Source organism: Equus caballus, chromosome 23 (genome assembly GCF_041296265.1).
Source record: "Equus caballus isolate H_3958 breed thoroughbred chromosome 23, TB-T2T, whole genome shotgun sequence".
Taxonomy (NCBI): domain Eukaryota; kingdom Metazoa; phylum Chordata; class Mammalia; order Perissodactyla; family Equidae; genus Equus; species Equus caballus.
Window position 1 is genome coordinate 37,347,471 of NC_091706.1, and position 288,358 is coordinate 37,635,828.

At 41.4% G+C, this 288,358-nt stretch overlaps 2 protein-coding genes and 4 long non-coding RNA genes across 21 annotated transcripts; 4 read left to right on the plus strand and 2 right to left on the minus strand.

Moving 5' to 3' along the window:
* Nucleotides 1-16,240: 16,240 nt before the first annotated feature.
* LOC102147749 (uncharacterized) lies at nt 16,241-173,045 on the minus strand. 9 transcript variants are annotated; one of them, XR_011431180.1, is made up of 14 exons: nt 172,905-173,045; nt 162,890-163,240; nt 162,118-162,283; nt 159,244-159,391; nt 103,027-103,186; nt 100,767-100,860; nt 68,095-68,294; nt 66,264-66,596; nt 63,266-63,326; nt 62,366-62,500; nt 46,888-47,040; nt 46,341-46,509; nt 20,997-21,203; nt 16,241-19,032 (listed from the first exon to the last, which is right to left on the minus strand). It is a non-coding gene; the product is annotated as an uncharacterized lncRNA (long non-coding RNA). The 9 variants fall into 9 exon arrangements; XR_011431179.1 differs by lacking the exons at nt 16,241-19,032; nt 20,997-21,203; nt 162,118-162,283; nt 172,905-173,045 and adding exons at nt 64,969-65,069; nt 71,509-71,694; nt 76,126-76,332; nt 172,333-172,473 and having other exon boundaries at nt 46,132-46,509; XR_011431182.1 differs by lacking the exons at nt 16,241-19,032; nt 20,997-21,203; nt 62,366-62,500; nt 63,266-63,326 and adding exons at nt 71,509-71,694; nt 76,126-76,332 and having other exon boundaries at nt 46,132-46,509.
* On the plus strand, nt 19,609-65,678 carry LOC138920295 (uncharacterized). The gene is made up of 2 exons (XR_011431186.1): nt 19,609-19,731; nt 65,534-65,678. It is a non-coding gene; the product is annotated as an uncharacterized lncRNA (long non-coding RNA).
* Nucleotides 172,292-202,344, plus strand: VLDLR (very low density lipoprotein receptor). 8 transcript variants are annotated; one of them, XM_070248202.1, is made up of 20 exons: nt 172,995-173,088; nt 173,255-173,403; nt 184,721-184,840; nt 188,452-188,574; nt 189,973-190,095; nt 191,768-192,139; nt 192,244-192,366; nt 192,453-192,575; nt 193,032-193,151; nt 193,254-193,379; nt 193,879-194,050; nt 194,666-194,884; nt 195,796-195,914; nt 196,515-196,654; nt 196,968-197,109; nt 197,964-198,110; nt 199,023-199,106; nt 199,486-199,566; nt 200,645-200,814; nt 201,691-202,344. In XM_070248202.1, the coding sequence occupies exons 2-20, from the start codon at nt 173,322-173,324 to the stop codon at nt 201,724-201,726; spliced, it is 2,622 nt and encodes an 873-aa protein (XP_070104303.1). In that variant the 5' UTR covers nt 172,995-173,088; nt 173,255-173,321; the 3' UTR covers nt 201,727-202,344. The 8 variants fall into 8 exon arrangements, with proteins under 8 accessions (XP_070104305.1, XP_070104308.1, XP_070104306.1 ...); XM_070248204.1 differs by lacking the exons at nt 172,995-173,088; nt 199,023-199,106 and adding an exon at nt 172,292-172,528; XM_070248205.1 differs by lacking the exons at nt 172,995-173,088; nt 199,023-199,106 and adding an exon at nt 172,531-172,659.
* A 4,798-nt stretch (nt 202,345-207,142) lies between these two features.
* On the plus strand, nt 207,143-212,154 carry LOC138920294 (uncharacterized). Its single transcript, XR_011431185.1, has 2 exons — nt 207,143-207,345; nt 210,932-212,154. It is a non-coding gene; the product is annotated as an uncharacterized lncRNA (long non-coding RNA).
* Nucleotides 207,143-231,349, minus strand: LOC138920293 (uncharacterized). The gene is made up of 4 exons (XR_011431184.1): nt 230,969-231,349; nt 213,663-213,864; nt 212,887-213,049; nt 207,143-209,083 (listed from the first exon to the last, which is right to left on the minus strand). It is a non-coding gene; the product is annotated as an uncharacterized lncRNA (long non-coding RNA).
* A 26,357-nt stretch (nt 231,350-257,706) lies between these two features.
* Nucleotides 257,707-269,254, plus strand: KCNV2 (potassium voltage-gated channel modifier subfamily V member 2). The gene is made up of 2 exons (XM_001917136.3): nt 257,707-259,527; nt 268,387-269,254. Exons 1-2 carry the CDS (start codon nt 258,127-258,129, stop codon nt 268,666-268,668), a joined length of 1,683 nt encoding a protein of 560 aa, XP_001917171.1. The 5' UTR covers nt 257,707-258,126; the 3' UTR covers nt 268,669-269,254.
* The last annotated feature ends 19,104 nt before the right edge of the window (nt 269,255-288,358 follow it).

The following is a 288,358-nucleotide window of genomic DNA, read 5'->3' on the forward strand; positions in this document are numbered from 1 at the left end:
TTTCCTTTTTTTTTTTTTTTTTTTTTTGCTTTTTTGTTCTCTGTCTTTTGTTAGTTCCTGATAGAGGTGTGTTAACATCTCCCAACATGATTGTGTATTTGCTTATTTCTGTTTGGAATTCTTTTGCTTTTTACTTTATATATTATGAGACTATATTATTATGTACAAATAAATTTTCAAATGTTATATCTTCTTGGTAAATTCAACTTTTATTACAAAGTGAATTAAAGTAATTCTTTTCGCCTTAAAGTTTATTTCGTCTGACGTTAATATACACTTTTCTTCTGATTACTGTTAACATGCGTGATGTCTTTTTTTCTATTCTTTAACTTTCTAACCTTTCTATATCCTTATATTTTAGGTGTGTTTCATTAATAATATGTGGTTGGATTTTTTTTTTAAAGATTGGCACCTGAGCTAACAACTGTTGCCAATCTTCTTCTTTTTTTTTTTGCTCTTCTTCTCCCCAGTACGTAGCTGTATATTCTAGTTGTGAGTGGCTCTGGTTGTGCTATGTGGCACTTGGTCTCAGCATGGCCTGACGAGGGTGACATGTTCGCGCCCAGGATCCGAACTAGTGAAGCCCTGGGCCCCCAAAGTGGAGCGCGCGAACTTAACCATTTGGCTGCGGGGCCAGCCCTGTGGTTGGATTTTTAAAATCTGGAATAATAATCTTTCTCTCTTGAGCACTTGGTTCATTTATAATTAATGTAGTTATTCATATTTTGGATTTATCTACTATCATATCTTGTGTTGTCTCATCTGTTTTGTTTCATTTTGTCTCTATTCCTGTTTTCATTTGAACCAGTTAAGCATTTTTTAAAATTCTCTTTTGTCCTTGTACTTGTCCCTGTATGGTTATTCTACAGATTACAACATACATATTTAACTTATCAAGTCTACATTTTATCAATACCTTTACCATCTCCCTTACAATACAGTTCTTAGACTTTAACTACCACCATCCCTGACTAAAATGTCATTTATAGTCAATATTATTTAGAGCTCCCAAATATGACTATTTTCTTTTCTCTTTTTCCCTTCTTGCACCTCAGACTTTCCATTTTAGATCTTTTTTTTTTTTTTTTTAACTTAATGAACATCCTTTAGAATGTCCTTTAGTGAAAATCTGGTAGTGGCACACTTTTTCAGTTCTTATTTCTTTCACTTTCACCCTCACTGTTGAAAGACATTTTGAATTGGTATAGAATTCTAGGTTGGACATTATTATTTTTGGCACCTGAAATATATCACTCCAGCATATTCTAGCTTTCATTTTTACTGTTATGTCAGTTGTCGGTCTGTTACTCCTAGAGGTAATACATAATTTTTCTCCGCTGTTTTCAGATTTTTTTTCTCTTTGTCTTTAGTGTTTTACAATTTTTAATGCTGTATCTTTGTGTAGAGTCTTTTTATGTATCCTGCTTGGATTCATTGGGTTTCTTGGAAAAACAGTCTATGGACTGGGCACTGAATCAATTGTAGAAGGCATCCTGTTGTTCTAAGTTTAAATATTGCCACCACTAGATTCTCTTTTGCTTTCTCTCAATGAAATCTAATTAGAAGTATGTAGTTTAGAACTTATTTTCCTTTTAAGTCTTTTAAGCTCACTTTCGTTTTTCCATTTAATATTCTTTATGCTGCATTGTGGATAGTTTTTTGAGGCTTATCTTCCAGTTCATTAACTCTCTCTTCAGCTACTATGTTGTTGAAACTGCTGACTATGTTTTTAAATTTCAAACATATTTTTCATTTCTAAAATCACTGTGATTTTTGAAAAAGAATATCTGTTTGGTTATATTCTTTAGAGTTTCCTGTTCCCTGTAGGTATTTTTAAATTTGTCTTTTATAATGTAAACATAGTAGGCATAGTTATTTAAATTACGTGTCTGAGAATGTCAATATCTGAAATTTTTGAGGATCTTTTGTTGCAGTTGTTGCTGTTCTTCATGTCTGTGAAGCATTGCTTCCTTGTGTGCTTAAAATTTTCAGTGTTTGTTGCATATTTTCTTTGGAAAACTTTTTGCTGGGAATCTTTAAGAATTATGATAAAGATGCCTTCCTCTAGACAGCATTTGCTTTTCCACTGCCATGAACCCATGAGTACTACCAGTTCAGGGTCCTTTCATTTAAAAAAAAGGCTAATGATTTGTGATGTCTTTGGACTAGCTGGGTGATTTGAATTTCGGGTGCAAATCCACATGAGATAGTTTACTTGTTGCTGGCTCTTATATTGAAAGCATAGCCATTTAGCGTGGTCCAGCCTTATGGGAGATGACCTGTTAGACTCCCTACTTTAGGAAGATCAGGGCTTTATCTTCTATCCTTTATGCCTGTGATCCCATGAATACTTAGACTCAGGTTTATCCGATTTGATAAATGCCCTCAAGGCTGAAGCAACTTCCCTGTTCCTCTCATTTCTCCGGGTTCCCGCCTTCACTTAGATTTAGTACTAGTAAATCTCTTGTTTCCTCTCTTTTTGTCTCTTAGATATCTTCAAAAGGTGTTTTCTGTATTTTATCATTTATTTTAGTTCTCAGTATTAGAAAGGTTAGTCCAGATACCAAGCCAAATGTATTGACAGAAAGAGAAGTCCCAATTTTGCCATTGAATAGTAACCTAGCTATTATTCCTTGAAGGTCATTTTCTGTTTTCGTTTTCTTAAGAATTCTGAGTGACAGCTATTTCCTCTCTAAATGACAGATATTATTTCCTAATTATTATTTATTTTTTAGACTATTGTTGCCAGTGTTTAGTGCATGAATGTTTTAAGGTTCTTACTACATTCTATGTGTGTTTTTAAGAAATTTTTTCAGGTATGATTTTTTTTTTTTTTTTAGTGGGGAAGATTGGCCCTGAGCTAACATCTGTTGCCAATCCTCCTCCTTTTTTTTCTCCTCAAAGCCCCAGTAGTTGTATATCCTAGTTGTAAGTCCTTCTACTTCTTCTCTGTGGGATGCCACCACAGCATGGCTTGATGAGTGGTGTGTAGATCCGTGCCCAGAATCCAAACCAATGAACCACAGGCTGCCGCAGTGGAGCACACAAACTTAACCACTTGGCCAGCCCCTAAGATTTTTTTCTTTGTACATGAAATTATATCATAGCACAGTTTTAGCCATATCCCACCAGTTTTCATATGTCCTGTTTTCATCATTATCCATTTAATATATTTTCTGAGATTCATTGAATTTTTCTCTTTAACTCTTGCAATATTTAGAAATATATTACTTAATTTCAAAACATTTGAGGATATCCAAGCTATCTTTTATTATTGATTTCTAGCTTACTTCACTCAGGAAAATATACTCTATCTTTAAATTGTTAAAATATGTCAATACTTGCTTCTTGGTCAAAGATAAGGTTAGATTTGGTGAATAGGTCATATATGTTAGAAATAATGTATTCTTTAGTGATTGGGTGCCATATTTTATACATGCTCAAGTGTGTTAACCTTGTTGTTGATATCTCTATTCTTAATGAATTTCTGTCTGCTTGTTCTATCAGTGAGTGAAGAATGTTGTCAGCAGGTTCTCAGATGGCTCTCAATGATCCCCATCTCCTGGTATTCTTGCCCTTCTGTAATCCTCTCTCCTTCATTGCGGACTGGACCTAGTGACTTGCCTCTAATGAATACAGTACGGCAAAGGTGGTAGGATGTCATTTCCAAGATTACATTACAAAAAGACCCTTGCCCTCTGTTGCTTTCTTGCTTGCTCGCTCTGATGGAAGTCAGCTGCTTTGTGGTGAGCTGCCCTCCAGAGGGGTCCTTGTGGCAAGGAACTGAAAAAGTCTTCTGGCCAACAATCAGAGAGGAACTGAGACCCCAAGTCCAACAGCCTGTGAGGAACTGAATCCTGCCATCAAACATATTGGAAACAGATTCTCCCTCAAGTTAACCTTCAGATAAGATTGCCCCGTGAGTCAGAGGACCCAACTAAGCCACACCAAGATTTATGAGAACTGAGATGATCAATGTTACTGTTTCAAGCAACTAAGCTATATCTTGGGGCAATTTTTTATGCAGCAATAGATAATTAACGGAAGAGAGATTTCACTGTGGAGTTTTCTATTTCTTCTTTTAATTCTGTTGTTTATAAAAAAATTTTTAAATTTCATTGTGGTAAAATATACATAATATAAAGTTTCCCATCTTAACTATTTTTAAATGTACTGTTCAGTTGTGTCAAGTATGTTCACATTGTTGTGCAACCAATCTCTAGAACTCTTTTCATCTTGCAAAACTGAAACTACACCTATTGAACAATAACTCCCAATTTCCCCCTCCTCCAGCCCCTGGCAACCACCATTCTACTTTCTGTCTCTATAGTTTGACTCCTCTAAGTACCTCATAAAAGTGGAATCACAATGTTTGTCTTTTTGTGACTGACTTATTTCACTTAGCATGATGTATGCAAGGTTCATCTATATTGTAGCATGTGTCAGAATTTCCTTCCTTTTTCCATTGTATGTACATTCCACATTTTGTTTATCCATTCATCTGTTGATGGACACTTGAGTTGCTTCCAGCTTTTGGCTATTGCGAATAATGCTGCAATGAACATGGATGTACAAATATTTCTGAGACACTGCTTTGACCTCTTTTGGGTGTATGCCGAGAAGTGGAATTGATAGATTATATAAGAATTCTATGTTTAATTTTTTGAGGAATCACCATTCTGTTTTCCATAGTAGCAACACTATTTTACATTCCCACCAACAGTGCACAAGTGTTCCTATTTCTCCATATCCTTTCCAGAACTTTTCTTTTTTTTGATAGTAGTGATCCTAATGGGTATGAGGTGAATTCTGTTACTTTTTTGCTTTATGTATTTTGAAGTTATGTTTATAAGTGAATAAACATTTAAATTTTTTCAAGGATTGTGACCATTTTATAATTATAAAGTGACCTTCTTTCTCGTAAGTAATGTTTTTCCTTTAGAGTATACTTTGGGAGTAGTAATGCTACGTCGGACTTTTCATTTGTGTTTGCATGTATATATTTTTCTATTCTTTTACTTTCAAACTCTCTCTGTCTTTATGTTCAATGTACAGCAGATAATCAGATTGAGACTTTTATAAATCTAATTGTATAGTCTTTTTTATAAGTGGGACTTTTTCTATTTTCATTTAATGCAATTACTGAGATATTTGGATTTTAATTTACCTTCTTCTCTTTGTTTTCTATTTGTCCATTTAGTTTTTAATTTCTGGTTTATTATTATTATTTCCATAAGTTCTACTTGGTTCTTTGTCAAATCTGTTATCTCTTTCTATGGTGTCCTCCTCTTTCATTATGTTTTTGCCTTTTACTTTGTTGTCATCATTAGGAACATGTTGATTTTATAATTTCTTGAAGCTTGTTACCTCAGTTTTTGGGGGAAGTACCAATTCCCCTTTGTTTTGTCACTGATTCTTCCTGATGGTAGGAAGGATTTTTTCATCATGTGTTTTCTAAGTTTTATGTTGAGCTTATTATCAGCTTTCCCCCTCTTTTCCTTAGAAGACCCCTATGCACTGAGTTGAAAATATCTTCTTCCAGATGAACTATGCATTTTCTTCAACCAGAACCCCGTGCTGGGCCTTGTTATGCCATGACCAGTTTACACATTGATTTATCTGCTTAGGATTTCCATACCACCTGGGCAATCTAAATTAGGATATCACACCTGTGTATTATGCAAGTTTGGGTTTTTTATGTCTAATAGGAAACTTTTGCCCAACTCCAAGGCCAAGAGGAGAGAAGATTCCTGCCACTTCCCTGGGCCAGAATATAGAGTTTTTCTAACTTTCCTTCTGTGAAGGGGGTAATCATTTGGGATCTCGGCTTTATGCAGAGTTTTGGTGCATGCTTCCTGCTGCACTTGGGCCCTAGACCAGGTCTCCTATCCTTGCGTGTATGTTATAAAGCTCTCGTTATAAAACTCTAGTGTGTTGAAACTCTAGTCTTTCCGATAGGACCCATAGCCTAGTTTAGTATCACCTTGAGTGTCGCAGGATCACCTTCTGTGCTCATCGATATATCTGTTTTTGGAATCTAAATCTATTTTTTTTTATCAAGCTCAGTCACATTCATTAAAAAGATTTCTTTCTCTTGGATTTATATATGTTTGCGTCAGAAAGGAGAATGAAGAGATCCATGTTCAGTACATGATGTTGCTGGAGCTGTAGTCCCACACCAACAAAATAAGGGTCTAGGTGATGTCCGATGTCCCTTACATATTTGAAATTCTGTTATTTTCAGCGTTAATATTGACTCTATCTAATGCATGTACATCCATATTAAATGCCTCTCGTCTTTACCTGCTACTGATTCCTTAAATATCAGAACATTTTATCTTAAGTGCTTCCAGGAGAGAGATTTACATTTTATGATTATATATTCATAAAGTGCTGGCCTCAAGCAGGTTTCTATACAAGCCTTAGTTAACTTATGACTGTGTGACCAAGTTCTCTGTCTATCTTCCTTTCCACAAAGTAATCTCTGTGTTGGCAACCCTAGTCATTAAATCTGTTCACAATTATTCCTTGAAGCCTATGGTGGTATTGCCATTCTCCTCCCTCTTAAATTTAGATGTAGCGATATAACTTGTTTGGCCAATGAAATGTGAGCAGATGATAGCACTGCCTGGTAGAAGCTTTAAGAGCTAATGTGTGCATCACCACGTTCTCTTTTTCCTCTCCCGTAGAAATTGACAATGTTCCAGATAGTGCTGCTTCTTCAGCGTGGATCCTAAAAGGAGAATTATGCAGATTAGAGCTTCTGACTCATAACTAACATGGAGTCTGCATGGGAAATAAACCTTTGTTGTCTGAGATTTTAGGGGGTTCATTAGTGCAGCGTGACTTAGCCTTTCCTGATTGATTCAAGAATAATTGAGGTAGCTGGTTTTTCATTGTATTTCCCACATCCTAGCACAAGACCTGATAAAGTAAGTGTTTGTGAATTGTTGAGTCAAATTTTAGAATCAGAACTTCAACCCCTGTGGTGACAGTGCAAAGATGGGGACTCTCTGATTTTCTGTGAGATTTGGTCTTGAATCCTCAGTACATTCCATCCATCTTTCCAGCTGGAGGGAGGAAGAATTACTTTTGACTTAGTCACAAATGGAAATCATTTTGTTTGGTCCAAAGCCCATTGGGAAAAGGAATAATCCTTTTTTTTTCAGTGGGTAACCTGCTATTGCTTTTCCTATAAACACTGGGTATCCTGTTGGCCTGTGAGAAATGACGCTAAGTAGGAGAAGAGGCAAGATGTTTTGTTTTTAGTTCAAAAGAATTTGGAAAGAAACATCTCTAATCATAGAATTGTGTGCTTGGGAAAGACTTTGGGGTTCACTGAGTCCACGCCTTTCCCTGTGAGTAAACTAACTCAGAACAGGTGTTTTATTCTCAGAGGATACGAGGCCGTTCCTGTTCTTTGAAGTCAGATGATTGGATTTACCAAGAGAAAGTTATAGTGTTTTGGTCAGATAAATATTCTATGCATTTCTTTTTTCGAATACGTGGAGTAGCCATATTGTTTATTGTTCAGACATAGAGACATTTGAGAATGAAAGAGGGTGCTGTTACAGTTATACCAGGACAAGTGATACAAACTGATATTTGTCTGGGCAGCCTGTATGAAAACCTTACAAGTAGTGACACTTGGGAATGCGAATTTCATAACCTAGAATCAAGGCCTTAAAGCTTTTGTCCTGAGAGAAGCTAGGTGACTGAAGGACGGAAAAGCCAAGACAAGGAAATTTCATCCCCAATTAGGCATTTCAGGGAATAACATCATTTTTCCATTAGCTGATTTTCACTAAACTTTCTTCTGATGGACCCCTAGTGAGCTCTTTGATACCTCTGTACAAATGCATGAACTATTTGCCTGGCCTTGAAGGTCCGTTCCCCCTCAGCAATTCCCCACCCAAGACTCAGGTTAAACGTTATTTCCTCTGCAAAGGCTCTGCTCCCATCTCTAGATGTAGCTCATCTTTGGCAATGAGGTTTCCCCAGCACAGTGTAGACACTTCTCCAGTGGGCTTATCACAGTGTATTCTAATTCTCCATTGATGTCTGTCTTCCCTCACAGGCTGCTCCAGGGCAAAAACCATGTCTTCTTTTCTGTTGTCTTTCTAAGAAAAACGTTTTTTGCCCAAAAGTAACTGCTCAGTAAATTATTGAAAGAATGAACCCAGAGAACTACCTATTTAGAAAAAGATTAGGCTTACAAGGCCTTCCCAGCTTGAGCATGAGACAAAAGAATAAAAATAATAAACCGCTTTACCAGCTGTTCCCTGATTCATAGGGGAAGAAATATAGAGTGATTCTGAGGTAGTGGTGAGGGAAGAAACAAAATATAGTTCCTTCATTTGAATTACATTTAGCTGTGGTGCCGTTTCAGAATGGAACTCACAGAGCTGTAACTGCTAGAAGCTGTGTGTTGATTTCTTGAGGGAAAACAAGGTAATATAGTAATCTTTAAGGGATTTTTAAAAGACTTTGTGGTATAGCTTCTAGGAATGGAACTGAATGTCGATCAGATCCGTCCCCCAAGTGGTAATTACAGAAATCAGAGATGCGGAGAAGTCATCTGGTCAACGCTCCCAGCGCGGCAGGCATTTTGATGTAGCTCCTCGCACTTCTCAGAAGTGGGCAGAGCACTTAGCGGAGCAGAGCTAACTGCTTTGGAAATAGAAGGCAGATATTTGACTTCTGGTGCTGGACGGCCTTGGTGAGGGGCTGGGAATTGACAAATGTTAAATGAGCAACAGAATTCCCCAAGCCAGGAGTTAAGGCTGAAGCCTGGACTATTGAGAAGGCGGATATATTTATGGAAAGGGTAGGAGGTACGTTTCTCATTTTAGGCTGTTTTGCAGGCTTTGCGGAGCTGATCTCAGTAAGGCATGTGGTGGGGCAGGGCAAAGGTTCTCAGAGTCAGATGTAGCACTGTCTATGAAGAATAGCATGGACACAGAGGCTGTGCAGTTACCTCGTGTTCTAACTCTGGGCTGACATTTTGAGTAGCTTAGAAGCATTAAACATCTGTGTTTCTCCCCAGGGCCAGAGTTTTCATAGCACTAGAGTGGAGGGAGGAGTCCCAGGGACTATGGGAGGCGGCGGCAGTAAGAGATGGCGCAGAAAAGGCATCATATGTCTCTCCCTGCTCTGAGTCTGCCTTAGCCCCCACCATCCTCTCGTGCTATTCCTTCAGCAAATATATCATGGGCCTCCAAGAAGCTCATGGCATTGTGCTAAGCAGTGCAGAACTAATAACCAAAATGACTGCCTTGGCTCTCAAGATCTCCCCGTCTAGCGGGGAAGGCAGCTACATAAACAGGTCATCGTCATTTAATGTGATATGCATGCTGTTGGAAATGTGTAGAAGAGCTTGCAGGAATATGGAAGAGGGAGCTGCTCATCCTCTGTCATTGTAATTGTGGAGGAATTGGAGTTTGGGGGAGGCTTCGCCTATGGCTCCCATTATGAAAGCCAACCCTCTTGGGGTGACATTCCGGTATCTCCAGTGTGTGTGTCTTAGTCAGCTGAGGCTGCTATAACAAAATGTCATAGACTGGGGGGCTTACAAACAACAGACATTTATTTCTCACAGTTCTGGAGGCTGGAAGTCCAGGGTCATGGCACCAGCAGACGTGCTGTTTGGCAAGGCTTCCTGGCTCACAGACTGCTGTCTTTCCCTGTGTCCTCACGTGGCAGGAGGGGCAAAGGATATCTCTGTGGTCTCTTTTAAAAGTGCACAAGCCTGTTCATGAGGGCTGCACCCTCTTAACCTAATCACCCCCAAGGGCCCCACCTCCTCAGACCTTCACTTTGGGTTTTTTAATGAATTTTGAGGGGACACAAACCTTCAGTCTATAGCAATGTGTTTCCACTAGTCCAATCTCACAACCCACCATGCTTGACACCATCTCTCTGCTCCATCCAAGCTGCAATATTCTCAGCTTTGTCCTCTTTGCTTCCCACCTGGAATACTTCTCTCTACTAACCTGAATGTTGTGTGTCAAAGACCAATTTAAGGTGCAACTCCTCCATGAAGCCTTCTCTGGTTATTCCAGCCACAGTGGTCTCTCCATTCTAGACTCATTGTTTGGAATTCTACTTTGATATTTGATTTTATCCTACATTGTGACATCTCTTATACTATTATATAACTCTTCTGTTATTGATTTAATACACTTACATTTCTTTTGTTTCTCAACTAAAATTAAAGAGATTAAATAGCAGAATCCATTATCCAATATTCCAGATAGATGCTAATAAAATGGAGGTACAGTACTCAGTAAATACTTGTTGAATGAATGAATGGAAAATATAGACATTTTGTTCCTTGGCGGACATTCAGAATGAAGTTGTCTTCTTTTTCTAAGCATCCAGATTCTGTATGAAGAGCCTTCCCCTTCCATGGCTACTTATTGGGTGACGGTACGTTTTGATGAAGGCAGTCCATACATGCACCAAATACTTGAAAGTTTACTATGAACCACTACTTGGTGCCAGAAAAACTGAAATTAATGTACCCTGAGAACCAGCAGTCTAAATGGGAAGGACAACACGTAAAGGGATAAGTGGAACAAGGTGTTATGAGTTTTCTGTCTGTTAGGATGGGGGCACAGGAGACTGAGAGTCAATTCTATCACAAGGGTAAGTAATAAGTTCATGAGGCAGGGGATGCTTGAGCGCTTCAGGTGCTCACCAGGGAATGGAGTGGTTGGGGTGGGGACTCCTGGGGGAACAAGCAGTGTGAGCAAAGGGGTATCCAGAGAGCTCAAGGGTGCCCAGTGCAACCACATACCCCACAATTTTCAGACCAGAGTCAGGAGCCCTGAACACCAGCTGGTTGTTTTCTTTTGTCTTGCTTTGGCCCAGGACGCTCCCTTTCTGTGTTCCTGACCTGATGCCGTTGTGACCTTGCATATTTGACCTTCTCTTTAGTCTACCCTCACAGTTGATTTTGATGGATACTTTGGTAGGAGATAAGAGTTCTTAGCTGGAAGTAATGTTCCCTTGGAATTCTGAAGGCATTTCCCAATTTTTTCTAGCTTTCAGTGTTGCTGGATTTAGACACCATTTCTGATTCTTGATATTTTATAGGTGACTTTTTTCTCCCCTATTGACCCCAGAAGTTTCTAGGATCCTCTCTTTGTCCCCTGGTATCAATGATAATGTACCTTGATGTGTTTTTTTATTGTTTTTAATTGAGTTTATTAAAAATCTTTAATTTATAAAGCACTTTATGGACCTTTTAGAAATGGAGATTCATCTTCTTGTTTTATTTCTTTGCTAATTTGCTCCTCTCCATTTTCTCTCTTCTCTCTTTCAGGAATTTCTACTGGGTAGATGTCTGATCTTCTGAACTGCTTCCCTGATTTTACATCCTGTATCCTATTATCCATTTCTTTGATCATTTGTTCTACTTTCTGAGGTTTCTTTAACTTTGTCTCTCAATTATTTTACTGAATGTTTTCTTTCTGTTATCATATTTTGATTTTCTATTTCTTGTTTTGAATATTTTTTAAAATAGCCTTTCATTATTGTTTCATTGATGCAAAATATTCTCTTATTTCTCTGAGAATAATAGTTACAGTTTTCTTGACATTTTCTTGTAGGCCTTTCTTTTCTCCAAGTACCTTTTATCTTTTTCTGCTTATTTTGTGGTCTCTTTCCCATTTTAAGAGGTTTTCCTTAAATATCACCCATTTCCGGCTGTCTGTTCGTGGCTGAGAATATGTCACTAGGAAGCTGAACGGACAATCTGTCTGCATGGACAGGGCTGGGTGATGGTGCGTAGCATTCTAAAGTGACCAGTTAGGAATTTGCTAATTTTCCTGGTGAACTGCCTGCAAATGTCAGTGGTGTTTCACCTTAAGCTAGGATGTTGGCGATCTGAACACCCAGCAGGAGAAGGGAGGGAGTGGGGAATCTCACCATTTACTGTGTAGACTTTTAGTTAATTACTCTGTTTTCAGCTCCTTCTTCCACTCTTTTCTGTGCCTGATGCGCTTAACCCTGGAGCCTCTCCTGCTCATATTCTGCAGGGAATCTCTCAACTCCTCTGAGTTTGGGTCAGGGAGGGTGCTTCTTCTACAGACTAATCCCTCCCACCCTAATGTCTTCTGAGGCCCCAGGTGCCCCTAATTCCTGAGCCTCCAGATTTTGGCAGCTTAGTTTCTCCCTCTACAAGATTTCTCCATATGCTCTCAGTTACTCCTTATATATTGCTTTATATCTCCCCCAATTTTTTGAAGTATTACCATTTACTGTCATGTCCTATTCCCATTTCTTTCATAACTTAGGGATTTTCTTTTTTATTCTCTGTCATTTTGGAGATTTTGCTGAGTTGAGACAGACCTGTGTTAATCTGCCATATTTAACTGACCATCCTTTTCCTTCTACTGGACCTTAGATTTCTCCCACTGCTCGTCTTGGGAGGTCCCCTCACCCTCATCTTCCACCCCATACCCAGTGCTGGGGTATAAGGTTGCCAGTTTTAGCAAATAAAAACATAGGATGCCCAGTTAAATTTGAACTTTAAAAAATCAAATATTGTGTAGAGCATACTTAAACTAAAAAATTACTAATTGTTTTTCTGAAACTCAAATTTATCTGGTCAGCCTATATTTTATTTTGCAACCCTACTAGGAGAGACACGTCCCCCTAGCTTTGGCCCTGCAGAACCCAATTCTGAGGTCTAACCACTTAGGACGCCCTTCCTTGTTCTCTCCTACCTCCACAAGAGGGTAGTGGTAGACTTACCTGTGGCTTGGGACCTTCCATACCCTGCTCAAACAAGGTGGGTAAAATGTCTGCTCTTTACATTTTGCTTACACTAAAGAGTTTGAACTTTATCCTTAAAGCTTTGGAGAATTGCCAAATATTTTTACCAGTGAAGTGACATGATCAGATTTGGATTAAAAAAAAATCATGCTATAACATAGAGGGTGACAAGCTTGGGGGCTGGGAGACCTTTGGGTGCTTGTCATAGTGAGTAATTCCAGCAAGGAACTATGGCATCCTGAACCAGGGTGGGACACGTGAGAATGGAAAAGAGAGAAGGCACGGAATATTAAGGAGGTAGGAACTACTGGCCTGGGAAATTGAAAGGTGAAGGGAAGGGAGGGGCTGAAGATGTCTGCTGAGTTTCTGGCTCAGGCTAATGACAGTGAGTAAAGCCTTTCACCAAGAAAAGAAATTCAGGAGGAGAACAGATTTTGGTAGGAGATTGCTAATAATTCTCTCCTAAATGGTTCTCATTTACACAGTGGGAAGGGGATGTTCTTCTGGGAATGTTCTGGGAATCATGAATGTGTTTGGCCTTACCCCAATCTCCAGCAAAAAGAAACCACAAGGATGTATCCAGTTTACTGAAGTCATTTTCAAACTCTTGCTCCTACGCCAGCTGTGAGCTCAGCTGGTGCAGGAAGGCCTTCTACTTCCCAAATACAAGCAAGGGAGGGGCCTTCTCACATGACAGTCTTGTCCTTTCAACCCAGGGGGTGACAGCTGTTGGCAATTGTCAGCTCAGCAACTCTGGAAGTAAGCTGTCCTCATTTTGCTTCAGCCCATGATGACAAACAGGAATGACAGGAGCTGTTCTGTGCTCAACTTGTGCGGAAATAACCTATCGTAGACTGAGACCTGATAGCATCAGGGAGGATGAACTCTATGAAGGAACCATTTTCTTACCACTCCAGGCAACTTCTCATTCATGTTCTCTCTTAACTTTCAGATCACATCGTTTGCATCCAGTTCTCTTACCACGCTAAGTCATCTGCTTGGAATAATTATGTCAGGGATAGTTTATTAGCTGCAATCAGCACATGTCACTTCGTGAGGTGCTGGGAAAAATACAGACTCTTTTGTTGTAGTTAATTTTTTGGCTCACATCAAACCTCATTATTGAATTGAGTTGGTTAAGAGTTTAACATTCCTTCAATGCCAGTTCTTTGCCCTGTTAATAGTCAAGCCAATGTAGGCAACTACTATCTCTGTTAAGCTAATGAGGAAGAGAGAAAGGACAAGGACTGAAGGATGGCAGGTGAAGCCAGTCCTTCATCCCTCATCTCTGTGTTGCCCAGGCAACCTGTCCCCCAACTATAAATGGCAGTCCTTTGCTTTTCAATGTTCTTCCCTCCATCCCGTGTTAGCAGACCCACTGGACTCTCTGCTTTGTTTTCTCAAAGAGTGTGTAGCCTGAACTCGAACAAATGGTCATCCTGGCAATTCCAGACATGGCTTCTCTATCAATTTCTATTGCTGTCAATTTAATTTTTTTGAAAAAGTCATACAAAATTGAAAGCACAATTTTCCACGTGAAATTACCAGCTCAAAGCAACATATTGCTATAGTGCCTGAGAAAAGGAAGGTGGATATTGAAGGATACATTTTTAAAATTTGGGGCCAGGGGTGGGCGGTCTGAAACTCTGCTCTCCAGCTGAGTAACTCTGAGTCCCTAGAGAGGTAGGGAGAGGGTTTGGGAAACTTGCCACACTACGAATTCAAACAAGCCTTACTGTGCCTAAGTTTGCCTTCTTAGGTAAATTGTTAACCTTAGCTCAAAGGACAGGGAAATAGGCAATAACAGAATAGACTTTTTAAATGGATAGCCTAGGGTACAGGAGTTCAGTGGAGGCAGAGGGCGACACGGCGCCTTAGCTCATAGGAAGAAACATTCATCATTCATCAGCCAATGTGAGGATGTTGTTGGTTTGTTTTTTAACCAGCTCCCCTTTTATAATCATGGAATATGATGAATTAATTTTAGTGTTGAAATTCTTTCTCTCCAAATGCACACATGCGTGGACACAGGCACACACGTGCATGCATTCACACATAAACACTCCAGCGTGGCCAGAAGCTGGCCCACAATTTTCAAGAAGTACAATTATACTGCAGTTAAGAATCTGGTCTCTAGAGTAAAAAAGTTCAGAGTCACATCCTAGATCTATAAGCTGCTAGAGGATTTGCGGGAAAATTATTACTCAGAGCCTCATTGCAGTCCTCTGAAAAGTGGGAATGATTAAAAGAGAAAAAGCCACATGGCACTTAGCATGGTGCCTGGCACACTCCAGCGACCATATTGTTATTATCTGGGGAGATTCGCCTCCAAGGCCGCATCCTCCCCGTTTCTTTGGTTTTCCGGCTGAAGCATGACACATAGCATCCCACTTCCTTTGTTTCCTCATGGGAAGAGCTTCTTAAATCTCTGCCTGCATGCTTTCTGTTGCTGGCCAGGCGCAGAGCCTCTTGGCTCTGGGTGTGCAGAGGAAGCTTGGTTATTTGCCAGGCTGCAGGGAGGGTTCCCCTTGAGGACTGTGTCGGAGATGCTAATGAGATCTCTGTTTAACCGTGACTGTGAGCTCTCCCGGTGGTTGGGGGAGAGCAGAAACACCTTGCACAACAATTAGCTTTTCGCAGCCATTAGCAATTTGCAGTCATTAGCACCACTATAGAAACACTGCAAATAACGCTCGGAAAGCAAATACCTCTGTGAGCCGGAACAGGGCTTCTGAACACCATCAGCCCCCAGCGAGCCAGGGGTCTTTGAGGGAGACCCCTGTTCCTGCCTACTCCAGCAAATGGGACGTGTGACCCAAAGTGCCTCTGTCCCTTCCCATCGTATCTTTGAGAACAGCTGCATTAAGGCCGTTATTTATTTCAGTGAAATTAAATCTGTCAGAAGGAAAGTCCAGAAGATGTAGCACATAATAAAGCAATTCTGAATTCCTTCATAGACTGAGAAACTGAAACTGGGTTGAAAAGAGTGGTATAAATAATTGAAATGTGAATTGAACAAAACCCTGCTGCAGTGCAATGATTTTAGCCCCAAAGCTGTTTCATAGCAACACTGCTAAATACTGGAACCATCTATACCCCTAACACTAAGGATGGGTTAAATAATGGTGCCACGCCCATTCAGTGACATATAATGCAGCCTTTAAAAATAATATTCTGGAATTTACAGGTAGATTACATTTAAAAGGTTATAAAACAGTATTAACATCTGATTTTACTTTTTTGGTAAAAAAATTGCTATATATCTTCTAAAATATCAGCAGTAGTTGTTCTTGGGTGCTGGGAATGGGAATCGATAGCTTTAAATTTTTATTCTTGTTCTATGTCATTTTTCTAAAATGACTATGTATATGTATGTAATCTTTTTGATTTTGAGAGAAAGAGAGAAAAAGAGCAGATGAGAAAGTAAGCCTTGTCAAGTGGATTTAACATAAATGCAAAATTTTTAAGTAAATATTTTATTAGAGTATAACATACATACAGAAAAAAGACACAATCAGTACACGGTTTGATGACTTATCACAAAGTGCACAAATGCAATGCAGAATGAGTCTTAAATACAGTGCTGGTTCTGCTTGTGGTTCCACAGCCATGAGTCCGGATGGTGAGCAATTGCAGGAGGAGGTCAGCTAAGAGGGGCTTGGTGATCCAAGTCAGCAAATTGGAAGCCCCTGATGGTGGCTCTGGGAGGAAAGGTTGTAAATCTCCATCTTACAGATGTAGTAACTGAGGCAAAGGGAGTAAGACTAACTTGAATCCCACAGCTTCTAAGTGGAGAAGCTGATATGCTTTCCCAAGCGGTCAAGCTCTGGGTACCAATGTGTCTTGAAGAAGAAAAAATATAGCTGAGGCAACCAGAGGTCAGGGTACCCCTAAAGACTTGATGACTGGACATCAGGAGAGGGGGGAAAAGATGTATAAGGGATGGCAGGGGGCCTCATATGTTAGGAAAGAGGGATGGAAAAGCCAGTTTCTGGCAATTTCTACAAAAGGCAGACCAGTGCAGAAATTAATAACTCTAAGTTTGTTTTTTCTGTGCACTGATATTCCATGCAGGACTGAGAGGTGCCCTTGAGGCTGATGGGCCAGAGATGCTGAGCACAAGAGCTCCGGCCTTGTTCGGAAATCACGGTCAGCTAAGAAGGAGAATGGGATCTTCTGCGTATTTTCTTTATATTTGCTGACTCATAGGAAAGCAAGATGCTACTCATAATCCCCTCCACCTAGAGAAGTGGCCCCCAAATCTTCACCCAATTATCAACCTGTTTTTCCCTTGAAAGAACTGCTTTGGGTGAACCATGCAGAGGGTGCACTCTGGGCAAGGGGTGCCTCTGGGGCATATGGGGTAAATGTTGAGGACCTTGGGTGATGACAGCAGAAAGTCACCCCAAAAATAAACTCAACTGGGGAGAACCAAGCTTGGGAAGTTTTCATGGACACTATCTCATCAAAGAGATGTGCCTAGGAATCTGATTTTCTTAATTAACTCAGTGGTAGTATTATGCTATACTAAGAGGGCTGGATATATTACCTTGTAATACCTCTATTTAGGTTGTAACACCCTGTTTTGTCACTGTAAGCTTTTCAAGGATAGGGGCTGTGTGGTGATTTGTCTCTTCATCCCCAGTGCATCATAAAGTGCCTGGTAGATAAGAGATGTTACATAGATGGTTACTAAAGGTAAAAAACACATGTCCTAGATTTTTTAGGACAATACCAATTTAAATATTCCATTGATTATATATGCCGATTTAAGTTCAAAAAGGTCGATCACTAGAGAGTTCTAAATGTGGCTGATGGGCATTGTTGAGAATTCTCAAGAGAGAATTCTTAGCAGTAGCCACAATACCAGTGGTTTTTCATACTTCTTCTTAATCATTCTTTGGCCCCAGTAAAGTTAGGATCAGACAGAAATGAAGACATTTATAGGACCTAAAACCAGAACCTGATCTTCCTGCTTCAGCAATTTCAGAAGATTTATCACCTAAAAACCTTTTTCAACAGGCATTTTATTGAAGACTTAATAAACGCCAGGATCACCTTCAATGCTAAAAATACAAAAGTCAATAAGACAGAATCAACAGATGTAAAATAGATAAATTACAACACAAATTAGATATTATTTGTATCACATGAGATGTCTTTGGCTGCAAGTAACAGAAAAGAAATAGTGGCTAAAACAACAGAAATTTTTAATCATCTCACAAATATGAAAGTCTAGAAGAAAACAGTTCCAGATTGGTTCAGTAGTTTAATGATATTCTCAAAAACCACAGGTTCTGTCTTTTCACTGTTTTATCCTGTGCCCTTTGGCTTGTTGCCTCATATCACAAAATGGTTGCTGTAGCTCCAAGAACCATATTCTCACCCAATTGCATTCAAGTCAGGTGGGAAGAAACTTGCTGTTTCTTTTTGTACCAAAAAACAAAAATCTTCTGAGAACCAGCAACAAATTGCTCCTTTGGTCTCATTGGTCAAGAACTGGGTCACATGTTTACTCCCAAGTTAATCATGGGAAGAAGGGAATGGAATTGCCACATATGTTGTAAGCCAATTATGCTTCATTCTCTTAGGCTGAGAGAAGGGTTCCGTCTTCCTTGAGCATGTTGCCACCCCCTAGAAATGGGGATCCTATAACTTGAAGATGGAAAGAGAAGGTAACCAGGTGTGTTTGCCACTGTGTTGAGCATAGAGTGGTGCCAGTCAATGTACCTATTTTCTCTAACTCGATGATGTGTTTTCAGCTTTACCTCCCTTCTCTTGCATAAGACCAAAAGCCCATGGCCACTAGAAAACCCTGGACTTTCACTGACACTGCCCTGGCCTTGACTGCCCCAGTGCGGGCAGTAAAATAAGCTGTCAGACTCAGCTTTGGCCGTATCCTTGAGCTCTCGTAACCTTAAGCTTTCACAATTCCAACCAACTTTTAAAAATACAGCTTGTTGATGTGAGTGGGAGTTTGGAATGCTGTTGGGGAAGGGTGAAAGTCAGGTCAACAAAGGAGATTGAAAGTGGATTTCACTCCTCAAACACAGGATTCCTGTCTGGACTCTGAACTCCAGTGGCTTCTCCTGGACAGGAAGCAGAGGACGCATTTGGGAAGGACAGGGTGGCCCAGCCACAGGTTCAGCAGAATGTTGTTCCAGGGGAAGAGCAAGTAGATTTTCCTCCTTGAAGAGCACTGGGTTCCACTTTTAGGATGTACATAAGAGAGAAATAAAGAGTGTTCTGAATCTGGGGAAGAAATTTAAGAAAGTGATTAGTGGAGATCTGTATGGAGGATGTGACTTTGGTCAACATACCCATAGGCACTGGTTTTACAAGGCCACAATCAATACACTACCGCTATATATAATACAACATGATATCAAATATGATATAATACAATATAATATAATGATAACTAAAATTTATTGAGCATTCACTGTGTGATAGACCTGATGCAAAGTACTTTTCTGCATGATTATTTATAATCACATTCACAATGTATGTTCCACTGTTATTCAGAGGCTGGGAACTCATCCAAAGCCACTCTGTTAGATGGTGGACTCCAGGGCCCAGGGCTGTCTGCCTCCAGGGTGCCCCACCCGGCTTCACCACTTCGCTGTCTGCTTCCAGTCTGCCTTTTCTCCACCAGGGTGTTAAGGAATAGTGCGATGACAAGACCAGGTGTTAGCAACAGACAGGACACTGAGAGTTGAAGTGAAAAATAGCTCATTTAGGCTCTAGATTGGGAACAAATGTGTGACTGGCTGGAGAAATCAAAGAGATACACTAAAAAGTTATTTTAATCCTGCCCAAACGTTCAGAGAACAAAATAGCTAAAGGTTCCTTGTTCTACAGAGTTCAAGAGAGTAAAGAACAGAAGAGGGAATGCTGTATCAATAAGAATTACATAAACAGATGAACTTCTTTCTCCAGCACAGAATTCATGTAAGTTTATGCATGCATTATCAAGGTTTTGCAATTCCCTTATGTATTTTCTCAATAGTCCATGCATTTACTCCTTAAGTCAAACACACACTTTGTTCCTTCCTTCATTCATTTGCCAAGTCATTCGTCAGCTGTTTATTTGGACTATTCCATATACTAAGTATCAAAGAGGATAATGGAGCCTTAAGAATAAAAAAGCACTGTCTCCTGCCTTAAATGAGATGGAATTCAATACACTCACAAGATATGGCAATTTTCCCCTTTGGGTCCTCTTTCAGCTCTCCATTATCTGTGAATGGTTGTCTGCAATGGACAGATATCCTAAAGTCCTCTGGCACAGCACTGCCATGCTGTAGAGAGTTGCCTGTCCCTGATTTAGGACGGGGAGTGGAGCTAGAAGATGGGACACTGTGAAGAACAGAGGACTTAGATATGTCTTCTGTCTGTCTGCTTGGAGCACATCCTGGTTCAGGGACCCGCTGTGAGGTTCTGAGACAACAATATCTTATATATAACAAAATCCAATAGGATTTGGAAGACTTCCAAGCTTTGAGGAACTCATCCGCCCAGCTTGGTCCCTTTCAGCTTAATAGGCTTTGGGGAAGGCAGGTGCCTGGGGCAGTGCTCATTCTCAATCCCACTCTGAGCTAGTCCCTGCAACTGGATGGCTCACAGCCACTTTCCTGGGATATGGAATATGGAAAAACAAGTGATGAGCACCATTCTTGAAACAGCTCTAGAATTGTCCACACCTCTATGTGGCCTCTCCTAGGGCTTCTGTAGCACAAAGCCCTCAAAGAAAGAACCACTCTCCACTAACTGTCCCATCCTGAAGAAGTATCCCAGATCACTAAAGACAGCCCATGTCAAAAACGGCTCCCCATGGTGAGGGTAAATGTCCTAAGCAGGTTTGTATGTCTGAGGCAGCCCTTCTCCATAAAGGGTATCCAATTATGATGATGCTCCAGAAGCCGTATGTTCATGTGATGAAAAGGACAGTGGAGTGGGACTCTGGAGACCCTCCACCCCTAATCCGTTTGTTCTTGCCCTTTTCTATGGCCAGATTTCTTCCTCTACAAAATAAATGTTCAGAGAAAGATGAGGCCTCACTCAGTTCTTGTCGAGTTCGGACAATCTATGACATTCTGAGTACTTTATGTATTCTCTCCTTCGGCAGTTTGCACTGAGAACTGGACTTCAGAGATGTAGCACACCCTGATGTTCACTCAAGTGATGTGTATTCAGTTTCCATGGTACACACCTACCAAGCAGGGGGCTTCTGGAGTGTAGGGGGTAGCTGGCATTCCCAGCGCAGTCCCCAGGGAGATGCAGCAGCTACTCTGTAAAAGGACGCTTTGGTCTCTGTGGGAGCCGGTCTGTCCCCTTGGCAGAGGGCAGCCTGTGGAGAGGAGCCACATCCGTGAACGCTGCAGCCTGGGCAGAATGCCCCGGGGGCCCGCAATCTCAAGCACCTATGAATGAAGGGAGGGGAACAGTCAGTCCCAGGGTGCTTATTTGGAATCCTGAGTCCTATTTGATCTTAGACACCTGGAAGCCTGTAGGTCCTGGAAATGCTAACGCCCAGAGGCCGTGCAGTGTAGTGGAAAGAGAACTGACTTTGGAATCAGAAGTTCTGGCATGAGTCTTGGCTCTGCCCTTATGAGCTACGTGACTAGGAGCAGGTCTCCTCACCCTGCTGACTGTGGGTTTCCTTGTCTGTCCAATGAGGAGAATTCAGTCTTCTCCAATGACCTCATTAGGGCTGGTCTTTGTTGGTTGCTTTTCCTGCACACAGTGTACAAACCCCCAGTGGCCTTAGTCATGATCTGATGACGATACTAGGGCAGGATAATGACAAAATTAGTATTAATTTTTGTGGCAAATACAACAATAATTATTGCTACCAGTTGTTGAGTTCTTATTATGTACCAGACACTCTGCTAAGGACTCTAGACACATTATGTCATTGCCTGAGGTCACACGGCTGGTCAGTCTTATGGCAGGACTCAACCAGCCATCACTGACTGTGGAGCCAAGATCTTAACCCTGTGTCTACTTCATTCCTCATGACCGGAAAGCCAGGTTTCTTCAAATCCTGGCTTGCAGAGAATGAGTGAGATGTGCTGGTTTGTCTATGCATGTTAATAAACAAACAAAATTAATCAATTAAATCTTCTAAAACAGCCAAACACAGCAACTTTGGAATATTGTATGCTAAAAGACATTTATGAAGCAGAGTTAAGTAAATAAATGTACGGGGAAAAAAAGTGATCCTATTTCCACTAATAGTTAACTAACATTGCTTACTGCTGTATGTACAACTTTTTCTTAGGCTCATACAGAATAAGCATCCATCCCAACCATCCACCCCACCCCCATCCATTCCTTCAAGAAGTATTTCTAGAGCACCTGCTCTGTGCCAAGTAACCGAGAAGTGCTCGGATTCAATGGTGAAGGAGGTGCTCTTGCCCTCAAAGATCATTCTAATGGAGAACACTGATAAGCACACAATTAGAGCATGAATGTCCTTTGACAGGGGCAGGGAAGGGGACAGGGAAAGGGACTAAACAGAAAATAAGAGGCTATTACAGTCTGAGAGTGTGTTTTCCTAGAAAAGGTGACAGTGGAGCCAGCCTGATGATATAGTAGTTAAGTTCAGGTGCTCTGCTTTGGCAGCTGGGGTTTACAGGTTTGCATCCATGGCGCGGACCTACACACCGCTCTACAAGCCATGCTGTGGCAGCATCCCATATACAAAACAGAGGAAGTCTGGCACCTATGCTAGCTCAGCAACAATCTTCCTCACCAAAAAAAGGAAGAAAAGGTGACAGCTAAGTTGAGTGAGAGTCAAACTGTGAGAAAGGAGGGGGCAAGGACATTTCAGGAAATGGGAGTATCCTGTACGATGGCTAAGAGGCAAGACCCACTCAGGAAGCCAAAAGAAGTTCAGAATGGCTGGAGAAAAGAGTCCAAAGGCCAGGGAGGTGAGAGCTGAGAAGGAGGAGTGTCATGCAGGGCCGTGTGTATCATGCAAAGCGGTTGGGACTTTATGGTAATCACACTGGGAATTAATTGAAGGGGTTCAAGCTGGCTGGTGGGGCATGTTGGTCATAATCTGATTTGTGTGTTATAAAGATGCTTCTGACTACAGCATTGAAAACAGATTCATGAAGGGCACAGGAGCAGGGGAGCTAACAGAAGATAGAACTAGTTAGAGAGTATTTGGAGTAAACCAGCCAAAAGATAATGACTCAGCCTGGAGTGCTGGCAGTGGGAATGGAGAGAAGTCGATTCTATGAGGAATGCTTAATGAGGCGATGTGATTAGTGATTGAATGAAGATGGGCTGAGGGCGGCCATGGTGTCCGGGATGCTGTGCCTGTGCCAGCCCCCTCAGTCCCTGGGAATAAAAGCTGATCTGTTTTGATCCAGGTTCTTTCTAATTGCTAAATGGAACTGCTCTGTGTCCCCAAATTTCTGAATCCATCATCTCATGCTTTTTGACATCCCTCATCTCTTCTTTTGCTCCAGATTTTCTTTCATCTCTCAGTATGTTAACTAGGACAATGTGAACTGCTATATCAAACCCAGAACTTTCAGTGGTTTACCACAATAGCATTTTATTTCTTGCTTATGTAAGAGTCTTCCCAGGTAAGCCAGTGCTTCCCTCCACATGCAGGTTCAGAACTCAGATCTCCTTCTATTGTATGGCTTTGCCATTCCCTGGGGCCTCAGAGTCCTCAGCATCCAGCCAGTAGAAGGGGCAAGAGAGAGTGGAGAAAGGATCCTTGTTGCTTAAAAATCCCACTTGTGAGAACTCATCGTATGGCCATAGCTGGCTGCAGAGTTCACATACCTATAGGAGGAAGGGAGCATGAAGTTTTGCTAGACAGCTAGCCACCTCTGTCACACCCAGCAGGCCTGGGTATTAACTCACTTTTTCCTTGTTTTTATTAACTTCTTCTCCTACTAGTTGACAGTTCCGGATCATGGGAATGATACAAATATTTCATTCCTCTGGCTTAGATGTTGAAGCAGGATGACATTTTTCTAATGCACAAAAAAAAGAGCCAGGACAATTCACAAGCTGTCCATCATGGGTAAACCCATGACCATCATCCTGGCATTGAACTAAGGGCACCTGAGAGATGGGAGGTCTGGGTCCAGGCTCTGGCTCCATCAGTAACTCACAGCATAACTAAAGGAAGTCACTTTGCTTCTCTGGACCCCAACAGTTAAATGAATGGACTGGGCTATGCCGGGGTTTCTCTAAGTGTATTCTGTAGAACTTTTGTTCCATGAAATGCTCTGTGAAAAACTCTTTTCTGGCCATTTAATTTAGGGAAATAATGCGAACTTTAACTCTCTCCTTGAAGAGAGTCAAAGCTCATAGGCATGCTGAAGGCTGTGAGAAATATTATACTAAGGAAGCTTGTTTGGCTTTAAGTTGGCATTTCCTAATCTTGAGAGGTAGAATTTGTGTATCCAAGCATTAATCTGTGTGATTAGTGTTTTACCACTAATCAGTGGGTCAATGGTACAGAGAGACTTGGATTCAAGTTATCAGAATGAGTTCTCTCACTAAGACTCAATAAGGTGAAAAGAAGCTGAGAACTGTGATAAGGAAGCAAGTACCCGTGATGTACCCAGAAGCTATGAGGAAATTGAATCTGAACCAGCCAAATGTCCCTCTTCTCTCATTATGGGTGTCCCACAAACTGCCAGGGACCAACCCATGGACAGTTGAGCATGTGGATGGAAGTGAGGTTTGTTGTTACCCATGAGACTCTGCCTAGACCCCTCCTCTGTTCCACATGGACCCATCTCCTGTAGACAAGCCAGTAGTGAAAATTCTAGAAGCTCATCAGCCCCACAGATCAAAAAAGGACTTTGTCACTTTGTGGGGTGATGGTAAGGAAGGGAAATTTTCCTCCTAATCAAGGTAGGGCGGGAAGAGCCATTTGGAAATTCCCTTCTGAGCCAGGGCAGTGGTGAGATGCTGTTGCTATTGTTTGTTTAATCACAAGACACTGTAGTTGATGTTGTTTCCCCACCCTGTAGCCGCCCTCCCCCTCACCCCCCACCCCCCCCCCCTGCCCCGAGCTCACTTATAGCTGCAGGACCCGTCCCAGAAAGCTGACAGCTTCCCCCTCAAGCATCTGCATCTCTCTTTTTCTAAGCCTGAAGGATTTCTTCAGCAGAAGCTGGTTCTACAGCAGGCAGACAGCCCAGAAGTGTGAGAGAATTAACTCCTCCAGACCAGTCCCCAACCACAGGGAGATGGGAGCCAGTGCATAGATGCCTCAGTCTCCCTGTACTCCTGTGGGGCAGTTTTGAGGCATATTCTACTTGTCGTTACAGAGCATCCCCAGCAGGATTGAACCCCAATAGCCCACCCTGGCAACTTATGTTTAATGACACTTTTATTGGCTTTTCTTCCTTCCATGTCTTACTTTCTCCACTTACTCACCTGTTCTTCCTGGGTTCACCACTCAAGTAAATTACCGGAACCCAAGTCCTTTTCTCAGAGTTTGCTTTGGGGTAATCTACACTAGACAGTTTTTCGTGTGGTATTTCTTAGAAGGTCCCTAGAGTCCCTTCTTGCTATAAAATTCAGTGCTCACTTATTTGGCCACTTGCAGTAGCTGAGCCCAGAGCCAGGCCCCATTTCACCAGAAACAGAGAAAGGAGAGGAGTTTTACCATGTTCTGACTTTAGCTCTTCATCTAATTACTTAAGGCTAAAAATAGTCTATATTGCCCTGAACCACTTCTCCAGAGAAGCCCAGAGCACTAGGGAATTGTGAACTGATTTCTAGGACATTTTAATAACTTCAAAATAGGAATGAACACACAATAATGCCCTCTTACCCACAGGGTATACGTTCCAAGACCGCCACCGGATGCCTGAAACCATGGATAGTACTGAACCCTATATAAACTATGTACTACGTTTTTCCCTATACATATGTCTTCCTATGATAAAGTTTAATTTATAAACTAGGCACAGTAAGAGATTAACAACAATAACTAATAATAAAATAGAACAATTATAACAACATGCTGGAATAAAAGTGAATGTGGTCTCCCTCTCTCAAAATATCTTCTTGTACTGTATTCATCCTTCTTGTATAACGTGAGATGATACAATGCCTACGTGAGGAGATGAAGCGAAGGGAATGATGCAGGCAATGTGACACAGCGTCCTGGGTGGGACAGAGCAGGATGGCATGAGATTTCATCACACTACTACGAATGGTGTACAATTTAAAACTGATGAATTTAGTTCTAGAATTTTCCGCTTAATATTTTCAGACAGTGGTTAACCATGGGTAACTCAAAACTACAGAAAGTGAAACTGCGGATACAAGAGGACTACTGTATTTTACACAAATTAAACATAATTATCTTTTACCTTAACATATAACAGTTTTGAGGGAAAATTCATATGCCATGTGATTCACCTAAAGTATAGACTTCAGTGATTTTTAGTATATTATTACTTCCGAAAGAAACCCCATACCCATTAGCAGTCTCCCCATTTCTCCCCAAACTCCCAGCCCTAGGAAACCACAAAACTACTTTCTGTCTCTATAGATTTGCCTAAACTGGACATTTCATATAAATGAAATCATACAAAATGTGGTCCTTTGTGACTGGCTTCTTTCACTCAGCATCCTGTTTTCAAAGTTCATCAATGTTGTAGCGTGTATAGTACCTCATTCTTGTCTACGGCTGGATAGTATCCCACTCTGTGGATATACCACATTTCATTCATTCATCAGTTAGTGGACATTTGGGTTGTATCCACGTTTTGGTTATTATGAATACTGCTGCTGTGAACATTCATGTACAAGTGATTGTGTGAACATATGTTTTCAAAAAAATTTGTCTTGAATACAGACCTAGAAGTCAAATTGCTGGGCAATATGATAACTCTATGTTCAACGTTTTTAGAAGCTGCCAGACTATTTTCCAAAATGGCTCCACCATGTTACATTCCTATGAGCAGTGTATGAGAGCTCCAATTTCACCAACACTTGTTTTTACCTTTTTTATTATAGCCATCCTAGTGGTTGTGAAGCGGTATTTCATTGTAGTTTTGATTTCCATTTCCTTGGTGACTAATGATGCCAAGCATCTTTTCACGTGCTTATTGGCCATTTGTATATTTTCCTGAGAAAACTTTACCCACTTTCTTAATTGGCTTATTTTTCTGTTGTATTGAGTTGTAAGAGTTCTTTATCCCTTATAAAATATATGATTTGCAAATATTTTCTCCTATTCTTTAGATTGCCTTTCAGCTTTCTTCATGGTGTTCTTCATAGAGCAAGAGCTGTTAATTTTGATGAAATCCAATTTATCTATTTTTTCTTTTGTTTCTTGGGCTTTTAGTATTATATCTAAGAAATCATTGCCTAATCCAAGCTCATGAAAATTTATGCCTATGATAATTTTCTACTTTGGCTCTTACTTTTAGGTTGTTACATATAGCATGAGTTAATTTTTGTATACAGTGTGCGGTAGGGGTCCAATTTCATTCTTTTACCTATGGATGTCCAGTTGTCTTAGCACCATTTGTTGAAGGTTATTCTTTCCTTATCACCCTTGTTGAAAATCAATGGACCGTAAAAGTGAGAGTAAAATCTGGACTCAATTCTATTCACTTGATCTATATGTCTATCCTTACATCAGTAACACCCTGTCTTGACTATTGTAACTTTGTACTAAGTTTTAAAGATTTTATTTTTCCTTTTTTTCCCCAAAGCCCCCTGATACACAGTTGCCTATTTTAGTTGTGGGTCCTTCTAGTTGTGGCATGTGGGATGGACACTGCCTCAGCATGGCCTGATGAGCGATGCCGTGTCCGCGCCTAGGATCCGAACCAGCGAAACCCTGGGCCACTGAAGTGGAGCAGGCGAACTTAACCACTCGGCCACGGGGCCAGCCCCTGTAGTAAGTTTTAAAATCAGAAAGTGTAAGTCCTCCAATTTTGTTCTTTTTCAAGACTGTTTTGGCTATTTTGGGTCCCTTAAATTTCTATATAAATTTTAGGATCAGCTTGTCAATTTCTGCAAAGAAGTCAATTGGGATTTGATACGGAGTGTGTTGAATCTGTAGATTGATTTGAGGAACATTGCCATCTTAATAATATTGTCTTCTAATGCCTAAAAACAGAATGCTTTCCATTTAATTAGGTCTTTACTTTCTTTCAGCAGTATTTTATAGTTTCAGAGTATAAGTTTTGTACTTCTTTTGTGAAATTTATTCATAAGTATTTTATTCTTTTTGATGCTATTATAAATGGAATTATTTTCTTCATTGTACTTTTGGGTTATTCATTGCTATTGGGTATAAATACAACTGATTTTGTATATTGATCTTATAGCCTGCTACCTTGTTGAATTCATTCACTAGTTCTAATAGTTTTTAGTGGATTCCTTGGGATTTTCTATATGTGATCCACATCATCTGCAAAGAGAGAGAGTTTTTCTTCTGCCTTTATAATCTGAAGTCTTTTGTTTCATTTCATTGTCTAATTGTCCTGGCTAGAACCTCCAGTATAATGTTGAATAGAAGTGGTGAGAGCAGGCATCCTTGTCTTGATCTTAGGGAGAAGCTTTCAGATTTTCCCCTTTGAGGATTATGAGACATGGACCAAAACCTGGCTCACCGTGAGTGAATAGGAAATGCTAGACATGCCTCGGTTTAATGTAGAGAAAAGAATTCAAAGACTTAGGGAGATTGGAATGTTAGAATGCATTTGTCATTTAAGACCTACTTACCCATGCTGGGAGGGTCCAAAAGATATCCCTTTCACCAATACTATGAGGAGCAAATTCGTGAGGAGAGCTGTATGATCGCTCTTCTCTGTAGGCCAGACCTCACAGTGGGAACAGCAGTCACTGAATTGGGAAACCTAAATGCAATGAGAGTAATTGGATCCCTGGTGGCAGGTACCAAGTGGTAGCACTCAACCACCAAAGGCAAGGTGGGCGTGGTTACCATAATGGACAGCAGAGTCAAAGCTGCAATCAGAATAGTCTGACTTGTGCAGAACTGTGGCACTGGCTAACTAATCATGGTGTTCCTAGAAGTGTAATAGATGGAAAGGCTCCTAAATTCTTGATCTGTAGAAACAGAAAATTTCTAAGTCATGTAAACAAAAGTCTAACCTGAATCATAAAAGCAGAGTCATGGTTCCTCAGTCAATTTTCAGACTGGAGCTACTTTACAGACCCAGAAACACCTGAATGAGGGGGAGGCTGCATCCCCTTGAAGAAAGACCTTGGCACTCTACCAAAAATTTATAATATTTCTTCCAGCCTTCCCACAAAGGGACCTATGGCATTTTACCAGGGTAACTGCATATTGGGGAAAATAAAATAATCAGATCTTTCAGGGACTACTAGACACTGTCTCTGAATTGACACTAATTCCAAGCGACCTAGCAACACTGTGGCCCACCAGTCGGAGAAGGGGCCAATGGAGCTCAGGTGATCAACGGAGTTTTAGCTCAGGTCCATCTCACAGTGGTTCCAGGGCGTTCCTGATCCCACCCTGTGGTTATATCCCCAGTCTGAGAATGCATAATTGGAATAGACATAGTTAGCGGCTGGCAGAATCCTCTTATTAGTTCCCTTTAACTTTGGGTTTTTCATAGGTGTCCTTTTTCAGATTGATATTGTTCCTTTCTATTCCTACTTAGTTAAGTGTTTTTATCATGAAAGGGTGTTATATTTTAAAAGCTTTTCCAGCAACTATTGAGATGATCATGTGTATTTGTTACTTATTCTATTAATATACGTATTAATTGATTTTTGAATGTTGAACTGATTTTACACTCCTAGGATAAACCCCACTTCGTTGTGATGTATAATTCTTTTTATATCTTGATCATGTATCATCATCTTTTTAATATGTTGCTCAATTTGGTTTGCTAATATTTTGTTGGGTTTTGGATCTCTAGTCATGAGATATTGGTCTACAGTTTTATTTTTTTGTGATGTCTGTCTGGTCGTTGTATCACACTGATACTGACCTCATACAATAAACAGAGAAGTGTTCCCTCCTCTTCTATTTGTTTTGGAAGAGTTTGCGAAGCATCAGTACTCATTCTTCTTTTGATGCTCAGTGGAAGTCACCAGTGAAGTCATCTGGTCATGGGTTTTTCATAATGCTTAGTGTTTTTTTTTTCTTTTTTAACTTTTAGTAGTTAATATCTTGTTGTAGATCTATTCAGATTTTCTATTGCTTCTTAAGTCACTTTTAGTAGTTTGTATCTTTCCAGGAATTTGTCAATTTCATCTTGATTATCTAATTTGTTGGCATACAATTGTTCACAGGGTATCCTTACAATTTTTTCATTTCTGTAAGGCTGATATTTATGTTCTCTCTGTCATACTGATTTTGGTAATTTAAGTCTTAAAGTGGTGAGTCTTTCTAGGGCCTTAAAGTAGAATATTAGGTTGATATGAGATTTTTTTAAAAACATAAACTATAAATTTCCCTCTACACACTGCTTTATCTGCATTGCACTTGTTTTGCTACATTGTATCTTAATTTTCTTTCATTTCAAAGCATTTTTTACTTTCCCTGGTGGCTTCTTCTTTGACCCATTGGATATTTAGGAATGTGTTGTTTAATATCAACCTATTTGTGAATTCTCCAAATTTCTTTCTGTTATTTATTTCTAAGTTCATTCCATTGTGGAAATCAGCATTTGTGTGATTTAAGTTCTTTTAAATTTACTAAGGCTTGTTTGATTGTTTAATGTATGGTCTACCGTGGAGAATGTTCCCTGTGCACTTGTGAAGAATGGATATTGGTGGTGGTTAGGTACAATCTTCTATTAGGTCTAACTGGTTTAGCGTGTAGTTCAACTATTGTATTTGTTTCTTCATCTTCTGCCTATTCTATCCATTATTGAAACTGGAGTATTAAAGTCTCCAACTATTATTGTTGAATTGTCTATTTCTCCATTTCTGTCAGTTTTGCTTCGTATACTTAGGTTCTGTTTTTAGGTGCATATATGTTTATAATTGTTATATTTCCCTGATGGATTGACCCTTTCGTCTTAATAAAATGTCTCTATCTTTATTATTTTTTGTTTTAAAGTCTACGTTGCCTAATATTAGTATAGTTGCTGCAGCTTTCTTATGTTTACTGTTTGTAAGATATATCTTTTTTCCATCCTTTTACTTACAATCTATTTGTACATTTGAATCTAAAGTGTGTCTCTTGTAGACAGCATATATGTGGGTCTTGTCTTTTTATTCCATCTGTCAACCTCTGCCTTTTGATTGGAATGTTTAACTCATTCACACATAATGTTACTATTGATATAGTTAGATTTACACCTGCCATTTCACTTTTTGTATTCTACGTGTGTATTACTTTTCTAGGACTGCCATAACAAATTACCAAGACTGTATGACTTAAACAACAGAAATCTGTTGCCTCACAGTTCTCAAGGCTAGAAGTCTGAGATCAAGTTGTCAGTAGGGTTGGTTCCTTGTGAGAGTTGAGACAGCCTTCTGTCTGCTCTAGACCTCTTCCCTTAGCTTGAAGAAAGCCATCTTCTCCCTGTGTCTATTCACATCATCTTCCCTCTGTCCATGTCTGTGTCCAAATTTCTCCCTTCTTATAGGGACACCAGTAATATTGGATTAGGGCCCACCCTAATGACCTAATTTTAACTTATTTACTCCAGTAAAGATCCTATCTCCAAGTAGAATCACATTCTCAGGTACTCAGGGTTAGGACTTCTACATATGAATCTGTGGGAGACACAATCCAACCCATAACAATATTTTTTTCCTCTATTCTTCTTCTACTTCTTTTGCATTAATAAATTTTTTCTAATGTCACATTTCACTATATGTTTTCTGAGTTATTTTCTTAGTGGTGGCTCTAGAGCTTATGGTACACATGTTACTTTTTAGTCTGTACTTCAGATTTATATTACCTTAATTCCAGTGAAATATAGAAGAGTTACTCCTATATAGATCTGTTGTCTCTTCGCTGCTTTTATGCTATTATTATTACATATATGATATCTATATATATATATCATAAACCCAACAATATTTTGTTGTATTTATCATTTTATATAATTTTATCTCTTTTTAAAGAGCTGAGAGAGGAAAGGAAAGCAAGCATGTATTTACAGAGTTTGTTATATTGACTGTCTTATCTGCCATTTCTGGTTCTCTTCATTTGTTCCTGTGGTTTTTAGTTGGTATAGGTATATGGTGTCACTTTCTTACTATAATATAGCTTTGCTCCCACCCACCTCCTTTTTGATGTTACAAAAATATTACATTTCTATGTTATGACCGAACACAATTTGATACATATTGCTTTATACTGTTGCCTTTTAAATAACTTAAGAGAAAGGAGAAGAAATATGCAATTATACTGTCTTTTATAGTTACATAATTACCTCTATCAGCGCTCTTTGTTTTTTTTGCATAGATTTAAATTACTGTCTGTGGTCACTTGCTTTCAGCCTGAAGAACTTCCTTTAGTATTTCTTCTAAGATACTCAGATAGCAATGAATTCTCTCAATTGTAGTTATCTGGCAATGTCTTGATTTTGATTTCATTTTTGAAAGATTGGGTTTTTATGGTTTTGTTCTTTTTAATTTCAGCACTTTGAATATATCATTCCACTGCCTTCTGGACTCATCGTTTCTGGTGTGAAGTCAGCTGTTAATCTTTTGGAGTGTCCTTGTACATGATGAGTTTGTTTTCTCACTGCTTTCAAGATTTTCTCTTTGTCTTTCAACATTTCACTTATGAAATGTCTGGATGTGGATCTCTTTGCATTTACCCTTGGCCTATGCTGAGCTTCTCAGTTGTGCTGATTACTGTTTTTCATCAAATTTGAGGACTGGTTCTAGCAGGGCTCTCTTTGACTGTTCTCCTACTCTCTCTGTTATATTGTCTCTTTTGGTATCACACTCAGTTTTTAGGCTTCACTAATTGTTGGCTGATTACTCTATTATTTTCAATAATGTCCTAGTTTACACATTGCTGCACAGTCTGATCCAATTAAATCTGGGCTTTTTTATAGGGCCAGTGTTTGAATTTTTTTGTGACCCTAAGAGGGCTCATCTCAGCAGTTATATTTTTATCTGGTTCTCTCTGGTAATCTAACTGGCTTATAATTTTTCTTGTTGCTTTCATCGAGCTACCAACCTCCTCTTAATTGCTTACTACCAAAATCTTCATTGTTCTTTGAGATGCCCTTATGATCGAACTTTCCCACATTCTGTTCCAAATAAATTCAATGTCTTTGGGAAGTGCTTCTATGCCTTATATCCTTTTGGCCTGCCCCTCCCTCTAGGAAAAACCTCAGAGCCACTGCTCTGGATCTGGGAGAAAGGACAATGACCCATTTCTCTTGGAGTGCCATCTTGGCTCTAATGACCAGGGCATTGGGCAGGGACAGTAGTCTCTGGTCTTTTCAGCTTGCCTCTTCCAGTGTGAAATATCCTCTCTATGAACAAACTGTGATGAGGGTAATTGTGCCCCAGTGTATATTCTTTGCCTGGGGAGAACCAGTGGGGATACGAGTCAGGCTGGATGGAGGAAGGGAGCCCCTGACCTCTTGGCCACACTTGCCTAGAAATTAGGCTCTGCAACAGGAGGCTAGGTAAGGATGAGGAAGGTTGGAAGCCTGTCAATCCTAGGGAGATGTGATAGCTTGAGGGAGAGGGAGCCCCCTTTAGAGTGGAGTTTCCATCATGCTGAGCTGGGGGCGAGGAATAAAGGAGGGAGTAGATCGTGACTCAAGCAACAAAGGCACTCACTGTCCTTACCAAGAATTAGTAGATTTTTCTCAAATAAGTGTTTCTTCATTTGTTATCTTTCCTTAGGCAATTTACAGAAATTTTAAACAGTTGTTGGTTTTTCAAAATAGTTTTCACCAGTTAAGGTTGTTTTCTTGGGGACTAAATCTGCAGAGCTCCTCGTACTGCCATTTCAGAAGTCATCTCTCTCCAGTTATCTTTAGATGAAACTTAACTGATCACAGTAAAGGAAACAAATTTAGTGTAAATACAAAGAGTTAGAACAAACCTGAAGTCTAACTAATCTGGCTATTAGTGGTAATTATTATTTACAGATAGATTATTTATAGCTCATTAACTGCAAACTTGATTCGTTTATGTTGTAACTCATTAATTAAAAAATATATTGAGTGATGAAGCTCTAATATGGTTTGACTTAAAATAAGTTTTAAATAAATTTAAATAAATGACAGATTTGGATATCAAATTCCAGTGGAGCATCAAATAACTACTTTAGAGGATTGAAGAATTGGTGATTAAATGCATTTTCTACAATGCAGATACTTTAGTATCTTAAATATCAGTGTGCTTATCTACCCAGAGTCTGGGTAGGTTTTAATATGTCTGCTCTTCACCATATCTCATGTTTGCAGAACTGGCACAGTAAGAAATTATTTTATCTTGTAGAATACGTAGTGTCTGATTTAATTAACCAAGAAATATTTATAGAGTATCTACTGCCTAGAAAGTCACCGTGCTAGAAGATATAGATAACTCAACAAACGTTAGTACAGATACCTGTCTCCAAGAAGATAATTATCAAGCTGGTAATAAATTCTCTAGACACATAAAAAAATAACTTCCACTCAAGATAGCATAGTTCACTGACAGATGAATAGTACAGAGGTATTCAGAGGAGGGTCAGGCCATTAATGTCATATGTTTTAGTTAAAACAGTGGCTTTAAAAAATAGCAATATCTTTTTTTTTGTTTCTCATAAATATTTAATTTGTGCAGGGCTCAGTGGGGAAGGCTTGTCTCTGCTCCATGGAATGTTAGCTGGGGGATATCTGGTGATTGATGGTGATTAACTGAGGGTTGAAGGATTTGCTTCCAAGTTGGGGCTCCCTCATGTGACTAATAAGTTGGTGCTGGCTTTTGGCTAGGAGGTCAGCTGGGCCCGAAAGCCAGAGAGCTTTGTTTCTCTCCTGGAAATTTCTATAGAGAAAGCAAGGAAAATGAGGACTTAAAAAGGTAGTATGAATTGCCTACATTAAGAATCCAAGAATATTAGCATTTTGGGGGAAGAAATCAAATTGCAAAAAGACAAGGGAATGGAATTGAAGCAGGTTTATCTCTAGTCAACAAAGTGAACAGTAAAAGACAAGATAGAAATTGATTGGTAGCTAGAGAGACAGTTCAATCAAATAAAGGTTTTCTTTCAAGTTAAGAGAAATCAAATTATCATAGAAACAGAAGAGAAAGAAAAATGTTCAGTGTGTAGGCTGCATTAGACTGGGTTTGCATTTGAATGATCTACCTGGAATTACTAAGGAATTTCTTGGGTTCTCCTCGGGGTCTTGATTTGTTTAGAAGCTCCTAGGCCCCAAGAAGGGAGAATCTGAGATTTTGCAGCATTACATCTTTGTACCTGAATCCAGTATTTCTAGAAGATCATAAGTGATTCCCTGTTCCTATCTCTTTGAAGAATAGTCCCCTTTGGAGATTAGAAGAAGGCTGATTACTTCCTAGCCTCAAGTAAAGTAAAACAGGGCTGAGGGGGTAGCCAAAAGTATGATGCTGAGTGGAAATTTGCATAAAAATTGCAATAATTTTCTCCAAAGAGCTGTGTGGCTTTATTCATAATCACTTATTGGGTAGCCAAAGCTACCTGCGATTGGGAGGCCAATAAAGGACTATGCTGATGATTTCTCTACTATTTGCTGTCAAGTGGTCTCATTGGTAGGAGAGAAGGCAAGGGAGAGGAAGGAGATAAGGTAGGAGAGCTACAACAAGGAGCCACCACTCTGAGAGTAGCTGCTGCTGCTGTGAGTTCCACCTACAGAAGGCTCCAGGGTATAGTGTTCAGTGGGAACCAACCTCAGTTCCTGACACTCAGCATTGATGGGAACAGGCTTATTGGGGCATTTCCTAAAGACACTGCTTCCTTGGCTGGCCATGTCAATAGATACTGCTGAGAGCCACTGAGAGGAAACTCCAGGGAGCTGAATTGAGATTTTAAGAAAAGGAGCATTCTTTGGAGGCCAATGCCCTGATCTGCCCTCTTAGCAAGCATTGGCCTTAATACTGACGGGAAGAGTAGGCTGACATTTAATAGACTTCAAGTGAAGAACAGATAGTATAGTGCAAAGAGCATGAGACTTGGAGCCTGTTTGAGAAGGGTTTGTATCCATGCTCTTGTACTTACTAGTTTATGCCCATTGATGATTTGGCTCAGTTTCCTTGTCACCAACATTTGAAAAAATCATATCAGGGTGTTAGAGGGCTGAGTGAAGCGAGATGAAACATGCAATAGCACCTGGCAAATGGTGGGTACTCAAAATGTGATAGCCAACAGTGTTCCTTCCTATCTGGACCCCATGTCAAATGGAAAGCCACAAGACTCCAAGTCAACCAGCTAATTACTGAGTTCTTGAATTTTATCCTGCTTCTTACATTCCTATGGAAATAATTGAGGGAGGGGGTAGAATGGGAACATTGCTTGTGAGAGCCAGCATGCTATTACACAGAGATGGACTTGTGATTGTCATAGAAATTTCACGTGTTTGAGACCAGCATGCCCCTTCTAATGATGACTCTGGGACACATTATCATTAAACTGTTGAAAGGATTATAGTCACAAAGGATTTTGTTTTGGAAAATGTTTTCAAAATAAATTTCCTTCACCTCATGTATAAAAGATGCCTGCCACATTTCTCTGTTAAAAAACCCATTGCTTAACTAATTTCCTCTTGCCCCCGCTCTACAGGTAATAGCTAGATGATTTGGGTATCACTTTGCAATTCAAAACCTGAGACTTCCAAAGATGCTTCTTGATTTGATGTTCCAGGTGGCTGAGAAGAAATGGACATTAAGTGATTGCTTGTGGCTTTGAAAGGTCATGATCCACTTCCTTCAGCAGGCTGGAGAATGTCAAACTGCACCTGAACGTTAAGCATCATATTTTTCTGGTTATAGATGCAAATCATGTGACAGTGGCAAGCAGCTCATTCTCATGCATGTCCAATGTTGAATTAAGGCAGAGCTCCAAGCTGATGGGCACTTCTGTGACCGGCATTCAGAGGTGTACTTATTTCAGTCCAACACTGCCTCTCACTTAACTCCAGCATCAAAGGAATTTGAACAATTTGGCTGGTGGGTACAGGAGAAGGCAATTCCTCATTTTATGTATAATCATTTACACATGTAGAACCCTTAAAATATGTCGTTCTTTCACAACTCAAGTTTTGCACATAATTCATTGACTAAGGATAAAGTAACTGACACATTTCAAGAAAATATTGCAAGAATTATGCACGTAGGCATTTGAAACATTGTTAGACAATAAAAATCCATAAAGTTCATAGAGGTACTGCTATTTTTGGTATGCCATCAAGTCATTGGTCCACTGAGATAGTTTTGAACACTATGAAATATTTGTATCTAGTATTTGGTATGGATACAAATTCTTTAAAATTAAAATGTTTTTCACATATACTGTATCATTAATACACTAAAGCTCAATTAAATAGATTCAGATATTTAACAAATGTTTATTCAGTCTATTTTCTTGCAAGCTCTGAAATGGCACTACATTTTATTTTTTATTTTTATTTTTTTAATTTTATTTTTTTATTGTGGTAATACTGGTTTATAACATTATATAAATTTTGAGTGTACATTATATTTTGATTTCTGTGTAGATTACATCATGTTCAACACCTAAAGACTAATTACAATCTATCACCATACACATGGGCCTAATTACCCCTTTCACCCTCCCTTCCCTCTCTCCCTGTGGTAACCACCAATCTAATCTCTGTCTCTATGTGTTTGTTTTTTGTTGCTTTTATCTTCTATTTATGAGTGAGATCGTATGGTATTTGACTTTCTCCCTCTGACTAATTTCACTTAGCATAATACCCTCAAGGTCCATCCAAGTTGTCACAAATGGCTGGATTTCATCATTTTTTATGGCTGAGTTGTATTCCATTTTGTATATATACCACATCTTCTTTATCCATTTGTCCCTCAATGGGCACCTAGGTTGCTTCCAAGTCTTGGCTATTGTGAATAATGATGTGATGAACAGAGGGGTGCATGTATCTTTGTACATTCATGTTTTCATGTTCTTTGGATAAATACCCAGCAGTGGGATAGCTGGATCACATGGTAGATCTATTCTTAATTTTCTGAGGATACTCCATACTGCTTTCCATAGTGGCCGCACAAGTTTTCACTCCAACCAGCAGTGTACGATTGCTGCCTTCTCTCCACATCCTCTCCAACACTTGTTGTTTCCTGTCTTGTTAATTATAGCCATTCTGACAGGCATGAGGTGATATTGTAGTTTTGATTCTCATTTCCCTGATAATTGCCGATGTTGAACATCTTTTCATGTGCCTGTTGCCCATCTGTATATCTTCTTTGGAGAAATGTCTGTTCAAATCTTTTAGCACTACATTTTAAAATGTCTCATTATAGCTGGATGTACAAACAACTTTTATGTATACCTAAAATAATTACAGAGTGTTAAATGTATTATAGAGGAAACAGGGTGCAGGGATGGTGAATTTTCTGAGGTGATCAACTTTAGATAGAACAGTCAAGAAAGGATTCCCTAGGATTTAATTGAAGTGACATTTAAGCCGAGACATGCTGTAACATCACAATTGCTAAGAATCTCACCTGGGGCCAAGAGGGATGGGATGCTGGCATTTGCAAACTTGCTAAGACTTGAGAGATGGTACTGATGGTAACTATAAGGGCTGCGGAACTGGCAGGCTCAACCTAACCAACCACTTATTCAGGGCATAACATGAAACCCAAAGGCCTCTCTTATGGACTTAAAGAGACCCTCCACGACCATAGGAAAAAGGCAGATTGGGCTGAAAATCAGGCTCAGGATCTGATTGTGCAAGTCAAATTGCAGAGAAGGCTTACTATGCAGCACTACCAAATCTCATGTGCTACAGTAAGAGCCTTGATAGGGAAAGAATGGGACCCTGGGACATGGGATGGAGACATCTAGCTGGAGGAATTTGAGAACCGTGAGTCCTCAGAATCCCATAAATCCTCTGGGCCTTCAGAAGAGGTCCACTATTTCTTGAGTAAACAATATTACATAGGCTCCCCTTGAGGCAGATGCTTTACAAGATGATAACATTCCTTCCTCGAGATTTGTCCCCACCTCCCTTGTGACATCCAGGTCAACAACCAGGATCAACTCCCAAAATAGCCCGACTCGTAAAATAGCATTGTGAGACTAAAAGAAAACGTGTTTTCGTTTTATATTGCTAGTGTAACAAGTTATCACAATTTTGTAAAATTAAATAATACAAATTTATTATCCTATATTTCTGTAGGTCAGAAGTCTGGCACCATCTAAGTGGGCTAAAATCAAGGGGTTCACAGGTCTGCATTCCTTTCTGGGGGCTCTGCAGTAGAATCAATTTCCTTGCCATTTACAGCTTTCAGAGGCCACCCACACTCCTTGGCTCATGGCCCCTTCCTCCATCTTCAAAGCCATCAGTAGCAAAAGGTTGAGTCCTTTTCACATCACGTCACTCTGATCTTTTCTTGTGCTTCCCTCTTCCACATATAAGGACTCTTACTGTTATATTGGGCCCACTCAGATAATCCAAGATAACTCTGTATTTTAAAGTTAGCTGATCAGCACCCTTAATTCTCTTTTGCCATATAATGTAGCAAATTCACAATTTCCAGAGATTAGGATGTGGACATTATTAGGAGGTCATTATTTCGCCTGCCACAATAGGTAAAGATACTAAGATCAGTTTCTGGTACATAGGAAACATTTATGGGACATTTACTACTGTTCTCTGCTCCTGTCCTTGGACTCTGCTTACAGGTGGAGAAATCACAACCATGTGAACTGGAGGCATCTTGAACCCAGTGCTCTCCTCTGCCCTCAGTAATATTCTCCTATTTCTGATGACCCCAACTACCATTTTCCTCCAGCCCTTTTCACAGTCCCTATGTCCTCACTATCAGCAGATGACTTTGTTGCCTACTTTGAACCAAAAACTGAAGCCATCCGGCTTGAACTACATCAACCTCTGGTGCTCCCACCAACAAATATACCTACTGCTGCTCCCATTCTTGGCTCTTTCCCCATTGTCTTGGAGAATTAGACGTCCTCCCTCTTTCTCATGGTCAATTCCTCCTTTTCAAATCCAGGATGTACTTAGCTGGGAAAAAAAGAGTTCAGTAGAATCGGTTTGTGGTTCAGCCTAACTATTTACTGGGTCATCCTTTTCTATATCAAACCATATTGGGTAATCCATCTACACAGTATTGGATGGCTTCAGAGAACAGTGGAAATGTATTTGGGTCACCTGTGGAGTAACTCAGGTTTTTTTCCTTGCATCATAGGACGGGGAATTGTCCCAGCTTGCTTTGTCAGTACAGGAAGCACTCAATAAATATTTGGTGAAATAAATCCAGGTCAGACTATGTCCCCAGTGCTGGGATACAAAGATAAATAAGACACGTTCTGCCCTGGAGGAGTTCACAGTTTGGCAGAGAAATCAGAGAAGCTAACAAAAGGGGATAATAAAATGCGATAAAAGCAAAGGTGCTATGGGAAACTTGTATAGGGTAAGATTAACTGTTGGGTGGAATCTGGGGAGGTTATCAGAACAGGTGATACCCTTCAAGACTCAGTAGCAGAGAAGCCAGAGAAGGGAGCGAGAAGAGGATGTTCGAGGAAGCATTTAGGAGGTCTCAATGAGTGAGAGCACTGACTATATTCATGGAACTCTACGTAGTTTGGTCTGGAAAGGCAGGTTGGGGTTGGGTTGTGAAAACATCATAAATCATATAAAGGAGTTTGAATTTTATTTTCCCCACCGAAAACTTAACTCTTAAAGCTCCATGTTGCCCATAGGACTGGGTGTTCTAGAGGATGCCAACAGGAGCTATACCAAAACACTTATTCAGCTTTTAGTTGAAGGTGGAAAGGTGATTGTCTGGAGCAGATAGTATGGAGCACAGTTGTAAGAAATAACATTCAGAGAGGATCTCCTGAAATGTGTACAGTCCATCCATCTCTTAGATAAAGTTAAACCAAATCAAACTTCATACTGTCCTTCAGCAAGATGAGATTGGCCTGTGCTGAGAATGGTGACAAGAAATGGTTTGATGCGACATTTGTGTGTTCTTCATCTGAATAGCTGGTTTGTCTTTATTTTACAGGCAATGTGAGTGTTGTAATCGATTGCGTGTCTTCTTAGTCATAAACACTAGGAAGCCTAGAGCCAAATTTGTGGCTCATCTCCACAGGAGGGTTCTTAGGGCCCACTTTCTTGGGAATAACTGAACCTAGGATCGTGTTTGACTTCCTCCATTTGTTTCCCTTTGCTATAACACCTTCATCTACTTATCTGATCCTTTCCAAGCACTTTGCAACCTCTCTCTGATCCTTTTTGGGGAAGAAAGCTGAGATTAACAGAGAGAGTGAAAGTGCATCACTTCTCACAGTGCCTGGAACGTAGTACCTACCAAATAAGGACTTGTTCTTACTGTTGTGATTTTTATCAATCCCACCTGCTCCATTGCACAGTCGCCCATGTTGACAGAAATGGAAAGGTAGCACATAAGACAGATGGAAATGATTTTCAAAATCTATTTTCATGGTCCCAAATCCTATTAACCACATAATTAAATGGACAAGTATGAGTTGGACAATTACCAATCGCAAGTCCCGGAGCCTTGTGCTGCGAAAGAGACACATCAGTAAGTCAGAGAAACGGTAAACAGAGCTTCTCATCTGATGAGGGAGCTATGATATCACCATGGCCCTCAGAATCCCCATCTATAAAGGGAGAATAATGATACAACCTACCCTATGGAGTCATTGTAGGGATTCTGACTATACACATAAAGTGCCAAGAATAGTAGAACAGTAATAGTACTAAGTTAATATTATTATTGCTGTAAATTATGTTTATATGTGGGCACCCTCAGAATGTGTGGTCACCAGGGGTTCTAAAAATTCAGACAAGGGGGAAATTGCTTCCAGCTGGAGTCATCCAGGCAGGCTTCCCAGAAAAGGTGAGATTGAGCTAGAGTTTGAAGGATGGAGATAATTTCACTAGGCAGAGAGGAGCAGGGGAGTTGATCCCTTGGCAACCCTATACAAAAACGGGCAGAAAGGAAGGGGATACCCCATCAGGAAGAAACCTCCGGAGAGCACAAGATTGGTGAAAGGGGCTGGTGAATGGCAAGGCTGGCAAAGCTTCCCGTCTTCTTGTGTCCTTGTTGCATAGAGTCAGCGCTGACGCCTTACCGCACGATGGGCTCTCCCCAACCCTCGCCGGAAAGAAAATCCACGCTGTGCCCCGAGAGACACTCTGAGCACTCCTCTGAATCCTTCATCTACCCGATAGCCAAGAGGAAAACTACTCAGGGTGTGGTAGTCACAGAGAGCTACAGAAACCCTTCCGTTCCCCACTAAATTCCTACACACAGACTCCCAAAAACCCTGCTTCTATTTTGGGCAGTGGCATGCTTAGGAAGAAAAATGCAGGAAATGTGAAATTAGAAGGTGGCAGCAGAACTGCCATCTGCGTAGACGCTGAAAGGCCTTTATTACAGAACCTGAGAGAGAAACTCAGCGAGTTCCTGCAGCGAAGGCTGGCCTGGCTCCAGCGTGCAGGCTGCAGGACGAGGCAGCCAGCACGGCTGCAGTGATTTCAGAGACCAGGGTTGCCAGGCTCCCTTTCCACATATATCTGTTTGTTTAAAGAGAAGAAACCATCTTTGGAAAAATGTCCTGTAATCTGGTATTTCTAGACTCCTTAAAATTTGGAGGAGAAAAAACCCCACCAACTCAAAGATGTTAATTTAGATAATAAGCACAATTCTTGTACCAAGAGGAAGAAAACCATTTTAAACTGCAGCAATGAAAGGTGAATCAATAAAGGATACAGAAGGGTTGATAGATGTGTACAGGCCAATAGGCTTATGCTCATTGGTGACAGGAGCCTTAAAAGCAGAAGGATGAAGATACCAAGCAAAGAGAAAAATTCCCATTAAAGTTGTTTATTTATACCCTGACTCATTCCAAAATTATTTGAGCTTGCCAAAATTCAAGTTGGGAAGCCAAACTATCCACATAGCACCTGCTGACCCCACTGAGCATCACATTTCTGAAAGCAAATGCTAAACTATATAGGGAGAGTTTTTTAAAATTTTCCTTTCCGCGACATGTTCTGTGCAGGAAAAAGAGCATCGCTCAAGCTGGCAATTCACTTGAGCCGAACCTACACTCCCCATTCTGTCACTGTCCTAAACGCCACAGAGACATGTTTCACAAAGGGAACTTTTCTAAATTAAAAATTGTATTAAAGTATAAGATACAGATATGTGTACAAATCATAAATATATATATTTATATATATATAGCTGGATGAATTTTCACAGTGTGAAACTGTCCACGTACAGTCAGCACCCAGGTGAAGAAACAGAACACTCCTGGGGTCCCAGGTTCCCCTCCCTATCAGTGACCCTGTACCTTCAAAGGGAACCACTCTCGTGATTTCTAACACCACAGATGACTTTTGCCTGCTTTTGAGCTTATAGAAATGAAATGATATATCGTTTACTCTTTTCTGTCTGGCTTCTTTCACTCAACATTATGTTTGTGAGATTAATTCACAACTTTCATTCATTCATTCTCATTGTTGCATAGGATTTATTTATTGGAAATGCCATGATTTACTTATCCATTCTTTGGTTAAGAGACAGTTGGGTTATTTCCAGTTTGGGACTAATGCAAACAATGCTGCTGTGAACATCTTTGTACATGTCTTGCATATGTTGGGATTATACCAGGAGTAGGAGAGCTGGATACAGTTTTGAGGGCTTGCTATTCACCAGAAACTGAAAGTAGGCTAGGTCCAGGAATAAAAGCATAGAAAAGCCCAGTTCTTGCTTTCAAGGACCTCATGATCCAGTGAAGGAGAGAGCTGAGCCGGTAAATACTCCCAGATGTTTGTGGCATTGTGTGCAAGAGCACCTGGGACTGGATGGTGCTGGGGTGAGGGGTGAGGCGGGGGGAGGTGAGAGCAAGGGAGGCAGAGTCAGGAATGGCTTCTCAGTGGAGATGACACTCATTGACTTCTGAAGACTGAAGAGGCATTGATGGGGGGACAAAGTGCAGAAGGCAAGGGAACAGCATGTGGAAAAGCCAAGACAAGGGAGAAAGCAGGTCAAGTCCAGAGACCATGTATTAGAGCAACAGAGGAAGTGGGAACATTGTCACTGTGTGGTGACAGGGCTGAGTTGGGGCACATCATGAAGGACCTTGCCTGCCACCTAAGGAAAATGTACGTTATCCTGAATGTGACGGGAAGCCACAGAAGGTTCTAGGGTCCTGCAGAGACAAGATCTGTTCATCCAGATGGCTATGTGGTGATGGGACTGGATAAGGGGAGCCTAGAAGCTAGAAAGAGACTAGAGAGTATGCTTTATCTGGAAGGGGAATATGATATGTTAGCAGATGGAAACTAGGTGATTCTTTAAAGAAGGCCTGGCTTTGGCCCAATATCCAGGCCAAGAATCTGGACGGCTTCTAATGGAATACAGAGTTCATGTGTGGGGTCGGGGGCAGGGAGGTGTGTATGCGCCAAGTTTCAGTGTGCAGAAACCATACATGGTAATTCATGCAGAAAGCTTTTGGGGCCAGCAGGCCACCTGCTGACATCCAGACTCGTGCAGGCAAGGAGCCCTCCTCTTGAGAGCAGAAAGGCAAAGCATACGTGTGAGGAGCTCAAGCTGAAAAGCAAATGCATGGAGCAGTGGCGCCCAGGTCTTATTGCTGTCCATCCCCTCTGGACACCGAGATGGAATGCTGAGTGGCGACAAGCAAGTTCTAATCCCACCAAGCTCCCTGCAAGACTCATGAGGGGATTCTAGAAAAGTCTCCAAGCCCCCTATGTTTTCACTGATTGAAATAATCAATTCAGTAGTAATATTTTATGTAAACTTATCTAATACAGTGGCCTGGTTGGAGCCCAGAAACCTGGTGTTAAAATTCAGTATGGATACTTGATACCTCAGAGAGGCATATAAAATAAAATACGATGGAAAATATGATGCTCATTACTTTATTAAATTTCCTTCTAGTTCTTCTAAGTATAAAATTGGTAATATATTAGAATGTGTGAAATTCATAAAAGTAGAATACATTTGTTCCACATTCTGCCGGCCAAAGAAAACCGTCATTAAGAGGGATTTTTCCTCCCTCCCTCTCGCTTTCCTTTCTTTCTTCCTTCCTTCCTTTTAATTTACACGTTTCTACATAGTTGTAATTATAAGGCAAACTTCATTTTTTGTCATAATTGCCATTATCTCATATTGCTTAAAAATTATGACCATAATTCTCTATTTTTACATAAAAAATTCAAATTTATTGCAAAACTTATAGGAAATACTATGTAGAAAAGAAAAGGAAAACCACCAGAAGTCCCCACATCCAGAGATAATTATCATCAATTCTTACTGCACCTTTCTCTTGACATCTTATGTGTTCTTATGTTTAATTTAACAAAATTGTTTTATCTTCCATTTTGCAATTTTTAAATGATTACCTATGTATTACGAATATCTTTCCTAACTGTATTCCATTAGTATAGCACCAAAATTTATTTAAATAATTCCTATTTTGGGACACTTAAATTCCCAAATTTTCATAAATTGAACAAGTGTAGCATTCTTTACGTTTTTAAAAGTATATATTCTTTACATGAAATTGATGACCAACAACAAAATCTACGTGAATTTTTAAGACTTTGGCTACGTATCACCAAATTTCTATCCAGAATTTATGTACCAGCATATACTGCCAACAGCAAAGTGGTGCCCATTTCTCCACAATTTCACCAACACGAGGCATTATCAATTTTTAAAAATATTGGTTAAAATTTGTAGAAAATGGAATTTTATTATCCCTTTATTACTTATGAGGTTAAATATTTGTGTTTATGGTACATTTTTATTCTTTTTTGAACTGCCTGTTCAAAACAATTTTTATACTGGCATGATTCTGTCACGTGGATATGCCGTTATTTATCTAAGCATTCTCTATCGAAAGAGGAAAAGCAAAGTATATGTGTAAGGAGTTCAAGCCAAAAAGTCAGAGACATTACTACATGTGTCTGGAACAATGTGCCAAAATCTCACTGCCCTCCGTCCCTTCTGGAGACTTCCAAGTTTTTACCCATATGTATGAAACGCAGGAATGAACATCTTTGAGTATAAAGGTTTTTTGTATTTGAGGTATATAGGTAAATTGCTAGAAGTGGTGCTACTAGTTCAAAAAGTATGGCTATTATAAAAATTCTAATTATACTCAGTACCACCTTAATGTAGAATTAACCTTTATTATAGCAGTTAGATAAACCACCAGTAATCTGAGAACAGATGTCCATATAAACCAAGTAGACTGAATTTCTGGTACTGGTGAGTTATGGTGTCTTTTTGTATTTAGTATGAAATATGAAGTAAGACAGGAATCCTGCCTTGCCAAATACTCTCAACCGTTGGCCATGCATTCTTCTCATCAAACCCACCAGGATTCTGGAGTAGAAGGCAGGATGATGTGTCATCTGATGTTAATCACAGATGTTGGAGAAGACAAATGGAAATGGTACTGTGAGGTTACAGGTGTTCGTACTAACTCCTTTGCCACCTTCTCTTGGGATCATCTTCTGGCACCATTTAGCATGGACTCCCTAGAGACTGGAAAAAGAAAAAACTTTAGAAATTATCCTCTGGCCAGCTCCAGTGGCCTAGTGGTTAAGTTTGGCACACTCCACTTCGACAGCCTGGGTTCGGTTCCCGGGCATGGACCTACACCACTTGTCTGTCAGTGGCCATGCTGTGGTGGCAGCCCACATACAAAAAGAGGAAGATTGGCAGCAGATCTTAGCTCAGGGCAAATCTTCCTCATGAAAAAAAAAATTATCCTTGGTTATGGAACCAACCTCTCCATTTTTTAGGGAGGTGTGTGGAGGGGATAATTTCACTAACACACACTTGAGATCAGTATGTGTGAGTATTTGAACATATGTGTCTGCTAATGTATTTGGTGCTAAGGAATAAGAGTTTTAAACGTACCTGATGAACCAGAAGCTTTCTTTAAATGCATATCCCTGAACACCATCCAGAACATCTGGGGTAAAACCATCATGTTGTATTTTAATATGCTGCTCAGGTGATTCTGATGATCAGCCAGATTTGTCTTCTGAAGTTTCATGGCTTTTATTCATTCTGGAAAATTCATAGCCATTTTCACTTAAAATATTGCCCCTTCCCAATTTCCTCCTTTTGAAATTCCCATTAGACCTAAATTGAAACTTTCCTCACCTCCTTGGCTTTCACACCTCTCTCTCTCTCTCTCTCTCCAGTGCTCCAGGTAATTTCCTCAGATGTATCTTTCATGTCATCAATTCTCTCTTTAACTGCCAATCTGCTCTTAAAATTGGCTGTGGTGTTTAATTTTGTTTCTGGCTTTTTGCTGTGAATTGTTCTATTAGGTTGTTTTTCATATGTGCCTGTTCTTCTTTAGTGCCCTGTTCTTTCATAAAAGTTTTTATTTCTCCCTTTCTCTCTTTCATGACTGTAAATATACTTAATTTACAGACAGCTTTAGACTATTTTATTCTCTCGGGGTCTTGTCATGCTACTCCTCCTACAGTATCTGCTGACTCTCCCAGATTGTGGACCACTTCCTTGTTTAATTTGTACTTTTAATTGTGAGCATATTTTCAGCTAGGATATGTTTTCCCTGTGGAATCCTGCACACTTTAAGATGTGGGTGTCACCTTTCGGAGAGGTCTTACTTTTGATTCTTCCGGAAATGCCAAGAGTTTCACAGGTCTGAAATATTTACAGTATCTACATTAATATCGCCATTTAGGATTCCTGTTCTATGGAAATAGTGTAAAATTTGGATTCTATACCTATGCTTAACACAGATTTTTACATTCCCATTTATTGTGGGGGAGCTTGTCCCATCCAGATATCTAATCGGTAAGAATATTGCCAGTTGCTTTCGTAGGATGTGAACGATGTTTTATAGTTCCCTTACGTGGTGGGAGCAGCTCTTCCTCAGTCCCAGCTTTATGCATGAATTTCAGTTCCAACCTTTCACCTTTCACAGGCCCAAGAGCAATTCTTTTATTCCCAGACGTGTTAAAAATCCCAGCTCCCAGCTGTTAGGCCCTATAGCCATGTCTGTTGTCCTCTGTTCTGTTCTGACATCAGCTCATGAACTTACCACATTGGTTATGAGGTTCTTCTTTAGTTTTGACACATAGGAACTTTTTCTCTCTCTCTCTCTCCCTCCCTCTCTCTCACTTTCTTCCTCGGTTATGTATATAAAATAGTTTTGTTATATTTTATCCAGCATTTCTATGTGCCTGTACGTAGAAGGGTGTCAATAGGCTAAGTAGATGGGACGAGAAACCTGCATCAGTCAGGTTTCGACACCACCAACAGGTACAATAGAGAATACACGACCTTTGAAACTGGAACCAGAGTTTGAACTGTGACATCGCCACTTTCTGAGTAGCCTATGCTAAGTCGTTTACCTCTCTAAGCTTTATTTTCTCATGAAGAAAATAGGGAGAATATGAGTACTGATTTTCCTTATGTGTTCTTCCTTACTGCTCTAAATTCTCTCCCATTTAAATTCAAGACATTTTCTCCATCCTCCATTCCTACAAAGCTGAAGAAGATTGCAAGTTTCTTGGAGGCAGTTTCCGTATCTTATTCATATTTTCCCTTACAAAACAAACAATAAATAAGTGAAGTAGTAGTTGATTGAGTGATCTTGTTAATTTCCTTTCATCAATGTATTCTTCACATACCAATGGACTGAGAAAAACCCTGGTTAAAAAAAGAGAGACCTGGGGCTGGCCCGTGGCCAAGTGGTTAAGTTCGCGCCCTCCACTTCAGCTGCCCAGGGTTTCGCTGGTTTGGATCCTGGGCGCAGACATGGCACTGCTCATCAGGCCATGCTGAGGCGGTGTCCCACATGCAACACCTAGAAGGACCCACAACTAAAATACACAACTAGGTACTGGGGGGCTTTGGGGAGAAGAAGAAGAAAAGAAGATTGGCAACCAATGTTTTAAAAAAGAAAAAGAGAGACTGAAATTGGAACGCAATAATGAATTCCATTTCTTAAGAAGTTTGCAAGGATGGGGTGAAAGGCGGAGCTACATCTCTGTGGAGTTTCACACCTCACAGTTCTCATCTCTCTCTTTCTCCCTGGAGTGCAAATGAGTGAAAGCGTATATTGGTTTAGAGGTTCTGCTCAGATAAATGTTGACGAGCCAATAAATCTGTCAGAGTAGCTCTCAGGCTGAGCCAAGGTGAACAGCCTCACAGCAATTCTCCCGGAGCCTCCGGGTACCAGGCAGCACAAGCAGAGAGATCACCAGATGCCTGCTCACCCCATGCCCAGGGGCAGAGACATCACAGGAATATGAGGAGCTTTCCCAAAACGTTGTGCTTACCATGTGGTCGAATTCCTCGTCAAACAACAGAGCAATCAGATTTTAAAAACAGAGAAAAAGACAGAGGCACATAAAAATAATTTTCTCGGTGATTCTGGTGGTTTATAGACTCCAGATGAAAATGACTATTCATTATGGGAGGCAATTCGGTGGTATCACTCAAGAAGTTTAGTGTACACATCCTTTGTTTCAGCTCTCCACTTCTAGAAATTTATGCCTTAGACAGACTCACACAAAAGCACTAGGTTGTCGATGGCAGCTTAATTTTTAATTTTTTACAGTTTATGTTTAAAAACGAAAAATCTGGAAGCGATTAAAATTCTCATCAATGGGAGCTGATAAATATACATCATAGAATAAAATGTTCCCTAGGTACTAAAGCTATGCAGGAGAGCTCTGTATACTCACATAGAAAGGTGTCTGAGATATGTAGTTTATAGACTAACAGCATGAACTTTGGAGCCAGACTACCTGAGCTCAAATGCCTATGTCTAGCTGTGTGACACTGGGCAAGTAGCTTTCCATCTCTGTGCCTCAGTTTGCTCATATATAAAACAAGGATAGCAGTAATACTTGAGCCAGAGGGTTATTGTGAGCAGCAAAATGTGTTAATACATAAAGCGTTTAAAACATCATCAGACCCACAGCCAAGTACTAAACTATTATTATGTTAACTATTAGTAGTAGTAGTAACTAAAAATAGAAAGTTAATGCTAACTGCTTATGTCTGGGGATTACATTTGTGGGGTTTGAGGTGAAAGGGAACTTTCAGTTTTTACTTTGGTAACCAATACCACTTGGATTGATTACAGTGAACGTAACAGTTTTATTAAAAAGAATAATTAAAGTCATTACTCAGAAGTATACTGGATAAGAAGACAGTTGTTCTGAGAGTTTGGCATATAACAGGGACTTTAAAGAACATAACAACAGGGTCTGGCCCCGTGGCCAAGCAGTTAAGTTTGCGTACTCCACTTCGACTGCTTGGCGTTCACCGGTTCGGATCCTGGGCTTGGACCCATGCACTGTTCACCAAGCCATGTGTGGCAGTGTCCCACATAGAGGAACTAGAATGACCTACAACTAGAAGACACAACTATGTGCTGGGGCTTTGGGGAGGAAAAAAAAAGGAGAGGAAGATTGGCAACAGATGTTATCTCAGGGCCAATCTTCCTCACCAAAAATAAATAAATGAACCAATCACAACAATTACTGATGGCTGTATATGTAGAACATTAGGACCTGAGTAAGGTGAGCAATCGTTTACATTTAGTCCCTTATATCTGTAATGCATTTTTACACTCAGCAAAATGTCTTCATATTCATGCCTTCATTTAATCCATCTAACTGGATGATTTCTGAGTTCATTTAATCCCTGTGAAGTGAATTTTCATATTATTTGAAATAGAGAAGGAGAGAGAGAGTGAGTTGGTTGTTTTAGGTTTTTTTCCTGTTCCCAGCAAAACTGGGCAGGCAAGAAAATTGAAGCTTAGAGTGTTAAGGGCTTGCTTAAGATCAGACAGCTTCTAGGGCCAGCTCTGTGGCTGAGTGGTTAAGTTCATGCACTCCACTGCAGCGGCCCAGGGTTTCGCTGGTTCAGATCCTGGGTGCAGGCATGGCACCACTCGTCAGGCCACGTTGAGGCGGCATCCCACATGCTATGACTGGAAGGACCTGCAACTAAGATATACAACTATGTACAGGAGGGGTCTGGGGAGATAAAGCAGGAAAAAAAAAAAAAGAAAAAAAGAAGATCAGACAGCTTCTGAGTCCCCGAAATGGAGGAAGAGCCAGTTTCCCAAGGCAAAGCCCTTTCCACCTAACCATAATTACCCTGTAAACTGGGCGACCAAAATGGTGACAAAATAGATTTCTAATTCTATGCTATGCATGAACACTATCAAGTATGTGATTTGATAAAAAGGTGGGTTTGTAGTGGGTCAATAGGAAAGAACAGCCAAAAAGTCAGTTCTCAAAGTTTATAAACAAAGCTTCTAATTGCCCCAGGATAAAGATTGGTGACTGGCAACTGACACAGTAGAACTTTTTGAGTGTCTGTCCATAGCACCCTCAGGTGCGACAATGCCGATAAGACCCCAGGGTGAGATAATAAAAAGTGATCAAACAAGTGTAACCAATGGTATAATTAAAAATAGTTTCTATGGGATGTGGTTGAGGTCATTACAACAATGAACACATTTAAAACAATGGGCCAAAAGCCCACTACATGCGTCGTCTTTGGCAAGTTGCTTTTTTCTCTCATTTTCTCACCTCTAAATATGAAGAAGTTGGACTACATGGCTTCTGACATGCCTTTCATCCACCTATTAATCATTCATTAAAAATAGGCATTGTGTGCTTTCTTAGTGCAAGACACTGATGATACTACATTGAATGACATTGATAAGGTCAATGCTCTCAAGGAGTTTGCATTACGGTGTGGGCTAGACAGACAATAAACAAAAAAGTAAACAAGTGCTACCCATAGAATTAAAATAGTCTAGTGGGAAAGTAAGTAATGGAATAGATACTCTAAGTGGGTACCCAGGGAAGGATTCTCTGAGGAGGTGTCATTTTAGATAACATGAGAATATGAGAAAGAATGTGCCCTGTGTGAATGAGGGAGAAGCTTGTTCTACGCAGACGAAGAGCCAGTTCAAAGACTCTAGGGAGGGAATGAGCTTGGTGTTGTGAGCAACCAAACAGCTTTGGTAGGCAAGAAGAGAGCATGTATGGTTCTGTAAGTCATAGAGAATTCTGGAGGATTTTAAACCATGGCATGACCTGAATTTATGCTTCTAAAACTTTCCTATGGTTGCTATGTGCAAGACTGGAAGCAGGGACACCAGGTATTGCAGTAGCCCAGAGGAAGTGTTATGATCTCTTTGTCTAAGGTAAGAGTCACGGATATGCAGAGAATTGGACAGATTTAAGGTATTTGTTGGAGTAGAATCAATAGTGTTTGTAGATAAATAGCTTTTGTGGTTAAGTGAAAGAGAAGAATCAAGCTTAATTGTCAGCTTTGGGGCTTGAGCAAGTGGCTGGATGTTGATGCCGTTTTCCAAAATGGGAAGAAAGAGGTATGGAAGGGGTAGTTAGGGTGTATGCAGAAAGCAGTCGCTCAAGAGTTCTGTGTTGGTCATGCTAAGCATTAGTTGTCTATGTGTCTATCGAACATCTGTGTAAAGATGTTAAGAAGGCAGCTTGAGTCAGGAGTCCAGTTAAAGATAGAGGTCTGAGAATCATCAGGGTGAAAATATGGACTGGATGAAATCACCTAAAGAGACCTGGTAGACAGAGAAGAGAAAAGAAGTGGTGAGTACAGGATCTTGAAGCACTGTTGGATCAGAGGTCAAGTTGAGGAGATGAACCTAACAAAGGAGATTAGAAAAGAGTGGCCAACATGACAGAAGATGGAAACAAAATCAGCAGAATGTGGTACCTATCCAGGGACTCTTCAAGAAGCAGAGAGCAATCAAGTGCTGCTAGAAGATCTAGTAAGATAAGACCAGAAAATCAAATATTTGATTCCACATGAAGGAAATCATGTTTAAAGATCTAGCTACATCTACAACTACCCTTTCCCTACCACTTAAGGTCTTGGGGAGGAGCCTTTCATAATAAGTTTGCCAAGAGCTCTAGAGAGTTAAATTGAAAGTCAGAAGACAGGACTTTCCAGTATGACTGCTCCAGTGTGTAGAAAATCACAAGTGCACTCATCAAGATGATAAATAAACATGTGGTTTTAGCAGAGTCACTGAAACAAAGAGATGGATGTACTTTAAGATAAATGTAATTATCTTAATGAGTGGAAATGTATCTGTGGGCAATAATTACACATTATAAGGAAATAAGGATTACACGTAAATTGGCACCAGTCCACAAGTCAAGTTTTTCAATAGCTATTATATAACAGAGTTTTTAACTCAACAATTGATGTTGGAGGATGTGGCACAAACTGAACAACAATTCTTCTTTTCAATAGAACTGTCTTTGTTTAGGAAAATATTTGTAAAGCTGGTTAGGGGTAGAAAGGGCTCTGAAGACATGGGTCAGTGTGAAACAAACAGCTCTACATGAAAATGAATAAGAATTTAGTAGAGGGGAAAGAAAGAGGAGAGAGAAGGCAATGTAAGCAATATGGCAAGGGGGTAGTGTCCAATTTATAGACATAGCAGAAAGAGTTTTAGGAATTCATGTCTCTGACACTGAATTTTAGGTTGTTTATGCTGTCATACTATAAATTATCTGAATCTTATCAAAACTTTAATAAAATTTTACAGAAATAAATACCTGGTGTGCCTAGAGAAAAATCGGTAGGTCCTGGCATTTAGGAGTCTCCCAGTGAAAAAGCCAGCTCTCCACCCAGTTATTCTCCAGCGCACTTTACAGTTGACAAGGCCACGTCCAAGCACACAGAGCTTCCAAGCAGTGTTTTATTTAACCGAACTTTTCAAATATGAAGAGAAAGCCAAGGATTACTTGACATTTGAAGAAAGACTCTAACATAAAAGAGACATCAAAACAAGAAAGGAAACTCAAAAGAAACAGAGGCAACACACTAAAAAGAAGGAAACTTCAATGAAGCTACATTTGATGAGTTCAGAGAGATAAGAGAAACTATCCTTAAAACAAGGTGGGGATGCTATTAAGAAAAAATAAGCAGAGGTTATTATTAGGATAAGAAAGGGTTCTTATCAATTTAAATGATAGCTAAAATTACATATATATTTGTAAATCTATATAGAGATTATAAATTATATATATAAATATATATTTTTTATATTATATATATATGTTTGTAAAAGATTTGGAAAATAAAGTTAAGGAATTATCTCAATATTTTTTAAAAATTGGAGAGAAAAGAGAAAACTAGGAGGTCAATCCAGGAGGCCCACCATCTTACCAATAGGGTCCAGAATAGAAAAATGTCAAGAGAAGTATTAAAGGAACATTTTCTGGCCCTGAAGAACCTGAGCGTCCAGACTGCAAAGGCCTGCTGAGCATCCAGCACAATACATGAGAAAAGACTCACCACCGTTGTAAAATTTTAGAACACCAGGAAGACAGTAAAAGTTTGAAGAAAGGGAAAAAAACAGGTCACATATAAATGGCCAAGAATAAGAATGGCAGTGAATGCTATTACCCAGTGCTATCAAGATAGAACACAAAGGTTTTCTGATATTTAAGATCTAAAAAGTATTTGCCTCCCCTGCACCTTTTCTCAGGAAGTCTTCTAAAGGATGGCTCCACCTAAAGCAATGAGGGTAAACCAAGAAAGAAGCAATGGGATCCAGAAAGCAAGGAATCAACACAGGAGGGAGATGAAGGAAATTCCCTGGGTAGAAGTGAAAGTCAGTCCTCATATGACAAGTGGGCACTGGTGTAGAAAACAAACAATTCAGATGAAACTAGAGGACAAGGATAAACAAGAGAGAGAGCCCTATAAAAAAAATCCACTGACTTTGTTCTGGTAGATTTGCTTGTGTAGAAAGTTATATCAAGCGCTGTATTGCTGGAGCTTGGGAGTACGGACGCAGGAGCCAGACTGCCTGGGCTCAAATCCCGCCTCTGCCACTTATGATTTGATGCAAGTGAATTAACCTCTATGCTTCCGGTTTCCCATCTATAAGATGCAGATCATATGTACCTACCTCATGGAGTTATTTTGAAAATTAAATACATTACTATACTTAATATGCTAAAAACAGTGCTTTGAAGATTATGGCTGTGGGAGAGGCTGGGAAGACAACAGTATGTACAGAGAAAACATTTTTTAAAAAATGAGCAAATTATCAGCTCTAGGAAAAATAATTGAATAAGAAAGGAAACATAATAATAACAGGCTCCTTGGCTCAACAGTGAATATTCCATTGTTAGAATAATGCAAACACTGAAAATCATAATATAACAAATTGGAAGGATGAAGGAAGGAAAAAGGGATATAAGAGAGAAATCATTATCTATGATAGGAAGTGAATAGAGGTAGCATTCTATTTAGAATACAGAATTAGATATTAAAATGAATGGCTAACCATGTTTAGTCCTGAAAGAACAGGACATGGTTAACTACAGCCATTTGGTTACTAGAAATAATGAATGAATGAGAGAAACAAATATATTTATTTATGTATTTGCTTATTTATTCTTTAAAAGGGGATATAGGAGGATCAGAGGCTGTTGCAATAATTCCAGAGCACTGACATCCAAGAGGCACCTCAAGGTTAGGGGTCGGTGGCACTCTGCACCATGGGGTTTGCGTTGCTAGGGAACAAGGCTGGGAAAGGAGGAGCTACCCTATTAGGGCATTCCATTCTACAGACACAGAACCTGGGTCTCCCTTATCCTGGGAAGATTCTTGTCCTGTCCCCTGCAGGGACACTCTAATCCTAAAAAATTATGGGGGAGAACTTCTTTTTGACCTCCACCACCTAGGACGTGAGTTAAGTTTGGCTTGACACTACAACCACTCCTTTAAAAAAAGAACAAATTTTGGTTTGAAACCATATTTTCTAAAACAGAAAGTCATGATACAAAAGTGATATTTAAAGGCACATGACTGACATCTGCGTAAAGGGATACATTTCTCTGTTGTGCTCTAAAATTAAATAGATGAAAAGGATTTTGCCAAGGAACAGCTGGAAGAATGAGAGAGAAAGCAAACAGGTTGCCCACGTGAGGATCAAGCGAAAATGAGACCTGAATTTGTCTGGGCTCATGGGATGTTTCAAGGCCAAACCAAGTTGTGAATACCCTGATGGTGCCTGCCAGGTGTCAACGCTGGCTGGCACTTTTCTGCCTCAGTAACCCATCACTAGGATTTGCCTCCATCCCTGGAGAGGCTTCTTTCTTTGTGGTACTCAGCCCCCACACTGTCTTTAAGAGCTGAATAAAACCACAAGACTAGCCAGCATGGAGGAAGTCATTTTATTAAGCATGTTCCTGTCTGGGGGACAGATGTGTTGGAATTTCAATGAAGGAACTGAAATTTCAACAGCTGAGCTAGAGACAGCTGCTCCAGAAACCCAGAGGGAGACCTAGGGTGCTTGTGTTTTGTTTCGTATCTTGGCAACACTCCTTGTTGCTGCTGACCCAGAGCAGAGGCCCAGCTCCTTTGGGACGGACCCTTAGACAATCATATTTCCAGCTGTGTCTGGAAGAAACAGTGTGATAAAGTCACAGGGACTCCTTACTTGGGTCATAGAAACACCAAGACATCACCTGAGAATAAAATCCCACATAAAATATAAATGAATGGACATTTTATGGCAGCCACGGAAAGTATTTTTTAGGAAACAAAATGCAGATGAATCTTTTTTTTTTAGAACATCTGAAATTCTGGTTAAATAGCCTTGGATTCATAATTTCGACAATAAGCAGGCACACTGAATTTTGGGTTTAATTCCTTAAAGCTTGTGCCTATAAAGTGAATCCATGCTAGCCACTTTTTCTAGAAAGTATCTGCATTGATTTTCTCACTTTTTCCTCCTCGTTTAGAGCTATGGTAAAAAGCAGATTGAAGAAGGGTAGAAATATTTATGAAGTGCCCATTCTGTTCTGGGCATTGTGCTAGAAGCTTTGCCTACATAATCATAAAAATTATAATTGTAAGCCAGGAATTATTATTATGATACCAATTTTAAACATGAAGAAACTGCAGCTCAGTTTAAAATATGTCCAAATCGAAAATCACAAGGCTGAGGAGCAGCAGAGCTGAGATTCAAATGAGGTCTGCCTGAATCTTAAATCTATGCTCTTTGCATCCCAAACATGGACCACCGTTTTCTCTTATGCAGGAAGGCAGCACTGCCACTAACAAAATATTACATTCCATTTACTCATGGAAGTCCTATAGGACAGTCCCATAAATTCAAACTGCAAGAAAGAATGTGCTTGTCTCTAGTTTATCGATTAAGATTCCTGCTGCGACACATTTCTCTATTTTGCCAAGTATTTAAAAATCTCCATTATTCGTTGCTTCTCATCTTGCCCAATGGAAGTTGGCAAGCACTGTTATCCTCACTTAATAACCCAAGTTATCCAGGGAATAGCCTGGATTAGAAGCTATGATACCCGAAGCTCGTGGATAAGCGCTCTGAGTCTCCTGTCTAGACTCGATGAATAATTCAGAGGTCTATTTGATGGAAATCCAGTTAGGAGTCTGGCAGATTTCATGGCTTCAGAGCTGTGGCATCCCGGGCACTACTTGCCTCAGTTTCCTCCTATCTCTTGGATTGCTTCTCCTTAAGGGGAATTCTCTTATTCCCTTAGCCTTTAAGTGTTGGTATAACTCAAGTTTCTGGGCCCAACCCTCTCCTTGATCATTCTCTTCATTCATTCAGCCAAAATGTGTTTGAGCTCCTAGTACAAATGCATGTCAACTGCCTACTGGCTTTCAGGTCTGTTTCTGACTCTTCCCCTGTTCTGCTCTGTACTACAGGCTCCCTTGCCCTCTAGCTTCTGGTTACTTATGGGAGGTATGGCGTAAAATTGGAGGGTGGGGGAAAAAGGAAGAAGGCCAGATATTGTCCCCACCCCTTTTCCTCTCTTCCTACCTCTCTCCCCTCCCTCTTGTGCAGCTTCGGGTCCTGGTCTTATTGTGGTTCTGGCTCCTGTTAGACAATGGGCTCCCTTCCTCCACTGAAGCCCTAGGGGTGATGGCAGCTACCAGCTGCTACCAACTTGTGGGGTGCTCATTGCTTCTTGTTTGGCTTTCCAGCTTTTCTATCATCCTTTTACCCAATTATCTGTATTAAATCCCATTGGCTTGAAAGACCTAGAGGACTGTTTTCCTGGCTCTGTCCTGACTGACATAGACAGACAGCATTCTTAGTTACAAGCTACAGAAACCAACCCTGACATGTTGGCAGGAAAGGAATTTATCACAAAAGATATTGGAGAGATCAAAGAATCTCTGAGAAGACCAAAGAACCAGACTTAGAGATCTTAAAATCTCCAAGTAGAACTGTTTGGGTAAAGCCATGCTTGAAGTCTTGGGTGGCACCACATGTGTCACCAACAGTGGATTCTGGAAGCTACCATTCACATTGTTGTCTCTGCTACCATCTGTCAACGGAAGCAATCCTGGGCATTTCTTTCTTCTTCATGACATTGGCTTCCAATTTAGAGAGTGGAGTGGCTGCCTCTGATTGGTGAAGCACAGGTCATGTGCCCATCGCTGCCTGCAAGTGTATCTGAAATGTTCAGTTCCTATCATGGGAGATGGGCTCTTCATAGGCAGCAGAATTCCCTACATATAGAATAAGGATTTGGATGCCCAGTAGACATTTGAGTTTGAGCAGACCTTGAGACAAGGATTCAAGTGTAAGTGGTTTATTCGGGAGTTGGGTAAGCGAGGGCAGTAAGAGAGGAGGAGGAGATCAGATAGAGAAGATAAGGAAGGGAAAACAGCCAATGGAGGGTAAATTATCAATTGAGTTATCGCCTTGCGTAACTAGAACTAATCCTCTTGGGGACTCTGGGAGCCCCAGAGGACATGCCTCATAGTCATCCCACCCAAGGGATGGGAGCTGGGATATTTATCTACCAACTGTATCCCACACCACTGAGAGCAACTGGGGTGGGATTTAACTCCTCCACACTCCCAGCCTCCTTCCTTCACGTGTGAGCTGAGTGGGCCTCAGCAGCCACAGAAAACCTTCAGGCAAATAAATGTGGGGACTGACAGTTGAAAGTTGGGCAGGTGTAAGCTGAAAAGGTAAGGGAGGGAGGCCATGGCAGGGCGCCAACCTGCAGGGGAACAGCAATGGTCCACAGGCACTAGGAACAGCTGAGCACTGAAGTTACAACAGTGGACAAGAGAGAAGCATTTCTGGCCTCACTAAGCTGGTGGTCTCAAGATTGACATGTGTGAACAGGCAAGTACAACACAGAGGAACAAGCGCAGCAACAGAGGGAGCCTAGGGAGCTAGAGTGAGACTTCTGGCCTCTATGACCCAGGAGGAGGGGATGACCTCTTACTCATTTTTGAATCTCCATTGCCTAGGATGATACCTATTCAAGTCACGTTTTCTGGCCCAATGTACTGTCGGGCACAGTCCCGGTGTGTCACATTCACTGTCTGTTTCTCACTATAACCCAATAAGGTAGGCATGTCCTCATTTTACAGGGAAGAAAGTTAAGACCATCACAATTACTCCTACCTGCTTGGCCACTCCCAGCCATTCTTCATCTCTCAGCTTTGACGTAATTTCTCTAAAAGGTTTGCCTGCACGGTGTGCCCCACTTCCAAGCCTGGGCTATCCCTGTCATAGGACTTGTCTTCTGTATCGTAACTGAAACTCATTCTTGTGTATTCTCAGGAGCTGAGGTCTTTGACAGCAAGAACTATGTCTGTTTTGTTTAGCACTGTACGCTCAGCATCCAGGCTAGTTCTGACACATTCTAGATGTGCAAACCTCATTTACACTGATTATTTTTTGAATGACTTCAATATGTGAAGAAGGCTCAGGGACGTTGAGTAACTTGACCGGTCACAAATCTAAGAGGTGGCAGAACTGAAGCTTGAACTGTCATCTGTCTGATCCCTAAATATGTCCTATACTTTGGTAAGCATTAAGCACTTTACCTGTCTATGGCTACTAGAAAATTTAAGTTGGCTTAAAGGCTATTTTAAGGTCAAAAGTAATGGGGCAGGAAGTGTCTAAGAACTTCCCATAATCATCAGGCTGAGGGATTACTAGCAGAACTCTAGACAGAATGCTAGAAGAAAGATCCTAGAGTCAAGGACCCACAGTCAAAGCTTTGGCTGGACGGGACAACCTTTAAAATACCCCCTAGATTTAATATTCTAACGTTTTTAACAATCTCTAGGTAAAAGGAAAATTGTTCCTTCTAGCACCAATAACTAATTGGCCTTATTAGCTTAATAAACCAAAATAATTTTAAAGTATTGGGGATAAAGTGATTTTTAAGGCACCTGATGTGGTTTTTCATGATCCTTCAGACTTCGCAGAAAAGTCATCTCAAACTTCCAGCTGCCAGACATACACCTAGCCACGTTCAAAATGAAAGGGAAGAGAGCGGGTCCAGCCTGGCGGTGTAGGGGTTGAGTTCATGCTCTCCACTTTGGTGGCCCGGGTTTGCAGGTTTGGATCCCATGCGTGGACCTAGACCACTCGTCAGCCACGCTGCGGTGGTGACCGACATACATAATGGAGGAAGATTGGCCCAGATGTTAGCTCAGGGTGAATCTTCCTCAGCAAAAAAAAAAAAAAAAAAAAAAAAAGAAAGAAAAAAGAAAGAGAAGAGGGAGGCATGGTTTGGAAACCCTCAAAGGAATTCTTCTGCCATATTTACCGAGTTCTCTTTCCTTTATTTTTACAAAATCAATGAGAGCCATTTATCCTCCATGCATAAACATTCCACATTTCCTCAATGCTAAAATGGCCAAGAAGCAGCACAGATTTACCAACAGCTTTTCGGTACCAGGGGGAGGGAGTGGGAGGAGGAGGCGGGCAGTTGGGAGTTGGAACAGACAGGAAATGCTACAGGAACTGTTCACAGAAAGTATGATGTACACATCCTGATTTTAGTGTTAAAATGTGGCCCAAAGAAAGTCTTAGAATTGAAAAAAAAAATGCTCATTAAGTATAAAATCTTCAAATGGTATTAGCGAAGAGCCTACACATTTTGTCCAAATGAGATTGCTAGACAGAACCAAAAGATAGTGGGAACAACAAGAAGAGGTTTCCTATAAACTACAGTCTGAGGAGGTAAAAATTCATTTTTAAATTTTCTTGAAGCATGTAAAGCATTTAGATTTGTTTCTGAAAACTAGTAAATTGAAAAATTACCAGTCCAATCCATAGTTACATATATAATAATGCCGGTGCTTTGAAAATTAGCGTGAGCTTTCTTGGTTAAAAATTGAAGTGGATCTAATTTCCGCATTAGCTCTTTTTCTTCTGGAGAAAAATATGTCTGTGCCCCACCAGCTTTTAAATGGAAATCCATAAATGCAGCAAATCACATGAACAGTTCATCAGTCATCCTTTGACTCGATCACTGATTCAGAAACTCTGAAGTGAACACTGGGTTGTATTTCATCTGGTTCTCACCGCTTCAGTAGCTTCCAGCAGAGTCCTGCTACAGCGCCCACCCACAGGGTTGAAATGGCAGCCAAAAGCAAAACATCTTCGTCAAAGGATAAGCATTTCACGAATCCCTCAAGGATCTCAATATATAACCCAAGATATGACAATGAGAACCAAGAGCAGGACAGACACTGAATATATATACAAAGTTAAGTTAAGAGAAGGTGCGAAGGAAAACACTAAGATCAAGAGTACATACTCTGTTGCCCCCTTCCTCTGCTCACAGCTGAGCCCTAATCAACCCCAGAGCCAGATGTATCCTCAGAATCCATCTTAACACATTTCTCCATAAAGTCATTCCAGACAATTGGGAACAGAACCAAGATAGAATTCTTTGCCCCCATCACTGAAGACAGAATATTTCAAGCCATGGATATCTCCCGTACATATTGTACCCTGGCTACACTGAGCTATTCACCCATTCTTGAATGTGCCAGGCGACTTCAAGCATCTTTGCTTTTGTTTATTCTGTTCTCTCTACTCAAGAATATCTTATATCTACTCCTTTGCCTGTGGAAATCTTATTTTTTGTTTGCGGCTCTATACAACAATTTCCACTTCTGTGAGGCATGCCCCATTCATGACCTCTAACCATAACTAATTGTTTGTAGTTGTTCATTTAGTCACGAGTTCCAGATAGTGGAGTCTGGGGAAGCTAAAGGGAAATGTCTACCAAATAATGATGATCATGATCATTATTATTATATAGAGCATTTATATATAAAATATATTTAAGCCCAACACAAAGCTAAAGAGAGCAATAACGAGATTTATGAATTGGAATTCCTTACCCCATTTCTTTTATAAAGCTGTAGGTTCTACTATAAAGTGAGTCAATATATAAAAGTTTAGTGTAAACCTGAGTTCCTATTGTAAAATGCAACAAGGACAGAAATTTGAACATAACATCATTTTGTCCTGAGCTATAAAAACTCCTATTAAGGTAAAACATCTTACCTCACAAAAAGTGTTTTAAGAAATAGCGAATATTGTAGTTCAGTCATTCCCACGCTGGGCTGATATCCAGATTCATAGTGGAACTTTTGAAGAACATAGATTCCTTGTCCTCACAGTAGGCCTGTGGGTCAGCATCTTTGGAGAGTAGGACCCAAGAATTGGTATTTTATAAAAGCTCCCATAGGTGAACTAAAGAATAACCAGGCTGACTGTCTTAATTGATGGTTTTTTATAATTAACCATCTGAGCTAGGGATATCAGTACGTGTTCCTTACGAGTACACGTCAATGAACATAAACGTTTGGGCGCCCAATATTTGATTCCAGTCATGCTGTCAATTTCAGGGAAGATACAAACAGTTTACTCATTTTAGTATTTTGGCATTGTAGTTATGGGAGAAAAAGGACTGCTAAAAGTTTCAAGTCTTTAACAAATTTCTGGAAAACAAAATATTGACTTATCTTCAAAGAAATGTCTCATGGTTTTCTTCAGTCTAAACAAGAAAATATTTGGGGGGAAAACTTTGTTAAAATTCAACATGACTGATTTATCCAAACATGAATAAAACTGTTTTTCACACTTTAAAAGACAGTGTGAAAATCTTTTTTTTAATTTTTTTTCTTCATGTCAATTGCCAAAAGAGCTTAGTTTTTAAGATTTCTGTTACATGATGACCACATCTTCTTAAATAAGCAACGAACTTGGGTATGTTCAAAAAACTAAAAATTTACAATAACAGTGTTTTTAAAAATTGGAATCCCTGAGGATCTAATTTACAGCTGGTTTGGAGATAACAACTCAAATCCTAAGATAAAAGGAGGTTCAAATCTAGTGAACCCCATTAATTGGATGTTTTCTGACAATTCTCGAAGTGCCACTCTATGGGTTATCCACACATACCTGGTGCCCAGTCTCCTGCTAGTATGTTCTATGCATGTGTGCTCCACCTGGAACCAAGGACCTTGACACAAATGAATGAGTTGACTCAAACTCTAACAAATAACACGAGAAATGCATCTGACTCCCAAACAACACATTACGCTCAACACAAATTAGTATAAAGTATGGCTGGTAGGTAAAAGGAGGACGTCAACGGCATTTAAGAGCAATATTTGAAATTGCATTGCAAAACATTCATTTTCATGAAGCTCCTTTCTGTGCTCTTTTTTTTTCCCTTTGAGAAATAAGCTTAGAGACAAAAATAACATGAACCCACCAACTTCTTGAGTCAGACCAAGCAATGGTAAACTTTCACCATCCCTGTAATGTGTCAATCTGCCTTTGAGGTTAAGATAAATTTCACAGTACACAGCGAAATGAATTTGAACCATGGCTGTGCTAGGCATGGGAAATATAATACTAAAATTCTTCTGGTTTCCTACATGAGAATTTATAGCTTTCACAACACATGAATATGGTTTTTGGAGTAAAGGTAAAGTTGCAGTCCTCACATTCAGCTGGGCAGCTGAGAAGATCTGGGTAACTTTCCATCTTTGCTCTACAGATGACATCGAAAAGCAGAGGATTTATTGTGTCAGGTTGTATTTTCCATCAATGGCCATGTTCATATTTCTGGTCCCACACAGTCTTGCAGAACTTGCTACGTGTCCATTGAGAGGTAGAGTCTATTTTTCTTCTCCTTGGACCTGGGCAATGCTTTGAGACTATCTTGACTAAGAGAATGTAGAGAAAGTAATGCTGTATGACTTTCAAGGTTAGGTCATTAAAGTTGATAAGCTTCCACCTGGTTCTCTCTCAGGACGCTTGCCTTTGGAACTGAGCCACCATATGGTGGGGAAGACAAGCAGCCACACATAGGGGTTCCAACCACAGTCCCATAGTGGTCCCAGGCAACAGCCACTAACAACCACCAGACTAGGGAGTGACTGCCCCTTCAGATGATTCTATCTTTCAGCCTTCCAGTCACCCGACCTGATGCCAAGTAGAACAGAGACAAAATGTCCCCACCAGGCCCCATCCAAATTGCAAATCCTTGAGCAAAACAAACACTGTCATTGTTTTAAGCTATTGTTTTGTGGTGGTTTGTTCTGTAGCAACTGGAATACTCATCAAGTATCTTGAATCTATTTTATCTTCTGTCAATAGTTTGTCACTTTTCACCAGGAAAATAATCATTTAGTGATAATTCCCTCCACAATGATTCATATATTGTGGTATCTGATTCTCTCATGATAACTGTCTTGTATCCACTATGTATTTGGTCACTGTTCGACCAGCATCATGTGAGAGCTAAGCTTGGTCAACTTGGGCAAGGTGAATTCTTTCATTAAAAATTATAAAAGTAGGGGCCGGCCCCATGGCTGAGTGGTTAAGTTTGCGCCCTCTGCTTCGGTGGCCCAGGGTTTTGACAGTTTGAATCCTGGTTGCAGACACGGCACCGCTCACCAAGCCACGCTGAGGTGGCATCCCACATGCCACAACTAGAGGGACCCACAACTAAAAATATACAACTATGTACCGGGGGACTTTGGGGAGAAAAAGGAAAAATAAAATCTTTAAATCAGAAAAAATATTATAAAAATAATACTCATGAAAATTAGTAAAAATGAAAAAGGAACATCCCACTTTGTTGCCTAACTTACCCTTATCAAATCCAGTCTGTTTCCATCCTTTCAGAACCATCTCTGCTTCTCTACGTCCTTATTCACACACACCCTTAAGTACACATCTTAGACATTTTCCCCTGTAGATCGTGAGTTTCTTTTCAGTATGTGGTTAAAGCAAGCCTATTAGTGATAATTATGATCAGGATGTGAAGATGATGGTGATGGCTGCCATTTTTTGAGCTCCTACTATATGCCAGGCAATGTTGAACATGGAAAGCTTGAAATTGGCTATGGTGGGATGATTTATAAAACAGAAATTGGCAAATATTAAAAATAAGGGCTTTTGTTTCTGAAAAGTAGTTGTTAAATTTACCAGCAAGGATCATGTTTGTCTTTGCTTATTAATACATCTCCAGCACCTAGGACAGTGTCCAGCACGTGGAAGGTTCTCGGTAAATATCTGCTGAATGAATGAACGAATGTTCTAATCACAGGCTCAGACAATATTCCAGTTAATGCCCTTCTGAAATGAATGGGACCTACCAGTTTTACGAATGAGCATGCTTCCAAAATACAACTTCTATTTATTCTTTGTTTTCAGACCCTTCTTTATTTGGACAATTGGATTACCCTCTCTGAGTCACCAGAGCCAATGACATAACTGAAGCATGCAATTCACCGGGGAGCACAGTTACCCAATGGTCAACTTATCATGATAAAATAAATTCAAACCTCATAACAAAAAAGCATCCTTTCTTCCCTCATCTTTTTTGCCAGCATTTGTCATACTCAAATGTTTTTTCAGGAGTTAGCTAGTCAAGAAAAATACCAGTAACTTCTTTAAACAGAAATGGTGGGAGGGCTGGTGGGAGATGAAGAAAGTGGGAATAACAAAATATAAAAAGAATAGGCATCTAGGCCTTATTGTCTGTCAGAGGAAGAAAATCATACCTCAAAGATGATTGCCTCCAAAGTTAACCAACTACGCAGATAAAAATAAGCAACTTACGCACTTTAGGCCTAAAGGAGTCAAGACAGCGTGCTAATGATCAGGTAGAGGACAAAGGCACTCCTGAAGGGCAAAACTCTGGACATTATTTAATCATCATAACCTGCTCCAAGTTTCAGGTCACTGACAATCACTATGGTTTGTAGAATGATAGATGCCTACAAGGCACTTCCCCAAATTCCATCTCTACTTAAAATGCAAATGCTTTCCAAAGCAGTTTTATCTTTTCAATTAACTACCTTGTGGGCTCCAAGAAATTCTTTTGGGTCAGGCTGAACACGAAGGAGATGAAGGATAGTGGTATTGATATTGGTTTACTCACCAATTATTCTTTAAGGCTGGTCCCTTCCAAAGCTGGACTAACAAATGGGCATTTAGTTGAATTCTTTTTTTCTTTCTTGTTATTTTGCAAAACTCAAGAAGTATTAGGAATCTCTGCTCTGTTTTCATGAACAAATTCACTAGGGAATTATAAATAATGGTGTGGATTTTGTGAGTCATACATCACCACTGGAAAGTAGGTATTCTGTAATTCCTTGCTTCTGAGACATAAGAATTTCCACCTCTGAAAACGCAGCCATCATTCCGGTAGCATTTCCAAAATCAAACGCAGTGGGAAAACGCAAAGAACTCAGGAGAAAGCCTTGTATTCCCCCTGTAGACATCAAAGAGAATAAAATTATGGGAATGTCTAAGAAAATTTCCAGCATTCCAAAGCTTTTTCAGATCAGCAAAATAAATTAACTTATCAAGAAATTTTAAATGAAAGAGTAGAAAAAGCAGGGGGCATTGTGAAAGTCTAAGTATGAGTCAATATTAGAAAAACCTATTAGTATAATTCACTAAATTATAAGTTAAAAGAAAAAACAGCTTTCTCCTCCTCCTCATTCTATCCCCCTTTCTTTCCCAAACAATTCAGTCCAAAAGCCATAAGCTGGAGCCAAGAAGAAGGGGGAGTGGGTTGGAACTTGAGTGGTATGAGAAGGGCATACACAGGGGAAAGAGCAGTGGTGGTGGATGGAAGACTGGTTTTACACAAGGACTTGATCGCATAGATAACTATCTTAAGGATAATAGAAGGTTTCTTATACTCAGAAAAGGGAGTTACAAACATGGAAAGGGAGAAAACTGGAATAAACCTATGAAGTTGGATTGGAGTAAAAGCATCACTATAAACCTAGGGCTTTCCATGGATGGACGGATGGACAACATGGAAAATCACATAGACGTAAACATACATATATTCTCTAGCTTAGTCTAGCTGAGAGGGGCTTAGAAGCAGTGACACCCCAAAAGCAGTCAATATACTTTAGAGATCAACTCGTGGTTTCTAAATATCATTCTCCACCAAGAGGAACCAAGGCTTCTTGGAAAAATGGCTGATTGCAGGGTTAGGAAAGGCAGAATACAAGATGAAACTGGAGCATCTTCTTGTACCAGAGAGTAAGGAAGCATTCAAAGAATAAGAAAGATACCAGTGTGAAGGGGCTCCTGCTGGTCAAATCAGGGATAATTTGACACCAAAATATGTTATTTCAGTAACGGATCATAACATGACAAATCAATGTGAAAACATGGGTTCACATTGATATAAATAAACAAACAAATGGCTCATGAAGAATGGAATATTCATACCCTTTCAAAGTAACTGTCCACAAAATAAAATTTAAGAGGGAAAAGAATAACTTTACAGGAGAGAAACCTGATGATAATCAAGTGATCAAACTGAACTTTGGGACAAATCAAAGTTATGTACCACTTGACAAGATACAATGAGAAGAACACAGTATCCTTTCTATGATATTTCTGACCAAGATGTATAACCTGAATGTAATCATGAGGAAACATCAGACAAACTAAAATTGAGTAACAATCTATAAAAGAACTGGCCTGTGGGGCCAGCCCGATGGCATAATAGTTACGTTCATGCGTTCTGCTTTGGCGGCCCAGCGTTCGCAGGTTCAGATCCTGGGTGCACACCAACACACCCCTCATGGAGCCATGCTCTGGTGGCGTTCTACATACAAAATATGTATGTGGAATGCCATAGATGTTAGCTCAGTGACAATCTTCCTCAAGCAAAAGGAGGAAGATTGGCAACAGATGTTAGCTCGGGGCTAATCTTCCTTATAAAAAATAAAAAAAGAACTGACCTGTAATTTTCAAAAGTGTCAAGGTTGGGGCCAGCCTGGTGGGGCAGCAGTTAAGTTTGCATGTTCTGCTTCGGCAGCCCAGAGTTCGGCAGTTCGGATCCTGGGTGTGGAGCTACACACCGCTTGTCAAGCCATGCTATGGTAGGTGTCTCACATAAAAAGTAGAGGAAGATGGGCATGGATGTTAGCTCAGGGCCAGTCTTCCTCAAAAAAAGAAAAAAGTGTCAAGGTCAGTAAAGCCAAGAAAAGACTGAACAATTTTTCCATCTATAGATCTGTACAATTGTTCTGTACTGAAGGAGACTACATGACAAGTAAGTGCAACATACAATTCTTTTCTTTAATAACAGCCTTATTGAGATATAATTCACATCTACATGTTTGTTAAAAACTCCAACCCCTGGCTGTCAGGAGCTGGAACGTTTGGTAGAACTTGAATGGGATCTAAAGATTGCATGATAATAATATATCTATCAGTGTTTATTTCCTGGTTTTGATGGTAGTATTTCAGTAATGTAGGAGAATATTTCTTGTCTGTAGAAAACAAACACTAAAGTAGTCAGGGTTGATGTGGTGTCATGTCAGCAACATCCTCTCCAATGGCTTAGGAAAAACAGTTCTTTGTACTATACTTACAACTTCCCTCTAAGTTTAAAATTGTTTCTAGAGAAAGAGAGAAAGAGACCACATTCATATAAACAGATGCTAAAGACATTTGATAAATTTCAGCAATTACTATTGATTTTTAAATTGTGAAAATATCTGAATAAATGGATATTTCCTTAAATATGTATTTGCTTTGATATATATCTCAAAACAAAAGCCAGTATCATGCTTAATAATAAAACATTAAAGTCAGGAACAAAACAAGGATGCCCATTACCACCATTATTATTTAGTATTGTTCTAGAATTTCCAGCTAATACAACAAGACAAGAAAAAGAGATGAGATTCAAACTTAACTTAAATGATTCAAATGAATATGAATGTTCAGAAAGCTCACCAGCTGAGTAACACATACACAAAAAACATAATTTTCCTATAAATTAAGAATAATCTGATAGAAGTCACAATCCAGAACACATTCTAGTTATAATAAACACAAAACTAAAAAGCAAATAACTGGGAAAATTATTTGGGATACATATTCTTTGCACTAAAATAACTACTACAAGCCATCAAGCCATTAGGAAAAAGAAAAATGCCCTAATACAAAAATGATCAACAGATATGAAAAGCTAATTCCCCAAAAGAAGAAATTAAAAGGCAACAGACAAGTGAAAAAATGTTCAATCTCACTAGTAATTAAACTGCAAAATAAGACAATGGAATACCATTTGTTTTTGTTCTTCAAACTATCAAAGAATTTTTTTAATGATTATGGGTGCAAGTGTGTAGAGAAATTGGTACTCTTACTTTTGGTGGTAATATACACATATTAGTACAACTTTTCTAGAGGACAGTATGACAAATATAAAATAAATTGAAAAACGTTAAATAGCCTATCTTTTAGTTCAGTAACTTCACTTCTAGGAATTTACCTTCATCAAAAATGTATAAAAACTTTAGGTTCATGGATATTTATTAAAGCATTGATTATAATGACACAAAAAATCAGAAACAAATCCCAACAACAAGGGACTGGTTGAAAAAACTAAAAATTTTGATATGAATAAATATTATGTAGCTAATGAAAACGTGTGAAACATGTTCACAAGAGATAGTTCAATGTCATTGCAAAATGCCATTGACGATACATACACATGCCTATGCGTAAAAAAATTGGTGTATATATCTCAACATGTTAATAATGGTCATTTTGCTAATTCACATTTTCCAAATGTCCAATATTTATTTCATAATTAGAAAACAAGATATCACAACTTTTTTTTAAGAAAACATAAAGAACTCCAAAAGTGCTAGTTGAGTCAATAGCAACCAGTGAGAAAAACATGGCTTTCTCTTATCAACCAAGTTCATTCTGAATCTAAAGTCTGATTTGGCTGCCAAACAACCAAGATGATTGAAGACGCTCTGGCAGAAGCAAAGAATCAACAGCCAGGTTGGTATCAGACCCATTTTACTCTCTGATGTTTGGATAAAGCTTGGAACACTGTGCTCAGAAGAGATACACTTAAAGAATACTGATTCCTGGGAGAGTCCAGAGGTTTCTATGATTAACAGCTAAAGGAGATGAGGAGATTTAATCCATTGAAAAGAAGATTTAAAGGGAACATAAAAATGTTCTTCAAATTTCCAAAGGGCTGTCACAAGAAAGAGAGATTAGATTCATTCTCAGTGGTTCCAAAAATAGAACAAGGACCAATGCACAGAAATTTCCCAGATAGCATCTAGGGGCATGAAAAACTGTTCCAACAATTAGACTCACTCCACAAAGGTGGGGGAGGTGAGACACACCAGCAGTCTTCCTGCAGAGGCTTCTAATGACTCATCAGGGCTGTTGCAATGTAGATTCCAGCCCTGGGTAAAGGATTGTACTAAATGGACTCTAAGACCTTGCAACTCAAAGCGAACTCTGTGAACCAGCAGCCCTGACATCACCTGGGAGCTTGATAAAAATGCAAATTGTTGCTTCCACCCCCTAGACCTAATGAATCAGAACCTATACTTTCACAAGATCTCCATGAGATTTGTGTGTACATTAAGGAAGCAGACCTGGAAGATGCCCTCTAACTCTCCAGCTTCTCTATCCACTCAGCTTTTCAGAGTCATCTTTTGCTATTGCTCTTCCACTTACTGTTGTATAACCTACTAAGTATCTATTTAATAATTAGTTACTAAAGGCAGACGACCTGAGGGTGATTCATGATAGAATGGGTATAAGGAGCTTCTAAATTAATATAATCTGATGAATGATTTTATTCCTTATTGGTGGGAATTTGGGGGTGGGAAGCAGTCCCGCTGAAATTGACAGAAAGATGGGTGTGAATGCAGGCATGTAAACTCTCCTTGGACACAATGAATCAGAACATATCAAAAGCTCTCACCTTCCTATACGATTCTCATTCATTAGTCCTGTACAGCAGGCAGCAATTTTAGGCTGCCTATCTACTCTTTAAGACTATCTACAGAGGGGAAAATGGCATTCTGCCTTCCAAGTAGCATTAGTCCTGTCCTCCAAGATAGTCCTATTCTTGTATAGACATAAACTTCCAACTTTCAAAGGCTGATAGTCTGAAACTTCACACAAATAAGTAATGGAAACGTAACCAGACCTCACTAATAATAACCAGAGCACTTAATGACAACTGGATGTTAACAATGAGAAAACCTGGCCTCATATCTCTGGTAGCTTCCTCTTTCAGTGTCCAGCTCACAATACTTTATGCTGTGGATCAACCAACTGCTTCCAGTGCCCCACAAACACCATATTTTCCATGCCTTTCCTGTTACCTCAATCCAGAATGCTCTTTAGATTCGTCATTGCCTGGATAAACTCTGCTCATCTTTAAGACTCAGCTCAGGATTCATCTGCTCCTCCAGGCAGCCTTCCTTCAACCCCCAGGCTGCAAGACACGCGCCCCTCTGTGTTGCCAGAGCACCGTGTTTTAATCTCCATTGTGTCACCTTAGACCAGTGCTGTCCAATAGAAATATAACAGGAGCCAGGTAAGTTTAAATTTTCTAGCACATTTTTAAAAAATTAGAAACAGGGGAAGTTAATTTTAATCATGTATTTTACTCAACTCAGCATATCCAGGATGTTATTTCAACAGGAGTCAATACCTCAATAAAAATTATTATTTTACATTCTTTTAGCATACAAAGTTCAAAATCCAATATGTATTTTACACATGGAGCACATCTCAATTCAGACCAGCCCCATTTCAAGTGCTCAATAGCCACATGTGGGTAATGGTGACTACATTGGACAGCCCAGCCTTACACTGAAATAATCTACTCATGCATTTGCCTTCCCTACTAGAAGGTAAGCTACTCAAGGGCAAGGTGAATGTCTTGCTTGCAGTATCATCAGTGTTGCACCAGTGCCCGGCATACATTGAGCACCCAGTAAATGTTTGTTAGAATGAACTGATCTGGAGGTTTTTGGAGAGAAGGTGGAATTTTAGCAGCTGCTCAAATAAAAAGCTTATGCCTACTTATAATAATTATGATAGGAATACTAGCTAATATTTTTGTCTTGGACCATGTTCTATGTTCTTTAAATATATTATCTCATTTAGTCCTCACAACAGCCTCATATACTATGTACCATTATTACATCCACTTTATGGTTGAAGAAACTTGCCAAAGATCATATAACTACTAAGTGGAAGAGCCAGGATTTATTGAAACAGTTATAGAAAAACAAAGTAAATGACAATTAAATGCGACCCACCACAATAAACACAAAGTTAGAAATCAACTATATTCCCAGAGAATATAAGCCTACTCTAATAGGTAAGCCTCCTCCTGAATCCCTTTAGCAGCACCACTAGCATCTTTTCTGGGGCTTTGTGATCTGCTGAGTTTAGCTTTAAGCAGGTGTACCTCTCTACAAGTTTTGAACCAGCCCCTCCTGGCTTGAAATTTAATATCTTTTATACTTGCTTTCTAAGTTGCTTGCATTCTGCCTGTCATGTCAAAATGGCAGAGCTTTCCACAAACCACTCCAGCAAATAAAGTCTCCTCTCTGAGTGCCTAATCTTCTCCCGGTAAGCAGAAAGAGAGTGGGGCATAAACTGCTTTCTTCCACCGCTGCCCCCAGAGGACCCCACAGTCCCACTCACGTGGCCCGTGGAGAGGTAAGCAATCATTGCTGATCTGTGCTTTTGCTTAAGGGAACTGGGCTGAACTGTGCCTAAGAAAAATGATGCAGGTTTCAATTTTTTTTTTGGTGCATAAAAATTCCATTATCTTTAAACCACAGGAACCAGAACCACATCTGGCAAAGCAAATAAAGCTGGAGATGTAAGGACAGAATAGATTAGAAGAAGCCTTGAAAACAGGCAGTTGCTTTTAGATTTGATGTGGTGGGAAATAAAGATCCCTTGAGGGTTTCTGAGCATGGGAGTGATGTGACGAAAACAGTGATTAAGGAAGATGAAGTGCAAGCGGGACAAATCGAAGGGAGGGACTAGACGCTGAGAGCAGGCAGTCATCCAGGCCCAGGGAGGTGCAGAGAGCAGGAGAGAAAGCGAGGCTTATCGGGAGAAGGATCATAGTTGCTATATAAATTAATTAACATATGCCCACCCCAAAGTCACTTTACTACCAAGTTACTACCAGCTTTTTATGCTCTTACTATATTTGGGAAGGCAAAAATAAATCCAAGAGGAGCTGAGTATTTTCGTTAAAATGATAATAAAATTTCATCTCTGTGAATATAATGGTTTAACTGTGTGTGTACCCTACTGAGCAAATGAGCTTTATCATGAGCATGTGGAACAGTTTCTGCAGCAGAAATGGAGCTCAGGAAAATTTACATTAGGCTGTTATTCACAGAATAAACTAGTACAATAAAAACAATTTTTTAGAGCCGCCTCACATGGAAGAAGCCCATACGACAGAAGAGAAATGGCTATGCCAAAGTGGCAGCCCCAGCCAGAGAGTGCCCCTAACTCGTTGCCCTCCAGGACTCTACAAGCATCCTATCCAAGTCAGGCTCTACAACAACAGGAGGGAGAGGTCGACTCTTGAGTGAACTAACGCTATTTGCCAAAGCCCCACACCCTAAGCCGTCACGTTCTTTAATTCTGGCCTCAATGTTAAACGGTCCAGAGACTCCAAAGTTATTGTCATTCAAGTTTAGATCTGGAGAGAGCCTTGGAGAGCATCTAAACCCATAGTTGAAGAATATTTTCCAGCTGCACATCCCTTTTGCCAATTAAGTCTAATAGAAATACACTGGATCAGTGTTAGAATGGACTCCCTCGGTAGGAACTGCAGGGAAAGACCCAGAACTTGACCTACTCATTCTCTTCCCTTTTGTGTCCCAACATGCACCCCAACCTACACACACTGTGGCAGACCCCAAAGTCCTCCCTAGGACCTCGGGGCGGAAGAGAAAGCGGTTCGCAAAATACTGAAGAGTCCAGTATTTTTATTTTGTTTCAACTTCTTATGACAGATGAAAAAATTTGAAGCTCAGAAAGCTTAAAACAGGACTTCTATTTCCAGCCACATGACACACTAAATAACCTGAAAAGCCTCCTTCTAAAAAAACCTAGAATGCCAGCTAAATACAGTTATCCATTTAAATGGATGAAAGGAACTCACAAGGACATAAACGCATCAATTTGAAAATGGGTATAACCTATGACCCAGCGATTCCATGTCTGGGTATATGTTCCAGGAGAGCATTTTTCAAATTTTTAGTAGAGGTGCATCATTGAGTCACGGAATCACTTTAGTAAATTGCAACCGGCACATTTCTTAGTGTGTGAAATAGACTAAACTGGATTATAACTGAACAGAAAATAATGATGAGTACTATTTTGAGAAAATTTTATTCCACATGTATGCATACCCACCCACACAAATGTAGCACATGCATGTGCTGGATTTCCATGTAAAGTGTATCTTTAACTGTGGGTGTAGACAAAACATTTTGAAAAAATGCTACCTTAGAGAAGCTTTTGTATGTTAATATAGGAAATGTACAAGAACACTCATTGAAGCATTGTTTATAATAGTGCAAAATCAGAAGCAATCTAATTGTTCATCAGCAGAAGAATGAACATAACACATAGTGGTCTGATCACGAAACATTGCACCACACAGCAGCTAAAATGCATGGACCAGAGCTATGTTGCTGAAATCTAATGCTAAATTCAAAAATAGCAATTTGCAGGGCCAGCCTGGTGGCATAGTGGTTGAGTTCACTTGCTCTGCTTTGGCAGCCTGGGGTTCACTGGTTCAGATCCTGGGCATGGACCTACACACTGCTCATCCAGCCATGCTGTGGTGGTGTCCCACACAGAAGAACTAGAAGGACTTACAACTAGGATATACAACTATGTACTGGGGCTTTGGGGAGAAAAAGAAAAAAAGAGGAAGATTGGTAACAAATGTTAGCTCAGGGTCAATCTTCCTCAAAAAAAAAAAAAGCAAGAATGATATGTATAGTGTGCTTCCGTTTATTTCAAGTTGTAAAACAGGCAAAACGATAGTACCTATAGTAGAAAGATACAGGTGCATACCCAAACAGTATGAAAGCTTGCAGATTCAGGACAGTGTTTACCTCCGGGGTGGGAGGAAGGGAAATGGGATTGAGGAGGAATCCACAGAGAAAACTAGGTCTGAAGCGAACTCATCAAAATGTTAGGATTGCCCAGAACTCTATGGTAGCACACAGTTTTGTAATTGTATTCTCCCTATTTTTTTGTTGATTACAAAAACTTTTTTGTAAGTCACAGGTCCTCCCCTGAGACCAGATGGCTCATTGGGGGGGTGACCTGGAGAAACCCAGGGCAGGATCCTGACTGATTCCCAATCCAGTCTTCTTCCCACACGGCTGCCTGCTCATGATCCGTTTGCAAGTGAAGGATTTGCATCATTTTGGTCCTAATCTTAGTAATTTATTTAACCGGAGAGATCTTGTTCCCCAAAGTCCACCAAGGCCACATCTGCTCTGGCCAGAAATAGCACAAAGCACAATCAGTGTGTGAGGCTGAGCTGTTGCTTCACAGTTTGTCGCTTGGCTCTGTTTTCCAACTTAGCTCACGCATTGCAACAAAATGCTGAGCCACGGAAAGGTCAGTAGAGAGATGATCCAAACACACAAACAGCACAGGCGAAAAAAAAAAAGAGAGAGAGAGAGAAACAGAAAGGTGGAAAGGGAGAATCCACTCTGTGTAAAGAAATAGACAAACTCATAGGAAGCGATCAAATTAGTCAGAATATTGCTGAGAAACAGAAAACAACATGAAGTGTATTTTAGATGATGCAAATAACTTGAAATAGTAACTTTTTTTTATAGCCTTTAAGTACAAATACATAATCTAATGGGAGGGGGGTTCATTAACGTTTTTTCTCGTCTCTCTTAAGACCGAAACGAGACAAATGATACCTTGGCGATGACTGGAGAATCTTACGCAGAGAAATTTATTACGTTTTGGAAAAGTTCCGGGCAGTGGTTTTTATCATTAGATCCTTTATGCTCTTCAAGTTGCATAAGACGCTCTGACTTCTTTTTCTTGTCGAAGCATAACTTCCAGGTCAGCTTTAGCTGTTCAGGTGGGCAAGCCACAGCTTTTTGCTGTTGGAGGAGGTGAGGCTGACAGAAAGAGAAGATAACCCTTATAGTGGAGGACCTGGAAGAGATCATCCTCTGGAGTCAGGCAGTGAACGGTACATGATTATATCTTTTAGACACTTGTCACCTCAGAATGCCTACCAGTTATCAGGAACTATGAACATATTCTTCTTGTACTGCTGGGGAAAACTCAGATCTGTGACAGAATTCCTTCCATTGTCTCGAGAGCAAATGCAGCAACAACTCACATTTATTGAGCACTTACTCATCTAGACGCTTTACCTCATTTTGTCTTCACCACCTTCTCAGGAAGGTACTACTGCCAGCCCCATTTTACAGGTAAGAAAACTCCGACGCAGGAAGGTTAAGAAAGATGCTTCGGGTCACCCAGAGTAAGTGGTAGAGCCGGGATTTGGACTCAGCCTGTTGGTTCTAACAGCCAGGTTGTTTACGTGTCACACTGTGTCCAGGAGGTGGTATTTAAAATAAGGAGAGGTGGCTATTGAGATGACAACACCAAGTTACGTTTGGAGCCATGGGGCCCCTGCTTCAGGTCCAGGGGCTCTAAGAAGGAATCTTCACACATCAGTGAAGGAGGGGGTGGTTAGCTAAAAATCAGAATCCTTTCCTTGGAGCTCCTAGCAACCTAAAACATCCAATTCAGGGTTCCTGTGTATCCTTCCCTCCCTAAGTTATGGCTAATTTCTGCTTTGCCCCTCAACTCCTAGAGAAGAAAAGTTGAGACAGACTTGGAAATGATATCAGATAAACATCAGAAGGCTGAAGCTTGAGTTCAGTTTTGCCACTTACTAACTAAATGGACTCATTTTCCTCATCTGTGAAATGAGAAAAAGAACGTCTATTACGTAGGATGGCGAGAGACCGGACAGGGGCACAGAGAACTTTGCTTGTGTACATTGCTGACACATGAGATTATTTTTCCTTCGTGTTCCATAAATCACAGCAGCACATTACAACAAAATGCTACAAACATCTATGAAAGACCCATGTGGATCCCAAAGAGCCTTCCTTTGCGGCAGTATTATTAACCTTGGTCAAGTCATATTTCCCTTTTTGTTCCATCTATAAGAGAAGAGGTATTAATCACCAAGTTCTCTTCCAACTTTGATAACTTGTGATTTATTTTGTCCCAGATCTAGGAGAAGTGAACCAGGGTTTCTAAATGGTGGTTTGGGTACTTCCAGGCCATCTTATCTTCCTAAGGTGAACAACCATCATATTCCTCGGGTCCCACCCATCACACAAGACCCCAGAGGAAACCCAACAGCCCTGAGATATAATTAGAGTGGTTCTAAGTGCCCCCAAGTTTAAGTGTTAGAAAAAAGAGAACTGGATTCTCTTCCAGAATTAGGTGGATATCTGGTTTAGCAGGCAACCTGCTAGAAGTGGGGGTGATGGCATTCCAACACTTTTGTTCTGGGTAATGCCAGACACATGAAGAATGCAGGACAAGATGACCTTTGAGGGAGCTTGCAGCCCTGTGATTTCATGTGACTGCTTCACTGGTAAGTATCCCTTGAAAACGATGTCAGGTATGACCAGTCAAGGCAGGCTGGGAGCCAGAGCAGGGGGCCCTCCCAGGCTCCCTGCCTCTCTGCTTTGGTCTTTCCACAGGGAGACACATCAAATGTGGCAACTGTAACTTGAGAGAGTGACTGGAGCGTGGTCTTGAGGCAGCTCTGTGCCAGCTGAATGCTCTGCCAGTCCCTCCAGAATAGGGCTGACTCTATTCCAAGGAAAGCCAGCCCCCTGGGGAGGCTACGTGCCGTGGCTGAGAATGACGAGACCATTCTCAAAGGGAAGGGATGACCAGTCACTCTGGTCACAGTCTATTACATAGACCCTCCCCCAACCACCCCATCCCCTGGGTTCTGACAGCCTAAAGCAGACGATAGGAAAAGTCACCTATGCAACACGTAGCCCTGCCAGCAGCCTCCAGATACATCATAATGCCCGTGAGCTAAGCGGCCGGAACGGTTACAATGAGATGAGCATGGGTGGCCTCCCGAATCCCCATGCAGTGGGCACGCAGTAATGGTTCGTTCTGTGTCTCTAGCAGGTCATGCTCATTCCTGCGGGGGCCTCTGCGCTGACCGTTGTCTCCCAAAAACCTGGGCCCTCAGGTAACACACAGCTGGCTCCTGTCTACAATCCAACTTTCATTTCAAATACCACTTTCTTAGGCCTTCCAGGCACACACCCTCCCACCACTCTCTATCACAATACTCCATTTTATGCTTCATATAGAACTTAAATGATTCTGTTAATTTATTTTTCTTGTTTATTGTCTGTTTTCCCTTTAGAATGTTAACTTACTGGGAGCCAGCATTTTCTCTCTTCTCCAATCTGTCCCCAGCACCTAGAAAAATGTCTAGGAGATAAAAAGGGATCGATAAAAATAAGTAAAATTAATTAGTTAATGAATTGGTTAATTCTATCCAGGATAGGTGTGTACTGGCACAAAGAGGGTTTCCCTCTCTTTTGAATATCTCACCATTTCACGAGCTACCCCTGTCCACTCTCCCATTAAAGGTCACTCTCTGATCCTTAGGGATTGGCTGTCAACATCTATATTTATAGTACAAAATTTTTTCACTTAGGAATTATTTTGGTTGCAAATAATAACGATAACAACAACCTATTATAGTGCACTGTGATTTCAACAAATAGATTATCATTTCTCTCAAATAACAAATCAGAAGGTATTTGGTCCAATGTCAGTGTGGCAGCACAACCATAGGGGGATCTTGGCTCTTTCTCCTTTGCAGCCTCTATTCTTAGCACCCAACTTTCATCTGGTGCTTGTCACATCATGGTCACAAGATGACTGCTGCACCACCAGGCATCATGTCTGAGATCCAGAGAAGAAGGAGAAAAGCAAAGAGAAAAAGAACCAGGCCCCTTGAATCTGCTGTTCCTTTTTATTGGGAAAACAAAAGCTTTGCTAGAATCCATATCCAACCATCTTTTCTTACATCTCCTATGTTAGTACTGGGTCACGCGGCCACCCCTAGACCAATTACTGACAAAGGGAAATAAGATTACTACGATGGGTTTAGACTGTCACAATTCATCCCCTGGGGCTGGGGAAAGGTATTGCTGCACTCTCCTGAACAAAGAGATGTGTCATAAGTGATGGACCAGAGTGGACATGTGACCCAAAATTAGAGCTGAGACTCATGGAAACTGAGAGTCAACGGCAGATCCCTTGACCTATCATGCCTCCAACCTCTCTTAAGATTTGGCTGTTCAAATTATTTAAATCCCATCATCTGCTCAAATATCTTCCCAACCTATTTTCCTTTTTTCTTAAGCTAGCTCAAGATAGTTTGTGTTATTTAAAATGAAAGGGGCTTTGTTATAGGAGCATCTAACTACCAACATTCTACATGACCAACCCGGCTGTGCTGCGTGGTTGCTGTAGGGTGTCAGACAAGCCATTCACACCTCCCTCAGCAACATGCAGCCCTTTGTACCAAACACTCAGCTTCTCCCGAGGTGACCCAAACACTTAGACATTATGTCATCAGCCTGACAAGCTCTTCTTCCTCTTCACCTTCAGACAGTATTTGCTGAGGTCCCAAGTGTACAGAGAGGCCTGCTGGGTACTAAAGGTCTGCCTTGTGACAGAAGGATGGGGCATTTTGCAATAATATCCACACTAAATAGTGGAGGAATGGAACTGCTGAGATGTCACATCACAAGTCTATGATAAAGGCCCAAACCAAAATGCATTCTGATTGTTAGCCCAACACTTTCTTTTTTAAGCCATCTGATTATCCAGGCCACACACACACACACACACACACACACACACACACACACACACACACACACACATACATACATACATACATACATACACACAGTCATCCACACCCCCACAATTAACAAAGATCCTAATGAGTGGAAAGCCTGGCTAGCCCAGCCTCGTATTGCATCCCTGCTAATAGCCACAAGGACCATTTTGTGGGAGATTTTAAGGATTGTCACTCTAGTATCTATAGGGATAGCTCCACAGATCTTTTGCTCTATCATCTATGAACTTGATCTAAATTCTTTTTCAATGTATATGTCTCTTCAACGTATGCAAATTTGACACAGAATTTCTCAAAATGTGTTACTTGCAACTTACAGTTATACATGAACAAATGTTTCCATGATCAGATGACTTTAGAAACACCTAATTAAAGTTAAATAGCTTCTTCATTGCAAGACATTGCAAAGCCTTCAATATTCCAGTATGCATAATGAATAGCTAAGAGAGGGATGGAGTGTGCGGCATCTTCCAAATTTGTTTAACCACTGAAATTTTTTTCCTTGGCATATACTGAAAGGCTGGTGATGCAAGAGATATGCTTTGGGAAACACTGCTGGGGAGGGTTAGAGGGGGGCAAATCCTAGAAACTACTACCTCTTTTGAATACCAAGAGGCAAATTCTGAGACTTGGTTAAATAGGCCATGTCCGAACTACTTGTACCCTTTGTGAACGTCACTAGACAGTTAGGATTGCCCCTTAGTCCATGGTTCCCGAGTTCTACACCACAGCTGCTGTCCTGGGTGAAAAACACATTGGTCTAGGTGGAAGTGCACTTGTGTTCTTGAGCTGATCATGGTATTTCTCTGATCATCAGGTTCGCCTCCTACAAAATGAGCATGTTAGGCCATGTGAGAACAGGGAGTCTGTAGTCATTACCAAAGAGTTCAACACCCTATTATTTTTCTTCTGTTCCAACCTTGAATCAAAGCAATTTTCATTAATGCAAGGATGAGCAAGCCACATTGACCTCAGTGACGTGACACACGAGCCCAATCTTATCTTGTTTAGCTCCACCTTCCCTAAAAGACCACTTGGTACAATATAACAAAAATAGCCTGCCTTCCAATGTGCAAACATTTCCCTAAGATATTGGGCACCAATTTGGCTGCCTCCTAACCTTTATATGCTTTCAGCATCCTTACACTGACAAAATGATTTTAGAAGAATTAAATGCCAGGATTGGCAACAGTTCTGCCAAAGCATCATCTATAGGACATCTAAAAGGAAAGCTTGCTTCCCTGGGAGCCTTTTCCCAGGGACAGAAAGATCCAAGTCAAGAGGAAAATAACTGGACAAACTCATTTATCATCACAACTGCAGTTTATGGAAGAAGGCTAGCAAATTCCATCTCTAACTTGAAAGGTTCAACATCAGCAGCCATGTAGTAATCAAAAATTCATTATTTATCTTTATCCCCCAAGATGAATATTTTCAGGCTGTCTTAATAAGAACCCTTACTCCCCTAAATTTACTTTGACCTTATATTCTCTTAAATTGAATCATTTGCAATGTCTGAGAAAATTTGTGGTTCTAGCCACCCCCCGTATCCTCTGGGAAAAAACAAATGATCTGTTCTGCAACAATGGGAACAAGAATATTAGAAGATATTTGATGTAATAGGAAAAAAAACTAATAAGGGGATCAAAGGACCAAAATTCTAGTCAGTCTTTAGACAGTTGTTATTACGAGTTGAAGTGTGCGCTCCCACAATTCATATGTTGAAATCCTAACCCTAGTACCTTAGAATGGGACTTCATTTGGAGATAGGGTCTTATGGAGGTAATCAAGTTAAAATGAGGTCATTAGGGTGGGCCTTAATCTGATATGACTGGTGTCCTTATAAGAAGGGGAAATTAGGACACAGACACACATGGAGGGAAGATGATGTGAAGAGACACAGGGAGAAGACGGCTACTTACAAGCCAAGGTGAGAGGCCTGGAACAGATCCTTCCCCCACAGCCCACAGAAGGAACCAACCCTGCCAACTCCTTGATTTTGGACTTCCAGCCTCCAGAACTGTGAGACAATAAACTTCTGCTGTTTAAGCCACTCAGTTTGTGGTACTTTGTAACAGCAGCCCTGACAAACTAATGCAATTGTGTTCTGGGGTAAGTCTTCTAATATCTCTGGGTCTCAGTTTCCTTATCTATTGCATTAGGGGTTAAATGACCTTTGAAGTCGCTTTTTCTCTAAAGGTTAATGACCAAGGATGAAGAAAGCCTCTTACCAATTCTCCTGAGATGTAAACATGCACCATCTTCTGAGAAAAGCTTTCCCTCTTATCTACAGATCAATGGACTATAGACAGGCTGAAAACATGTTGATAATCCTGTCTGGCCATCCTAATTTATATTTCAGTAATGACTTTAGGAAACGAAATAAGAAGGAAAGGACGCTCAAAATAACTCCTGTGAAAGGCCACAAACATAAGTTTACATCTTTTTACAAGAAATTCATCATTTGGAAAAATTAGCTTATAATAGATTCTAAGGGAACTGCTGGGGTGGGCTCAGACAAAAAGATCAATAACAAATGTAAATCTCATGACATGGTTCTCCACGGCAGAACTTCTGTAAAGTAAACAATGAAAGCATACATTTTGTGCTCTCTTCACAACCCATTTCTGGGTGTGTGCACACATGCTCTCTTTCACTCTCTCAAATGTTTACCATGAAAGGAAACAGGTTTCAGGCACAATCATGGAACTTCTGAGTGCTACTATCCTGTTCCATCTCACTAATAAAACAGTAATAACATGACTTTTTGCAACATTTATCAACCTCTCATCAGCATGTATCATCTTGGTATGAATCCCAAGCTATTAACGCATCTTGAAAGCCTGGAATATAGTAACAATGCCAGAATCATAATAGGTAAGAAGAGCATTTTTGGCAACTGAAATTGCAATTCTAAATGCTATAAAACAGAATTGACATCCTAGGTCCCCTTCTCTTTAACTTGTTGAATGAATACTCTCCTTCCAAAGGAAGTACAAAGATAAGCATTCTATTCGATGCTTGATTTTATCATTGCTAACCAGGGTGACCTTCTTAAGAAGCAGATAAATGGCTGGCCTAGCATCAACTATATTAAAACAAAAATAAACATACTCTGCAAGAATCAATCCAACATTTAAATGGATAGTGCTTGTATTGGTCAAAGTCCCGATAAAATGGAACACTCAAATCAGGATAATTCAAAGAAGGTTTATTTACTAAGGAACTTTTTTTTTTTTTAAAGATTTTATTTTTTCCTTTTTCTCCCCAAAGCCCCCCGGTACATTGTTGTGTATTCTTCGTTGTGGGTTCTTCTAGTTGTGGCATGTGGGACGCTGCCTCAGCGTGGTCTGATGAGCAGTGCCATGTCCGCGCCCAGGATTCGAACTGACGAAACACTGGGCCGCCTGCAGCGGAGTGCGCGAACTTAACCACTCGGCCACGGGGCCAGCCCCTACTAAGGAACTTTTAACAAAGGAGTACTCAGGGTGTAATAAAACCAAAAGGGATTGTGGGCAATAATCCAGGGTTAGGAGGTGAAGCACTGTTCCCGCCCCTAGGCACAAAGAGACAAGGAGAAGGAGTGCTTACCAGACCCTGGAAGGAGAAAGCCATGTAGAGGAGACTGCCTTGAAAGAAATAGTGGTATTCCATGTACGGACATAGCCCAAGCCATTTTCATAAGGTGGGAATGAGGGGAATAAATACCCTGACCTCACTTAGTTCCCTCCCTTCAGTTTCCTCCCAGGGCTCCCCATTGGTTAGATCCAACCAGAGACAAAAGCAGGGTGCCCATGGACGTGGTCCACAAGGGTCAGCCTCTAAAGACCAGGGTGAGTAGATCTGGAAGGGCAATGGGATAGTACATGACATAGTGCTAAACAACCCAACAAACACTTTGAGATATTTGTAAATTTTATAAGAGCAGAAATATATCAGCTCTTGTTTACCATTTTATCCCCAGCTACATCATTCCAACACCAATCAATTTTCCAATTCTCTGACACCAACTACCCAGAGTTATCGCAGACGCCACAAGTTAAGGGCTCAATCCTACAAGATGCCTCCACTTTAGACACCAGCAGCAAACAGCGTTCCCCAGGCAACCCGTACTTCTGCCTGACTACAAATTTCAAGGTTCTCGCAACCCCCAATCAGGTTCTATAATTTGCTAGAACGACTCACAGAACTCAGGAAAGCTCTCTACTTCCCATTACAATTTTACTATGAAAGATACAACTCGGGAACAGCCAAATGTTAGAGATGCTTTGGCCAACAGATGGAGGGATGGGAGGGCCCAGAGCCTCCACGCACTCTCCAAGAGTGCCACCCTCCTGGCACATCAAAGTGTCCACCAACCTGAAAGCTCCCTGAGCCTTATTGTTACAGAGATTTTACAGAAGTTTCATTACATAGACATGATTTACTAAATCACTGGCCATCGATGATTGAACTCAATCTCCAGCCCCTCCCTTCTCCCTGGAGGTTGGAGACGGGGCTGACGGTTCTAACCTTCTCATCACATGCTTGGTTCCTCTGGTGACTGGCCCCAACCCTGAAGTTATCTAACTAACACCACTCCTCTCCAGCCCCTGAACCGCCATCTTTAGTCATCTCGGTAGAATACAAGAAACTCTCCTATCACTCTAGAAATTCCAAGGATTTTAAGAGCTCTGTACCAGGAACCAGGACAAAGACCAAATATATCTTTTTACCATGCCACAGCAGCACATTTTACCACAGTGTCTGGCAGATAATAGACACTCGATATTTGTTAATGAATGATGCAGTCTCTAGCGGGCCATTCTAGAGTTCTTTCTCCTTTCCTTCCTTCCTTTTTAGAGATTACTGAATTTTTTTAAGCCAAAACTATACATGGCCTTAAGATTCTCCTTCCCTTCTACCTGGACAATCTAGAGAAGACAACCCTGACTGGCTTCCAGGATTTCACAACTCTGACATCTCAGGCACAGGCAGATTCAAAGGAGTACTATTCACAAAAGATTTTTAGAGATGGAAACTAAATTATTGATTTACAATCTGCTCCAGTCTCCTCACAGTTTCATCCCTTCATTTTAACTTCACAAACAACAGATTCTGATGTTCTAAATAGAAGGAAGAAGGTGGGATTGGACATTTGCTGAGGATGGTAGGATATTTTTGCTTATGTCATATGTTGGACATCGTGCCACCAAAAGGACTTTATATTCTGGATAGTTCCCCAGTGATTTGAGTCCCACCTTATGCTTTTAAAATCCCAAGTGATCAGCACTTTACATATCATGGGGAAAACTGGATTTCTACCAGGAGACAATTTGAATCCAGGGATGAAGAAAATACAGAATGTAGTAGGGCTATTCTAAATCCACTAGCAGAAAAAACAAAAGCGAAAAACAAACCTAGGCCCATTCAGAGTTAACATGCCTTGAAAATATGATATGAAATATAATGAAAGTTTAAATGAGAGATGAGGGGAAGGGTGTTGAAGTTTCCTATCCATCAGCAGATCTAGCTATCAATCTGATGGACTAGTAAGGTTTCTCTATAGTTAGTAGTGGCTTCTCATATAACAAAAATGAGCCAAGCTCTAGGACCAAACTCTCAATGCTCACCCTAAACAGTTATCCAAGTGCTTGATATGGTCCTTTTGGGAAATATTTTTAGCCCTGCTCACACATCTATGGCCCACCTTTCTGTGGAAGTAGGGTACCCTTCAACCTGAGCAAAAAATACAAAGGGCACTCCTGAATTTCCTCAGCTGAGTGTCTTCTCTGGCCAATACATCCTCTGTGCCTGTGACACCTCCTTTGATCAGCAGCACAAAATATCATCACCCTAGGCACTGATCAGAAAATGCATCCAAGAACAGATTGTGATATATGGCTTGCAAATGTTTGCTCTAGCAAACTGATATTGGAAAGAAATACCTAAAGCAGTTGTTCTCAACCCAGCCTATCATTCTAAATAACCTAGGGGGAAGGGTAGATGGGAACAACCAGTGGGTCATTTAAAAAAGAGACAGTGAGAAGGAACTGAATGGAAACCTGGACCCACTCAAGATGCGTGGAATCATATCTGGAGGTAGGGCCCAGGTGTCTTCTTTAAGCCATGCCCCCCATGGAAGAGGCACACTAATTTATCTTTTCATATCTCTAAACAATACTCACCTGAATTGGGTACACTGGAATTATATGGGGAACTTTTTCAAAATATATATGTCCAAGACCTTCCCTACCCACCTGCCCACCCACCCCACAATTAACAAACCTTACATGCTGGCAACCTCTGCATTTTGTACGAGCTCACCAGGTCATCCTGATCCTCCCCTCCTCCCTTCATCTGGCCCCATCCCCAGTCGAGATCCACTGAGTGCTAGTTCTCTATTACATTCAATTCGTAGAAAGAAATATATTTGGGTCACATATCTTAATTCCCTGTTGACATACCTTAATGGAATTAATATTTAACAATACACACTTGACAAATCAGAAATGGCTTATAGGGGTTATCTACTTGAATTCTACATTGTTACACCTTCTGATACATTTCAATCATCTGATACATGACCCAAAATGCATTACATAAACCCTTCACAAAATTCCATGTCTGACAAGAGATGGTCCCCCCAGCAGGCTATGTCTGTCTTCCTACTAGACAATGAAAATGAGATAATACAAAGCATTTGCCTGGGTGTCTCAGCTGCTAAGCAACAAGCTTTTTTTTGCAGTAACTGTGTATATTGGTGAGGATCCTTAGAAATGGCTTGTAAGATAGTGTTGTCCAATAAAACTTTCTGTGATGATAGAAATGTTCTATATCTACCCTGTCTGATTTGGTGGCCAGTAGGCACACGTGGCTGGCTAGAGAGCCCTTTAAATGTGACTAGTGTGGGGCTGGCCCAGTAGCGCAGCAGTTAAGTGTGCATGTTCCACTTTGGCGACCCGGGGTTCGCTGGTTCAGATCCCGGGTGTGGACATGGCACCGCTTGCCAAGCCATACTGTGGTAGGCGTCCCACATAGAAAGTAGAGGAAGATGGGCACAGATGCTAGCTCAGGGTCAGTCTTCCTCAGCAGAAAGAGGAGGATTGGCAGCAGTTAGCTCAGGTCTAATCTTCCTCAAAAAAAAAAAAAAAATGTGACTAGTGTTACTGAGGAATAAATTTTAAATTTTATTTAATTTCAACTAATTTAAACAGCCAGGTATGGCTAGTGGCTATATTGAACAGCACAGTTGTAAGGCCACTTTTTACATTTAAACTTATAGTTAACACATACACATAAGTAAGATGATATAAAATTTCTATAGTAGTTTCAACTTGGGTTCAAATGCTATGTTTAAATTCTGAGAGTGTCATTGGCTTCTAGTAATATCATTTGAAAGGACTTGTGCATATCCAAGGTTGACTGTAGAAACTTGGCTGCTCTCAATAAAAAGAAGGCTCGGTCATCTCTCTGGAGCAGCCGGATGTAACTGGATGTGCCCTCTGGGCTGGGCTGTTACAGTTAGAATTGCTGAGACCTGATGACAGAATCACTGACCTTCCTCTGAACAGTGCCACCATAGCCCGCTTAAATGGCAGGGCGGTAACCTTTACTCTCCCCTCAGCTAGAGACCCTCCCCTGACCCACCCCCACCTGGTAAAAGGAGGGCAGGAGGTGGCTTTAAGGCTTGCTTCATTAATTCACACCTGAAGAGTGTGCTCTCTTTTCAAGAAAGGGCCAAATGCTTTTGCAGGGTTTCTCAACCTCGGCCTGTTGGCATTGGGGCCCTATAATTCTGTGTTGTGGGGGACTGTCCTGTGCGTTGGAAGATGCTCAGCAGCATCCCTGGCCTCTACCCACTAGATGCCAGTATCCTTCCCCAACTCTCCCAGTTGAGCCAACCAAATATTTCTCCAGACGTTGTCAAGTATCCCCCCAAATCACCCCTGGTTGAGAACGGCTGACCTAGACAGTAAGTTCTCAGACTCTGGAATAGATAAGAAAGGAGATCAATCTTGGTTTTTTGTTTTATTCTTTTTAATCTCTAGTACCTCACAGATGCCTGGTATGTAATAGACACTCAGTTAAGCATTGTTTGGATGAATGAATAAAAGGCCACTATTATTTTTTAACTTTTTAAACATCTCCCTCAGTGCCTAGGATAGTGTAAGACTCAACAAATACTTCCTGGCTGGTTAACATTCTTACAGATTTCAAAAAGCGGGAATTCCTACTAAGGACTATTTCTGAAGAAAAAGGAAAATAAATCTTTTTCATACCTTCATGTGCATGAAGCAATTTCTTGGCCTGTTAGGGTTTTAAGCAAATAGCGTACGTCTGAAAAATATAGTCTCACCACCTCCAAATTAGGTACCGTAATTATCTGGGCATGAGGAAGCAGGGCTCCGTTCCTCTTAGCCTCTGTGTCTGTACTGAAGTTTGTCTGGGGGCTGGGTCACTAGGACCCCTTCCTCCCTGACTGGTGAAGCCAATCATCTCCAGCACTGGATGTGGTCCCCAGGTCCCCCGCACGGGAAAATAGACTGCTTGGTTGAGTTCGCAGTGCCTGAGCCTTTAAGCTGCGTTTGCCAGGATGTGATACTTTTATCTCATTTGTGACAATCAAACCCCAGAGAATAAGCCTACTATCTAATTAAAGCCAAGCCTTTGCACCTAAAGCTGGGGGGATGTTTTACCTCTGCGTACGTAAGGCACAGCACTGCAGAGAGAAATGAAAGGCGTGCCCAATGGAGAGATTTAAACCAAAAATATGTTTAGCATAGTCTGCCCTCCAACTATTTATGATATTCTAAGCTTTTCGGACAAGATTTCTTATTTAATGGAAATTATTACTCTTTAAGTTCCCTATCACTGATCGTACATTTAAAGAACTGCTGTATTCAAACAACCAAAGTCATTAAGTCACACTGCTATTTTACTAAGGTCAGATTATTTATTATAATTAAACAAGTAAAGGAGAAGGAAGAAAAAGCAGCTTGTTTGTAAAAACCATCCCTACTCTTAGAGCAGTGGTTCACGGGAGACTTATGAGAATTACCTGGGCAGCTTTCTAAAGTCTCGAGGGTCAGGCTACACACCAGACAAACTAAATCAGAATCTCAGGAGTGTACCGGGCATTGCAAATTCTTTTAAATAAATGCTTTATTTCAGAACAATTTTAGGTTTATGGAAAAATTGCAAACAGAGTACAAAGATTTTCCATATACCTCACATCCAGTTTTCCCTATTATTAACATCTTATATTAATATGGTACATTTGTTACAATTAATGAGTTGACATTGACACATTATTAACTAAAGTTTATACTTTTCTCCTATTTCCTCAGTTTTTTCCTAATGTCCTTCTGGTATTCCAGGATCCCATTTAGGATACCACGTTACATTTAGTTGTCATGACCCATTAGGCTCTTCTTGGCTGTAACAGTTTCACAGACTTTCCTTGCTTTTGGCGACCTTGACAGTTTTGAGGAGTACTGATCAGACAGTTTGTAGAATGTCCCTCAGCTGAGATTTGTCTGATGTTTTCCTCATGATTAGACTGGGGTTATGTGCTCTGGGGAAGAAGACCACAGAGAGAAAGCCATTCTCATCTCATTAGATCAAGGGTACGTGTATCAACACGTCTAATCGCTACTGAGGTTGACCCTGTCGCCTGGCTGAGCTAACGTTTGTCAGGTTTCCGCAGTACAAAGTTACCCTTCCCTCCTCTTTTTCATACTGTGCCCTTTTGAAGGAAGTCACTATATTTAACCCACACCTAAAAAATGAGGAGCTATATTCCACTTCCCTGACAGTACAGTATCTACATAAAATTTTTAGAATTCTTTGGTACAGGAAATTTGTCTATTTTCCTCCATTTATTTATTCAATAATTTATTCATATCAGTATTCATATTAGTATCATTTATTTATTTTCTACTTTGGGTTTAAATCCAGTATTACTTTACTTCGTTGCTCAAATGTTCCAGCGTTGGCCATTGGGAGCTCTTTTAGTTGGCCCTGTACCCCTTTTACATCCCCCCATCATTGTGTTGTTGTTTTCCTGAGCACTTTCTTACTTCTTGGCACTATAAGATGCTCCATACTCATCTTCTACATTTTCTACCCTAGTCCTAGAATCAGCCATTTATCCAAGTTCTGGTTCCTTTTGTTTTAGAATGATATTAGAAACCAAGATCTGGGTGCTAGGTGTGCTCATTGCTACAAAGGTGTCATTGCTTCTATGCCCTCTCAGTTGACAGAACAAGGAAATATATGTGTGTGTATATTAACCCGTGTATATACATATATCTAAAAGTATTTCTGTATGTAACCATCTGTATTTGTATTAAGCTAACATGAGTCCATATTGATTTCTCCAACTCTAATCCATTACCACATGGATGATTCCAGACTCCTCCTCTTGATTATCTGTAACCTCTCACTCCAACAGTAAGAAACTTCGCTGGCACCATTGTCCATCCATTCACTTAACTGTTGAATTCCAGTATGAATATAAAGTGGTATGCATATACAGTGCAATACAGTAGAATTGTTAACCCAATGCATACAACTTTATCAACTAAACTACAGTGCTTATGTACAGTTCCTTTTGCCTTTAGTCTTATAGACTCTACTCATTTCCAAGGTCACTTAGGTCAGTACCCTTTCTCTTCTCCATTTTTCAGTGAGGTTGTTTCACACATGTGTAACACAGTTATATTGTTTTGTCACAATTCTACATTTCACCCTGGGATCCCTGACCTACTAAATGATTTTTTTAAGATTTGCATACACTAAAGTTCACTCTTTGTCCTATCAAGTTCTATGGGTTTTGACAAATGCACGATATCATGTGTCCACCATTATAGTTATCATCAGAATAAATTCATCATCTTAAATAATCTCCTGTGCTTCATTTATTCAACCCTTTCCCCCTCCCCTGAGTCCCTGATCTTTCTACCATCTCCCTAGTTTTGCCTTTTCCAAAATTACATATAATTTGTATCAAATAATATGTAGCATTTTCATATTGGCTTCTTTCACTTAGCAAATTGCATTTAAAATTCATTCATGTTTTTTTGTGGCTTGATAGATCATTTCTTTTATTGCTGAATAATATTCTATTGTATAGATGTACCAGAGTTCATTTATCATTCACCTACTGAGGGACATCTTGGTTGCTTCCAATTTGGGGAATTATGAATACAGTTGCTACAAATACTCACATGCAGGTTTTTTGTATGGATATAAGTTTTCAAATCAGTAAATATGTAGTAGTGTGATCACTGGATGGTATGATAAGACTACATCTAGCTTTGTAAGAAACTGCCAAACTGTCTTCCAAAGTGTCTGGACCATTTTGCATTCCCACCAGCAATGAATAAGACTTTCTTCTTGCTCCATATCCTTGTGAGCAATTGATGTCATCAGTTTTTTAAATTTCAGATATTTTAATAGGTATATAGTGTGGTTATTATTGTAATTTTCAATTCCCTAATGGCAAATGATGTTGAGTATCTTTTCACATCTGTATATCTTCTTTGTGAAGTCTGTTCGATCTTTTGACCATTCAAAAATTTTACTGTTTTTTGACTGTCCAATTTGAAGAGTTCTTTGTATATTTTGGATGTAAGTCCTTTTTCAGATATGTATTTGTAAATGTCTTCTCCCAGTCTGTGGCTTGTCCTTTAATTCTCTTAATAGCGTCTTTCACAGAATAGAAATTTTTCACTTTAATAAAGTCCAATTTACCAATGTCTTCCTTAATAAACTATGCTTTGGGTCATATATCTAAAAACTCATCATCAAACCCAAGTTCACATAGCTTTTCTCATACGTTTTATTCTAACAGTTTCACAGTTTTGTATCTTACATTTAGGTCTATGGTCCTTTTTGAGATCATTTTTGTAAAATGTAAGGTGTAGGTCTAGGTTCATTTTTTATTTTACATATGGACTTCCGATGTTCCGGCACCATTTGTTGAAAAGTTTTTCCTTTCTCCATTGAACTGCCTTTGCTCCTTTGTCAAAGATCCATTGACTATATTTGTGTGAGTCTATTTCTGGGCTCTCTATTCTGTTCCATTGATCTGTGTGTCTGTTCTTTCACCAATGACCACTGTCTTGATTACTGAGGATTTACAGTAAGCTTTGAAATTGAGTAGTGTGACTCCCCCAACTTCGTTCGTTTGCAGTATTGTGTTGGGCATTACTATTTTTTTAAAGCTTCCCAAATGATTTCAATGTGTAGCCAAGGGTACGAATCACTGCCTTGAAGGCAGCTGGGAATGGAGGCAAGAAAGTGGATTTTAAGGTCAAGCAGCCCTTTGTTCAAATTCTTGGTCTATAGGCAAGCAAAATCTTGAGGCTTCAGTTTCCTACTCAGGAAATAGGAGATTAAAATTTTTACTGGCAGGCTTGTTGCAAAAGCAATACCTTGGAAGACCCCAGCATCGGGAGGAGCATGTGGCAAGTGACCAGTCAAGATGACTTCCCTCTTCCCCACTTTGGACGCCTTCTTGACTGTTTTCTTAGTGTACTCTTTGACCATTTTATTCCAAACGTTATGAAGGAGTGGCATAGTTATTATTAAGAAATATCTCCTAAAAGATGCATAAACATGCAAGATGGGTTATAATCCAGAGTTTTGCTTCTCCTGGAAATTGGCTGCCTAGAATAAAGAAATAAGCCTGTTTCACAGTCTCTTAGAAGGAAATGATTCATGTTGAGCCCATGGGGAATTAATATTCATCTATTTAAGAATTTGAGGAAGGGATGAGAAATAACTGACTGCATGGAAACAACAATGACAATGAGTGGCAAACAGCACAAATCATAAAAAAAGATAATGGTGAAAAAAGTGCTGTGTTTTGTTTGTTTTTTTAATAAGGCAAACAGGAAAATGATCAGGAAGGACTTTTTTTGAAGCAACAATAGATTTTCTTATGACTAGAGCTTTGTACTTTTAAAAATTTAGACCACTGTTTCAGTACACATTTACGTAAGTGAGATTGTTAGGTAAAAAGTAAAGCAGTTTGAAGATTTTGGTATAAATGTCTTCTTGCTTTCCAAAAACCCATCCTTCATTCTACAGAGTAAAAAAATACATATATAAGCAAACATGCAAACAAAAACAACAATATAACTAAAAGTCAGAAAAGGTAGAAAAAAGAGAAAAATAAAAGAACTGGATTTATGGAGTGTCTTTATGCTCCAGGCATGCTAAGAATTAAACACATTTAAATTACTTAATCCTCATGACAAATTTAATACCATTCTCACTTTATGGATGTGAACTGAAGTCTCAGGAAAGCTAAGTAACTTGCCACAAAGAATACAGTTCACACAGAACAGCCAGGCAGCCAGTGTGCCTCAAATCCGAGGGCTCTAGGCCCATCTTGAAAGTCATTGCACCATCATGCTCTGACTCTTAAATTTCTGAAAAGGAAAAAGGGCACGGGTAAGTTTTTAATTCCCCCAAAATATCCCCAAAGTTCCTAGGTCTTTTATAAACTGAATCCTAAATTCTGCTTCTTTTCCTGTATGGGTATCCTAAGAATTCCGGTACTGCCGCCTTGAGCAGTTCTGAAAAGAAAGAGATCTTTCATTTCTTGCAGAACACTGACAGGCACATTTTCACAATGGCCTCCTCAAGACAGGAACCCTCATCTTGCATCTCCCCAGGAGTCATTAGTGACCCCCAGAGCCCTCCTTCCCCGATTTCAAAAGATCTGCCAGCCCGGCAGCGGTGGCAATGATGAGACTGGGCCATCGCGTAACAGATATTGATGACTCACAGCAGAGAGGAGCAGGGTCCAGCTGTGCCTCTCCCTCTCGCTGCAAACATTAAGCCAAAGCAAATTCCTCACGATAAAATTGACGACAGAACTCAAAAAAAAAGGAAAATGTCAGAGGGTCAGAAGTGGTCACAGAAACCACTGCAAAACCCAATTAAAAGTTGGTTTTTCCAGCTTCTCCTGTCACAAATATTTTTGTGCACACTTGCCCCTCATTTCCCTGAGTAGAGCTGATAAAACATAAACCAAGAAAGTGGAAAACACTGCTCCAAGAGGGGAGCTAGTACAGAATTCACAGTAGCTGGCACAAAGCAATTCAGGAGTAATTGAAGATACTCTCAGAGAAAACAACCCTCTGTCGTGTAAAGTAGGAGGAGACGAGGAAACGGTCACTGTTAAATTTTAGAGATGTTATTCACAAGAGAGACATATGGCTGTCTCCCAACACGCATGCTGGGAATCCCATGGGGAAGTGTTTTGGAAGTCATCTGTTTAGGGTCTGTCTGACTCTCCATTTTGCAAGTCGAGAAATTCTACTTTGTCCACTTACCCAGCGCTACTCAGGTCCTCAGGGACTTTCATGCTCACTGACATGTAAGATCCTAAAACACAAACGAGAATGCCAAGATGTGGGGTTTTTTTTCATTTATAATATTTTTGTTTGTATTTTTTTATTTATAATACTGAACAAAATTTCTTTTAGTTGTAATACTGCTATCAGGGAACCCTGTTGTGTCAGTTAGTTATTGCTGTGTGACAACCACGCCAGAAGTCAGAGACTTAAAACAGTAAGCAGCTGTTTTTGGCCATACGTCCAAGGTCAGCAGGGCAGTTCTGCTGATCTGGACCAGGCTCAGCCGATCGCTCCCAGGCTTGCTCAGGCCCTTGTGGTCAGCTGGTGGTTGGGCTGCGGGCTGGCTGATCTAAGATGGCCTCAACACAAGTCTAGTGTTGTCTGGGGATCAGCAGAACAATATGAGTAAATGGGCCTTGTTTCTCATCATTGGGCTAGTTGGCCTGGGTGTATTCCCATCGTGGCTGTGAAAGGTCTAGAGAGAGAGAAGGAAAGAGAAGGGTATTCAAGGTTTCTTGAGACCTAGACTTAGAACCGACAGACCATCACTTCTACCACATTCTATTGGCCAAAACAAGTCACAAGGCTAGCCTAGATTCAAGGGATGAAGAAAAAGACACCACCTATTAATGGGATGAATGGCAAAGTCACATACAGGATCCAGGAAGGGAACTGGTACAGCTATGTTGGGATCAATCTTCCACACCTCCCTTTCTCAAGCTCTTGGAAACTTAATTCATAAGCAGAGGTCGCTTGATGAATGAAAAATCAGGTATAACCGAATAGCATTCAGGTGTTATTTCAACCAGCCTTCAAAAGAACTTGATGAAAAACTCTACTTGCTCCAAACCCAGAATATACCAAGATACCTGATTGTTTCTTTCCCTCTCCCACCCCCCATCCAACACATACACATACACCCGCTCTCCCCCACTCCCCACCAATGTCCACTTGGAGATCATCTCAGAGTGGATTCTTTCTGCAGATGCCTGCCACTTAGCCATTCCATTATGCACTGCTTTTTGCTGGTTTCACTCTTAGTGTGATGCCTGTTTCCATACATTAGGCTTACTTTCTGTGATCTTCACAACATGTAAAGTTTGGTTTGGTTTACATTTGGTTTCCAGTCAATAAAAACTTAATTAAATTTTTAAAGATTTAAATTTAAAACAATAGAATTGTTTCAAGAAGAGAGAGAAGAGAACACTCTCTCTTCATCTCCCACCCCCTCCAAAGGGGCATAAAGGCAACAGTACTCTGGAATCTGGAAGGAGAGTCCTTTCTTTCTTTTTTTATGCAGGGAATAATTCACCCTGAGCTAACATCTGTTGCCAATATTCCTCTTTTTTTTTGTTACCTCTCCAAAGCCCCAGTGCATGGTTGTGTATCCTAGTCGTAAGTCCTTCTAGTTCTTCTATGTGAGCTGCTGCCACAGCATGGCAACTGACAGATGGGTGGTGTGGTTTCATGACCAGGAAAAGAACCCAAGCTGCTGAAGGGGTGAGAGCGCCGAACTTTAGCCACTAGGCCATCAGGGCTGGCTGAGGAGAGTCCTTTCTTTTTCCTTTCATTAGCTGTTGCTATAATAACCAAGAATTTCTGGCCCTGTGGTTCATAATCAAGTGAAGGAGCCCAGACGTCTGTGGGCCACAGGTTTATTGCACACATGGGAACATTTTCTGAACTATTCTGCAACCGAAATCTAGTTATTTTGCAGAAATTCAAGGAGCCCAAACCCTGTTAGAGTAAATTAGCATTTAGGTATTCAACATGGCTTTGGAATGAGCCTTTCTGTAGAAATTAGTTTTCTAGGTCGCTATTCCATTACACAGTGCCCTCCTTATGAGAGCCCATGGGGGAAGCTCTCCCTGATCTCGGAATGGGAAATAGTGGGCTGCTGCTTAGCACTTGGAGTGGTGTGGTGGCTGTTATTACAAATAATGTAGATCACGTAAAGGGAGGACATCTCTTTCTTGGGGAAGGTTAGTGCCAAATCTGAGACCCATTTCTAGCAAATCTATAAGAACTTATGGTGTGAATTTTAGATATTAACCTCACATCTGACTTTGACTTATCTTTCTTAGTTCTATATACTCTCTGTTCTTCTTTCCTCATTCAATTATTTTTATGTTTATTTTGTCCTATTTAAGATACTTATTTAGGCAGACTTCAATGCCTTTTAGAACCTCAGAGAATAAGCAAACAAAATAAATAAATGCCAGTTTCTCAAATCTGGGCTGTTTCTATCACTTCAGCTGACTCAAGACAGTATCTATCTGATCTGTTACGGATGTGCCTACAAAGCAGTTTCCCACAATTCCTCTAGAGGTGTCCTTAGCCACTGGAGCCTCAGGAAATCCTTTTCAATGCCACCTCCCTCTCCCCTTCAGCGCAGGGAATCCTTGCTGAAACAGCCTGTCCTTTCGGCAGCTGGTGATATTTGATTTGATTAACACCCTGGGACCTATCACCAGATGTAAAGATGATGCCTAATTAATTGCTTACATTAAAGAGCTGGCACTTTCTGCATTCGGTTCACACTTGCAGTCTCAATCATGTTTTTGTTTCAGCAAAAATATTTACATGATTAGCAAATAGTTAATTCATACTCTGGTGTGGACCTGAACTGTGTGTGGGACTTCCCAAAGCAGATGTCCTTGGCAGGTGTAAGGAAATAGGCTTTTTTCACAGCAAGAGTCATGAGCAAGATCTCCCAATTGTTTTTCAATGAAAAATCGTGCTTGGATCAACAAATATTCATTGAGCACTGACCTATCCTGTGTGCCAGTCAATACATTTCCAAGGCCCCACGGGGCCTAAAAAGGAGTGCACTAAGAATTCACATTAGGCTTAGCTCTGTTTTTTCTTTCCTGTTTTTTGGTCCAAGATATAGATGCATAGATCAGGAAAAGACACTCTACATTAGTCATCTACAGTTTCAACAGGCATTTTCCAAGGTCTCCCAAGATATTATGACATGACAGGCAGAAATACACTGCCGGGAAGATGCTACAGTTAAGTGAGTTTATGATGTTAAATTCCAGGATGTGAATGGAAGTCAAACTGAAAAGAGGTGATATGCCACAAGACTCTCCTACGCAACATTTTTAATCAAGAACTGGGAGAATGATACAGAAAACAAGATTATATCTTCTTACAGCAGGAAGTTCAAAGGAATAAGGCAGCATTTTGGATGAGCGTTCTTCGCAGATTGGACAATGGGTTGAATTCTAATGTCACGAAATTTAGTAGGAACTAATGCCATAGAACCACCAGAACCAGTACTGCAAGGGAAGACGTGGCTTTGTGGCAAAGACTTGAGGACTGCAGTCAGCCACAAGCTTAACGTGAGGCAGTGGTGTGATGTATGGCCAAGTCACTAAGGCATCTGTTCAACTCTAAAGTACCGAGACCCAGGATGGTGAGAGCCCCACTCTAATTTTTACTAGTCAGTCCACCCTTAGAGATTGCATTTAGTTCAGTTGTAAGTAGGTTGACCATATATGATATTATTCTAATCAGGACACTTTTTAGAATGAAAGGGTTTGCAGGTAGTAATTAAGCCTGGAAAATAGGCATAAACTAAGATTCCTGGAAAACTGGGACCTGTGTTACCTAGTTATAACGACTTTAGACAAATTGGAGGTGTCAGAGGACAGACTCAAGAATGGGAAGGCCTCGAAGAAATGGATTATGACAAATCTTTGGAGAAAGAGATGTCTAGCCTGAGGAAGAGCAGTGCAAGGTTTATGTGGAAGCTATTTTGACATATTCAAAGGGCAGCATGTGGAAGAGGAATGAGACTTGTGCATTATGAGTCTTGAGGTATTCTGCTATGAGGTTTCCAGTAGAGGGAAAATGACTGCTTCTCAGGGCTACTCCAGCCCAAGAGGAGGGGAACAAACAACGGACCTCCAACTGCAAAAGACTTTTGGAAAGTCTACCTGAGTACACCCATCAGTTCCTGTCACTTGCCTCCATCAAAAAATTCCAGTGAAATAGGAATAATTTCTTAAAATGAAAACCACCTGCTTTTCTTTAAAAATATTACTATTGTTTACATGTATGATGGTTCTTCTCTCTTGTCTCAGAAAGCACTTCCTTTATGGAAGTCAGACATGCACAGATCTGTGATTCCTGGTCCCTTCTACAGTTTTACGTATGCTTTTTTTCCAGCAGACTTTTCTTCAATATTCTCCTTTGTAAAGACCAACACAAATATCTTATTACACTGAATCTCAGAGACCATCAGTTATAAGATGTATCACCATTATGTAGCATTAACAGAGAAAAAGAATGCTGCCAATTAAACTATACCCCAAACTTCTTCATGTTTAGATTCCAACTCTCCTGGGTCACTTTTCAACTCAGAATTGGCATGTTTGTTGCCATTTTTCACCTGATATTAGTGTCTGTGTGATCAAGAGCATTGAGAATGCAGTATTTCTTTAAAAAGCATTCCGCTATGATCTCTGGAATTTCCTTCCCAGCAACTAACACTTAATCCAAAGGCTGGGATGTTGTTGCTTTTTGCATCTAACTAGCAAATGACAACAGTAGGTTTTCAGACAACAACCAAGATTTTATTCTTTCTTCAAATAGTCCTTGAATTACTTGCTGACTAAAACTTTGAGGAACTGAAGTCGTTGAGTTTTGCCACCATGAATAACAAAATTTGTTCTGCATGGGCAATGACAACTGCAACCCAATTGGCACCCAGCCAACAGATGCCCGGGAAATTAAAATGTGAAGTATGGATGTTTTAGAATTGACAAAATACAGTAACTCAATCTGCCTGTCTGCCTTCCGGCCTGGCTTATGCCCTCAACCTGACAATCCCCAGCACTGCCGTCCTAGGTGGCTGGGATAACCTCTATTAGCTCTTCTTCACTTTAGCTGAGCGTCTCCTCAAGAACTCTGCCGGGGAGTCCTTATTCTATTTTACACCCAACCTTCTCTACTTTGGAAGTATTCCTCATCTTTTCATTTTAGCTAGGTTTCCATTTTATGCCCATCAACTGGTAGAAAAGAATGCAAAAATGAAAAGGTCAACCAAGATTTTGCATGTCAAAAGTAGACATGCTCAACTCTCACTATTTTTCTTAAGAAGAGCTACACAGCTTTACAGTAAAGAGGTAGTTCCTATCTCTGGCTATGAAGTAAAGTAATTTGTAGATATTTTTAACATGTAGATTCCACTGCGCTATCCCAAGACCCATTATCTCAGACTTTCAGGGTTGGGGGTAGAACTGGGGGGAAGCAGGCGATTGTATTTTTAAAACAGATCCGCAGATTGATGTGACATATCATCTAGGTTGTAAACCATTACGAAGAGATGGACAGCAGGTGTTTTCCAGTTCATGCACGGACAACTCTATTGACACACACTAACACAGATTTGAAATCAAGAGGCCTCAACTCTGAGTGTTCAGCAGAAAACAATTCATGGGGATGAACCACAGTTTTATTCATTCAAACCACAATATTCACACCATCTTGTACTCAGCATGATTAAACTAAGGAGTGTGATGGACATTGCAATGATAGGGCTTGTGGATGGGCATGGTGAGGGCACATGCAGGAAACAAAGGATGAGAGTTTCTTTTTCCAACTTGCCAACAATCCCAAATACTGCCTGGCGGGAGGCCACAGTGAAGACGATCTCATCCTCCAACCTCCAGCCGCAGCCTTCTAGGCCCATTTCAGGAACAAGTTGATCTGGGCATAATTCTGGTACCCTGATTTGGGGATCTTCTATAGCCTTAGAGTGGAAGGATGTACTAATGAGGCCTACACTCAGAAAACATGCAAATCCCTGCACCAGAGGGCTCAGCCCGGACATTCTCTCCTAATCACTTCCATCTTTAGCAAAGGTTCTTCTACATTTTAGATAAGCATTGAGATCCCCCATCTTATCTGGGTACAAGCAGATAATTGGTGATTTCTACTGTTTGCTCTATGGCCTTTTTTTTAAAAAAAGATTTTATTTTTCCTTTTTCTCCCCAAAGCCCCCTGGTACATAGTTGCATATTTTTAGTTGTAGGTCCTTCTAGTTGTGGCATGTGGGCTGCCGCCTCAGCATGGCCTAATGTGCGATGCCATGTCTGCACCCAGGATCCGAACCAGTGAAACCCTGGGCCGCCAAAGCAGAGCACGCAAACTCAACCACTCGGCCACGGGGCAGCCCCTCTATAGCCTTTTAATTGCACTGGAGAATTCAGAACACAGTTTCTCCACCAAAGCCCAGATCACTCTTACTTACCTCAGATCCAGGGAACTCTTGCTCATAACCAAGAAAGAGTCTGAGACTCATTGTCTCCTATGAATTTCTTTTCCTTCTGGGCCTAAAGCAGAGGCTGGAAGCAGGAACACCAGAAGTGCAAATCAGTGCTGATGGCTGAAATAAATACTTATGTTGTACTTTTTTTCTTGCTACCATGTAGTGAACACACACTACATGCCAGGCCCTTCATCTACATTATGTCATTTAATCCTCACCACCACCTGTGAAGTCAGCTTCATTGTCCATCCCCCATTTACAGAGGGGAAATAGATGCAGGCTAAGCAACACCCCCAAGGCCATACGACAAATAAGGGCTGAATCTAGGAATTAATCCCAGATCTGATTCCAAAGTTGAAGATCTCTCAAACATTGATTGTATTTGAAAGGCAGTGAGGAAAAAATAATGTGGATTGATGGATGGATAGATGGAGAGATACATAAATAATATATAAATATATGTAGACACATATATATAAAAAGTGTATACCAGGAAGTTAGATGGTGGTTATATGAATGTTCACTGAATGATTCTTTAAATTGTTTTGTATGTTTGAAAAAATCTGAAACAAAGACTTGGGGAAAAGGAAGAAAAACAGTGACAGAATCAGAGACATGCCCAATTAAACATTATTTCAAGGATCTGCCTATGTTTCACTAACTGTGTCTTTAAAAATTTTAAATTCAATTTAGTTTGACAAATATACATTCAGGCTTTATTACATACCAGGCGCCAAAATCCCTGCCAGCCTAGGAGGTGCCTTCACGGCAGGGGCTGTGAGGACACAACCCAGAATACTTCTGGGGTTCACACCCAGCAGCTGACACTAAACCAAAACCCTGCAGTCCAGGCTGACTTTGATAAAGGGCTGTAAGGAATGCGGGAAGTGCTAAAGGAGCACGAGGATGGAGAAGATAATAAAAACTGAGAGGACCTGTGAACAAGTGAAATTTGAATTGTGCTTTGGAAAATAGGGAAGCCGTCAGAAGGTCTGAATTCTTTTTACTCAAAATACTTCTGACCCCAAATGTGTGGGGTTTTTTTCCCCACCAACCAATTCTCTGACACCAACTGGGTGTCCTGGAATTTGATTCAATTCTGACACTATCTACCTGGAGTTGGGGTCAGAACCCACAAGTGAAGGGCTCAGTCTCACAAGACTGCCCCCACTTCAGATGCCAATCGAAAGCCATGGGTCCTTTGTTGCTACTCTGGTGGCATTTCTGAGCAGAGGACTCATCCTAACCTGTGCCCACATGCTGTGCTGGGATGGCTCTCTAAGGATGGCTCAGACTCTCCGTTCCTTAGAAACCACTCGGCCCTTTCTGTTCTGGAGTTTTGCAGTCTCCTTGGGCCCTGCTGGGAAGTGATGATAACCCAAGCCATCTGGGATTTCTGTATCCACCACCTTCTCCTCTGGGGAGCAGGGCACAGAGCCTTTTTCTCAGAAGAGACAGGGCCCACCAGCACCTAAGAGCTCTCTCTGCTTCCTCACTCCCCCTTAGCTTTCCCTTCCCTCCTCCTCCCCTCCCCGCCAGCACAGCCGGAAAATTTCATGTTCCCCTAGAGCCTAGAAGCCTCACTCCAAGTCATCTTAGAGTTTCTGTGCCAAGTGCCCTTCGGGTCTTGACTTAAGAAAATCAAAAGCCTTTTTTTTTCCTGTTCTCTGGTGAAACTGGTTTTTTACCCTGATATAAGAAATGATGCCCGAATGGGGTTGGGAAGGAGGCACAGGCAACAGCAGCTACCAGATGGGGAAATCACTTAATATAAAAAAATATACTGAAAAAATATCATTCTGCCAGTGTTCTCATCACCCCTTTAAATTTGGTTCATCTCTCGAGCAGAGAGAAGTTTTCTCCGCATCTTCCTTCACATTCCTAACTGCTCCCCGTTCTTGTGTCTCAGAAGACTTTCAGTTCCAGGTGACCTGCTCTAGACTAGAGGGTGCATCCCAAGGGGACCCTAATAGCTACAGAAGATGAACCTCACACCTTGAGAACTGCTGACTCTCTGGAGGTTTTCCCAAGAAATTCAGAAGGAACCCTAAGCTGCTAATTGACAAAGTGTATAACAGTTTAGAAATATAACAATTTATTTGTGTTAGTTGTATGGCTAGTGTGGCTGCTGTGAAGTCTTTGAAAAATTATAACACAAGATCCATAAGTTGGGGCTCTGTGCTTCACAAGCTCCATGTGTCAACAATCACCACAGGGAATTAAATATTTCCCACACTGCTACCTTGTCCACACACATCTTGTCTCCGGTCTCTTGGCCTGCTGGTTGAAACTTCTCCTTCTCGTCCCTTGTGGCATGTTTTTACCGAGATGCTGGAGCCTTTTTTTTCATTTCAGTTACTCTCACTGGTTCATATGACAGTCTTCTGTATCAACCATGGGGACTGAAAGAGAAAAAGTCATCAGTTAAAAAAAAAATTAAAGCCCAAAATGCAGATGTTTGAGAAAAATATTAACTTGATTCTTTTCTCCATCAATTGCCCACCCCAAATGAGGACACAGGGAGTTTTATTTCTAAAACACAATGCTATAGTAGAAAGGCCTCTCAGCTCAACTCAACAAATACCAAAAGGGCCTATCTCCCACCAAAAGCCCACCCAGGTAAGGGCCAGAGATGTCTCTCCCCATGAAGCAGAAATAGATTTTCCTTGTCACAAACTAAAATCCTCCCCCGTGGCCATGGATTTATCAGCCAACTTGCTCACAAGGGTCATCGTATGAATGATGATTGAGAACAAAAAATCATTTCCCCTCACTACAAAACCTGCTCAAAGTGGTTCAAAATGGCAGACTTCCTGCCGGAATGAATCGTCCCTGGGTCAATAATAATATTTCTAAGGGAAAAAGAGGAAGAGGGTTGGAGTGGGGTTGGAACATATTTCCAGGATCTGAGGGGAAACATTCAGTGGCATGTGGCTTCACCACGTTACACGTACTCTTAAACAACACCCAGAAGAGGTGTTAACTACAAACATGCCAAGTTTTTGTTCATTTTCATCCACCCAAAGAGTTGAACATTAATTATTCAATTGAACTTTTATTACTTAGAGAAAAATAATACAAATGCACAAGATCTGTCAGGGAGTGGTGCATGCCTGACACCATACCCTGTTTCTCCTTTCCATCAGTGATGCTCCCTTTTATTTCAAGAATACAAATTTAGGTCATAGGACCAATAAATGCTAATATGATATGAATAATACATGGATGGAGTTTTGCAATTCTGAAAATAATAAATCACCAATAGGTTAAGCAGTGATCATTTAAAATAAGATCTAGAAATATAATCATTTAATTTGATGTTTTATCAATCACCTCCATAGTCTTCTTGGTACTAGGCAAAGTACTAGCCCATCATATCAACTGGCTTATGAGCAGCTTGTTCCCTCAATGGTCCCTAAGGCTCCCCTCCATCCCCATCTGCCATCTCATGCTCATCAGCAGAATGGTAGACCTCAGGAAATTTCTCTCTCAACTTCCTCTGTGAAAATAAAGCACATGCTTACAAAAAATATCCCTCACCTACTCAGACATTTTCTGAGATGCACATACAGTATTTTAAACTCAAGGCAACATTCAGACTTGTTAAACATTTTTTAACTCCTCTGAAGACTTCAATAAAGCCACGAGGATCTGTATACCTCACCCAAGCTACCTGACTTAAAGTAGTGTGAGGCAAGAACCATCACATGCAGAGTTAAACAATGAAATTTTCCAGGTATATACATGCTGTGAGAATCAATAACCTCTTCTCAAACCAGGAAATTGGTTTCAAGTATTCGCTTCACTGGTTACATCCAACAGGCATGAATAAGAGGCCACCTCCTGAGTGAAAGGGAAGGGGCTGATAAATTCCTGAAAAGTATGTTCTCATCAGAATTCCTGTGCTTCTTACTGCATGGATGGCATGTGTAAAACTCTTTGGAAAAAACGTGGGGTTTAACTTCAGGGAATCCTCTTTGCTGGAATTTTAACAAAAAAGCTTTTTCAGAGCATTGTGTATCATCTCATTTCATGAAAACAACGTATTGCAAGGTAATTGTTTATATAATTTGATATTTTCTGGATTTTAGATTTTTCTTAACTTTGCAGGCAGATTGTTCTTTCTAAAATAAAACTGATAATCTCTAGAAAGGTTTGGCTGCAGTAACTGGCACTTCTAATGAGCTATGAGCTCTGGGAATATTTGTCAGAACATCTGGTCATTGAAATAGAAGAACGTTCATGTCCTTCATTCTCAGGCAAGTAACCTGCGCATGCTCTTCTCTCCCTTCCTGCCTTCTCATTTCCTGAGTACCATCTACCCTTCTCTCTAGCAATCACTGTCTCTCATCACTCCACAAATTGACTTCACTCCCCTGCTCTAAGAAGGCCTCTGTACCCATCCTTCTACCTTTAGAAGCTCCTTTCGGCCTCTTTCTCTCGGGGTGGAATGTTACGTAGAAATTCTAGCCCAAAGTACAGCTACCTCTATACTCTAGACAAAAGAAAGGTCTTCCTCCAGCAGGATAAGCTGTGTCTTCTGCTTCAGGATACATACTTTCAAAAGGGACATATGCAGAGGGAAGGAAAGGGATCTATCCTAGCCCAGCACATCAACTGGCTTAGGAGCAACTTGTTCCCTCAATTGGTCCCTAAGGCTCGCCCCCCCCCCCCATCCCCATCTGCCATTTCACGCTCACCATAAGAATGGTATACCTCAGAACACGCATCTCAGAGCATCTTTCCTCCACTAGTATTTGGAGTCCTCTTTCTCTCATATCCCCCACATCCCTCGCAAGGCTCATGGGGGCTTAGTAGATTTCAAGGCTTAAAACTACTGTTTTAGAGGGGCTGGCCGTGTGGCCGAGTGGTTAAGTTCGCGCGCTTCGCTGCAGGCGGCCCAGTGTTTCGTTGGTTGGAATCCTGGGCGTGGACATGGCACTGCTCATCAAACCACGCTGAGGCAGCGTCCCACATGCCACAACTAGAAGGACCCACAACTAAGAATATACAACTATGTACCACGGGGGGCTTTGGGGAGAAAAAAGGAAAAATAAATAAAATCTTTAAAAAAAAAAAACCTACTGTTTTAGAGACACTATGGTTAAACAGGCCTTTGTGGGTTGACCTAGGAGTCCTACTAGCAGTAATTTTATTTTATCTACTGATAACCTTATATCTCTACATGTAAAAGGGATTTTAACACTATTAATATTATTCATGAACAGCCTAGTACCTAAGAGAAACTGTGAGTTAAAAACAACTCAATATTATATAATCCCAACCTTTGAAAAAGGGTATGAAAGTCGAAGGAGGCTTTGTGTGGGGTTTATTTGCTTGTTTTTTATTTCTTTTACCTTTCCACAGGTTTATTCATTCAATAAGTGTTTGTTGATCATCTGTTAGAGGCTAGGACTAGAACAGTAGTCCAAAGAAGAGATTTCCTGGCCTTGTGAAGCTTACAGTCCAGTAGCATAGAGAGACAACTGAATAATGGGGGAAAAAAGTAAAACTGCTACTATGACATGGTAGAAAGGATGGGTACACAGTGCTTCATTAGGAATGACTGATCTAGTCAGGGAAGCCAAGGAAAGCTGGGTAAAGGTAGCAGAAAAGAATGTTCTAGTAGAGGCAACAACGTGTGCAAAAGCCCCATTGTGGAGGGAGCCTGGAAAGGCAAGGAGCTGAAAGGAAGCCCATGGCAGGAGCATAGACAGGGACGTGTGGTACCCATGAGGCTGGACAGGTGGACAGCGACTGGACCTTACAGGGCTTTATGGGGAAGGGCAAAAGGAAACCACTACAAGTCTCACCTGGAAGGGGTGACAGGATCAACTGGGCATTTTTAGAAGACCACTCTAGTCACAGTGTGGAAAAACATGGGTGGCAAGAATGGCTGCCAGAAGTCCACTTACAGAAAGCCACTGTGGGAGTCTTCATGAGAAGTAATGGCCACTTAGTGTGGATGGAGACAGACTCAAGAGATTGTTAGGTGGGGAAATAGACAGGATTTGGCCATGGATTGGACATGAGGACTGAAGTTTAGGAAGCATTGAGGAATGACTTGTAGGTTTCCTATGTATCTGATTTTAACTATTTGGTCCTTTGCTTTATCATTGACTATTGTCTATGGATTTTAGTTTTTCTCTCTTCATGCTCCTACTTCATCCTGAAGAAAAATTCCCTATTACTTCAAAACTAACAATACACAGAGCCCCCTCAGCATTATTCTACCAATCCACCCAAATCTATTTTAAATATATGAGTCCCAAATGATTTCTGTTTATAATTTTTAAACTACATTTGGTCTCTCCCTCTTATATATTTCTCTGCTTAATATAATTTCCTTCATTGAAATGAGAATCCTGAAATTTTGATATAGTGGTGGGAAATTTTTAGTTACAAATAATCGAAACCAACTTTAACACAAAACAATTTATTATGAGAACACAAGGATGTCTCATGGAATCAAATGAAGAAATGCAACCAAGACTTAGGAAGGGGCTGGAATCCTTCAGGAATTTCTCTCCACATTCTTTCTGCTCTTCTTTATATGGTGGCTTCAGTCTTTCATCTTTTTTTTTTAAGATTGGCCCTGAGCTAACATCTGTTGCCAATCTTTGTTTGTTTCTTCTTCTTCTCCCCAAATCCCCCCATTATACAGTTGTATATTCTAGGTCCTTCTAGATGTGCTATGTGGTACGCTGCCTCAGCATGGCCTGATGAACGTGATGGGCACAGTGTTAGGTTCGTGCCCAGGATGCAAACAGGTGAAACCCTGGGCCACCGAAGTGGAGCGTGTGAACTTAACCACTCAGCCACGGGGCCAGCCCCAGTCTTTCATCTTAGAATTCTAGCTTTCTCCAATCTTCAAGCTACAAGATGGCTCTGTAATAGTTCCTGTATTTATATGTTCTGGGTTTAGCCACAGAGACTGACCCTCAGTCACTCAGTGTCTCAATTCCAAATCTCAAGGAGGGGAATTTGGCCCAGCTACGGTCAGGTGTTCAACCCCGGTCAGCTAACTATGGCTGGGGATGGGTGCGTGTGGGAGTTCAGGGAAGAAATAGCCAATGCCAATTCTGAGTTCCCAGAGAAGGCAGAATTATTATGGACTTGGCAGACACCCCATATAGAGTAGGGAAACAATAGTTCCTTTGCCTCAACAAACATGTGTTAAGTACCAACCTTGTTCCAGGCAGAGGCTAAGCTCATGGACACAAAAATAAATACAGCAAATTCTACCTTCAAGGAGTGTAACACCCAGCACTGCCTGTGAACACCTTGGCCTCTATACGTGGTCACTTACCTACAGCACATACCTAAAAACACATGGTGTACTGTAGAGAACCAACATGCAAGATATTCATACTGTGGAGTCAATAGTCAGCTCTCATGTTGGACAATAGCAAAATATTTGCAGATAGAAAGGCAAAGATTCAAAGTTTTATTTTCAGTTGCTGTCAGATGCTAACAAACGAGCAGGAAATAAAATATAAAATTTATAATGCAGACAACTTTAGTATTCCTATTTACCATCATTCATCCATCATCAAGGTAAAAGGTATCTACCTCCACACTCATCGGTAGAGAAAAACGTCAGTTGAAGATCTACAATGTGTCAGTCAAGTTGCTAGATAGGCCCAGACCACAAGGGTAGAGAGTAGACGTAGAGTCTAGTCATACCAGCTGTGTGACCTCAGGGGAGTCACATACCTCTCTGAGCCTTACCTGTAAAGTGAGGCTCATACCTACATCTCAATGTCAGCACGGGGAAGTAGGAATTAACAGGAATAAAGATATGAAGGTGGAAAGTGAAACACTGAGAAGGCAGTCCAAATAGAAGTATCGGTTACAAGCAAAAGTAAGGAAGTGGGAACCCGCAAGAACTGCTGGGAGGCTGGGAGACAGAGCTGACAAGAAAAGGTCTGTAGACGATGTGGTAAGAGATAAGGCTGAAAACTCAGACAGGAGCCTTCTGCTGAGGATTTACAAATGAGAGGCAGGGGATTGAGGAACAAAGGGAACAGATTAAAACAGGCCAGGCGACATACAGATTCCTTCCAGACCTACGGCTTGATCACCAGATAGCCAACCTAGAGGCCCCAAGCTTCCCACGTTCCCCAACGCATGACGTGCTTCCCACTTTGCACATTAAGCTGTGCTTAATCTTTCCTTTTCAAACAAAGCAGGAAAAAGCTACCTAGTGATTGCAGTAACCTTCACCTACAAAAAGAAAAGTGAACATTATTTCTTCCAGCTTCCTTATCCAGCACAATTTCCCTTCCATTCTTTTGCCACTCAAATCTTTCTTTTATGTCTCCTTTTCACGATAAACTTAAATTCAGATTAGATGCCTCCCTAGAAAACTTTTATCTCCTCAGTTTCTCACGTTTTTGTCCTCTGCCAGATTTTAATTTTGCATTTTCAGATTTCACCAAATCTCCATTCATTTGTATGGGCATTACTGTTCATTTAAAATGTTATAGGCATTTGAGCCTTATGTAGGCTATAGGTATTTTTTTATTTATTTATTTATTTTTTTTGAGGACGATTAGCCCTGAGCTAACATCTGCTGCCAATCCTCCTCTTTTTGCTGAGGAAGACTGGCCCTGAACTAACATCTGTGCCCATCTTCCTCTACTTTATATGTGGGACACCTGCCACAGCATGGCTTGCCAAGTGGTGCCATGTCCGCACCCAGGATCCAAACAGGTGAACCCCAAGCCGCTGAAGCCAAACATGTGCACTTAACCGCTGCGCCACCTGGCCGGCCCCTATAGGTATTTTAAATCAATAGCAGTATTTTTGAGTTTTCTATTGCTGTCTCAGTATGATCCCAAATCAAGTGATATTAAGCTCCTTTTAATTTAATCAGTAATTAAAACAACATAAAAAACCCACTTTTTACTTTCAGAATTCATTCCATTTTTATTTATTCATTCTCGATGATGGTGATATTGCCCCAAGTGGGAGAAAAGTGGTTGTTGTGGGGCAAAAATAATCTTAGATCTCACAGTGGTTTGTGGCCCTCCAAACCTCAATCCTGTCCAACTGCACAAACAGATATATGGCATACCTGTAGGATTAAAATTTCTTGGTGCGAGAAAGCAATAAGAAAAAAAATCTAAAAAGGCACTTTAGTGGAGAAATAATGAGAAAAACTTAAAAGGTTGAGGAAAATCATTTAGAACTAACCTATACTTGCATAGGACATTAGTTTACAAAACAGTTAAATACAGTCTTTCATTTGATGTCCACAAAACCCAGGTGAATCTGGTACGATTAACCTCTTTCCCAGACATGTAAATTCATAACCGGAGAGGCTACGTTACTTCCTGTGTGACTTTGGTGGCAAATTCCCCCTTCCATCTGTGACAGTTCAGCATAGACATTCCTTTAAAGCAGGGCTTCTCAACCTCAACACTACCGACATTTGGGGCAGGATAATTCTCTGCTGCAGGGGGCTGTCCTGTGCACTGCAGGATGTGGAGCAGCATCCCTGGCCTCCAGCCAGCGTATCCCAGTACCACCATCTCCACCAGTGGGGACATCCAAAAATGTCCCCAGACATTGCCAAATGTCTCCTGGGGAATGGGGTGGGGGCAATCACTCCTGGGTGAGAATCACTGACTTAAAGTCTACTTATAAAGAGAGACTACCACCTACTGATTTTAATATATACTGTCATGATAGCTAACAGTTATTGACATTACTATATACCAGGCACTCTATATGTATTGACTCATGTAAGCCTCAACCTATGGGGTCGATACTAGCATCCTGCTCACTTTACAAATAAGGAAACCTAGCAGTTAGTAACTGTAAAGCTAAGATACTTGGACGCTGGTGTTGCATATATATCACAAAGAAGTGCTAGAACTATTGACCCAAATACAACTATTTGGTCCATACAAAATAACCTACATCATGATTAGGATTAGTCTATTGACTTTGAATTTAAACCCAGGTCTGAGCACTGAGCCACCATGCTATACTATTTCAGAACCAAAATGCCCGCAGCTATTCTCCTCAATTCTATGCTACTTCCCCTCTGTTATCCCATTTTACATACACATGTCAGTTTTTATAGGTATTGCTTATTGCTTTTTTTTTTTTAATGTTTAGTTCTTTTTTTTTAAAATTTTTCCTTTTTCTCCCCAAAGCCCCCCCTGGTACGTAGTTGCATATTTTTTTTTTTAGTTGTGGGTCCTTCTAGTTGTGGCATGTGGGACACTGCCTCAATGTGGCCTGATGAGTGCTGCCATGTCTGCAACCAGGTTCCAAACTGGCAAAACCCTGGGCCGCAGAAGCAGAGCGCGAGAACTTAACCACTTGGCCATGGGGCCGGCCACTAGATATTGCTTTTTAATCTATTGGTTCATTTACTCTTAGTATGCTTGCAATGAAATTCTAGTAAAACATGTCCAATATAAGGATGGATATGTTAATCAATGAATTTTTTAGCTATAACTATATGCTTAGTATGATCCCATTATTGTAAAAGGTTATAATTACTGTAGTCATATTCACACATACACACACATACAGAAAAAAGACTGCAAATGCACATATTACTTTAACAGGTTTATCTATGAGAAGTAAGAAAATGAACATTTCTAATTTTTGTCTTTTTGCTTACCTATATTTTCAACCTTTTTTGCATTAAATACATTTAAAAATTACACAATAATTTTTTTAAAAGATGATTTGATCAGTTAGGTGACTAAAGATAGAATTGAAGAAGTAGAAAAAAAAGGTTTTATGTCACACAGGTCCCTAAATTCAAATTGCTTACATGCTAACAGAAGAGGAATATCATATCCACAAATAACTGGAGATTAGACCAGTGGTTCTCAAAACTCTAATTCTCGGGGCCAGCCTGGTGGCATGCTGGTTGAGTTCACATGCTCTGCCTTGGCAGCCCAGGGTTCACCGACCCGGATCCTGGGCACAGACCCATGCACTGCTTATCAAGCCGTGCTGTGGCAGGCATCCCACACATAAAGTAGAGGAAGATGGACACAGATGTTCGCCTAGGGTCAATCTTCCTCAGCAAAAAGAGGAGGATTGGCGGCAGATCTTAGCTCAGGGCTAATCTTTCTCAAAAATAAGGAAAAAATCTAATTCTCTAATGAGACTAAATAATAACCTTTTCCAAATTTTCAAGGCTAATTAAACTTAGAGAAAAAGGGTTTTGCTTTTCCATTTCCCTTAAATCTTGGATATCTGCCTCAGCTTGTTTCCAATAAGACTATAAAAAGGCAAAATATGAACAAATGAATGAGAAGCAAATAAATATTTGGGGCAAAATTTGCAGATCTGAGCAGCTTAAAGTAGAGTATTTTTTGAGATAGGTAGTCATGCAATCATATTATTTCCTGTTTGGATGACAGAATTAAATACAAGTTTTTCATGACTTCCAGATACTCTGACAGTTAAATAAGGTTGAATTAGATTGAAATCCAGGGTGGGATCTGCACCTGATTCTTTTTTTTACAGTCCCATCAACTGGCATGTTGTGGGCGACCATTATGTTATTAATAGTTTAATTCATGAATTAATACAATGAAGAAAGGTTAAGTATCTTCAGAAGCACAGGAAAACAAATGACATAAGAATTCAGAGGAGAGATGCCAGCCTGAGTTGGTGAGGCAGACTGGCTAGTTGTTCACCAAACAATTTCTCTTTTTCCTCCTGGGCACACAATGTTAGACATTTCCCAGCATGCCTTGCATTTAGGGGTTGACATATGATTGATTTATGTCCACAAGAATGTGGGCAGAGGGGGGCCGCTGTGTTGGCATAGTGGCTAAGTTTATCTGCTCTCCTTCAGCAGCCTGGGGTTCATGGGTTCAGATCCCGGGCATGGACCTATGCACTGCTCATCAAGCCATGCTGTGGCAGCATCCCACATACAAAGTAGAGGAAGACTGTCACAGATGTTAGCTCAGTGACAATTTTCCTCAAGCAAAAATAAGGAAGGTTGGTAACAGATGTTAGCTCAGGGCCAATCTTCCTCACCAAAAAAAAGAAGAAGAAGAAGAAGAATGTAGGCAGAAGGCAGAAAACCACTTCTAGACCTGGCACATAAAACCCACCACCTGAGGGGAGAGGATTCTGAGGACCTGGAGGTAGGTAGAGCCACTAGATGGAAGAAGCCTGAGTCCCTGAAACATTGCCTGAGGGACAACTGCCCGACCAGGAACACTGCATTGGACTGTTCACAAGCAACAAAAAATGTATTATGTTAAGTCTCTGGAACTAGGGAGCTGTTTGTTATGTCAGTTAGCTCCCCTGACTAATACATTTGGTTCAACCTGAAAACATCCAAGTGCTCAGAACCAACCACGACACTGGAAGCTTTTTCAGATAACTGCTTTATAAAATCCCTAATACTGCTCTCAATCAGTTTGGCCTCTAGAGAAAACACTACCATCTTTATTAGGCTAAAGGTCAGTATTGAGTAAAGCCTGTGGTCATATCTGAGCTAAGACACATGGAATAAGAAAATTCCCTTGACCCAAATGTGCCTACAAAGGCCTTCATTTCCATATACCTTTAAATACCACCAAGGGCATGCTTGTTTTCATCATGGGCAGGAGATAACATTAGTAACTGGAAATACGGCAAGAACAAAAACTCCTCTGTGGAAAACATGGACAGTGGTTGCCCAGCGGACCTGGAGAATCTATCTTGGGTTCTGCCCTGTCCCATTCCATGCCATCTCATTTCCAATTAATGATTATGGAGCACCCACCCTGAGTGAGTCACTGTGCTTGTCACCAGAGACATAAAGATGAAGGAGGCAGCTGCTGGACTCAGGAAACACCCTGTCAGGAGACAAATTTGTACACAACCAATTCTCTGGTGTGAAATAGATATTTCTAGTCTATTCAAATAGGGCACAGTGGGAACACGGAAGAGCAAGTGCGAGTCTCTACCTGAGATGATTTTACATAGTGTCCCAGGTCTACCTCAAAGTGGACTTTCCTCCAGTTATACATGAATTAACAGTTTTGACTGGACACTAGCTAATTATCCAGATACAAAAACACAATCAACATCTGGAGGCCCCTTTATCACCAAGAATTTGAGAACATACTAACTACTCATATGTATTGGGAGTCAGCATCTACTAATGCTAGTATTAGAAAAATAAAGAAATGATGTAATATGGAGTCTAAAATAAATACACACTTACTATCCTTCCCCCTGTGGTCAACAAATGCCTTGGGGGAGATCCTAGGAGACTATGCAAATACCTTTGTTCCTCAAACCTTTGCCCAATTAGCATCCATGCAACAATGCTCACCATGGGGATTATCTGGTGGCAATTTTCTAAGTCCTTCATTCTTTTAATGTTTATTAACTGGAATTCTACCAAAAGAAGAGCTGTCACTTCTCCTCCATAGATGATCCATCCTGATTGTTTGCAGATTACGTATTTGAGAATTCACGTACTTGCTAAAATGTATTTGTAACTTCAAAATTCACACTCATGGTGCTTTCTTGGTCATTTCTGGACATCTGTACAGCAGTGAAAAATGTGAGTCAGCCAAGGGACACATTCCCAGCTGAGGGACAAGGGCAACGCTCTGCCTTCTCATTTCAGCTCTCATACTGTAAACCAGTGTCCTTTTCTTGATCTATTTAGTGCCACATTTTTCACATTTTTGTGCTTTTCTGTTGGTCATTCCACTGTTTAAAATGTCCCCCAAGTGTAGTGCTGAAGTGCTGTCCAGAGTTCCTAAGTTCAAGAAGGCTGTGATGTGCCTTCCAGAGAGTCTGAGTGGTAGATGAACTTCACTCAGGCATGAGTTATAGTGCTGTTCATTGTGAGTTCAACGTTAACGAATCAACAAAATATATTAAATAAGGGGTCTTTAAACAGAAACACAACTAGGATATATACTGATCAACTGATAAAAAGTCTTTGACCAGAGGCTCTCAGGAACCTAACCCTGTATTTCCCCTAGGAGCAATGGTTCAGTATTCACTAACTCAGCGTCACAGTGACTTTACAGAACACAACTACTGAAAATAATAAGAATTGATTGTATCTATTTTACCAATTACTTATTTATATCACTATGAACTCATGAATATTTATATTATTTTATGGGCTACAATCTAGTACTATCATTATCTGTTTTGTTGCTCAAATTGCCCTATCTTTGGCCATTGGGATAGTAACTTTATAGTGAAAAAGCCTGGTGGCAACCATCTTGACCAGGTAATCGAGACAAACGTCATTATAATAATACATAACAACATCATGAATGCTGTGATTTGATGTACTGAGAAGGATGAGGAACCATCTTGAGGGGGATATATATCTGTACTATACCAAAGTTAATTTTCTCGTTATAATAATTATACTACGATATATACAATGTTAATGGTAGGTTATGCTGGGACAGGAACAATATGGAAACTCTCTATTCTATTCTTGCAATTTTTCTGTAAGTCTAAAGGTAGTTCAAAATTTTGACCATTGGATTGCCGGTCATACCCCTGGTTGCAGAAGTTGTGGGAGAGCAGGGGGCAACTCCATTTCAGAGACTACAAATATAGGGAAATGTTCAATCTTCCAGACAGTTTCTCTAAATCCAAAAACCTTTGGGGAATAGTGGAGTAAATAAATGCCTTCTACTTGAACATATTAAAGGAGATTTGATTGTTCCTACACAGGAGACGTCACTTCCAGCTGTTGACCTTAGGCAAGCCATAAACTCAGCTTCCTCACTCACAAAATGAAGGGGCTAAAATGAACAATCTTACCTTATATCTCATACCTGTTATAGCATAAAATCTTATTATTCTAAATTAACCTTGTTATTCAGCATTTGAAGTCAGGTACTGCAAGAATATCCTTTAGGATACTCATTTATTCTCCTATCTCAGTAATGAGCAGTAGAGTCGACTTTTCACAGGAAATCCAGAAATCAAAGGACAATAGTTTGAAGAAATTCTGCAGCAGTGCCCCCTGAAGCTCATTTATAAAATGGATACAATTTACATGCTTACAAATAATATAAACATATCTAAAAAATAAAGAATTATGCAGCCTTTCAAAATGTATGTCACTAAACTATTACGTGGAAAAGCGCGTTATGAATTGCTCGTGTATAATGATTTTGGATAACATCTTCCCATACAAATATTTTTAGATAAAGATGAGGTGGAACTTGTAATTATACTTTAGTAGAGTATAATTGCCTAGATTAAGTAACTAGAAAGACCTCACTTTACACCTCAAGGAATTAGAAAAAGAACAAATGAAGCCCAAAGTTAGTAGAAGAAAGGAAATAATAAGGATCAGAATGGAAATAAATGAAATAGAGACTAAAAAGATAATAGAAAAGATCAATGAATCTAAAAGCTGACTTTTTGTTTTTTGGGTTTTTTTGGTGAGGAAGATTGGCCCTGAGCTCACATCTGTGCCAATCTTCCTCTATTTTGTGTATGGGATGCCACCACAGCATGGTTTGATGAGTGCTGTGTAGGTCCGCACCCAGGATCTGAATCCAAGAACTCTGAGCAGGCAAAGTGGAGCACATGAACTTAAGAACTATGCCAATGGGCTGGCCTCTAAAAGCTGGTTTTTTGAAAAGATAAACAAAATATATAAACCTTTAGCTAGACTCACTAAGAAAAAAACAGAGAGGACCCAAATAAATAAAATCAGAAATGAAAGATGAGATTCTACAACTGATACCACAGAAATACAAATGGTCATAAGAGACTACTATGAACAATCGTATGCCAAAAAATTGGACAACCTAGAACAAACGGATACACTCCTAGAAACATACAAACTATCAAGACTGAATCATGGAGAAATAGAAAATCTGAACAGACCAATGACTAGTGAGGAGATTGAATCAGTAACCAAAAACCTCCCAACAAACAAAAGTCCAGGACTAGATGGCTCACTGGTGAATTTTACCAAACATTTAAAGAATTAATACAAATTCTTCTCAAACTCATCCAAAAAATAGAAGAGGAGGGAACACTTCCAGACTCATTTTACGAGGCCAACATTACCCTGACACCAAAACCAGACAAGGGCACAACAATAAAATAAAATTACAGGCCAATATCTCTTATGAACATAGATGCAAAAATCCTCAACAAAATACTAGCAAACCAAATTCAACAATACATTGAAAGGATCATACACTGTGGTCAACTGGGATTTATTCCCAGGATGCAAAGATGCTTCAACTTCCTTCAATCAATGATACACCTACATGAACAAATGAAGGATAAAAGTTATATCATCATCTCAATAGATGCAGAAAAAGCATTTGACAGATTTCAATATCTGTTTATGATAAAAACTCTCAACAAAGCAGGTATAGAGGGTACAAACCTCAATATAATAAAAGCCATATATGACAAACCCACAGCTAAAAATGGTGAAAAGCTGAAAGCTTTTCCTCTAAGATCAGGAACAAGACAAGGAAGCCCACTTTTGCCACTTCTATTCAAAATAGTAGTAGAAGTCCCAGCCACAGCAATCAGGCAAGACAAAGAAATAAAGGCATCTAAATTGGCAAGGAAGAAATAAAATTGTCATTATTTGCATGACATGATACTATATATAGAAAACCCTAAAGACTCTCAAAAAACTGTTAGAACTAATAATGAATTCAGTAAAGTTGCAGAATACAAAATCAATACACACAAGTCTGTTGTGTTTCTTTGTACTGATTAAGAAAGCAATCCCATTTACAGTTGCATCAAAAAGAATGAAATACTTAGGAATCAATTTAACTAAAGATGTGAAAGACCTGTATATTGAAAACTATAAGACATTTATGAAAGAAGTTGAAGACAACACTAATAAATGGAAAGATATTCCATGCTCACGGATTGGAAGAATTAATACTGTTAAAATGTCCATGCTACCTAAAGCAATCTACAGACTCAATGCAATCGCTATCAAAATTCCAATGGTTTTTTTCGTAGATATAAAACAAACAATCCTAACATTTGTATGGAACCACAAAAGACCCTGAACAGCCAAAGCAATTTTGAGAAAGAAGAACAGAGGTGGAGGCATCATGCTCCCTGATTTCAAACTATATTACAAAACTATAGTAATCAAAACAGTATGGTTTTTGCATAAAAACAGACACATAGATCAATGGAACAGAATAGAGAGCCCAGAAATAAACCCATACCTATATAATCAATTAATTTACAATAAAGGAGCCAAGTCATACAATGGGGAAGTGACAGTCTCTTCAACAAATGGTGCTGGGAAAACTGGACAGCGTCATGCAAAGAATGAAAGTGGACCACTTTCTTACACCACACACAAATATCAACCTGAAGCCAAAGCTCTTTGACATCAGTCTTGGTGATGATTTTTGGTATTTGACACCAAAAGCAAAGGCAACAAAAGCAAAAACAAACAAGTGGGATTACATCAAACTGAAAAGCTTCTGTACAGCAAAGGAAACCAACTATAAAATGAAAAGGCAACCTACTGAATGGGAGAAAATATTTTCAAATCATATATCTGATCAGGGGATAATGTCCAAAATATATAAAGAACACATACAACTCAATAGCAAAAATTTAAAAAAAAAGCAATCTGATTAAAAAATGGGCAGAGGATCTGAATAGACATTTTTCCAAAGAAGACATACAGATGCCCAACAGATACATGAAAAGTTGCTCAACATCACTAATCATCAGGGAAATACAAATCAAAACCATAATGAGATATCACATCACACCTGTTAGAATGGCTATTATCAAAAAGACTAGAAATACGAATATTGGCGAAGATGCGGAGAAAACGGAACCCTTGTACTCTGTTGGTGGGTATGTAAATTGGTGCAGCCACTACGGAAAACAGTGGGGAGGTTCCTCAAAAAATTCAAAACAAAACTACTATATGATCCAGAAATTACACTTCTGGGTATTTATCTGAAGAAAATTATTATTATTCCATCATAAAAAAGAAGGAAATCCTTTCATTTGCAACAACACAGATAGATCTCCAGGGACATTATGCTAAGTGAAATAAGTCAGACAGTGAAAGAAAATACTAGACGATCTCACTTACCTGTGGAATCTAAAAAAAACAAACAACCCTTAAGACACAGAGAGCAGAGGTGGGGGGTGGGGGGTTGAAATAGGCGAAGGTAGTTAAAAGGTACAAACTTTCGGTTATAAAATGAATAAGTCCAGGGGATGTCATGTGCAGCATGGTGACTATAATTAATACTGTGCTGTATATCTGAAAGTTGCTAAGAGAGTAAATCTTAAAAGTTTTCACCACAATGGTTGTTAACTAGACTTATCATGGGGATCATTTTGCCACGTATACAAATATCAAATCATTATGTTGTAAACCTGAAACTAATATAATGTTATATGCCCATTATATCTCAATTAAGAAAAAAGAAGGTGGTGAACAAGAACTTTCAATTCACACATACATTCTTTTATGTCCATCTTTCTTTTCAGTCATCGATTATCTAGTCATTTCTGACCCAGGATAAAAGGCAGGTATGGACAGCTCACTTTCACTTGCTGGAGGTTAGGCTAGGTTTACAAGGAGTCTTCGAGGACAGGAATAAAAACTGATCAAATCGATGGGGGAATGTGGAGAGCAAAGGAGGGAGATCTCTAGGGAGGGGCAGAACTTGAAGAAACAGAGACAGGAGAGGAAGAAGAGAGGGGACACAGTGAAAATTCTTACAGACCAGAGAGTTTGCCAACAGAGCATCAGAAGAAAGAAAAGGCCAGATATTTACTGTGGAACATTTTGCGCAAGAACCCTCCATAGGAATATTTTAAAAATCTATTGGCTATCTAAATAAGAAAATATAATTAGAGTTTACTGTGGTGAATGAATCTTGCTGGGCTGCAGAGTAACCATTCTCAATGGCTCTTTTCCAGGCTTGCTCACAGGTTAATGATCATTTGTACTTCATTTTGCAATTTTGTGAAGAGACTTCTGACCGTGATAAGGATCCAAACAACCAACAGATGAGACAAAGAACTTTCTATTCACACTTCCTACTCCTAATTAAACACCCAGTTTATTCTTTATGACTGCTATTCCTGGTGTTACCCACACAACTGCAAAACAAAGCACTCATGGGAAGAGCTGCCAGGGACCTCACATAACCCCCAAGGTAGACTGGACAGCAACTTCCACTGCCGTTCTCTCTTGGATTATGAACGTCCTTCAACAAAACACATGATGCTACGGGCCTACCACTCATCACTGGGATGTGGTTTCCAGGGGGCTAAGATACCTATGTTTAACCAACCACATGGCCTACTCAATCTTCCCCAGGGGCCAATTTGCCACATCTGACCATGGTGAAAGGTACAGCCAGTGGCCACAGGAGACAGTGAAGTTGACAGGATAACTAGGGATCGGATCCATGACTTGGTTTCATTGACTTTATGAACTAGGTGGCTGTCCCTCCAGTCAGGAAAGGGTTAGGTTAGGGTGTGACATCTACAAAGGAGGATCTGGTTTGCTGTGACAGAATCAGAAGCACAATTTAATTCACTGACTTCTATTTTTATGAATTGCTAGAGGCTATTTACTGGTAAATTACTAAGTGAATTACTAAAGATTACTAAATGTGTTATTAATAAACTAAACTTAGTACATTGCCAGAGTTTACTAAGAATTTATGCTATATTCTGCTAAGATGGCTTAGTGCCAGGCAACGCTTGCTGATGTTCAAAGGCTCCCACTGGGAATACCCCACATAGAAATAGAATTCCTATAAATTTTTAGAAAGGATATTTTGAGAGGAGCCTTACCACTATAGATTTGAGTTGGTCAGGTTTCTAATTACTATTAATTTTCCTTTTTAATGGTAAATTTCTCTTAGTCTAGCATCTTCATTATGAATTTGGGTTGCCGTCGCTTGTTTGGTTAATAATACCAACCACTTATTGAGTGTTTATTTTAGCCCAGGCCCTCTGCTGAGATCTTTAAATGCTCATTTATTGCTCTTTACACCCATTTGAGGCAGGTAATACTATTGTCATCATTTTGCAGATGAGGAAACTAAGGTACAGAGAGGCTGGATAACTTGCCTGAGGTCACACAACTGGAAACTGCAGAGCCAGGATTCAAACTCAAGGATCTTTACTCTAGACTGAGGGTCAGCAAACTTTTTCTGTAAAGGGCAGGTGGTAAATATTTTAGGCTTTGTAGGCCAGATGGTCTCTACTCGATTGTGTTATTGTAGCCTGAAAGCAGCCATAGACATCGTGTAAGCAAATGGGCATGGCTGTGTTCCAATAAAACTTTACTTTTTTTAACAGTTTTTTTTTGAGGAAGATTAGCCCTGAGCTAACATCTGCCACCAATCCTCCTCTTTTTTTTTTTTTTTTTGCTGAGGAAGACTGACCCTGAGCTAACATCCGTGCCCATTTTCCTCTACATTATATGTGGGACGCCTACCACAGCATGGCTTGCCAAGCAGTGCCATGTCCGCACCTGGGATCCGAACCAGCAAACACCAGGCCACCAAAGAGAAATGTGCAAACTTAACCACTGAGCCACCAGGCCAGCCCCTAAAACTTTATTTATAATAACACACAGCATGCAGGATTTGGCCTCTGGGCCATGGTTTGCTGACTCTGGCTTTAGAACCTGCACTCTTTACCTCTATGCCATTAACATTTGCCTTCTTATCTTCCAGTGAAGCACATATGCAGATCCGGAGACTAGAATACTCTAACAGCTATACTGAGACCTAAAGGTATTGCAGTTCAAATATTAATCATCTGTGCCCTTATTGATAAAGAAGCTGGAAAATATATGCTTGTACAGCAGTACCTTCACTGGTGATGTGAGAAAATTTTGCTTGCTTTGTTTAAATTGCAGCATATTATCAAGGTGAGCATAATAAGATTATTTGATCATTTAGGTTCATATTGCAATATTTTAGGATGTAAAATCTATACATAAGGTCATCACTTGCTTTTAAAGTAAGCTGCAATCTACAGCGTTTTTGCCCCATTGCTTCATATAATCTAGTTGGAACACATGAAGTAGGGAGACTAAGGGAACTTTTGAGCCACCCAAGCTATAGTCCAAAACTGCTTGAGAGTGACCATTCTAAAGGATTGAACCAGGGAAGCTTCTGAGGCCCGGTTAAGTCTGGGAGGAGATCCCAAATGGCTGCAGCAAGGAGTGACAGCATTTGATTGCATCCAGCAACAGTCTAACACAATGCTTCCTGTTATGGACTGAATTGTGTCCCCCCAAAATTCAGATGTCAAAGCTTAGACCCCCAATGTGACTACATTTGGAGATAGGGCCTTTAAGGAGGAAACTGAAGTTAAATGAGGTCATAAGGGTGGGGCCCTAATCTGATAGACCTGGTGTCCTCATAAGAAGAGCAAGAGTCACGAGAGCTCTCTCTTTCTGCCCTCACACAGAGAAAAGACCAGGTGAGGAAACAATGAGAAGACAGTGTCCTGTCCATATGACAGCACCCACATACAAGCAGTAAGAGGACCTTCATCAGAAATCAACACTGCTGAGCCCATGATTGTGAACTTTCAGCCTCCAGAACTATGAGAAAATAAATGTGTGTTGTTTAAGCCATCCAGTTGGATGTATTTTGTTATGACAGCTGGAGCAGACTAATACAATTCCCAGCTTTCATATGTAAAAAATTATATGAACTTCCGTAAGATATTAATTAGTTGTATATTCACTTTCTGTTGACTGAGGTTATATATAAATACATATATTCACACAAATAATTTGACATGATGAGTCAGTAATGGCTATATGTTACTAATCATAACAATACATAAATATAATTGGGGAAAATTTGTATACATATTTCAGAGAGATTATTTTATTCAGTCTGCAGATAATGCTTGGCACTAATGTGTTTGCACAATCAACCCCCTTCCAATAGTAACTCCATTAACCCCCGGCATCCTCAGTCTTCTGGGAAGGAATCAGCTACTCCGAGCCCCTTTAAAGTCTGGCTTAATTTGCACTACCCTTGGCTCAGTCTCTCCCCAGCTACCCCCCGACTGAGGGCATGGCACGCACAGAATGAAATGTGCCAGTTAACACTTTGAGAAAGTGATTTAATTGCAAGGATCCCAAGAGCTAGGACAGACTTCAGGCCAGGGAGGAGTCATAGCAGCAATGGGATTGAAAGCTGACCTCCCGCTATGCCCCTTATCACACATCAGTCTTATTTGCCTGAGACTGCAAGTTGGTAGAAGCACCAGCATTTTCGACTTAAACCTCTTTCTGTATCCTTTGTGGCATTTATCACTGAAGAGCTTAATTACTATTGCTAAACAGAAGAGAGTCTAGAAGAGGTGTTTCCAAATCTGGGTCATCATCAATATTACCTGAGGAGCTTTTAAAACTATGGGTACCCCACCTGCACCTTGAGCATCTCTGAGGGTTGGCTATCCGAGGACCTGCATTTTTACTACACTCCCCTTGGCAAGTCTGATGCAGCTACCTAGGCACCATTTCTCAGATTGGCATTTGACAGCTGCATTAGATGAATATAACCAAGGGCCTCAATTAATGGCCACCACCAATCCTTGCCCTTTGCCCTGTAACTTTGTGGTACCCTACCACTCTGAGCTCACCCAGGGGCCTTGCTTTGGCAAACAGAATTTTAGCAAACTTGATTGCCAACAGAGACTTGGAAAAGTGCTTACTTGCATGTCTCCATTTCTTCTCATCAACCTCAGCCACTGCAATAAGAACACCGTAGGCTAGCCTACTGGAAGGATATGAGAAACACGTGGAATAAAGCTGAGTCATCCCAGCCAAGGCTTGACTAGACTAGCCAGCTCACAGCCCACTCATCACTGTGGATACATAAGGAAGCCCAGCTAAGATGAATCAAGACCAGCCCAGATGAGCAGAATCATCCAGTGAACTGTAGACTCGGAAGAAATAATAAATGGCTATTATCGTAAGCCACTAAGGACTGGGGTGGTGTGTTCCACAACGCAGCTCTTATACAACAACTATAGTACAGAGCAACGACGGGGACAGAGCATCTAAACTAAGGGCTGGGCATTGATAGTATCAGAGAGTTTATATTCTGTAGGATGGTATTGAAAAGAAGAAAGGGGATTTTCCAAGGTCAGGTTTCTGGAAAAGGCTAAAGTTTAGTTTAGTTGGTTTCTTTGTTGCAGAATTTCAAAGCCTTTAAGATGAGTCATGATAAATCTTCCAAAGGAAGAACTGGTAAGCAATGTTTCCCAAACTTATTTGACCACAGAACCTTCTCTATCCCCCACCCCCACACTGAGCATCATACAAAATGAATATTCCATAGAACACACTTTGGATATTATCTGAGATGAATTGGTCTTTGTACTGCTTCAGTGTTGTTCCAGAGGGCAGAAGTGCACTTAAGGCATGAATGTTGTCTGGAGCGGAATTGGGACTAATAAATTCAAGTCAACTGTGAGAGTTATCCAAAGACAACTTGCCCGCCTTGTGAAGCAGTGGCTGAAAACCCCACGACTGGAAACATTCAAAGAGAGATGAATGCGAGGTTCACAGAATTTTTGTAACTACTAGTTACCTTCATTGAGATTCTTATTCAATAACATGACAAAGAATTCAGATTACTTCTTCTCATTAAAAGTAGTGTGATGGTTAATTTTATGTGTCAACTTGGCTAGTCTACAGTCAAATACTAGCCTAGATGTTGCTGAGAAGATGTGATTATTTTGTAGATGTGATTAACATTCACAATTAGTAGACTTTAAGTAAAACAGATTACTCTTCATAACATGGGTGGGTCTCATCCAATCAGTTGAGGGTCTTAAGAGCAAAGACTGAAGTTTCCCATAGAAGAATTCTGCTTCAAGACTGCAACATGGAAACCCTGCCTGAGTTTCCAGGCTGCTGGCCTGCCCTGCAGAGTTTGGACTTGCCAGCCCCATACTCACATGAGTCAATTCCTTAAAATAACTCTCTCCCTCTCTATTGGTCTGTTTCTCTGTTTCTCCAATATCTGATACAAGCAGATATCAAACATCACTTATATTTTATCACAATCCTAGATTTAAAATATCCTCTAAAAGTTCTACTCTGACTGCTTCCTAAAACTTGCCTTGGGCAAATCAAAGTGTTAGGTTTCCCCGATTTCTCATTTGGTTCCTCTCAGGACTCTTGCGGGCAGTCAGCTGAGAACTAGAGCTCATAATTGCATTACAGTGACAGCCAGGAGGTGACATTTCTAATATTCCCTTTTTAAGAGGAGCAGATTTTATGAGTCACCTTGGGTGGCATAGTAATTTTGCAGCTGTGTAATGTTTGTGAGGAACTGACAGTCCCTTATGAACCACAGTGACCCAACTTGGCAGGGCCCCAGCACCTATTTACAGCCTGAAATACAGGGGAAGAGGTCAGGAGGTGGTTCTCTCTTCTGGAATTAGTCAGACAGATGATAACGCTGCAGGTCAGAGTTAACACAAAGTCTGACTTATTGCGTCATGTTCTCTGAACGACTTCCTGGGAGCCTAACTAAATGACTGCAAAATCCTGCGTTGATATCCAATACTTAGTCATTCAGAGAAAAAAAGAACGAAACTGGGGAGGGCCAGTAAAAACGAGGACTTGAAAACAGGAGAAATAACTAAGGGAAAAACCAAGTGTAGTCCAGTGACTGTGGAAATACAGAGCTGGAAAAATCGCCCTGCGAGGTTAAGCGCTCTGTTCAGATGTTCGTCATAAGACTTCTTACACCGTAGCAATGGCCATCCATAACTAGTTCCTTCAGGACAGATTCTCATGCCAATCATTCTTGTATTTGCTGTACTAGTTCAATGCCTGGTACATAACAGGAGCTTAAAAAAATGTTTACTGAGTGAATGAGCTAGTAGACTCATAAAGCACTTCACATCCATGTAGCTAGAGCGACGTATCCAGTCAGGCTTATTTCTCATGCTACCATTGAGTTTAACAAGCCCATCATGATGCGGCACCCGAGAACATTTCTTCCTAAACCAGCCCTGATACATATGTGCAGTTCTTGAGTTCTTAAAATCTGTAGGGCCAGAGTCCTTTCATTTGCATGTGTGTTTGTGTTACTTTGCGAGGGTTGCCATAACAAATACCACAGACTGATCGGCTTAAACAGTAGGAGTGGATTTTCTCACAGCCCTGGAGGCCAGGAGTCTGAGACTAAGGTGTCAGCAGGGGTGGTTTCTTCTGAGGCCTCTCTCCTTGGCTTGAAGATGACCATCTTCTCCCTGTGTCATCACACGGCTTTCCTTCTGTGCATGACTGTGTCCTCATCTCCTCTTCTTATAAAGACACTGGTCACATTGGATTAGGGTCCTGCCCAATGACCTCATTTAACTTAATGACCACTTGACTTTTTTCATATTTATGTTTATTATATATACATGTATAAAAGTTTTTTACGGTGAAAATTTTGGATCATAGTAACTATAACACATTAACTTATTTACAGTGTCCTACAATATACATAAAGTAGTTTCAGAGTTTCGACATGATATCACTTCTAACAATGCAATACTGAGTAAAGTTTAAGATTTCTTTTCTTTTGTCTTTAGAATATATCCCACTGAGGATGTATTGTAATGGGTTCAAACGTTACTTGAATTAATTCTTTTTCTGATTATGCTATGATTTGATACATTTAGGTTCATTTGTTTGCATTTGTGTTCAATTTAAGTTTTTTTACTCATTTAATTTTTGATTATGTGAAAACGTTTACATGGTTCCAAGGTTTAAACTGTGTAAAATGCTATGCTCCTGGAAGTGTCACTCCATCCCTATTTCTATTGCATTCCCATCCCTCCTCTATAGGTAACAATTTTCTTTTTTTTTTTCTGTTTTTAGAATTTTTTGTTTAGTTCTTTTTTATTGTGGCAACATTGGTTTATAAGATTATATAAATTTCAGGTGTACAGCATTATATTTCGAGTCCTGTGTAGATTACATCATGTATACCACGTAAAGACTAATTCCAATCTATCACCACACATATGTGCCTAACCACCCCTTTCACCCTCCTCCTTCCCTGCCTCCCTCTGGACTTTCTCCCTCTGACTAATTTCACTTAGCATAATACCCTCAAGGTCCATCCATGTTGTCACAAATGGCCGGATTTCATTGTTTTTTATGGCTCAGTAGTATTTCATTTTGTAAATATACCATATCTTCTTTATCCATTCATCCTTTGATGGGCACCTCGGTTGCTTCCAAGTCTTGGCTATTGTGAATAATGCTGCAATGACCATAGAGGTGCATGCATCTTTACACATTTGTGTTTTCAAGTTCTTTGGATAAACACCCAGCAGTGGAATAGCTGGATCATATGGTAGATTTATTCTTAATTTTTTGAGGAATCTCCATACTGTTTGCCATAGTGGCTGCACCAGTTTGCACTCCCACCAGCAGTGTATGAGGATTCCCTTCTCCCCACGTCCTCTCCAACACTTATTGTTTCCTGTCTTGTCAGTTATAGCCATTCTGACCAGAGCGAGGTGATATCTCATTGTAGTTTAGATTTGAATTTCCCTGATAGTTAATGATGTTGAACATTCTTTCATGTGCCTGTTGGTCATCTGTATATCTTCTTTGGAGAAATCTGTGTTCAGATGTTTTGCCCATTTTTTAATTGGGTTGCTAGTTTTTTTGTTGTTGAGCTGTATGAGTTCTTTATATATTTTGGATATTAACCCCTTATCTGATATATGGTTTGCAAATAGCTTCTTCCAATTGTTAGGTTGTCTTTTCATTTTGTTGCTGGTTTCCTTTGCTGTGCAGAAGGTTTTTAGTTTGATGTAGTCCCATTTGTTTACTTTTTATATTATTTCCCTTGCCTGGTCAGACATGGTATTTGAAAATATGCAGCTAAGACCGATCTTGAAGAGGGTACTCCCTATGTTTTCTTCTAGAAGTTTCACGGTTTCAGGTCTTACATTCAAGTCTGTAGCCTATTTTGAGTTAACTTTTGTGTGTGGTGTAAGATAATGGTCTACTTTCATTCTTTTGCATGTGGCTGTCCAGTTTTCCCAACACCATTTATTGAAAAGACTTTTCTTTCTCCATTGTATGTTCTTGGTTCCCTTGTTGAATATTAGCTGTCCATAAATGTGTGGGTTTATTTCTGGGCTCTCGATTCTGTTCCATTGATCTGTGTGTCTGTTTTTGTGCCAGTACCACGCTGTTTTGGTTACTACAGCTTTGTAGTATATTTTGAAATCAGGGACTGTGATACCTCCAGCTTTGTTCTTTTTTTCTCAGGATTGCTTTGGCTATTCAGGGTCTTTTATTGTTCCATATAAATTTTAGGATTCTTTGTTCCATTTCTGTCAAAAATGTTGTTGGAACTTTGATAGAGATTGCATTGAATATGGAGATTAATATAGGAAGTATGGACGTTTTTAACTATGTTAATTCTTCCAACCCCAGAGCACAGACTATCTTTCCATTTCTTTGTGCCTTCTTCAATTTCTTTCAACACTGTTTTATAGTTTTCAGTGTAAAGATATTTTACCTCTTTGGTTAAATTTATTCCTAGGCATTTTATTCTCTTTATTGCAATTATAAATGGGATTGTATTCTTAATTTCTCTTTTGGAAATGCAACTGATTTTTGTATGTGGACTTTGTATCCTGCAACCTTACCATATTCATTTATTATTTCTAAAAGTTTTTTGGTGGATTCTTTACAGTTTTCCATATATAAAATCATATCATCTGCAAATAGTGACAGTTTCACTTCTTCCTTTCCAATTTGGATCCCTTTTATTTCTTTTTCTTGCCTGATTGCTCTGGCTAGGACTTCTGATACTATGTTAAATAAGAGTGGTGAAAGTGGGCATCCTTATCTGGTTCCTGTTCTTAAAGGGAGAGCTTTCAGTCTTTCTCCACTGAGAATGATATTAGCTATGGGTTTGTCATAGATGGCCTTTATTATACTGAGGTGCTTTCCTTCTATATCCATTTTATTCAGAGTTTTTATCATAAATGGATGCTGTATCTTCTCAAATGCTCTTTTTTTGCATCTGTTAAGATAATCATGTGATTTTTATTTTGTTAATGTGGTGTATCACATTGATTGATTTGTGGATGTTGAACCATCCATTCACCCCTGGAATAAATCCCACTTGATCATAGTGTATGATCTTTTTAATGTATTGTTGTATTCAATTTGCTACTATTTTGTTGAGGATTTTTGCATCAATGTTCAATGGTGATATTGACCTGTAATTTTCTTTTTTTGTGATGTCCTTGTCTGGTTTTGGTATCAGGGCAATGTTGGGCTTCACACAATGAGTTAGGAAGCCTCCCTTCCTCTTCAGTTTTTTAAAGGGTTTGAGAAGGATAGGTATTGTCTTCTTTGAAGGTTTGGTAGAATTCACCAGGGAAGCTGTCTGGTCCTGGGCTTTTATTTTTTGGGAGGTTTTTGATTACTGTTTCAATCTCCTTAGTGGTGATTGGTCTATTCAAATTCTCTATTTCTTCTGATTCAGTATTGGAAGGTTGTATGATTGTAAGAGTTTATCCATTTCTTCTAGATTATCCAATTTGTTGGCATATAGCTTTCATAATATTCTTTTATAATCTTTTGTATTTCTGAGGTGTCTGTTGCAATTTCTCCTCTGTCATTTCTGATTTTATTTATTTGAGGCTTCTCTCTTTTTTTCTTGGTGAGTCTAGCTAAAGGCTTGTCAATTTTGTTTATCTTTTCAAAGAACCAGTTCTTGGTTTCACTGATTTTTTTCTATTGTTTTTTACTCCCTATTTCATTTATTTCTGCTCTGATTTTTATTACTTCCTCCCTTCTACTGATTTGGGGCTTTGTTTGTTCTTCCTTTTCCAGTTCCTTTAGGTGCACTGTTAGATTGTTTATTTGAGATTTTTTGTGTTTGTTGAGGTAGGCCTGTATTGCTATAAACTTCCCTCTTAGAGCCACTTTTGCTGTATCCCACAGATTTTGGCATGTCGTATTTTCATTTTCATTTGTCTCCAAGTATTTTTTATTTCTCCTTTGATTTTTCCATTGACCCAATCGTTGTCCAGTAGCATTTTGTTTACTCTCCACATATTTGTAGCTTTTCTAGTTTTCTTCCTGTAGTTGATTTCTAGTTTCATAGCTTTGTGGTCAGAAAAGATGCTTGGTATTATTTCAATCTTCTTAAATTTATTGACACTTGTTTTGTGGCCTGTGATCAATCCTGGAGAACGTTCATGTGCATTTGAAAAGAATGCATATTCTGCAGTTTTTGGATGGAATGTTCTGTATCTATCTACTAAGTCCATCTGGTCTAATGTAGACATAAGGCCAATGTTTTCTTATTGATCTTCTGTTTGGATGATCTATCCATTGGTATAAGTGGAGTATTAAAGTCTCCTACTATTATTGTGTTACAATTTCTCCTTTAATGTCTGTTAATAATTGCTTTATATATTTAGGTGCTCCTATGTTGGATGCATAGATATTTACAAGTGTTATATCCTCTTCTTGGATTATTCCCTTTATTATTATGTAGTGCCTTTCTTTGTCTCATTACAGTTTGTATTTTAAAGTCTATTTTGTCTGACATAAGTATTGCTACCCCTGCTTTCTTTTCTTTGCCATTTGCATGGAGTATCTCTTTCCATCCTTTCACTTTCAGTTTGTGAGTGTCTTTAGGTCTGAAGTGTATCTCTTGTATGCAGCAATATGTGGGTCTTTTTTTTTATCCAAGCAGCAATCCTACGCCTTTTGATTGGAGCATTTAGTCTATTAACATTTAAAGTAGCTATTGACAAGTATGTACTTATTGCCATTTTGTTACTTTTTTTCTGGGTGTTTTAGTAGTTCTTCTCCATTCTTTGCTTCTTCTTTTGCTCTCTTCCTTTGTGGTTTGATGGCTTTCTTTAGTATTATGTTTGGGATCCTTTCTCTTAATTTTTTGAGTATTTATGGTTGTGATTACCATGAGGTTCACATACAACAACCCACATATATAGCAATTGATATTAAAGTTGATGGTCTCTTTAGTTTGACCTCTTTCTAAAAGCTCTACTCTTTTACTTTTCTCCTCCCACATTTTATGTTCTTGACACCATATCTAACCTCTTTTTTTGTGTCTGTATCTATTACCCTCTTATCATTGAAATAGGTAATTTTAGTACTTTTGTCTTTTGACCTTCATATTATCTTCATAGGTGGTTGATCTGCTACTTCTCCTGTATTTTTGCCTTTATCAGTGATTTTGTTGCCTTTTTTTTTTTTATTTTCTTATTCCTATTTGTGGTCTTCTCTTTCACACTTAAATAAGTCCCTTCAGCAATTCTTGTAAAACTGGTTTCTTGGTGATAAACTTTAATTTTTGCTTGTCTCAGAATCTCTTTATCTCTCCTTCCAGAATCTCTTTCTCTCTCCTTCTGTTCTGAATGATAATCTTTCCAGGTAGAGTAGTCTTGGCTGTAGGTTTTTCCTTTTCAGCACTTTAAGTATATTGTGTCACTCCCTTCTAGCCTGTAAGGTTTCTGCTGAGAAGTCAGCTGATAGCCTTATGGGGTTTCCTTTGTATGTAATTTGTTGCTGTTCTCTTGCGGCTTTTAGGATTCTCTCCTTATCTTTAATTTTTGACATTTTAATTATAACGTGGCTTGGTATGGGCCTCTTTGGGTTTATCTTGTTTAGTGCTCTCTGTGCTTCCTGTACCTGGATGTCTGTTTCCTTCCTTAGATTAGTAAAGTTTTCAGCTATTATTTCTTCAAATAGAGTCTCTGCTCCTTTGTCTCTCTCTTCTCCTTCTGGGACACCTATGATATAAATGTTGGTGTGATTATGTTGTCCCAGAGCTCCATTAGACTGTTCTTGTTCTTTTTAATTCTTTTTTTCTGTTCAGCTTGGGTGATTTCCTCTAGTCTTTCACCCAGCTCACTGATCTGTTCTTCTGTATCATCTACTCTGTTCTTGAGTCCCTTTAGTGAATTTTTCACTTCCAGTATTGTATTCTTCATTTCTGATTGGTTCTGTTTTAGATTTTCCAATTCTTTGTTGATGTTCTCACTGAGTTCATCCATTCTTCTCCCAAGATCAGTGAGTATCCTTATGACTTTTTGTTTGAACTCTTTGTCAGATAGATTGTTTATTTCTGTTTCACTTAGTTCTTTTTCTGGGGTTTTATCCTGTTCTTTTTCTTGGAATGTATTCCTTTGCCTCCTCATTTTGCTTCTTTCTCTGTGCTTTCAACTATGTACTAGATGGGTCAACTATGTCTTCTGATCTTAGAGAAGTAGCCTTATGTAAGGGATGCTTTATGAGGTCCAGCAGTGTGCTTCCCTCTCATTACCATTTCCAAATGTTCCAGTAGTGACCTCTGCATGGGCTATGTGTGTCCTTCTGTTGTGACAGGGTTGTTCTTGCTGCAGGTGCCTAGGGAGGCTAGGCTGTCTCCCTGGCAAGCTGGTTGTAATGCTCAGCTGCGTGTGGCTGCTATGGACCCTTAAGTCACTTTATTGGGTTTGGGGAGCCCCAGCACAGTTGGCTATGAGGTCTAATAGCACATTCCTGTTGCAGGTTTTCTGTTAAGTGAGTAGGCCCCCAGCATGGCTGATTGCTAGGCTCAGGGGCTTCCAATTGCTGTACAATTACAAGGCTATTGTCGGTTCTTTCAGGATTTCAGCTTAGTGGGGCTTGCCCCAGGCACAGGAGCACCCAATCGTTTCAAGCTTTGGAAGGTGGAGCTGATCCCCTATGTGGCTGTTTGAGAAGCACAAGTCTTCTGCAGCTGACAAGTCCCACAAGGCCACACACACAGTCACCACAGTCCTGCCCTGCAAACACATCCCAACCCCCTGAAGTGGACCCAGTTGCCCCACTGTAGAGGCCCCCCACAATTCACCCTCTCTTAACACATGCCCTGCCCCACAGAGGTGGACCCATTCACTCAACTGCGGAGGATCCAGACACCCAGCCTATGCAGGCCCACAAGTTGCCTGAGGGCTTGCTGTTGGGTGGGGCCAGCCCCTAGGGCAGCTGCTTTCCCTGCCTGGGCTGGATTAAATCAGTGCCCTAATAGGTAGGGCAGACCCTGGGCTAACAGGCCAAGGGAAGAACTCCAATGGTGTCTGCTAGCATCTGTGTCAGCACGCCTGTAATAGGTCACAATAAAGGCTGCTGCCAATGTGTCAGCCCCTGGAGAGGTCTCACCTCTCACCAAGATGCACCCAGAGTCTATCAAATGAGTCTATTTTCACCAAAGGACTGTGCACCTTTCTTTCTAGTGATTTTAGGTTGCTTTCCAAAATGAGTGAATTTGTACATGGGTCCTTTAAGAGCCAGCTTTTTTTCCCTATGTCTGATAGCTTTTCTGGGATATTCCCCATTATTGTTAGCAGCCAGCAAAGCCAGATATTATGAGACTCATCTCGGTTGTGCTGAGTCTAAAGGATGCTTGTAGTGGTAACGTTTCCCTGCTCAGGTCCCCTACTCCTCCAGGGAAGGCTGCATGCCTTAGGAGTGCTCTTGGCCAGCTATGAAACACCACAGCTCATGAAGGTGGCTTTTTTTCTCTCCATAAAGAAATTTCTGCCTCTTTTGCCTCAGTCAGGACTGTCCCTTATTGCAGGGGTTCTTTTTTATCCAGTTTTCAGTTATCTCTCGGGGGTAATTATTCTCAGAGTGGCTGTAAATTGGTTGTGTCCATGGGAGGAAGTGAGTTCAGAGTCTGCCTATGTTGCCATCTTGACACCTCCCCCCAACTACCACTTTAATGGCCCTATCTCCAAATATCATCACATTCTGTGGTACTGGGGGTTAGGACTTCAACATATGAATTGGGGAGGGGGTGGAAGGGACGCAAATAGATATATGTACACACACACAAAATATACATAATATATTTGCAAATATTTTTACTGCTTTAAGGTCAAGAATGGAAGGTCTTTATATCTATTCTAGCTTCTCTCTTGTTTGATAGACCTCCTCATTAAGTGTGAAGGGAGATGAACTACAAGGTAAGCTCTCTATATCTTTCCTCTAATTGATAACTACATCATGTTCAGACTAATGATCAATTTCTTTTTCATTTATCTCAAATTTTTATTTTCCCTTTAAGAATTCCTGAAAGTTGAAAGAAATAGGAATACAAGTTTAGCAGTGGCCCACAGAAAAGTCACTAGGTCCTGAGACCCTTGAGAGCTGGCTGGTTCTTGTATCTGTGTGTTTCCAGCAGATAACACATTACCTGGCATATAATAGATGTTCTAAAAATATATGGTTAAAATGAGGTATGCAGGAAAGAGAACCTCATGCTAGGTTCCTGTTTTCAAGTTCCAGAGTCATATTTCCCCTAAGCAATATTCCCATATGCTGACTCATGTTGAGTCCATACCCTTACTTTTTTAAAAACATATTCATGTATAACCACTCATTTCCTGGAGTTTCAACAGACTCGTATCTGCAGCCGCTTAAGTTAAAACAGGAGCTAGAAGTCTTTAGAATTTTATTTACACATAAACAAAAATCAAATGGCATCAACCTGTGAGACAGTCAGCATTGGCCATTCAGAGATGAACCCCACTGATACATGCACCAGCAGCCACTCATGGAGCCCTCTTGACTTCCTGTTGCTGGAGCAGTGTATTCAAGAGCCACACCTGACACCTGTCAGGGTCAGCCTGGCTCCTGATCTTGCCCTTGCCCTGGCTGGCCCTGGCCCAAGAGGCGACATCAAGAGGCAAGTCTTCAGTGCCCTCTTTGTCTAACACCAGCCAAGCATAGCTGTGATGGGCCAGTAATCCATCAATATGAAGACCCTATTGCTGAAAATCCTGAAAATTTAATGTCTAACATTCTATATCTTGGACCTGTGGCTAGTTATTTGACTCTGATCCTTGAATGAATGATTCTGATCTGGTTAACTTCCTATCTTCTGGTCCTGGACAGGCTATATATACTCTAGTTCCTGTTATGTTTATCTCTCTGGGAGGGGGTGAGGAAATAAGTAACAACTGCCTCAACACAATGACTAATCAGCAAGTCTTTGACTTACTAATTCAGAACAGAATGCCAGGAAAACATGAAAACATATATAAACTCCATATCCTCCATATTGAGATTGAGGAGTCCTGATTGATGGATACTAATGGGCCACAACTTAGCTTCCTGGGAAATTTCATCACCAGCTATAAATTCAGGTATAACCTAATGATTCTGTCCTGCCATTGAACATCAATGGCCATGACTTGGAATGCCACCTCCCAGCACTCACTAACATGGCCATATAGTGCCATATCACTAGATGGGGTTCAAAGTGTGATATGCTGGACACTGAATTCAGGGTCATGAGGACCAAAATTCAAAACTCAGCTCCATAGCAGCTTCATTCTCTAAGCAAGTCATTGAGCCTACTGTTTCAGTTTATTTACAAAATCAGAATACCATCAGCTAAGACCTACAAGAAGTGCTGTGAGGATTCAATAAGACAATGAATCCTTCTGTCCACGAGCCAACAAATATTTACTGAGGGCATCCTAGGTGCCAGGCACTGTTCTAGGATCTGGGGACATAGCTGTGAACAAGCCCTGGTGGGGCTTATATTTTAGTGGAGGGAGATGGATGAAAACATTAATAAGCAAATACATGAGCAGGGCAAGGAGAGACAACAAGTAATAAAGTATAGGGTAGAAGGCTCTTGTTTTAGATAGAGTGGTCAGGGAAGGCTTCTCCGAGGAGAGGACATACGTACAGAGCTCAGACTGAAGTAAGGGACTGAGACATACACACATTAGAGTGAAAGAACAGCCCTCCCCCCCTAGAGGGTACAGCAAGTGCAGAAGCCCCGAGGTAAGAACATGCATGGTGTATTGGAAGAAGCACACAGAAGCCAGTGTAGATGAAGCAGAGCAAGCAAAAGGGAGATGGTAGAAAATGAGGTAAAAAAGTTGGTCTTCCATCAGGTAGGATCCTGTATCCAGTGAATGAGCATTTGGATTTTATTCTCTCATAGGAAGCAGTTGGATGATTTGAGCAGAAGAGTAGATACGAATACCTCTGTGTTCTAAGCAATCACTCTGGCTGCTGTGTTGAAAAAGACCAGTTGACAAGCCTGGAAGTAGGGAGACTGGTTAGGAGACTATAGCAGTGTCTGGGTGAGTAAGGGGAGTGGCCTAGGCTAGAGTGGCAGCAGTGGAGGTGGGAGAAGTAGGTGGACTCAAGATAGACTTTTTTTTTTATTGAGTTAATGATAGGTTACAATCTTGTGAAACTTCAGTTGTACATTAATGTTTGTCAGTCATGATGTAGGTGCACCACTTCACCCTTTGTGCCCACCCCCCACCCCACCTTTCCCCTGGTATCCACTAAACTGTTCTTAGTCCATAATTTAAAATTCCTCATATGAATGGAGTCATACACAGATTATCCTTCTCTCGCTGGCTTATTTCACTTAACATAATTCCCTCAAGGTCCATCCATGTTATTGCAAATGGAATGATTTTGTTCTGTTTTGCAGCTAAGTAGTATTCCACAGGATAGATTTTTTAAGTGGAGCCAACTGGGATTTGCTAATAGATTTGATGTGGCTATGAGATAAAGCACATGGTACATAGTGTTATTCAGTATGTGTTGATTTGGGGGTACTACCGTGAGACATCCTCCTCAAGAACACAGAGCTAAAAGAGAAAGATTCTACCCAGGCATCAACTCTAAAATCAGGATGTAATGGCTGCTAACCAAGATCTGCGGTGTCACCTTATATAAGACAGCCCAGTACCATTGCCAGCAAGACGAGACCAGACCTCAAAGGTTTTAATATAGCTAAAGAAGGGATGTGTCAGCCAAATGGGGGGTTTCTCAGACATGGAAACAAAGATAAAAAGAGAATTATGGAAGCAGAAGCTGACTGTACATTTCCAAACACCATTCAGAGTATGGGGAGCCTTTGCCAAGCGATGTCAATTATTACGGTCCCATTGGCAAGGCCATCTCTATCGTAGGGACTGATACAGGGAACTGCAGCCAACTGACTTCGAGTATCCAGCACTTTTGGCAAGATAAGCCTCATTGTGTTGATGGATGCTGATTGCTTGGTAAGTATGGCAGGCAGTAAAAAGGGAAATTTGGCTATTGCAAGCACAAGAGTCCAGCAAAGGGCTATTAACAGAACAAAAGGCACTGAGACAAAGGGCAGACAGATCAAGAAATCATTGTTCCTGGGCCCAGGTGAAAAAATTGTGGTCAAACATAAGTTCTGTCTTTTATTGAACCCCCAATCTGTATTACCACCTTTAAATTAAGGGGCAATAAGACTTGTCATGTGTAGACATGCTTCGATAAGAAAGCACTGTGATAAATTGTTTCAGCCTTGGTGCTAGGTAGTGAGGAACCTGATGAATTGTTTTCAGTGACTGAAATATCAACACTAAATTTTGTTGGTTCTTGCATAATTCAGTTTAAAAGAAAACTGTTCTTTGAAAATGGTATCCCATTGACTGACCCTAGAAAAATGTATTATTTATTAACGCATGAGATTTATCAGGTTTCAGAAAACAAATCATTCCACATAAATGGATATTCACATGATTGATGGCAAGTAGCTGACACACCCATATTTTAAGGGCATTGACAACAATAATTCTAAAATAGAGCACATTCTTCCCTGCCTTCTTCAACAGAGGGCACTGAAGATGCTTCATCCTTTCTAATGACTCAGACTCATGACTATGAACATTGGTAATCATGAGGCTGTCGGGAACTACTGACCTCCAGAGAGTGACACATCCCTGAACTCAATGGTTCCTCTTCAAAACAAAATGGTATACTAGTTTTTCTTTGATCCCCCCCTATGGAGGGACTGCTTTCTCTTTTGGCTGATGCTGGTGTATCTGATTTTAGCAGCAAGCTAGGGACTAAATTTTGTTTCCCTAAAATCGTATGTTAAAACTCTAACCCCCAATATGATGATATTTGGAGATGAGGCCTTTGGGAGGTAATCAGATTTAGAAGAGGTCATGAGGATGGGGCCCTCGTGAGTAGATTAGTGCCCTTATGGGAAAAGACCAGAGAGCTTGCTCTCTCTCTCCTTGCATGCACACACTAAGCAAAGGCCATACAAGAAAGCTGCTGACTGCAAGCCAGGAGAGGGCCCTTACCAGGAACCAAACTGGCCAGCACCTTGATCTTGGACTTCTCAGCCTCTGGAAGGAGAAATAAATGTCTGTTCTTTAAACCACCCAGTCTATGGTATTGATTATGGCAGCTTGAGCTGACTAAGACACAGGGCAACCACATTTCCATTTCTGATTCACTGCTTCTAATCTGCTGTGAATGCTGGATCAAATTTTGCTCAAAATAAAAGTTTGAATGTGATCCATGAGTGCTATTTCATTTATTTTGACTGCTCAGTTGTCTGCATTATCTACTCTCAAATTCCAAGTTAAATTTTGGCATTCAGAAGTTCAGTATTTACGTTTGTTTTTTAGACTTTTAATAGCTGAAACTGGTTAATAAAAATTAAAAATATAGACCATAATTTGTTGGGTTTTTAGTTATTTTTTTTTTAAGGAAAGAGGAAAAAGTGTTCAATGGCCAATGTGTCTGACTTAAGAGAAGACTCTTAAAACCTGCTTACATTCAAAGAGACAGGAATTCTCTCTGAGAAATCATGATGATATTCTTTCTGACTTAGCATTTTGAGTGTGAATGGTTGAAAGATTTGGCAGGGGTGGGGGAAAGTTGCAGGAGCAAACAGAAAATGTACATGCTAGAATTTATTTTGTCTTCAGGGATAGACTTAAGATGGTATTTTTAGGTGTTTGGGAGTCTGGCAGTATTGGGGGGCAAGGGAGGACTGTTGCTTATGAACCTCTAAAATAATAAAAGTAATTAGTACACAGTTCACGTCAAACATTATTACTGTGGTTGGGTGAAAAGATAAGCATAAACTGCAAAAGACTATTATTTTCAGAATAAGAAATGTGACTTAGGGGCCAGTCCTGTGGCTGAGTGGTTAAGTTCGCATGCTCCGCTTCAGTGGCCCAGGGTTTTGCTGGTTGGGATCCTGGGTGCAGACACAGCACTACTCATTGGGCCATGCTGAGGCAGCGTCCCACATGCTGCAGCTGGAAAGACCCATAACTAAAATATACAACTGTGTACTGGGAGGATTTGGGGAGAAAAAGCAGAAAAAAAAAGAAATGTGACTTCTGGCCAGTTTCAGCATTTGTTCTGGGTAGCGGAAGCTAGAAGCTTGCAGGGGTCCCCTGAGCTGTTTTTCCTATGATTTTTAGCAGATGGCTTAACAACGAGCAGTTAGGATGCTGAACAGAATGGGGTCAAGAAATACCTGATGAGGAGTCTGCTTAGGAGATGAAATTTTAAGATTATCGATTGCTAATAAGGCCCTGAAGAGGAAAAAAATGTACGTTGAGAGTAATGACTTGTTATTTCATGTACATTTTATGCCATGTATATATTATGAGGGCTCCAGGATGTAAGAGAAGAAAGGAAATGGAGCTTAGTTATAAAGCAAATAAAGAGACCATTTACTTATTTCAACTTCCACCTTTGGAGCAGAGCCAAGTATGTCATGTGGGAAACATGTATAATGAATACAAATATTCAATGGGCCAGGTGCCAGAATTTTAGGAGTGGCAATTGAAAAGTGAAAATTGAAAAAGCAAGAAAGAAAATGACGTGATTCTTCCTTGTCTGTGCTATAAACACAAAGTCCTGTGTGGAAGTACGGGTGGTTAGGTGTCTACTCTCTCTCCCCCAGCAAATTTTACAACCTGGCCAAGCATAGTAACTTAGACATAGTACGGAAACTAACAGATGTTTGTGCAAGAAATTCCTACATTTTGTAAGACAGTTTACTTAGCACTTTCACCTAAATTATCACAACAGCCTTCTAAGAAATTGCATTATTCTTCCTAATTTACAGATGAGGAAGGCAAAACTCAAGAAGTTAAATTCTTCACCCAAGATCAAACAGCCAAAAATCAAAGAGGTGTCTCTAACTCAGCTCTACCCCAAATTCAATGCTCTTCCCACTGGCAAAATGGAGACAACATACACCAGCAAGGCACTTGATCCCCCGAGCAGTGGGCTGGAGCAGATTCTGGCAACATAATAAAAACTAGCAACAGAGTAACAACGCACATCCAACTAATTCATTTCACACTATACCTTCCATTTCCTTACTTATTTCAGATACCTCAGTCCTCCCAAAAGTACAGTGACATCCTGGCTTAGAAAAAGCATCTCCTCATGCACTCATCATGAAGCCCTATTCAGTGGAAAAATAAGTATTTGCTCAGAAGCTTTTTGACTGTCATTCATTGCTCCGCTTTCAATCAGCTCTCTGTTGGTAGCATCTGAAATGACAGACCTTGTTTCCAGTGAATGACAGGGTAATTTCTCATGAAGCTCAAGTTTATGGACCAGTAAGACCAAATGTGTAAAGTGAGATTGAAAATGCCATGACATCAAACACTTTTAAAGGCTTTTCAAAGTTTAAAGATTTTTTTCAAATTATGCACAAGAATCACCAAGTTACTCATATATGCCATTAGCTTGAATGGAAAATAATTTCAAAAGCTACTCTTCCATGAAGACTTTGAACAAGGATTTTGTTTTCTAGAAATTTCTTGCTTCAACTCTTTGATCCTATCTTTGACCTGGAGCATTTTCTATTCTGTTCTACCACACATTCCTCAGAACCTGACTCCAAAAGTTCATGAGGATTCCAGGGATTTCTCCCTTCCTTGAGTTACTTTGGTCTTCTCATGTAAATCATTACAGCTGACCCTTATCACATGGTCATCTGTCATTTCTTCATATATAGACGTCTTTTGTTCCTTGTCAAGATTATACCTTCCCTGAGGACAAGGACTGCGTTATTACACACTTCATACTACAGCAAAACCCTGTAGACAAATAAAGTAACTGCACTAGGTATTCAAATTAGTGGAAATTATGACAGGGAATTTAGAAGGAACTGATTACACAGCAACGAAGGGTTGAGAAGCCAAATGGAGTAAGGCGACCCATAGGTTAGCAACAGTAGGAAGCCTCTACCACTCTTAGGGGTGGGGAGACAATGGGAGGATGTGAGTGCTTACAGCCCAGAAACCAGGGCCTTCCAGTAAGAGCTGGAACCATGGAGGAGACACAGCTACTGTCAGAGACACCAAAGGAAGCAAAAAGAGAGATGAGAATACACTGACTTCTCTTCTCTATTCTTGCCCTCCAATTTTTCACTGGTCCCTTCTTTTGGTCACATCCACTTGGAAGCCAAAGAGTGAGTCTGTATCTGTGAAACAAATTGGAGAAGAAATGGAGCAAGGCATGGATCTGAGAGTAAACCAGCAGTTTACTGAAACAGTGATCAATCAATTCTTACTGGTAGATACAGAAATCAGTCAATCTGTACATGATCATTGTATATTACAATTCAATTTTCCCTTTTGAAATGATTGCTATAAAAGACTACAGGATGAGAGACTGGTTAAGAAAGGTGTAGAATAAGCTTTTGCTTCTAGTAATGGTAGACTAGGAGATTTGGTCCAATCCTTCTGCTGAGGCTAACTAAGGTTTACACACACTCACACATACACATCATATCGTATACATATTCCTCTTGACAGCATTAGAGAGCTAACAGGATAGTAAAGATTCAGTCTTTGGTTTTTCCTCTGGGGGCATTTACCAATTGAGGAGGTGGCAGCCAAAATGTTAAGCAGCACCTTTGGCAGTGTCATGAGGATAAAGTCACAAATGTTGTGGTCTCTGGCTTGGTAAGAGAGCCTAAGTCCCCCTAACAGGGTGAACCAGAAGTAGACAGGTCTTGTAGTAACTACAGCTCAGCTTTGAATCATCTTCATCCCTGAAATTGGATTAAGGTCATTCCAAATGCAAGCGCTGCCAGGCACGTAGAAGACGACAACGTAAATCTGCCCTACATAGAGAAATTATCCTACATATCAAATTATTTCTACAAATGATTTTTCAATACAATTGCTGAAACAATAAAATAATAGCAAGAAGATGAGAATAAGCAATAGCAGAACCAACAGACAATGGAAATAGATCTACAGTGGGTCCAGATATTAGACTTCTCAGGCATGAATTTTAAAATAACTATGGTTGCTAAATGTTGATAACTGTTGAAACTGGGTGATGGATTCTTGTGAGTTCATATACTTTTTCCTCTCCTTTAGTATATACTGTGAATTTTTCACAATAAAAGGAAAAAAGTCTACGAACCAATTCAAAGAGAATCTTAGTTGGCTCTTCTGTCATCACCACATCAGGAAAATACTGAATACCATTGACTAGGGAAACCTCACATCATCTCTCTGACATTCATCAAAGTTGGCATGTCAGGAATAGCAATGAAACATAGAAAACATAAAAAGAAAACTCTGTTTACTCTTTCAAGGAAAAAGAAGACCAGATCGTGAATTCAGCACAGAATAGAAATTGTGTTTTAAAGAATGTATTATGGAACATAAGACGAAAATGTAACATTTTCAACAACTAGGAGCTGGTTCTTTGAAAAGACAAAATTGACAAACCTTTAGCTAGACTAAGAAAAAAGAGAGAAGCCTCAGAAAAATAAAATCAGAAATGAAAGAGAAAATCTTACAACTAATACCACAGAAATACAAAGGATCATAAGAGACTACTATGAACAATTATATGCTAACCAATTGGACAATCTAGAAGAAATGGATAAATTCCTAGAAACATACAACCTACCAAGATTGAATCACAATTAAATAGAAAGTCTGAACAGACCAATTGCTAGTGGAGAGATTGAATCAGTAATGAAAAATCTCCTAACAAAATCCAGGACCAGATGGCTTCACTGGTGAATTCTACCAAATATTCAGAGTAGAATTTATACCATCCTTCTCAAACTCTTCCAAAAAACTGAAGGAGGAGGAACTCTTCCAAATTCATTTTATGAGGCCAGCATTAACCTGATACCAAAACAAGAAAAGGGTGCCACAAGAAAAGAAATTTACAGGTCAATATCCCTGATGAACATAGATGCAGAAATCCTCAACAAAATATTAGCAAACCCAATTCAACAATACATTAAAAGGATCATACACCATGATCAACTGGGATTCATTCTAGGGATGCAGGGAGAGTTCAACATGAGGAAATCAGTCAATGGGATACAACACACTAATAAAATGAAGGATAAAAGTCATATGATCATCTCAATAGATGCAGAAAAAGCATTTGACAAAATTCGACATTTATTTATCATAAAAACTCTCAACAAAATGGGTATAGAAGAAATGTACCTCCATATGACAAGTTCGTAGCTAACATCATACTCCATGGTGAAAAGCTGAAAGCTTTTCCTCTAAGATCAGGAACAAGACAAGGAGGTTCACTCTCACTGCTTCTACTCAGTGTGTTAGTGGAAGCCCTAGTCAGAGCAATTAGGCAAGAAAAAGAAATAAAAGGCATCCAAATTGGAAAGGAAATAGTAAAACTGTCACTATTTTCAGATGACATGATGTTATATAGAGAATACCATCCAGACTCCATCAGAAAACTGTTAGAACTAATAAATGAATTCAGTAAACTTGCAGTATGTAAAATCAAAACACAAAAATCTGTTGCATTTCTATACACTAATAATGAACTATCAGAAAGAGAAATTAAGAAAACAACTCCATTTACAATTTCATCAAAAAGAACCAAATATCTGGGAACAAATTTAACCAGGGAAGTGAAAGACCTGTATATTGAAAACTACAAGACACTGATGAAAAAAATTGAAGAAGACACAAATCAATGAAAAGATATTCCATGCTCATGGATTAGAATAGTTAATATTGTTAAAATGGCTATATTACCCAAAGCGATCTACAGGTTTCAATGAAATCCCTATCAAAATTCCAATGGCATTTTTCACAGAAATAGAACAGTCTCAAAATTTGTATGGAACCATAAAAGACCCCAAATAGCCAAAGCAATCTTGGGAAAGAAGAACAAAGGTGGAAGCACCATACTACCTGATTTCAAACTACTTTACACATCTACAGCAATTAAAACAGTGTGGTTTCAGCATAAAAATAGACATTCAGATCAATGGAACGAAACAGAGAGCCCAGAGACAAATCCACTTATATATGGTCAATTAATTTATGACAACAGAGCCAAGAAATACACAATGGGGAAAAGACAGTCTCTTCAATAAACCGTACTAGGAAAATTGGACAGTCATATGCAAAAGAATGAAACTGGACCACCATCTTACACCATACACAAAAATCAACTCAAAATAGATTAAAGACTTGAACATAAGGCCTGAAACCATAAAACTCCTACTAGAAATCATAGGCCGTAAGCTCCTCCACATCAGTCTTGGTGATGACTTTTTGGATTTGACACCAAAAGCAATGGCAACAATAGAAAAAATAAGCAAGTACAACTACATGGAACCAAAAATCTTCTGTACAGCAAAGGAAACCATTTACAAAATGAAAAGACAACCTACTGAATGGGAGAAAAAGTTTGCAAATCATGTATCTGACAAAGGTTAATATCCAAAATATATTAACAACCCATAAAACTGAATAGCAAAAAACCAAACAACCTGATTAAAAAATGGGGAGAGGCTCTGAATAGACATTTTCCAAAGAAGACATACAGAGGGCCAACAGGTACATGAAAAGATGCTCAACATCACTAATATCAGGGAATGCAAGAACGAAGCTCGTACATGCAGAGAACAGATTGCTGGTTGTCTGGGGTGAATGTGTGAATTGTTTGGGTTTTTTTAGTTTAAATAAATTGAATTTTAAAAAGGGAACATATCAGATTAAAAAAGAACTAAGCAGAAATTCTAGAATTGAAAAATATAATAACCAAATTAAGATCTCAATAGATCAGTTTACAGCAATTTATACCCAGCTGAAGAGAGACTTGAAAAAAAACTAGTGGACAAGTGGACAAGGCTTCAGCTTGAAGCTTAAAGAGACAAAAAGTTGTAAAATATTTTTTAAAGAAGATAAGAGCGTAGAGAAAATAGCGAGAAGCCCTTACGTATTTCCAGAATCCTAGAGGCAAAGGAGAGAAAGACCAAAACAACATTTGAAGAAATATCAGCTGAGAATTTTCCAAAATGATGAAAAACAACAAATTGTGGGTTCAAGAAGTCCTGTGAACTCCAAGTAGGATAAATAAAGAAATCTTCATTTAGGCAAATCATAGTAAAACTGCTGAAAACCAAAACAAAGAGAAAAACTTTAAAGGCAGCTAGAGTGAAAAAAAGAATTGTTATCAAAGAGGCAAAGAGACCAACAGCCAGCTTCTCAAACCAAAAAAATGAAAGCTGAGTGGAATGATTTCTTCAAAGTGGGTGCCTTTTGGGAGGAAGAAGGAGTGGCTGGGCAGAGGCATGAGGGGGACTTCTGGGCTGCTGACAATATTTTACTTCTTGACCTGGATGTGCTTACGTGGATATTCACTTCATGATAAACCATCAAGCATTATATTTATATATCTTGTGCACTTTTCCGTATGTTTTTAATAGTTCACAATAAGTTTAAGAAATAGGTTGTGGTTGGACCAGCCCAAGCGGTGTAGTGGTTAAGTTTGGCATGCTCCGCTTCATCTACCGGGGTTCAGTCCCTGGGCGCAGACCTACACCACTCATCAGTGGCCATGCTGTGGCACAGTGCACATACAAAAAGAGGAAGACTGGCAATACATGTTAACTCAGGGCGAATCTTCCTCAGCAAAAAAAAAAAAAAAAAAAAAAAAGTGTGGTAGAAAGAATTCTAATTATTAAATAATCAAACAATAACCATCATACTGTATTAGCTCTATTTGAAAGCACATTTTATTGCACAATAAATTTTATGTACAAATTTGTACAATTTTTTATCGTACAATAAAATTTTACACCACAGAAGGAAAAGGCTGAATATTTGAGGAAAAAAAGTTTTACGAGTCCTACGTATGTAACTAAAACTAGCCCAATCTTATCTTTCTTACTTGGATTCTAAAAAAGCCTGGCTGCAATGAACAATAAAAATATGCTAATCACAAATATTCATATCAATCTTATGTTCAAGATGCCTTGGACAGCCGTTTTCCTCCAAGCCCTTAACTATACACCATCCACTGCTCTTATTATTTGTTTGTCAAAATTTAAATAACAAAATGTAATAAACAAAGGTGAAGATTAGTTCTTTTAAATTACCCCATCATTAATTGCACTATCTTAGATAATTGACTTTTATCTACAATGAAGTATGTACGCTATCTAAATGATGGTGAGGGAAATGGACTGATGCCATTCGTTCTAGTGGTGGTTAGGCTGCATCCATGCTGCTTGTCACGCTCCCCAGGGTTGCCATGAACACATGAAGAGAAGCTAATTGCACATAGTAAGAGTTTTAATTGATGAGTACCTGACCATTACAGCAATTTCCACGTCCAGAAGCATCCCAGCTGACATTGTTATAGAGGAGCATAACTGCAAAGAGTGGGACTAATTGGAGCAATTAATTAAAAACACACAATTAGCTTCCATGGCAGAGGGGTTTTTTGGTTTTTTTTTTTCAGTTCTTATCCTCATCACTTAAAGCTTGTGAGGGTTTTATTGATTCTTACCACATGGGGGTTGTGCGTGCTGATAATTAACAAGGAGAGACTGAGAAAAGAGGAGTAGAGCTCACAGCCCAAGCAGGTGAGGGAGTTTGGCCCGTTCCCTCCACGGTGAGCCAAGAAGAGCAAAGACCAGGAGCCCAAATGAGAACACAGGGTGGGATCTAAATGAGAGCCACTGAAACTGAGCAATTTAATTCTCTTGCCTGTCCTCTGTCTATAAAGAAGTAGAAAACTATTATTTATCTCTTTCCTAAGAATATGAAGAAGATGCGTCAATGACCATAGTGTTGATGGGGAAGAACACTGCCCCTTTGCAGCTGAGCATCACTGCTGCCCAGCCTGGGGTTGGGAGATTTCAAGGATTGGTAGCTGGTTTCTAGAATGAAGTCTGATTTTTTTTTTCTTTTGGTTCCACTCTGAATGATAAGGAGTCAGACCATCTCTAGAAAGACATGAAGAGTCAAAAAGGGACATATTCTCTTCTACCCACATCCTAATCTCACAGAGAACTAACCCAGCTCTCACCTGGAAACATGCACAGTACATACCAGTAAGCCTGGGGTGCAGGGCAGACCACAAAAATCACTTTTTTTTCCCCCTGATTTTTCTCCCCAAATCCCCCCAGTATATAGTTGTATATTTTAGTTGTGGGTCCTTCTAGTTGTGGCATGTGGGACACTGCCTCAACGTAGCCTTATGAGCAGTGCCATGTCTGCGCCCAGGATCCGAACCAGCAAAACCCTGGGCTGCCGAAGTGGAGCGTGTGAACTTAACCACTTGGCCACGGGACTGACCTCCAAAAATCACTTCTATATATTTAAAATCAGATATCAGGCTCAAGCTTGCACCCAGTTATCTGGCCACAAAGGAAGCTGAAACTGAATAAGCGAATTAAAAGTAAAGATTCTTATTAGCAAGAGCCTTCTCTGGAAAATGTCACTACATGATCTCCTGTGTCAGTCTGCAAAGGACCTGCTGGGTTTTTCTCTGCAACATTTTCCTGGGCACTCTGCTAGGAAATTACAATCTACATAAGCTTGTTTCTTCCCATGAACAATCTCTGATCCAATCAGATGGAGCTAGAATCATGGTGACAAGGCCATGTAAAGAGGATGCTCCAGGGAGCAAGTAACATGAGTTAGGCTCCAAAAAGAGCTCTTTTTTCATAGCTGCTTTCATAGCCTGGTACATGCTACATATGAAAAAGAAATGAACTTGATGATTCCTGCTTACAAATAAACCAGGTCTCTGTTTCAACATTTAAGTTCAAGCCCAGAACTGTAAATACCTATTTTTTCATTATACTTCCACAGACTCAAGACAACTGAAGTGTACCGGCAAAACAGCAGTTCTATAAATTCTTACACATTTAATAGAAACAACAGTGGACAGCTAGAAAACAATGTGAAACCTATCTAAAAACCTCTCAGTTAAGAATTTGAAATAGGTAAAGCTTGTGATGATTATACAGAGGTAACAGGTTAAATTCACCTTTATTTTACCACTGGATTCAACACTTAGCTACTGCTGCAATGGCTGAACATTTGATATATTTCTGTTTAACCTCAAACATATTTGCATTTTTGTGGCCATGCCCCAAATTGAATGCACATAAATCGTATCTATTTGTGTTTGATAAATATGTACATCACACAGCCGGTAAAAATTTATGATGCTTCAGTGATTTATGCAAAATGCCAAAAGATTTTAATTGCTTTGTATACCCAAGGCTTCAAGCTCCCTCTAACAAAACCAATTAAGGCACTGGCATAACATTTGGTGGCACAGAACAAATAGATGTAACCTCAAATTACATTCATGACCAGAACTGTTTCAATCATTAAACATGAGGAAAACTGTGTCAAAATTGGAGTATTATAGAAGGTATTTAGAGGAAGAGGTATCGATATCCTGTCTTAACTATTAGCCTCTCTACCTTACCAGGATCATAAAAGAGAGGAACCCACCAGAAACAATAGCAAATAGGAAGCAAATAGCTATCATGGGTGTTTGTGGGCCTAAAATCAAGGTGAAAGCTTGAAGAAGTCGGTATAGACAATAACTCCCATTTTTTTTCTATTTGACTTAGCCTCAATAGCTTTAGACTGAAGCAAGCTGACTACCAGCATAGGCAGAAACATAATCAGAGACAGACAACAAGAAGCAGTGACTTTCCCCAGTTCTTAGCCCAAGAACTGGCCCAAATCTGACCATTACCCAAGGGAGAAGAGAAGGAGGAGATAACAAGATAGCCAGGCCTTATCTCATTTATGAATGGTCTTGGCCTTTGTAATTCAGCTCTTATATGGAAGAAATAGGAAACAGCAAGCTATACTCAATGGCTAAATGGGAAATTAACTAATATTTGAGTGACCCAGGAATGCTTTGAAGTGACAGTAACAGAAAACCTATCTAACACTGACTCAACTGAGAACATGTTTTCCTCCCGAAAGAAGTCTGGATACAGTCAATAGTTAGTGTCATTTCACCACCTCAAAGGTAGCAGAGCTGTGTCTGCTGTTCTCTTGCTTGGTCTTTCGCTCAGGTCTGCTACTTCATGGTGGCATGATGGCCACCAAAATCCAGGAATCACACCTGAATTCAAGGCTACAAGCAAGGGAAAGAGGTTCTAGTATCATTGTATCTTTATTCAGAAAACGAAACTCTTCCCCAAAGCCGCCAGCAGAATTTTGTTTACGTGTAATTGGACAAAATTGTGTCACACGGCCACTGTTGGCTGCAAGAGAAAACAGGAAAGTGAGTATCTGGGCTGTGGGAGAGGGACTGCTGGTCCTTCTTGGGGAAGAACGAGGGGTGGGACTAGGAGCGAGATATAAATAAGGAAATAAGAGCCTTTAAGGAGACTATCTAAATATTTGGAATCCGATTTTGCAGGAAGATCACTAGGGGTGAGAAGGAAATATTTTCTTATTTCTCACACACAGGAAAATATTTCAGCAGAGAGGGCAATATTTCACATCAGCTCCCCCTGAGAGGGTAAAGGGTTTCCCTGGACTGATGCAGCTGAAAGCAGGACCCAGGACCCATCTGGAGCTCACCAAACCTGATGGTCAAACCATTTCTAGGGCTGCGCTAGGATTTTTATCAGGCTATTTATAGTCTCCTTTAGTATTTTTATCTACCAAACAACAAATAAGATGGGGAAATAATATTATGCTAAGATACAAAAAAACCTTTGCATTGACAATGCATGGCCTTGTGTTAAAAATGTCAAAATAAATGAAATAGTTGCTAAACAATTGAATAGTGATAAGAAGGCCAGGTGATTGAAATGTACTATTTCTAAAAAAGCCCCAGAGATAGGAAGTTTAGAGATGAAATGGGGAAAAGTAGAAAAGGCCCTGTAAAACTTTTCTAAAAACTAATTGGTAAGATGGTAAAGTGGAGGCTGTTTTGGTGCAGAAATGGCCTTATTTTTTTCCAAGAATGTGAGAATCCACTTGGGGTAAAATATTTTGGCCAGGACTGTAATTTCACAGTATGTTTTTCAACCTAATGAGGCAAACAGATACTGCTTAGATTCTAACGTGCTTTGATATCAAAGGGCTTGGAATTAGAACATTTTTCATTTACTCAATTAGCAAAGTGGTTCCGAACTCTTTCTGTCAACTAGACTCAGTTGGGAGCTTTTAAATTTAGAGTTGCCTCCGCACCCCACCAACTCCCCAGAAACTCTGATTTAATTGGTTTGGGGGAGCGCTCAGGCATAAGCTTGTTTTGTTTGTTTGTTCATTTATCTAAAACTCCTGCATTGATTTCAAAGTGAAGCCAGAGTTGAGAAAAATTGGATCAAAAAAATAATACTCGATGGCATTGAAGGTACCGTGAAGTCAGAGCACACACAAACACTAATGAGTGACAATTAGTATCATCTGTCTAAAATACAATTTGGCAATATGTCAGACACCTAAACAAATTGATTCCCTTTCTAAGAATATATCCTAAAGAAATGGGCATGGAATCAAAGACTAATATACTGAAATGTTCATTGTGAAATTAGTTATTATTGACAATATCCAATAATGAGTACAATTAAATAGCCTGACACATTTGTGTTAAAACATTTTTAAAGAAAAACTTCAAAAATGAGAAACCACTAATGCATCCTGCATGTAAAGGCAGGATAAAAGAGTATATATTATAGTCTAATCCAAATTATGTGAAAAATACATGCATACAAAAACAGAAAGAAAGCACACTAAAGTATTAACAGCAGAGTATTTACCACAGTCTTATGGGGGATCACACGAGTAATGTTCATTTCTTTATACTTTTCTGTATTTTTTCAGATAATTTATGTACACATGTTAATTTGACAATCAGAAAAACAAAACATTTCTTTCCAAAGCCTTTGGCAGTAGCATTTGTGGGACCCTCTTTTGGTTGGAAAACCCTGGTCTGATTATGACATATTCACTGAGGACAGAGGCTTCTAGTTTGAAGAGAAACCTAGCTTTTGATCATTAAATGATCAAGTCAAATAAGTTAGAGAGGAAGTACCCAAAATACCTTTTTAAAAAAAGCTTCCATAGCTCCTTTGTATAACTAGCTCTTCAATTTTATGAAAAGTATTTAATCTTCAAAAATGTAATTTTAAAAGAATATAACTATATACAGTCAGTATGTGTTATGAAATTAGCCCAAATTTTCTATACTCTCCTTGCCGAAGATGTTATCCTCCTGGGAGAAATTTACCTGGAACTGTTTCTTAATATGTTAAATATACCAGATAATCTATGATACAATAAACAACATAGAAAAGCTGTGGATATTCATTTATAAAGGTATTCTCCCAGACCTGGATACTCTTTTGTCTTTCCTTCTTCGGAATATTTCTTTGTCCCCATGATCTTCTCCCCTAAAAAGAGAAGTAGTCCATTGCCCCTCTGAACTGCAATATTTACGATATTTACACTCACTATACTTAGTTTTGCTTCACGGAAGCTCCTGGGTGAGCCAAGCACACTGTAGCATTGGTTTCCAATTTTACATTCCCCGGGTAACAGCTGGCTTAATGTCATGGTTATTGAGTTAATTGCTGTTTTGATGACTTGGCGTAATGACTTGTATAACCCTTAATTTAACCATTTCAGAAAACGTGCACAAACTCTGTCGGGTATAGATGAAAGTCCAGTCTGAGTCACGACACTACAGAGAACGACGGCTGTGGCCACACTGGCTGAGAAGGTAGAAAGAGAATGTGACCATGCTGCCAGCACTATGGGGTGGGTGAGGACCCCTCACTGTTTGCTTAGAGCCATGGGTACGGAAAAGATCTCTTTCTCTATGGTTTGAGAGAGCCAGACTTGAACTACTGCCCAGTCATGAGGCTTGAACATGCCAGAGAGAAGGAATATGTAGTTCCCACCAGACACACAGAGGAACATTACAGCATCTATGGATTGGGGTCAGCCAAATTAGTGCATGGAAGAAGCCAAACTAAGAGCTGGTGTGATGAGAGAGTCTATGTGTGTTAAGGGCAAAGACAATGGGCTGTAGATTGTATTCTAGGCAGGCCCAACAAAGGAGCTGAGGCTAAATGAGCTCAGTAAAACCTATAAAACAGGCAGTTGGTCTTTGAGTACTTCTCACCTGCTCTATGCTCTGGCACTGACACTGCTCCCCAGGACCCACCTCAGGTCCTGTCTTTGCTTTCAGACAACTGTCGGTTAACTCCCACTAACTCTAAAACACAAACTGGCAGGCTGGCTGGCAACACCCCAGGTGGTGACCCTCCGCCAGTCTACTCACATTTTGGAAGGAAAGGAGAGGGGATGTGGAGAAGTCCAGATCCTTGAGGACTTGCTGGCTTGCTGCCTTGCAGAACCAGCAGCTCCCTTCCTCTCAGTCCTCAACAGTACTTCTGCGAAGGGGGCCTCAGGCAGCTCCATTTCTCTGCCATCATCCTGGGGTTGGGGGCAGATTGGGGCTGTAACAGAACTAAAGGGATCTTAGAGATCACTTCAGACTCACTTAAATTTAAATGAACAAATCAAGACAGTATGTCTTCTCTGGAAAGTCACTGATTACTCATCTAAACTTTATAGTTTACCCCACCCCCATCTCAACTCTGCCAGCACCGCAGAAATTCAGCAGGCGTGTAAGACTTTGATCCTTGAGAGAATATTAAGAATCATGTTACAATAACAAACAATTATTGTACATTTACTATGCTCTAGGCACTGCATTTAAACTTGAAATAAACTGGGGTATGTTATTATCATGATCATAATCATCATCATCATGAATTCCAAGATACAGAAACAACCTCAGAAAGGTGGAAGGTTTTGTCCCAGGGGACATAAGAAGAATGGGTGGATCCAAGATCAAGGCCCAGTAGCCCCGAGATAGAGCCATGTTTTGAACCACCCACTAGAGTGAAGGAGGAGGCAGAGGAAGAATAGTAATTGCGAGTCAGCCACACCTGAGTGCTGATTCTAGGCCAATCTCTTAGCGAAGCACCTTTCACATGCTACCTCTACTTATCACAACATCCTAAGACAGGCTTGTTTCATCAACTCCTGTTTTACACCTGAGAAAACTGAGGCTTGACGGAGACAGAAGATTTCTCTATGGTGTTCTGGCTGGTAAATGCTGGAGCGAGCATTAGATCCAGACAGCCAGGTGCCCAGTGTCATTGAACCCAAGAGTCTTGCTGCTGCCAGGAAGAGCACTCGCTGAGAGGTTGGCTGGTAATTTGAATCTTGAGCATGTTCTAATTTCTAGGAGGATGAAATTTCTAATTTCTAGGAGAAAAGTTTTGTTTTGCATTGTTTGATGTCTTATGTTATTTTGTTACATTCTTTGGTTGTTTTCCTTAAAAATCATGAAAAAGGGACAGGTGACAGGCTCCTCAAACACTATAATATAACCTTGAATGGAGATGGCACAGCAGCATAGAGAAAAAGTGGATCAATCACTATTCCTCACTGACCACAAGTTTAATCACTAGGGGGTTAAAAGACCAAAGAATGTAGAAAATAATGTAAAAGTAAAGAGAGTTGTTCTCTAGTAATATTATCTTTTTATAGACTCTAAACTGAAAATATTTTCCCCATAGCAAATACGATCTACAGCATGAATCCTGAATCTCAGACCGCTGTTGGAGTCTATTACCCACTATATTATTTCCCTGGTATTTGACAAAAGTGAGAAGGGATGATGAAAATTTTGGCAGACTTTATCAAAGGCTGATCAATATTTTCCATTTCCCCATTTATGTGCCACTGCAATTCACCAGCCAAGAGGACAAGTTAAGCAGATACAGCATGAGAGAGAAAGCCAAACAGAGCAATAAGTCAAGGTAAAAAGAGAAGGAAAAAACTAATGGGAAGAAGCTGGAGGAAGGATTAGAAGCAGAACAAGCAGCAGCTCATAAAGAAGCTTGTGAATTGACCACGACACATGCAACGAAGGTGACAGAGTGAGTGAGAAAGTACCCCATGAACACCCAGCACTTGCCCAGCATTGTCGGTCTCAGTCTCCATGTCACCGTCACCAATTCCTGGTGCCCTGGAAAGCAGAGGCTTCAGGTCCCAGACTTAACACCAAGAGGAGGCCTAGAAGAGAGCTTTGGAACTATAGCCAATTTCAACATCCACTCACTCCCTCTAAGATCTGTCTTGGTAGGCTGCAGGCTGCTCATCAGAGCTGATGTTGACAGCTCAGGCTCTAGGCTCCTGGACACCGCTAAGTTTTGGTGCCTTGCTTCCTGGGTCCCCACCCATCCCTAAGGACGTGCGAGTTGGCAGTAATGGAACAAAGCTGTGCAGATCTAGGGGCAAAGTCAAATCTTAGCCAGGTGAATTACCAGCCCCTACCTACCGCCTACCATGCTCTGGCAGGTTAGGATGAGGAGACTGTATCGCAGTCCATTGCTAAGTTTCTTCAACTAAATTAAACAGAGACTGGGGATGGTACAGATTTAAGAACATCAAAACCAAACCATCACACCAAGGAAGCAGGAAACAGCCAGAAGGCCAGAATTACAAACGTGGATGTTAGAATTCATCAGAAGCCAAAAGAACAATAAAGAATGAGGTCAGGAATGCTGAAGATCCAAGTTGGTGTTCCTGGAGAGGAAAGAATTAGGAGCAGTCACTGAGGATCTAGCTTCTTACACAGATGGGAGACTATGGAGACAGAACTCCAACAAGAATAGTTCCTGTGTCTTGAAAGGACCTGGCTGCTGGCTGCATCTGCTGAAGTCTCCTACACTTGATTCTTCCTCATAAGTTTACTCCATGGGCCATTCAATCTGCTTGTTTTCCCACACAACTGGGTCAGAGTGGATATTTACTACATTTGCTTCTGGAACACCCACAGGCCGCATCTGGCACATAGCCCCCATCGACATGTAATAAACTAATGACCCAAAGCAAGAGGACAGCCTTCTGTGAAGCTCCAGTGGACATGGCCATGTGGACAAAGAAGGGCCATCAGATGAGTCTTTGGCCTAATGAGACATACATTTGATGAGGGTTACCTCTAGGAAGGGCAAGGGAAAATATGGGACCGGGGCATCCAAAAGACTTTTAATTTTATCTATGATGCTTTATTTTATTTAAAAAAATAAAATTGGGGGTTTAAAATGTAATTATAAATTTTGTGTGGTGGAAATAAATTGTTATATAATGCCCCATGCTTTTCTATATTTTTTTAATTTATCAAAATAAAAAGCAGCAGCAAAAAAAATGAGGAGAGGAAGGGAGGGAGGACAAAGTGGGTAGAAGAGAGAGGGGAGGACTAGAGGGGAAAACAAGAGGAAGGGGGCAAGCTTGACTGGAGCGAAAGGGAGGAAGGAGGAAGCATTCATGTTGAAAGCTTCCATGAGGCTATTAGTGAACCCAGTGGCAAACTGATGTGAAACCCACCTCCCCAGACGTACTTGCAAGTACCCAAATTAAAGAAAGAACGCAAAAGTTCTAGAAGCCATTTATATTGAGACAGACATTCTTAGAATCCAGGGAAAAACCCAGAAAAGTCCTTCTAGGTGCGGTGCTACCCGAGGCTCCAAAGGAGAGAAGAGAATTATAGTCCACAGGTAAGTTCCATTGATGTTCCCAGAATCCCAGGGACCTGGTACCCACCCAAACCTCTCCTCAGACATTTTGAATTCATTCATAGAGAAACGCACAGCTGCGTTTCTCTGGCTTTAGAATAGAAGCCAGTGAAAAAAAGAGAATTCGCTTTACAGTTAAATTCTGAATCAATTTGTCAGGAAATTGACCTTTTTCATGATGGAGTACCTGCACAGCATTTCTATTTCTGAGACAGAAGGGCAGTAAACATACCACCTGGTGACAGCCTACTCGTTGTACTAGAAGCACAAAAATCCATTCCCTTTCGATATAAGAAAGAAAGCTGAAGTTTTTTTTTTCTCTAATGAGACTTTAACACCCAGAAGTAAGACTAACAGCTTATAAAATTTTCAGTGTTGGAAGGAAAAACAAATTCCAAACATGTATTGACTGTTTCCTCTGACGAACCGAATCCTCTGATGAACGGTAATGGAGGAGGATTCATAACTGCAGGAAAAATACATCCTCTCGTTAATCCGGCTGCTTAATTAAATCAACTCAAAGGTTCTCATTTTATTGTGTCTTTTCAGATACTTACCTTCATTTATTGGGAAAGGAAGATTTTAGATGGTTAAAGTCACATTTGGTTGAATTTCCTCAGAAGAAATACTCTTACTACAAAAGAGATTGTCTGAGACAGTCTACTGACAGATTCCCTCTGCCTGCTTGTGAAGGCTGTCAGAGAAGAAAGCAATCGTACACAGTGGGACTGACTTCTATAAGTCACATAGGATAAAAAGAAGAAAGGTGAGCCTCCTCACGTGATAGTCACACTTCGGTCCCTGGGGAAGGTAGAATTTTACCACAACATCTGGCGGGCAGAAAATGTCCACAGTTTAAGAAAATGCATTTATGGATCCCTTCCTGGAACAGAAGGTAATTCCAAGTAGCAAAAAAAAGAAAAGTTACACACACATACACACAAAAAAGTGACACATTTCAAAGCAATGCAATAAGGGGATAAAGAAATCTATACCAGATCAACGAAGGAATATCAGAACCCAGAGGCCATTCAAGACATGATTTCGATGAATTTGTCATTATATTTAAGCATCAGAAATGTTTTATTTCTGGGAAGGAGAAAACAAAATTGAATAAAGTGAGCGCATCATTGGGAAGTATTTGCTATGAGGACTAGTTTGAATGAAAACACCAGTGTCTCCCTCCAAAATCAATAGATGACTTTTGCCAACCACCCCCCACCACCACCACCAAAAAAGAATTCTTGTCCATGAAAAGAGGCACTCCTGGAAAAACTACTTTAAAAGAGAAAAAACTTGCCAAATAGTACCACCATAGTGTCACATTATGCGACCCATCTAATATTCTCTATTTACCTCTTTTTATGAAAAGGCAAATCTTAAAATGCTTATAGTTTTTCAAATATTATAGGAGATGCATGTTCCATCTTGAGATACACTTGAAATCAGATTCCCAGTCTCACATTCAGTGGGAGCCCCAAGAGGTTATAAGTCCTCTAGGAGCTTATGTTTCACGGTCAGATCTCCTTCTGATTCTCAGTTTCTGTTGAACGGCTCCCTGCACTCAGTTCTCGCCCCTACCAACCCCTCTGGTCTCCTTATTGGTCACCAATCCATTTAAACAGCCTTTTTTCCTAACTTTCCCAAACCATGGGTTACTTATGGCATGCGGGTATTCAACACTTTATGGAAGATCTGAAACCACGGTGGGAATGATTAGCCCACACACCCAACGATATAAAATATAATAGCTTATTTTATGCTGATTAGTTAAATGAAAGATGACAAAATTATGTATAAATTTTGACTTTGTTAACATTACCTGTGAGATTTTTTTCCCCTCGGGAAACATACAAAGAAAGGAAACACACAAACGTGTTAATAGCAGTTACCTCCAGGTAACAAAATTATCATTCATTTTTTTCTTCCCCTTCTCCCAAATTTTCCACATCTTCTTGGATGCACTTCCCTCTCTACATGTAGAAGTGAGCGGCCTTTTCTTCTGGCCCCCATACCTTTGGCTTTCCTTTTTATATTTATAATGGAACATCATCTCTGCCCCGGCTTATTGAACTGTCTTAAGCCTGTGGCTCTGTACTTTCCCGTCTGCAAAGAAGAGCTGCATTTCAGGTGCTTATCAGAGATGACCTCTAACTCTTTGCTGCTCAATATTTTGCAAAAGTTCGGTGGAAAATGAATAGTATAAATGGAGAATTGCCTGGAGGTTCTTTCTTTTCCTTTATAGAATTGTACTTTGGCCAAATGCCAACAATGAGGAATGTTCTGTAAAGCAGTCCTATATGATTCAGTGGCAGTCACTGTGGGGCATTTGAGGAAACTGATCATCAGAGCTCAAAATATTCCCTTTATGAGTACAGGTGAGAAAACTTCTGTTCTTAGTGCCAGAGACACTAAGAAACTTCATTTTTAAAAATCATGTAACCAAAGGAGATTTTCGTCTCTGCCCTGGTCACTGGGAAGCCCAGAGCCAAATTTTTGTTCCACAGGCATGCATTTTCTATACCCAACTTTGCCTTACTTCTCTTTCCCCTTAGTCCTCAATATATTTTGTATTCTTATTTTTTTTAATCATCTTAAAGTCCTTATGAAACAAGATAGTTATAAGAAAAAGCACTTTGTTAACATTAAAAAGGAAAACAAATTTGAAAAAATGCCCATGAAAGGATGGAAGCTTATGATCACAACTTCCTTTCACTCCTCAGTGGAGAAAACAGCCAGCATCTTCTTTGGCAAAACTACGCTGATAAAAGAAAAGAAGAATGCTTCTCCAACCTTCAGTATTTTCTCTAAGAATCCTGGGCTGTTTTCCATAAGAAAGCTGGATCTCTTCAAGAAGTTCTGAGCTAGCAAAATATTTTCATTAAACACATTCAAACAGTTTTTCTCTGCAGTTTGTCCCAGGAAAATATGGGTGCATGAGACTGCCTGATTGCTGTTTTCTATCAGCTTAAGCTCGCATGAATATCTACTTTTTAGGAAAAGAGTGTAATCAGGAAGAATTATGTGAATTTCTGTTCCACGTCCCTTCCACTCAGAGCACCGACAGGTTCTAACTCAGCTTAGCTGGGGATAAGGCAGTGTGAGATGGCAGCCATTGCACATACCTCCAGTTGTATGAAGGTCCTTGTGTGGCCATGATAATGCCTTAGTTACGCAGATGTCTCTTGGAACTCAGTATGAAGTATTAAGAGGGAACACCCTTAAGTATTAAGGGTCAGAGGAAAGATATGTGCTTTCATGTTTAAAACATTCTATGCAATATGATCCAGAGCTGGCTTGTTTTCCCCCTAAATTTCTTTCTAGGAAAACTCCCATCCCTTTTTGCTGAAATGGAGCTGTACCTTGTCACAGGGTTGTTCTGGGTAACATCAGTTGTAACTAAGGCCCTTCCCCACCAAAGCAAGCCCTCAGAAGAGGACTGTATTACTGCAGCAGAATAGCTAAGCGGAGCGAGTCCTTCCCACGTGCCTAGAACCCTGCAAAGCTCTCCGCTAATGATCGCATCACTCCTCACCACCAACCTGCAAGGTAGGTCTATCTCCATTTTCGTGTTGAGGCTTAGACCACTGAGTAACTTGTCTGGGGTCACACAGCTACCAGATGACAGAAACAGGATTCAAATTCAGATCTGTCCATCTCCCAATATATGCACTTAAAATGACTTGAATGGGACTCTACTTGTGCAGAAGAGCAGAAAGTCTAAATTCGCTTGCCAGGGGCCTGCTCACCTCAACAGATCTCAGGACTCCCCAGGTACTTCCTGACAGACCAAGGATCTGTTGGTCCTTCGTGCTCTCAATGAGCCACTAGAGCCAGAACTCAGACACGCTCCTTTGATCCCACAAGATTGTAGCAGCTTCCAACAGAAGGTGGCTCCTTCAGAAAACAAAATTAGGCCAGAAACTTGGTGTTAATGCACTCAATGTCTCAGTTTTTTGCCAGGAAAAATGGGGATAACAAGTGCACCCACTTCTTATGAGAATTCAATACCTTCAGACAAGTAATGCAGGACAGGGCCTGGCATATAAGAAATGCTCAGGAATTGTTAGCTAGTATTGTGAATAATAATGACTTTTATTATTGTTGTGGTTGTTATTATCAGCAGCTCCCACGTAAAAGAGAGGCAGAGGGATCACAGGTATAGATGGGCCCAGGAGTGGAATGACGGAAGGCAGTGGTTCTCCACTCTGCCTGCACATTGAGCTCCCCTAGAGGGAGCATTGAGATTTTGGTCCCTTCCTTCCTAGGAGGGTCACTAAAGTCCTTATGAAAATTAACTTACGGCTAAGCTCTCCCTCCCCTAAAATTTTAAATTCTGAATTTCAACACACTGTCACAGTGAAAACCTCACTGGATACTCCAGGAAAACCACTAACAATCACTTTCTATACATTCTCTCTTTGGAACCAGATGAAATGCTGTAAGAGCTCGGTAGGGCAAGAACTATCTGCTTACCCCAGCTGACAAAAGTGAGGCTCAGAAAGAGTTAAGGAGCTTTCCCAAGGACACAGAGCTCATGAGTCACAAAGCCGAGGCCCAACTCCCAGTTTTTGAATCCAAATGCCAGCACAGGTCACATCACATTAAAGTGATGAAACTGGAAAATGTTGCAAAGCCATCCCAGGGTCAAACAAGCCCCTTCTGCAACACCCTTTGAAAATTTATTCTTTCTCTTAAACAAGGTAACCAGAGTCACCCTCTAGACAAGCAGAGAGGATATTAGTTACAATTTGGACAGTATTTTTATCACCAATAGGGGCCAGAAATCCTTCTAACACACACACATACTCACACACACTCATACTCACACTCAAACTCCCACCTGTTATTTATTCAGCCATTTAATAATGGGACATGTCCGGGCAATTTAAACTTTTATCTAGGGGCTGCAAACTTCATATCAGAATTAGCAAACACCAGAGCTTATTATCCCCCATGTTCCTGAACCCAAAGCTCATGCAGAGTATGTGGAAGAGCAAGAAGTTTGAAGAGGGCCACTCTTTAGAATGTGTTCCTCAGCACAGCAGGACAGCTAAGGTGTCTTTCTGCTCTGAAATCCCATGTTGCTTTGACAAAGGCCATTCTCTCTCATCGAACATGGGCACCTTACCAGTTCTCCTTGGTGAGCGCCCCTGACCTCTGGGAGAGCATGCCAGCTTCCAGTAGAATAGCTCTCCTGGGTGCCTCTCAGAACTAGTCTAGATCTGTGAGCTGCATGCAGCTCTGTGAGAATGGCTACGGGCTTCTGGACCTGGAAACCAGTGCTTGCTACCACCAAGGGGAGCATCTCCAAGCTGCATGCATGGGACAGACGTGCCTGCCCTGTGCCCATCCATCAGAGTTTACACCTTAAGAATGGTTCTTGTTCCACATAATCTATATCAATGACCAAGTGCCACAGATCACATTCAGTGGTTAAAATTACACACAGTACAGCTCCACTGTTAACTTCTTTCCATGAAGCAACTTTAATACCAGATAGGTGTCTCTTGCTGTCCAGTCCCAGACTCAATGCTGCCAAGTTACACAAGGACTCCAATATGAAGTGTCACATCTATGAGCAGTCTATGCTACATGCTCCAAAGAATGGACTTCATTAAGGCTTCAAATATTTTGGGTCTGAGTTCTGATTCTAGTAGGAATTTCAGTAGCTTATAAAAGGTAGAGTCAGTACAGGCTGGGTACAGATTGCCCTCATTAATCCCTTAAGGGTCCTTTAAGTGTGTGCAGGCTGGAGCCTCCCCATGTGGGCTCCACGGTTGTGGTCCCAAACATTACAGAAAGGTCAACACAGTTGAAGACATTCAACCAAGCCTTAAAATGGTAAAAACAACAAAAGGAAGGCAAAGTTACATGGCAAACAAATAGCAATGTTTTGTGATCACCAATCTTACTGGATATGACAACATGTATATAAAGGCAAAAATTTCATAGACCTCCCCTCCCACATGATACTAGCAAACAAGGTCAAAGGTAACACATGAGAAAACACACGACTGTGGCAGGGAGTTTGGGGTGAGAAGAGGGGGTGATAAGCTCACAGAGATAGATGGGGGCAGGAGGCTCCAGGCATCCATAGTGAGGCCTTTGGAAGGAAAGACACTGGAAATGTCTCAGCAAGAGTAATGTGTGTGACAGCGAAAGTTGAGAAGATGAATTTGGCAGTCTAATTATAAATAAATGTCACAAACCATCACAGTCTCTTATTCAATCCAAATAAATCAAAGATTCCCACCATATCACCAAGAATTAAAAAAGAAAAAAATTAACAAGGGAATATTTTGGGAGGGTAATACAAAGAGCCCTCCAAAACTCTGGATAATCACATGAAAATGCACAGTCGACTCAGAGCTGGGATTGTAAACCCAACAAGCACACTGCCAAGTCTAGAAACAGGACAAGTATTTATAGCTGAGAAAGATTTAAATGGCCAGTAACTCTTCCTTCCAGATTAAGAAAATAAAGATTCTAATGAAACAGCTACTCTGTCTGACAGGGCATCAGACCTGTAGTAGTAATAAACAAACTGAAGCCAGTTCAGATCAGAGTCAAGAGAAATGGGAAGAGAATTTGACCTGATGATAAACAGTTCGCGTTTTCACCTTCAATTTCCAAATAATCCTTGTTGCAATATCTCCAATAATTTCTCCAGTGAATCTTCCCCTGAAGTGGATTTGATTTGAGGAAATATTATTAGATCTACAAGGTACAGTTCCATTTCTCTTTATATCCTGTGAATTTTCTTCCACGGGCAGAACCTCGAGATTTCTTGTGAGAGCCAGGCAGAAGGCAGGGCAGAGATGGGGGGCATGGAATGAAAAAAAGGAAAATAAGCAACTTTACTGGACGTGATTAAAATTTCCTTACAAAGACAGAAAAAGAAATTATAACTACCACCAATTATAAGTACTGCTTTTATTTTTCTTTAAGTTATTAACAAAATTTCTAACCCACTGCTCTCTGCCACAAGATCCTAATCAAAACAATAGAGAGAGATCGGATGTTTGCATTTCTCTCTCCAAGGAATCTTTACTAAGACTCCAGGTTTTACCTGAGGTGAGCCAATTTGGTGTTGTCATGATAACACAAATGCGACTTTGTGCTTTTTGTTTTGTTCTGTCATTTTATTTTTGCCTTGCTGCAAAGAAAGATGCTAGATGGAGGCCAGTTCTAAGCAAAGCCATTTAGGAGAAAGGAATAAGAAACTATGAAAATTTATAGTGTGCCTTTTTAAGGCATGAGACGTAATTCATCAAGAGATCTCACTTAGATTTCATCTAGCCACGTTTAGTATTAATGCTCCTCTTTCTGTCTGTGAGATTTAGAACTCAGACAATGCAGGGATGCTGGCTTAAATTCAATAAGGACTCTGACCTGTGCTTGAGCTCCTCCAGCCTGCTTCAGAGGCATTCTGCTCCTGGGAGTCAGTCCACAGTCTCCTCCTGGGGAGTCATGATGTCATGTTTGTAGAGTACTTTGAACGTTCGCAGAAGAAAGGCAGTGTGCAAATTCAAGACATTCTTCTCACGCTATATAAGACATAGGCATCATTTTTTGGGTTCACGTTTGGAAAACTGCCCCTCTAGCCAAGAGAGCGCTATGGAGTCACTATAAAAGGAAGGGACGATCTTCCATGACCTTCGTAGGTTTTCTGTTGAGTGTTTTGAATAGCCTTTGTGCCAGCCAACTCTCTCTCCTTCTTCTCTTTGTTCTTTCTTGGAGTCTCTGGCAAAGGGGAGGAAGAGAGGAACTAAGAATATAAAGACAGAGAACTAAACAATGATCCTTCCTCTTTGCAGTCACTTATTCCCAGAAAGGTGTCTCTCCAGAGTTCACCAAGAGAACCAAAAGAACCTGATTAAAAGATCTGTTCAGATGTTCCAATTCAATTTCACAAACATGGCTGGTCCTACAAGTATTTAAACTATAATTTTTGCCTTCAAGATGCTTACTTCTTACAACAGGAAAGGAGTAAGTTTTGACTGCAAAGAAGGATATTGGTGATACTAGGGTATTATGGTTAAGAAGGTGAAAGGCAAGTACTAGATTTGGTAGAAGTCTCAGGGATGTCTCATTTCCCAAGTCCCTTAGCCCAATCCCAATCCCGCCGCCCCTCCATCTCTATCCACACAAGACCTCCGATCTGTGCTTCCAAATGGCCTTCCATTATCTTCTTCCCAAAGCAAATCCAAGTCAATTTAGGAACAAGATCTGATTTGGGTTATTAACCATTATTTGTCCTTCAACTCTAGAAGGAAACTTGACCCAAAGGGTGAAGCTTTTTATTTTCCTCACATGCAACAGTTGTCCATCCAGAAAAAACAGTCAGACCTAGAAAATTGCTGTGAGTGATAAACACACTTTCTCAGAGAGCTTAGTTTCTCCTGGGATGGGAAAAATAATTCTTCAGATCTCAAACTAGAATTCTAATTTGTACCAGGTGTTAAATCCGTTCCCACCATGGTTTAGCAAAACCACCACAACCTGCATTTTGTTAGCCTATTAGATGATCAGCTGAAATCACTATTCCTTTATGTTCAAAAACATACTTTCTCTCCCACGTAACTTATTCAAGGGCTCCTTTGAGATTTCAGTGGAAGACCCAGCTCTTGCTAAAAGTGCTTCTCCAGTTACAACAGAATCCCCTTAACTCTTTGATCAGTCTGTCCATTTATTCCAGACTTCTGACTCTAGGAATCATTAAGTGGTCTTTCCTCTTTTAGATGGCAAACTCTGTCATGCCTCATAATTGAGTGGGCACTCAATAAATGAATGCTATAGTGCTCTGAGGAATAATACACTTCCTATTGGCAGTAAATCCAAGAGAAACTTCCTTAGAAGAAAGTACTGTCAATTACCACTTAACAAGCCTGAATTTTGGCTCCTGTAGAAAAAGCAAACAAAACAATAACAACTCACTCCCCAAAAGCAGCCACATGGCTATCTGGTTACTGCCCTCCAGTCACCTGGCACGCAGCTGGTCCCACAGAAGGTGCTCAACAAGTCCTTGTTGGTAGATTGATTTGTAAAAGCATGAGACTGGTGATATGTAAAACATCACTGATAGGGAGACACCAGCTGGGTTCCTAACAGTCTGGCTGTGCAGAGCTCTGACCTCCCATGGTCCTTGGCTCTCTTACAGCTGAACAAATCTAGCTGGGTGTGAGATGCCAGGCCAGGAGCAGGATGCACACAGCAAGGACGAGGAGGCCATTCTGGAATACTGGCAAAAGATTTGCTCTTGTTCTTTAGCAACAGCCACCACATCATCCTGTCCCCCTAAGGGTGAAGTCCATTCAAACTTTACTGCACAGCTTTCCTTCTATACTACGCTGGGCCAGGCCAGAGCTTCAGGCTGGATAGGAAGAGAGTCACAATTAGAAGGCAAATCACCTGGAGAGCTTAAAAATGCTCATGCCCAAGCCCCATTTCCAGATATTGTTATTGAATTGGTCTAGAGCAGAACTCCAGTGCTGAAATCCTTAAAAGCTCTCCAGGGGATCTTAATGTGCAGGCAGGGTAGAGAAGCACTGCCTCCCATCGTTCCAATCCTGGGCCCACCCACACCTGTCATCTCTTTGCCTCACTTTTACATGGGAGCTGCTGATAATAACAACAACAATAATAATAACTGTCATTATTATTAATAATAGTAGCTAACAATTCCTGAGCATCTATTATATGCCAGGCACTATTCTGCTTTATGTGTATGAATGCACTGAATTTTCATAAGAAGTGTGTACACTTTTTACCCCATTTTTCAGGTGGAAAAACTGAGGCATAAGAGTTTAAAAATTTGCCTAAAATTTCACATCTAGTAAGTGACAGAGCCAAGCTTTGAACCCAGAAAGACTGGCTCCAGCACCTTCTCTCTTAACCATCAACCTACACTGCCTCTCTGCATTCATTCAATGCATAAAGGCTTTCAGGTACCACATGGGTGCACTCCGGATCCTGTACGGACATAATCACCTTCTCAGATAGTCATATTTCTAAACACACATATCTGATCCCATTGTCCCTCTATCAAAAACCTTTGCTGGCTTACCAGCTGCTCATGGAATAAAAATCCAAACAATACACAAATACCTTCTTCAATTGTACTTTGGAATTTACTCCCAGCTTAAGCCATTCTACCCTCCAACAATTCTGTATTACTTGCAGCTCTTTCATCTACCATAGAACCATGGAAGCAAGCTTGAGAACCTAGACTCCCCTCCACACTCCAGATATGGTCGTTATCAGCATTAAAACTCCTCATAAATGTGTCTCTAAAATGATTTAGAGATGCTAAGACAAAACCTTCTCAAAGAGCCAGGTTGAAAGGAAGCACATCCACTTGGAAACCACCCTTCCAGGAGTACGAGCAGCAGTACAACATGAATTTAAACCACACACATAACCAAGTCAAAATCCATTCACTACATCAACTATCCACTTCCACAAAAAGTTTACAAATGGAATTATCATGGTGAAATGGTATATTTCAAAGAACTTACTGCATTACTCATAACTTGCAGATTAAAATTCTTATGTGCTAATAAGCATTTATGCTTAGCTAGCTCAGTATGGGCCACAAAGCCCCTATTTCCATAGAAATTCCCATTGAAAAGAGTGTTTTAAACACTATAGCACTACCTTTTAAAACTTCCTGTAAATTGCATTTATGACAAATGAAAACAATCAAATTCAGGGCCAGGATCATAGGAATTCATCCAAGTTTCTGGAAAGGAAGGTGGAAGTGGTCAAGGACTTCATTCGTGCATTGAAAAACAAGCAAAACAAAATCCAACACTCTGTAAAATAAAGGACATTTATGAGTTCACAATGCAGCCAGAATGTGGATATCTTACCTTGGTCGGCTTCAATTTAAATGTGATCTACTTTTGGTTTTCTTTACATCTCCCAAGTCTGTAAATCTACCCACTGCCCTCTGATACTGCATTCACATCTGTCACCAACTGGACAAAACTCAGTTTGTGCTTTCTTTATTCAAATAGAGAACATATTACTATTCAGCCATCCAAGATCCAAATAATGCCCGCCTACCCTGGTCCAGATAAAAGCTCACACATCACAGCATCATCTGACTTCTCATCATTCTAGCCCAGGATGTCTCACCCATGGCACCACTGCCATTTTGGACCAGACAGATCATTCTTTGTTGGGGCAGGCTGCCCTGTGTACTGTGGTATGGTCAGCAGCAGCCCTGGGCTCTACCCTCTAAATGCCAGTAGTACCTCTCCCCAAGGCTTGACAACTAAAAGTGTCTTGAGACATTGCCAAATGTTCACTGGGGGGCAAAATTGCTCCCAGTTCAGAACCATTGCTCTACCCTCAGACTCAACCCATTTTGGAGTTTCACTCTAGCCATAAACTCTTTACCACGTTTGGCCAAATTTTTACTTTCTGAACTTGCTCAAAGGCAGTCTGCCAAATAGTCTTTGGCCTTGGGATTTCAAAAAATGTGTTCCCATTAGATTGTAACCCTCAATAGGGGTTCATTTGTAATAAGTCCACATTGAGCATTTGATTTGGGGTTGAGGCAGAGGTGGGGAGTTGACTTGGCCAAGACACACAAGAAAGGAGTTAAGGCAGTCCTTACTAACACCTGCATTCCTCTTCTGAACACCCTCCAGGAGCGGTTGGGCGTGTTATTTCCCCTGAAAGGCCACATGTGGAGTTTTGCCCAATGTTTTACAGTAAGCACACTACATCCCTCAAGAGGGCACCTCTATCACTTAGCTACTTGTTAGTAACTCAATCCAGCTGGCTTAAGCAACAAAGGGAGTTTATTGGTTCAGGTAAGTGAGAAGTCCTACAGAATGGCAGCTTTCAGGAGAAGCTGACCTGGGCTCAGGTTGGAGGTCAAGTTTAGGTGCCATTGTTCTGATTCTCTCAGTCTCTTCTTCATGAGTCAGCTTCCTTCATGGTGGCACAGTGGCTACAGCAGTTCTGGCCTAAAGTCCTTACAGCACATTGCCTTTCCAACCAAGCAAAAGTCCTGAGCTTCACTATAACTGGATGGACTTGAGTAATGTACTTGGGTTGAACCATCTAACCATAGAAGGCCATAGGCTGACTTGTTGAGGCCCTTGAATCAACCACACTGGCTGAACGGGGAAGTTATGCTGATGGGACTAGAACAGTGGTTCTCAAAGTGTGCTCCCTGACCAGTGGCATCAACTGTCACCCGGGAACCTGTTAGAAATGTAGATTCTCGGGCCTCCCCCCAGACCTGCTGAATCAGAAACTCCGAGGTGGGGCCTAACAGTCTTTTTTTTTAATTTTTTTTTTATTTTTCCTTTTTCTCCTCAAAGCCCCCTGGTACATAGTTGTGTATTTTTTTTAGTTGTGGGTCCTTCCAGTTGTAGCATGTGGGATGCCACCCCAGCACGGCTTGACGAGCAGTGCCATGTCCATGCTCAGGACTCGAACCGGTGAAACCCTGGGCCACCGCAGCAGAGTGCAAGAATTTAATCACTCAGCCACACGGCCGTTTTAACAAGCTCTCCAGGGGATTTGATGGAAGCTAAAGTTTGTGACCCACTGGTTTAGACCATCAGGCCCTATCCATGGAGCCTGGAGTGGGGTGAACCCATTCATTTCACTGGGCTGTCACACAATTAGAAAATGATGCCATGGAGGCCCGGAAGTTACCATCAAAATAATTTAGAAGGGGACAGTTCATCGCACTTCTTACTAACTATGGCGAGGCTATGGGGGAGAAAACACAGTCATCAATAACCAAACTAGCAAATTGGTTGGAAGATTACTTCTGCTGCCCATATGTATTCGTTTTCAGGGCTTGAAGGAAAGGAAATGCTCAACATTAACCTTAGCATTTCTATGGGCCCCAACGCACTCTCTCTGGAGAAAGCGGACAAATAAATGTAAACCTATTTGAGAAAAGCAAAGCAACTTGGCAGTTAAAACTGCACTGAAGAAGACATTCTCTAAGAAAGTTTCTTAATCATGAGTAATTAATCCTAAGAATCACCTGGAAGGAGGTTACACCTAGAGCTTCTCGGGCTCCACACCAGGCCCCCTGAATCAGGACGCCCAGAGAAGGGACCTGGGGATCTGCACTTTCTGCAGACATTGCCAGGGCTCCGTACAGATTGTGCACATTTGGAAAATGCTGTTCTAAGAGAAATATCCAAAGGACTGGGGAGAAAAGTCCCTCCCCAGTCTCCTACCTGTTCCTCCTCTAGTCTTATTACACCTGCTTCCCAAGGAAGTTGCCCTTCAAACCACCTCATACCAGAGGGAATTTTCTAAAACATGCTGAACATCAGGCCTTTAATTAAAACCTATTACAGTAGCAGTTTCCTCCAGGGAAGAAGACAAGCGGACATGCTCACAGGGCAGCACCCAGATCCATGTATGTTACTGTCAATTCTCTAACCCTTGGAGGTGGTGTTGGGCTCGTGGATGCTTCTTTTTAACTTGCAGAAATAAATTAACAAATAAGTAAATAAATTGTAAAAAGCCATAACTGGACCAGTTAATACAATTCTGTGACCTGAGGATCTAATTAAACACGTTTTTAAAAGGAAAGAAATAGAACATGTTAACAGTATCTCTGGGTGTTGAAAGTATGCTTGTTAAAAATTACTTTATCTTACTCTGTATTTTATCATTACTCCATAGTGAATTGCATAACTTAACAAAATTCTTAAAAAGTTTTTAAAAAAATTCACCACAAGTCCTTGCCATGGCCTAGAGGATGACATCCAAGGAGTTAGCAGGACGTACCAATGGCCACCTAATCCAGTCCTCGCCTTTCTGCCCACCGATAGCTCACTTGACCCCACCCTTGAACCATCCTTGCATTTGCTTGAATACCGGATGCTCTTTTGCCATGGTTCCTTCTGCTCACCACGGTCTTCCTTCCCGAGTATCACCAGGGTTTCAGTCAGGTTAATGCGAGGTCCTCCTAAGGTAACAAAAGCTCAGTAGATGAAGACAACAAAGGTTTATTTCTTACTCCATGTTAAGGCTCAGCAATTTTTTCTCTAAAGACCCAGATGGTAAATATTTCAGGCTTTGTGAGCAACATACGGTGTCTGTTGCATATTCTTCATCTTTGTGTGCGTGTGTGTAACCCTTTAAAAAATGTAAACTCATATCATAGGCCATATAAAAACAGGCTCCTGGGGGCCGGCCCCGTGGCCGAGTGGTTAAGTTCGCGCACTCTGCTGCAGGCAGCCCAGTGTTTCGTTGGTTCGAATCCTGGGCGCGGACATGGCACTGCTCATCAAGCCACGCTGAGGCAGCGTCCCACATGTCACAACTAGAAGGACCCACAACGAAGAATATACAACTGTGTACCGGGGGGCTTTGGGGAGAAAAAGGAAAAAAATAAAATCTTCAAAAAAAAAACAAACAAAACAGGCTCCTGGCCATTTGCGGACCTCTACGCTATGTGACCACTGCCAGAGACAGGTAGACAGCAGAGAACTACTCAATCCAGTCACTCAGAAACCGGGCTGATGCAGCAGCTACCTCTTAAACATTTCTTGTCATCATGCAGACAAAAAGAGAGGGCCTCATGCAAGTAATTGAACACTCCAGGCCGGAAGTAGCATCCTGTAACTTCTGCTCACAAATAATTGATAAAATTTCTCTTTCAGCACCACTCAACCGTAAAGGAGCAGGAAGTGCAATCCTACCATGTGTCCAAGAGTAAGGAGAATTGGGACTGCTTGGTAAAAATGATGACTCTCTTCAGCTCAGAGAGAACTGCTCTGGAAAGCCTTTTCTGATACCCTCGTCCCCCAGCCAGATGAGCCACTCTTTCCCTGAAATCCTGTACCACCTCTATAGCATCATCTTGAGCATCCTTTGTGCTGTGCCTAGGGTACTGTAATTGCTACTTCTCTGCCTTCTCCACCAGATCCTGACCTTTCCCAGGAAGCATCCCCATATGTCCACTGCCTAGCACAGGGCCTGCTACCCAGGGATGCTCAACGTGTGTTGCTCAACAAATAAATGGATGTGGTGGATTGTGGGAGTGGATGGGACTGCCCATGCATTTACCTGAAGGCTTCTGAATCTAGCAGTGTCAACCTTTCTGAGACCAGTTAGTTCAGCCATGCCAGTCTCCACTCATAATAAATCTATATTTTTAATTATTCTGTTACTTTCCATATTAATCAAATTCATTCCTCCTTATAAGCCTTTTCTTCTAATAATCAACACTCTGCAGAGAGCTGGTCCTTGAGGCCACAGAGCACTTTGATACTATGTGGATTGGTTTTGTTTTCAGTTTACAGGTCAGAAGGCAGGCACAGAGAGGCACATTGATTTTCCCAAGTTACACAGCCAATCAGAAGTAGAGCAAAAGTTATGCTTCCTTTTGATTCAACAAAAAAGCTATAGGATTGAAGATAAAGCCACAGCTAAGTTCATTAACAGTTTATTATACCCATGGAGAGATAGAAAACACAATACATGTTTGTCAACAATGTCTATTATACCATATCTGTGTTTATCTTGTAGGATACATTTATCTGAGTAAAATACTAAAAACAAGCCACATGACTGTTTATTAATGTTGTCCCTCTTCATATTGATTCCACTCATCCCCTGTGCCACCTTTCCTCTTCTGTAAAAAGACACAACGCATGATCAGGTGGCCTTTCCCAGCCCCGAGAACACTGAAGATGCCTTGCACCTGTTTTACCCTTACACTGTAACGCCTGTTGGGTGAACACCACCTCGATGCTACCTTCACTACTAAATGCATGAAACAAATTTCAGTTCAGTTTCACATGCAACATGTGTGTGGCTGCTGCAGTTTGCATGACACGCGCAACCACAGGGTGGGCAAAACAGCATTCAAAATGAGCTGTTGTTCAAGACTCCACCAGTTCAGAGAGCTAAGCCCCTTCATGTTTATCAGTCACAATCTGGATATCCTCTGGCCCCACCTAAGTAAATCCTGACCTAGAATTTTCCTCTCCTCTCTGTCTCCTGGATACAGTAATTCCCAATAAACGTCCCATCCCATGGCTGGCCTTGATGAATGCCCAGGAGAACCAAGACAAGGAGAACACAGCCAGGCAGTGACTACTACTACTTATATCACCGATGGCATAGCGCCAGAGCACAGTCTTAATGAAATTCGCAGTTTGGGTCTTTCAAGATAAAAACAACTTTAAAATATATTTATAAACCCTTTATCTAAGAAGGTGAAATAGCTCAGTCTGCCATCTGACTCTTGTTAGATGCTTAACAGCCCTCAGCAGATGATGCACTGCAACCAGAGGCAAGTGTGCAAGAAAACTGAAGTACTCAAAAAGCAAATTATAGGCTCACAGACTGCCAGGGACAAAACAAGAATCAATCCTTTCTAGGAGTCTTGCTTTTGCTTCCTTTCTTCTTTTCTTAAGCCTTGTAAGTGAATGTTACAAAGTATATCAAGAAGAATAAACCTACGGGTCTCCCCTCCCAAACAAGAAAAGGTTAAGCTTTTAATTACAAGCCCTCAAACTATCATTTTGTGCAATTAGCAATTAGCTATAATCGTTGATGAGAGAATGCAGAGCTGCGGTAGCAATTTCCCTCCTCCTCATCCCAGACTGGGTTATTTTAGTCCCGTTCTATTATAGAGGACAAGCCACAACCGCGCGCACTCTCACACACATACTCACATTCACTTAAAGGCACATTTAATGTTTAGCAAAATGGCATCTCAGCGTGCGACTGAGACAGGCATCCCGAACCCCACATCAGAGCAGCCCAAACGTTTAGACCCCTCCTCTTCATCACTTTCAGGTGGAGAGAGGAGGCCCGAGGAAGACGCTACCTACCAGCCTCACAGTACCAGCCTCTCTCTGGGGCGCAGGGGAGGGTGGTAGAGAGATGCTTGTTGCCCCTGGAAGCGGCCAGTCCCCCCGGGCTGCAAGCCCCGTTAGTGGGAAGGCGGTAGCAACAGCAGCAATAGTTGCATCAGCGTTAACTGCTGCTGCCGCCGCTGCTGCGTTTACTGGTGCCGGCTGCCCGGAGGTACAGTAATGACTGTAGGGAGCGCACAGCTGCTGCGGCGGCAGGTTCCCTGGATCAGGAAATTAGGGCAAACACCGGGGATTGGAGGCGAGGGCGGCGCGCGAGCCAACCAGCGGCCGCCCCGGGCCCCCGTGAGCCTCGGGCGGACGCGCGGAGCAGCGGGGCCCCAGGAGCAGTCCGGGTGGCAGCAGCGGCCACGGCCACGGCCACTCACACACGCACGCTCACACTCGCACACACACTCACACACCCCCGGCGCAGACACCTGGCAGCCCCGAGCTTATAAGAGGAGCGTGCGGAGGGAAAGGAGGGCTGAAGCCGCCGCTCCCCCCTCCCCGCTGACCACTCCCCCTCCTGCCCCCTCCTCGCTCCTTACCCCGCGCTCCAGCAGCCGCCAGTGTGGGTGCTCCGCGGCCGGCTCCTCTCTCTGTCTTCTCCTCTGCTCTCGGCTCCCCACCCCCTCTCCCTCCCCTCCCCTCCTCTTCCCTCCTCTCCTCTGCAGCGCCTGCATTATTTTCTGCCCGCAGGCTCGGCTTGCACTGCTGCTGCAGCCCGGGGAGGTGGGTGGGTGGGTGGGTTGGCTGGTGGGGAGGAGATTGTGCAAGTTGTAGGGGAGGGGGGGCCCTCTTCTTCCCCGCTCCCTTTCCCCCCTTCTAACTCCTTCCCCTCCTCCTTCCCCTCCCCCCTCCTCCCTCCCTGCCCCCACCTCCTTCCTCCTTTCCGAAGGGCTGGTAACTTGTTGTGCGGAGCGAGCGGCGGCGGCGGCGGCGGCGGCACCATCCAGGCGGGCACCATGGGCACGTCCGCGCGCTGGGCGCTCTGGCTGCTGCTCGCGCTGTGCTGGGCGCCCCGGGAAATCGGCGCCACCGGAGCAGGTGAGTGACGACGCGCCCCTCCGCGGGCTGCCCTGACCCAGCCGGGGTACTAGGGTCCCCGTGGCGCGGGGATCCTCTTGCCCACCCCCCTCCTAGGAGGCGCCTCTTCGCTCTCCCCGCCGCCTTTCCCTCCCCACCCTGGTGGCGCCTCTGAGCTGACTGACAGCGCCGCGACTACAGGGAGCCGGGCTTGGGGGACAGCGAGGTTTGGGGTGTCCTAAAGCTTTGCCAGAACTAGTCTTCATCCCCTTACACTCCCTCCTTCAAAGCCACTGCTTTGCCTCGTTTTTCACCTCGCTTGGCAGGGGCTGGGGAGCGTGGGCTTCTGAGCCATTGAACAATGGTTCTGTCTCTTCTGCCAGGCGGAGTGTTAGGAAGGAGGCAGAGGGCCGGGCCGGGCCGGGCCGAGACGTGCGCGGCAGCCCCGGGAGCGCTGCTCAGACTTCAGGGAGGGTGGGCGCCTCCGGGGACGCGGAGCGCGGGCCGGGGCAGGGAGGCCCCCGCGGCGTTGAGCCGGCGTGCGTTCGGTGGGCGGCAGCCGGTAGGCTCGGCGGGGCCGCGAGAAGTGCGCAGCCTGTGCACCCGGACTGCGACTCGCCGGGCGCCGAGCCGTCGTTCTGGAGTGCGGGTCAGAGGACGAGTGAGGTTGGAAATAAGACTCCCCTCTAGGTGTTTCTCCCGTCTCTTTCCATCCCTCGGGCTGCGTTGGTAAACCTCTCGGGTTTACAACCCAAGCCGGTCTCCCTCTAGCTGAACGGGGGAGGGGAGTGGAACGAAGACTTAATCGGGCGAGTTTGCTCAGCCTCATTCCCGGTGAGATTTCCTCGAGAGAAACTGAGTCCTAATCTAGTGACTGTAATTAGCCTTCATTCTAAACAATAGATCAAAGGGAGCAGCACGATTGCCGGGAGAGCTGGTGTGTGGCTGTGGCTTGTTAGGAGGGCAGTGGTGAATACTGTCCAGTCCCCAGGGTCTGCCGCACTGGGCCTGGGAGCCTTGTCCTCAGCCACTCTCCCGCTTGGGGCCACACAACTTTCCTGGGCAGGCGACAGGAAGCCCTTCTAAGAGGATTCGGCCAGAGTCCTGGCGGGTCTCTGAAGTGATCTTGACATGACACCAAGCGGCTTGCTCGTCAGCTCTAGGGAAGTGGGACAGAAAGCCGCCCCTGTCTTAAATACCTATTCCAGAGTCCCTAGCTCCTGGTGGCTCAGGAGGCCCGCCTGCCTGCAGTCACGTGTCTCCCGAAGTGAGAGCGAACTTTAAAGAGTGTGGTCAGACAGCCTCTCGAGCAACACTTGGGGGTCTTCAGCCTCCGGTGCCCCCTGCCCTTTGGTTCCTACTGTCCCGAGCGTGTGAAGCGGGGCTGGGCTTTTCTGCCCTCTGCGATTGGCTGGCCGCCCGAGCACGTTTAGGTTGGTCACGTGTCTCCGCGGACTCGCAATTGAGCAGCCTGAGAAGTGTTATCTTTACGCGAACGTAAAAGACGGGACCGGGCTCCGACGGACTGTTCTTTCCAATGCTTTTCCCCGGCCTGGACTCCTTGAAAAATACGTGTGTGTCGTGAAGATGGCCTCTGATGTGTAACAAACCTAAGAGCTAAGCCCTGCCTACAAGAGTTTTCAGACTGGAACATTAATCATTAATGGATGAGCAATACTAACTTATTAAACGATTTCTCAGAATAGTACCATGACTTGCATTATACTGGTCATAACATTTCAGAAGACTAAGCTATACCAGAAACTACTGTAACTGTCCAGGAAGGTGGGAGAAAAGATTCCTTTTTGCTGCATGTTCTTTTCATATTCTTTTAATTTAACGTATAATAACTTCCCCCTGGAGGTTAACTTTATCCTATAGAATGCTAGGAATGCACCTAAACTGTTGAAATGAGTTCGTTGTAGCCATATGTTCACCTTGCATGAGGTAGCGAGGATCCCTTGGGCACCCCTAGGTCACATATGAAATACGTGACATGCCATGAACAGTGGAAAGTAGAAGACGGTGCAAGACTTAAATTCTTCCAAGGAAAGGAGGCACATCCTTCTAAAGTGGAGGGAATTTGGGGTTGGCTGAGGCAGGTGTTGACCCTAAGCCAACCCAGACTGGCTCCTGTCCGAAGTTCAAAGCTCCAGGGCATGTGGGCTGACTTTCTGGCCCTGATCATCTAGACTTACCCTGTCTCCCCACCCGCCAACCCCTCCCCCATACACACTCATGGTGCTGGTCTGAGACACTCTAGGCCAGGGCAGGCATGCTCCTAAGACTCTGGCAAGGAACTTAAGTCATGCTAACCAGAGAAGTTAAAATTCAATAGGGTAGTTTCCTCCAGGCTAGTAATCAAGATTAGGATCTGGGGTACCTTATATTTGTTAAGGCCAGAGCCTAAAAGAAGCAAGGTTTGATGAGAGCTATTCAGATATGGCTAGCAGCTAGCAAAAGACTAGACAGAAACTTCTCTCATTGTGGGGAGTGGGTTGGTGAGGGTTGGTGAGGGTGGTACGAACAGACCAGGAGGGATAGGAGACCACAGGACAAGAGAAAATAAACCCAGCTCATCCAGTCAGCACAGAGGGAAGGTGTGACAATGATGGTAATCCTCATCTAGGCCACAGAGTGAGCCTGTGAACAGGAACTCTTTAAAGGAGAGTCACCAGGCAAGCCCTCATTGGCAGTGACAGCTTCTTGAAGTCTGGAGCAGCTTTGCTCCCGAAATCACCCCACTGGCATTTAGCTATGTGTCTGCCCTGTATCATTTTCTTTTTCTCTTCTCTTATTGTTTGAGTTCCCTGATACCTAAAACGTGTATAAAGGCCAAGTTCAGTAAGGCTGCCAAATGTTAAGACCTCAGTAGGACAAACGCCATATTTTAATTATGGCAGCCTCCACGCTCAAAAGAGGTGAAGACCTGATGGAAGTGTTTCTGCCTTTTATAAAAGTGGATAACCATCAATTTGATTCCACTTGAGTCGTTTTGTTACACTTCCAGAAGAGGTGAAAAGTAGTTCCAAGCGCTCTTGTTGCAGGAGGAGTATCAGACGGGTAAGACTGAACAAGAACGCCTGGAGTAGAATGTGGCCGTGAGGTGAACGGAGCAGACGGCCCCTAGCCAGATAGCTTCGGCTTTAATCCAAAGACCAGAAGGCCTGGAGCACAGCGGAGAAAGAGAGATAACTGATGTTAAATACTGAACACTTCCTCTTTCTCACAGAAGGTGAATAAAATTGTCCTTTTCGGTAAAGGGAGCAGTGAGCAAGTTTAGGCAGTCACCTATATGACTTCAAGTCATAATTAAATTTACTTTGGATACTGACTTTTTTTGGAGCACCACCTTCACACACTAGCCTCTAAGAAATTAAATGCCTCAAAGGACTATGATAAGGTCTGTAATGATGCTTATGATAAATGTACCTGCCTCGGGAGAGCTTCTTGTGGTGGGTTAATGCAGCTGCTCTCCAGATGGTTAGTTGATAGATTCAAAATTGCTTAGTATTTAATCTCAAGAGAGTCCTCAGGCCAAAGCACAGAGACTCCTTTCCAGACAAAGAGACCAAGAATACCTTTTGCCGAGGTGATGGATGAGATGTACCTGTTGAGCAGAAGTAAGTGGTCCAGGGACGGTTTTTTCACCCAGCTAAAAGGTTGTTGGCTAGGAAAGCTGAGGACTGATAGCTTTTTGGAGGACTTAAGGCCGGAGTATGACTTAGTGCTAGGAGAATCTGGCTTTGTAAGTGAAAATCATCCCAATTTCATTCTGTGCCTTTTTCAATCTGATCCGGTGTTTTTGCTGAGCTCTTCTGTTGGCTTGCCATAAAAACTTTAAACATCATTAATACCACCTAGATGGATGCACTGGCCAGACCGCAGGACCTGAATTAGCTGGCAGGTGATACCTTAAAGTTAGCAGGCTTTGCCCTTCATGTGAAGTCTCCTGGGAAAGCTAGGGCCTGCTGGTTATTTGGGTGCTCTAAATTAAGCAAGAGAATGCCTGCTAGGTGCTGTGAGAGTAAGTCCAGAGATTCTGCTAAAAATGGCTTAATCCTTTGCCTATTTTCTATCTTAAAGATGCTATGTGAGTGGGTGGAGCAAGGAAGGGGATTCATGGCTTTGTATTTAAGAGAGAACTTCGGAGGCAAAAGCTGTAAGATGGGATCACTGGCTGGAGTGGTCCATCTTGCCACCAACTTGGGTCATCTGGGTTGGCCCTGCTGGCTGGTAGCCTTTATGTGTCTAGATATGGTGTTGGCAGTGGGGGATGGGGTGGAGCTTGCAATTTGCCAAGCAATGGAGGTGATAAAACCTTGGTGATAGACAACATTTGCAAGTGACTTCATGTGTTCCTGTGTTATACCTAATACTTCCCCTAAATACAACATTTGCAAGTTATTTCGTGGGTTATGACTTAATACTTCCCCCAAATATTATGAGTCAATAGGGTTCCTATTTTATAGATTGCCTCTGATCTTTAGTTTTCCTAAGAAGCCTCCCCAAGGTCTGAGTTATTAACTGATCTGTAGGTTTATTATGTAGGTGGTAAATTGGTGCCAACTTTCTTCATGCATCTGCTTGAAACCACTTGACCTCCATCCACTGAGCACCTCACCATATGGCACCAGGCATGGTGACACAGTGACCAGGGAGTTGGTCCCTTCTTCATGACGTTTAGTCTAGTGGGGGGGGCTAATGATCCCAGGGCAGCCTGGAATAGAAGTAGGAGTGAGCAGATCCAGTGGTCAAGACTTAATCATAAAAGAAGCTGAAGGCAGCTGAAGATTGCTGGAGTCCCCACGTACCACCTGGGTTCTAAATAATGAAGTTTCCTGAATATCACCATGAACTTAGACTCTAATGTGACAAAGCCAGAAACTATTCCATCGCTGCAGACGATCTTACAAAGGTGATATGACTCAGGCAACATGGACTGCTGTCAACATTACCAAGAGCACTAAAACATGTCAGAAGTAAGATCTGGGCCTGATTCATCAAATTTCTAACTTCACCAGTTAGCCATTGCTAGGATTCCCCTGTGTCAGAACTACTCTTCTCACACAGAAATGAGGCTGACATACCCACACTGACATGCTCGTTCTGACAGATAAGTGTGGGAAAATTCAGTTTTCAAACAAAAAAGTGCCACAAAGATGAGGTGAAAGTATGCTCATAGACATAGGGAACAGTGACCTTTATAACCTAGAGTCTTTCCAGATATTCTAACTAGTGAAACAACTGGTCACACTTGGTTTCAAGTTCAGAAAAGCTGGGAAGAATGCTTTGAAAGAGAGTCTATAGTTCAGACCTACTTTGTTAGTGAACTAATATGAATCAACTGGTCCCAAGTTACAAAGATAAATTCTAAGCCTTGCCTTAGGGGATCCCATTTCTAGAGATGGAAACAGGCAGGTGAGGACATCTTAATACGTGACAGCTGTGTGACAGTACAGGGGACTATGGGAAAGCAGCCAGACCACACCTAGTTGGTCAAGAGAGGAATCGAGGGCCTCCTTCAAGGGATGACATCTGAGCCTACTCCTGGTGGATAAGTGAACAGGGGTAACATGAGCAAACCAAGACCAAGCAACAGTGAGGGCGCAGGCCTGGGGAAGTGGTGGGGCCCATGGGGTAGCCTGGGCAGATGGCGCATGGTAACCAATAGGAAAAGTCAGGGAAGTAGGCAGGGACCTAGACTCAATCCTAGAGCCAATGAGAAGCCTGGAAGTGATACCATCCTTGGCACTTTGGGCCATTCTAGGTTGCTTGAATCACCATCTTGATTTGGATAGAGATCAGGGCAGCCTGGGAACAGAAGAACAGGAGCCAAATTTAGATTAAGTGAGAGATAAGGGCTTGGACAAGACCGGGGCTTGATGGCAAAGTGTCCTGGGAGAAGAATCTGGGCTCATTTTTAAACTACTGCTTTAGAGTAAGTGATGGGGCCAATCAAAGATAGGGCACATGGAGAGGGGAAGACAGATTTTTAGAAGAACCTCTTTACCATGCATGCTTGTGAAGGCATCTAGATAAATTTTACCTACCCAGTGGGCACAAAGGCTTTACCTCAGCTTGTCGCCAAGATGTCTGTTGTAAGACTCGCATTTATGCCCGATGTCTATCCAGTGATGGCCTTGAGGGATTATGGGGTGAGTACTATATATTCCATCTCTGAAAATGAAGTCGTCACCTCCATTGTCGATAGCATCTTAGCCTCCTGACCTTTGTGCAGTGGTTTCATAGTGTCTTCAGGGACCAGCAGTGTCGACATCATCACAGGAGCTCATTAGAAATGCAAAATTGGGCCCCACCCTAGAAGTGCTGAATCAGAATCTCTGGGCAGGGGCCAAGCATTGTGTTTTAACAAGTCGTCCAGGGGATTCTGATGCAAACTAGAGCCTGAAGACCACCAAGTTAGTAGCTTGCCACCCACAAAAACTACTAACTTCCAAAGTGTGCCAGGTGGAGGGCCTTAGCTCCAGTTTGACTAATGTGCCCTGGACCACAACACCAAGCCCTGTAGTCCTGCTAGGAAAAGACTCGCTGAGGAAATTCTAGCAGCATTTTTTAAAAACTAAAATGGGGAAAAGGAGGGAGGGTTCTATCTCAACCATGAGGCTGGGTTAGGATAGTGTCATCTTGACAAGTGAAACTATCTAATTCTGGATTAATTTAAACTGGCTCTACTAGTTAAATTACAAGTCAACAGAATATTCTAGAAGGAAATCGTCCTGAGTCAGGTGCTCTAGTTGGTATGCAAGCTCAGTAGCACAGTATCTGGAGCCAGACAGCCCAAGTTCAAATTTTAGTTCTGCTCAGGGCGATCTTGGGCAAGTTACTGTACTTTCCCTTCTCCGAACAGGTTTCCTGATATGTAAAAGGGGAATAGTAGTACTGACCCTCTAGGACTGAGAATTAAATGAATCAGGAGACTGAAGTCTTAGAGCAGTGTTTGGCTAACAATAAAAAATTAAAAAAGAAAAAAAGAAAACTCATGATTCCTAAGATCATCTCAAGCTGATGTAAATAGAAAAACTGTTTGACAGTTGAACTGTAAGATTTAGTTATTTCAGTAAATCAGAAGGATTAACCTAAGTATTTAACTTTTAATTAATTTTAATTAATTTTAAGCTTTAATTGGCCCCAAACTGGTCCTTACAGAGTATCAGGCTGACTTAAAGGCCAGAACACAACCTCTGTGCTTGACACTCGGGCCCTCTTCCTTAGACCCTCTTGTTAAACTCCTTCCCTGTAGGAAAACGTCTTTGCTGACTTGGAAATCTGCTTGTCCTAAAACCAGTTTTAGCCTCTGACTAGAAAGATTGGCATTAAAGTGGCAAGCAGTAGAAGTGAGTGCGACTAAAAATAAATGCCCTTGGCGGCCCCAGAAGTGCCCAAACAAATGGACTGAAGAAATTCCAGCAGATGATAACACCCGCATGCCCCAGCCTTGAGGAGGGGCGGGAGAGATTTGAATACTTGGCCCTGCTAGTCCCAGCAGTGTGGCAGCGTGAGTCCCTCTGTGCAGGCTGAAGTTCGTGTCTGAGCCTGATACTCAGAAACGTCTCCATATTCTGGGCATTCCTGTTGGAGCGCTCCTGCAAAGGTGCCGCTCGGAGCCCTGCAGGGGAACTTGTAGCCTACTTTGAAGGCTTGGTTTTGACTGTAAGGTCTGTGCAGATTTTCACTGAAGCTTACATATTGTTCTTCCATGTTAACCCTTGCAGGGACAATTAGACAACAGCAGGCTGACTTCTATATGCATTAAAAACCCTGAGTTTCTTGGAGCCAGTGAACTGCCAACATGTCTGGGTAGCAGCGTTAACTGTTTAGGTAAGCAAGGCTCCTGGGACATGGGCGCCTTGAAGTAAGTCTGCAGAGTTGATTCCATCTGTATAGGCGACAGTATAAGCAAGCAATTCTTTGACACTTCCGGGCATCCATTCATTAAAAATTTAAACAGCCACATATGCGACTAGGTACAAGTGACTTCCAACCACCTACCCAAAGGGGTAGAGATACTCATTCTGAGGATTAGAGCTGGAAGGAAAACTGGATCTAGTCCAACGGTTGATTTCTTAAAGCAATAGAACTCTTTTCAGATTCTTACACAAAACTCCAGTCTTCAAAGTCAAGCCTTCCTGGCTATAACAGGTGGAACACCCAGTTGCCCGCTGCCATGGCTTTCCCCCGACTTCCACCCCCTTTGGCACTAAGGCAATCTTGTGAAACTCGATGGCTCTGAGGAACCCACTAAAAATCACATTTACTCCAACTTTTCACCTTTCTGCACAGATAGATTCTGGATTATAGACTACCTAGCACTTCTACTTCTGAGGTTATTTTTTGAGGCATCCTTGACTTTAGCTGAGCCTGAGAATTAAAAGAACTTAGAGTGTAGACGATTTCAAGTTCAACCTGTTCCCTTTCTAAAAGTGTAATCCTGAACTTGAGACTTAACTGTCATGGATGGAAATAGACTACACATCCACAATCCTGTAATCCCCAAAGCTTTGGGAAGCAGAAGCTTCTTAACTCGTTGGTGCTTTCAATTCTCCTGGAGCCCTGTGCATTCCCAGTTGAGCACCGGAGGTGTAAAGAGGGGATCTTTTTGAAATGTGGACAGAAAACCCAGAGTTGCTGTCAGATGGCTCAGGTCTCAATTTAGTGTCTGAGCTCTTGCTGCACTGCATCATGCAGGGAATTAAACAGAATTAGGGAGCGCGCTCTGCCCAGTAGCAATCCCCAAAGTGCTTGTGAAACTAAGAGACACGGCCATAAAGCTTCAGGTCTTTATGTGCCTCTCTTTAGAGGGTCCTTGATAAAGCGCGCTAGCCTTACCCACCGTGCCCGCTCCTCTCTTAAACAAGCAGGGACATTTAGGAGCATACTCCACTCCTAACCCCAATTGTTCCCTCTTCTTTATGGAGAGTTATGTGTGTGACATGGTAAAACACAGCTTTATGACAGCCAGGCAGAAGCTTGGGTCAGATGGAAACATCTGAGATGAGAAAAGGTAGAAATTAAACTCCTTTTTGTCTTATGACATTGGAATAAACACTAAGAAAACGTGTCTGTCTCTCCTGAGTCTGTTCAACATTGTCTTGTGAAGCAGCATTGCTGGGACTTTAATATCATTTATTATTGTTGATAAGCTTGTACGTTACAACTCCATTCAGAGACCCTCTTGAAGGCGGTAGTGGACTAAACATCAGCCTTGGCATGTTATGTGCCCATATTTAATCCCAGGGCAGCTTGAACGTCTATAAAATCTGTAGCTTCAAAACTCGTTTTTAAGGAGATCTTCCAGGCCTAACCCTAGAGTGGAAAACCATTTCTTGACACCTGCTTTTGAAGTCCCTGTCCAAGTCAGATTATAGGGTCACCTTTTTGACAATGTGGATATCAGCGTCAATGTTTTTGTCTCATTTTGACGGAACAACCTTTGCTAACTAAAACCTTTGAAAAATTGAGAGCCTTTCTGTTTTCACAGTATCCAAACTGCAACGTGACTCTTTCCAAGTGTATTTTTATCTGTGTTCTCTGACTACAAACTGTTCTTTTTCTACTTTTCAAATAAAGTACTCAAAGTAGATTCTTCTCACCCCCACAGTCCTCAGATGTAGTAGAGATACAGAACTACAGCCAAGAGCCCCTGGAACAGGTACCCCCAGCGCTGAGAATATTGAGACTATTTTGAGACCTCAGAGAGAACGGGGGGAGGGCAGGAGACGGCCAGGTACTTCATCTTGGGTTTGCAGTAGAAAAACTAGCAGGTGGTGCTTTTGACAACAAACTCTGCCCTCCCCTCAGTCCCCCTTCTCAATTCCTAGTATCTTATACCCAATAAAATACTTGTGGAATGAAAGAATAGTATGCAATATAGGTAGGAAATGCCATCGAATCATACTGCTTTGTATCTGGGTCCTAGCTTTACTAGACTCTCGGGAGCAAAGTGGTACATCAAGTTTTTAAACCAATCCATTTAGTATCTAAGAATGTTACCACACCTGTATGGTAAACTTGACTTGGACCAAATTTTCATCTCCCGGAGAATTAGCCACAAAGTATAGAATGCTCCGAAACAGCAGGGAGTAGTAGGGAGGCCAAGTAGAGTATTGTGTACATAACACAAGAGTTCTAGTCTGTGCTTGTCACTGGAGCATCTGTTCCTCCGCCAGCAGGCCACAGCTGTTGATGCTGAAGGGTAGCAGGAAGTCGGCAGGCTTTCTGCGTGGAAGGCCTCCATACGTAATCCGCATGAGCTATAGGGCGCCACTGGTTTTGTCCGATATTTGCGGTGTATTTGCATTAAGCAACCAGATCTTTGCCTCTTATCTCAAAGAAATCGCATCCTCCAGACTTGCTAATGATAGGAAACACCTGAATGTTAGCTGTCCCATGCCAGGCAAAAAACCTAAGAGGCCTACCTACAAGTATTAGTTCATACCATCGTGTGAATTAAATATCCTTACATTGAGCGGAGGAAAACAGGTGCAGAGAAACAGAATCCAGGTCTGTGGCTCGACATCGCTTTGCTTTTCTCCCATCACTGCCTTAAAAATGTTCTCCCCTTACCTCTTAGCTGTACCTTCTTGATGCTTTTTATCTTATCTTGGAGCCGTTTTGTAAACATGTCTTTTTCTAATTAGACCTCACATTCTAAGACGAGGAACCATGTTTTAAACCTTTATTTCTCCTCACTCCTTGCTACCCCTTCTAAAGCTCCTTTAGTTTGCTTGTCATAGGAGCATCATTCATAAATAATGAGTATAGAATGTGGACAAGAAATGCCACTAAAGGATTAGGATTTCGCTGTGAGATTATAGCTACACAAGTGACTTAAACAAATGAGAGAAAGGAGTCCAGGGTCAAGTCTCTGGGCCATCTAGGTTCCTTTCATCTTGGTCTGGCTCCGTTGGCCCAAGATCATTATTCCAGCCACTATGCCCTATTTTCAGGAACTAGAAAGGAATAAAGGGAAAGAAAATGGCTTCACTGTCCTTTTAAGGATATTTCCCAGAAGTTGTATATTCCGCTTCTGCTTACATTCCGTTAGCCAGAAGCCGTTACTTAGTCCTATGGCTATGCCTCACTGCAAGAGAGTCTGGGAAATCTAGTCTTACCTAGATGGTGTGGGCCCAGCTAAGAACTCAATTACTGTCAGTCATTGCCCTAAGACCCAACTCTGGTCCCTAGCATGTTACAGCCTGCTGAGTCTGCAGCTGTCCCTCTGAGAGGACCCCTATGCATAGGTTTTGGGTAACTTGCCTCTCTAACTCACTACCTTTGTATCCCAGCTTGGTTAAGTGTTCCCTCCTGATTTTAGGAAGAAAAGCCAAATGTGAACCCTCCCAATTCCAGTGCACAAACGGCCGTTGTATTACACTCTTGTGGAAATGTGATGGGGACGAAGACTGTGCTGACGGCAGTGACGAAAAGAACTGTGGTGAGTAGAGTCAAACAGTCTCACTTGCCACCTTACTAGGACTTGTGCATTTTATTGAAATGTGACTATGTTACCTTAGTGCCTACAAATGTATCAAGATTCTGAAAATAGAATCCACTTCCAAGAATTGGTTTGAACCACAATCTGAAGATTCTATACTTTCTGGTCTCGAGGAATATAATTGAATGTTTGACATAGAGTTGTCAACTTGAGTATGGAATGTTGAAGGTAAAGTGGAGTTCCTTTCAAATGACAGGACCTGGTTTATCTTAGATCAGGCAAACACTTGATATAGGAAGCTAAGGGAAAGGAGAGGAGAACCAGAAGTAGAGACAGACAGGAGATTGCTCAGAACAGAAAAATTTCTTTTTTTGATTCTCAAATGGCTCTGATTCCAAAAAAGAAAGCAAGCCATGGACAGCATGAAACCCTAAAGTTTCAATGGGTTGATTAACTCCTGGCATAGAAACTAAAAGCCAGCACAAATCAAAGATCGGATAAGGATTCTTTTTTAATTTTCTGCCTACAGTAGATGCTAATTCTAAAGCATTAGGCAGAGTGGAAAGACACTCTCTCCCCAAGAGAATGGGGGTATACCACCATACCCATTGATCAGCATCTATCAAAAGATCATTGTGAGAAAAGACTATTTGTGCAATCTATATAACTTCATGTCAGCCAGAACAACTGAGAACTACATGTCAAGATGGCATTTGGTTACCTCAAATACATGCTGAAGATTGCTTTATGATCCCTTTGTTCTGTGTTGTAAAAATCCTGAAACAATATTGTGTGTGAATGTCGGTGATAACCTTGTCATTTGCCTTTTAGAAGATGTTATATACAAACCAGAAGTACAGAAGAAAAATAGAAGCTAAATGTAGATTTCATCAACTGCCATCTTGTTATTCCCTTACGTACTTCTTGATGCATCATTACTAAAATGTTATAGCATAAACATCGTGGCAGACTGTCCTATGCTTGATTTCTCAGAACAATATCATGGCTGTTTGCATGCCAATATGTGGATTTAGCAGCTCATTTGGAAGCATAGGAAGTCCATTCTACAGTCTCAGGGAAGAAACTTATCTCCAGTTTCAAGAGCAAGAATAGTTCTCTTGTGCCACACGTTTCCATCATTTGCATTCTAACACTAAGATTTTCATCTACTCTACAAGATGTTGAGTTCCATGCTATTTCTGAGTTACCTAGGTAATATAATTCCCTCACTAAATATCTCACTAGAAGGGCCTCTCTCTTGTCAACTGTTCTCTAGGTGTAAGTGACAATTCTTCCTCTTCTCTAAACTATATGTTTAGCAAAATCCTTTGTTTTTTCTTAGAAAGTAGCCGTTGTCTTCATTGTTTTGGAAGTCGTCTTTTACCGTCTAATTCAGAAACTAACCTGGGTCATCTTAGGAGTCATCACTGACTTTTCCTAAAATAGTCTCTGCCTAAGTAACCTCTAGCCAGATTCCAAATTCTAGGATTTGGAAAAGGTGAGGAGGTAGATGCATATACGATCAAGATCACGCAAGGTGGGAAAAGTTAAGTATATTCTTGGCCAGAATTTGTCTCTGCCTCCAGGTGTGAAGGGAGAGAAGGAAAGTGGGAGCATTGCTCAGGGAAGCTCTGATGCTTGTTTTGAAATGTTCCCCGCAGAAGGGAAAAGCTACACAATTACTTAAAACTTATAAAGCCACTTCCTATTTTTCCTCTCCAACTTCTTGGTATTGAACTTGGTTACAATTTCAGCAGGGCTTTCTTTCAAGCATGTCAACTAGCATAGTTAGTCAACTTCACCTTAGATTCCACAAGCCATGTGTTTCTATGGGTCCCAGTAACTCATTCTTTTGTAAGCGTTGGGCTGAGCTGATTAATCAGTAACTTAGATCCCCTAAGTATGTGACTGGTAGTTCTCTTCTCCTGTGGCACATCTAAATTTCTATCTCTCTCTCAAGGCCCAGTTCAAATAGCCTTTCTTGACCCTCCTGGTCTATGCTCAGAAGGGAGAGAGATGAACTCTAGCAATTTGTCCCGATTTATCTTTTGCTCACACACTTTGTAGTACAGCCAATCTTTCTATCCCTGTAACATTTTATAATCCTTAAAATCACATTGTCTGTTTACAACCATCCCCTACTCCCTCTTTTGCAACTTCTGAGGATTGCCACAGGTTGAGTGACAGCAATTAACTCTGCAGACCCTCTGGCATCTTTCCACATGCTCAGGAGAACATGGGCCTTGGACATGGCTTAAATTGTTCACACTGAGGTTCCAGTATTTCAGTGATTTTAGAAACAGGTGTGAATCTAAGAGCTAACATGGCCATTCTTGTGTCCTTGGTTCAAGGAGATTAATCTTTGGCTGATCGTCGTAATTCATCATCTCATCTTGAGTTCTAGAAATTGACTACAATCACTATCTCCCTCCTTTACAATACCTGAGGCTAAATCAGAGTGACTAGTTTGATAGACTTTAAACTCTGAGAGTTGTACCTAGCTTAAACCCCTGACTTAAAGTGGTCCCTTTCAATTTTTCAGCAAAAATTGTTGGCTTTTAGCTAATTTGCCATTACAGAATATTTGTTAGAGAAGAATGTTTTAAACTGGAAATTCAGGTAGAAAGTATAGGCTCATGGGCAGAGAAGAATGTAGTCTGAGAAGGATGAGCCTAGAATTCCCTATGTGGTTATTTATCAAGACTCTTCTTATTCTCTGACTTCCTCATGGGTAGGGTGACCAAGCTGCCTGGTTTGCTTAGGACAATCTTGTTTTATGCTTATCTTCCTGGTATAATTAATAATATCCCCTTTCTCCTGAGATGGTCTCAGTTTGGACAACAAATTGCATGGACACCCTAATTGTAGGAGAAAAGGCCTGCCCTTTCTAAGAGTTAGAGTTACTGCCCTTTAGTAAGAGTTAGTAGAGGATTGATACCTTGTCTTAGGCCATTTTAACTCTGGTAGTCAATTATGGATATTGGCAGCTTCCACAGGAGCTTCAATGGCTTTTAGCTGGTTGATGTTAGCCCACCCCTTGAATTCTAAATACGACTTCTCTCATTCTCAGACTTCACCTTTCTCTCTTTCTTACTGAGTGGATTCCTCTGCCCCAGTAGACCTGTAGGGGTGACAATATTCAGTACTGGAGCTTGGCCTTCTCTCTCTACCCTAAACCCATGTGTTGTTAAGAGATGCCCCTAGAACAGTGATACTGTGATCCAGTCATAGGAAGGAATGTTTGGCTAGTAAACTAATGACATACTTGAATGACTTGGAAGAAATCCATGAAGACAATGAAGCTATTACTTAACTCAACATTGTAAAACAGGCAAAGTTAGTTGTGAGGTATCCCTGGGTTGTAAGATAATGGGCAACCTTTGTCTTACTTTGACTTCAATATCCTCTGAGTCTCTCAAATGAGCACCTTCCTCCTTTAAAAGGAGAAAAAGATTTTTCTAAGGTTCTCCTGGATATTGGCAGTTAAGTGCTAATTGACTCAGCTTTATTTTTAGAGTAAAACATATCAAAATGCAGTTTTACCATCAGTGGGAATATAGGACTCTTGGGTAAGTGACTTCAACTTCAACCCTGTGAATAAACTTTTGTAGTGAAGAAGACGTGTGCTGAGTCTGACTTCGTGTGCAACAATGGCCAGTGTGTGCCCAACCGATGGCAGTGTGATGGGGATCCTGACTGTGAGGATGGTTCTGATGAAAGCCCAGAACAGTGCCGTGAGTGTGACTTGCTTTGTGCTTGAACTTTTCCATGCTGTTCTGTGTCTCATAGCTCTAAATATTGCTTAATCTAAAACTTGGTGTTAGTTTTCCTTTGCCTAGTGCAAGTGTAGGCTTGCTGACTCCAAGGTCAGTCAAGTCATTAACAGTTGATCAGTATCCTTTACAGAATGTTCTCCCTAGTCTAACAAGACTGACGTTCTCTTGGGTAGCTTCACTATTGAATATTTAAGACTGAAGCCAGCAGATTTGACTAAGAACTCCTTGACTAGGTGCATAGATTTCAAATGTTTGATAATAATGACTCTGAGCAGATGGTACTCTGGTCCTGGAAGCTAAGTCAAGATGTAAGGGTCCCCCATGGGCCAAGTATAAGCTTTTAGATGCACAGCTTCTTATATTATGAAAATAATCTACTGAAGTGGTAAAATGGCTAGAAATAGGATGATATAGTGATTTTTAACAAACATGTAACCTAAAATTATTAAAGCAGGGAGCTTACAGCTGGTTTTTAAATACGAGAAACTTCATAGGCATGTAAATGTTGTCTGTATCCTTAGATTGATACTCAGGAAAAAGTCTATGAGATCATAGAGGAGGATGATTTGGGACAGATAAATTGTGATCACTCGAATGTCATGGTGAAGAAAGTCTTGGATTTCATTTTGAGGCAGTAGAGGCTTGTTGAAGTGCTAAGTGGAAGTCTAATATGAACAAATTTTAGGCCTGGAATACGATTACAAAAAGATCAAGCAGAGAGAAAGATACGTGTGTTCATTCCCATTTTCTAGGCAAGAAGTTAGGGGAGTAATAAGAACATTGGTAAGGTAGGTGAGCTAACCACTAAGGCAGGTTCCATAAAGATTCAGCCCCAAGTTTTAGTGGAGGATGACCCAGTTAAGTCAAGAATTAGAGGATGTCCCTACTTCTGAGATGTAAATCTAAAGGAGGTTATGAAGGAGGCCTGTAAAGTAATCTGGGCAAGGGAAGACTTTATAGTTGTTAGACTATCTGGCCTTTAATGAAGTTGGGATTAAGTAACAATATCTAGGTATGCCACTTGATAGCCCACAGATTAATAATGGTCCAGGAGCAGGCCAGCCAATAAACCTAACTATGCCAAGTAAAACAAAAGCCAGAACTGAGCAAACCACGGAAACCTGAAGGAGTAACACAGTCAAGGCTCTTAGGTGTACTGCCAGGTAGCATAGTTTGGCATGGCTTCTACGCAATGGAGCTGGCGAAGGATCTACCCAGGCTTCAGAGAGTGAGTCACATGTCACCAGTAGGCCAGGCTGCTGAGTTACAGGTGTGAGCACTTCCAGGCAGCGCAGGAGCAGCAGCTTTGCACCGATGAGTTTGGAGGGCTCTTTTGAGACTGTATATCATCAACAGATATGAGAACATGCCGCATAAATGAAATCAGCTGTGGCGCCCGTTCTACTCAGTGTATCCCAGTGTCCTGGAGATGTGATGGTGAAAATGATTGTGACAGTGGAGAAGATGAAGAAAACTGTGGTAAGAAGATCAGTGTTGAGTGGCTTATCCCAAAGACCCTTTCTCTCCAAGAAGGGTGGGCAGGGGAAGCGAACTTAAGCATGGAGATACAGTTACATTGACTCACTTTTCAGTGACTTCACTATCTGCTCAACTACTTGTACTTCCTAACTGCCCTAAATCTCTGAAAGAAGTTCACATGGTAATTGACCATTGAGCTTGGTGTTTCTTCTAGGCAAATAGAAATAAGAAGGTAAGTTGTTCAAGGCATTTATATTTAGAAGTAGTTCAGTGAAGCTGGAGTTGGGCTTCTGTCTCTGGTAAGACATAGTTCATGAGCCTTCCTCACTTTGGCTCAGTAAAACTAGAGGAGGACTAGAGCTAGCAAACACATTCTGAGCTCTAAACTGGATCTGCTTACTGGAATAAATGCCTTGAGTATTAGACAAGCATTTCTTAGCCCCTTAGGTTCTATTTTAACCTTTCCAAAAGTTAAACTGGGACAGAAGTGTTCATTAACGTCCTGCTAGCAGATACCCAAAGAAAATTCTCCCCAACAGATGGGACTTTTGTCTCCTGTCACAGTTCGTGACTGTAAAAGCTAACTCTGTTTCCTATCCTTTCATGTTTCTGATCTTGGAAAATGCGTCATAAAATGCTACCTGTTAAAGGTGAGGCCCTGGGAAAATCTCTAGCTTGAACAAACATTGCTTTGAATGTTCTTTCAAGCTACCGCCCTTTTATAGGGCCTCTAAAACTACAGCTCCCGTGTCTGACAAGCACAGGCCTCCTGATGCAGTAGTGTACAAGCGAGCCGAGGGCACTTGCAGTTGAGGCGCCAGTCTCGTGTGTAGAAATCCCCTTCTGAGGTCAGTACCACTGCACCTAGTCCAGTGAGTTTTGGTGTTCAATCCTAGCAGCGAGCTTTATGTATTGGTAAGCCCTGGAGCTGCCAAGTGTTTCCCTCTTAAATGTAGACATTGCTTCCCAAGAGAGTCGTGGTCTCCACCCTCATTACCACCAAATTGTGACCTTAATTCATTTGGCAGGAATTTGAGTCAAAGTACAAAGTGCCTAGCCTGACTAGCTTATCATTTATAAGTATATCTGGCTGCTAGATTGTGATTCTAGCCTAGCAGTGCCTTTCAAAAACATGAAAGTATTTAAGACCAGGTCTTAATACTTCCTGATCCTCCTTTGAAGGACTGAAAGAGAAGGAACCACAGGTGGTGGTATAATGTCATGGCTTCTTTTTGGCCATAGTGTCATAATGCTTATTATGAGTATGTGTTTGCCTGTATTCCTGATGCATGATAGTGTCAGCTAATGATGTAGCCTGGTCTGATAAGCAGTATATCTATTTAAAGATAACTCAGCCTCTGCTAAAACTCTGTTATAGTTTATTGTTCCCTGTCCCTTTAAGAGTCAATTGTGGTTCTCATCTCAAATTAATTTCAACTGTTTTCTGGATCCTTTATTTCTGTTCTTATTCAAGTGTCCCTGCATCTTTTCATGTGAGACTGTTTCCTAGTATTCCATGAACTCGAATATTGATATAATTCCACTTCAGCTTTTAAATTAAGCTAGAAAACTAGGATTCGTGATCAAAGATCTGCATGTTAGATTTTGGGACAAGAGTCTTGAAAGGACCAATCCTGATACACTCTGAGTGGGGCATCCTCTCTCTCAACAGGTAACATAACGTGTAGCCCTGATGAGTTCACTTGCTCCAGTGGCCGCTGCATCTCCAGGAATTTTGTATGCAATGGTCAGGATGACTGTAACGACGGCAGCGATGAGCTGGACTGTGCTCCGCCCACCTGCGGCGCCCACGAGTTCCAGTGCAGCACCTCCTCCTGCATCCCCAACAGCTGGGTATGCGACGATGATGCAGACTGCTCGGACCAATCAGATGAGTCCCTAGAGCAGTGTGGCCGCCAGCCAGTGATACACACCAAGTGCCCGGCCAGCGAGATCCAGTGTGGCTCCGGCGAGTGCATCCACAAGAAGTGGCGATGTGATGGGGATCCTGACTGCAAAGATGGCAGCGATGAAGTCAACTGTCGTAAGTAGCTCTCTCATCAGTATGGCATATTTGTTTCTCTTCCATGTGTCAACTGGGGACAATTTGGCTGGCTTCATTCCATGGTATTCCTTCCCTCTTTGTAGCTTCTCGAACCTGCAGACCTGACCAATTTGAGTGTGAGGATGGTAGCTGCATCCATGGCAGCAGGCAGTGTAACGGGATCCGAGACTGTGTCGACGGCTCTGATGAAGTCAACTGCAAAAACGGTAAGGGTCTCTTCTTGTGGGTTAGTCGGAGGAGTGCTCTGACCAGACCCACTAATGGAATCTCTCTTCTGTGTTTCTCTGTGTAGTCAATCAGTGCCTGGGCCCTGGAAAATTCAAGTGCAGAAGCGGGGAGTGCATAGACATCAGTAAAGTATGTAACCAGGAGCAGGACTGCAGGGACTGGAGTGATGAGCCCCTGAAAGAATGCAGTAAGTGAAGGGGTTGCTTGAGCACAGAGTTGGGAAGGTGAATTAGATCCAGCGCAGCTAATGCTGCTTAGACCCTGCATAATACCTGGTTCAACTACTTTTAATGAACTAAGTTCAATTGTTAGGCTTAAGAGTAAAATTTTATGACTTAAAAGCCCGAGCAGTGACAAACTTGCTCATAGTTTTACCTTCTTAAAAGTAACTGATCAGCAATAGAGAAACTTGACTAAATACCGCTTAACCAGCTGGTAACTTGCCAAAGAGATCAGGCTTACTATTCCCCCAATAAACTCTGTGAAGCATATTTATAAAACAAGTGATGAGATCTTAGAAAAATCATGAGTTTGACTAGACTATCTAGATAAGTTATCACAAATAATCTGGATTTTAAATGTAATAGGCTAAATGTCAATTTGGAACCAGGTGTCAAGTAACTCTACTACATTTTTATTCCAGATGTGAATGAATGCTTGGTTAATAATGGTGGATGTTCCCATATCTGCAAAGACCTAGTGATAGGCTACGAATGTGACTGTGCAGCTGGGTTTGAACTGATAGATAGGAAAACCTGTGGAGGTGAGTCAAAGAAGAGAACCTAACCCCGGGGGTGATGGGAAAGGACAGTAAATATCTAGTAAGATAGAGGAACAGCAAGACTAATTCTAATTTCCCTCCTAGATATTGACGAATGCCAAAATCCGGGAATCTGCAGTCAAATTTGTATCAACTTAAAAGGCGGTTACAAGTGTGAATGTAGTCGTGGCTATCAAATGGATCTTGCCACTGGCGTGTGCAAGGCAGTAGGTAAATGAACTTGGACTGGTGTTGCTCTGGTACCTTTATGAGTAAGTGCTTATGAAAGGTACAGCCAGTGACTACAACAGTCAAACTAAACATGAAATTAAAATAGTACTTGAGAGCAATGCTACTAACCTCCCAGTGCAGTATCCTAGGATAAATAGCAGGTTGTTCTCCCCAGACACCTGCCTTGGTCATTCCTTTTGCATCTGATGCCATGAATACCTACCAGGTTTGCTTACTTTCTGCTTCCGAAACTTGAGTGCAATTCAGATAAGTGACTTATTCCTCGACTGCCCTATGTCGAATGCTGTGACCCCAAGACTGCCTTCTTGAACAGTAGGAAGTGCTTGCAGGTCCCAGGGGCGTGGACTCCGGCAAGAGTACTCCTGAGGTGTTCGGCAACACCTTCACTTTTTAAGAGCTCCTCTGTTGGGAGGAGGTGACTTAGAAGGACCTTACCTTCTCACAGCAAAACTAAATAAACCTGACTCCTGTCTTGCAGGCAAAGAGCCAAGTCTGATCTTCACGAATCGAAGAGATATCAGGAAGATTGGCTTAGAGAGGAAAGAATATATCCAACTAGTTGAACAGCTAAGAAACACCGTGGCTCTCGATGCTGACATTGCTGCTCAGAAACTTTTCTGGGCTGATCTAAGCCAAAAGGCCATCTTCAGGTAACTTTCCATTCCATTCCGAGTGTCTTGGCATATAAGTCATTGGGTCATTCGGCCTGTGGGAAGGTTGGAAGGAGTTGATCTTGTCTCTAGCTGCAATCTAGCATCTTATTACCTGGGAATATTAAATTTAAATGCTGATTCTTTAACTATTAAATTACTATCAGTTCCTAATTAGAAACTAACAATTGTCTATGAAATAAAAGATGGCTGTAGCTATAAGATTAGAACAGATGACATCTTAATTTCTCATGTTTCTCCTCATTCTCTATAGTTAATTGAGAACTGTTCATTGTTGCTACAACTAGAAATGGTAGTAGCAGCTTTTTCTTAATAGGAGCTATAGAAACTCAGATGATGGCTGCTGAAACTAATAGCTTCCCTTAGAAGTGTGTTGTTCTTGAATATAGGATACATACCAGCAACTAAAAAACCTACAGTATTATTAATTTAGTATCCTTAAGCAGCATGGCTAAATAATTTGAATGACAAGCTGTGGTGTTACTAGAGATCTTTCTGAACAAAGTTGTTGACCATTTTGTAAGCAGAAAGTCCATTCTCCAGGCTCTGATGGTATCAAAACTCTTAAATTTCTTGTGACCTATTCTATTTCAGTGCCTCAATTGATGACAAGGTTGGTAGACATGTTAAAATGATCGACAATGTCTATAATCCTGCAGCCATTGCTGTTGATTGGGTGTACAAGACCATCTACTGGACTGATGCGGCTTCTAAGACTATTTCAGTAGCTACCCTAGACGGAACCAAGAGGAAGTTCCTGTTTAACTCGGACTTGCGAGAGCCCGCCTCCATAGCTGTGGACCCGTTATCTGGGTTTGTATTCTGTGTTTTTCATCATGTAGCCTTTTGGATGCTATCTGCCCAGGCCAGGAGCTTTCCTCATGTCTGAGGTAGTACTGAAACCCCAAGACTTAGCTCCCCACAACAGAGAATTATCTGGTTCCAGATGTCAGTGGTGCCATGGGTAAGCAACCCTGGGAGGGCCTCATCTGTATGACAGGCCCTCCCAGGGCAGTATGACTGCTGGTTGACCTTAACGAAACAACATTTCTGATTTCATGTATACCAAAAGCTGTATCTGAACGTTATGCCCCCCCAAGCTTCTACACAAATGATTTTTAATTTTTGTCGGAGTGCTTTGTCAGGTGAACTCTGGATGATCAAACCTAAGGACTGGCCTGAATTGTGGGGATTTGGGGAAACACGTTACCTTAAGGCTTTCCTCTAAAAGTGCAGGTGGTCTGAAAGTCCAATTGAAATAAACAGACCTCTCTACAAACATTTCACTGAGGAGCTTCGCTAAATTTGCCACTAAATAATATAGAAAAGCAACTTAGGAAGTTGACTAAGGCTGTGGCAATCACAGCTGGGCCCCAGGAAGCCTCACTAGAACACATCCAGCCAGCCCCTCCTATAAAGCTTCACAGATAGGCCTCTTTCACTCCCAGGAAAGAATTGGTCTTTTATAAATGAAATATACAACCTGTGACTTGGGGCTGAAATTTAAATGTCAGACTTACATAGGTTAATAGAGTTAATAATGAGCTTGTAAATTCTAAGTGTTAACTTTTGTTTACCCAGACCATAATCTAGACTAAGTGTTTCTGTTTGTCTCTAGAGAATCAATCCCTAGCGTTTTCTATTTACTCTTTGAACGTTTGTCTCAAGCTACAACGTTATGCCTTCTAAACCACTGAGGCTTATTCTGATTTAATTCTTCCCAGCTTTGTTTACTGGTCAGACTGGGGTGAACCAGCTAAAATAGAAAAAGCGGGAATGAATGGATTTGATAGACGGCCGCTGGTGACAGCGGACATCCAATGGCCTAACGGGATTACACTTGGTATGTATGTTTGTCCTTCCTTGACCCCAATCCAGCTGTCTTCAGAGAGTTTTATCTTATCTCCATAGTTAATTCTGGACCATGGCAGACAATGGTTCCTTCTAGAGTAGGAATTTTGGATGAGGGTAGCTGAGTAACACAAGCGGAATGGTGGACTTAGCAAAGTACATGCTCTATAATTATTAGCTTTTCTGTCCATTTGGGCCTAATATGTGACACAAATCCAGTGAATCTTGGGCCTCGGGAATGCTCATCCTCAATATTCCTAGCATAGGTGCCTTAGCAGTTTCTGAATTGCAGGCCTATGAGAGTTTTCTTGGATCATAAGAGAACAACAAATGCTAGCCTCTTTTAATAATTCTGTCATGTAAGTAATATTTCTTAAGTCAGTTACTTTGAGAATCTTCAGTACTCCTTTAGTCCGCCAAAGTGAACGTGGGTCCAGATTCTGCATGCTGCTTCACACAGTCTGTGGGACCCTGGTGAGAACCCCTGCTGAAGAAGGAACCATGAAGTAGAATATGGGATTCCTTAGATATTGTAAGTGGAAGCCAGAGCAGTCCTGACTTATCACACACTGACATTTCTTTTCCTATCTAGACCTTATAAAGAGCCGCCTCTATTGGCTTGACTCTAAGTTGCATATGTTATCCAGTGTGGACTTGAATGGCCAAGATCGTCGGATAGTGCTGAAGTCTCTGGAGTTCCTAGCTCATCCTCTCGCACTAACAATATTTGAGGTAAGACGTGTGTCTCACATCTAAATGTATACCTTTGAGTTACTCTGGTACCTTGAGGAGAAAGAACAGGCATGCGGGAAGGTGGGAAGGGCAGAGGAGCATGCTTTCACTTAAAACCAGGGACGAAGTAGCTACTGATTCCTCGGAGCACTATAAGAAACCCAAACTTGCTCTTCTTACAGCTTTCCGCCTAATGTCCCAGACCAGCCTTAAATCAACTTGGTCTATTAGATTGCCGCTAAATAATGACGACCTTAGATACTGACTTGTGTTAACCCTACGTGGACATGCTAATTTGGGGGTTCTGTTGTAGGATCGTGTCTATTGGATAGACGGGGAAAATGAAGCCGTCTATGGTGCCAATAAGTTCACTGGATCGGAGCTGGCCACTCTAGTTAACAACCTTAACGATGCCCAAGACATCATTGTGTACCATGAACTTGTACAGCCAGCAGGTAACGTGGAGAAGCAGAGCCCTTAATGTCTACTTTAAGGGCAGCAGCATGACCTACCTGTTGGGTATAAGGAACTCTTTAACTCAGCTTGCTCTCACATGAACTTTTCCCTCCTGTACCCTACCTCAGACACTTCAAACCTGGTGTTTGGTATATTTTATTTCTGACTTCCTAGCAAAAGACCTTCAGAACTACAGCTCGTATCTTCCCTCCCAACCCTCAATGTTCGGTCTTTTATTTTAGTGTTTTCCATATCCCCTTGGCCTTTATTCCTTCTTGCTAAGACTATTTACTAGCCTCCGAAGTAGCTTTTATGCCACAAACTTTTCCTATCTCTGCCCATGACACACCTTACATAAAATCATGTAGATCCTCAAACACATCTGGTCCTATCATCTCCTGCCCAAAATACTTGACTGGTTCTATCTAAATGAGACCCTGAAACCTCCCTATAGCTGGGTTCCTTCCACTTTGTGGGAACAAGGCAACACAAAGCCAGGAGAACATGCTTCTCTCCTTCCTCGGAGCCTTCGCTATAAGCTTTGGACCAATAGCAAGTGCCAGTGCTGGTCACTCACCTCCTTTCCCGCTCTGTTCCCTCACACCCATCTGCTTAAGGCATAACTCTTACTCTACATCCAAGAAGGGTCTTTGGATCTGTCATGTCCTTAGAGGATGCTGCATGTACCCTTATATTTATTCTTTACTGGTATTGATTTAACTTGAAGGTTTGACACAGAACACAAGTTTAAGCTCCCTGGGGACAAGGACAGATGTCTTCAGCATCTAGAACAGGGCTTTATGTATAGCAGGCCCTGGAATACCTATTTTAAAGGACTTTTATTTTTGAATAGGTAAAAATTGGTGTGAAGAAGACATGGAGAATGGAGGATGTGAATACCTATGCCTGCCAGCACCACAGATTAATGATCACTCTCCAAAATATACCTGTTCCTGTCCCAATGGGTACAAGCTGGAAGAAAATGGCCAGCAGTGCCAACGTAAGGCTTCTGACTTTTCAGCCACAAGCAGGACATACAACACAATCAAATAGGACACTAGCTATAAAAACTACCTGAATTTTAAGAACTTGGTTTTAACTAATTCTTGGAATAGATTAGAGAGCATATCTGTTACTGTTGCATGCCAGGTGTTCATGTTATTATTCAGAACTGACTTTTAACTCATTTCAACATTAGATGAGTCTATAGGTAAAGTATCAGTGTGACTGTACTGATTTGTACCAATTAGTCCCATAACAGCACTAAGCTAGCCAACTTTCAGATAATTAAACAAAGTCTTAACATTTTCCTCCAAAGAGAGAGGCCTGAAATTATGCTCAAAGAAGGCCATGGTTACTGGAAACCTCCTGGCCCCAGTGGTTGACAATATCTTAAACTCACACTTAAACCAACTTGCATTTTTGTCTTCTGTTCTTAGCTTTTGATTAAGTGGAAAATTAAACTCACATGTTGTGAGCAAGGAACTCATACTGTGAGGTTTTTATTAGCTTAATACCGGGTCCCTGCAGGGACTAGCTCAGTTTACTGAGAAAGTACTTGTAAGACACCCTTGCAACTAGCATGCGTGGTATAATGCCTGGTAAAGAGCATTTCTTATAACTTCCAGGAGTCTGAGACATTGCAGAGGGGTCATTAAGTGTGGCTGTGCATCATTTTGAATTGTCAACTTCCAAATGCTGACTGTTCTGCCCAAAGCCTCATGTTTATCTGGTTTTCCACAAAGACTGCTATTTCTCTCAGTCTTGACATGTCCACCAGGCAACTTAGTTCAGCAGTGCTTTGTGTATTTCCGGTGGTGTTATCATAACCTATCACATGGCTTGTCTGGACTCAACAGCTGGCCGCTCTGGAACCTTGGCATTAACCAGGTTCTTGGTTTTTATAATTCAGGTACTGCAACTACTGTGACTTACAGTGAGACAAAAGATACCAACACAACAGAAATTTCACCAACTAGTGGACTAGTTCCTGGAGGTATTGGGTTCAGTACTGCAAACTGTTAATCTCAACTAACAGCCACACTCTTTGTATCTATTTCTTAAATAATTAATGCAGCCTTTAACTACTAGTTCTGCCCTTGACTGGTAACCTACATTTCAGCTTCAGAGACTTAGAACCTGCAAATCTTAGTCTGCCCTGACTTATGAAGGTTTCTATTAGAGAACTGTTAGTGAAATGGCTATTATAGCACGTGACTCTCAAATACCTCTAGACCTGTTCTTCCTGGTACACAATTGTAGTAGATTCTGAACATCAATGATAGATGCAAGGGCATGAGGCTCTCTACCAGCAGGGTCAGTTTTTAAGTCTGAATTCAGATCCTTCTAAACTGATGTCTTTTATTGCCCTGTAGGGATCAACGTGACCACAGCAGTGTCGGAGGTCAGCGTTCCCCCAAAAGGGACTTCTGCTGCCTGGGCCATCCTTCCCCTCTGTAAGTAGATTACATACATATCTGGATCCGGCAAGCTTCTTAGATACCAGCTGGGCATTTCTAGTTCATCTAGAGACACCCCTCCCACGGCCCCCTGTATTGTCATAGCACTCAGGATACTGAATTACATTCGCTCCCTCCCCAACACGGCACGGTAGAGTCCACACCTTTCCCTTCAGTGTATCCTTAGCATGGTGACCGGCAGTGATAAATACTCAACTATTACATGCAAGATGCTTATTGCTTTCTACTTCAGAGTCACTAGCCTGACTTACCCTCTTTCACAATAAATCCCTTCAAGTCAAGAGCATTGTTCTATTCCCCTTTGAATACAGAGGCAATACACAAATGCTTAAATGCCTCCTTGAGGAGTTATAGGACTTGTAGAGGGTAAATTAAAAATAGTTCAGAATTTTCAGGGCCAGCCCTGGTGACCTAGTGGTTAAGTTCAGCACACTCTACTTTGGCAGCCCAGGTTCACTTCCTGGGCACAGACCTACACCACTTGTCTGTCGGTGGCCATGCTGTGGTGGCAGTTCACATACAAAAAGAGGAAGATTGGCAGCGGATGTTAACTCAGGGTGAATCTTCCTCAGCAAAAAAGAGGAAGATTGACAACAGATGTTAGCTCAGGGTGAATCTTCCTCAGAAAATTTAAAAAAAAAAATTCAAAGCTAGGGAAAAGAACCTCTAAAGCAATTATTAGACATGTGAATTCTAAGGCACTTTGCTATAAATGGCCTCTTTATCCTAAATTACTGGATTTCAAGCTTAGCTAATACATCAGGACCACTTGAACTCTCCAGAAGCTTCTGCAATTTTAATTCAGGCGGCCTGGGGAGGGGCCCAGGACCCTGCACTTGCCCAGATGGATGTGTCCACCTCAGCACCAGTCCACAGACTAATCGTGGGTCTGAACTTATTTCAAGCTCCTGGCCCATTTATATTCTCACATCTAGTTATTCCAGCTTCATAAAACATGAAACTTGTATTAATATCAACTGTCATGGATCCCTAAACAGGATCTTTTTCGTATGTTTTGACTAGATCTTGCTTAGTCACCCTGTTTTCTTTTCAGTGCTCTTAGCAATGGCAGCAGTAGGCGGCTACTTGATGTGGCGGAATTGGCAACACAAGAACATGAAAAGCATGAACTTCGACAATCCTGTGTACTTGAAGACCACTGAAGAGGACCTGTCAATAGACATTGGTAGACACAGTGCTTCTGTGGGACACACGTACCCAGCAGTAAGTCAGCTTTGTGTCTTTATACACCATGGCTTGCAGTAAGACTTTTTGGAAAGGAGACCACTGACTCAAGCTATGACTGCCTGGGCTAGGAAGAGCCATTAGGATCAAGGAGCCACCAGATATGTCATCTACTACCTGGAAATTAGACAGTCTAGTCTGTTAGAGCCTAAGTCAGTTGATAAGCATCTGACCCATACAGAATGACAAGTAAGTCAACTTAAGGTCATACTTGATATATTTTTGTTTATAGAAACAACATGTACATGTTAACGGGAACTAAGTAGCTCCTTTTTGAACTATTAAATCCATTGCCTACTGGATACTTAAAAGTAAATTAGCATATCATATATAGGGGAGTTGGCTTAAAGTCAGTATATTGACCAAGATACGTTTAGTCAAAATTACCAAATGCTTGAAAGTGGCCTATCCTGCTTAGTATAGCTAGCTTTTCTTTCAGCAGTAGAGTCAGTTATTTATTCTTCAGTTGAAACCCAAATGGAGTATTTGGCCTTCACTTAGGGAACAGGGTGAACAAGACAAGTGCTCAGTACTCCCTCTCAAGCTCTCTCAGACAAAGAATGGTGACCAATTCATGGCACACATGTCTTTCCACATTTTTCTCCCAGACTTAGGATCACTAAATAGAACAGGCAGAATCAGTCATACTGTTTTCTCTCTCTACCAGGTAGATACAGCTGAATTCAAGTTAAAATGCATTAGTGATAACAACTCAATGCTGTTTTGCATTGGACTTCCATTCTGTGCACCTTTGGTCTCTGAATGACCACCTCAAAAGCAAGGTCCATCTTAGAGACTGGAGTTGGTACCCATGAGTGACCACCAAGCTCATTCCCCACTTTTTCTTTTCCACAGATATCAGTTGTAAGCACAGACGATGATCTAGCTTGACTTCTGAGACAAGGCTTGACCTTTGAGGTCTAAACCAATAACACCCCACTTCGGAATGGTAACCGAGCCAGCAGCTGAAGTCTCTTTCTTCCTCCAGCCTGGAAGAAATGTCAAGATATCTTTGCGTGGATCAAGCTTGTATACTTGACTGTTTTTATATTACTTTTGTAAATATTCCTGTCCACATTCTACTTCAGCTTTGGATGTGGTTACCAAGTATCTGTAACCCTTGAATTTCTAGACAGTATTGCCACCTCTGGCCAAATATGCACTTTCCCTAGAAAGCCATATTCCAGCAACGAAACTTGTGCTGTAGTGTATACCACCTGTACATACATTGTATAGGCCATCTGTAAATATCCCAGAGAACAATCACTATTCTTAAGCACTTTGAAAATATTTCTATGTAAATTATTGTAAACTTTTTCAATGGTTGGGACAATGGCAATAGGATAAAACGGGTTACTAAGATGAAATTGCCAAAAAATTTGTAAACTAATTTTGTACGTATGAATGAAATCTTTGACCTCAATGGAGGTTTGCAAAGACTGAGTGTTCAAACTACTGTACATTTTTTTTTCAAGTGCTAAAAAAATTAAACCAAGCAGCTTAACCATGGTTTGTGCCTATTCCTCTAGGATAGACTTTTATAAACAGCCTGAGTAGTATCAAGTGTTCTACTAACAACGTATATGAGCTATAGATCTTGATGTTGTATAACTAAGCCTATTATTTGGCCAGTTTCTCTTACAAACAAGTACTAAAAGAACAAGGTACCCCTTAATATTTGCTTCCCCCAAATAAATCTTATTTTGTAAAAGAAGCTAGCTTAGCCTGTCCCAAGAATTCCTCTTGCTAAGAGGAAAGTTCCTCTTCTCATTAATTTGTTTCCTGATCTGGAAACATATGCTAAGGTTTCTATTAATTCTTCTTCACACTGAAGTCTCTGTTTTGCATGTTCTATCATTATATACAGTTCAAGGAGAGGTTCTTTCTAAGGCATGGGAAAGGACTTTCTTCTCTTACAAGTCTAGACAGTCTACTGTAAAGAGAGTGAGGGAGGTGATAGTAGTGGCACTCTTGAACAGTCTACAGTTGTGGTTCTCAATGGGGTTAGGGTTAGTATCTGCATCACCTGGGAGCTTGTTAAAAATGCAAATTCTCAGGCTCTGTGCCAGACCTGCTGAATCAGAAACTCTGGAGGTGGAGTCTAGGAATGTATTTTCACAAGCCCTTCAGGTGATTCGGATGTAAACTAAAGTTTGGAAACCACTATTCCAGTGTGACTTCATGGAGAATCTGATATCTCCTGATTTTTCAGCCTGGCTGGCATAGGATGGATTCCTTCTAAGGACAATTTCTGAAACATTAAGGAATTTGGGTAAGAGAAAAGGTACCATGGGGCTTTAGTAAGTTTTCCATCAGATTGGCCAATACTTCTTTTCTCTAAAGTCTCAGGATGCCAGCAAACAAAGGAACATATAAGGCTTGAAGCCCTGGGAAGATGCTTTAAGTCCAAAGTAAGGTAGGGAGTCCACTGCTAAACGTGCAACATTTCCTCGGGATTAAACGACCAATATGGTAGCAAAAGATGAAGAGAAGATGTTTTGAGTAGCTAAATGGATCAGTGGATATCTCATATTCCACTTGCACACGGACTATAAATAAGGCAGTCAACATCTTCCTTGTGGCTTAGGCAAAGAGATCAATAATCCTAGATGAAGAAGTCACTTCTGTCATTTTGATTATAAATACCTTCTTGTGAGTTGGGTCAAATGGATGAAAGTGAAAAGACAGGCATAGGCACTTTTTGTGGGACATGTGGAGGTCAAGTATATAGAAGGACAAGGTTGTAGTCACGAAGGTAGGACTCTGCTGTCCACCTGTTGCTTCCTCTTCAGATAGTCGTTACACTAAACAGGATGTGGCCTGCTGACATGGGGTGTCCGAAGTGCCTGTGTGATAAGTAGGTTAGCATTCATTGTATCTAAACTCTGAAGGCCATTTGGTTGACTGGTACTTTGACCCTGGTGTGGTACAAAACCCTCTGATTTATTTTTTCAATTAAGCAATATACAATTTCCTCCTAGGAAGCTTAAAGATAACAGTGTTTCCCCATTACAGGGATTATACTTGTTAGTGTTAGTCAACTAAAATGTCCAAAGTCACAGTTTTTAAGAACAAAATCAAGCATGATTCTCCATTTTTCCTTGGATTCCAGTCCCTAGTGTGTTCCTTCACGTTCTGGGTCCCAGTTTCCAACTTTTAGAGAGTCTAAAGCATCTCATTCTTTTACCTTGTCCTCCCCAGTAAGTAGCCACGGACAGAAACTCTAACTTAAGAGGTACAAACTCACTTGAAGAGAGAAAGTAACTAGGTATTTCTACTGAAATCAGAATGGTTATATGGCTAGTCAATTCAGCTTGCAGTAATAGTTCATGAGGGACTAGAGCCTCGGGCTTCAGTACCCAAACGAGAACTTTAAGAATCCCGTGTGAAACATGTTGCCATAAGGTTGCTGTGCCTCTAGAGTTTAACGTAGGAGAGGAGAATTAATGAAGAGGTGAAATATGAAGTTTAACAAACACTAAAGGATGATGTTTGGAGTTAAATGAGCCTGTCATACAAAGTGACCGAAAGTGGGTTCTCCAGAGACTTTAGGAATTGAGACAAAGAATTGATGATAGATGAATAAAAGGATTTGTGGCCCTTGGTAGAGAAATCCAGCCAAGTCACTGAGTCCAAATTTGTAAGTGGCCTTTGCAAGCTATTTGGCAAGAAATAGTCCAGTTGTTCAACCAGCTCCCTTAAAACATTCCTACTGCTATTTTAAAGCCTTGGTATCATTTCCAAGCCTATGGTGTTCTTTTCTTCATGAACACAAGGGGAAAAAATTGAGGCTTCAACTTTGGCCCTTGTTTCTGTTCCTTACATCTTAGGAAGTCAGATAGCCCTTCTCAAAACATAGACAGGCTTTAAGTAGCAAAACTATAGGGTATTTAAAGGACTCTCTCTTCAGTTAAGAACACTGAGAAATGGAAGACCTCACTAAGAAAAACTTTACCTATCTTCACCCCAACCAAAAGATCCTAGTGGAGGGTACCTCCTGTATCATGTTGTCTAACTGGAGTAATTTCCCAGAATTCTTAGCTAGTGAAGCAGTTTCTTGTTTTGAACTCAAATGGGACCTAGAATGCTTGCTTTTAATGGCGAGGAAACTCACAAAAAGCATAGACACTTTTGCTATGATGACTTAGGTCCAAGAATGAAGATGGCAGTTCTGCTCATCTTGATCCCTGAATTGAACTGAAAGCAGTTTCATAATCAAGTGTTCAGCTTGTCTCTTTGGGACGATTGAGAATTGTATGTCCATGTCATCATGGACCTAAACTGTGGAAGTTCAGGAATACTTAAAAGTAGAAAATGTCTTCAAAGTTATCTTGTTTCCAAAAACAAGGGGGAGTGAATTTGAAGATTAAACAATGGTATTTTTGGACTTAGTTCTCTCAAAGCAAGCGTGGAAGATTTCAGATCCAAATCCAGCTCAAAATAGCTTCCTGTGAAGGGTAATCAGCCTTCTTTGTACCTCATACCTCATTCCTGTCTGCCTTCACATGTGAAAAGCTATGTGCGAGTTAGCAGTAGGTCCGGCGTGTGAAATTTGAGGATGCATACGTAAGGTACTAAGAAACAGATCACAGTAGTGTCTCATCTCTGTATGCGTCCCCTGAATCTGTTTAGCGGTTTTGAGCCTGGCTCATCTGAGAAACAGGAACAAAGTGGCACCATTGACAGCCCCCTTGTAAATCTCCTTCCATCCATGGACACTGAGGCAAGAGCAAGACAGGCTGACGGTGGGGGTGAGGGCTCTGCAGGTGACCCCATGGTATCTCAAAAGCAGTTTCCTTCTTCACTGTGCTGATGGGAAAAGTCTTATTAACAGCACAGACTTCTGTGTCAGTCTCACCTGTGGTACCTTGGGCAAGTTACTAATCCCCTCTGTAAATGGAGATGACAGAGACTAGCTCGCCGTGACATGGTAAGGATTAAGCGAGAATGCACACAAAGAGGTCAGCACAGCATCTGGCATTTAGTAGGTGCAAGGCAAATGTCACTGCTAAATATCCCTCAGTGATAGCGTCTGTATTTATTGTGGCACAGTCTAGAAACTGGCAAGTGACCTTACCAGTGAGAATTACAGGCAACTTGACTCATTATTGACTGTAATGTACATTAGACCTTGTCCCAAGCATTTTCCACTATACCTGTCTGATGAGATCTAAGCCTGAAATTCAGGTAGTGATATCACCTTTAGATAGTTAAAAAGGCTTAAAGGATTACATGGTTTAAACCCTAGAAACAGCTGGTACATTTCTGCCTCAACCTTTTGACTTTACTGCCTGGGACACAGAAACAAATATCGGGGGGCCTGCAGTCTTTGGATGGCAGCTAAAGCACTTTGAATCTTCCCTTAACTTCTTACCATATGCTTAATAACATGCTAAATAAATGCTCTCATGTATTTTATTTGATCTTCACAACAAGCTGAATAGGTAAGTATTATCTCCATTTCATAGATGTGAAAACTGAGGCTATAAATAATGGATGATCTCTGTGCTTACCGCCATCTCTTCTCAGAAAAAGGCAGAGCTGTGTCAAGGTTAAGTTGGATGTCACATTTGTGTTTGCTGATTCCCATTTACTACTAACCTTACGATCCTCACCAGTTCCCCAGGTGTCTCGGGTGCCTATAACGGCTGGCTTCCAATATGGCAGCATACTGGGAGTGTAATGTTAGCACTACATCAGGTCAGCACTGAATAACTTTGCTAGTTACGTGTTGTATCTACAAGATGCTGGAAGGTCCAGAATTATTTTCCTTGGCCATCTATGTGAAGCAGAAGTAGATTACTGGATTGCAAAGTAGAAGATGAAGATTCCTTAAAGGAATTTATAAACAAGCAACCTCATTTCTGTGTATAAAGATAATTGAGGAAAACAAGCTGTAACACAGCAAATCTTACATTTTATGGCTCTCTTAAGGAGAAACTTGCCCAAGAAGACAGAAAGAACTGTGACTTGTGTCAACTGAATGATGATGCTGTAACTCCAGGACTGGATCTTAGGTATTCTGGAATCTACCCCTGAGACCTGAGTATTTCTCAATTTATACACATGCAGAGGGGGAAAAGAATTCTTTGAACAAAATCACTGGCTTTGACAAAACTATCTTGCCTTTTTAAAGTGTCTTTAAGAGCATGTAATGCCTCAGGAGTCTGGAGTGTACAACCAAATTATCATGCTCAGGATCTTCAGAATTCTAGAGGCACCTGTTGGAACACATCCAGTCCTGCTGACCTGTAGGCAAACATTTTTCTTTTATTAACAACCTGTACATCTTAAATAAAAGTTTACTTTTGAGATAACTGTTGTGAGCCTTTCTTTTTTCTAGAGAAATTTTTAAAAAGCTTTTGCTCAGATCTTTTTCTTTTTCTCAACCGAATCACTGAAGATGGCTCAGTCAACCTTTACTGGGAAAAGACTCCAGCCGCCCAGATCCAGACTCATCAAGCTGAAAGAATGAGAGATGCTCCCCTTCTCGCCATACTTAGAAGTACGGTCAGTGCCTCATCAACTAACGTGTCACCCTCTCAAACTCTCCCTTTCTACCCTTCCTGTGAAAGAAACAAAAATCAAAGCTGCTATTACCAAGGAATGTTAGGCCAGAGCCTGCTCCCCGTGGGTGATGGAGAACCTGGCTAAAGGGAGGACGCCCCAGGGTAGCGGGACAAGATGGGCCTTGACAAGCAAGTAGAATCATTTTGATACTTTCCCCTCATCAACTCTTAAGTGGCCTGTGTTGAAATTCATTTACAATAAGGCTAAATTTTTCTGAGGCTTAAAGATATTCCATCTGAAACTTCTTCCAAGCAATGGCCCCCAATTGTTCAAATTATCCTAGAGTGCTACACCTTGACGCTGGCTCAGGGAATCCAAAAAAGTAGTAGGAGGAAAATAAGCAAATTGAGGAAAAGAGAAACTGTAAAAAACAAAAACCTTTAAAAGCTTAACAGTGAGTCCTTAATGAATTTGAGGATTCACTTACTGGGTGAGATGTTGAGTGAATACCAGCTTTGCAGGGAAATGGATGTAAGCTTGGATGTCTCCTCCATCACTTAACTAGCTGTGGCCACAGGTAAGTTGCTTACCATCCAAGCTGCTCTCCTCCTCTGAAAATCCTAACATCTATCTGCAGAAGCTTCTCATAGGAGAGAGGCAACAAGTCTAAAGGGCGTTACTCAAATAACAGCTGGTATTTCCCTGTCTAGTGCCAAAAAAATCGTTCCATTTTTTAAAAAAAGTAAAGTTAAAATTCTTGTGTCCATTTGGAGATCTGATTTGGGTCTGCACTTTTATATTAAATCCAACTTGCAAGTGTTCCTTCTTAGGTCTCCCCTTGAAATGTTAGTATTGGGCAATCACTTTTTACTCCAAAAGAGTCCAGATTAAGCATTCTGTACCTATAAGCTTTGCAGAAAGCCCTGTGTGACACTCTTCTGATTGAAGAGCATGGGTAACTGGTGTAAGTTCACCAATTATACAGAGAGGTCTGTTCCATCAGTGGGGGGAGAGGACAGGCAAAGCTTTGTGCCACTCAAAGAAGGTGAGCTGAGCATGCTCTTGGGATTCATCATGCTCGGCAATGTGATGGGCGCACCATCTAGGAAATGTGGGAAAATGCTAACTTTGGGCTCTCGGTATTTAACTAATGCTGTAGTCTCCAATTTAGACATACTTCTTGCCTACTGGTTGATTGAGGGCAGAGAGCGTTTTTAAACCATAGTCATTTATATTTTCTTAAATTCATCCATTTACATGTGAAATTTGCTGAGGATTAGTTCTTTAAAGCTGAAAGCAAATTTGCCTTTTCGCCTGACCCCAAATGAATAGCCCTGTGATTTCCTGAGAAGGGCTTATAAATGCTGGAGGATGATGTCAGGTAACTAGATAGTGATCAGCATTCCTTCTCAGGCCTCAGGGGACTCACAGTGACAGTTTCCAAAAGATTCTAGGACAATTTTATAATTGGCATTAGATTGAACATTAGTTAGGGGAAGATGCAAAAAGTTCTTGAACTTTTCATGAAATTGAGGAAGGATATATACAGGCCGGCCCTTCAGGAGGGAACTCTCTCCACACACACACACCCCATATGCTTTGTCCTTACTTCATTCATTTGTTCAACACTTCCTCTGTGCCAGGGTTTGTTCTGGATTCTGGGAATCCTCCACGGTGCTCATTCTAGCTTGGAGTCAGGCATGGAACAGACATTTAACATGTGAGGTGGTGAGAAGAGCTTACAAAGAAAAACAAAACAGAGGAAGGATAGACAATGAATAGAATGTACTATTTTAGCAACAGCAGGCAAGGGAGGTGCCACCCTCCAGAGAAGTGACCGGAGCAGAAAAACTGGAGGAAGTGTGGGAGTGAGCCCACTGAGGACACAGTAGAGATAGAAGTCCCGAGGCAGCAGCTGCTTGATTTATCAACAAAAAAAGCAAGGTGGCCACGTAGGTGGAGGCAGCCAAGGCAGAAAGGGAGGAGAGAAGGGAGAAACAAAGACTATGTGATGTAGACGTCAAGGGCTGTGCTTGGGATGTAGGATTTTCTTTTAAGTGGTGGGACAACTTGAGAGGGTTTAGGGACAGCAGAATGGCATCACATTTTAAAAGGATCACACTGGCTGCTTTGTTGAGAATAGACTATGGGAGGCAAGAGCGAAAACAGGGAGATAAGTTAGGAGACTCTGGCAGTAGGGCAGGTAGATGGCCATGGCTTGGGCTGGGCTGATGGGGATGGAAGAAAGCTCTCCTCCACATCCGGCCTGTCACATGACAAGCTGCGTGCACGGGTTGTATCCCTGGAGTGCAGAATGTGTCACGATGGATGGTCCCCTAATCCAGGGTCACCTAACTGGTTCCTACTTCAGCTGTGCCCTCTCTGCAGGGTATCAGGGCTTCCCCCTGAGAGGGCAGGGATGACAGGCACGACCCCAGCATTGACGGAAAAACTCAGTGAGGCTGCATGGAAGCTGGGAGGAAAGCCATGCTTCTCCCCTCCCCCACAACAAAGGAAGTCAGAATCTAGAAGAAAAGAAGAGCCTGGAGCACAATGCCAATGGATAAAAGTGCAAGCGCTTACCCACTCAAAGGGGGTCCTTTCCCACCTTCAAGGCAAAGCCTTCCCAGGTACACATCCTGGCAGAGTCCTTTGGGTTTGGACTTCTGTGCCAGTCTTGAGTAATGTGCTCTAGTGGCATGTTTTCTACCAGCGGCACAACTTTTTGGTTAATGTAATGGGTTTACAAAGGATCCAGATTTTCCATCTGTCCAACCACTTTATATTTTCCCTGTTACCTACCTAGTCCCTAAAGGCATTAGAGAATCATCAAAACTACATTCCCTGAGAAATTTTAGGATCCTGGTATTTATGAGTTAAAAGAGACTCGAAGGTCACTGAGTCTGGTACTCATCTGATAGAGGAGATAACAGGCCCAATTGGGCAAGGAGAAAATGTCACTCAGCAAGGAGACCCCATTCATCAGGCGATGCCTTAAGTCACCTATGGAGTAACAATTACTCTCATAACAAGCCTAGAAATTCAACACCAGCTTGTGAGCCTTGAGTCTAAAAAAACAGAAAAGGACGCTATTTAAGAAACAAGGGCCTCCTAGGACCCAAAATTTGAGGAAAGGACTGTTTTTAATGTGTTCAGAAGTGAGGTGAGTCTCTGAAGTGTATGCATGTATGTCACAGAATAGAAGCCAAATAGTAAAAGACAACTTTGAAATGGAAAACAGGCTCTTCCCAGATGTTAGCCCCAGTACCTGTTTCCATTCAGAAAAGAAAACCAACCTCCTCTATCCCAGGATTCTGTAACTCCAGAGGGCAGGAGGCCGAGTACAGACTACGTGCCGTCTCCTCGCTCTGCCTCCCCTGCAGCAGGCACCGTGTTCCCAGCACTCTGTGAACTGTCTCCATCATGAGACAGATAAGATTTCAACGGGCCTAGTTAATAGTGCCAATTCGCCAAGAGAGGCACACCAGTGTAGGGAATCTCAAGTTCTCTCAGAAATCTAGTGAAAGTGGGGTGGAAAAAGATTATTTAAAGCCAAAACTAACTGTAGCTTCTTTTTCCTTGGCAGGAGGCCTGAGAATGTCCTGGGGAAGGACATTTCTACACTGCTACGAGAGAAGGAAAATCTTGGGATGTGCCAAAGGAGGTCCTGAGCCGAGTTTGGGGAGAGGGCCACAGATTGCAGAAATGCTCTGCACTCTGTGAGGAGAGGGCTCAGGCCGAGGGCGGGGAAGGGCTGTGAGCAGCAAGCTGAAGAAGATGGTGGGGCAACGGGGGGCACAGTGGATGTGTGGGGCTCAGGCTGACAGACAACAGGAACATCCAATACGCCATTGTGGACCGCTTACATTTGCAGCACTGTAAACCCTTTCGCCTCTCCAGTCCTTCAGGGAAGTGTGTGGCACACGTGAACACCTTGTGTGAGTGGCTTTGGATGAAACTCATACAAAGGAGCCCAGTCCCAGATCTGAGTAGACATGGCAGAAGAACAGGGAACGGACTCACAGAACAATCCGCTAGCTGAACTGAACTAACTCAGCAGCTACAAGAGCTCAGAGTCAGAGAGCTTGAGCACCCCAGCGACTCGGAGAACTCTTCAGTGAGACAACAGACTTTCTACAGGATGTAGAAGTTCAAGCCCGTATTATCTGGAGCTTAAGGGGCAGAGTGACTCCAGATGATGCCACAAATTATTATATTTACTAGGTGGAATCAGGTGGCTTTTAGATGATAGGTACCCAGCATTTTGCTAACTAATCAATGTACAGAATTTATTATAGTAATGGCTGGTAGGGGCTCAGAGTATTTCAAACTTTGGAATCATCTTTCCAAAGTGCAAATATGACTATGTCACTCCCAAATCTTAGGTGACTTCCCGTTGCCTATGGAACAAAAATCAAGGTCCTTAGGCTGTGGCTCAAGACCACCGTGACTGGACCATTGCAGTGCCCCAGCCCAAACTCCGCACTCTGGTAATGCTCACCTCTTTGTAACCCGCGCCCCCCCAACACACACACACACACACACACACACACTGCTGCTTCCCATACAAAGCCATGCCTTTGCTGGTGCTTTTCTCATCTTTCCCCGCTTGGCTCTTACTCTTCTTCCAAGACTTCGTTCAGATATCACCTTCTCCCGGAAGGCTACCCTGTTGCCCCAATTCGGATCATGTATCTCGTCTAGCCAGCATCTAATTCTCTAATAACATGTACATCATTATATCGAGATTATTTATATTTTTATGTGTGTATCTTCCTGACTTAATGAAATACAAGCTACTTTAAAGTACATATTGAGTCTTGGTAATCTTTGTCCCCTCCCCTACACCATGTATAGCACAAAGTTGGGGACTTTTTAAGTGCTCAAACACTGTTTATTAAACTAAATTGATCCCATGAATGCAAGCAATATTGTGTAAACACGCATACCAGAGCTTACACCTCCAGATGAGCATCTCTCATCAAAGAAATTCCCTTGAAAGGTTATTTGCCAATTCCAATGACAGCTTATGCCTCCACACAAGTTGGAGGTCCTTCTGTGGATTTACTTTCATGGAGCACAAAGCTGTCTTTTGTATACATACCATTAAAGCAAATCTTATATTCTCGAGGGTCAACTTATTATTTTGAAACAGCAAAAATCATTGAGTATTCCATAAGGGAACATAGTAATTGTCGTGCTGGTTAATACCATTTTGAGACCCTCCATGGCCATCCTAATGAGGAACTCTTACAGGACATACTTGGAGCCAACGATACCATCTTTGAAAGAAATATAACCAGCCATGGGAATTAAGTTGAATAGGGTAACACTCATCTAGGTTACTATATACTGCTGAGACTATTTAGAAAGTTATCCTATAACTTAATAATCACACCTGTTACTTCGTTTTTATGTTTAGAATTGATTTGCCAACTAAGTACCTTATATGGCATGGCTACAAAAAAGCTTGATCCCACAAGCCTTCTTCTAGGACAAGAGTCAAGAGATTTGAGTTCTCATCTTAGTTGTCCCACTTACTTGCTATATAATCCTGGTAAATTCTCTTCTGTCTCCAAGCCTCCATTTCTTCATCTATGAAATGAGTCAATGATAAAATTTGACTTGGGGTGTTGGAAGTCAACATTCATGAATCTGAGATTTATTAAGCATCTACTACATGCACAGCAAGGTTCTGAGTAGTCTGAAACAAACACAGATAACTGAGATGAAGTCCCGCTTATTTATACATACAGTTAAGTAACAAGGCAAAGCTGTGCTCAATAGTTACCAAGTCAACATGGCAGGCAGACAATAAGCTCTCTGAGAGCTCAGGAGATGGGGAAATCTTTGGGGGCCTCCCTGGTAGGAGCTAGGAGGAATTGTTTCATGTCCATCAGAGTAAGGGTTCTTCAAGAAACAGACCCCTCTTTAAAAGTCTGATGAAACCAAAGGATCCTCCCAGAGAAAACAAAACATATATAATCACAAAACTTTACATAATATTAAGTTTAAGGATCCCAATATCTCCTAGTGCCTATCTGTCGATTCTAAAATTGTCCATACCCCAGGCTAGGAGTCTCTGATTTGTATATTTAAATAAATTCGCATTTTCTATGACTGTCTTCTTTTCCCTAAGATTTCACATGTAAGTTTTCTGAGATACCATCAAAACAGTATATTAATGGACAGAATTAATATCTTATTTAATAGCATAACATAACAGTTCTTTCTCTACAGAACTGTAACATTTGGGAGTTGATTTACAAAATATTCAACTCCAGGGGTGTAATATTGGCTTGCCCTGTGTTACATACCAGGTGTGTGTACTTTGAGTTCTGCACACTAGGAATCGCTTAATCATCATATTCGTATCTTCACTCTAGAGAGCAAGTGTGCCTTAATGGTAAAAGCGTGAGAGCCAGGGTTAAGAGATTTGAGCCCCAATCTTTGTTTTGCCATTTACTTGCTTTATAATCCTGGTAAATTCTCTTCCATCTCAAGCCTCCATCTCTTCGTCTGTAAAATAAGCCAATGATAAAACCTGACTCAGTCGTTTCACATAGTTGTTACAAGGACCAGATGGGATCACAGATGTGTACTATCCAAATGTGAGCTTTTTTTTTTCCCTAGAGTTGTTTCAAAAAAAAGACACTTGCCTTGTGTGCATTTTGCAGGTTCACTTCCCAGAAAGAAATTTTACTGAAGCTTGACATCTCGGACTTTTGGTTTACAATAAAAATCACTGTGCAGGATGTTCTGTGTTTAAAATAACACCACCCGTATTGACAATGCCAAGTCATTCACACTGATGCCAAGTGAAAGCCATTCCCTAATCCGCTGAATTTTCCATTGATGTCAACTGCGCCTCCCTCTCAGCAGTACTTTATTATATTAGAAAGGTGTGTTTGCTTTGCTAGCGTACAGGCATTGTTTGAGTTGCAGCGCAGAAGAAAATGCTGAAAGATGTTCTCATAAAAGTTATATTTTGTAAAATGTTTTCACTCATGAGCTGAAAAGAGCTTGTAAAACATGGTTGTTCAGTCTTAACACAAATTCATGTTGCTATTGATACAGTTTGTGACTAAGCTTCTGGGTTGGCACTGGCCTATCCTATGCCATCCCAAGAGCTGATGCAATGAAGTGAAACTCATTGAGAGTGGCTGCTGCAATCAGATGATCAAATTGCAATATTGTTCTTAAAAAACAATAAACGGTGTAGAAGGAAATATGTAGAATATCGTGCCCAGAACAGGAGACTGTGCTTGTTCAAACTGACAAGTCTCCGGTGTGGTGGAGAGACAAGCAACTTTACAGAGTTGTGTTACAAACAAGTCCTTAATGTTTGTGTTCCTTTTATGACTCTTTAAACGTGTAAAGAAACAAAAACCCGAAATAATCACTTTCCTTTAAAAAAAAATTCCAGTCACTTAAAAATCCTGCAATCTTATACTGATCTTGGCACTTCATAAAGCAAGCATCAAACCAGACTGGAATTATTGAGCTGAACTTGAAACCCTGGACACCAAGAGTAATTTTTCAGTGACAATAGTTGCAGCCCCCTCAAAGCCTTCCATAAAGGAAGAGAATCTTCCAATCTATTTGGAGTTTTCATCAAATACGGTCACTTTGGTTTCTGGGTGGGGAATTCCCTCAAGCCTCTGAAAGATTGAGCAAAGCTTTATGTGCAGGAATTTTGGAAATCAGGGTATAATGTATTTCCTAGTGCTTACTTCTAGGCCCTCACTGCCAACCTATCTCCTGCCCACAATTGTCAGATTCATTTTCAAAACACACTTTGCAGACATCATCTTTTTACCATGGGAACCACTAAAGGTTTCAGAGCAGAGGCCAAGCCCTTAAGCCTGGCATTCAAAGCCCTCCAAATGGCTTTTCTAGTGAATTCCACCAAACATTTAAGAAAGAAATAATACCATTTCTCCCCAATAGCTTCCAGAAAATTGAAGAGGAAGGAATCTTTTCCAACTCATTCCAAGAGACTCTGATACCCAAACCAGACAAAAACATCACAAGAAAAGAAAACAGGTCAATATCCCTCATGAACACAGATGCAAAAATTCTTAACAAAATATTAGCAAACTAAACCCAACAATATAGGAAAAGGATAATACATCATGACCACATGAGGTTTATCCTAAGGATGGAGGGCTGGTTTAACATCGGAAAATAAATCAATGTAACTTATGATATCAATAGATTAAAAAAGCAAAGTGATACGATAGTCTCAATAGATGCAGAAATAGCATTTGACAAAATAAAACATCTACTCCTGATAAAAACTCTCAGCCAACTAGGAATAGAAGAGAACTTCTTCAGTCTCACAAAGAGCGTTTTCAAAATGCTTCTAACATCACACTTAACAATCAAAGATTGAATGCTTTGCCCCTAAATTAGAAACTAGACAAGACGTTTTCTCTCACCACTCTGTTCACCATTGTGTTGGGGATTCTAGCCAGCGCAATAAGGCAAGAAAAAAATGCATCCATATTGGAAAGGAAGAATTAAACTTTCTTTCTTTTTTTTTTAAAGATTGGCACCTGAGCTAACTTCTGTTGCCAATCCCTTTTTTTTTCTTCTTCTTCCTCTCCCCAAAGTCCCCCAGTACATAGTTGTATATTGTAGTCGTAAGTGCCTCTGGCTGTGTGCCATGTGGGACACCACCTTAGCATGGCCTGCCTAGTGGTGCCATGTCCACACCTGGGATCCGAACAGCAAAACCCCAGGCCTCTGAAGTGGAGTGTGCAAACTTAACCACTCAGCCATGGGGCAGTCCCCATAAACTTTCTTTATTCACAGATGACAGGATCATCTGTGTAGAAAATCCTATGAAATGTACCCAAAAATACTACTAAAATTAGTGTGCTTAGCAGGTTGCAGAATAAAAACGCAACATACAAACGTTGTCTTCCTACACACTAGCAACAATTGGAAATCAAAATAAATTAACGATACTTTTTACATCATCAAAAATGTGAAATACTTAGGGATAAATTTGACAAAATATATGAAGACCTAAACAGAAGAATATGGTCTATCTCGACAATGTCACATGCACTTAAAATAATACGCATCCTGTTGTTAAGTGGAGTGTTCCATAAATGTCAGTTAGATAAAATTCATTGATAGTGTTATTCAAATTTTCTACATCTTTGCAGATTTTATGTCTACTTGTTTTATCAGTGATTGACAGGGAGGTACTGAAATCTCTAACTCAATTGTGAATTTGTCTATTGCTTCTTGCAGTTCTATCAGTTTTTGTCTATGTATTTGATGCTCTGCTTTTAGCTAGAATAATCCTGTTCTGCATGTGACGATGATTTGTGGGCATGCATACAGAATCACACACACACCCTTATTGATCATCGTCACTTATGAATGCAGATGAAAAGAATCCCAAATCAAGTGCTAGCAAATCAAATTCAATGATATTGTGAAGAGCATAGACCATCATGACCAAGTCATACTTCTGAAGCTATGTTAGAATGATTTAATATTAAGTAATCTAATATAGCATATCAATGGATCAAATAAGACAAGCCTTATAATTTTAAAAAAGTCCAAAAGGCATTGTGTAAAATTTGTTATGCATTTTTTAATAAAAATTCTTTGAAAACCAGGATTACAAGGACACTTCTTTAAAATGATAAAAATATATAGCAATCTTAAATGGCCAGATTGTAGACCAAATCATGGATAGGAAAAACAAGTCAACAAATGCTGCTCATGTGCACACAGTTTTACTCAGTATTTTAGTCCTTTACTCTTAAGTATGAGCAAACTGCCAAGGACCACCCAGAATTTTAGAAAAATCTTCCACAATGAAAAGTGGATTAAATTAAACAAAGAGGGGGGAAAAAGAACTTTAGCAGAGTGTCAATGGAGAAAACAGAAGAAATTACCCAAAAATATTGCTATAATTCATAGCTTTAACACAAAAGATATTGCACATATAAAATAACAACAGAATGCTATAAATAGGAACATTCATAGAATAAGGAAAAGTTCCTGGAAGTTAAATCCTATAACCTAAATATTGATAGGTATGTACTTATTGCCATTTTGCTAATTGTTTATGGCTGTTTTTGTAGTTTCTCTGCTCTCTTCTTTTGTGGTTTGATGACTTTTTTTAGTGGTATGCTTAGATTCCTGGATATCGAAAACCACAAGACGTTAATGAAAGAAATTGAAGAAGACACCAATAAATGGAAAGATATAACCAAAATAAAAAGGCCCATGGGAGGACTCAGAAGGAAAGTTGAAAAAAATTTCCAAAAAGTAGAACAAAAGACAAAGAAGAAGAAAATAAGAGACAAAATATACGACAACTAAAGGATCAGTCAAGGAGATCCAACTCTCAAAGAGAGAGTTCCAGAAAGAGAATTCAGAGAAAATGAAGTAAAGAATATCATTTTAAAAAGTAATATGAGGGGCCAGCCCAGGGGTGCAGTAGTTAAGTTCACTCGTTCCACTTTGGCAGCCTGGGGTTCACCAGTTTGGATCCTGGGTGCGGACCTACACACTGCTTGTCAAGCCGTGCTGTGGCAAGCGTCCCACATATAAAGTAGAGGAAGATGGGCACAGATGTTAGCTCAGGGCCATTCTTCCTCAGCAAAAAGAGGAGAATTGGTGACAGAGGTTAGCTGAGGGCTAAGCTTCCTCAAAAAAAAAAAAAAAAGGTAAAATGAGGGACTGGCCTCATGGCATAGGGATTAAGCTCATGCACTCCACTTTGGCAGCCCAGGGTTCATCAGTTCAGATCCCAGGTGTGGACCTACATACCACTTATCAAGTCATGCTGTGGCAGGCGTCTCACATATAAAATAGAGGAAGATGGGCACGGATGTTAGCTCAGGGCCAATCTTCCTCAAAAAAAAAAAAAAAAAGCAACATGAGTATTTACTCACAGAGAAAGACATGAGTTTCCAAGTTGAAAGGGCTCATGGATGGTCCAGCACAGTAAACACATAGACGTACTTGCGTGCATTCACACACACACATAAACCATGACATATCACCACAACACTTCATTAAACTGAGGGCAAAGTAAAGACCATAAATACTTCCAGAAAAGAAATAGGTCGCAAATAAAAGATCGAACATCAGAATGGCATTGGACTTCTCAACAACAATGCCAGACATTAGAAGGAAATGTAATAATGGCTTTAATATTCTGAAGAAAGATTAGTTTAACCTAGAATTCTATATTCAAGCTATTTATCAAATGTGAGGGTGAAGTAGACACATTTTCAGACATGCAAGATCTTAAAAAGATTTACCAAACAAAAAGTTAAGTGATTCTTATTTCCAAGGAAATAAAAAGTAGCTGTGCAAGAAAAATAATGAAAATACTACAAAGCGTAAAAGAAAAATAATGAAAATACTGTAGGTGGAAATAAGATTTACATCGTTCTAAGAATATAAACACCAACTGTTAATATAATCCAAAATTGTGTAATGGAAGGATGTAGAGAGGAAGAACATGGAGGTAGGGAGTTGGAAAGATGTTTGAGTAAAGTTTCATCTTTTATTGAAAGAAGTTGATTGATAATATCTAACTCAAGAAAAAACAAGTTACAGCAATAAAGCTTAATCATTTAGAAAGTGGAGTGAAAGATTAGCAATAAGAGCAGTAACAGTTAATAGTATCTACGTGGCTGGGATCAGGGATGAGGGAAGAGAATACTGTTTTTCATTATAACCACTGTAGAACTTCTTGACTTTGAAAACTATGCTTACATAATTTTTAATAAGAATAACTATAAACGAGAGAGTGAAGCAAGGGCTCCAATGGCCTCAGCCCAGAGTTGAGGAAGTTCCTTTATGGTTTGATATAAGGAAGACAAGATGATGTTCCAAGAAAGTTTGGACACTGAATTCCACGATGCACCGAGGAATGTGTAGGTTGACTCGGCAATGCCAGAGGCGCAACGAAAAGATCGTGAGCTCTAGCTGAAATAGCTGCAGAGAAAGTGTTCACATCACACCTGGATGGGAACTGCTTTCTCTGTGGGAACTCTTGCCTGAGCCCAGCCAGGGAGAACGCCACCAGGAAGGGTGGTGAGGACAGAGGGCAGGAGAGAGAATGGGAGGGATACGAACTGACCATTTATTGCCTGCCCACCATGTGTCGGGTGCTATGCTAAAGCATTTTACATACATGGTAACGTTTATTCTCACATCACAATAATTCAGTATTTCCATTATCTCCATTTTACCAATGAGAGAGCTGGAAATCTGAGCGGTTAACTAGTTGGAGCAAAGCCACACTATTAGTGAATGGTGGGGCTTGGATTTGAGCTAATTCCGTCTGATGCTACACTCCTCTGGACCACAGCAGAGGAAGAGTCAGAGAAAAAGATGGCGTTTCCTTTGCTTCTGAACATATCAAAATGTCAGCTTTGTTGTTGTTTGCTTATTTTTTTAATTGTGGCAAAACATACATAACATAAAATTTACCATTTTAAGCAAATCTAAGTGTACAATTTAGTGCCATTAACTACATTCACAATGTTGTACAACTATCACCACTATCAATTTCCAGAAATTTTCATCCACACTCATTAAACAATGTCCCCATTTGCCCCGCTTCTCGCCTCTGGTAAACTCTGTTTTGCTTTCTGTCTCTATGAATTTGTCTACTCTTCTTCATATAAGTGGAATCATAGAATATGCTCTTTTGTTTATAGCTTATTTCACTTAGCATAATGTTTTCAAGGTTCATCCATGTTACGTCATGTATCAGAAATTTATTCCCTTTTTTTTAGGTATGCTTTTTGGTAAGGAAGATTGGCCCTAAGCTAACAATGTTGCCAATCTTCCTCTTTTTTTTCTCCCTAGAGCCCCAGTACATAACTGTATATCCTAGTTGTAAGTCCTTCTAGTTCCTCTGTGTGGGATGCCACCACAGCATGGCTTGATGAGTGGTGCGTAGGTCCACACCCAGGATCCAAACTCACGAACCCCAGGCTGCCGAAGCTGAGCTAGTGAACCCAATCACTATGCCACTGAGCCGGTCCCAGAAATTTATTCCTTTTAAAAGGCTGAATAATTTTCCATTGTATGTATATGGGACATTTTATTTATCCAATCACGTGTTGATGGACATTTGAGTTGCTGCATCTTTTGGCTATTGTAAAAATACTACTATGAATATTGGCGTACAAGTATCTGTTCAACTCCCTGTTTCCAGTTCTTCAGAGTATATACTATTTGTTCATTTTAAAGCTTTTTCTTCTCTTTTGACTCTGTTCTCTAAAAGTTCCACATTTTCTCAAACGTCTCCTCAACCCATGCTTCCATCTCCACTCCATGCTTCAAACCTCTTCTGCCCACAAGGGAAGAACAGAGGAATGTCTACTTTTCCAATAGTTTCTTGCACTCTCCAGACCTGATTAATAAGTGACTCACACATCTGCATCTTTATTCATTCATTCTTTTATCATTCAACAAAAATTTTGAGCACTTATTCTGTGCCTGACACTGTTCTAAGTGCTTGGGATACTTCAGTTAGCAAAACAAAGATCTCCAACATCATTAAACTTCCTTTCTATCTGTTGGTTTTTCTGACCCAAGTTTATCAGAACATTCCCAAATCAAAGGAATGGTTTTTAAGAGAAGATAAGAAGTGTTAGTCATTCAAGAATATAATTCTTAAATATGAGTGAATTGGTGGAAGGCATGGCCCTTTTGAGAATATTCAGACCCCTTCAGAAAGAGAAGAGTGATGATTGGACACCCCTCCCCCTTCTCCACCCTAAGGAATTGATGAACGGAGAAAAGCAGGAGGAGAAAGGAGGAAGAGGATGGAGCAAGGGTCTTCATTCTATTCATTAGCCTATCTCCCTCTGATAAGTCCATTTCTGGGAGCAAGCTGTAAGTGTGTTTGTACCTTTCCTCCTGACATTTGAAAGTTTAGATCCCCCAGTGGTTTTGCCAGATCACTCAGTAGATGTCCGGCGGGATTTTCTGCCGGACTCAAAGTCCAGTGAGGATTCTAAAGGAAGTTTTCAGTCTCTCATAAATCAGAAAAGATGACTTTCGCAACTTTGCTTCATAAAAGGCACAGCCTCATACATCTTTTTTTTAGATTTTTTAAAAAAAACCTGGTGCCACTATACATAGTACACTGCTGAATTTGCAAACCATTTTAGAAAGAGCCGTGTCTTTCTTGGCTCTGAAGTGAGTTGAAAAGCATCAGTGCCATTGCAAACTGGAGCATTAGGTTTTCCCCAAAAGGCATGGATTTAGGGTTCAGCAACTGGCATCAACCCCAAAGCACGTCCTGGGTGACTGCAGGCACAGCTAGTCTGTGATAGAATTCAGGGCACCAGCTAGAATTCAGAGTACTTTAGTATTCCCAGATGGAAATCATGATAACATATCAGCACTGAAAATGATCTTGAAGAAGTGTGCTTCTTTAGTTTGGGCAAGAGGGGCCAAAGGAATAAAGAACTGGTTATGTTCAGTGGCACATACCAACATCAATCCCTCTGCCATAGCAAGCCAGGACTGCCCAAGTCAGAGCATTGTGTTCTAATACTCAAATGACTTGACTGGAAATTAACCCCAGCAAAGGAAATGGAAACAGGTCTACCAATATGACACTGCTTGAAAACGCGTATTGGGTTTGCCTTCTAGCCAGAAAGCAGCTGGAATGGGGTTTCCTTGGTTCCTTTTGTCTTTTTCCTTCCATCACCTAACTTGTCCCTAAATGCAAATTCTTTCTAACCTGATTTTTCTGGGACAATGATGCTTTTTAGGATACCAAGATAGCACAATGTTCTTAGGCTGGTGAGTTTCAACAAATGACTATTTAAATTAATTTTAATGCCTGTTTATTCTCAAGAGAGTGTTTACAATGTAAATGCTCAAATGGCACCCTCCTTTGGAGGGCCTTAGGATGTAAGAAGTGAAAACACAGGCTAAGATACCAAAGGTAGAAGAAAGCTCCCTCAATGAGGCATGAAAGTGGTGTACTGCAAAGGAGATCTCAGTTACAATGGAAGGGCCCAATGACAACTTGCTCTTTGGGCCCACTCTGTGCATTTAACAAGGATGACTAGTTCATACACACCCTCTGCAGCCAAAGGTTATTTATTAGGTTATATATAATATTATTATGTAATTATAATTATGTATTATCTATTAATATATATCACGTACAATATATAACCTAATAAATAACCAGGGATTTTGAGCCTCCCAGCCCTGGTTATGAAGAGGGTCCTGAATCCTCTTCCCTCTTTGCAATCTTTACTCCTGTCTTCCTAGTCTGTACCTGTGTTTTACCTGTTGGTTGACCCGTGGGCATCATCCTCCATTCCTAGCTCTTGCCCACTTCTGGAAGGGCTTCACACCTTCTACTGGTCTTTTTGGGCACCTAATGTCAGAGTTCCTCTGCTTTAGAAGCCGTAGGCTAACTACTTTGTCCCAGCCTGCCATTGACCTTTCAGCTAATGCCCTCGGAGGGTCCACCTGTGCCTCCTCACCCAAAAGGGAGACTTAGGCTATACTTTCCACATTCTCTAATCCAGACTATTCCATCATGGGTGACCCCTGCGAGCACTGAGGTTAAGATCACTGTGTTAAGGTCCCATACCAAAGGAGGTAGTGAGCTAAGAAGGAGATTATCCTAACCTTAGATTTAGATAAATGGAGTTCCACCCTACATCTACCTACCACTTACAGGCTCTGTGACCTGGGTAAGTTCAAAATTCACATGCTAGCACACAAGGCCCTCTACTGTGGGACTCCTGACAAATTCTCTGGTTTCATCTCCATCACCACCTCCACCGCTCCTTCGACCCAGCCATACAGCTCCAGTGGTAACTCCTCAGATTCTGGAAACCTTAATGTCTTTACTACATGTTTTTCCTTCAACCTAAACTACCCTTCCTTTCCCTTCTCCTTTTACGTAATTTCTGCTTGTCTTTGAAACACATCTCAGGGGTCACCATTATTAGAAAGCCTTCTCTGCGCCATACCATCATCGCCACCACTATCTCCAGCCTCCTCTGTGCTTCTTTGCTGGAGTCATTGATTCCAGAGGGCGGTACACATCTGCCTTCCCCAGCTCCTTGGGCACTTGCCATATTTGGTTTTGAATTTCCTGTCCTAACACATGCCGAACACAGTAGGACTCAATAAATGTTTGTAGAATGAGCAAGCGCTAAGCTGCTTCCCATGCTGCCTCCCATTTAATCCCTACAAAGTCTGTATTAATATCCCATTGGGCAGATGAAAAACTGAGGTTTCTCTTTTATTGGCTAATTATCTCGTTTAAGTGACACAATCCCTGAGTGACAGAGATGCTTTGTGAACTCAAGTCTGCTTCATTCTACATCCTAATCTCCTTTCATTATGTCAGGCTTCTTCTACTACATGGAACCAACCTCAGTGATAGATTTCAAGCATGCCAGTAACCCTTATGTGGACTTAGCCTCCTCTGAAGGCTTCTAGACCTTAAAAGAACAGAATATGCCATTTATCACGCCTCCAACTGATGGCTTTACAATTGCTATAGGCCTTACATCTGCGGAAGGCTGAAAGACCACTTTTGTACTCTTGAAAGGTAAAATTTCCAGCCTCTCAAACCTAAAAGAAAGAGAGGGAGGGCAAATGGGTGGAGAAGAAGACATGGAGAGGGAGAAGAGAAAGCAAAATAAAAGATATAATAGTGGTTATAAGGTCAAGAAATTTATGACATCTCATGACTGAGAACGTCATGATCACATAACTTAATGGAAAGGCTCCTTTGCTGCAACTGGTAGAACTTGTCAATCAAGGTTTCAAAGATCCTTTCTTCCAGCACAATCACCTAGTTGCTCTGTTTTTCTGTAACAACCTCATTTGTGTGGCTTTGGGACTGTATGCTTAGAGCTCTATGGTGCTTCTATAAGCAAAGATACCTCGGAATAAGAGTATAAGAGCGGGGTTTTGGACATCCATCACCAGAATCCTGGGGAAAAGCAGTGTAACCAAAAATTCAGCTTTCAGGGTCTTTGAGACACGTGCTTACCACAATTGACTGCTATTACTGTGGTCCAATGTGCATGTGTGTGTGTTGTGTGTGTGTGCGCGTGCCTGTGCTTGGGCTCAAAAGAGGGAGAGATGCTGTGTCGAGGAAGGGATGAGATGTACGTATTATCCAGCAATTAACAAATATTGACAGATCTAATAATAGTTTATCCTCAGCTAATCCTATAATTTGCTCCCATAATACTATAGCTAATCAAGCAGAGGCCTGAACGTCTAGCAAGCTTGCCTCAGCACCCGACTTCCTGCTGTGGCTGGGACACCGAGTAAATACTGAGTTGATGTTTCTCTATTTTAAAGATACTGACACAGCTGTGGGTGCTTTGCTTGCATTTTACTGACTCATTTATTAACGCCAGCATCTTGTTCTAGCCATGAATTTCACATAAAATATGGAACAGTTTGCTATAACCTTGAAAAAAAAAAATCATAGTCAAAAAAATCTATGTGACCAACCACAAATGTTAACCCATTTTCAAGGGAGAATATTCCACTACTTCTATCCCCACGAGTCATTTTTAAAACTGCTCAGTTCTGTAACATCTCTACATGATAAAATTTGCAATGCATATGCTTTTTTTTAAATCAAAACTAGATTCTCCCCTATTTTAACACTTTTTGCTTCGAACAATTTTCCAGAGTATGAGAAAGGACAAGAAAAGTGCATTTTTATTTTCTACCCATTAAGCTCCAAGCAATGAAAACTCTAATTTTCACCAAAGTCACCTGCATAAAAACTATAAAAGTGATATATTATTAAGGTGATTTTGGCTGCAAATAACAAAACAACTGACTGTGTAAACCACAGAGAATTTATCAATCCACTTAACACAAAATCCAGAAGTAGGGCTGCTCCAGAGTGGTTTCCTCAGGCCTTCAAGACCATGATCATGGACTGAAATTCTTTGCATATTTCTGTTCTGTCACTCTGGGCTTCTCTGCTAGTCCTCAGCTTGCTCTCTCATGATTGTAAGATGGCCGCAATAGTGCCGGGAGTGAAGTAGACATGACAACAATGGGGAGACTGCTTTATTCAAAGAGTCCCTTCTTATCAATGAAGAAACTTTCCTACAGCCCTGCAGTAGTTTCCCCCTGACCAATCTTTGGCTAGAATTACATCACATGACCATGCTTAAATCAATCACAGGCAAAAGAAATGGAATCACTATGATTGGCCAGTGGCACCTTTTAGCACTGGGTCTGAAGACCACATCTCCTGAAACTTACGGCAGTGTGGAGAAGGGCAGACATTTAAACAAGAGCAGAGTTCTATTACAAAGGAGGAAGGAGGAATGACTGTTGGGTTAGACAACAAGAATGTCCAACAAATGCAAAAGCAAAAGTTTCTGCAATATGGCCATTTGATATATTCATTTTTCCTTCATTTAACAAACCTTCCCGGGTGCCCACTATATGCCATGCACTATTCTAAGTAGTAGGAGGACACCACAGTAAGAAAAACTAGACACAGTCCCTGACTTCACGGACCCACTGATCTACTGGGCATTTCTTGATTGTCCACGTTTTGCATAGTCCCCAAGTTAGAAGGGAACATAAAAACCAAATATCCCAACTCTCTCATATTAGAGGAGAGGACGCAGAAGCTGGGAGTAACTAAGTCATCTGCTGGGCCAAGGATACACAAGATTTCGGATTATCTACTATCTGCATGTTTTGAGGCATCAATTATCCTGGGGGCAAAAGCTTTCTATACGTGTAAATATAACTTGTCATTGCTCATTAAAAATATGGTTTATTATAAAACAAATCACTTTAGGGGGAACTATTTGCCCTATGAAGTGATTCATTTAGATGACGTCTACTTGCCATTAAAATAAAATTTAATTTATGCAACTAATTCACAATCTCTTTGTAAATCATGAAAATTCAAATTTCTTCCTCTCATGTCCCTTCCCAAACCCCATCACTCTCTCCTCTCCAGCTCTGTGCAGTGGCAATCAGCCCCTGTGGGTGGTAAGGGAGCCCCTAATTCGCACCTCTAAGGGGTCATTTAGAGCCTCAGAGTGCTCTGGGAGATGAGTCCACTGTGTACTCCTTCCCCCTCTAATCTGCACACTGGTGGTTAAGATATACCTGTAGCTGCAAATTGAGGTCACATCCTCTGGGATCCATATTAACAAGTGTCTCCTGAAAAGATTCAGAACCACCCAAGGCTTTGGTGTGGTCTGCACATGACCTGCAATGAACTGTAATGAAAGTAGCCAAATCTTTGCTCAGAAACTTTACTTATATTTATGCTGAATTGCTACTTATGATTACTCCTTTGTGCATTTATTCTACAGACAGAATCACAGAAGTATACCAATGGACAAGAATATCCACTACAGCATTACTTGTAGAAGTCAAAGATCAGAGACAATCCTAATGCTTCTCAATACATCACAGCACATGCCTGAACATCACATGACCAATAAAGTGGAAGTAACTCCATGAAATGATATAGAATGACGACCAGGAAATCTTAACAGAAAAAGCTCAGTGCAGAACATTACATATAGCATGGAGCCTGTTTGTAAATAAATACACAAAGAAATAGAAGGACTATATAATTGAATATACATGGAATGCGTCTAGAACAGGGGTCTTCAAACTATGGCCCAAGGGCCAAATCCAGTTCACCATTTGTTTTTGTATGCTATGAATGGCTTTTACATTTTTCAATGGTGGAAAAAAAATCAATAGAAGGATAAAATAATTTCATGAAAATGACACGAAATTCAAATTTCAGTGTCTATGAATAAAGCTTTATTGGAACATAGACACATCGTTTGCATTATCTGGGGCTGCTTTTGGACTACAATGGTAGAGTTGAATAGTAGTGATAGAAACTATTAGCCCACAAACAGTAAACTATTTACTATTTGGCCCTTTACAGAAAGGGTTTGTCAACCCCTGCTCTAGAAGAACAACGATAGATTCTTCTTGGGAAGGTGTTAGAATATAAAGACTAGGGCAGGAGGAACTTGTTTTACTTTTTATATTTTTGTACATTTTTGAATTTTACATAATGGGCAAGCACTACTTAATTTAAGAAAATAATTTCTAATTAATAAACAAATAATTTTCTTAAATTAGTTAATTCAACAAATTTTTGAAATTGTCTGCTCTGTATAAGAAATACCATGTCCTTGATGAGGGCATTCTGTCATTGGCACAACTCCCCAAAATGGTCCTCGGGAGTTTCAGGGAGACCAGGGGGCTGGATGTGTACGTGTCCTGTACTATTCTACGACTAGGTTTAAGACAATCATCTCTGTCCTGAGGAAGACAAAGAGGGGAATGTTGAATGTCTTTATTCCTTCTCATGGAGAAATATAAATATACAGCTGTTTTTATGTTTCATGCAATATCACAGTCTTCACGACCATTTTCTCTGTAGCTGCATTGAAAACACAAGTTAGAATCTTCCCTGTGATGGGCTGGATCAGGCTATGCAGGCACAGAGGGTAAGTCCCTGAATCCTCTGATGGAGGAGGGAAGGCATTTGAGAACCTGGAAATGAACAATCCGGGCAGCTTTGACCCCTAAGTGAGCCTGGAGGTTAAGAAGAAACTCCAGGAAGGTCCCCAACTTTCAGAGAGTGTTGGCAAAAGAAATGGTGACGCTTGTTGTATGTCGTAGGCTGTATTTCAAGTGAGGTTTTTTGTTTGTTTGGTTGGGTTTTTTTAAAGAATATTCTAAAAGAATGGCTTGAATTTGAATGAGAATTGCTAGGGATGGGGCTCTTCAAATAATCCTAAATTACATCTAGGGTTAAGAACCCTTACTGGGAAAGAGCATCTCAAAAATTAAAGTTAGCATAATTCAAAAGAAAATATAATGAGAAAACAAAAGAAATACAATTCATGAGCATAACCAAGTATCTTAAAATAACCTTAATGAGAAAAGTATGTGACCTTATACACAGAAAATAATGAAACTTAAAATAAGGAAGTTTGAGTGAATATAGAGCCCTATCTTTCATGACTGAATATTTGAAAGATACCAATTCATTCCCCCAGACAAGAACTCACAGAATATTTTAAACTTGATTAAGTAATCCTAAAATTATAGGAAAGAATAACTGAGCTGAAATATCAAAAACAATTGTGGAAAACATGGCAGCAGGAGACTTTGAAAAGAGAATGCAGTAATGCAGCCTGCCTTGTCTACACACACAACTCCATACCCAGCTTTATCTCACTTCTCCTGAGCCTGCATCAGTTCAGGCAGTGGATAGACGAACTGCCTCTGGTGGGCTTGGTGGTGCTTTAACGCTCTGGGACAGGTGGGAGCCTGGGGAATGGTGTAGGGAGGGGGGCAGCAAAAGATAATCCTGGGCAAGGATCTGAAGTAGTCAGCTTTTGGGGAGAGCCTGATCCACAGGGATCCCTGGACCCCTTTTAAGGAAAGTTGACGTTGGCCAACCTGAGTGTTTCTAGACATTGCCAGTCTCCAAAAGGTTACAAGGAGCTGAAGAGAAGCTGAATGGGTAGACTGAGGGCTCCCCACCCCTGAGGCTGGGACAGCCTTTGGAGAGCCTTTTTTCCCCCTCATCCAGCGCCTTGATAAGGAGCTGATGGCTTCCCACTGCAGCTCTGCCAGCTTTCAGGGTCAGACCACCACACCTTCCATCGCTCTTACAATTCCATCCCACCCTCCATCCCAGGGAAGGTATCCCAGCAGCCGAACCCCTAAAAGCAGCAAAGGAAAAGAACCAGACCCCAAGGGAGCTCAGCGGTCAGAGAGAGGAATAACAAACAAGGCTTAGAGCAGGTCCCTGAGGAAATAAAGCTGACTGGAGCAGACGGAGGGCCACCTTTAAGAAAAATTAAAACAGTAATGATAACAAGAGCACTTAAAGAGATTCAGGTTCAGCACATGAAAAAAGATTTCCTAGAACACATGCTTTCATTTTTTAGAAAATAAGAAGATAATCACTGTGGATACTCAAGTTCAGTGGCCTGGAAGATCAAAAGGATGAAATAAGCAAAACCACAGGCAAAAATACAAACATCTAGTAATCATGAGGGAAAAGTTGGAGGCTGAGACAACAGACCCAGGAAGCGAACATGTGGCTAGAAGGAGCCTAGAAGAAAAAAGGCAAGAGATGGAGAAGAAACAACATTTTCTTAAAACTTCTATAAAAAAAAAAAAAATTGAGTTTCAGATAGAGAGAGCCTAATGAATCTCAAGCAAAATTATTGAAAGAAGAGCCGCATTTATCCAAATTTTGGCAAAATTCCCAAACTTCAAGGGTAAAGAGAAAAAGCTTAGAAGCTTCCAGGTAGAAAAAACAGTTCTCTTAAAAGAAAAGAAAACCTACACACTTGAAAAATCTTCATCCTAAGTGCTATTTAAAACAAAAAGAAAAGAAAAAATCACTCATTTCCATCTGTAGAAGTTTAACTAAGAAAATGAATAATTTATGTGAAATTTTATGCAGCTATTAAAAACAATCACTAAAGTGGGTGAAGGTGGTCAAAAGGTACAAACTTCCGGTTATAAAGTAAATAACTCCTGGGGATGTAACGTACAGTATGGTGACCAGTTACTAATGCTGTATTGTATATCCGAAAGTTGCTAAGAGTAGATCTTAAAAGTTCTCATCACGATTGGATAAAGAAGACGTGGTATATATATGCAATGGAATACTACTCAGCCAGAAAAAAGGCAAATTCATCCCATTTGCAATAACATGGAAGGACCTAGAGGGAATGATGCTAAGCAAAATAAGCTGGTCTGAGAAAGACGAACACCAGATGATTTCACTCATATGCAGAATATAAACAAGCACATGGACAAAGAAAACAGTTCAGTGGTTACCAGGGGAAGGGGGGTGGGAGGTGGGCACAGGGGGTGAAGGGGAGCACCTATGTGGTGACAGTCAAGAAATAATGTACAACTGAAATCTCACATTGATGTAAACTATTATGAATTCAATTAAAAAAAAAGAAAGAGCAAATTTAACACCTCCATTTGAATTCTAACACCACATGCAAAAGGTGAAGATACAAAAAAAAGAAGTTCTCGTCACCAGAAATTTTGTAACAAGAAAATTTGTAACTATACGTGATGATGGATGTTAATTAGACTTATTGTGGTGATCATTTTGCATCATATACAAATAGTGAATCATTATGCTGTACACTTGAAACTAACAATGTTATATGCCATTTATATCTCAATTTAAAAAATAGAAAAAGCTAAAAAATTCTATAGTTACATGGAAAAGCACAGATGTAAAGTAAAACTGTACATCGTAAAGTAAAATAGAGGATTATGAAATTCTGTGTGCGGTATGATCAAAACTTTTTAAAAATGCACATAAAAAATAGAATAAAAGAGATGACGGTAGTTGGGTTAGAGTAATTGATAGGATTATGGGTTTTTTTTTCTTCTCTTTCATAAACTTTCTATAACGTAATATTATATCAATAATTTTTTTAGTTAAATGATAGTTCATATAAAGTTTTTTAAAAAGGAATTATATTTTTAATAAATAACATGAAAAAAATCATGGCTATAATCTGTAGATGCTGAAGTAAACTTCCCATACAGCACATACCTTGCAGCCAGACCAGATGATTCTGGGCTCCAGTGTCAATACGGCAATGTTAATTTTTAAGATCGATATTGCCTGGGTCATGAGTTTGCCCTAAAACTTTTAGGGGGTTAAAATTATTTTCTTGCTATAGGGAATTAAAGAGGCCTCAATTCTCTTCTTTGCCTGTGAATTTGAGCAGATTCAAACCAAAGTTTTAGGGAAAAATCTCATCCCTCTTCGAAGGCATTCCCTCCTCCCTCTCAGGCAATGCGGTGTCCATCCTCATTAGGCTCCTCCGTCTATACAGTGTGAGAAAGACTAAAGCAGCCCCTGACAGCTGGGAGCTGCCTGGCAGGAACAAATGGAGCTTGTTGTTGCTAGAAGGCAAAGTCAGACAAAGTCATTCTATTACTGTGATAAAGTGAGACAAAAATAAATCCACTCCATAATCACATCTGAGCACAGACAAAAACAAGGTGTGAACACCACCAAAATTACTAAATATCCCTCTCTCAGCTTGTAAGCCAGGCTGTGGCTTCTCACCGACCACAGCTTAAGCCATGCTTCAGTCCTCTTACATTCTACATAAAAATGAAGATGCCCAGTCACAGAATTGCCCTGAACTCTTGACAGCATCTAATTGAAAACAAACTCCTCCTTCCTTGAACTCTCCCAAAGTCACCTAACACAAGCTCAAATCCTGTAGGATAAACCTTCTAGTATCATCTTACCAAAACTGCCCACAGTGCCCGTTGCTGTCTGGTCTCCTTCAATGCAACAAACCAAAAAATTCAACTCAGTTCAACTGCAGGTGTGTTCCAACTGGTCTTTGGCTTCAGGCTACTGACAAATGGAATAGCATCGCCAGTCCTAGTTTTGGTCAACTGCAGGGTAAGCAATCAAAATTTAGTTGGCAACCCAGAAGAGCTTCTTCAAGTAGGTTCTTGCCATTATATAAAACTGGAATTCATTGCTCATTGCTGTGCAGTGTTTATCAAAGCTCAGTTGAGAGAAACAAAACGATGGACGGCCTGAAGCATGTGCAATCCCTCTCTTTTCCCAAGACCTCTGAAATCCATCCCTAAATTCAAGGAGACAAGCGAAGAACTCTATCTGAATCCCATCGTTTGACATTCATAGAACTGCTTTTGCAGAATTCCACTTTGGTGTAATGCTGTGAAGGCCTTTGTAAAACCTCATCAAGTGACCACTGTCAAGATGTCGAAGATGGCATTCACCACATGAAGCAGTTTAAGAACTCTCAGGAGAAATGCATTTCTCTTGATAACAGCAGGAACCATTTCGCTTTCCCTGAGCAATCGGTTTGTTTCCATTTTATATACAGTGTGAATTGTGTAACTGTAAAGTTTCCATTTTTCAAGTGGGTTTCTTGAAAAGGGAGCCAAATCTGTAGCAAGACTAGTCTGCTTTCTGATGTTTGTCTCATTCCTGGCTCCGTGCTATACCTCTGCTGTTGTTTTCCTCTTTCCCTTATGCCAAATGTATGTTATCTTGCTGCATGTTATGTACCGTTGTAAGCTGCCTGAAATACTTTTCAAAAAACAATTGGGCAGGCTGTAAAGAAAGAGATAAAAATCAAGCCTGAAATGATGTGGCACAAATTATAAAGTAGGGCAGGCATTTAGAAGAAGGTGAGTCTCCTGGAGGGGCAGTCAGCAACTGGGCCTTGAAGGCTAGACAGGAGGGGACCCGGGAGCACATTCCAGGCTCTCTACCTGTACAGAAGTGTACCTCCTCTAGGAACCGACCACAGCAGAGTGTATACGGGAGGTGGGGCGAACGAGACACGAAGGAGACTAGTCCAACTGTCATGTAAAGTTCACGCTGGAGAGATAAGCCTTGGGATTCAGAACAGGAGGAGAAGACTGAAGAGGACTTAGAAGACAGGAGCAGATGCTTAGACTCAGTGGAGGGCACAGCTGTCCCTCCTTTATATGTGTCTAACAAACACAATTGTCCTGGTCCCCACACTCAGGTGTCTGGGGTGGAAGTGGCAAAAAAGGGACTGCATCAGTTTGCTAGAGTTGCCATAGCAAAGTACCACAGACCAAGGGCCTTAAACGACAGACATGGATGTTCTCTTGCCTCCACAGCTCCTCACAGTTCTGGAGGCGAGAAGCCCAAGACAAAAGTGTCAGCAGGGTTGGTTTCTTCTGAGGCCTCTCTCCTTGACTGGTCGGCCTTTTCTCCCTGTATCTTCACATGATCTTCCCTCTGCGCATGTCTGTGTCCTAATGTCCTCTTCTTATAAGGGTACCAGTCGTATTGGATCAAGGTCCACCCAATAACTTCATTTACCTTAACTACCTCTTTAAACACCCTTTATCTCCAAACACAATCACATTCTGAGCTACTGGGGGTGAGTATTTCAACACATGGATTTTGAGGAGCGTGCAGTTTGGCCCATACCAGGTACCTATCTTAGCTTCTGGAGGAGGCACAAAACATAGGGCAGCTAAATAAGAGGGTCAACATGTAAAATATAATTTGTCTCTGTGAGATGTGGCACCCCCTGAGGGAAGGAAGCTGGGATAAATGAGCCGTCTGAAGAGGCTCTGCCCACCCACTTTAGTGCTCTGAAAATCAAATAGGGCTCATCTTTTCCAGATGCCTCTAATCAACAATACTAAGAGAAAAAAGTGAACTTTCAGCTTAGTGAGGATGACAAAAGAATTTTACTGACAATGACTATAGTGAAAACTATGGACAATTTATGATTCATTCGTAAACACAGTGAGTGATCAGGACATGCAGTGGCTCACAATAGCGTGTCAAGTCTCTTGTCACTAAGCAGGCGGTGAGAACACACCCAGCGTGACTTAGACGAATCATTTCCTGCTCCTACCTACACTCTCCTCCACGGGCACCATGCTGTCTGGCTGAGATGGCCAATTCTTTCTTCTGTGTTTCAAGTACTTCTCAGAGAAAGTTCGCAGATTTTGCTAACATACCACCTCAGTGTCTTTAATTGAGAATGCATCAGTTGAGCTCTGCGTAAGAAAGCCTTCACTTATTCTCAATGTTCTCTGCAAAAAGTGTGTGGCTGCTTTTCACTTGACTCCAATTAAGGCTAGCCTGTGTGATGCGAGACCTCTCCGCTTCTCTAATCTAAGCTTTAGGTTGGTTTCAGCAGCTGTGTGCGCTTCACAGAAACAGCATTCTCTCTGTGGAAACAACATCATTTCTGGCAAAATCACCAAACTCCTGCCCGCTATGTGAATGGGAAGGAAATGTCACATCCTTTCAAAAAGGATGAATGACTTCCTCTCGTGGGTTCCATTGAAAAATGAATCTTTCATTAGGAAAAAACATAGAGCCCATGACATTTTCTATGCTATCTACTAAATATCCTCTGCCAATATCATATCTCCTGATATTATAATTTAATCATTTCAATCTTGGCTTTGTTAGATTAGCAACTAAATTCCCTTCCTGCCTTTATCATCATCTCTGGGTTGATTTTTGCCTTCTGTGCAGCCCCATCCATACACCATTTCATGAGTTGGCTGCCACCCCTGAAGGTTATACCCATTATAAACTCAGTTGATGGAGGTTTCCCTCAATTTTTATTCTAAATAGATATTTTTTCCTAAGATAAAAATATTAAATGGATAAAAATGAGTCTTAGATCCAACTTAAGCTTAAGCCTGAGAAATAGAGAATAATTGGAAGTTATTGAATAAAAGATTGAGAGTAAGATGATCCTGGTTGTAGCATTCAAGGCAGCTAAGCCCAGGAAAGGATGGAAAAGAGGAGGACAGCTTATGAGGCATTTACAGCAATGCCAGCCTGAGGTGACCGCTCACATTCTTGAACTCTTCAAAGCTGTGAGAAAACAAAGGACCACAGGAACAAGGGAAGAATCTCTGGAAATGGCTACAGTTAAAGGAGAAGAAAAATATGGGCCAGCCAAGAGGGTATGGCAAGGGCTGATGGGAAAAGATGATGTAATCAAAGTTTTGAGCTAGAAAACTTCAAGACCTTCTAGCCCAACTGCTTTAATTTTAGATCAGGACTCAGGCTTCAAAGGTGAACTGAGTGTCCCAAAACCTTTGGTCCCAGACCCTTTCCACACCCCCTGCTAGAAAGAACGCCAGGATAGGCAACATCAAAATACACCAGGAACCCCATGGAGGATAAGACAGTCCTAATAGAAGCTACTGCCTCGCAACACCTCTCCATGATCTCCCGAACCCGACTCGACTTCCAGCCTGTCCTCATTCTAATACTGATGGGGTGAACAACTGATTTATGCTGTCGCTGAAACTTCTCAGCATCACCACTTGGCTCCCTCCACTGACGTGGTGGCCTGACTTAGTGATACTGTCCTTGTTGATGGGAACACACAACTGCCAAAAGTCTGAAGTAAGAAATAAAAGTCAATAACCTTGTGTATCCACAGATGAATGGGTGAAATCAGGACCTAGACTGAAGGATTTCCCCCTACATTCTCCCTCATCCCTTACCAACAAATAAATATCTTGCCTCTGGGCAGACTTGTTTTAGGGCCCACAGTGGAAGGTCTGATTTGGCGCTGGGATGAAGGAAAGATGCAAGGTGGCTGGCGGCACGCAGGCTGACAAAGAGGGAACTACTTGCATTCAAATTCTAGTCCCACCACTTACTGGCTGTGACAGTGGTCATTATTAAACTTCTCTGAGATTCGGTTTCCTCTTCTGCAAAAAATCGGGATAATAATGCTTCCTCTGCAGGTTGTGAAGAAGAAAATGTATGATAATTCTGACAACATAGAGAATGTTAAAAAAAGCAAAACAAAAAAAAAGCAGCTATTGCTGTCACTAAGAGAAAGAAGGGAAATTCCTTGACCATATTCTTTGTGCCAGGCAGGGGTCAAGGACTGTTGACATAAATTACCTCACTTTATCCCCATACCTGCCTTATGCAATGGGTATTATTATCCTGGTTTAGAGAGGTACAATTATTAGCCCAAGGACACTTGGCTAGTAAGAGGTAGCCCCAGCTGTCACTCTCTGATCAGTTTCTCCAAGGCTTCTTCTAGAAGACAACAGGTGTAGCCAGGTTTCAATGGCCCAGGCCAGAGCATTCAGGAAGGAACATATTATTTCCCTAGACTCTGACTACTTCCCTGTTAACTAGCTCATACTGTAGGGTTGTTGTTTTGGAGTCAGGCTAGGTCATCACACATTTTCAGCTGCACCACAAAGGGGATGGGATACACACTTGCATTAGGTTCTGCTTTCCTTACATTCTCTCAACAAAAATCTACTTTTAAGTTGTTTCACTGACAACTGAGATTCCTTCTCCTTGGATCGTTACAGAATTGGTCTCAATATTTCAAGCTATGTAATTGTCCTCCTACACAGACACATAAGCACACACACACATACACATGTGTGTATATATATATATAGAGAGAGAGAGAGAATATATATAGTCTCACTGGAGCTCTGTGTGTATTTGTACATGTGTGTGAATGTTTGTAGCTTAAATTTTTTCCTTTTTAGCCCCAGACTCATGATCTACATTTTGGGATCCTTTCCCAAAGCGAAGAGGCCCCCTCACCCCTCATTATTCCTTTGCATAACTAATATATAGCCTTGCAACTTCCATCAGAAAGATCCTCCTGTGTTCTTCCATATTTTGCAGACAACTATTCATTTCCTACATACGAAGTGACCTAGTTTTTCTGACCTTCAAAATCCACCTGAAACCTTGCCTCCTTTGCTCAAAATGGGGAAAAAAAATTTTTTTTTTTCACTTAGAGTACTAAATTTATAAAAGTAAATGAGAGAAGCCAAGTTTTGAATCTAGGCCTCTGGTGTTAGAGCCCTTGCTCATAAGCGCTGCATTCTGCAGCCTCTGGGTGATCCCAGCTAAGCATCACCTGAAACAACAGTGACTGGAAAGTAGACTAGAGGTTACCAGGGCTGGGGGAGGGGAGTTACTGTTTAACGGGGACGGAGTTTCAGTTTGGGAAGATGGAAAAATTCTGGAAATGCATAATGGTTGCACAACACTGTGAATGTGCCAAATGCCACTGAAAACTGTACACTTAAAGATAGGGAAAATGGTCGATTTTATGTTATGTATATTTTTCCATAATAAAAAAAAATAAGCCAATAAAGAAATAGTGACTATTACTTGTGTTGCAATTCATTTAACTTTTCCAAGCCTCAGTTTCCCCATCAGTAAAATAGAAATAATAACACCAACCTTGGAATTTTACTGGGATCATTAAACTCGAATGCATGGAATGCACCCAGCCCCGCATGCGGCACACTGTCGTCCTCAGCCTGTGTCCATCCCCTTTGCTTTGCCCAACACCAATATGCCCATTCATTTACACTCCTTGGACTCAGCTCGAGGAGTCGGGGAATGTGTGGACTAAATGGGAAGCTTGTCTGCATTTTAAAAGTGGTAACAACCTATCTGCAAATTCCCAGCGCTATTAATAGGTGCCTAATGAATGTTTGTACAAGTAAATTGGATTGAATACATCAACCACAGGGGAATAGTAAAAGGATGCCCGTGTCCTACTCTGAGATTGTTCTTGATCCATGCATCAGGGGCTATTAATCCATAGGGGACGTAAAGAGTATTTGTTGTTGATGAAGCAACTCTGTGGTTCACTTGATTTCATTCCAGATTTAGGCTATTTTTTAAAAGCTGCCTTTTTATGTGCAGTTTTACTATCTTGAACAACTGGTGCCAATTGGAAATGGGTGCTTTGGGGACCATCTGTAATAAGGGAAATGGCAGTAATAGGCACCAGAAGCAGATTCACGGGGCACAAGTTACTTAATCCCCAGTTGGGAATGTACACTGCAATCTGAAGAATGAAAATAGGCATTAATTGGATCCACCTTTCATTTTTAAGGTTGCATAGAGTCTGTGTAGGAATGATCATTATAGTTAGGTAATTTAAGCTACTCTGCTCTAAAATTCAGAGCAAGTAGCATAAAACTTTATGCCACAAATACACAACTTCTAGCAGCATACAGTCCTTTCATTTCATCTTCTGGTAGGTTGAGTGAAGAAGATGAGGCTGAATGGAAAGAGAAAGGGAACTAACAGAGCAGAAGAGAGACAGGAGAGGAAGAAGTGCGGGGCAGGTCAGACAGAGGAGCAAGAAAAATGAGAAGCCCATGGAGGGAAGAGACATCAGTCCAGAGAAGACAGGGTAATAGAAAATTCTCAACTGGCTCTGAAGTGAGTGAAAGACTCAAGGACTTTGCTCCCACCCTGCTGTTACCACCGCCGTGGATCATAATCATGTGATGGCCACAGGTTCACAGCACTGTCATTGCTGCCCCTGGGCTCCCTGTTACAGAGAAAGGCTTCATCATTCCCTGACACTCAAGGTAGGAACCCAGCAGCACCTTGGAGCCCTCTCGCCCTTTTTTGCTACTGCCGTCCTGCTGATTTTAACACCAACACATGCTACAAAACTCCTCCCCTATCTCCGTCTCTCCTGGCACTACTCTAGCGCAGGCCGCTCTTCTCTCCCCGCTGGAGAGAAGGATTGTCACCCATCAGGTCTTTGCACTCTTCTCCAGTATCTATGTGGCTGGCAGTGATCTCTCAGTGGCAAATCTGGTTGTCCTGGTTGAGGTTCCTTTGCCTCCAGTAACAAAAACTCACTCAAACAGGCTGAAGCTTTAAGTCAGATAATATATAATGCATACAAGATGGTAGAGTTTGGGGGTTTTTCCTGCAAAAAAACATCTCCTGTTCTGTGAGGTTCATGAGTAGCATTTGGGGAGAAGGAAGGGGAGCAACTTCTAGGACTAGGGTGAGGGAAAGCAGAGACGGGAAAGAAAATGTGACTCTGAGAAGGGAACTCCGGATCCTGAGCCAGGTGCCCTGGAGGCAGCTGGGGCTGGGGGGTACCTACAGGGCTGAAATAATGACAGTCAGGTCAGCCATGGAGGAGGGGACTCTTGGTTGAGTGTCGTACCAATCTTAGTCCTTCACACCTTGAAGGGCCACTATGTCTTTTTTTTTTAATTAAAGATTTTTTTTTAAATTTTTTCCTTTTTCTTCCAAAGCCTCCTGGTACATAGCTGTATATTCTTCATTGTGGGTCCTTCTAGTTGTGGCATGTGGGACGCTGCCTCAGCATGGTTCGATGAGCAGTGCCAAGTCCCCACCCAGGATTCGAACCAACGAAACACTGGGCCGCCTGCAGCAGAGCGCGTGAACTTAACCACTCGGCCACGGGGCCGGCTCCGAAGGGCCACTATGTCTTGACAGGGCACCGGCATCAGGGGTCCCACCAGCCATTGAGGACAAGACCTGCCATGATGAGGGGGAGCCTGCCAGACTAGGGGAGAACAGCTAGCCCTGCTGCTGCATGACGAGAGTAAGCAAGCTGCCCCCCTGGACTCGGGTAAGCATCTAGAAATGTCTGGACAGCTAAGGGGAAGGAGGTGGTAGAACTAAAGGAGAGAGACGGAGTGGACCCCTGCAAACCAGGGAATGCAGCCAAGATCATTTGATCGCTTGTGTCAGGTGTCTTTGCATGGCCCTACCAGCTACCCGCAGGCCATCCCTATCAGATATTTAAGCACAGCTTCTGAGAACCCAGCCCTGCTGAGGAGTTGAAGGGATGGAAGGCATCAGATGAAGAGGACGTAGGCTGTATCACCACCCCAGAATACCAACCATGTCCCATCACTCCCTGAAACCCTTCAGTTCCCTTCCTATGAACTGTACCAGTAGTTCTCATCATTAGCCAATGTAAGAGTCACCTGGAGAGTATTAAGACACAGGTTCCTGGGCCCCACCCGTGAGATCTGATAAGTAGTCTGGGATAGGGCCAGAGAGAATTTGCCTCTCCAAGGCCCACAACACTAAACTATCCTAACCTGTAGGATATAGCGCATGATCTTTTAACACGATCCAATAGGCCTCCATCCCTGTCCTCATGCCCTCTGGAGTATCGTTATCTGACACCACCCCACCTCTCACTTCATGCTCCAGCTCCTAGCACTAGCAGCATGGTGTTTTGGAAGAGCATTTGGAAGAGAATTTGGTTCCAAGGCCCTATCTGCTCTGCTCTCAAACCCCCTCAATTTCTCCCAAAGAAAGAAAAGTTGCTTTGAGTTGGACTGACTCCAGAATACTGATTGGGCCATATTTACCATGGGGGTGAGCAGAGGTAAAGGTCATCTCTGTCTTCTCTCTCTTCCACGTCGAAGGGCCAGGGCCCACTTCATCATAGGAGGAGCTCAGGCCAGACGGCTCTGTCTCATTCTCACCTCTCTTCCATGCCCGTGTCAGAGGTGGGAGGCTGAGCTTTGGGAAGGGCAGGCCTGATCCCTCATTATCAGCCTCTCTGCAACTCTCCAGGTTTCTGTGTCTCTCTGTCTCTCTCGCTCTCTCTCCCCTGCTCTCCCATACTACCAGCCAGTCTAGTATGATCCACAGGTTTCAGATTCTGGCAAAAAGGGAACACAGAGCGTTCTCAGGCTTTGAGCTTAGGACCTCTGCTTCAATCCAGCTTACCAAGTGCCCAGCACTGGGGTTTGGAGGAAAAGTCCAACCAACAACAAATAAATAAAACATTTTCCTTTTATTTGTCATTGTTCTTTGTTGCAAGGTCAATGCATCTCCTCCTTGGGAGGTAGGGCTTCAGTATTCCTGGACCCCCTGGCTTTCATGCCATCATGATACTACCAAAGCCTCACCCTAATTCCTCACAGGGCCCATTTCATAGCCTGGTGGAAAAGCCTGGGCCCAGGGTCCGGTAGCCAGGGGTCTAGGCCTGGCCCCAGTGACTCTCAGCCCCTGGTCAGATTGTTTTCCTCCATACAGCAAAATGGTAGCCATTTGTTGTATCTTCAACCATAAACATAAAATAGGACTGGTCTGTGCCTGCTTAGCTCAAAGTACATTAACCAAGGATCCTTGCCTTCCGGACTTACATTACAAGTGGGAATTCACTCGTGATGATATCAAGTTACCAACCCTATATAAGACCTCCTTCCAGCTGACTAGTCAGTATTAAATATATCCTGGGGCGGACGAGTGGCGATATCACCAAAACATTCTCTTGGATTCACAGCCATTTCAACAAGCACATTTCGACACCCTCCTTTATGGCCTTCACCACATCACCAAGCTGCTACGTTCTGTTTTGTCACGTGGTACTTAATGAGGTCACATGCACTGAGACGTACACTGGCACCTTTTGTACAAAGGGACATTGACACACACGGGCTCAGCTTAATGGATTTTCCTGTCAGGCCTGACTCACCTGGCAGCAGCCTCCAGTTCACACTCCAGTACAAACCGAGAAGGCAGGAGCAGGCTCCAGATTGGACAGAACTAGGTTTTATTATACACCAGACACTCAGAGGCCTTGTCTTATCTTAAGTTCAAAACAGCCATGCAGTTTGAGCACTGTTCAACCCTTTTATCAGATGAGGAAATGAAAGACATAGGTGAAGCAACCTTACTACTTGGTCACACAGTTAGTGTCGGAAACCAGAACTCATACTGACAGGTTTGATCGATTACAAAGTCATTTGTCAAGATAGGATTACAGAGACATCCTTTGTATTATCTAACCACAACAGCAAAACAGCCCACAAACCTACACGCATCTTAAGTCACAGGTGTGCCTGCGCACCCCGTCTCTCATCAGCTTCTTAGGAAACATAGTGACTTTGAAACCTTCATCAACAATTTTCCTTATGTCCCACCACCTCCAAAGTTCTTGAGAATAAGGACACTTCACGTTGTGTTGTCTACTGTTTTTCTTTCTTGGAACTGGGCGAGGACTCCCCTCCTCAGGCACACCCAGACCCACCAGTACTTCCCAATGACAGCATAAAGAAAGCAGAGCAGAGAACTCAGCCTTGAGATTTTATCACAGAAACACCGTTATCGAACGTCTATCACATAATTGTGGCTGGGGGGCATGAGTTGAAAGGCTAATGCAAATAACCTCCAAAAATCATTCACCTATAGTCTCATGAAGGGGTTGACAAAGATGGCGGCCATTAAAGTGATTTAAAACCAGCATGCTGCAATTCTGAGCACAAGTTTTCATGGAAAAAGGGAAGAGGTAATGGATAATGGGGGTGAACAGGACCTGGGACAGAGGCATTCCAAAAACCAGCTTAGTCCCCCAAACTTATCAGTCGCATTGCCATATACATCCCCATACGCCATATTCATCCTCGTCTCCAAGCCATGGTTCCTACATCTAGCTGAGAATTAGCATCTTCCCAGGAGCTTTTAGAAATGCAGGTTCTCGGGGCTGGCTCCATGGCCAAGTGGTTAAGTTCGCGGGCTCCGCTGCGGCAGCCCAGGGTTCGGATCCTGGGTGCAGACATGGCACCGCTCGTCAGGCCACGTTGAGGCGGCGTCCCACATCCCACAACTAGAAGGAACTGCAACTAAGATATACAACTGTGTACAGGGGGGGTTTGGGGAGATAAAGCAGAAAAAAAAATGCAGGTTCTCGGGTCTCATGTCAGATCTAAAGAATAAGAATACTTGCAGAGTGGAACTAGGAATTGGTATTTATTAGACGTTCAGTTATGGATCATTAGTTGATTCTAATGCAGCCAGTCTCTCCGAGAACCATCTGTTTTAATGGACACTGCACGCAAGATGATTTCCTGGAAGAAGAAAAAAGCTCTCTGCGATTTAAATCAGAGTTCCCTGCTGTTTGAAATGCTTCTGGGAGGTCTGAAGACGTCTTTCGCAGCATGACAGCATGAGCTCCTTAGTACAATTCACCTCTTCCACCAAGTCCCATGAGCCACTTGTTTATTTTTAACATCTTTTCTGTGTAAGGAAATGTTAATAATTTTGTAGCATAATATTTCAATTTGTATTCTGGACCACAACGGAAGCAATGCTCCGCTGACAAACCTATCACATTCCCATGGAGATACTTAGACGAAGGGAAAGTGGGAGACCCGTGCCAGCTTTCCTCAAAGCTTCTCTGCTATTCACATGCAGGTGCCACAGCTAAAGCTCAAACGCTGGCTAAGATCAGCAACAAAAGAAGGACAGCGAGCAATTTAATTTACTTCCTATGCCCAAAGCTAGGTTTTTGCTTAAATAAGCAAAGGCTTGCGGCTGGCTCCTCTTTGTGGAATAGGTATATCAAAGAACATTTGCATGGCACTTGACAGTTTCCAAATCACTTTCCCTTTCATTAATATCTCATCTAATCATCACAACAACCCAGAAAAGTAGGTATTATTTTCTCCATTTAACCTACAGAGGGTGAGGCTCAGACAGTTAAATGGCATACCCAAGGTCACACAGCTAGGAAATAAACATGATTTGGAACCAGGTCTTTTTATTTCAAGTCTTCTCATGCATTTGCCCTGCCTCTATAAAGGCCTAACAAATATTGTTGAACGAATAAATTAAATGATAGGATGGATGGGTGATGGATGATCTTCTAATAAACAAACACAATAGTAAAGATTTAAATTAATATAAACTACTGGATATAACCAAGGAAAGTATCAATACCTAACAAAAACTCAGCATTGGAAATGGACTGCCAAACCAAAACCTAAAATGTGAATTTGCTAGTCAGTCTTTTCTCAATAAGACATTTGTCAGGAATTTGTCTTCTGAGAGCCGTCACAGAGGAAGAGCAACATGGTAGTTAAGACTCTGATAGACTGAGTCTGAGTCCCGGATCTGCTATTTACTAGCTGTGTGACCAAGGGCAAGTTGCTTAAACTTCTTTGTGCCTCAGTTTCTTTGCTCACAAAAAGGGAATAATAATGTGTAACTTAGAGAGTAGATCGAGGATTTAAAAAATTACATGTATGCCATGTACTTTGAGTTGTATCTGGAACACAGTAAGTTATCATACATTTCTTTTACATTATTAAAAATGTCTGCTCACACATAATCAACTCTCAACTGTCTACGTGTGGGTTATTCACTGAGCTTGGGGTTTTCTTTGAGGCTGGTTTTATAGCCTCACATGTAGGGATCTACAGCCCTGATACTCAGCTGCCTTTGGGGGAAGAGAAGGGAATTCATACTTGCACAGCAAGTATCACTTGCCAGGCACTAGGCCAGATAGATACTTCACATGTGCCATCTTACTTAATTCTCACCCCACCACCACAAAGTACCTACCGTTGTCCCTGTTTTATAGATGAGAAAATCTAAGGCTAGAGATCTGAATAAACCCTACTTGGTAAGTAGAAGGGACAGTTAAATCCAAGCTTTTTTCTTTCCTGAGCCCTTGCTCCTTCAGACTGTTTCTTGTTCAATATGGATATGAATGCTATCCTTATTATATTCAAATTGCAACCAATACTCTCCCTCCAAATCATGAACGCCTCAATCTAGCTCCAGGCCCAGGGCTAATTCTGATGGCCTGTAGGAACCACTTCTTGGGAAACAAAGGCATAGGAAAGTCAACCACTTAGCCAAGCCCCCTGCAAACCAATGCCTTCACTCAGCAACAAAGGTGTATCACGTGCTACAATATGCAAAGTACTAGGGATGATAACAGTAGAGTTACGTGAGGCGTAATGACCTTTTGGTCAACAATGGACTGCATATAGGATGGTGTTCCCATAAACTTACTACCATATAGCCTAGGTGTGTAGTAGGCTATATCACCTAGGTTTGTGTAAGTACACTCTATGATGTTCACACAAGGACAAAATCATCTAACAACACATTTCTCAGAACATGTCCCCATTGTTAAGCAACTCATAACTGTACTTACCTTAGAAGGTGACTGTGGTGATTAATTGAGTTAAAATAGCTCTCCCTTTGTGGCAAGCAGTCAACAGCTGTTAGCTGTAAAAGCTGTAAAAAAGCGTAATGTTTAAGAGCATGAACTTGGGAGCCAGACTGCCTTTGTTCAAATCCTATGTCGCATACCGGTGGTGTGACCTCGGGCAAGTGATTGAACCGTTCTGTGCTACAGTTACTCACTTGTAAACTGGGATAACGACAGCACCTACCTTAAAGGGTTGTGGTGAGGATTAAATGAGCTGACATAAACGAGGCCTTAGAACAGGGCTAGGAGCATAGTAGCTGCTGTGTAACTGTTTGTTTTTACTATTAATATTAAGAAAATGGTGGTTGCACTGGGGACAAAAAGGGTTGTGCAACATGGAAAAGCAGGCACTTACATACACTACCGGTAAGGTTTTATATTGATATCATCTTTTTGGAGGGTGAATTGGCAATATCCAACAGCATTTTAAATGTTTGTGTCTTCTGATTCATCAATACCATGCAAAGAGTGTAAACTACAGATATACCAGCACAAATGTGTGCGTGCGTGTTTGTGTGTTGAGGAAAGTAGCTAGGGGTAAGCAAGAACTCCTTTAGCCGGATAAGGATATCTATCAGAAACCTAGGCAACAACATTCTTAAGTGGAAAAATATCAGAAAATCCCCTTAAAATCAGGAACAGGACAAGAATACCCACTATCATTGTTTTTAGTCAATATCACACTGAAGACCAAGCCATCTGCATAAAGATAAGAAAAATAAATAAAGACTGGAAATAAAGAAAGAAAGCGGCCATTAAGTACATATAGGATGATTATCTACAGATAACCCAACGGAATCTATAAAAAATTTATTATTATTAAAATTAATAAGAGAGTTTAGCAAGGTAGCTAGCTATAAGAAGAATGTAAAAAATTGATTCCATTTCTATATAACAGCAACAAACAGAAAATAAAATTTTTTAGAAGTTGTCTTAGTTATGTATAATTCTATGATGAATTATCCCAGACTTAGTGGCTTAAAACAACAAACGTTTATTATTTCTCACCTCTTGCATATCTGAAGGATAGGAACCCGGGAGTGGCTCAGCTGGGTGGTCCGGGCTCAGAGTCTCTCATGAGGTTACAGTCACATGTTGGCGGGGCTGGAGTCATCTGAGTCCTTGCTGGGCCTAGGGGATCTGCTTTCAAGATGGCCCACTGAGCGGCTGGAGACTACAGGCTTCAGTCCTTGCTAGATATTAGCAGGTCTCCATTTTCTCCCTGTGGACTTCTCTATAAGGCTGCTTGAGTATCCTCATGACATGGCAGCTGCCTTCCCACCCAGAAAGTGATCTGAAAAAGAAGAAGGAGGAAGCCACAGTACCTGTTATGATCTAGTCTCTGAATTACTTTTGCTTTATTTTTGCCTTAGCAGCAAGCCTCTAAGTCCATCCCACACCTAATAGGAAGGGAATTAAGCTCCGCCTTTAAAAGGAGGCATTTCAAAGAATGTATGGGCGTACTTCAAAACAACCAGAGATGTCATATATGATAGCAGAAAAGTCTAACTTACTTAGGAATAAATCTAATGAAAGAGGTTCTAAACTTTGAGGAGAAAATTTTAAAACTTTAACAAAGGACATTAAAGAGGACCTTCTTAAGCAGACATAAAAATGATAGCTATAAAAATGATTAATTTGACTACATTAATATGAATACAATCAAACATCAAAGAACAATCATAAAGAAAATTAAAAAGATAAGCCACACATGGGAAAAAGTATTTTTAAGATAATCAACGAAATATTAGTATCTTGAATATAGGGTATTTCTCAATTCTCAAGAGTTGTACTGTTATATCAGTGTATATGTAAATTTTTAATTTTAATAGATATTAATAAAGAGTATTTGAAGAAGCTATTAGCAATACAGAGGACACATCCTCACCAGTAATTTTTGTCACTTTGATACATGACTAACAGTGAAATTTAATATTTTTTAGTCGTTTTTATTATGGTATGTTTAGTCATATAAAAGTCAGAGTTGGCATCCTTTGCTTTTTTCTGGTTCAACTGAAATAGCTGCAGTATATGTTTATCGGGTATTTCTTTCGCTGCTTTGTAAATTTTCTGTTCATATTCTTTTTTCCTTTACTATTCAACATTGTCTTGGAGCTATGAACAAATTCAAAGACTAAAAAATAATATCATCTGTATATATGCTGAAAAACAAAAATATTCTCTTGATTTACTGTTATGATTTTGTTTCCAGAAATCCTAGTTAAAAAAAGAAAAATTGCTAGAATTAATAAGATAATGTGATAACATGGCTCAATACAAGATAAATATACAAAATCAAAAACTTTTCTCTAAACTAGCAATGAGCATCTAGAAATGGAAATATGGGAGATATTTCGTTTATAATGGCAGATAAAGTGAATAAAGTATTTCAGGAGAAATTGAACAAGACAGGCTTAGGACTTTATCAATAAATCTATAAAATCTTGCTAAGAATCATAAAACAAGATGTGACCAAATGGACAAACTATTCTGGACAATCCCTCCACATTTACATCTGGATAAAAGCAAGGAGGGTGAATGGGCTTGGTAAATTTGGAGAATAATTCAGAATGCAGATAAGTTGGCACTTTCACTCAGTCACTCAGCAAATATTTATTGACCACTTACTAAGTGCCAAGCTCTGGGAAATACATGAGTAATAACCCAGGTATTGTCCTTGTTATCGTGGAGCTGATAGTGACAACAGTAAAGAAAGGCAAGGTTTTATAAAATCATAACACATGAGAGTTGGTAGAAGAGACCTTGAATGTCACCTATACTCAGGCTATTATTTGACAGATGTGGCAACTGAGGTCCAGAGAGGAGATGTGATTTGTTGAAGTTCACATAGTTGGTAAGTAGCCATACTGGGACTAGAACTCAGCTCTCTTGACTTCCTCAATATACATCATTCTGCCTCTCAGGTTACAGTCTGAGGGGTTTAGACTCTCTCCTCAGTGTAGTCTTATCCAGTAGTTAAATTTTATAGTATAATTATACACGTGAGTAGAGACATCAGACTTGAGGAAAACCTAGGCATTGTGATGGTGCTTGAACTCTATTGATATTTTGTTAGAAAACAAGTAGCTACATACAAACAAGAGAATACCAGGCAGCCATTAAAAACATGATGTCAATCTAGAAATAGATCCATATATGGAAAAATGACTATTATATATCATTGAATGAATAAGAAGATTATAGAATGTCATATTTATCATCATCCTATATATGTAGAATTATACATATATAAGTATATATGAATGAAATTATGCAATATGTAAAATTATATATAATTATATATGTGTGGATATATGCATATATATCTATACTTACAGTATGTGTGTGTATAGATATAACAATTTCTGGATGAATGTTCATCATGATATTAACAGGAGTTATTCGGAATTGTAAAATATGCAGTGCATTTTATTTTCTTTGTACATTTCATTACTGTTGATTTCTTTTTTTTTTTTTTTTGCTATTGTTCAGTATCTTTTTTAAAGCAGTGAAACTTAAAATATAAATTGTTCTGAAAAACTCCAGGTATCAGGCACATGACCAATGAGCTGGAATAAATGCTGATGTTTGAACATGGACATTGGAGAGAGAGATCACAGCAGGACCTACTCAACCAGAAAAAGGAATGAGAGAATGAATCTGTATTTAGGACCAAATGATGCCTCTTTCTAAAGTTTACAAGTACTCTGGAGAAGCCTGCAGCCTTGATGACACCCTCAGCCTCCACTAGCCCTAGACTGCCAATCTTCAGGTTTGGCACGAGCGAAGAATGCCTAAATATAGAAGCCGTTACTTATCATGCTTTTAGTTACAGGCAGCTGAACAGAATTCTAAAAGATGCATGCAATAAAACTTCTTTAAATTGACTTTACTTAGTCATAGTTTGTGATGTTCTTATATAGCAGGAGCTAAAACTGACTTTTGTGAAATTAATTTTAAAAACAAATCAAGAGTGTGATTACGAGGGCAAGGAAAATCATTATCTTTCTTGAAAGAATAAGCTGCTTATTAATCACAAGCCCTTTAGCAGCACCAAGTACAGGGTCACCTGCAAATAGTTGCTATGTCAGTATAATAATTTTTATCTATTCCATAACTCTTTCTGGCAATGCTTTGCTAATCCAGTTTCAATTTGATCTTCAGTCCAGAATCCTGACTTTTCTCATGGAGCTCTCTAGAATCAGCTGCACTGCTTTAAAGTTTAATCAGCATCAACCTAAGAACAATACAACCACAATCTATTTACTTAAATCTATTCCTTGTACTTCAGTGAGTGTAACTCCCACACACGGATTCATCACCTAAGGTCTAACTCTCCTGTTCTGATTTTAGGAATAACCTTTGCAATGCAGAGATGTGCTATTTTAAAATGCTGCCTGGAAAGTATTTACCTGCACTATGTAATTTTGCCATGACTGATAACTATTAACCTGTGCAAAAAAAAAACAAAAACAAAAGACAGTTTTTGGAGCAAAACGACATAGGTAATTTGAATAATATAATAATATAATTGAGTCATCATTAATCATTTGTAATTTCTTCCCTTCGCCACATTTATTAATCCTTAAAGATTTTCAGAGAATGGTTCTATTCCAATATTCTTCACATGCCATCTGTTCAAGTACATTCCTTACATTCTTACTAGGTTTTCACAGATGCCACTTTTTCAATCGGCATATCTCCTCAGGAGCGTCAGCTGGCTCCCGTCACTCCTATTCCAGGGACCCCCAGTCACTGCAGGAGTACCAGCCCCACAGCAGATGTTCCATATTCTTTGGCATATTTCCCTCCCTCAGTAGAGTTCTTGAATGTAAATTTTTTTTTACTTTGAAAGTACCTTTATTTCATTAGTCAAGGTGGAATTTTTATTCTGACAAAAGATTCATGAGGACAAGTCTACTAGATAGGAATTTCAATAATTTTTTTTTACATTTCTCCATACTCCCTCTCTTTTTATTTTATTTTGTTTTACTGAGGTCATAATAGTTTATAACATTGTGAAATTTCAGTTGTGCACATATAAATGTACCCTTTTACCCTTGTGCCCAACCCCCAACCCCTGGTAACCCCTAATCTGTTTCTTTGTCGGTATGTTAACTTATCTTCCACGTATGAGTGAAATCATACAATGTTTTCTTTCTCTGTCTGGCTTATTTTGCTTAACATAATACCCTCAAGGTCTATCCATGTTGTTGTGATTGGGATGATTTTGTCTTTTTTATGGCTGAGTAGCATTCCATTGTGTATATATATATATATATATATATATATATATATATATACACACCACATCTTCTTTATCCATTCATCAGTTGATGGGCACTTGGGTTGCTTCCACATCTTGGCTATAGCGAATAATGCTGCAATGAACATAGGGGTGCGTAAGTCTCTGAATTGTCGATTTCAAGTTCTTCGGATAAACATCCAGTAGTGGGATAGCCGGGCCATATGGTATTTCTATTTTCAATTTTTTGGGAAATCTCTATACCATTTTCTGTAGTGGTTGCACCAGTTTGCATTCCCTCCAGCAGTGTATGAGGGTTCCCTTTTCTCCACATCCTCTCCAACATTCATTATTTTTTGTCTTGGTGATTGTAGCCATTCTAACTGGGATAAGGTGATATCTTAGTGTAGTTTTGATTTGAATGCAAATTTTGAAGTGAAAACTTTTGGGCACAAGCGTTTTCTGCAAATGCCGTGTCTGTGTCAAACGTAGTGCTCAGTAAGTCATTTCTGCCTCTCTGGAGACCTGGTCAGAGTGAGTCACTTTGCTCTGAGCACAGAGAGCAGAAACAGACACCAAGAGACAGAGACCAGAGAGAGGACTGGAAAACCAAAGGCAGTGAGATGTAAAGCTGCGTCAGCTTATACAAGGCTCAACTTTTTAAAGATCAACTGGGTCTACCCTACCATGGAAATTAAGCAACGTTCTGGTTTGGGCAGAAGAGAACAGATTGTTTTTGGAAGGTATGTGAAATATAACTGTGACTACCCACTCAATACAAAATGGAGGGCTGAGAAATTTTCTGTGGAATTAGATCATTCAAGGCAATTAGCTTGAATAACTGAGCCCAGCTCTTTATTAAATGCCGGGACCTGATACCTAAATTACTCAAAAATACTCCTTCTGGATCTACAACTTGCTTTTTCCACATGGACACAACCTCAAAGTGAAAACTGAATGCAATGATGCTGAAATCATGTCAAGTTATGGGGAAAGGGCACTGACCTGGAGTTAGAACACGGTTCTAGAGTCAGGCATGTGCTGGCTGACTCACCTACCTATGGGACCCTGGGCAAGTGGCCTGATTTGTCTGACACCTTAGTTTCCTTATCTCTAAAGTGAGCAGTGGGACGAGACGACCGCTGGGTCCCTCCCAGCTTGAAAGCCACAGAGTGCCTTCTCCACAGTATGTATGTTTACACTTTACGTTGAACTGGACCACATCCACTTCCAAAATGGCAGAAGGTGGCAAGATCTGTTGCATTGGCTGGGGCAAAAAGAACAAAAAGGACCACGTTGAAAGATTGTATATACATGTTTGGGAGAAACAATAAATGAAGATCAGAAATCAAAGTGAAGATTTTCTAGGTAAGGGACACATCGTTGGGGGCTGCATATTCTGCCACTGCAGAACAGAGAAGAGGAAAGTGCCTGGAGCCGCAGGCAGGTGAGTCCCAGATTCTGGATCCAGCCCTGCCAGCCCCCAGGCAGGAAACCCACATCTCTGAGTCTCAAGTTCTTCATCTTTAAAAGAGAGAGTCAAAGAGGATGGATACGCTTTGGGAAAGTGGGTGCACCCTCCAGATTTAAGCTTGATTACAAGACATTGATGAAAAGAATGTTTAGTTACAGCCTTCTCTTCTCCCATCACTCACTCTTCCTTTTTCCAAACTCACAGACAACTTTAATTTGGTCAGCAAGAATTTCAACTGACTACAGTCTTTCACTCTTCCCATTCATCTCACATTTCACCTATGACGAGACAGGCAAATTTAAAGAGAAGCAGTCAACAACTATCTAAATAATTCAATTATTGGAAGAAATTCACCAGTCTTAACAGAAGCCTGAAAAAAAAGAGACAACGCTACTCTTTTCCTTTATTGGAAGTTGGGGAGACTGTTGCTTTTTTGTAATTTCTTTGTTTGGGCCTGGGTATTAACCATCCAGATCCTCATCTCAACTTCTCACTTTACAATTACAATCTTAGTCATTCAACAGGAACTGCAAAGGCCTTAAAGGAAATGCAGCTTCCCAAGTAAATGCTGAAGTTCTCGTCCTCTCCCTCTCTCTCTCTCCCTCTCTCTCTCTCTCTCTCTCTCTCTCTCTCTCTCTCTCTCTCTCTCTGCCTTTCAGGACTAGGTCTGGGTAAATTTACAAAGGTGTCTGTATTCAGCAACCTCGCTCTTCTTACCATTTTCCTTTGTTTCTCCCTGTTACTACTACTCTATTGCCAAGACATCCTGGATCCAAGTCCATTCTCAAATGCCCCCACCTCCAAGGCCAGCCTCTACCCTCTCAGCTTCTCAATCCTGTCGCATCACTCCATTCATTGTCCTATCAAAATTACTTTTTCCCTGTCTCATTTCTTTTTGCCTTAGAATTAGTTCCTAAAAGTTCATTGCTCCTTGGGGCCCTGCATAAGTAAAAGAGCCTGATCCGGACACAGATAATACCTTAACACTGCCCTGGCCAACATGGCAGCCATTAAGCCACATGTGACTATTTGAATTTAAATATAAATTAATTAAAATTAAGCAAAATTGAAAATTCTGTACCTCAGTGGCACTAGTTACGTTTTAAGCCCCAAGAATATTTCTATCAACACAGAAAGTTCTATTAGTAAGTGCTCTCTTACCATAAAGGAATTAATTTTAATGGTGAGTGTGAACTTGACCATTATTTCTGTGCTGAGGAATTCTACAAGTGCTAAAAGTGAATATACTTGTGTGTTGAGGCTGTAAAATCAGGTCTTGGGGTAGGAGACGGCTGGATGAGGGGGAGATAATTATCTTTTGATAAAACTATACACCAGGATTTAGGCATAGGCAGACCAACTGAAGATAACCGGAGGGACATTCTCTTTTTAGATTAACAGGAAATCCTCCAGCAACCCATTTTACAGGTGAGAAAACTGAGAAGAAAAGAGGTTAATTGTGCAAAGTTTTGAAACCAGAATGCAAAATCGAGTCTGTCTTAATTCCAATGTTCTTTCTACCGTACCATGCTGCCTAGAAATCTCTGTCACCAAGAAAAGCAGCTGGAATTCCCAGCCACTGTTCCTCAAAACTCACTAGTTTTCTTTCCCTTGAAAGTGAAGCTTGGGGCTATGTTAGTACAGAGCAATAAATGTTTTTTCAGATAATTATAGATTCACATGCGGTTGTAAGAACTAATACAGAGAGATCTTGCACCTCCCTTCGATATATATACATATATTTTTAATCTGCTACCTAGTGGACACTATGCTTGATGCTGGGGCCACAGAGACAAGACTCTCTTTACCCTCAATGACTTTAGAGGCTAGTAGGGAACATACAAATGAATAACTAATACAGAGTTGGTTAAAACAAAAATGTTATGCCATTGTCACCTAAATTGGCAAATAACAATAATAGTAATGATACTCTAGCTAAACTACTTTGAAAGACATACTTCCATATTTTACTGGTAAGAGTGGAAAGTGAGGCAAATTGGAAAACAAGTTGGCAGTAAGCATGAAATATTTCAGTCTTTCAGCTGGTATTTTGGACTGCCTGCTATATGCCAGGCACTAGGCTCAATCCTGGGGAAAACAGTGGACAGAGCAGACTTTGTCCAGCCCTTCTGGAACTTACAGTCCTGTGTTGTTTACAGGCAGATAAGCTTTTGTGAGAAGTGCTGTGACAGGCAAAGTAAAGATGTTCCAGAAGCACGCGCGAGGGCAGCTGAATTCTGCCTCGGGTGATGTGGGAAGGCCACCCCAGGGAAGAGGCAAAGAGGAGCTAGGCTTCCAGCTATGAAACGATGAGCAGAAGTCAGCGAGAGAAGAGGAGACAGGGTGGTGTGGAGAGAGTTCTAAATAGAAGGAGCAGCACATGGGAGGGCTCAGAATGAAAAGAGAATGGCCTAAAAAATCTGGCTAAACTATCAGGAGGAATAACCCAGAATGCAAAAAGAAAACCCCCAAAACTTTCAAACATAAAGACTTTGATCACACCATTACTTACAATAGTGGAATATTGAAAAATATCTATTTCAATAAAAGAGATATGGTTAAGCCATAGATGGCACATCTACAATGTGGAATATTTTATAGCCATTTCAAATAATGCTTACCAAGTATTTTTTAAAATATCAAAAATGCCCATATGTTAAAATGTTGAAAAAGGTAGGACACATAATTTTATACCCCATATGATCACAACTACATTAAATATATGTATATTTTATACATAATATATTAAATTTACAATTCAATATAAAAATTAAATTAATATTTAGTATAGAATATATTAAATGTATATTACATATATAATTAAATAGAAGGAGACAAGTTAAAATATTAATAGTGACTGCAGGGGCCGGCCCTGTGGCCAAGTGGTGAAGTTCGCGTGCTCCCCGCTCTGGTGGCCCAGGGTTTTGCCGGTTCGGATCCTGGGCGCGGACATGGCACTGCTCGTGAGGCCACGCTGAAGCGGTGTCTCACATGCCATAACTGGAAGGACCCACAACTAAAATATACAACTATGTACTGGGGGGCTTTGGGGAGAAAAAGGAAAAATAAAAATCTTTAAAAACAAAAAGTGACTGTCTTTGGATAGTGAGATTATACGTGGTTTTTATATATATGCTATTTTATAGCATGATGGTTAGTCTGGAGCAAAACCCAGCTCCACCAGTTACTATCAGTGTAATCTTGGGCAAGTCACTTAACTTCTCCGCATCTCAGTTTCCTCATCTGTAAAACAGGAATAATTACAGCACCTCTGTGACAGGTTGTTGTAAACATGATCATAGTACAGTGTCTGGGCATGCTACTGCTATTATTGTATTGATTATTAGTATTCTGCTCTCTACTTTTTAGTTTTTCGATAATGCATTCATATAACTTTCATAATAGGAAAATATTTTAATTACTCTTCATTAAAATAAGTGCCTCGTATTGTAAGCTAGTGGGATGTGCTATCAAATACAAGCACACTGAGAAGGGGCAGCTAAGCCACCTTGGGGAAACACAGAGAGACGTCAGAGAAGGATTGCTGAAAGAGAAGGATGATGTCTGAGCTGACTTTTCAAGAACAAGGACATAGGGAGAAGAAGAGCAGAAGGGAGTTCAAGACAAATGGAACATCAAGCAAAGCCTTAGGATCTTGGAGGTTTTAAGGCAGAAGGAGACCTAAAGATCACCCAGTCCAATTTCCCAGTTGTGCAGGTCTCCCCCTGCAGCATGCCCTACACATCCTTACGCGCACTCAGGGAGAAGGAGCTCACCACTTTAAGAAGAAACCCGTTCCATGGTTGGCCAGTTCTGTTTGTTACAAAGTGTTTCTATGTATGAAAACTCATCTACCATGGCACTTGCATACATATACATCACAGCAAAATCCAAGCCACAGGCCCACACCAACAGACACACTGAGGGCAGAAGAGTCACCTAAATGTGGTCCCTCAAGGCAATAGTCCTCAATCCACTCCCAGCTTGTGGTTTTATGCTTAATTTTGAGACACCTTACAAACATTACTAACTCTATTGTTCTTAAGTGCAAAAGCCTTGAAAGTGTTGAAAGTTTAGATAACAAGTAATAAATATATGGTTGCAATAGAAATGGAAGAAATTAAAAATATGAAAATAGTGATATTTTTACTTCCTATCAGAATAATCAATTCTGAAGAAAAAAAGTGAATTTTTGTACCACATGAAAACTATCGTGACAGTACTAGGCACAATGGTGAGAAGAGATGGAATTCAAAAATGGGCAAGTATATGGCTAGAGAAACAAGGCCAGCAGGAGGACATAGAAATATATTTAGGAACCTAAGGCTAGGCCTGGTGAGAGGCTTTTTCCTAACCTTGTAGGTTCGAGGCCTCTTGGAAGCCAAAGTACATCAGCGAATGCTATACGAGCAGGCGCAGACCCTGGAGCAACTGGTACCTGTCCCAACAACTTTGAAGCACAGTTAAAACTAAGCTACCTGATAAAGATAGCACACAAATCAGTGGGGGAAAGGCAAATTACTCAAATAATGTGCTGGGACAGCTGGATAAAAACCTGGAAAATAAAGTTGGGTCTCTACTTCATTGTTTACATCAAAATCAATTCCTGATGGATGAAATCCTTAAATGTGACAAAACTATAAGAAGAAAAATTTTTAAGAATTACAGAAAGGAGAAGACTTTTCTAAGATGACATAACACCCATCTTTTACCTGGGAAAAATCTCAACAGAAGACAAGCTCAGAAAAAAATACTTGGAATTTATATCACACGCAAAGGGTCTGTTTTCATAATATATAAAGCTCTCCTGCAAATCAATTCAATGGAAAGGAGAAAGAGAAACACATCAGCTCTTAATCACAAGCAAACATGCTCAACTGCATTCAGAATAAGAGAAATGCAAATTAAAATTAAGCCACGTATCATTTTTCACCTACAAAATGGGCAGAGCTCAAGAAGTGTGATAATACACTCATACACTGATGGTGAGTTGTAAATTAGTAAAACTTTTATGAGGGAAATTTGACATTATCAATCAAAATTGCAAATGTGCATTCTTTGAGCAATTCCACCTCTATCAAATTATCCTTCCTATATCTTAACATACGTAAAGTAATGTATGTCTGTTATCCACTGCACCATTGTTTACAAGAACCAAGACAGAAAAAACCTGAATGTTGACCACTCTCAGACTACTAGGCGGCTATTTTCAACATGAGGCAGATATTTATGTTCAGATATGAAAACACCTCTACGATATACGCTTAATTGGAAAAAAAACAAAGTGTATAGCACACTATGATTTGTGTTAATGATAGAGAGCTATTCCGCTGATAGATGGAGATGCGTTCTGATTGTATATGTTTAGAATATTTCTGGAAGAGCAACCAAAAAGTACTAACAGTGGTTGCCTCCTCAGAGGCACACCCAATAGCTGCAAGTCTGGGTTGGGAGAAAGACAAACTTTCTACTATAATGCACCTTTGTACCTTTTGAATTTTTGTCATCAACATGTATTGCTATTCAAAATAAATTGAATTTAATAATAAATTCCTGGCTCAGAGTAAATCGCTTCCTCTTCTCTGCTACCTCTGTATTTTTTACTCACTTTTTTGTTGTGCTTGAATATTTATGTCGCCTACAAAACCACGAGCAACTTGAGGGCTGCAATGGTGTCTCTAGGAAGCTTCCACCTCCAGCACCTAGCACAGTGCCTTACACGTGGAAAGAGACTTAAAAAGAAAAAGTCACATCTTGAAGAGTGGTGAGAACCTTTTCCTTGGAAGGAAGTCTGGCCACCTTTATCTATGGCCTAATACACCAGCTGAGCAGGGCTACAAGGCCCTAAGGACATCCACCCACCAGCCCCGGGATTCTACCTTGAAACATGTCTTCATCCTTTAAGAGAAGGAAGGGACAGAGAGACAGAGACGGAGAGAGGCAGAGAGAAACTGAGACTGACTTAAAGATCAGACGGGACTCAGAGCAGTGCCGCCAAGGAGAATACATATGAAAAAAAAAGTGTGACCACGTGAACGGATGGGAAGGCGATCATTTGACATCTCATATAACTTAAACAAAGAGGTATGCTGAGAGGAAAACTGACTTGTCATGAAGTCCGCTTTAAGCCTTCTGTTGCTATTTCTGTCCCTGTTAATGATGGGTTTACCTAGGGCAGAAGCTGCAGTTTCAACAGTTAACGGTCAAGACACAGGCATCCATACTCTATAGCTAACAGTTGATTTCATCTCAGCACAGTACACCAAGCACTTTCTAAAGGCAGGGTTGGCCAATGCTTTTATTAGCAATAATCTCTGCCACTTTGGGATTATCTACAGATTGGAGGCCACATAATCATCCTCTACGTCACAGATGGTGGGCAGGAGGGGTGGGAGGACAGACTAAGAGGCTCTAAATCCCTCCTTAACACTTGCTTCTTCCCTATCAGCAAGATTAGAGCAGTCGACCGCCGTCTGCGTGTGTTCAGTCCCGGAAGGCTGGGCTGGGCTGCCCCGGGCCCAAGGAGGGGCAGCTCTGAGGACAATGCCCAGACCTTAGGTCTGCTGGTCCAGACCGGTCTCTCTAAGACGTGATCCATCCTCCTAAGGTCGGTAAGCAGGCTAGGCACCCTACAACAGCCAGGAAGGACAAGCAGGGGTCCACTTCCCGCAGCCATGCTGAAACAGAGCGAGAGGAGGCGGTCTTGGAGCTACAAGCCCTGGAATACTACGGAGAGCCAGGACGCGTCCCAGGCAGGGGGCAGCCAACACCGCAGGAGCATCTGCTCCGTGGGAGGCCGTTCCGGCTCCCAGGCCAGCATCCCAGCCTGGACCGAGGGCAACTACAACTACTACATCGAGGAGGACGAGGATGGGGAAGAGGAGGATGAGTTGAAGGACGACCTGCCCGAGGCGGACCAGCAGCCAGAGGCGGCCACCACCGCCCAGTCCGAAGGCTGCCCGGACTCTCCGGCCGTGTCGTCCACGCTGAAAGTGAACGTAGGTGGCCTCAGCTACCGCCTGGACTACACTGAGCTGGCCTGCTACCCCAAGACGCGCCTGGGCCGCCTGGCCACCTCCACCAGCCGCAGCCGCCAGCTGGCCCTGTGTGATGACTACGAGGCGCAGACAGACGAGTACTTCTTCGACCGCGACCCAGCCGTGTTCCAGCTCGTTTACAACTTCTACTTGTCAGGCGTGCTAATGGTGCGCGACGAGCTGTGCCCGCGCAGCTTCCTGGAGGAGCTGGGCTACTGGGGCGTGCGACTCAAGTACACGCCGCGCTGCTGCCGCATCTGCTTCGAGGAGCGGCGCGACGAGCTCAGCGAGCAGCTCAAGATCCAGCGCGAGCTGCGCGCCCAGGCGCAGGCTGAGGAGGCCGAGGAGCTCTTCCGAGACATGCGCTTCTACGGACCGCAGCGGCGCTGCCTCTGGAACCTTCTGGAGAAGCCCTTCTCGTCAGTGGCCGCCAAGGTCATCGGGGTGGCCTCCAGCCTCTTCGTGCTTGTCTCCGTCGTAGCGCTGGCGCTCAACACGGTGGAGGAGATGCATCAACACACGGAGCAGGGAGCGGGCGGCAGCGACCCGAGGCCCATCCTGGAGCACGTGGAGATGCTGTGCATCGCCTTCTTCACGCTGGAGTTCCTGCTGCGCCTCGCCTCCACGCCCGACCTGCGGCGCTTTGCGCGCAGCGCCCTCAACCTGGTGGACCTCGTGGCCATCCTGCCGCTCTACCTGCAGCTGCTGCTTGAGTGCTTCACCAGCGAAGACCAACAGCACGGAAAGGGCTCACCTCTGGAGCACGACCTGGAGACCGTGGGCCGCGTGGGCAAGGTGGGCCAGGTCCTGCGCATCATGCGCCTCATGCGCATCCTCCGTATCCTCAAGCTAGCGCGCCACTCCACCGGGCTGCGCGCCTTCGGCTTCACGCTGCGCCAGTGCTACCAGCAGGTGGGCTGCCTGCTGCTCTTCATCACCATGGGCATCTTCGCCTTCTCCGCGGCTGCCTACTCCGTGGAGCACGACATGCCCGGCACCAACTTCACCAGCATCCCCCACGCCTGGTGGTGGGCAGCGGTAAGTAACACGGCCCTTGGGCTTTCCCAAGGCCTAGCAGAAGCTAGTCCCACATTTCCTTGATTATCAGCCACCTGTCTTTGTCCCCTGATTTACAGAGGTGGGTGTTATAGGGGTGGAAAGATATAGACGCTATAGTCCAGTAAGGAACTTAACTTGACTTAGTCCTAGGAATCTCCAAATCTAGATTTAGTTTTAAAACAGACAGATTTTATGGAGGATTCATTGTTGACGTATGTGAGAAGCTTCATAATCATTCTTATTTGCCACTTGTTGAACATCTGTTGTCCTAAGTAGTTTATAAAGTTTATCTTATTTCAGCATCCCAACCCTGTGAGGTGTTTATGATTGCCATTTTGTTTAAAAAAGAGGACACATTGGAAGTGGCTTCAAGTTTTGAAGGAAACTAGAGACTTATTCAGAGGAGGAAGTGAGACTCCACTGAACCATGTCAACCCTAACTGAAATCCCTCTGGTTGTAGCTAAATCTGGACACAGAAGGAAGCATCTGAAATTGAAACTTGCGCCACGTCACTAAAATTCTTTCAGGACCAGGCATTATTGCCCCGTTTTACAGCTAGAGGAATTGAGGTGTAGAGAGAGTTTGAGTGTAGACACACAGCTCAAGGCAGCAGAGCGAGGATGAGACCCAAGGCTGTCCAACTCAGAAATCCACCCCCTCCACACCCCAGCACTGCCTCTTTCAAGTTGTAGTCTTCTGCATGTCTTGCCTAATTTGTACAGTGTAGTATTTATTTTTGCCATTGTTTTCTTTGGTACTCGCCTTTTGATAATTTATGCCATTTATTTCAATATCTGTATTTCTGGTATACTAGACTAAATCCCTGGAAAATCCCTGAATCCCTGGAAATGCCGACTGGGTCCTCTCGGGTCAATAAGTTGACATATGTGCACAGGAAAGAACTGCATGTATGGATTCTTAATTTTTTTAAGTACATTATTTGTAATGCCTTTAAAGACATTAATATAAGCAGTTCTTCCCACTTCAGAAAGTAGGTATTTTCAACATTAATATTCGGTATGTCAGAACCCACAGTCTGGTGTGAACCTCTGAGATGTACCAACCCGGGGTTGCTCACATTGTAGAGTAGTGGGATGGAAGATTTAGATTTAGGTTCTAGTCCCAGATCTGCTAATAAGTTGAGTGTGACCCTAAATAATGAACTGTGAAAGTTCACTCCCTCAGTGCCTGTCCTCAGTTTCCTTGTCTCTCAAAGGGGAGGATGCAGAGCTCTTCAGTTCAATGTGTTTTCCTTCCCTGAAAAGCAGAGAGCTCATATGTACAACAGGATTTGTGAGCTTTCTCCAGTGATGGGATGACATTAGGCCCTTTCGAAGGAGCTAGCCAAATGCCGCTCCTCTGATCATATTCCAAATGATGAAAGGTCATCCCCATAGCAGATAAACCACGTGTACAGATGGAGCTGATGGAGGATGATTTGTCCCCCAGCAAATGACATTTACTTTGGAGGTGAGTAAAGCAGGAAGGGAAAAGAGCAAATCCGCATGCTTATGATATGATATCCAGTTTTAGAGAGTCGTTTCCATTCACCCAGATATCTTCGAAGGCTGACATATATAGGCTGGACCTAGTGGAATCTTTGAGACTATAGTTTTAACCCACAAAACTTTGTCTACCTTTTGTATATTAATATAAAGCTTTTGATAATAATTCTGTTGCCAATAATGGATTTTTCTTTTAAAAAATTTCCTGAAGTGAATGCCTATTGATCCCTTTTAATTTCTTGATCTGTTTAATGCAAATGACATTTGAAACTTTCAAATTATCCTCTTTTTATGTTAACTAAAATTATTTTACTCAAGATCAGTGTTTTCCATAAACTTTACAATAAAAATTGAATCACTATTCAGTTTTTATCTATAACAAATTTTACCAATTCTTGCTTTTACCAATGTGAGGTTTCTGTTGTGGCCATTAGCTCTACCGGGCACCCTTTCACAGACCCAAATTTGCACATTTCGGCCTTACCGTTTACAAACCCTAACCTTTTATAATGGCCTTCGTCCATTTTATTCTCTGAGAATTATTTATACTAGTAAAACTCATTATTAGATAAAAGACTGATAACTTGTATTTGTTTCTAAACTAACTTATGAAAACAATAGGAGCAATTCCCCTTGCACATTCCAGGACTGCTCTATTCCCCAGGACTGACGTGTTATTAACCCCGTTCTTCTCCATACTTCTGATGACGCTGCATATTGTTTACTAAGGGTCCGTATTCTCAGTGGAGCAAAGAGAAAAGAACATGTCAAAATGATGCAAGCAAAATGTCTTGCTTCCTTATGTAGATGCAAAGTAAAAAGATGCAAAATATTAGGACCAATTCTTCATGTAACCCACAAAAGTCCATCTCATTCATTCATGGAGCAAGAATTTTTAAGCACCTCCAGTAAAGCCAAGTAGTATTGTAAACACTAGGGATTCCGGGTGATGGGAAAAGAAGGTGAAGTTCTTTCCCTCATGGAGTTTATATTCTAGAGGAGAAAGATAATAAATAATTTCAGATCTTGGTGGGTCTTGTATAAGATAACAGGATAGTGACTTGGGTGGTGGAATCTACCTTTAATGGGAGAGTCAGAGAAGCCCTCTTGGAGAAGTTGACATTGAGCTAAAATTTGAATGATGAGAAGAAACTTATCTAAATAGGATGAAACAGACATGAGAATCTGAGAAGTAGAATCCTCAAAGTAACTGATCCAGTGGTTTCCAAGCATTTTACTGATCAATACACCACATAATTTAAAATTTTTTGAGCACACACCCATGATAAATACGTGTTTAGTTATTCATAAATTATGTTATTTATTGCTATAATAATGATGTATCACAAACAACCCTAAAACTCAATGGCTTAATTGTCAAGCATTTATTTAGCTCATGAGTTTGCAAGTCTGCAATTTAGGCTAGTTTCAACTAGAACGTTCTTCCCATTTGGGCTGGTGCCAGTCACTCACATGTCTGATGGTCAGCTGATTGATAGCTAGGATGAAGGGGAGACTAGACCACATGTCCTCCAGCAGGCATGAATCCATGGCCAAGGCAAAGGGCAAGTGAGAGAGTACAAGTCCAATCATGCAAGCACTGTAGAAGCTTCTGTTCCTGTCATTTGTTCAACCCGTTGGCCAAAGCAAGTCACAAGAGCAAAGTCACAGTCAAAGGGCAGAGTGGGTTGGCCCACTCATGGTAGGAAAGCACTGCAAAGTTGTGTGGCAAAGAGCTAGGATAGAGGAAGCTGTAAAGAATGGGTCCAGTAATACGGTCATTCTACTGCAGTAAGATATTGCTGCTCAAATATACTATACACATCAGAAAACATACCCCCACACATTGCAAATTAAAGATGAGGGAAAGAAAAATATGATTGCTATGTTCTTGCACCACCCCTCTGCTGTCTCCCTTGGGATATATTCACCCACATTAGAGACACATTCTCTAATCTTTTCTTCCATGTGTTTTTAGTACTTTCAGACAATTCCAAAATCTGACTTGCTTTTAATAATCTTCCGTCTCTCTATGCCAAGATCCTGCAGCCTTCCTCTGTCATTCAACTCAGGGTTTTAGGAGGAATACAGTAATATTCATTATTGTGAATTCTCTTCCAGCTGCAAAACAAATCCCTTGTGGACGCTCATGTCTGCACGTGCTCCTGTGTTAGGATAGCAGATAGTCCTGTCCTACTCGTCTGTCAGATAGAGGTCATTTGTAAGCACTAATAGGAAACATATGTAAAATACTAGCCTGTAGGACATCTGCAATAAATAGAGGCTACCATATCTGACAAGTTGATAGTCTTTATCACATGGAAGCAATAACCTTTGCTTCCAGATTCATTTTTGGGAAAATAGAAGTGATTCCTTCTCTACTGGGAAAAAGAGAGAGTCTGTCTAACATACAAAAGGGTCAGCTGTTCTATCTTGGGAGACCTTCCGAGTGTCCAGATCAACAGGCCCACGCCTGGAGCAGCTCCAGGCGTGTTGGGCTCTCCAGTTGCCTGGGTGTGGGAAATGCACGGCACAACTCAACAGGAACAATTAGCTCTGTGATGAAGCTGTAATCATTGGCCTCCGGTATGGCTATGTTTTTAAGTAGAAAAGGACAATTAAACTGTTCAATAGACTATTTCTTTCTGGGCCTTCTAGAGCAACTTAAAGCTGTAGAAATCAAACAGGAAACTGTGTCATGAACTCATTCCTTCAAAAACTCTACAAAAAGAAAATTTATCATCAGATAATTGTGCCCAGAGACCATGTTCCTATCTTGATATGTTTACCTAAAGTATGTTATTATTTCCTTGCAAATAGGTGGGACTTACAAATTCACTGAGATTTATTTTACTTTATTTTTGTTGATTGCTTGCTTGCTTTGATAAGACCCATTTGGAAGGTGAATCAGTCAGATTACAGTCAGGAAAACAGAAAAAAAAAAGATAGATATTTTAAACAAAAGGAATTTGATAAGGGAGATAGATATATAGGTGTTAGAAGGCTGGAGGAACAAAAAGGCAAACTGAAATAACCCAAAGATTGGTTACTGTAAGAAAGAGATGTCGGCCCTAGAATTGGGGGAACAAACAGAAGATAGAGTTACCAGAATCTAGGAGGACAGAGATGGAATTCCTGTTTAGCTGTTGCAGGGCCCCCTAAGATGACACTATGAGGTTGGTGTCATGATGCCTGAGCCATCACTGTCTGCTGTTTTTGGAGGATGATGACAGAAACCAGAAGGGGGAAGAGAGACTCTTATCTCTCATCCCACATTCCAGTCTCCGAACAGTGTCTCTCATTGGCAGAACATAACCAGAAGACAGCAGGCAAGGGAATCTGGGAATTGTAGTTTGCAGACTCCCAGCAGCAGAATTACAGCACAGAGTACAGAAGAGTGTCAGGCTTAGACTGAGAGACGCTGGGTAAATGTCTGGCATAGAAGGCATTAAAGTTCTCCTAGCTGCTTCAGAAACAGCACAGGAGCCATAAGTGGGGCAAAGGCTATTAGGCTTCTTTTTTTTTTTTTTTTTAATCACTTTTGATCTTGTGCACTCCTGATTTGGAGTGGTCCCATTTTATCTCTTTAAACTATGCTTCTCCTGTTGGCCAGTATGACCTGAGGGGGACATGACTGAACTGTAGAGGGCAGGGAGTTGTGCCAAGTAAGCTGAGGATGCAGAGGGCATCGTCATTATTGCATACCTTTCTGTGGACAAATTAATAGACCCCAAACTTGTCTTAGCTTTTGCACACCTCCTTATTGTACAATTTATATGCATGTCAGAACTTTAATATACCTGGTTGTTCTCTTCAAGGTGGTCACCCATGACCTCATTCTAACAGTGCTTCCACTGATCAAAACATTCTTCGAATTCCACTGAGGAATTATCTTCAGAGCCTGTGACATGTCCATTTGCCTCTTTGTAATGGTGCTCAATCTTTCCCTTTTTGAGGATGGATTCAATATTTTAACTCAAGACCCTTGAGTTTAAGATTGGCACCCAGAGGTAACCCTCAAGGTAAATAAGACTACTTGTTTGAAGGTCATGCCTCTGAATCCTCTGTGCAGATTATAATCCCAAAGAGGAATTCCTAAAATATTTGTGGCAACAGCAGCATGGATAGGCTAAGTATAGCCTTTGAAGCTAAATCCTTTAAAGGACAACATGAGTGAGGTATGCAATACTGTTAGCCAGAAAACATTAGTCTTTACCACCTCAAGTTCTTTGGGAACACTAGAAGGGGTGTTAATTATTTTTAAAACTCAGTTTTATTCCCTGGGATCATAATTCCTAGATGTATGGATTACTGGGTGCCAAGATTTAATCTCTGCCTAGTTCATTATCAAGGAAACAAACATTCCTTGTTGAAGGAGAAATTCAAGTATAGTCATTCTAAAGTTTCAGAGAAGAACTGGATCCTTGTCCTCCTTGTAATGTCTAGCAGGCCAGCATTTGCTGATTAATGGGTGAGCTGCTGAGGGGAAGGTCACATTCTGGCTTTTGGGACCCAAAGGCTAGGGAAAATATGTAAGTTTTCAACGGAATGGTAAGTTTCCAGTTTACAGAGTGGCTGAACCAGCCAGTTTTTTCAGGATATTAAGATGGATTGTAGAAATATTGGTCACATTTCCAAACCCAACTCCTACTAATTTGAGAACTCACTGTGAAGTCACGTCGGCCACTCTGGGGCCTTCGATCTTTAATGCGCATCCAGGGAGAAAAGATTTGGCCTGTAGAACGTGGAGAAAAAGTACCCTAAAGTCAAGGAATCCTGAGTTCCTCTGGGAGCCAAGGACCAAGAACCAGATCACTAGTTGAGTCAAATTATCCACAATGCAGACAATGCATAAATTAGCTATGCATTTTGAACAGATTCTTCAGGACCAGTCATACAGAGCCTCTGAGCAGCAGAGATCTTTTCTCTAAAAATAGAGATCCAAGATAAACAAAAATCTTTAGATCATATTATGGACATCAAATATTTCATCTTCCTTAAGCCAATTCTCTCTGCTGTTGACTTTTCACTCAAAGTTCAACCCAAAAAAATGAAGTTGGGGTTGGGAGTGAAGCAAAGCCAGTGTGGGGATTGAGCAGAAGTTTAAAATCGGTGCTTTGTCTCAGTTATTTTCCTTCCTCTGTATCCTCCCAGCCTCCCCCCCCCCCCCCCGCCCCCCAATCTTGCACCTTTGAGGGGCTGGTTTACCTCAAAGCCTCTGCTGGCCTTAAATGGATGCTTCCTGTTCTGAAAGTACCCCTTCAAGTCATTCACCCCTATATCCAACCCCCTTTAGGCCTCCTCCAGGGAAAGTAGACTGACTAAACAGTCCCACAGAGGTGTGAGTGATGGTGTTAGTGACGTATGAAAACTGTTGTTCACTTCACACACCTGGACAAAGTCTGACTCATGTTCTTTTCCTTTTGGTGTGGCCAGTGACAAGAAACACATGAAGGCAAGCATACTTTGAGATTAACCCACAGTCCCACTTTATCACTGCCTCTCATCACCCTTTGGTCCACAAGGTAGGAAAAGGAGATTCTCTAATGGAGCTAGAGTGCATCCCGCTCAATCTCCCTCACACAGCATTCAGCAGGAGCCAGGGAGGAGCCTGTTCCCATGGCCTGTTGGTCTCATAAGTAGAGGAACTAACATTATCGTTCACACACCCTGGGCCAGGCACTCCTGCAATTCCCAAAACAACCCTATGAGGTAGGTACTATTATTCTCCCTGCATTTCAAAAGTAGAAATGGAAACAGAAAGAAGTTAGGTGACTGGCCCAAGTCACACAGCTGGGAAGTCGATTCAGACCCACAGAGCCTAGAGCCATTCCTGTTTCCTTCACCTCGTCTACACCATCCTGCCTCTCTTAGATGCTTGCTTGTGTTCCTCCACCTTGTTGGGGCAGCCCATCCGTCAACAGGTCTCTCACCGGAGATGGAGCAGGGAGAGGTGGTGCATCACCCACCCCAAAGAGGAGGTGCAAGCTTTCTTTTTATGGGCTGGATGGAGCTGTGGTTCTTATCAGCCCCACCGGACTTGCCCAGCTGGCCCACTTCTCCATTTCATTTTAATTAACCAGTCATCCTTATTTGAAGTTCAGACTAACCCCTACATCATCAAAACAAGGTTTAAATTTCTAAGCTATAGGCCTTCTTGGTATGGGCCAACAGAATGACTTTGTACCTTTTACGACCGCCTGCTGGAAGGTTGTGGCAACAACAATGCAAATCAATGAAGTGAACAGTGCCCCCTGGATTTGTACAACGCACCATTTTTTCAACTGTGATCAACTGCCCTGCCTAAAAGACTTCTAGTAATTTCACCAACAGTCTGGGGACCAAAGGGAGTCTTAGTACATGAGCCGTAAAATACAGGCCCTGGGAGGTTTTCCCGGTTTTCTCTGGCTACACTGACTGATAAGTAGCCCCAAGGGTATCTGCATTTTAAAACAGAAGCTTGTTAACCTAAATAAATCTCTAATTAGTGGAATTTAAAGCAGTGTGACAAGAGTGATGGGAAGAATTTCACGCAAGGTGAACATATTTTTTGGTCAGTGATGTCTTACAAAAATCCCTTCGCAAAATAATGAGAGTGTGTTCCTCCAGGCGTTCAGTTAAAGCACCTTTGCATACACTCTCATTTGAACTAGTAACAACCCTGAGAATTATTACAATCGTCTTCATTTTAAAGAAGAGAGAAGGACAATAGAGGAAGTTAATGCCTTTTGTGTGCCTGATACTGTGTTAAGCATTTTATATTCATTTTCTTAGTTAGTCTTCACGAGAATTCTGAGAGTTAAGTACTATGCTCCCGTTTTAGATGGAGGAACCAAGGCTTAGAGACTGAATGTTTTGCCCAAGGTCACTCAGCAGGGAAAAGGCAGAGTCAGCTCTGGCTGGTTCTAAGCTCTTTCCAGTACACATATCATGTAGGCAAACCCAGGGACCCCCATCCTAAAGGTGCCCAGCAGAGGAGAGACAAAGACCTACATTTATGGAGCCCATTTGACACCAAGAACTTTACACATGTTATCTTATATGCTCTTCATATTTAAAAAAGGTATTATCTTCCTTGTATTGTATATAAGAAAATTTGTAAGTGATAGGATTTAAACCCAAGTCTTTCAGCTTCAAAGCTTGTGTTCTTTCCATGACACAGGTCCTGCAGGCAGACTTTCTGGAACCTCCAAAAGGTGGCTCCATGGTGAGCTGTTACATGACCCACGTGCACCTTCAAGGAGACAGAAGACACTTCCCTGCTTGGTTCTCTCCCTTTCTTCTCCTCCCTCATGATGCTAACAGTTCCATCCTGCTTTCCTTCCTCAACAGGTGAGCATCTCCACTGTGGGCTATGGAGACATGTACCCAGAGACCCACCTAGGCAGGCTTTTTGCCTTCCTCTGCATTGCTTTTGGGATCATCCTCAACGGGATGCCCATTTCCATCCTCTACAACAAGTTCTCCGATTACTACAGCAAGCTCAAGGCTTATGAGTACACCGCCATCCGAAAGGAAAGGGGAAAGGTGGACTTCGTGCAGAGAGCCAGAAAGAAGATGGCTGAGTGTTTGGCTGGAAGCAACCCCCAGCCCACCTCAAGGCGAGAGAATTAATTTCCTAAGATGCGTGGCTGGTAGATCCCGTGAACTTCAAGGCTCCATTTCTCCTTCTTTTTTTTTATTATTAAGATTGGCAGTGAAAGGACACACGAAGCAGACATACACAAAGGGCATTCGGTTCACAAAGTTCTAACTCTAAAAATGTTCGTTTTGGCCCAAACTCCCACTGCCTTGTGCTGCTCTTTAACTGTTTTGTGTGAGAGTCTTGACCTCCTCAATGACCTTGATAGTGAAAACTCCTTGAGAGGAGCAACATCTTAGATTTCTCTTGTAGCTTCTCATGGCTTCTCAATCAATATTTTTGGACTTGAGTTGACTTGAGAAGAATTTCCTTACATTTTAAAGGAAAAAAAGTCCTTGATTTTCCAGAGAGAGGGAGCGTGGCAGCAGGAGCGGTATGAGCTTTGGAGTTGGACCAGCCTTGGTCAGAAGCCCAGGTCTACCAGCTGTAGGATTTGGGGCAAGTTAATTTATCTATTTCTTCAACTATTAAATGTAGGTAATAAGACCTACCTTGTAATATGAGCATGGCAATTGGAGATAATATTTATAAATTCTCAATAAATGGTAGCTAATAAAATGGTTTGAGTGTTGGCTAGTAGATTCTTTAGACAGGTGGTTCTCAACCCTAGGAGATTTTGTCATCCCTCCTCGCCCACCCTGGGGCCCATTTGGCAGGGTCTGGAGAGGTTTTTGATTGTCAGCATTTTGAGGGAGGATGAGAGGGGTGACTGGCATCTGGTAGGTAGAGGCCTACAGCTAAACATGCACAGGACAGCCCCATAACAAAGAAGTATATGACCCAAACTGTCAGTAAAGCCAAAACTGAGAAACCCTGGCATAGATTTAATATGGGAGCCCCAAGACTTGACCTGTGAAACATGCCAAAGTGAGCCACTTCTCCCTCCTTTGATGGGAGCCCCCGCATGTCCTCACCCCTCAGGGCCTCCTTTCCCACGCCTTTCCATGAAAAAAATAAACCAAAAAACCCTGCCTTTTGGACAACTGTTCTGGGCTGACCACTGAGCAAAGGGAATTGAGTCGACGTGGCCTCCACTCTCGGCTCCTTCTGTTTCTGGGTCAGAAAACCAGTTCCCACAGGACGTTGGTCCTTTCTCTCCCTGCCCCCCTTTTCCTCAGAATTCCTCCCTCCCTCCATAGGACTACTGGAAATTGAGGTCCTGAAGTTAAAGGCTCATTTGAACTGAGCAAATGGAGATTGCTCCAGTTCCAAGGGTTTTTGCCATGCTCACCATCAAATTTGTCTCAGGTGTGACTGGACCTACACTTGTGTTGTAAAAATGAGTGATTGTTTTGTGCGTTCTTACACGACAGCCCAGTGGGTTGTATTTTATAACTTCATTTAATCCTTAATGCATCCCTAAATAAGGTATTATATTCCTTTTTGTTTTAGGAAGAAACAGAGGCTCAGAGAGGTTAAGTAATTCAGCCAAGTTGACACAATCAATAAATGGTGGGCTTCAAGCCCAGGTCTGTCTGATCCCCAAGGCTCTTGCCTACTAAAAGATTTTCTGTTGTTTATCTGTGATTCACATTTAACCGGGCGTCCTGTATTTTCATTTGCTGAATCCGGCAACCCTATACTATTGCTTTGGAGAGACAAGTGTTCCTCATATGGATGGAAACAACCCGCAAGTCCTAAAACCCTACTCAAATAGCAGGACCCTCAGCCAAGGGGAGCTTCTCTCCCCTCTTGCCAAATAAAAGAGGGAAGAATTTGCAGTCAGGCTCCTGGCCAGAAACAATCATGAAGACAGAGTTATAACACGCAGGAGGTCTGGAGCACTGCTTAGAGAACCAGCTGACCTGCTCAGTGCAGCAGCAGCCCCTTCCGGTCCACCTCCAGCCTTCCGACTCCTTCTAAGATCTCCAGGGGAGAGGTCTGTTGATGAAGTACATCTGCTGGGGCTGTGAAGGCACAGGGAATAGAAGGGGCCAGTGTCTATCACCCCTCTCTCTGCTGAATGCCCAGAGAGAATGACCCAGATCTGCCCAGCAGTAGAGACTCCTGAGAGAGAGGTGTGGGGACTGGTGGGCGGAAGGATGGGGTCTTGGTGAGGAAGATGAACTCTTCCAGGTCCCTGGTAGGGGATCTGGTAAATGGCAGTGGCCTCTTCCTCCCAATCTCACTGACCACATCTGCTCAGACACTGTGCTCTGCCTCCCAAGAGCATGAGAATGACAGACAGACGAAAGTTAAAACAGAAAGAACTAACGTTCCAGGAGCCCCTCTGTGGACCAGGCACAGAACCAACATAATTTCATTTAATCCTTCAAACGCCCTCTGAAGTAGGTTTCAAGGTAGTCACTTACAGAGCCTTAGCCACATGGAACTGGATGTGGTCTTTGGACCTGCATTTGAAACCAGGCTCTGCCATTTACTATGAGGTTGAACCATCAAACACAGCTGAATATTGGCAGTTTCGTATGGTATTACCCAATAGTTGTATAGTCACTTAATTTCTCTGAGCCTCAGTTTCTGCATTGTTAAAATGGAGATAATAATAGTGTCTTCCTCAGGGTTGTGGTAGTAATTAAACGACATAATGTATTATAAAACCTTAGCACACTGTTTGACTCATGTTAAGGACTAAATAAATGTGGGCTGCAATTATCGTCATCATTAGTAATTTGCTGGCTGCACAGGAAAACCAGACAAGCCCAGATATTCACTTGTCATCAAGGAGAGAATTCTGTGGGTGAAGACAGTTGTTGAATGCTGTTGCCGGCGCCCTAGCCCATCCAGGGCCATGCATGAGGATCTAGACCCGTCTGTCCAATAGAACTCTCTGTAATGATGGAAACATTATGCACTAACACAATATAGCTATGTGTGACTACTGAGCACCTGAAATGCGAGTAGTGTGATTCAGGAACTAAACTTTTTTATTTTATTTAATTTTAATTTCATTTAAAATTTAAATGGTCACATGTGGCTTCAGGCTGCCATACTGGGCAATGCAGTTGTAAGCCTTTCTTCTGTCCTTACGGAGGCATCTGCTCCAAGATTAGGAAGGGTATTTGGCTTTTTGTGGGGAAGTGGCTCTGAGAAAAGAAGAAGAAAACCTGACAGTGTCATGTCCCTGTCTCCCCCCCATGCCCCCCGTGTGTCGTCTGTGTGTCTGTCCCTGTCCCGTGTCGTGTCCATTCCCCACCCTCCCACCCCCCCCCCCCCCACCCCGGTTCTGGCCTGGAAGCTGGGATGGATTTCCAGGATAACACAGACAGCCTTGGAAGCAGAGGTTGTCAATTCGACTGGTGGGATAGAATGGTCTCCTTTCTTAAAGAAGATAAAATCTTCCAAAGCCAGCACAACAACGAAGGGCTCTAAAAGGACCATCTCCATCATTTAAGTGGGTCCCAACTTTTACCCTGAGGGACTTTGGGGCTCCCTCACTTGTGCCAGTTCAAGGCCATATACCATCTACATAAACTTCTAACCCAAAATGGACCAAAACACTTCCCTTATTTTACCTCCATTTCAAGGATGTAAGCAGACAGGTTCACGAGAAACCTTTCTTAAAATAGAGGGAAAACATTAGGTTATCACCTAAAACAAAACACCACATGTTCCCAAAGATTCTAAGTCCAGGAAAATAGGTTTAAGTTTTGCTGAGCTTCAAATTCCCTTCTCCCACGCTGATGCCCTGGCCCCCAAAAACAAGATGAATGTGCTTCTCTCACCACAGTGCTCCCCCTTCCCTCCTCATTCACCTGTGATGTGGCCTCTTTAAACTCATGTGAATTCTATGTATATTCTGTATCCAGTATCTATTCCTGTGTGCTGGGCCTTCTCCATGTGTCCTTCCAGAGCCATTATTCACACTTCTCTGCCCTGCTGCCTCGTCCAAAGGCTCTGTCTTTCATGTCTCTACCACCCAGGCTCCCTTGCCCTCTGGCAGGGTATCAGCGGGTGAGAGGAGAGAACATCCCTGTGTCTACTCCCCCCCCTCCCTGTGTGACAGTAGTCTGGGTAGCACAGCAGCTGAGTTCCTACAGCCATGGCTCCGTTTGGCCATAGCACACACAGGTCCTGGTAACACCTTTCCCTCCTGTGTCCCTTTTAGCCTGTGAATGGTAATGGCCTCGCTGTTGCTAGTCGCTGCAGATCACGCCATCCCTTGTTGTTCCCTTGATCCTGACCACACCTCTGTAATCTTTATTAAAATCTCTTTGCATAAACCCTTTGAGTGTGCTATCTATTTCCCACTGGGATCCTGATTAGTATATCATGTCTACCTTAAGAAAAATGTATTGCTTGTATTCCTCAAATCACCACCAAAAGTATGAGGCATGTTTATCTGAAGATGCATGCCTCCCCAACATATCACCCAGACTGAGAAACCCAGCCTTTGGATTTGTAGACCAAGAGGCATATCCAGCTCACAGATGTGTGCTTGGTAGGGCAGTAATGACTGGCACCCTTAAGTGCCAATAAATGATTCATCTTTCCTGTCAAAGGCCTCCAGCTCTGCTCTCCTTCGGAGCAGTTTTCAATGACTCAGTCTGTTGGGTTCCCTTCCCCAGCCCAATCCCACACGTACTAATGGATTTTCATGACCACATGGTGGAACAATATGCATAAAATAAGTTGGAATACATGCACCTAGAAACTGAAGTTTTGGTGCCCTCTGAGGACATCAAGAAATCATCTTGGCCAGGCTCCTACCTTCACTCAGGTAAGGTTTTATTAACCTTGTTTTATAAGTGATATAACTGAAACCCAGAGAGGTTAAAAAAAAATGCCCAGAGATGGCAAACATCTGTTTCCCAGGCTGCCACCGCTTTCCTCTGCCCAGAGCAGACGTTCTTAATCAGTCACATGACTCTTTCCCATCTGAGAGCCTTCTCATCACAGTTCTCCAGCAACCAAGGCACATCTGTCAGAGTTGACGCGCAAGACCTGTTTGCCATCCTGGCATGTGCTCAGACTTTAAAAATTAGGAAGTGGGACTAGAAATCAGTCTCGGTAGCCTCTTAATGCACTGTTCTTTTTGACAGATATCCATGTAAATCCAGAAAACCTGTGCACCCTATATTCATGCTATCCTTGATACTATTAAGCCCTTGAAAGTGAACCTCCCTGAGCCTCAGTTTCCACATTATAACATGGAGGTTATTAAGACCTCCTTGGGAGGACTAACTGGCATACACATGCAAAGTACCTGGCACAATACCTATTAGATAATAGATGCTCAGTTCATGGTAGCTCTTAATAGTCATTCTTTATAAACAGAATGTCAGTGACATCCACCAGCCAGAGCATGCCCTTCTGTGGTGATGATTAGGGTACATGGTCCTTGGGCTATTAACAAATATTTTAGTTCTCCTGGAACATGCGCATGGTAGATTGCATTTTTCCACCACGTTGAAGCTAATATGTGGCCAAGTGACTGGCTTTTGCCAAACGAATGTGAGCAAGAGACATGAATTACTTTTGGGCAGGAGTATTTAGTTGCTGTTTCTCTATACGAGTCCCCCTTTTTTCTGTCTTGATAATTGTGGAAACAGACATCAAGATGGAACATCCATCCACCATGGGCTCTGAGTGACAGTGATGAGCAGAACCGTAGGCTGACCCTCACTGGACACCTCATTTCTCATATAAGTGAGAAATACACCTTTGTTGGGTAAAGCCACCAAGATTTTGGAGTCGTTTCTTTCTGCAACTATAATGTAATCCATCTTGATGGAATACTTTTTGTATCAAGGTTCCAGGGAAGCTGAAACTTCACCTCACAACAGAGAAGTGACTGAAATATTCATGTGTCTCAAATGTTCATGTCCCCCAAAGTCATTTTCTTACTCTCTTACACAGTGCTGGATAATAATGCTACTCAAAATGTATCAAATGCTCATTATGTGCCAAACATTGTTCTGGGCAGTTTATGTGAGCTAGTGTGCACGTTTAGCACAATGTCTGGTATTTAGTAAATATCCAGATTCACACTAATAATCATCATCATTGTCGTCATCATTATTATGCATCATCTCCAGTCCCTATGACAACCCAATGAGGTAGGGACTCTTATCATCTCTGTTTGACAGAAGAGGAAACTAAGGCACAAAAGAGTTAAGTAAAATGACAAGATTACAGAGGTGGAAATTAATGCAACTAAGATTTGAATTCAAGCATGCCTGAAAGCAAAGTCCTTGTTCTTGACACACTGCTCCATCTGCTGTCGATGAAGACTGCCAAATTTTGTGCGGCGCACCTTCCTGACACCTCTGCTTCTCACTGGTGGAGCAGGTGCCCCAACATCAGAACTGTCACCCTGTTTCTACCACTTCCAACTACTGTAGGCTAATTCATTGAGGAGGAAGAGAAACTGGGCTGCCCTAGGCCGACTCATCCATGGAAATTAGCACTTGGCATTCAGAAAGAGGATCATGTCTTTCTACCAGCTTCACAATTTGCTATTAAGAGCCGTTTCTCCCTCCCTCCTTTTTCGAATTTCTTCAACATCTCTAGGCTGTCATTTATTTCTACTTCAGAAGTAGCATGGGGCAAGGGGCCAGCGATAAGTTCACCCTGCCCTGCCCATCCTCCTAGAGCTGCAGAGACCAAACAGGGAGGGAGAGAGAACCCAAGCATAGACAGACCCACCAACCGACCTCCACTCACCACATCTTCCTCCAGGCCATTTATTTCATTAAGTTGCAGGATGCTCAAGGGAACCTCGGGAAAGGGGACAATTTCATTTTTCCCACACCTTGGAAATTAAAATTCTTTCCAAAAAATAATTTGCTTTGTTCTTTGAGAAAGCTAAGGAGAGGAGAAAGGAGGTCAAGGAGTGAGAGGTAAGAAAATGAGAGGCAGAGAGGGAGCAAGGGAAAGAAGAAAAATAGATATATAGAATAGAGAAAGGGAGATTAAGATGGGAAGGATGGGAAGCAAAAGGAGAGAAGGAACAGAGTAGAGAAGCAATGATACTGGTCCATGCCTTCATGAGATGGGCAAGCCCTCTGAATGTTCATCTTTTTTCAAAATTTTAATTGGTACTATATTGCCAATCACCCACATCTAGGGTATTCCGTGGAGTCCTCTTCTCCACACTCCTACCCACACCCTCAGAAAAAGCACTAGCCCCGTGGCTCCCACAGTCTAGTTCCTAACTGGTTCATCTTGAAGGACACAGAGTAGTGGGAGGAGGAACTTTCTTGTCCAACTGCCCTGGGTTCAAAATGGAGCCCTAACACATTTTTGTCATTCAACAAATATTTATTGATAACCATATATGTGCCAAGCACTGTTCTAGGCACTGGGTTACAGTAAACAAAATTCCCTGCCCTCATGAAGCTTCCATCCCAGAGGGATAAATAAAAAGGAAAATATATAGTATCTTAGTGATAGGCACAGTGGAGAAAAATAAACCATACAAGGATAAGGAGAAACTATTTTGAGGGAAGGGGCACTTTAAAATGATCCTGTGAAGGATGATGGTGGAGCAGAGCCTGGAAGGAGCTGGGGAGCAAACCCTGCAAGTATCTGAGGGCAGAGCAAACCCCGAGTGCAAATGTCCTGGGTGAGAGCACACTTAGTGAGGGCATCGGGAACAGTGAAAAGTAGAAGGATCAATGGAGTGTAGGTCCTGGTGCAGTAGGAGGACTTTTGAAGTTCAGACACCAGAGTGAACAGGAAAAATAAAAGGTGATGAAGAAAACGTGGGACATTTGAAATTGACTTTAGGGAATGGCTGCAGTTCCCTTAATGACACGTTCTGGAGTAAGAACATGGAAGTGAGTGTCTGAAATAGGGTAGAAGATAAAGCCATTCAAAGAGAGGAGGTGAAGGAACTGAGAAACCAGGGTGTAGGAAATGTCATCTACACAATGTTAATGTCTCCATGAATTAGAGAGGCGCGGTGTTGGAGAGCCAGGTCCTACTCTTCCAGGAATTAGAGGGAGAGCTTGGGGATCTGTAGACGATTGTGACAAAAAGGGGGAGGGGTCTGATGACTTGTAATTGAAATTTGGTTTGGAGCAATTAGGGAGGAGGGAGGCAGAATGATGGGGAAGCAGCAATAAGGAGCGAGGGGGGCACCTATCTTCCTCCAGGCCCAGTAGGTAGGGCTGTCGGATGGAAAACCACCACCACTTTAGAGGACCAGAAGGGAATAAGGTCTTCAAGGGAGAGTCAGGTATCAGTGAGGGTCATCATCATTTCACTGGTATTTAGTGTGCCGATGGACTGAGGATGCTAAGTGTCCTGCAAAGCATAGATTAGTCCCACAAAATGAAGACTTGTCCCATCCAATAGTGACCCCACGGCAAGACATGCTTATAGTTAGGGAGTGAGAGCATTCAACATTCCCAGGAAAGCTTAAGAGTGTAGGGGGAATTGGTGGTGATTGATCCCACTTCCCAGGACCACAGTGGAAAGGTTGTAGCATTTGGGAAGGCAGGAATTGGTGCCAGCAAAGGGGGTGTCAGAATGAAAGTCTGGGGGCTGAGCGATGGCCTGAGAGTCCTAGGCTTTGTATGGTGACTGTCATAAACATGAACGAAGGGGCAGTGAAGTGGTCCTGCTGGCCTCAGGGCAGGTGGTGGTGGTGAAGCTGTGAATGTGGAAGATGGGAGGGACATGTAGTCCTGTGTCCGTCTTGCGTTCTACTGGTGGAAGCATGGAGTTGGGGCAAGAGTGGATTTAATAAGGAGCAGCCTGAGCTTGGAACTCCCACTTTGCCCTGGAGACTGGAGGATGGAAGGCTTATGAGGGCATTCCAAAGTCCTCTTGATTCCTACCATGTCTAAACTCAGTATCCTTGGGCAAGTTACTTAACCTTGCTGAGCCAGTTTTGTAATCCCTCAAGTGGTTCCAAAATACCTATCTCACAGAGTTGTTGCAAGGCTTAAAATTAGACAATGTCCAGAAAGCACCTAGACGATACAGTCCAGCCTGTGATAGGTGCTCCTCGATATCAGGCCCACAGCCTGTGGCTCAGGTTACACATACCTGAGTTCAAATCCTGGCTCTGCCTCTCACTAATTGTATGACCTGGGGCTAGTGATTTAACCTCTCTGAGCCTCAGTCTTCTGTAAATAAGATTGAGAGAATAATCCCAGAATTGCAGGGCTCCTGTAAGGAGCAAACAGAAGAAGAACGTAAAGAATTAATGGAAGGATGATGTAATGAGCTGTTAAGTTTTGCCTTCTTCTCCTTGCTGGAAGAGACTCCAAAGCATAAAAAGTAATTTTAATTTTCTCCTCCCTACCACTAACGATTTCTAAAGTGACTCAGCAGGCCTCTGTGTTCTGGGCTCCCTTGTCCCAGGGAGAATTAGAAACTTCTTTAAGAAGTTTTCAGGGCTACTACTCAGGTCTTTGTTTGGGAGGCCAGAGCACATTAAGGGGTAAGGTGGGATCATGCTGAACTGGAGGGCAGTGGAGACTACAGAGTTTGGAGTTGACCTTGGGCTCTGAGTAGCCCAAACCCAGGAGAAGAGAGGTGAATTCCCTGAGATGGGACAGAGGAGCCTGGGTTCTGCCAGGAAGTGGCAGAGGCTTAGATGGCATCCTAAGGCCATCTCAGGGAGACACAGGGCTGAGAGAGTGCATTCTGAGTCTTCACTTCTCTTTCCAGCCCCACTACATTGGTGGCTGTTTCGGCAGCCTGGAAGTCAAGTGCACCATGTTGTGTGTAAAGCAAGCATTTTGCTTTTTTTCCATCTTGTACTTGGCTCAGAGTGCAGCAATCCACCTGCTTGAGACACAGTCAGCTAGCTATGGAGCCAAGGTGTCCACAGAGGTCGCTTCACCCTGTCACTCAGGTGGTGGCAGTGGCATGCAGTGCAGCCAGACATTGTGGGTGGTTAGGATGAAGTCACCTTGCACCTGGTGTGTCCTGCTTCGGTTGACCCTCAACCCAGCCTCAAATTTCACTCACGCTTTCCGCTCATTCCTTGGTGATTTAAGGCCAATCATTCAGGTAAAACTCACTGAGGGTTAGTTTATTTCCCTGTAAAATGGGAATAATTCCTATGGCATAGGATTACTGTGACTCACATGGCTAATATAAACCCTTGAAATGGGTGTGGCAATTAGTAGATGCTAAAAGAATGCCAGAGGTGGTAGGGGTGGTGGAACTAGCGGTACTGGTGGGAATAGGAAGACTACTAAGACAATAAAGAAAGTGCTGGCTGGCCCAGATTTAATCAGCCCCAGATTTAAACAGTCCCAACAGTGCTGACAACAGTGTTCTGCTCCCAGCTTTGCCACAGACTGCCCTGGTAAAGTCGGGTTAACTCCCCAACTCTCTGCCTTTGTTTCTGTATCTGTCAAATGGGGATAGTTCTAACCACTTCAGAAAAAAAACCCTTGCAGCTGGAAAGGTCTTTAGAAACATCTGGTCGACCCTTTCTCCTCTGCCCCCCATTTTACAGGAGAAAAACTGACGCTAAGAATGTAAAGCAGCTTACCTAATTCACGCAATGAACACTACTTCCACATCTGCAGAATCTACTTGGTTTATTTTTATTTTGTTTTGGTTTGTTTACTGGTACAGGTTGGGAGGATGGGGTGGGAGGGACAAGGGATCTGGAAATGTGACATTCTCTTCCCTTGAGAGGCTTTTGGTTTACTGAGAAAACAAGATAAACCATGAAAAAAGAATTTTAAAAAATTAGATAATGTATGAGAAGTCTCCTAAAAAATGCAAAATATTTGATAGACAAATTGTGATAGCAGGCCTGCCAGCCAGCCCCCACTGACCCGGCTCCTTGGTACTCACACCCTTGGGTAGTCCCCTCCCACACTATAGCAAAGCTGATCTTCGTGATCCAGCCTACAACAGCAGTGATGGTATGTCACGTCTGAGGGTAAGTAATCAAAGACTGCCACTTCTGCCCTGGGCTTTCTCTCAAATCACATGCTCTAGAGGAAGCTGGCTGCCGTGATGACATTCAGGAAGCCAATGGAGAGGCCCACATGGTGAGGCATCCAGCCTACAGCCAGAGAGAAACTGAGTCCTACTAACAACTCACCCCTGAAGTGAGCTTGGAAGCAGAGCCATGAGCCCTAGATGACTGCAGGCCCCGGTGACAGTGTGAGGGCTACCTCACGAGGGCTACATAAGCCAGAATCACCTGGTTGAATCTTGCCTGGATTCCTGCCCCACGGAAACTATACTACATACTTGTTGTTTCAAGCGGCTAAATTTTGGGTAATTGTATGCAATAACAGATTGCGAATACATAAATGCAGACCATCATCGTTCTTCATCAGGTACCTGCTGGGTGCCAGCCCCATGCTCCCCAAAGAATAGGTAGCAAAGACTCAAGACAGAAACTCCAGTTAGGAATTATGATAACATTGGGCTGAGGCTGCCCTTGGATTTGTCCGTTGGGAGCAGGTGGGATACACTGAGGACACGCCGGAGAACCCTCAAGAGAGCTTATCAAAGTAAAGCCATGATTTCTTCCCAAAGGTGAGATCACAGGCTCTTGGGTGTGCCTGTGTGGATGTAAGAGAAAAAACCATCCAGAAGCACGCCAGGGTGGGGCAGGGCTCTAAGCCGTGGCCGCCTCCCACACACACCTTAGAAGGAGGCAAATTTGAAAAGGTCCCCCACAGCAGAGGGGAATAAAACGCCTTCTCTGGAGTAGGATCTTTAGCTGCTCCCATGGAAAATCTGGCTGCTTCTGCGAACGAGGTTTGAGTCCTGCCTACATCCTGTACAGTGTACCAGCCAGCCAGTCACTTGCCCATCCACAAAATGGAAATAAAATCTAGTCTACTCTGTCAAAAGTTTGTGGTAAAGGTCAGACAAGAAAATGCTTTGCAAAATATAAAACAATAGGTACAGTGAAAATCAAGTGAGATCTTGTATGTAAAATCCCCAGGGCCTGGCTCGCAGCATAGGGTTAACAAATGGTAGGATTTTTTCCTATTGATAGTCTTACCTCCGGTAAAAGGAGAAAGAAGCAAGTAAAGTAATGGCAGCAGATGTTTCCTGACTTCTGGCCTGTGCCCAGTGGTCACTTTCCTCCCAGGAAGCCCCATCAATGCCCTGAAACCCCCCCACCCCTATCCGTCCTCCAGCGCAGGACTCACCGGGTGGGAACTGGCGGTCTCTCTGCAGCTTGTGAGAACAGGGAGGATTCGGATCACAAAGCAGGGGCAACAGGTCGGCAGGGTTTGACAACTTCCCCTCAGTAGGATCTGAGGAGGCTGAAACCGCCTGAAGGCATGGGATGGAGGGATAAGGAACCGGAAGACGCAAAGGGCAGGAAAAGAAACACAAAGCTTCTTTTTATCCCTCTGTCTAGGGCCTGGGGACTGATTTCAGTCTCCAACTCTAGGATTAACGGGGCAAGACAATACACCCCTGGCCCCGGGTGCAGGTGCGCTTCTCTTGTGAGAACTGGAATTGAGGTCAGTTACAGGTTGAATGGTGTGTGCCCCAGAGATGTTGAAATCCTTACCCCCAGGGTCTGTGAATGTGAAAGAGGGTCATTACAGATGATCAAGTTAAGATGAGGTCATTAGGGTGGGCCCTAATCCAATAGGAACAGGGGGAATCTGGACACAGAGACAGACACACACAGAGGAAATGCCTTGTGGAGATGATGGCAGAGATCTGAGTGATGCTTCTACAAGCCAAGGAATGCCAACAATTGCCAGTAAACCACCAGAAGCTAGAGAAGAGGCCTCGGACAGATCCTTCCCTCACAGCCCTCAGAAGAAATCAACCCTCTGAGACCTTGATCTTGGACTTCTAGCCTCCAGAACTGAGAGACAATAAATTTCTGTTGTTTAAGCCACACAGCCTGTGGGGCTTTGTTAGAATAGCTCTAGAAAACTAATGCCAGGTCATTGGGTGTCACCAGCACAAAACCACGGGGTCAGACAGACCCGATTTAAACCTCTGCACTTACCAGCAAAATGACCTTGGGCCACTTACTGGCCTTACTAGGCCTCAGGTTCTTTATCTGTAAAATGGGAAATTCCATATGCCTTGTAGATAGTTGCTGAGCATTACACACAGTAACAAATGCAAAGCATCCAGTTACAATGCCTGGCTCCCGGGAGCCACTCAACACTTGGCAGTGGGGTTTTCATCAGCAGAGACGACAGCACAGCTCCAGTTCTTTCACCTCTCTCAACCACTGCACCCCTTACAAGGCAAACAGGAAGACCAGCTTCCCGCCGGTCCCTGAGGATACCCAATGCCATGATGTCAAAAAGCCTTAAGACCTGAGTGTATTAGATTTTCATTGCTACATAGCAAGTTGCGACAAACTTAGCAGCTTAAAACAATAGCCATTTACCATCTCACAGTTCTGTAGATCAGAAGCCCAGAGGCATTTGGCTGGGTTTTCTGCTTAGGGTCTCACAGGCTGAAATCAAGGTGTTGGCCCGGTTGGGCTCTTACCTGGAGGTTCTGTGATCAGCTGCTTCCTAGCTCCTTCAGGTTATCGGCCAAATGCAGAGCCCTGCCGTCATAGGACTAAAGTTCCTGTCTTCTTCCTGGCTGTTGGCCAGGGATCACTCTCAGCTCCTCAAGGCCTGTGAGCCATTCTTACTGACAGTACTTCTGATATGAAACGTGTGGGCTTTCTACTCCAAGCAATTCTCTGTGGACACCAACCAGGTATCCTACAATTCAACTCAATTCTAAACTAACTATCCAGAGTTGGCACAGACTCCACAGGTTAAGGGCTCAGTCCCACCAATGCCTCCACTTCAGATGCCAGTTGCAAGTCCAGGACACCCATGCTTCCCACTGACTAGAAGGTCATGGGGTTCCCACAATCCCCTCCTCAGGTTCAATAATTTGCTAAAATAGCTCACAGAACTCAGGGAAACACTTATGTTTACCAGTTTATTATAAAGGATATTAGAAAGAATATAAATGAACAGCCAGATGAAGAGATCCATAGGACAAAGTCTTATGCAGGAGCTTCTGTCCTCAAGGAGTTGGGGTGCACCACCCTGCCAGCACGTGGATGTGTTCACCAACCCAGAAGCTCTCTGAACCCCATCATTTTGGGGTTTTATGGAGGTTGCATTACATAGGCATAGTTCATCAAATTATTAGCCATTGGTGATTAACCCAATCTCTAGACCCTCTCCCATCCCTGGAGGTTGGGAGAGGGGGCTAGAGCCTAAAGGTCCAACCCTCCGATCACCTAGTTGGTTCCTCTGGTTACCAGCCCTCATCCTGATGCATCTAGGAACACACTAAGAGCCCGCTCATTATCATAAACTCAAGTACGGTTGAAAGGAACTTACTAGAATTAACAAAAGACACTTTTCTCACCTCTATCCCTCAGGAAATTACAAGGGTTTAGCTCTGTGCCAGGAACCAGGGGTGAAGACCAAATATCTCTTTCTCATTGTATCACAGTATCACAGGGCCCCTCACAGATACTTGCGCACAGCCTCCTCCATTTCAGCAACAGAGGACTGCCCTCCCATCAAATCCCACTCAAGCTTTGAATTTTTCTGATTTCTTCTGCCACTAGCTGGAGAAAACTCTCTGGTTTTCAAGGGCTCATGGGATTAGATTAAGCCCACCTAGATAATGTTCCTCATGTCAGTAACATAATCACAAAAGTAACACCAGGGGTCCAAGGTCATAGGTGCCATCTTCAAATTCTGCCTACCACACTAGGTTCTATTCTCGACTCTGCCATTAGGAGGATGAATAACTTTGGACAATCCCTTTTGGACCACAAATTTCCTTTAACTCTAATATTCTACATCTCTCCCCATGATCAAATCACATTTTCTTAATTTATATAGGATATGTGTCCTGCTTGAGGGTTACAAAGAAGCTTAAAAGAAATTCTGCTCTGAAAGAAGTTTTCCAACCTAACTGCAGCATTGTGCATCCTTTACTGCAAATTAGAATCATCTGGGATCTTTAAAAATACTAATGCTGGGGTCCCATCCTCAGAGATTCCGATTCCCAGGAACGCAAGAAAAAGACCGAAGGGATCAAGGAGAATATGCCCCTCCCTGTTGTGGGAGCATAAATTGAGAGAGATGAGAGCCTTCTGTTTGCTTTTAAAGTCTTTCAAGGATGGAATGGATAGGGCTGAGGCCGAGTGTGCATTTCAGCACAAGACATCTCTACAAGTCACATAATTTCAGTTTTGTGTGTTTGCTTCTCATGGTGTCCCTAGGTGTGAACTGAAGATATGAATTAGTAGACACATTTCTGCAGGGGCCAAAACACTGTGCTCCAGACACACCGCTCTCTGGGGTACACCTGTCTAGCTCCAAAGCTCAAGTTTGGGGTGTCTTCAAGAAAAATGAATGAAGTGCATATTTTTGTTTAAGTATCCCCATGTATGTATATTGTGTGTGTGTGTGTGTGTGTGTGTGTGTGTGTGTTTGTGTAGAGAGAGAGAGAGAGATTACAGATACCAATAAAATTTCTCTCATTTGATAACAATCTGACCGTGAACAGTTGATAACTAGATTTTCTGCCAAGGTCTTGGTGTACAGAATCTTGCCTTACAGATTTTACATCCATACAATTTAAATGTCAGGAAAAATTTTGTAATGGGCAAAAAGATTATTAAATGTCCTTTCAAAAGAATGCTTGGTATTTAGGGGAACTTTCCAGGGTTATCTGATTCGGAAGACGTCTGTACCTTTCATTGTCTTTGACTATTTTGCAGTTCTGTAGAGGTTGAAGCTACCTTCTGGAGGTCTAAGAGGATGCAAATGATTCTTGTTAATAGAAATGCAAAAATTTTTGGAAGAAGATGCAATGGATTATTACTCTGTGGATATTCACCAGTTTTGTATCTTTTAGCAAATTTTTATAACATTTCTGTTATAAAACCTTTCTATGAAGGAAAAAAACATGGCCTCCATTCCTTTCTTTGAAGGGAAAAACTTAATTTATGTATATATTTATTTTAATTCAAAAAAGGGCCAGGGGCTGGGGGTACAGCATCAGGTAAACAACAGAGTCATAGTCATTGAGGAAGCGAGGTGACCATTACCCCAGAATTTGTGAGAACAAGTGTCCTTGACAGGTAGCCTTTTCCAAGAACACAGCGTCAGACGAAGTTCAGCACCGTCAATGTTACACAGCAGAGGGGCCGGCCCCGTGGCCGAGTGGTTAAGTTCCCGCACTCTGCCTTGGCAGCCCAGGGTTTCCTGAGGTCGAATCCTGGGCGTGGACATGGCATCACTCATCGAGCCATGCTGAGGTGGTGTCCCACATGCCGCAACTAGAAGGACCCACAACTAAATATACACAACTATGTACCGGGGGGCTTTGGGAGAAAAAGGAAAAATAAAATTAAAAAAAAAACTTCCACAGGAGAATGAAGGAATAAAGGAAATGTCTATCTCTTGTGTTAAAATTACAATAAATCCAGACTTTTGACCTAACATAGCTGGAGCACTCTCCATCGTGATAGAAACTAATTTTTATTTGGGAGAAGTTCTTCTTCAAAAGATATAAAAGATTTGAAAATATCTATGCCATGAATTTAAATTTTTGAGTCATGAATTGACAACATTTTTCGGTAAATTTGGAAATCTTCTGAAATAAAATGTACCCAAAGTATTAATTGAGCAGTGTTGTTTACACCACATGACTCATCTACAGAAAGCATTTGGAGGTTTTCACATTTTCAATTAATTGATCTTTGATATCATTAGAAAGGTCTTGTAGTCTATGACCAGTTCTTTGTTTGCCTAATTCAAGATCTTTTATCTTTTGTAAAATGTGTTTAGGCTTCTCTTCATAATTTTCTAACAAATTTTTTGTAACTGAAAGCACATTTTTTACCATCTCTCCACCTAAAAACAGTTGTGTGTGTGCACGCAAGAATTCAACATTACAAGCTTAAATTCTGTTAAAAATCATTTAAATGTTTTTCTGTTGAACATTTAATTCTGATTTCAGGTGACTAATTCTGTCCATTCCTCTTGACTGTTGAAAGGAAATTTCACTATTATTTGCTTAAAATTTCTCAATTTTTACACAACACCTTTTTCATTTTGTTCTGCAGTAGCAAATTGCAGTTGCCATTCATTGTGAAATTTGCAACATACCTTCCTAGCCTTTTTTTTTTTTTAGCTATTCTGATCATATGCTATAGAATGAATGTTTGTATCCCCTCAAAATTCATATGTTGAAACCTAATCCTCGATATGATGGTATTTAGAGGTGGGCCTTTGGGAGGGGATTAGGGCATAAGAGTAGAGCCTTCGTGACTGAGATTAGTGCCCTTACAAAAGAAGACCCCAGGGGCTGGCCTGGTGGCGTAATGATTAAGTTTGCCTGCTCTGGTTCGGAGGCCTGGAGTTCATGGGCCCAGATCCCACATGCGAACCTACACACCACTCTTCGAGCCACGCTGTGGCAGCGTCCCACATACAAAATAGAGGAAGATTGGCACAGATGTTAGCTAAGGGACAATCTTCCTCAAGCCACAAAAAGAGGAGGATTGGCAACAGATGTTAGCTCAGGGCCAATCTTCACCACCAAAAAAAAAAGAAAAAAGAACAACCCCAGAGAGGTCCCTTGCCTCTTTCTGCCACTTGAGGACACAGCAAGAAGACACCTGTCTATGAACCAGGAAGTTGGTCCACACCAGACACTGAACCTGCTGGCACCTTGATTTTGGATCTTCCCAGTCACCAGAAGTGTAGGAAATAACGGTCTGCTGTTTAAGCCATTAAGACTATGGTACTTTTCTTATAGCAGCCCAAATGGACTTCATATGAGGCTTCATAGTATTAGTTTCTCCATCTCCGCTCAATTTTGCATCAACAGTATGCCTTCATTTTTCATTTAAAAATTTGCCCTTGTGTATTTGTTTCACTAGAAAACTGATTTAATTATAACTAAAATAATAAGTATTTCTTAATTACCAGTCATAAATTATATGGGAGTCACTATAGCTTATATGTCTGTATAAAACATTAAAAAATTATTACAATACTGTACCAGTATGTAGGAAGAAAATCAACCCATTGACACTGACTGGACCAGTGATGTGTTCATGTGTGACACCAGAAAAACAAAAGTGCCCAGCCCACACACTACACTACACTACAACACTAATAGATTCAGTGATGCAACAATTAAAGTGAAACTTAGTCTTACTGACACACAATACATTTGTGTTTAACGGCAACATGCTTTACATTGCTTTGGTTTTTAAGTTTAAATAAATTAAAATTAAATAAAAATTAAAAAATCGCTTTCTCAGTCTGCCTCACCACATGTCAAGCGCTCAATAGCCACATCTGGCTAGTTGCCACTGTACTGAATAGTGCAGTTTAGGGAGGAGAGAAGAGAGATTTGGGAAGCTAACAGGTGGAATTTTGAAAAGAGGGAACATTCACAGGAGAGAATTTTAGTTTTGTTGCCGTATTATTTTCCTTTTGCTGTTCCCTCAAGAAAATCCACACACATGAAATTTTTTTCAAGGCCTTTAGAATCAGATTAGTGATTGCTTTTAGTTACTTTTTTTTTCTCTTAAAGAATTGGGCTTGCCTTTTTTTTTTTTTTGGTGAGGAAAATTTGCCCTGAGCTAACATCCCTGCCAATCTTCCTCCATTTTTTTCTACGTGGAACACCTCCATAGCATGGCTAGTGTGTGGTGTAGGTCTAAGCCTGGGATCCAAACCTGTGAACCCAGGTTGCCAAAGTGGAGCAGGTGAAACTGTAACCACTGGGCCATGGGGCCAGCCCATTGCTTTTAGTTATTGTATGAATCTGCTAGGACCAACAAAATACCTCTTCTTTCCAGTGTCTCTTCTTATAAGGACACTGATCCTATCCACTCTGGGCTCCACCCTTACGACCTCATTTAATCTTAATTACTTTCCTATTCCAAATGCAGCCACACTGGAGGTTAGAGCTTCAACATATGAATTTTGAGAGAACACAAATATTCAATCCACAACAGTTACAGACCAACAGGGACAGGCATGAAATTTTATTTTATCCACTTACCATTTAAAGTTTTAGGAGATTTGTTTTAAGAATTTTGCTGACTAGAGAGCCATAGAAAGGTGCACCCAATGAGAATCCGCAAGCTGGTCCAGGGTTTCAGACAAATTTAATACTCAACACAGACTCAGGTTAGCTAATATGTAACTAAATGTAGCTTTCCTTTAATCACTATATTGGCTAGCTATTTTGAGGTAACGCACGCACCTCTGATTTAAACTCAGTCTTAAATGGGAAAATACTAATTAATTTGGATTATTCCCCTCCTCTCTCTCATCCTAAAAGTAGCACCTGGGCTCACAGGAGGTTTATGCAACATCCTGACTTGGTGGATGGGGGTGGAGTGGACATCTGGCCCACGGTTGTTTCTCTGCTGGCATCTTCCGCTGAAGTAACTCGTCCCATCTGTTCTTTGCTCCTCATCTCTGAACCTAAGGAATCCACTGTTCAGATGCCCTTGTCCTCAGAGATCCTGTTTCTGGTCTAAAGAGGCTGCTCTGTGCCTTCCTCACGCCCACCGCAAAGGCTCAAGGGCAGCCCATGATCACATTGGTTGTTATCTGTGCTCCTGCAGCATCAAAGGAGATCAGATCTGGGGTACTGTCTGAGGCCTTTTTTGCCTAAACATCCCACTATTTGCTGTGACCAATGCCCACACCCCTGGGGATCCTCTACGGCACTCGTAGCCTCCCTCAAATGTACCTTTCAGAAATCGAGACAAGTTTCTTCTGT

Bases quoted from the DNA above. Each gene is read 5' to 3' on its own strand.
- KCNV2 (XM_001917136.3), top strand. From the start codon at position 258,127: ATGCTGAAACAGAGCGAGAGGAGGCGGTCTTGGAGCTACAAGCCCTGG. The intron at 259,528-268,386 runs GTAAGTAACACG...CTTCCTCAACAG, and splicing joins ACGCCTGGTGGTGGGCAGCG to GTGAGCATCTCCACTGTGGG.
- VLDLR (XM_070248202.1), top strand. From the start codon at position 173,322: ATGGGCACGTCCGCGCGCTGGGCGCTCTGGCTGCTGCTCGCGCTGTGC. The intron at 192,367-192,452 runs GTAAGGGTCTCT...TTCTCTGTGTAG, and splicing joins TGAAGTCAACTGCAAAAACG to TCAATCAGTGCCTGGGCCCT. The intron at 197,110-197,963 runs GTAACGTGGAGA...ATTTTTGAATAG, and splicing joins TGAACTTGTACAGCCAGCAG to GTAAAAATTGGTGTGAAGAA.